Source organism: Gobio gobio, assembly GCF_949357685.1.
Source record: "Gobio gobio genome assembly, chromosome: 3".
NCBI lineage: Eukaryota > Metazoa > Chordata > Actinopteri > Cypriniformes > Gobionidae > Gobio > Gobio gobio.
This window is the reverse complement of record NC_137099.1, coordinates 30,375,038-30,663,395: the sequence shown is the minus strand read 5'-3', so window position 1 is coordinate 30,663,395 and position 288,358 is coordinate 30,375,038. Positions and strand designations below refer to the sequence as shown.

Genomic DNA, 288,358 nt, shown 5'->3' with positions numbered 1-288,358 from the left:
AAGTCACTCATTGATTTCCCTTCTGATTCCAATAAGTAGCTTACAGGTCTAAAAAAGGTTTAAATTTTTTTTTTGGATATAATGGCTGTACAAGAAGTCCATATTTGACCTACTGAACAAATTTTTGTCCCAAAGGTCAAAAAGTCACTCATTGACTTTCCTTCTGGTTCCAAAAAGTAGCTAAAAGGTCTACAAAAGGTTTACTTTTTTTTTTTTTTTTACATATTATGGCGGTACAAGAAGTCCATATTTGACCTACTGAACATGTTTTTGGACTAAGAGTCCATACACACTAATTCACTATACATACTTATAGACTTCCCTTCTGAATCCAATTACCAGCCAAAAGTCCCACAAAAGGTTTTTTAAAGTTATTTTTTTTTAAACAAGTTTTGTCTGTACAAGATGTCCATATTTTAACTTACTGAACATATTTTTGGCCCAAGAGTCCTTGAACACTAACTTACTATACATACACACTCGTTGACTTCCCTTCTGAATCCAATTGCTAGCCAAAAGTTCCACAAAAAGGTTTTATTTTTTTTTATTTTTTTTACATGTTATGGCTGTATAGAAGTCCATATTTGACCTACTGAACACATTTTTGTCCCAAAGGTCAAAAAGTCACTCATTGAGTTTCCTTCTGGTTCCAATTAGAAGCTAAAAGGTCTACAAAAGGTTTAAATTTTTTTATTTGTTTTTACATTTTATGGCTGTACAAAGCCCATATTTGACCTACTGAACAAATTTTTGTCCCAAAGGTCAAAAAGTCACTCATTGACTTCCCTTCTGGGTCCAATTAGTAGCTAAAACGTCTACAAAAGGTTTTAATTTAAAACATTTTTTTGACATATTATGGCTGTACAAGAAGTCCATATTTGACCTACTGAAAAAAAATTTGTCCCTAAGGTCAAAAAGTCACTCATTGACTTTCCTTCTGGTTCCAATAAGTAGCTAAAAGGTCTACAAAAGGTTTTAATTTTTTTTTTTTTTTTTTTTTTACATATTATGTCCATACAAAGTCCATATCTGACCTACTGAACAAATTTTTATCCCAAGAGTCCTTGAACACTAACTTACTATACATAGACACTCTTTGATTTCCCTTCTGAATCCAATTGCTAGCCAAAAGTTCCACAAAAAGGTTTTAATTTAAAAAATTTTTTTTGACATTTTATGGCTGTACAAGAAGTCCATATTTGACCTACTGAACAAATTTTTGTCCCAAAGGTCAAAAAGTCACTCATTGACTTTCGTTATGGTTCACTCTGTAGCTTACAGGTCTAAAAAAGGTTTGAATTTTTTATTTTTTTATTTTTTTTACATATTATGGCGGTACAAGAAGTCCATATTTGACCTACTGAACATGTTTTTGGACTAAGAGTCCATACACACTAATTCACTATACATACTTATAGACTTCCCTTCTGAATCCAATTACCAGCCAAAAGTCCCACAAAAGGTTTTTTAAAGTTATTTTTTTTTAAACAAGTTTTGTCTGTACAAGATGTCCATATTTTAACTTACTGAACATATTTTTGGCCCAAGAGTCCTTGAACACTAACTTACTATACATACACACCAGTGATGCGCGGGTTGATCCAAAATGAGCGGGTGCCCGCGGCCACCCGCGGTTACCCGCGGTTACGAGTCATCCAAAAATATTTTTAATGATATTCGGGTCACGGTCGGTCGGATCGTCAATAAATCCTTATTTACCTTTTGAATGTTGAGCGTTATTAACTTTTGAATAAATGCTGACGCGGGACAAAATGCCCGATTTCCCAAAACGTTGAACTGAGCAATGCCATTGTACCATTTTAATAGGCTACTTTTAAACGCATTTAAAGTCAGTTTTATGTATTTTCTGAGAGGGGGCGGGATTTTTGTTGGGAAAGTCGGGGGAGAGACGCACACTTCGATTAGACTGGATAAACACATGCAGCATCTTAATTGTTAAGAAAATTAAACGAAATAAATGAATAAATCAAGCCTGTATTACATAACACTAGGCTATATCATACAGCATTCAGAAAAATAACAGTTTGCGCTCCTAAGGGCTTTCACACTTTTCCAAATGTTTTCCAAATGTGGGCTGATGAATTCTTCAAGCCGGGTCGAAACATAAACATCGCGTTCATCAATAATATGCATCTGGAGCTGAAATGGAAAATGATGGGCCGCCTCAAGAACTGCCTGCTCTCGCTGCTGCACCTCTGAGCGCACCACGCCAGGGCCTGAAAAATTTTCTCAATGGCCCAATGAGCTACGATGAGCATTTACTACTTTTAAAAAATGCGGGTCAGGAAGCGGGTCGGGTACAATATTTTCTTCTTTTTTTTTTGCGGTCCGAGTTGCGGGCGGGTTAGTTGAAAACGTCGGTCGGGTGCGGGTTGTTTATACATTGACCCGCGCATCACTGATACACACTCGTTGACTTCCCTTCTGAATCCAATTGCTAGCCAAAAGTTCCACAAAAAGGTTTTAATTTTTTTAATTTTTTTTACATGTTATGGCTGTATAGAAGTCCATATTTGACCTACTGAACACATTTTTGTCCCAAAGGTCAAAAAGTCACTCATTGAGTTTCCTTCTGGTTCCAATTAGAAGCTAAAAGGTCTACAAAAGGTTTAAATTTTTTTTTTTTTTTTTACATTTTATGGCTGTACAAAGCCCATATTTGACCTACTGAACAAATTTTTGTCCCAAAGGTCAAAAAGTCACTCATTGACTTCCCTTCTGGGTCCAATTAGTAGCTAAAACGTCTACAAAAGGTTTTAATTTAAAACATTTTTTTGACATATTATGGCTGTACAAGAAGTCCATATTTGACCTACTGAAAAAAAAATTGTCCCTAAGGTCAAAAAGTCACTCATTGACTTTCCTTCTGGTTCCAATAAGTAGCTAAAAGGTCTACAAAAGGTTTTAATTTTTTTTTTTTTTTTTTTTTTTTTACATATTATGTCCATACAAAGTCCATATCTGACCTACTGAACAAATTTTTATCCCAAGAGTCCTTGAACACTAACTTACTATACATAGACACTCTTTGATTTCCCTTCTGAATCCAATTGCTAGCCAAAAGTTCCACAAAAAGGTTTTAATTTTAAAAATTTTTTTTGACATATTATGGCTGTACAAGAAGTCCATATTTGACCTACTGAACAAATTTTTGTCCCAAAGGTCAAAAAGTCACTCATTGACTTTCGTTATGGTTCACTCTGTAGCTTACAGGTCTAAAAAAGGTTTGAATTTTTTATTTTTTTATTTTTTTTTACATATTATGGCTGTTCAGAAGTCCATATTTGACCTACTGAACATATTTTTGTCCCAAACGTCAAAAAGTCACTCATTGATTTCCCTTCTGATTCCAATAAGTAGCTTACAGGTCTAAAAAAGGTTTAAATTTTTTTTTTGGATATAATGGCTGTACAAGAAGTCCATATTTGACCTACTGAACAAATTTTTGTCCCAAAGGTCAAAAAGTCACTCATTGACTTTCCTTCTGGTTCCAAAAAGTAGCTAAAAGGTCTACAAAAGGTTTACTTTTTTTTTTTTTTACATATTATGGCGGTACAAGAAGTCCATATTTGACCTACTGAACATGTTTTTGGACTAAGAGTCCATACACACTAATTCACTATACATACTTATAGACTTCCCTTCTGAATCCAATTACCAGCCAAAAGTCCCACAAAAGGTTTTTTAAAGTTATTTTTTTTTAAACAAGTTTTGTCTGTACAAGATGTCCATATTTTAACTTACTGAACATATTTTTGGCCCAAGAGTCCTTGAACACTAACTTACTATACATACACACTCGTTTACTTCCCTTCTGAATCCAATTGCTAGCCAAAAGTTCCACAAAAAGGTTTTATTTTTTTTTATTTTTTTTACATGTTATGGCTGTATAGAAGTCCATATTTGACCTACTGAACACATTTTTGTCCCAAAGGTCAAAAAGTCACTCATTGAGTTTCCTTCTGGTTCCAATTAGAAGCTAAAAGGTCTACAAAAGGTTTAAATTTTTTAATTTTTTTTTACATTTTATGGCTGTACAAAGCCCATATTTGACCTACTGAACAAATTTTTGTCCCAAAGGTCAAAAAGTCACTCATTGACTTCCCTTCTGGGTCCAATTAGTAGCTAAAACGTCTACAAAAGGTTTTAATTTAAAACATTTTTTTGACATATTATGGCTGTACAAGAAGTCCATATTTGACCTACTGAAAAAAAATTTGTCCCTAAGGTCAAAAAGTCACTCATTGACTTTCCTTCTGGTTCCAATAAGTAGCTAAAAGGTCTACAAAAGGTTTTAATTTTTTTTTTTTTTTTTTTTTTACATATTATGTCCATACAAAGTCCATATCTGACCTACTGAACAAATTTTTATCCCAAGAGTCCTTGAACACTAACTTACTATACATAGACACTCTTTGATTTCCCTTCTGAATCCAATTGCTAGCCAAAAGTTCCACAAAAAGGTTTTAATTTAAAAAATTTTTTTTGACATTTTATGGCTGTACAAGAAGTCCATATTTGACCTACTGAACAAATTTTTGTCCCAAAGGTCAAAAAGTCACTCATTGACTTTCGTTATGGTTCACTCTGTAGCTTACAGGTCTAAAAAAGGTTTGAATTTTTTATTTTTTTATTTTTTTTACATATTATGGCGGTACAAGAAGTCCATATTTGACCTACTGAACATGTTTTTGGACTAAGAGTCCATACACACTAATTCACTATACATACTTATAGACTTCCCTTCTGAATCCAATTACCAGCCAAAAGTCCCACAAAAGGTTTTTTAAAGTTATTTTTTTTTAAACAAGTTTTGTCTGTACAAGATGTCCATATTTTAACTTACTGAACATATTTTTGGCCCAAGAGTCCTTGAACACTAACTTACTATACATACACACCAGTGATGCGCGGGTTGATCCAAAATGAGCGGGTGCCCGCGGCCACCCGCGGTTACCCGCGGTTACGAGTCATCCAAAAATATTTTTAATGATATTCGGGTCACGGTCGGTCGGATCGTCAATAAATCCTTATTTACCTTTTGAATGTTGAGCGTTATTAACTTTTGAATAAATGCTGACGCGGGACAAAATGCCCGATTTCCCAAAACGTTGAACTGAGCAATGCCATTGTACCATTTTAATAGGCTACTTTTAAACGCATTTAAAGTCAGTTTTATGTATTTTCTGAGAGGGGGCGGGATTTTTGTTGGGAAAGTCGGGGGAGAGACGCACACTTCGATTAGACTGGATAAACACATGCAGCATCTTAATTGTTAAGAAAATTAAACGAAATAAATGAATAAATCAAGCCTGTATTACATAACACTAGGCTATATCATACAGCATTCAGAAAAATAACAGTTTGCGCTCCTAAGGGCTTTCACACTTTTCCAAATGTTTTCCAAATGTGGGCTGATGAATTCTTCAAGCCGGGTCGAAACATAAACATCGCGTTCATCAATAATATGCATCTGGAGCTGAAATGGAAAATGATGGGCCGCCTCAAGAACTGCCTGCTCTCGCTGCTGCACCTCTGAGCGCACCACGCCAGGGCCTGAAACATTTTCTCAATGGCCCAATGAGCTACGATGAGCATTTACTACTTTTAAAAAATGCGGGTCAGGAAGCGGGTCGGGTACAATATTTTCTTCTTTTTTTTTTGCGGTCCGAGTTGCGGGCGGGTTAGTTGAAAACGTCGGTCGGGTGCGGGTTGTTTATACATTGACCCGCGCATCACTGATACACACTCGTTGACTTCCCTTCTGAATCCAATTGCTAGCCAAAAGTTCCACAAAAAGGTTTTAATTTTTTTTATTTTTTTTACATGTTATGGCTGTATAGAAGTCCATATTTGACCTACTGAACACATTTTTGTCCCAAAGGTCAAAAAGTCACTCATTGAGTTTCCTTCTGGTTCCAATTAGAAGCTAAAAGGTCTACAAAAGGTTTAAATTTTTTTTTTTTTTTTTTTACATTTTATGGCTGTACAAAGCCCATATTTGACCTACTGAACAAATTTTTGTCCCAAAGGTCAAAAAGTCACTCATTGACTTCCCTTCTGGGTCCAATTAGTAGCTAAAACGTCTACAAAAGGTTTTAATTTAAAACATTTTTTTGACATATTATGGCTGTACAAGAAGTCCATATTTGACCTACTGAAAAAAAATTTGTCCCTAAGGTCAAAAAGTCACTCATTGACTTTCCTTCTGGCTCCAATAAGTAGCTAAAAGGTCTACAAAAGGTTTTAATTTTTTTTTTTTTTTTTTTTTTTTTTACATATTATGTCCATACAAAGTCCATATCTGACCTACTGAACAAATTTTTATCCCAAGAGTCCTTGAACACTAACTTACTATACATAGACACTTTTTGATTTCCCTTCTGAATCCAATTGCTAGCCAAAAGTTCCACAAAAAGGTTTTAATTTTAAATTTTTTTTTTGACATATTATGGCTGTACAAGAAGTCCATATTTGACCTACTGAACAAATTTTTGTCCCAAAGGTCAAAAAGTCACTCATTGACTTTCGTTATGGTTCACTCTGTAGCTTACAGGTCTAAAAAAGGTTTGAATTTTTTATTTTTTTATTTTTTTTTACATATTATGGCTGTTCAGAAGTCCATATTTGACCTACTGAACATATTTTTGTCCCAAACGTCAAAAAGTCACTCATTGATTTCCCTTCTGATTCCAATAAGTAGCTTACAGGTCTAACAAAGGTTTACATGTTTTTTTTTGATAAAATGGCTGTACAAGAAGTCCATATTTGACCTACTGAACAAATTTTTGTCCCAAAGGTCAAAAAGTCACTCATTGACTTCCCTTCTGGTTCCAATAAGTAGCTAAAAGGTCTACAAAAGGTTCTAATTTTTTTATTTTTTTATTTTTTTATTTTTTTATTTTACATATTATGGCTGTACAAGAAGTCCATATTTAACTGACTGAACATATTTTTGGCCCAAGAGTTCTTGAACACTAACTTACTATACATACACACTCGTTGACTTCCCTTCTGAATCCAATTGCTAGCCAAAAGTTCCACAAAAAGGTTTTAACCTTTTTTATTATTTAATTTTTTTTACATGTTATGGCTGTACAGAAGTCCATATTTGACCTACTGAACATATTTTTGTCCCAAAGGTCAAAAAGTCACTCATTGATTTCCCTTCTGATTCCAATAAGTAGCTTACAGGTCTAAAAAAGGTTTAAATTTTTTTTTTGGATATAATGGCTGTACAAGAAGTCCATATTTGACCTACTGAACAAATTTTTGTCCCAAAGGTCAAAAAGTCACTCATTGACTTTCCTTCTGGTTCCAAAAAGTAGCTAAAAGGTCTACAAAAGGTTTTAATTTTTTTTTTTTTTTTTTTTTTTTTACATATTATGTCCATACAAAGTCCATATCTGACCTACTGAACAAATTTTTATCCCAAGAGTCCTTGAACACTAACTTACTATACATAGACACTCTTTGATTTCCCTTCTGAATCCAATTGCTAGCCAAAAGTTCCACAAAAAGGTTTTAATTTTAAAAATTTTTTTTGACATATTATGGCTGTACAAGAAGTCCATATTTGACCTACTGAACAAATTTTTGTCCCAAAGGTCAAAAAGTCACTCATTGACTTTCGTTATGGTTCACTCTGTAGCTTACAGGTCTAAAAAAGGTTTGAATTTTTTATTTTTTTATTTTTTTTTACATATTATGGCTGTTCAGAAGTCCATATTTGACCTACTGAACAAATTTTTGTCCCAAAGGTCAAAAAGTCACTCATTGACTTCCCTTCTGGTTCCAATAAGTAGCTAAAAGGTCTACAAAAGGTTCTAATTTTTTTATTTTTTTATTTTTTTATTTTTTTATTTTACATATTATGGCTGTACAAGAAGTCCATATTTAACTGACTGAACATATTTTTGGCCCAAGAGTCCTTGAACACTAACTTACTATACATACACACTCGTTGACTTCCCTTCTGAATCCAATTGCTAGCCAAAAGTTCCACAAAAAGGTTTTAACCTTTTTTATTATTTAATTTTTTTTACATGTTATGGCTGTACAGAAGTCCATATTTGACCTACTGAACATATTTTTGTCCCAAAGGTCAAAAAGTCACTCATTGATTTCCCTTCTGATTCCAATAAGTAGCTTACAGGTCTAAAAAAGGTTTAAATTTTTTTTTTGGATATAATGGCTGTACAAGAAGTCCATATTTGACCTACTGAACAAATTTTTGTCCCAAAGGTCAAAAAGTCACTCATTGACTTTCCTTCTGGTTCCAAAAAGTAGCTAAAAGGTCTACAAAAGGTTTACATTTTTTTTTTTTTTTTTACATATTATGGCGGTACAAGAAGTCCATATTTGACCTACTGAACATGTTTTTGGACTAAGAGTCCATACACACTAATTCACTATACATACTTATAGACTTCCCTTCTGAATCCAATTACCAGCCAAAAGTCCCACAAAAGGTTTTTTAAAGTTATTTTTTTTAAACAAGTTTTGTCTGTACAAGATGTCCATATTTTAACTTACTGAACATATTTTTGGCCCAAGAGTCCTTGAACACTAACTTACTATACATACACACTCGTTGACTTCCCTTCTGAATCCAATTGCTAGCCAAAAGTTCCACAAAAAGGTTTTAATTTTTTTTTTTTTTTTTTACATGTTATGGCTGTATAGAAGTCCATATTTGACCTACTGAACACATTTTTGTCCCAAAGGTCAAAAAGTCACTCATTGAGTTTCCTTCTGGTTCCAATTAGAAGCTAAAAGGTCTACAAAAGGTTTAATTTTTTTTTTTTTTTTTTACATTTTATGGCTGTACAAAGCCCATATTTGACCTACTGAACAAATTTTTGTCCCAAAGGTCAAAAAGTCACTCATTGACTTCCCTTCTGGGTCCAATTAGTAGCTAAAATGTCTACAAAAGGTTTTAATTTAAAACATTTTTTTGACATATTATGGCTGTACAAGAAGTCCATATTTGACCTACTGAAAAAAAAATTGTCCCTAAGGTCAAAAAGTCACTCATTGACTTTCCTTCTGGTTCCAATAAGTAGCTAAAAGGTCTACAAAAGGTTTTAATTTTTTTTTTTTTTTTTTTTTTACATATTATGTCCATACAAAGTCCATATCTGACCTACTGAACAAATTTTTATCCCAAGAGTCCTTGAACACTAACTTACTATACATAGACACTCTTTGATTTCCCTTCTGAATCCAATTGCTAGCCAAAAGTTCCACAAAAAGGTTTTAATTTAAAAAAATTTTTTTGACATATTATGGCTGTACAAGAAGTCCATATTTGACCTACTGAACAAATTTTTGTCCCAAAGGTCAAAAAGTCACTCATTGACTTTCGTTATGGTTCACTCTGTAGCTTACAGGTCTAAAAAAGGTTTGAATTTTTTTTTTTTTTTTTTTTTTCACATATTATGGCTGTTCAGAAGTCCATATTTGACCTACTGAACATGTTTTTGTCCCAAACGTCAAAAAGTCACTCATTGATTTCCCTTCTGATTCCAATAAGTAGCTTACAGGTCTAACAAAGGTTTACATGTTTTTTTTTGATATAATGGCTGTACAAGAAGTCCATATTTGACCTACTGAACAAATTTTTGTCCCAAAGGTCAAAAAGTCACTCATTGACTTCCCTTCTGGTTCCAATAAGTAGCTAAAAGGTCTACAAAAGGTTCTAATTTTTTTATTTTTTTATTTTTTTATTTTTTTATTTTACATATTATGGCTGTACAAGAAGTCCATATTTAACTGACTGAACATATTTTTGGCCCAAGAGTCCTTGAACACTAACTTACTATACATACACACTCGTTGACTTCCCTTCTGAATCCAATTGCTAGCCAAAAGTTCCACAAAAAGGTTTTAACCTTTTTTATTATTTAATTTTTTTTACATGTTATGGCTGTACAGAAGTCCATATTTGACCTACTGAACATATTTTTGTCCCAAAGGTCAAAAAGTCACTCATTGATTTCCCTTCTGATTCCAATAAGTAGCTTACAGGTCTAAAAAAGGTTTAAATTTTTTTTTTGGATATAATGGCTGTACAAGAAGTCCATATTTGACCTACTGAACAAATTTTTGTCCCAAAGGTCAAAAAGTCACTCATTGACTTCCCTTCTGGTTCCAATTAGTAGCTAAAACATCTACAAAAGGTTTTAATTAAAAAAAAATTTTTTTACATATCATGGCTGTACAAAGTCTGTATTTGACCTACTGAACAATTTTTGTCCCAAAGGTCAAAAAGTCACTCATTGACTTCCCTTCTGTTTCCAATTAGTAGCTAAAACGTCTACAAAAGGTTTTAATTTAAAAAAAATTTTTTTTACATATTATGGCTGTACAAGAAGTCCATATTTGACCTACTGAACATGTTTTTGGACTAAGAGTCCATACACACTAATTCACTATACATATTTATAGACTTCCCTTCTGAATCCAATTACCAGCCAAAAGTCCCACAAAAGGTTTTTTAAAGTTTTTTTTTTTTTAAACAAGTTTTGTCTGTACAAGAAGTCCATATTTAACTTACTGAACATATTTTTGGCCCAAGAGTCCTTGAACACTAACTTACTATACATACACACTCGTTGACTTCCCTTCTGAATCCAATTGCTAGCCAAAAGTTCCACAAAAAGGTTTTAACTTTTATTATTATTATTTTTTTCACATGTTATGGCTGTACAGAAGTTATGGTGACCACCATCAAACAAACCAAATGTGGGACAATTACTAAGTTTGTGTGGGACAATGTGGGACATGTTACCGACACTAAAACATAACCTGAAACTGTTACACAATGTCTATCTAACTTAATAAAAACGTATTCTGCCTTTCAGATGATAAAAATACTGTTCTTTAGTCCCTTCCAGAAAACACCATTACATCACAATGTAACATTTTACATGTCATTTAAATTCAACATCACTGAGCCCAAAGGCAGCAGGCATCAGATCTGACCAAGTTCAATAATGAACAAATAAAATATAAAGCAACATGAAATTAGTTCATTGACAGTCTTATATATTATATTATATATTAAGAATATAACCAATTTACCGAATTATCCATTCGTTTTCTACATGGAACGAACCGCTCCACATTTTGATTGACAGCCATCACAACCTACTAGTGACCGTGTTTACTCCTTTCTTTTCAACCATTGGATATGATTTTAAAAACGGCTGTTGTTGTATTTGTGAAAGGCGGGATGTTACGTCTGACGAAGCGCTGTTAAATATGTCTAGGTGAAATACGATGCCGCAAAAAGAATAAATGAAATGCTTTCTTAAAAAGGCAAAAGAACGCATGCATGTTTTCTTAATATGACCATTAAAAACCAACAGACTGATGAAAATGCGGGACATTTTCTCAATATGCGACGTGCGGGACAAGTGGTGAAAATGCTGTGCGGTACAACGCAAAGCGGGACGGGTGGTCACCCTAACAGAAGTCCATATTTGACCTACTGAACATATTTTTGTCCCAAAGGTCAAAAAGTCACTCATTGATTTCCCTTCTGATTCCAATAAGTAGCATACAGGTCTAAAAAAGTTTTGAATATTTTTTTTTTTTTTTTTTTTACATATTATGGCTGTACAGAAGTCCATTTTGACCTACTGAACAAATTTTTGTCCCAAAGGTCAAAAAAGTCACTCATTGACTTCCCTTCTGATTCCAATTTGTAGCTAAAAGGTCCACAAAAGGTTTTCATTTATTATTATTTTTTTTACACATTATGGCTGTACAAGAAGTACATATTTAACTTACTGAACATATTTTTGGCCCAAGAGTCCTTGAACACTAACTTACTATATATAAACACTCGTTGACTTCCCTTCTGAATCCAGTTGCTAGCCAAAAGTTCCACAAAAAGGTTTTAATTTTTTTTTTATATATTATGGCTGTACAAGAAGTCCATATTTAACTTACTGAACATATTTTTGCCCAAGAGTTCTTAAACACTAACTTACTATACATAGACACTCTTTGATTTCCCTTCTGAATCCAATTGCTAGCCAAAAGTTCCACAAAAAGGTTTTAATTTTTTTTATTATTAATTTTTTTTACATGTTATGGCTGTTCAGAAGTCCATATTTGACCTACTGAACATATTTTTGTCCCAAACGTCAAAAAGTCACTCATTGATTTCCCTTCTGATTCCAATAAGCAGCTTACAGGTCTAAAAAAGGTTTAAATTATTATTATTTATTATTATTATTATTATTATTATTATTATTATTATTATTTTTTTAGATATAATGGCTGTACAGAAGTCCATATTTGACCTACTGAACAAATTTTTGTCCCAAAGGTCAAAAAGTCACTCATTGACTTCCCTTCTGGTTCCAATTAGTAGCTAAAACGTCTACAAAAGGCTTTAATTAACTTATTTTTTTTTTTTTTTTTTTTTACATATTATGGCTGTACAGAAGTCCATATTTGACCTACTGCACAAATTTTTGTCCCAAAGGTCAAAAAGTCACTCATTGACTTTACTTCTGGTTCCAATAAGTAGCTAAAAGGTCTACAAAAGGTTTTAATTTAAATTTTTTTTTTTTTTTTACATATTATGGCTGTACAAAGTCCATATTTGACCTACTGAACAAATTTTTGTCCCAAAGGTCAAAAAGTCACTCATTGACTTCCCTTCTGGTTCCAATTAGTAGCTAAAACATCTACAAAAGGTTTTAATTTAATTTTTTTTTTTTTTTTTTTTTACATATTATGGCTGTACAAAGTCCATATTTGACCTACTGAACAATTTTTTGTCCCAAAGGTTAAAAAGTCACTCATTGACTTCCCTTCTGGTTCCAATTAGTAGCTAAAACGTCTACAAAAGGTTTTAATTTAACCATTTTTTTTTACATATTATGGCTGTACAAGAAGTCCATATTTGACCTACTGAACATGTTTTTGGACTAAGAGTCAATACACACTAATTCACTATACATACTTATAGACTTCCCTTCTGAATCCAATTACCAGCCAAAAGTCCCACAAAAGGTTTTTTAAAGTTTTTTTTTTTTAAACAAGTTTTGTCTGTACAAGAAGTCGTCTCGGTTACGTATGGTAACCCTCGTTCCCTGAAGGAGGGAACGGAGACGTACGTCGGACGTACCGACGAATTGGGATCACTTCTGGGAGCCCCTATCAGCTTCGAGCTATCTAGAACCGGCCAATGAACAATTGGCGTGCGAGATTTGCATCTCGCGCTCCGCCCCGCACTGCGGGTATAAACAGGAAGCGAGAGCGAATGCACGCTGTTTTTCACTGAGGAGCCAAACGTAGTGGCTCAACCTGCAGTGATGGTACAGCAACTTTGGCGACGGGACGTACGTCTCCGTTCCCTCCTTCAGGGAACGAGGGTTACCATACGTAACCGAGACGTTCCCATTCAGTCGGTCACGTTCGAAGTACGTCGGACGTACCGACGAATTGGGATCCCTATGGAAAACCCCATAGTTACTACCACTTCCAGCGCCCAGCGATGAGCCCCTCAGACCCCGATCTGATGCGGGCGGGAAAGTTCACGCAGGGAAAGTCAAAGCTGCTGTTCCGCAAGACCCACTCAGCTGACTGTATTGGATAACGCTGGGAAAGCGTGCCTGAGAAGGCAGCTGCGGAAGCCACATCATGCCCAGAGGGAGTTAACATGTGGAGAATACACGTATGGGCTGACCGTGGGCAGCACAACATACGGAAGTCGCAGGGGTGGCCCCGGCCAATTAGGAGGGAGACAACACGTACCTGGGACGGCAGAGGGAACTCTGCCGAGGGAAAGACACGGGCTCGCCGTAGGGAGCCGTACCGTGGAAGAATACACATATGGGACCGCCGTGGGGGTCACTACATATGGAACCCAGCCTAACACAAGTTCCACCAATGCATACGAGTGTTAGACCTGGCGTCGAACGCACCGCCACGTCCGACTGCCGCGGGTTGCGGAGGACTCAACAGGGTTCGCCGTTCCGGGGAACTCGACTGGAGCAAATAAGCGCACGCATCCGTCTACCATAGGGGAGGGAATGGCGCAGCAAGCCGACACTAGAACGGGCACTTCGGTGTTACTGACTATGGGAAGTGAGCACACAGGAAGAAACCGGCTCTACACGGAGGCTATAGAATCTAGCGAACGTGTTGGGTGTCGCCCAGCCCGCAGCTCTACAAATATCTGTCAGCGAGGCGCCACGAGCCAGCGCCCAGGAAGAGGCAACACCCCTAGTGGAGTGGGCTCTTAACCCGAGCGGGCAGGGCACGTCTTAGGACTGATAAGCCAAGACTATGGCATCCACTATCCAGTGGGCCATCCTCTGCTTGGAGACAGCCTTTCCCTTCTGCTGTCCTCCGTAATAGACGAAGAGCTGCTCTGAGGTCCTGATGCTTTGCGTTCTATCCACGTAAGTCCGGAGAGCACGGACGGGACAGAGAAAAGCTAGGGCTGGGTCTGCCTCCTCCGAAGGCAGCGCTTGCAGGCTCACCACTTGGTCCCAGAAGGGAGTAGTGGGAACCTTGGGCACATATCCAGGCCGGGGTCTCATGATCACATGAGAGTTACCGGGCCCGAATTCCAGGCATGATTCGTCGACCGAAAATGCCTGCAGGTCCCCTACCCTCTTGATGGAGGCCAACGCAGTCAGGAGTATTGTCTTTAACGACAGAACTTTCAACTCAGCTGACTGCAGAGGCTCAAAAGGTTCTCTCTGTAGTGCAGTTAGCACCAGTGTTAAGTCCCAAGAGGGTATGGAGGGAGGACGAGGTGGATTTAATCTCCTCGCTCCCCTAAAGAACCTGACGATCAGATCGTGCTTACCTAGAGATTTTCCATCTACGAGCTCGTGATTAGTGGCGATAGCGGCGACATAAACCTTGAGGGTGGAGGGAGACAGCCTTCGCTCCAACCCATCCTGTAGAAAAGTAAGCACAGATGCGATCGAACATCTTCGGGGGTCTTCTCGGCGAGAAGAGCACCAATCGACGAACAGGTTCCACTTCAACGCATAGAGGCGCCTCGTAGAGGGGGCTCTAGTGGAAGTGATGGTGTCAACTACCGCTTGCGGTAGGTCACCTAGAACCTCCGCATCCCGTCCAGGGACCAGACATGGAGTTTCCAGAGGTCCGGACGCGGGTGCCATAGGGTGCCCCGTCTCTGAGTCAGGAGGTCCTGCCTCAGAGGAATGGGCCAGGGAGGTGCTGTCACAAGGAGCACTAGTTCCGGGAACCAAGTCCGGTTGGGCCAATACGGAGCGACTAACAGGACCTGCTCCTCGTCCTCCCTGACTTTGCACAGTGTCTGCGCAAGAAGGCTCACTGGGGGAAACGCATACTTGCGTTCTTCCCGCGGCCAGCTGTGGGCCAGGGCATCCGACCCGAGGGTCCCCTCGGTCAAGGAATAAAACTACTGACAGTGGGTCGTCTCTGGGGAGGCAAACAGGTCTACCTGTGCAGCCCTGAAACGACTCCAGATTAGCTGGACCGCCTGGGGATGGAGTCGCCATTCTCCCGGAAGCACCTGCTGACGTGACAGCTCGTCGGCCGCACGATTGAGCAGGCCCGGAATGTGAACGGCACGAAGCGACCTCAGATGCTTCTGACTCCATAAGAGGAGATGGCGGGCGAGTTGCGACATGCGACGGGAGCGTAGACCACCCTGTTTGTTGATGTACGCTACGGCCGCAGTGTTGTCCGTCCGGACCAGAACGTGCTTGCCTCTGAGCGGCACTTTGAAGCGGCTGAGTGCAAGACGAACTGCTAACAACTCGAGGCAATTGATATGCCATTGCAGTTGAGGCCCCGTCCACAGACCTGAAACTGCAAGCCCGTTGTACGTGGCACCCCAACCCGTGGATGAGGCATCCGTGGAGACAACGGAGTGCCTGGACACTTGTTCTAGGGGAACTCCCGCCCGGAGAAACAGAGGGTCCGACCACGGGCCAAAGGTTTGGCGGCACCTCGGAGTCACTTGGATTTTTGGCCCAAAAGTCCTTAAACACTAACTTACTATACATACTCATTGACTTCCCTTCTGATGCCAATTACTAGCCAAAAATTCCACAAAAGTTTTTCTATTTTGTTTTATTTTTTTTATACATGTTATGGTTGTACAGAAGTCCATATTTGACCTACTGAACATGTTTTTGGCCCAAGAGTACTTAAACACTAACTTACTATACATGCTCATTGACCTCTTCTGATTGCCATTACTAGCCAAAAGTTCCACAAAATGTTTAAAAAAATTTTTTATATATATATTTTTTTATATTCAATTCAATTCAATTCAAATTTATTTGTACAGCGCTTTTCACAATACACATTGTTTCAAAGCAGCTTTACAGAAAGTGCATTTCATAAATGTACATTGAAAAATGTTAGAAAGAGAATGTTAAAGAAAAAATGTTAGAATAAGTTAATCAATCATGTATTATTTAAGGCCATAACAACGCTGGCGTTGAGTCGTCTCTTCACAGGCGTCGAGTCGTCTCATCACAGGTGTTGGGGCATCTAAAGTCTCCATGAGAGGCTGGATACAAACTGGAGCTGAATAGTGTCCCGAGATAACAACAAAAAAGCAGATGGGAAATAATTAGCATAGCTGCTGTTCAGAATATTAATGCTTTTGATCCGATTTAACTGTAGTATAAAACGTATTTATAATGTGAATGCTTGGCTAAAGAGATGCGTCTTTAATCTAGTTTTAAACTGGGACAGCGAGTCTGAACCTCGAACAATATCAGGAAGACTATTCCAGAGTTTAGGAGCTAAATGTGAAAATGCCCTCCCTCCTTTAGTGGATTTAGATATCCTAGGAATGACCAGAAGCCTCGAGTTTAGTGATCTTAAAGAGCGCAATGGATTGTAGGGCGATAGAAGATCTGTTAAATACACTGGAGCTAAACCATTTAGGGCTTTATAGGTCAGTAGCAATACTTTGTAATTGATACGGAACTTAATAGGCAACCAGTGTAGAGATGATAAAATTGGTGTTATATGTTCATATTTTCTTGACCTAGTAAGAACTCTAGCAGCTGCGTTTTGGACTAACTGTTGCTTTTTTATTGATGATGCAAGACAACCAGCTAATAAAGCATTACAGTAATCTAGTCTCGAGGTCATGAATGCATGAACTAACTTTTCTGCATCAGAAATAGATAGCATGTTACGTAGCTTAGCAATGTTTCTAAGGTGGAAAAATGCCGTTCTTGTAACATATGAAATATGATTTTCAAAAGACAAGTTACGGTCTAATATAACACCCAGGTCTTTTATGTAGCGGATAAAGTGACAGGACATCCTTCTAAGTTAAAGTTGTATTGTGAGAGGTTTTGTGGGCAGTTCTTTGGACCAATAAGTAATACCTCCGTTTTATCTGAATTTAATAGCAGAAAATTACACGTCATCCAGTATTTAATATCTTCAACACACGCTGTCAGTTTAGATAATTTAGCGTTTTCATCTGGTCGTGATGAAATATATAATTGAGTGTCATCAGCATAAAAGTGGAAATTAATTCCATGTTTTCTTATAATATTACCAAGTGGCAGCATATATATTGAGAATAGCAGAGGGCCTAGCACGGATCCTTGCGGCACCCCATAGTCTACTGACGTTATCTTTGATTTTTCCCCATTTAGACAGACAAAATGGTAGCGGTCTGATAAATACGATCTAAACCAGTTTAATGCCTGTCCCTGAACACCAGTGTAATTTTGAAGTCAATCTAAGAGTATTTTATGATCTATAGTATCGAATGCAGCACTAAGATCGAGTAGAACTAGTATTGAGATACAGCCTTGGTCAGAAGCTAGAAGTAAATCATTTGTGATTTTAACGAGCGTGGTTTCTGTGCTGTGATGCGGCCTGAATCCTGATTGAAATTTTTCATAGATATAATTTTCTTGCAAGAAAGAGCACAATTGAGCGGACACAACTTTTTCTAGTATTTTAGACATGAATGGAAGATTTGAAATTGGTCTGTAATTTGCTAGGTTATTATGATCTAATTGTGGCTTCTTAATGAGAGGTTTTTATGACTGCCAACTTGAATATTCTTGGAACATGACCTAAAGATAAAGACGAGTTAATAATATTGAGAAGATGCTCTTCCACTACAGGTAACAACTCTTTCAGTAGTTTAGTGGGTATTGGATCTAATAATGTTGTTGTTGCAATGATAAGTTTATTTAGCTCTTCCTGTCCTATAGTTGTAAAGCGGTGTAGTAGTTCTTGAGGGGCGATAAATGCGGTTGAATCATAAGACATCATTAAAGATTGTACATTTACAATTTTGTTTCTGATGCTTTCTATTTTCTCAGTGAAGAAATTCATAAAATCATTACTACTAAACTGTAACGGAATATTTTGTTCAGGCGATGCTTGTTTATTTGTTAGTCTAGCCACAGTGTTAAATAAAAACCTTGGATTATTTTGGTTATTTTCTATTAGTTTGCGGAGATGCTCAGCCCTGGCTGCTTTTAGGGCCTTTTTATAACGTGACATACTATCTTTCCACGCGATTCTAAAGACCTCTAAATTGGTTTGTTTCCATTTACGCTCTAAGTTACGAGTTTCTCTCTTGATAACATGTGTAGCACTGTTGTACCATGGTGCTTTAGTTTTCTCTCTAACCTTTTTTAATCTAATTGGTGCAACAATTTCTAATGTACTAGAGAAAATGGTGCTCATACTGCTAGTCATTTCCTCTAGTTCATCTGTTTGTTTGGGTTCACTTAGCAGCTGAGACAGATCAGATAAGGTATTTGAGAATCTATCTATAGTGATTGGAAGGATTGTTCTGCCTGGTCGATAACGTGGCGCAACATGACAGATTTCAGCAGTACGCAGTATGCAAGTTACCATGTAATGGTCAGTGACATCATCACTTTGCGGTATAATATCTATATCGGTTGGGTTGGTTCCGTGTGATATAATTAAATCTAGTGTGTGATTAAGACAATGAGTGGGACCAGTGACGTTTTGCTTGACCCCAAAGGAATTTAATAGATCTGTAAACGCAGCCCCTAACGCATCATTTGTGTTATCTACGTGTATGTTAAAATCTCCAACAATTAATGCTTTATCGACGTTGACCAATAGATCTGAGAGAAAGTCTGCAAACTCTTTTAGGAAATCAGCATAGGGCCCTGGAGGTCTATATACAGTAGCCAAGGCTAGAGATAATACGGTTCCCTTTCAAGGGAACTCGCGCTGCGTCAAGCGCTGCGGGAACGCCCCTGCGTTTGCGTCATGAAGCACTCGTAAAATCAGTCCAATGGCGTGACAGGACGTCATAGGCGGGTGACGTCAGCGACCAGGAAACTATAAAGCACCCCTGAACCAAACAATGTCAGCTTCTGTGTCTTCACAAGCGCTCCATGTGAAATCGTTTGTCCAAATATATATCAAAGTGTGTGTGTGTCTCTCTAAAAGAAAAATAATGGCGAATCAACAACAATTCAGACAGTGTGTTTCTCCCTGCCCTCGTTACATCACGGGTGGGGATACACATCTGCTGTGTGTTGTATGTCTGGGATCGGAGCATGCACAGTCAGCTCTCGAGAGAGCTGACTGTGAGCACTGTGAAAAGCTCCCCATGAGAACTCTCCGATCCCGCCGAGCGCTCTTTGAGGAGGGCGCTTCGGCTCGCGTTCCCCAGGGTGCAGGTCCCGCTGCTGCTGAGGCACAGCGAAGGCTTATGTCCTGGGGATCGCAGAGGGATCTAGCGGAGGGGTTAGAGACGGGTGATCCCCTATCTCTGCCTTTACCCGCTAGATCTGACGCTTCAGCTGCCGAGTTAGAAGCACGCGCTGCGGTTTCTTCTGCTCGCGCTGAAGCGCAGGCTCAGCATCATTCCAGCTCTGAGGAGTTGGATGTGGTGAGCCTGGATTATTTAGATGAGGTTTCGCCGCCTCATTCACACGCTAATGAGGAGCTGTTGGAGGTTGTGACTCGCACTGTTGCCAGGCTGCAAATAGACTGGCCAGCCGAGACGCAGGTGGTTCGTCAGCCGAGTAAATTAGACGAACGCTTCCTGCCATCTACATCGCAACCTCCAAAGCGGGGCTTGCCGTTTTTTCCTGATCTCCACACCGAGGTGTCGAGATCATGGATTAAACCGGCATCATTTCGTCCATTTAACCCTACAACTACTGCATATTCCAACATTGTGGGGTTGAAAAAGCACGGTTATGCGGCGATGCCTCGGGTAGAAGAGACGCTCGCGAGCTATCTCTCTCCCGGGTCTGCATCATCGCTAAAAGCCCCGCAGCTGCCCACTAAGCCGGTTAGAACAACGTCGGCTTTAGTGGGTAGGGCATACTCGGCAGCAGGTCAGGCGGCCGCCTGTTTACACACTATGGCGGTGCTTCAAGCATACCAGGCTGACCTGCTGAAAGACATCGATGACGAATGTGTAGAAGTGGGGAGAGAAACGATCACGGAGATTAGGAGAGCTGCAGATTTGTCTCTTCGGGCTACCAAGGAGACGGCCAAATCCATCGGCCGTTCTATGGCAGCCCTGGTAGCCACGGAGAGACATTTGTGGCTGAATTTATCTGACATCACAGAGAAAGATAAAAAATTTCTGTTAGATTCTCCTATCTCCCCTGCTGGCCTCTTCGGCGACTCAGTTAATGCGGTCGTCGAGAGGTTCCAAGAGTCAAAAAAGCAGACGGCGGCGTTTCAGAGGTTTCTCCCCAGAAAGTCTCATGTCTCTGGGGCTGCTGGGCGGGAGCAGACCCAGCCGAGTACGTCCTCCTCATATAGAGCGCAACAAAAAGAGAGTGTTGCTACCCGCGCTCCCCCACAGAGAGACTGGGGGCCGGGGCAGCGCTCTCAGCCGAGGTCTTCCCGAGGTAGAGCGGATCTGAGGACCGTCCTTATCTCTAGGAAGGCCCCGGCGAAGAAGTCCTGACGCCAAGGGTGTCAGGCTTCTGATGGCAGTCCCCTCCAAGGGGAAGCGGTGTGCCGAGGCACCCGTATCCTCTCGGTGCCATCAGGGGGCCGTTCTGCCAACCCTGCCACCTCTGGTGCTTCAGGGCGCAGCGGTTCTCGGCAAGCGCATATCTCCACGTCCGCCCGGAAACGTAGCGGCGCGGGGATGCTCGCTCCCTCCATGGAGGGCTCAAAGTGGGTCAGTTCGGTTGCTTCCTGCCGGCGCGCCGTTTCAGGACACCAAACTGCCCACACAACAAAATCCAGAGGCCAGCCCCGAGGGGCTGGTTCCCTTAGTAGATTTTCTGGCAGCGTGGAAACTTCTGCCGAATATCTCAGAGTGGGTCCTGCGTACTATAGAAAAAGGGTACAGAATACAATTCGGGTCACACCCACCCAAGTTCAACGGGGTACTACCCACAGTAGTAAACTCCGAGCAGGCTCTGGTAATGGAACAAGAAGTACAGACTCTTCTGCGGAAAGAGGCTATAGAAAGGGTCCCTCCCCACAGCAGAGAGTCAGGGTTTTACAGCCGGTACTTCGTAGTTCCGAAGAAGGATGGAGGACTGCGTCCTATTCTGGATCTGCGCCAGTTAAATCGGGCGGTAAAAAAGCTAAGATTCAAGATGCTTACGCTAAAACAGATCGTGTGTCAGTTCAGGTCCAGGGACTGGTGTGTCACAATAGACCTGAAAGACGCATACTTCCATGTCTCCATCCTTCCTCAACACAGGAAGTTCCTCAGGTTTGCTTTCGGGGGCGAGGCATTCCAATATCGGGTTCTTCCATTCGGCCTAGCACTATCACCCCGCACCTTCACAAAATGCGTGGATGCAGCTTTGGCTCCGCTGAGACTCCAGGGCATTCGCGTGCTGAACTACATCGACGACTGGCTAATCTTAGCAGAGTCGGAACAGCTAGCGACTCAGCATCGAGATGCTGTGCTCGCTCATATGAAGGCGTTGGGGTTGAGGTTAAACGCAAAGAAAAGTGTGCTATCTCCACAACTGAGTACTACTTTTCTCGGCGTAGTTTGGGACACGAGCACCATGAGGGCGCGCCTGGCGCCCGCCAGGGTGAATTCGATCCTAGACTCAGTAACCAAGATGAAGCTAGGCCAGTCAGTCACTGTAAGGCAGTTCCAGAGACTGCTGGGTTTGATGGCAGCAGCGTCCAACGTAATACCTTTTGGCCTGCTGTACATGAGACCCTTACAGTGGTGGCTCAAGACCAAGGGATTCTCCCCGAGGGGAAATCCGTTTCGCATGATCAAGGTCACGCGGCGATGCCTACGTGCCTTAGTCATGTGGAAAGATCCTTGGTTCTTGTCCCAGGGTCCGGTGCTGGGGGCTCCTTGTCGTCGCTTAACGCTAACGACGGATGCATCTCTCACCGGCTGGGGGGCGACCATGAGTGGCCGCCCAGCTCAAGGTTTGTGGAGCGACCATCAGCTCTCCTGGCATATAAACCAGTTGGAGCTGATGGCCGTGTTCCTGGCGCTCAGGCACTTTCTCCCAGACCTGAGGGGCCATCATGTGTTGGTTCGCTCGGACAACACATCGGTGGTCTCCTATATAAATCGCCAGGGGGGGCTACGCTCGCGCCGGCTTTGGAAGTTGGCTCATCGAGTCTTAGTTTGGGCCCAGGGCAAACTGTTATCGTTACGAGCAGTATACATTCCGGGGTATCTGAACACGACGGCAGACTCCCTGTCGAGGCAGGGAGTGGTGCCAGGGAACTGGAGACTCCACCCAGAGGTGGTGGAGCTCCTATGGAACCACTTCGGTCAGGCTCAGGTGGATTTGTTTGCGTCTCAGGAGACAACGCACTGTCCCCTATTTTATTCCCTCACACATCCAGCCCCTCTGGGGTTGGATGCCATGGTGCAGACGTGGCCGAGGCTGCGTCTGTACGCCTTTCCCCCTCTGGCGTTGCTACCAGGAGTCCTGGAGAGAGTACGCCGGGACGGGGTTCGTCTGTTGCTAATAGCCCCGTTCTGGCCGGGCCGAGTATGGCTTTCGGGCATTGTGTCCCTTCTAGAGGGTTCCCCGTGGGAGATTCCCATCAGGAGGGACCTTCTCTCCCAGGCGTCGGGGTCGATTCTGCACCCGAGGCCGGAGTTATGGAAACTGTGGGCCTGGCCCCTGAGGGGGATCAGTTCACAGACTCAGGTCTCTCTGCCGAGGTAGTGGAGACCATGTTGCACTCCAGAGCTCCTTCTACGAGGAGGCTGTATGCCCTTAAATGGAGAGTCTTTGTTGCATGGTGTTCCAACCATTCTCTAAATCCAGTTAACTGCCAAGTCAACTCAGTGCTGGATTTCCTACAAGAGAAGTTCTCTGCGGGTTTATCCCCTTCCACCTTGAAGGTTTATGTGTCGGCAATATCTGCCTATCACGTTCATCTGGATAGTGCATTGGTGGGGAGACACCCATGGGTTACTCGCTTCCTTCGTGGTACTCTGAGGCTAAGGCCTGCGGCACGCTCGAGGGTGCCGACCTGGGATCTGGCCGTGGTGCTAGAAGGTCTAGCATTGGCCCCCTTTGAGCCGATCGAGGAGGTGCCAGAGAAATTTCTAACACTAAAAGCTGTATTTCTCTTGGCTATTTCTTCTCTAAAGAGAGTAGGGGATTTGCAAGCATTGTCTGTTGCCCCTTCCTGTCTTGAGTTTGCGCCAGGGATGGTGAAAGTATTCTTGTTTCCAAAAGAAGGATATGTCCCCAAAGTTCCCACGAACGTGGCAGGTCCTATCATGCTGCAGGCCTTCTCTCCGCCTCCCTTTCAGAATTCAGACCAGGAGAAATTAAATCTGCTCTGCCCAGTGAGGGCACTAGATGCTTATGTCCACAGAGCTGCCCTGTGGCGAAAATCTGAGCAACTGTTCGTCTGTTTCGGGTCTCCAAATAAGGGGAAACCCGCATCTAAGCAAACGCTAAGCAAGTGGATAGTCGAGGCTATTTCACTCGCATATGAGTCGGCCGGCCAACCTTCACCACTAAAGGTCCGAGCCCACTCTACTCGGAGTATGGCTGCCTCTTTGGCTCTTCTGTCAGGAGTCTCCCTGCAGGAGGTCTGTGATGCGGCAGGGTGGTCCTCTCCGCACACTTTTGTGAGGTTTTACAACCTAGATGTAGCTTCTACTCCAGGTTCTCGGGTGCTTATAGCTTAAATGTGCGCTACGACTTCACATGTACGGGCACTTGAGAATTATGGCGACGTGGGTATTGAGTTCCCGCAGCGCTTGACGCAGCACGAGTTCCCTTGAAAGGGAACGTCTCAGGTTACGTATGTAACCATGGTTCCCTGAGAGGGAACGAGACGCTGCGTCGCTTTGCCATACTCCCGGCATGCCCGTGACCGACTTGTTCGACTTTTTCAGAAGCTGACATTGTTTGGTTCAGGGGTGCTTTACAGTTTCCTGGTCGCTGACGTCACCCGCCTATGACGTCCTGTCACGCCATTGGACTGATTTTACGAGTGCTTCATGACGCAAACGCAGGGGCGTTCCCGCAGCGCTTGACGCAGCGTCTCGTTCCCTCTCAGGGAACCATGGTTACATACGTAACCTGAGACGATTTCTTTCTTACATCTAAGAGCGTAACATTTAGCACTAGTACTTCAAACGAATTAAACCTGTGACCTGTTTTCTGGGTAACATTAAGAATATCTCTATAGATTGTTGCAACACCCCCGCCACGACCAATCAGACAGGGCTCATGCTTATAACAGTATCCTGGTGGAGTAGACTCATTAAGACCGAAATAATCATTTGGCTTAAGCCAGGTTTCAGTAAGGCAAAGTACATCGAAACTATTATCTGTGACCATTTCATTTACAATAACCGCCTTAGGTGTGAGCGATCTAATGTTTAGAAGACCTAGTTTTAGAAATTAATTTTGTTCACCAATATTGCGATTTTCTGGTTTAATCACAATTAGATTTTTCCTAGATCCTACAGTAGATTTAATGTTTGTATATATATATGTATATGTATGTTTTTTTATTATGTTTTTTATTTATACGTTATGGCTGTACAGATGTCGATATTTGACCTACTGAACATGTGTTTTTGGCCCAAGTGTCCTTAAACACTAACTTACTATACACACTCATTGACTTCCCTTCTGATTCCAATTACTAGCCAAAAATTCCACAAAAGTTTTTTTATTTTGTTTTATTTTTTTATACATGTTATGGCTGTACAGAAGTCCATATTTGACCAACTTCACATGTTTTTGGCCCAAGAGTTCTTAAACACTAGCTTACTACACATATTCATTGACTTTCCTTCTGATTACAATAACTAGCCAAAAATCCGCAAAAGTTTAAAATATATATATTATAATTTGTTTTATACATGTTATGGCTGTACAGAAGTCCATATTTGACCTACTGAACATATTTTTGGCCCAAGAGTCCTTAAAAAACTAACTTACTATACACAGTCATTGACTTCCCTTCTGATTCTAATTACTAGCCAAAAGTTCCACAAATTATTTTTCATTTTGTTTTATTTTTGTATACATGTTATGGCTGTACAGAAGTCCATATTTGACCTACTGAACATGTTTTTGGCCCAAAAGACCTTAAACACTAACTTACTACACATACTCATTGACTTCCCTTCTGATTTCAATTCTGATTCCTTACTATACACACTCATCGACTTCCCTTCTGGTTGCCATTACTATCCAAAAGTTCCACAAAAGTTTAAATTTTTTTTTTTTATTAGTTTGTTTTATACATGTTTAAGGCTGCACAGAAGTCCATATTTGATCTACTGAACAAGTTTTTGGCCCAAAAGTCCTTAAACACTAACTTGCTATACATACTCATTGACTTCCCTTCTGATGCCAATTACTAGCCAAAAATTCCACAAAAGTTTTTTTATTGAAGGGGTCACGTGATGCAGGCGGTGAGGAAAGACGTGCATTAGTGAGCTCCTCTGACTTGCTATATTATTATCCAGAATCCTACATTAATCTCCCTAGTTGGTAGATTTTCGAGTACATTAAGGAATTGGGCAGGCAATATTGTTTATGGCAGATCACAATTTGCGCCGAAAAGGACGTAAAACACGACCAATTTACACCACCTCCGAAGCTAACGACCCTAACACGCTACCCAACATGGCCGAAGATGTGGAAGGCGAAATATCATTACAGACTCTGTGGAAGGAGATCAAAACCAGTAAAGAGGAAATTAGCAAACAAATGGACAGGATGACCAAACGATTTTCAGGCTAAACTGACCCGTATCGAAACCTCTATGTCAACATTATCTGAACAGATGGTTGAGGTGGAAACTAGAGTAAGCGCCACAGAGGATGACTTGAGAGATACTCGTTCGACAGTTAATCGTTTGGAGAAGGACGTCACCTACCTAAAAGATAAAGTGCAAGACCTGGAGAACAGAAGTAGGAGATCTAATATTCGGATTGTAAATTTGCCGGAAAAATCAGAGGGAGGCGATATGGTTTCATTTTTGGAACGCTTCATCCTGGAGATCCTCGGCGCCGAGAACTTTCCATCTCCTCCAACAATTGAGCAGGCCCACAGAACGGGAAATACTTCGTCTGATAGGGCGACTCCAAGAGTAATTGTGGCGAAACTCCTGAACTTCAGAGATAAGCAGAAAATCCTTCAACTTGCGAGAGAACGAAAGGAGGTTTACCTCGACAACCGGCGCATCCACTTCTTTCCTGATTTCAGCGTGGAGCTCCAGAATGCTCGCAAAGCTTACACGGAGGTGAAGCGAATGTTGAGAGATCGGGAAATTGAATACTCCTTCATATGTCCTTCTAAGCTTCGGATCATATACATGGGTAAAACAAAGTTTTTCTCCAAGTCAAGTCAAGTCAAGTCAACTTTATTTATATAGCGCTTTTAACAATGTAGATTGTTTCAAAGCAGCTTTACAGTCTTAAACAGGAAAATAATCCAGCATAATTTTATTCAGCTGTATAGCCATTCTGGAAAAAACGCTGATGTCATCAGATCATTTCAATTATCATACAGTGACAGTGTGGGCTTTAGATCAATAACTCGATCAGTAATTTAGTTTAAATGGTTAATTTAGTTTATTAATTAGATTTATTTCAATGTTTAGTTGAAAAATTGAGTGTCCCCAACTGAGCACGCCAAGCCAGAGGAAACAGTGGCAAGGAAACCAAAACCCCATTAGGTGACCTAATGGAGAAAAATAAACCTTGGGAGAAACCCAAGGTGGTCTAATGGGTTAAACCACTCAACTGATATGCAGAAGGTTGCTAGTTCGATCCCAGCCGACGCCACCATTGTGTCCTTGAGCAAGGCACTTTACTCCACGTTGCTCCAGGGGGATTGTCCCTGTAATACGGGACACTGCCTTTTCAAGTATTTTTGACAGGAAGGGTAGATTTGAGATTGGTCTATAATTGACTAATTCTGTAGGATCAAGTTGCGGTTTTTTAATAAGTGGTTTAATAATAGCCAACTTAAAAGTTTTCGGTACATATCCTAATGACAAAGATGAATTAATTATATTAAGAAGAGGATCTATGACCTCTGGTAGCATCTCTTTTAATAGCCTAGTCGGTATAGGGTCGAGCATACATGTTGTTGATTTTGATGATTTAACGAGTTTAGCCAATTCTTCTTCTCCTATAGCAGTGAATGAGTGTAATTTTTCCTCAGTGACACTACAATGCTCTTTCTGATGTGATACTGTAGTAGACGGCTGCATGGTTAACATTTTTTTCCTAATATTATCAATCTTACATGTGAAGAAGTTCATAAAGTCATTACTGCTGTGCTGTTTACAATCATCAGAAGTTGAAGCTTTATTTTTGGTTAATTTAGCCACTGTATCGAATAAATACCTTGGGTTGTGTTTGTTTTCTTCCAAGAGAGTTGAGAAATAAGCAGATCTAGCAGTTTTTACGGCCTTTCTGAATGTGATCATGTGCTCTTTCCACGAATTACAAAATACCTCTAATTTTGTTTTCTTCCAGCTGCGCTCCATTTTTCTGGCTGCTGTTTTAAGGTGTGCTCGTTGTACCACGCCGTTGGACTATTTTCTTTAATCTTCTTTAAGCGCAGAGGAGCAACTGTGTCTAAAGTACTGGAAAAGAGAGAGTCAATAGTTTCTGTTGCAACATCGAGTTCTTCTATACTATCTGGGATGCTGAGCAGATGATACTGATGAGGAAGATTATTTAAAAAGCAATCTTTAGTAGCGGCAGTGATTGTCCTGCCATTTTTGAAGCGAGGGGGCGGCTTTGCAACCTTAGCTAAATTAAGTATACATGATACTAAGTAATGATCTGAGATGTCATCGCTCTGCTGCAGAATTTCAAAGGTATCAACATTTATTCCATGTGACAATATTAGGTCTAAAGTATGATTATGGCGATGAGTGGCTCCTGACACGTGTTGCCTAGCTCCAATAGAGTTTAGTGTGTCTTTAAATGCTAATCCCAATACGTCTTTTCCGTTGTCTACATGGATATTAAAATCACCAACAATTAGTACTTTATCTACGGCCAGTACTAACTCTGATAGAAAATCAGCAAATTCTTTGATAAAGTCTGTATTATGCCCTGGTGGCCTGTATACAGTAGCTAACACAAATGTTGAACGGGTTTTATCATGTACACTACATAGCGTTACATAAAGCACCAAAACTTCGAAGGAATTATATTTGAAACTAGACTTCTGAGTAATACTGAAGATATTATTATAAATTACAGCAACCCCTCCCCCTTTACCTTTCAGACGCGGCTCATGTTTATAACAATAATCTTGGGGGGTGGACTCATTTAAGGTAATGTAGTCATCAGGTTTTAGCCAGGTTTCTGTCAAACAGAGCACATCTAGATTATTATCTGTAATAATATCATTAACAATAAGCGCTTTTGGGGAAAGGGATCTAATATTCAGCAACCCAAGCTTTATCAATTGTTCATCTGTATTATATAATTTGTTGGACATCAAACGTGAGACAGCTAGCAGACGGTCGGTTTAGCCAGTTTGTCTGCTTCCTGACCTGGGCCCTAGTGAGTCAAGGTTTAGCTCTAAGACTATGTGCCAAATTACTAGAGAGACTCCTCTCGAGGTTAAGAACTTTATTGATTTTCACAGCAAGGATGCAGAAGCCTCAACCACGGAATGAGAACTGATGCTACCGCCTAATCTAATGGCTTTCACACAAAGGATATCCTGTGAGTTAAGACTAGCCTATAAGGTTTTCTTGTAAGACTGTAAGCCTTTTCTTTTTATTTCTATTTCCTTGACCAAAGGCCAAAACAAGAAATATTGTTTTCCATTGTTGCCATATTACAATTTAGCCACTGCTGAAAATTCCTCTAGTGTTCAGTATGTAATCTGGCATAACGCTACTATTTGAATTGTTCCACTAGTTCGCAGTGTAGTTTAATACTTGGTTTATTAGCTTCACCATTGTTCAATGTCTGCACCTAATTAAGTACAATATTAATAGAAAATATGAATATCTGACTGAATATAATTTAATTTTGTTTTGTTCTATTTAAATTCTGAATGGGGTGTTTCATCATACTATTTGAATGTGGCTAGTCAGCGTCAGCTACAAGTTGGTAGCAAGGCTGTTACTAAGGCGTAATTTGCCTTGTCTTTTTTTCATTCCTTCTTTTCTTTCAGATTTGAAAACTAAAATTTCAGTTAAGGTGATTTTTGTTTTTGTTTTTTATTTTTTATGCAACAAGATGTATCTTTCGCAATGGTATCATGTGGGAGTGGCAGTACATTATGTATGTAGTGGGGATTTTTCTGTTATTTTTAACATCAAGATAACTGGCTAAGATTTTAAACTGTGTATCATGGAATGTTAGGGGTTTAAATAATCAGATAAAAAGAAAGAAAGTACTGTCATATTTGAAAAGGGTTAACACGGATATAACTTTCATTCAGGAGACCCATATTACAGATCAAGAACATAGAAAACTCAAGAGAGAATGGGTTGGTCAGGTCTATTACTCATCTTTTTCTTCCAGTGGTCGAGGAGTAGCAGTACTAATCCACAAAAAACTTCAATTTAACTTGATCAATACATACTCTGATACTGCTGGTAGATATGTAATTGTTGAATGTGAGCTGAATAGGGAACATATAACATTGGTAAATATCTATGGTCCTAACCATGATGATCCCACCTTTTTTAGCAAATTATTATTACGATTAGCTACTATTGAGGGTAGTTGCATTTTTGGAGGTGACTTTAATCCAGTATTAGACTCTTCCAAGAATAGATCATCAAAAAAATCTCTTAAATCCAAAGCAGCAACCATTCTGAGGCAAGGGATGACTGATTTGGGTTTGTATGATGTATGGCGTAATATCTACCCAGACCAAATTGACTACTCATTTTATTCAAATGTACATAATGTCTACTCAAGAATAGATTTCTTCTTAGCATCTCAATCATTAGCTCACCAAGTGAAAGACTGTACCTATCTTCCTGCATCCATCTCTGATCACAACCCTATCAAGCTTACATGAGAACCAACAATGGCCCTACCTTACTCCAAAAAATGGAGATTTAAAACTTATATGCTGAAAGACCCAGATTTTATCAAATTTATGACTACTCATATTCAGATTTTCCTTGAAGCTAATGTTAATTCAGCCTCACATTCAACTATATGGGAGGCACTTAAAGCTTTCATGAGAGGACATATTCTCTCATATGGGGCTTATAAACAAAAAGAAAAAAGAGCTGCTTTAACAGATTTAGAAAAAGAAATAAGATTATTGGAATTAGAACATTCTTTGACCAATAATGATGAATGTTTATCGAAACTTAATCCAAAATTCCAAAAAAAAAAATCCTTAATCCCATTATTACGAATATGGAAATAAAACTAGCAGATTACTGGCTTGGCAAATTAAAAAAGAAGAATCAGAGCGATATATTCATTCAATACTATTAGATGACAGTAGATGTATAAAAGACCCTAGAGAAATTAATATCTTATTTAAGGATTATTATGAAACTTTATATAAAACTGATCACAGTCAGGGAAATGCTAATGCTAAGAAATGTATAAACAAAATACAGCTACCAAAAATTGATGATGAAGATAATAAATTATTGAACTCTGATATAACTGAAAAGGAAGTACTTAAAGCAATTTGCTTTGATATGCTTTGGGAAATAACAAGGCCCCTGGACCAGACGGCTTCCCAATTTAATATTTCAAGTAATTTTCAAATATGTTATTAACTCCCTTTACAAACATGATTAAAGAATCACTTGAGAGAGGTTCACTCCCACACTCCCTGGAATTGGCTACAATAACTTTACTTCCTAAGCCAGGGAAAGACAGGCAAAAATATGGGTCTTATAGGCCACTAAGTCTCCTTAATGTTGACTATAAAGTTCTAACCAAATTAGCCCTAACACTAGAAACTATAATACCCAAATTAATACACCCAGATCAGACAGGATTAGTTAAGAATAGACAAGGGGCTGATAATATTAGAAGACTATTGCATATTATCAATATTGCACAAAAACAGAAACTGTCAATGTTTATTCTGTCTATGGACGCCGAAAAGGCTTTTGACAGAATCGAGCCTATTTTTCTTTTTGCTACGCTAGAAGCCATGAGCTTTGGGTCTAAATTTATCGGTCATTTAAAAACTATCTTTAATTCCCCTAATGCACAGATATGTACCAATGGTATTATATCAAACACATTTACATTGTCTAGAGGCTGTAGACAAGGATGCCCTATATCGCCATTATTGTTTGCCCTGGCCGTTGAACCTCTCGCTATTGCGATAAGGTCCAATACTGTAATAAAGGGAATTAAAATTGGCACTAATGAACATAAATTATCGCTATATGCTGATGATCTACTAGTATATCTGACCAATCCACAGCTCTCTATTCCCCCTTTACTAAATGTATTTAGGGAATACAGTGATATATCGGGTTACAAATTAAATTATGACAAGAGTGTAGCTTTCCCTATTAATATACCAGATGAGTTAAAATATATAGTAAAACCATTGACAATGTGTGCTAATGGGTTTAAATATTTAGGTATTCATATTGATCTAACTCATGATGACATGTTTAAAAAAAACTACTCCATACTTATGGAGAAAGTGAAAGATGATATGCAAAAATGGAAAGATTTACCTTTATCATTAATTGGCAGAGTCAATGTTATAAAAATGAACATTCTACCTAAATATCTATATAAATTCCAATGTCTTCCCTTGAACATTCCCAAATCCTACTTTAAGGAACTAAATACAGTGATTTCTGGATTTCTGTGGAAAGGTAAAACCCCTAGAGTAAAACTTCTGAAACTCCAGACACCGCATAAGAGAGGTGGTCTGAATCTTCCCAATTTCAGACATTATTATTTAACTTCACAATTTCGGCCAATATGAATCTGGTTACATCCTGACAAGTTTGATAGTAGCTGGACAGCTATAGAAAAGTGGGAGATGAACTCTTCTCCACTAAATGTTATTCCTTTTCTAGGGTCCAAAAGACGTTTATCTACTTATACTAAAAATCCATTAATACTGCACACATTTTTCGCATGGTTAGAATCGCATCAGTTATGCGGCTAGCATTGTCCCTCTTAGACATTTACCACTGTGGGAAAACCCAATTATACCTCCTGGTATTGCTGATAATTCCCTAAAAACATGGGTGAGTAAAGGTATAAAGACATTGGAGGATTTGTATGACAACGATTCTTTAATGAGCTTTGAATTACTATCCAAGACATACAAAATACCAAAACACAGCTTCTTTAAATACTTGCAAGTCAGACATTGGTTCAAAGAGATCACCCCCCAGACTTTTCCTAAGATTCCTACGCTATCACCATTTGAAAATATTATGTTTAATAAAATTGTGTCCTCTCCAAGAGGAATGTCTTCTGTAGGGGGACAGCACAATAACAAATAACTTTAAGCCATTTAACAATGTAAACCTGAAACAGAAGTGGGAAGTAGATCTTAACTGTAAATATGACCTGGAAGAATGGGAGTATATTATGGAAAGTATGCAGACTATTTTAATATCCACCAAACATAGACAAATCCAATTCAATATTTTGCATCGAACATATTATACTCCTCAAAAACTTCATATGCTAAATACCAGTATATCTTCAAAATGTCAAAGGTGTAAAACATCTGAAGGCAATTTACTTCATATGCTTTGGAATTGTCCTGTACTGAATGACTGTTGGGAATATATAATTGGTACCACTTCAAAAATTATAGATATCCCAATCAGTAAAGATCCCAGAATTTGGATATTAGGGAATATTGATTTGTTAGGCTCATCTCATCATAAAAAGTATTTTTCACTGTTAGCAGGAACTGCGGGGAAAAAGTGTATATTAGTGAACTGGAAGTCGATTCACTCCCCATCCAGACGACAATGGATCAATGAACTACTTTCATACTGCACCCCTGAGAAAATCCTTTTTAATGTTAGGAAATCTCAGAGGACTTTTGAAAAGATCTGGGGCCCCCTTTTGGAACATTTACCTTCTCTTACTGTAAACTAAATGCAATGTCATCTGTTGCCCTTTTGTTTTATTATTATTATTTTTTTTAATTTTTTTTATTTATTTTTTAATTTTTTTAATTATTATTATTTTTTTATTTATATATATTTTTTATTTTTATTTTTTATTTTTATTTTTTTTTGTAAAAGAAAAATGAAGGTTATAATGTTATTGTGTATGTATATGTTTACATGCATTATAAATGAAAATAAAACAAAAATGTTTTTTAATTTAAAAAAAATTTTTTTATACATGTTATGGCTGTACAGAAGTCCATATTTGACCTACTGAACATGTTTTTGGCCCAAGAGTACTTAAACACTAACTTACTATACATGCTCATTGACCTCTTCTGATTGCCATTACTAGCCAAAAGTTCCACAAATGATTTTTTATTTTGTTTTATTTTTGTATACATGTTATAGCTGTACAGAAGTCAACATTTGACCTACTGAACATATTTTTGGCCCAAGAGTCCTTAAACACTAACTTACTATATATGCTCATTGACTTCTCTTCTGATTGCCATTACTAGCAAAAAGTTCCACAAAAGGTTTAAAAAAATAAAATAATAATAATTTGTTTTATACATGTTATGGTTGTACAGAAGTCCATATTTGACCTACTGAACATGTGTTTTTGGCCCAAGTGTCCTTAAACACTAACTTACTATACACACTCATTGACTTCCCTTCTGATTCCAATTTCTAGCCAAAAATTCCACAAAAGTTTTTTTATTTTGTTTTATTTTGTATACATGTTATGGCTGTACAGAAGTCCATATTTGACCAACTTCACATGTTTTTGGCCCAAGAGTTCTTAAACACTAGCTTACTACACATATTCATTGACTTTCCTTCTGATTACAATAACTAGCCAAAAATCCGCAAAAGTTTAAAAAATATATATTATAATTTGTTTTATACATGTTATGGCTGTACAGAAGTCCGTATTTGACCTACTGAACATATTTTTGGCCCAAGAGTACTTAAACACTAACTTACTATACACAGTCATTGACTTCCCTTCTGATTCTAATTACTAGCCAAAAGTTCCACAAATTGTTATTCATTTTGTTTTATTTTTGTATACATGTTATGGCTTTACAGAAGTCCATATTTGACCTACTGAACATGTTTTTGGCCCAAAAGACCTTAAACACTAACTTACTACACATACTCATTGACTTCCCTTCTGATTTCAATTCTGATTCCTTACTATACACACTCATTGACTTCCCTTCTGGTTGCCATTACTATCCAAAAGTTCCACAAAAGTTTTAAAAAAATGTTTATTAGTTTGTTTTATACATGTTTAAGGCTGCACAGAAGTCCATATTTGACCTACTGAACAAGTTTTTGGCCCAAAAGTCCTTAAACACTAACTTACTATACATACTCATTGACTTCCCTTCTGATGCCAATTACTAGCCAAAAATTCCACAAAAGTTTTATTATTATTATTATTATTTTTAATACATGTTATGGCTGTACAGAAGTCCATATTTGACCTACTAAACATGTTTTTGGCCCAAGAGTACTTAAACACTGACTTACTATACATGCTCATTGACCTCTTCTGATTGCCATTACTAGCCAAAAGTTCCACAAAATGTTTAAATATATATATATATATTTTTTTTTTTTTTTTTTTTTTTTTTTTTTTTTATATATATATTTTTTTTATTATGTTTTTTATTTATATGTTGTGGCTGTACAGAAGTCCATATTTGACCTACTGAACGTGTTTTTGGCCCAAGAGTCCTTTAACACTAACTTACTATACATGCTCATTGACCTCTTCTGATTGCCATTACTAGCCAAAAGTTCCACAAAAGTTTTTTTATTTTGTTTTATTTTTGTATACATTTAATGGCTGTACAGAAGTCCATATTTTTCACATGTTTTTGGCCCAAGAGTTCTTAAACACTAGCTTACTATACATATTCATTGACTTTCCTTCTGATTACAATAACTAGCCAAAAATCCGCAAAAGTTTAAAAAAATATATTATAATTTGTTTTATACATGTTATGGCTGTACAGAAGTCCATATTTGACCAACTTCACATGTTTTTGGCCCAAGAGTTCTTAAACACTAGCTTACTATACATATTCATTGACTTTCCTTCTGATTACAATAACTAGCCAAAAATCCGCAAAAGTTTAAAAAATAAATATTATAATTTGTTTTATACATGTTATGGCTGTACAGAAGTCCATATTTGACCTACTGAACATATTTTTGGCCCAAGAGTACTTAAACACTAACTTACTATACACAGTCATTGACTTCCCTTCTGATTCTAATTACTAGCCAAAAGTTCCACAAATTGTTTTTCATTTTGTTTTATTTTTGTATACATATTATGGCTTTACAGAAGTCCATATTTGACCTACTGAACATGTTTTTGGCCCAAAAGACCTTAAACACTAACTTACTACACATACTCATTGACTTCCCTTCTGATTTCAATTCTGATTCCTTACTATACACACTCATTGACTTCCCTTCTGGTTGCCATTACTATCCAAAAGTTCCACAAAAGTTTAAAAAATTTTTTATTAGTTTGTTTTATTCATGTTTAAGGCTGCACAGAAGTCCATATTTGACCTACTGAACATATTTTTGGCCCAAGAGTACTTAAACCAGGGGTCACCAACATGGTGCCCGCGGGCACCAGGTCGCCCGCGAGGCCCACATGAGTCGCCCGCGGGCCTGTTCTAAAAATAGCTCACCATGGCCCCACTTACCAGTGAGCTGCATCAATTTTTTTTTTTTTTTTATGCTAATCTTTTTTAAATCACACTTGCATTGGTCTAAATTTGAAAATGACAATATAAAATAAAATAAAAACCTTTAAAAATAGTTTCATATTAGATTAGAGCTAGCTGGTCTCCACGGCAACCGTTGCCAGGGCGTGTAGACTAGCTAGCGGGCGCAGTGCAGGTGAGGAGATGATTTACCCCCGAAGAAATGGCAGAAAAAAGAAAGAAAACATATAGTTTTTACAGTGAATGGGAGGAAGAGTTATTTTTTACCACGGTGAAAGATTCCTGCGTGTGTCTCATTTGCGGGGCGACTGTGGCGACGGCAAAGTGGCACAATGTGGAGAGACATTTCCGAACGTGTCACGCAAACTACCATGCTAACTACCCGCCGGGCAGCGCACTACGAGTGGAAAAAGCCCGCGAGTTAAAGGCAGGTTTGTGCAAACAGCAGTCTTTTTTCACGAGACCGGTGAAAAACTCCCACAAAGTAACCGAAGCCTCATTTAGAGCTACACATTTCTTGATTAAGAAAAAGAAGGCATTTTCAGACGGCATTTTCAGAACACGCCTTACTGATGCACATCTGCAAGACTCACTCAGAGTTGCAGTAAGTTACACCCCAGATTACAATACACTGGTGAACAGCATGCAATGCCAGGCTTCCCACTAACAGACAAAGAAACTGATCACAGATGTTCTCAGTGGCAACATGGCAGTTGAATTCAGTTATTGAAAAATCGTTAAAAATGCTGAAGATTTGGTGATAAGTTCAGGGAAATCTGAAAGTTGATTTTTGTATGTTATTTGAATGTATGTAACATGTAATTGATAATCTGTACAAACATGGTGCAACGTAGTGCATGATTTGTTATAAAATTGTTAGTGGCTAGTGAAAAGGTTGTAGAAGTGATCATTTGAAAATGTAAATACTTGCAGAGATTTATAGAAATAAAGTGTTGCATATTGATATTTATCTGTTTCTTGTTAAATCAAATTAATTATTAATAATGACATGTAATTAAAGGTAAATTGAGCAAATTTGCCATTTCAGAAATGTGTATATAAAACTGGTAGCCCTTCGCATTTATCGGTACCCAAGAAGTAGCCCTCAGATGCAAAAAGGTTGGTGACCCCTGACTTAAACACTGACTTACTATACATGCTCATTGACCTCTTCTGATTGCCATTACTAGCCAAAAGTTCCACAAAATGTTTAAATATATATATATATATATATATATATATATATATATATATATATATATATATATATATATATATATATATATATATATATATATATATATATATATATATATATTTTATATATATATATTTTTTTTTTTATTATGTTTTTTATTTATATGTTGTGGCTGTACAGAAGTCCATATTTGACCTACTGAACGTGTTTTTGGCCCAAGAGTCCTTTAACACTAACTTACTATACATGCTCATTGACCTCTTCTGATTGCCATTACTAGCCAAAAGTTCCACAAAAGTTTTTTACTTTGTTTTATTTTTGTATACATTTAATGGCTGTACAGAGGTCCATATTTTTCACATGTTTTTGGCCCAAGAGTTCTTAAACACTAGCTTACTATACATATTCATTGACTTTCCTTCTGATTACAATAACTAGCCAAAAATCCGCAAAAGTTTAAAAAAATATATTATAATTTGTTTTATACATGTTATGGCTGTACAGAAGTCCATATTTGACCTACTGAACATATTTTTGGCCCAAGAGTCCTTAAACACTAACTTACTATACACAGTCATTGACTTCCCTTCTGATTCTAATTACTAGCCAAAAGTTCCACAAATGATTTTTTATTTTGTTTTATTTTTGTATACATGTTATGGCTGTACAGAAGTTCATATTTGACCTACTCAACATATTTTTGGCGCAAGAGTCCTTAAACACTAACTTACTATATATGCTCATTGACTTCTCTTCTGATTGCCATTACTAGCAAAAAGTTCCACAAAAGGTTTAAAAAAATAAATAATAATAATTTGTTTTATACATGTTATGGCTGTACAGAAGTCCATATTTGACCTACTGAACATGTTTTTGGCCCAAGAGTACTTAAACACTAACTTACTATACATGCTCATATAATGGTGGAAAAAGAAGTAAACTTGAGAATTACATATGGCATATCTTGCTTTATTATGCTGAGATTGATCGAGCCTGGTGTAAATAACTCCATACAGATCTATTGTTTTACAAAAATAATCTATTGTTTACAAAAGGAGAAAATGTGTGTACTTTAATGTAAACTTGGACCATGTGACATAAACTGAAGTTAACAGCAAAAAAATATACTATAATACTGACTGTTGTTAGTGTTTTGTGTTGTATGAGTTAAAAGTGTATATGTTGGGTGAATCCTCATTGTGTTCTGGAAGAATGAGTTGATTTAAGACATCAATGAAGTGTTTTGGTAGTTTTATCACATTTTGAACGTGAAATTAACTGCTTTGCTAAGAAAAGAGAAAGATGTCCTAGCGATTGTAGCTGAGAGATAGACGTCAAACAGACTCAAACAAAGACCCAGAATTCTATGGTGTTACAGTGCTGTAAATGACAGCAAAGTTTCTTTATGAAATAACAGGTACAATGGCAAAGATATTTCTGCAAAAACTCCAAAGTAATGTTCGGTTGCAGTGAGAAAGTCACAGAGAGACAACTAAAAAAACTGATGCTTATCCTTAAGGCCTGTTCACACCGGGACGATTTTCGCACGCGTTTATCGTCAACGTTTAACGCCTCGGGACTAAACAATGGGCGCCAATATGAGTGTTCACACCGACGCGCAAAACGGCAGGCGTAAAAGCGTCATTTTTAAAAAAACGCCTCGGGTTCGTTTTTTAATTTTGACGCGGCGCGTAAAAAACTGTCCGACCAATGAGATCGGCGCTTTTGTTCACGTGCCTGGAGCTGCTGAAGTGACAGTAAAACACGACTTGGTGGCGCTCAAGCACAAAACTGTCTTGCCGAGCACACATTGATACGACGAAGAAGTAGTAAGTAGACAAAGAAGAAGATGAACTGCTAATGCTGCTTGCCAGTTAGCAAAAAGTGTGTGAATGGTTTTGTCCATATACATAATATGTCTATGGTTTTGGCAAGCACGTAAATACTGTCTCTCTTCTCCTTCTGTGTGACAAGCGAGTGTCAGAGGCGTAAAGTGCCGCAGCTCCATCTTGTGTACCGGGAGCGCATCGACTGAATGTGCACGTTCACTCGGCGCAGCGCCAGTGAAAATCGCTTGGGTGTGAACACTCAAGACGCGCCGAAAAACGGCACGAAAAACGCTGGCGATAAGCGCGCGCGATATTCGTCCCGGTGTGTACAGGCCTTTAATGTGTGTATTTAGCCTAGTGTAGTTCAGTTTGCTTACACATCCCCCAAACTCCATTTACATATGAATACAGGAAAGGCCAAAGCCATTGTCTCACAGGTGAGGAACAGGCCTAACAGAGCTGTTACCCACACGTAGGCATGTGTCGGTATCAAATTTTCATGTTGCGATTAATTGCTGAAGCTTTTATCACGGTGTACGGTATTATCACGATATTGAAATAAGTTGCAAAAAAAGTGTTGTCATACTATAACAGGTTAAATCACTTTCTTATAACAAAAGAACCAAACATTTAAATACAATAAAGCAATACACAAAAATGTATAAAGTAAACAAATATTTAAAACAGATTAAAGTGCAAAAGAATTATAAAGAACAATAGGTATGCTGAAATGTACATTTAACTAAGATTAATACATGCTTTAGAAGTATTTTTCATTGTCAGTTTGTTAATGAAGGAAGTAATGTTAAATACTGGAGCCTTGTAAAGTGTGTGATTGAACAACAGTCAGAACATATTCAAACAATATCTAGGGCATGTAATTTAGTCCAGATTAAAATATAAAATGCAAGTTTGAAAATGAATAGCCTTAAGTCTTTAAGTATTATGTATTCGGTTGTGTGATCACTGGGGAAACGGCTGCATTTCTGCTGTTCCGTCAGCGCCCTCTGCTGTCGAAGAATGAATGTGCACTTCAGCGTGTCTCCTCATTCCGCCATGTGCTCGGCTCATGCACGGTCTATTTACATCAGTGCGTTCCTCTTTGACGTGTTTTTCATTTTAAACGGTTGATGGGTAAAGTATTCTTAAAATTCATTCTAAAAATCTGAATAATTCGTAATAAATAATTATTCACGGTATTTTGAAGTGCCCACGATAACAATATTGTGCATGTTCATTATTGCGGTATATCGTATTACCGTTTACCGGCACATGTCTACCCACACGTCACAGAAACAAACTTCTTATCCAAACTAGAGAAAACGCTAGGATTTACCTGGGAAAATTAAATCAATGTACACTTTTTCCATTCCCTACGACACATTTTTCAATAGTTGGGTCACTTTTTTAAAACTCTTCACACACTTTTTCACACAAATTCACACAACTGAATTTCAGCTTGGCACAGCAGTTATTTTAGTGTTCAAAATGCACTAAAACTACCAAAAAGGATTCTGAGGATTCAAAGGAATCACCCAATATTTCAATATGGTAATACTGCCGAAATGTAGCAAATTGTTTTTTTTTTATTATTAATTTTAGTTAAGTTTTGAACATAAGTTAGGGAGTTTTGAAAAGAGAATCAACTTTTTTTCAAATTGGCCTATACAGTTCATAATGTTTTGGTGGTGTTTATGTTGAAGTGAGAAAATGACCCCACTTTATATTAGGGGGCCTTAACTACTATGTACTTAAATAAGTACAATGTAATTATTGTGTTCATATTGTGTTGCAAAACACTTTTGCTGATATTGAGGTGGGATATGGGTAGGGTTAGGGACATGTGTGGTTGTATTGGTAAGTTTAAAGGTAGGGTTAGATGTAAGGGAAGTGTCAACAGTGTAATTACAAATGTAACTACAGAAATTAATTACAGATGTAATTACATGCAGGTATATTTAAAAATGTAAGTACAATGTAAAGACATGTATGTACATGTAGCATCCAATCAATATTGAGAAGGCCAGAACTGATGGTTAAGTGAATTTTATTGCCGTCCTTGTCATTAACCAACGTAAGAGCTGAGTAAAAACAAATAAACCATGCATTACCATCACATTTCGAACGTTACACAGCTCATTACATTAGTTTCAATCCGATAGCATTACAAAGTTATACATTTTATGATAAACATTTCCAATAGCTCAAATATATTTCTTTACAAACCTTGTTCTCCAATTGACTGAAGCTAAACCTTGTAGTTTTAACTGTTTTTAACCGTGAACCTTTTCCTACTTTCCTTTCGTCTTTTCGCCGATCGCCAGGTACATTTCCGTCACCATACTTCCGGTTTCTTTGGTTATCAAAATAAAGGCCTGATACCGTAATAATAAAACCATATAGCGTAGCTATAATCAAAATAATACTTAACTACTCTGATGGCCTTTACACTCCCACCAAATTATTTGACGTTACACATATAAAAAAAAAAAAAAAAAACACAAATAATTTCTTCACGTTACATATCCAGAATGCAGAAATAACCTGATAAACATGTTACAACTGTAACTTCATCATTTCAATACACTTAAGCATTGCAAAATTTACCTTTTACCATCTTCTAGTAGCAGAACTAACTTATGTACAGGGCGTTCTACTACAGACATTTTGTTCACCCGTTGACCTCTTTTGTTAAGATTTCTGTCTGCAAAGCCTATTTTGACCTTTCTGACAAGTCCATCTGTATCTTTTACAGTGTCCAAGATTCGTCCAAGTTTCCACTGTGATCGTGGTTGCATTTTATCCTTGTCCATTACTATGTCGCCTATTTGCATGTTTCTTTTAGGCTTGTGCCATTTTTGTCTGACCATTATGTTCTGCAAGTACTCCCCTTTCCATCTGCTCCAAAATTGTTCGAGCAAGTACTGTACATGACGCCATCGTTTTTGTGCATATAAGTCCTCCTTAACGAATTGTCCTGGGGGTGGCAGAGGAGTTGATGTTTTCATTGTGACAAGATGATTTGGAGTTAGTGGCTCCAAACTGTTTGGATCGTTGAGACTGTCTGTTGTAAGGGGGCGGCTGTTTACTATAGCAGCCGCTTCATACAAGAAGGTTCTGAGTGAGGAGTCGGTGAGTCGACCTGGTGTGAGAGCCAGTGTTGCATTAAGAACGTTTCTCACAGTCCGTATCTGTCGTTCCCATACTCCACCTGCGTGGCTAGCATGAGGTGTGTTTAGGACAAAATCACATTGATTATCTGCAAGGAAGGTTGTCAGTTTGTCAATGTCAATTTCACCTTGTGCTGCACTCAGTTCGTTTTTGGCACCAACAAAGTTAGTGCCCTGATCACATTTTATTTGTCTGACAGAGCCTCTTAGAGCGATGAAGCATCTGAGTCCATTTATAAAGGTGTCCGTTGATAGGTCTTCTAACATTTCAACATGAATTGCACGTGAATAAAAGCATGTGAAGAGGAGGCCATACCTTTTATATTCTTTCCTTGCTTGTTTGGTCAGGAACGGTCCAAAAACGTCCATACCACAGTATGTGAAAGGCGGAGAGTGTTCAATTCTTTCTGTGGGTAAGTCTCTCATTTTTTGTCCTTCCACAGGTCTCCTTTGTTTCCTGCAAAACACACACTGGCGAATGTAGGATGCAACCGTTTGACTTAACTTTGGAATCCAATAGCCAGTGGATCGTATCTCATTCATTGTGTAGCCCTTTCCCTGATGATTGACCCTCTCGTGGCAATGAGCAATTATCAGTTTTGTGACGTGATGTTCTCTGGGAATGATTGTTGGATGTTTAAATGAGCTGGGAAGAGATGAGTGATGGAGCCTTCCTCCCACCTTAAGCACATTGTCCTTGTCTAAGAAAACATCCAAGTTGTACATTTTGTTGTTCTTTGGAAGTTGTTTGCTTTTGTTTAATGTCTCTATTTAGACACTCTAGACACTAAATTTTTCAACTAAACATCGAAATACATCTAAATAATAAACTAAATTAACCATTTAAACTAAATTACTGATCAAATTATTAATCTAAAGCCCACACTGTCACTGTATGATACTTGAAATTTTTCCAGAATGGCTATACAGCTGAATAAAATTATGCTGCATTATTTTCCTGTTTAACACTGTAAAGCTGCTTTGAAACAATCTACATTGTTAAAAGCGCTATATAAATAAAGTTGACTTGACTTGACTTGACTATTTCGTTTTGATATGCTTGTCTTTGTAAGTCTTTGATAATCACAGTTTCTGTATTTTGTCTTTCAGTTACAGTTGTGAGTGTCTTTGATTTGTCTTTGAGCAGGTATCGTCTGAGACGTGCGACTGCGCTGACTGCACGGGACCAGGATGAGAACCTTGTGAGTCGGTCACTAAGGCTTGTATGTTCAACGGTTTCTGTGCTTAGTGTCTGTACCTTTCTCACCTCTGGGTCTCCTACTGTAAGTACAATGGTCTCTTTTGTTTGAAGCTGTATTTTCTTTTCCCACAGAAAGTGAGGGCCTGTGAACCAATTAGATGAAAGCAGTTCATTTACAGATGTGCCCCTGGATGCTATATCTGCTGGGTTTTCACTGGTAGGCACATAAAACCATTGTTGCGGTGAGGTACTGTTGCGGATTTTTTGCACTCTATTAGCAACAAACGTGTGAAACCGCCTCGCGTCGTTGTTTATGTATCCTAGAGTGACCTTTGAGTCTGTCCAGAAGAACTCTTCAACATTGTCATAGAGCAGTTCCTCTCTTAGCGTGTTACTTACGGCGACTGATACTGCGGCTGCGGTAAGCTCTAACCTTGGGATCGTGGTGATCTTTGTTGGAGAGACGCGTGCTTTGCCCATGATGAAGGTACAGTGGACCTCTTCCCTTTTGTTTATGAGTCTGAAATAAGAACACTGTCCATATCCTGCGGCACTTGCATCAGAAAAGTGGTGTATTTCTCTTTTTACCACTTCTCCAAAATCTGCAGGAACATAACATCTGCTGATTTGCACATTTTTTAGATTGTGTAGATCTCCTTTCCAGCACTCCCACCGTGGCTTAAGCTGCTCAGGTAGCGGGTCGTCCCAGTCTGTTCCTTGACGACACATTTCTTGGAGAATCCCCTTTCCCTTGAGTACATAGGGAGCAATGAAGCCAAGGGGGTCGTATATTGCTGAGACTGTGGACAAGAGGCCGCGCCTGGTTGGTGGTTGGTCCTTTAGCGTGATGTTAAATGTAAAGCAATCCTTCTCCACATTCCAATAAATGCCAAGTGCTCTTTCAGTCTGTGTCTCATTAAACGTCAAGTCCTTTGTTCTTGTATCTGTTGCATGCTCTGAAGCTGGAATGTTTTTTAAAACTTCAGAGTTGTTGGACACGAATTTGTGTAACCTTAGTCCACCCTTTGCACATAGTTCACGTGCTTCCTTTGCCAGTCGTATAGCATCCTTTACTGTCTCTGCGCTGGTGACTCCGTCGTCTACATAGAAGTCTCTTGCTATGAACTGTGAGCCAACTGGATATGCAGAACTGTTCTCTTTGGCTAAATGTTTGAGTCCATAGTTCGCACAACCGGGTGATGAAACAGCACCAAAGAGGTGTACTGTCATCCTGTATGCTTGTGGTTGGCTGTTCATATCTTCGTCTTTCCACCATACGAAGCGTAAGTAGTTGCGATCATTTTCTTTGACTTGGAATTGGTGAAACATTTTTTCGATGTCGCACATGAGCGCTACTTGGTGCTGTCTGAAGCGCACAAGCACACCAGTTAAGTTGTTGATCATATCCGGACCGTTCAGCAAATGCTCATTAAGACAGGTGCCTTTGTGTTTTGCAGAGCAGTCTAAGACCACGCGCAACCTATCAGGTTTCTTTGGATGATAGATGCCGTGGTGCGGTATGTACCATGTCTCTCCGGGCGGTCCATCATCATCAGTCTTTTCAGCGTCACCCCTTTTGATGATGTCACTCATATATTTCATGTATTCCCTTTTGTATTTTTCATCTTTCAGGAACTTGCGCTTGAGCTGATGTAGCCTGGTTTCGGCGAGTTGTCTGTTATCCGGCATTTGTGGTCTTTCTTTAAATGGTAATGGCATTTCAAAATGTCCATTTTCAGTCTGTGTTATGCCATGCTCGAGTTTCTGAAGGAATACTAAGTCCTCTTGTGACACCGTCTTTTCATTCCCGTCAGTCTCTTTGAAATCTCTCTCCAAAACACGTATTGCATCCGCTGGAGTTGAGGGAGGGATTTCTTTAACAATGATTCGGTGACAGAGACTGCTCGCTGAATAGATTTCGTTGTATGGTGTCGAGTTGCCAACTATGCTCCATCCCAAATCAGTGTGAATGGCATAGGGCTCATTTTCTTTGCCTAAGATTACTTGTTTGGGTGCGAGAGCTCTAGGACAAGTATAACCTATGAGGAGGCTTACTTCACAACTGAGGAGTGGAGGGACCTCGTCTACAATCGGTAGCAAGTGACTCCATTGTTTGGCTGTTTCACATGTAGGTATGTGTTCTCTGTTAGCAGGTATGTAATCCTTTGTGTATGCAGTGGGGAGCTTTATGACTGTGGCTGAGTTATAACCTCTCACTAAGAGATCAGACACCTTTCCACTGCTTACAACTGCATTTCTACCCATCATGGTAGTTAGTTTCAACTTAACTGGACAAACATCTGCCTGCAGCTCATGTGTGACATCCTGATCAATGAATACAGTGTCGCTCTGTGTGTCTAATAACGCATAGACCAGTTTTTCCTTGAGTGGATTAGTGGTAGTGGACAGCCACACTGGAACTATCATTGAGGTGCTGACTGACTGTTCAGATCTAGCAACATTGAGTGACATGGCTGTTGCTGTTTCAGGTGAGCTGCCTTGAGCTGCATTGTTTGTGCTAACACATGTTTCTCTTTGCAGACCATTCCTGTAGTTTTCATCGTGAAGACATGTCGGATGTCGCTTTGTGCAAGTCTCACAAGTAAGGCGGCGTCTGCAGTCCTTAGCACTGTGTCCTGGTTTTAGACAGCCATAACAAAGTCTATTGTCTTTCACATGCTTCTTTCTGTTTTCTAGAGACATTTTCAAGAGGTCAGGGCACTTGTGAAGTTGATGGTTGCCTTGGCACATTGTGCATGGAGAGCCATTGAGTGTTTTTGTTATTGTCCTTTTATCACTTTGTTCAGTGGTGTTTGTGTTATATACACTTGCCTTGTTTCTTTTGATTTCCTTTGTGTTCCTTCTGTCACTGTTTGTTTCAGTGCAGCGAAGTGCATGAATGGAGGTGACTGGGTTGCAGGCGACTTCAGCTTCTACTGAGAGGAAGGAGGCAAAAGCACTAAAACTTGGAAACTCACCGCCCTCCATTAAAGTCTTTGTTACCTGTCTGTTCCATCTTGCGTTTATCCAGTCTGGTAGTTTGTGCAACAATTTTTGGTTTTCTTCACTGTCATTGAGTATTTGTAGACCCTTTACATGTGGCATTGCAAGCATGCATGCATTTATGAAATCTGCAAATGCCCTTAGTCCATCAGCATCTCTAGACTGCACTTTAGGCCAATTTGATAGCCTTTCTCTAAATGCCTTCTGAATCACGAAAGGCTGGCCGTACCTTTGGTTTAGTTTGTGCCAAGCGTCCTTATATGCTTCCTCATCATTTCTAAAGAAAGTGCCTTCAAGGCATTTTCGAGCTGGGCCTGTTACGTATCTTTTCAAATAGTACAATTTGTCTGCTGCTGAGATGCCCTTTTGTTCAATCAGTGATATGAAAGTGGATTTCCATTCAATGAAGCTTATAGGGTCGCCACTAAACACTGTTGGTTCTGGCGTGGGAAGTCTGTTCAGTTGAATGCTATCCTGCACTGCTTGAGCTAGTTGAGTGACACTAGGGGGAGCTGTTTGCACAGGAATGAAAGAGAGCGCTGGTGTGGGTGTGGAATATGGGCTCACCTGTTCACTTTTAATTGACTGTACATCATCCACCTGTGATAACTCTCTGTCATATGCTTCAAACCTGGCTCGAGCTGCTTTCACTTCCCTCTGTGCTTTCAAGCGTTCCAACTCTGATGTTTGAGCTGCCATTTGTTTCTTGTGCTCCTCCTCTAGAGCTTTTATCCTTTCCTGTTGTCTTTGTTCCTCTAGTACGATTTCATATTCAGCTTCTTTTGCAGCTAGCTCTGCTGCTGCATCGGTTCGTTTTGCTGTGAGCTGTGAAGCTGAGGACCGTTGGCTGCGATTTGAACCTGCGGTTGAGCCGTATATGGACTGGGCATACTCATGCTCTAAAAGTCCACGTAAACGAATTCTTTCGCGCTCTGCGTCAAAATCCTCATCAACACCACTTAATCTTTCCAGAATTATCCTTACGATGTCACGAGTTATTGCATCGCATGCATCAATCTTTCTCCTTATGTCAGATGATGGTGCCATTTGGTTTCTTATTTCTGAATATAACTTCAATACATCATCTCTCCCTTTCTCTATTATGTCCGCGAGTTCTGACATCTCCTTGTCTGTGATATCTAACTTTAACCTTTCTCTTGTTTCGCGTACCTGTATTTTCCATTGTTCATAAAGAGTTGTTAGTCTTTTTTCCCTTTTACTCATTTCTTCCTTTTGGAATGTTATCATCCTTTCTGTTGGTACTTTAACTCTTTCAGAACGCCTTGGCAACCTTGACATGCTTTGAGCTTTGTCTTGAAGCTCTGTTAAGATTCGTTCTTTGCACCTGATTGAATCCATAATGTTTTGTCTATCCTCACTTTCGTCTTTAAGTGAGTCTTTCAAATCTTGAATTTTTTGTTGTAAATTTGTGATCTGTTCATTTATGTCCATTTGACTTACTGAAGCAGCCTGTGATTCTTCCATTTTGAGCACCTTTCGTTGAACTGTTTTATTTTCTGACCAACTTCTGCCCTCTGCTGGATTTCACGGGAATTGCCGATGGATCTTGCAGCCCCGTTGTGCAGCGTGTGGCGGTGGTCAAGCTCTTACTGTAGCATCCAATCAATATTGAGAAGGCCAGAACTGATGGTTAAGTGAATTTTATTGCCGTCCTTGTCATTAACCAACGTAAGAGCTGAGTAAAAACAAATAAACCATGCATTACCATCACATTTCGAACGTTACACAGCTCATTACATTAGTTTCAATCCGATAGCATTACAAAGTTATACATTTTATGATAAACATTTCCAATAGCTCAAATATATTTCTTTACAAACCTTGTTCTCCAATTGACTGAAGCTAAACCTTGTAGTTTTAACTGTTTTTAACCGTGAACCTTTTCCTACTTTCCTTTCGTCTTTTCGCCGATCGCCAGGTACATTTCCGTCACCATACTTCCGGTTTCTTTGGTTATCAAAATAAAGGCCTGATACCGTAATAATAAAACCATATAGCGTAGCTATAATCAAAATAATACTTAACTACTCTGATGGCCTTTACAGTACACAATAAGTGCATTGTATCAAATGGATAATTAAAATGTTAGTTCATAGTAGTTAAGGCCACCTAATATAAAGTGGGTCCCTTTGGATTTTAAGATTTTATATTTCAGTATAATTCCTGCAGAAATGAGTTGATCATCGTTCTGACTTGAATGTGTTTGATCAGTTCTGAAAGCAGTGTGTTAGCATTCAAAGAATGTGCTAAAAATATATAATTTTGCAGATAGTTAGGTACGAATAACAAAAGTGTTTGTGGATTTTGGAAAATGTGGTCATTGAATGCATTTTGTGTGAAAGCAATGAAAAATGATTCACAGTTTTTAACATATCAATTTAATATTGGCCAATGCAATTAAAAAAAAAAAAAAAAAAACGTAAAGCGATATGCAGAAAGCTGTGGGGCTAAACACCAAGAAAATATCACTTCTAATAAGATGACAATATATTTAATTAAATTAAATTTTTAAAACAAATTAAAACATGTCATCAGTTTATTTTTATTTATTTATTTATTTTTTTTACATTTGCTGGGACACATTTCTCAATCCTCATCACTTTTTCACTGTTCACTTTTTGTCTTCACTCAGTGATCACATCAGTCTATGTGGCTAAACTCTGGATCATTTATCATTGCTTTGGGCACAAAATGTGTTCAATGACGACATCTTTCAATTTACATTCATTCTTTTCTGACTTTGACACAAACACCACCAAAACATTATGTACTATACAGGCCAATTTGAAAATTTTTACATTCTCTTTTCAAAACTGTTAAACTTATGTTCAAAATTTAACACAAAACAAAAAAAAAATTGAAATTTGCTACATTTCGACAGTAATACCATATTGAAATATATTTTGAATCTAAAATCTAAAATACTATCAAAACAAATAGATTTAGCTGGTGTTAGTTTTTAAATTGCATTGCCATCCATTCAAAAGGGAAACATTTAGGAATAATGTTATACTGTACTGGACCAAGGACCATGTAACATAAACTGCAGTGAATTATAGTGTAAGTCTTGTTTTGAAAAGAAAATTTTACAAAAGAAAACATTGTGTAATGATCATGTGTTTTAGGTCTGTGTTTTATGATTGAAAAAGTGTGTTTGTTGGGTGATTCCTTTGAATCCTCAGAATCCTTTTTGGCAGTTTTAGTGCATTTTGAACATTAAAATAACTGCTGTGCCAAGCTGAAATTCAGTTTGGAGAAGTGTGTGAAGAATTTTAAAAAAGTGACCCAAGTATTGAAAAATGTGTCGTAGGGATTGGAAAAAGTGTACATTGATTTAATTTTCCCAGGTAAATCCCAGCGTTTTCTCTAGTTTGGATAAGAAATTTGTTTCTGTGACGTGTGGGTAACAGCTCTGTTAGGCCTGTTCCTCACCTGTGAGACAATGGCTTTGGCCTTTCCTGTATTCATATGTAAATGGGGTTTGGGGGATGTGTAAGCAAACTGATTTACACTAGGCTAAATACACACATTAAGGATAAGCATGAGTTTTTTTAGTTGTCTCTCTGTGACTTTCTCACTGCAACCGAACATTACTTTGGAGTTTTTGCAGAAATATCTTTGCCATTGTACCTGTTATTTCATAAAGAAACTTTGCTGTCATTTACAGCACTGTAACACCACAGAACTCTGGGTCTTTGTTTGAGTCTGTTTGACGTCTATCTCTCAGCTACAATCGCTAGGACACCTTTCTCTTTTCTTAGCAAAGCAGTTAATTTCACGTTCAAAATGTGCTAAAACTACCAAAACACTTCATTGATGTCTTAAATCAACTCATTCTTCCAAAACACAATGAGGATTCACCCAACATATACACTTTTAACTCATACAACAAAAAACACTAACAACAGTCAGCATTATAGTATTTTTTTTGCTGTTAACTTCAGTTTATGTCACATGGTCCAAGTTTACATTAAAGTACACACGTTTTCTCCTTTTGTAAATAGATTATTTTTGTAAAACAATAGATCTGTATGGAGTTATTTATACCAGGCTCGATCAATCTCAGCATAATAAAGCAAGATATGCCATATGTAATTCTCAAGTTTACTTCTTTTTCCACCATTATATGCTATCAGAAGACAACTGTCCGTTTTCTTCCACGTATGTGAGTGTTATGAGTCAGAGATCGCATTCGCTCTGGATCGGTCAATTATATTACATAATCATAAATCACTAGAAATAATGCATGTCTGCCTATTATATAATCATAGCAAGTCCTCGATGATGGTTTGAGTGGCGTTCGGTGTTAAACCTCCATTCATCAACGATTCACTTCACTTTGTCGCGTTCAGTGTGAAATGGCCGTAACAATTTTTTTTGGATAGTATTAAAGCATCAAATATTGTAAACCCTAGTGACCTGCGTGAGACTTACTGGTATAAATTTTATAATTATTCTTGGAGTACTCCTTTATTGCACAATGCACATTTCTTAATGATGGCTGTTTCGCAATTCTGGGAATGCAAAGAAGGGACTTGTGTTTTCGTGGAGACCAGTCTTGCTATGTGATCTTGAAAGTACGAGCTCAGAAGTTTGTGAGGACACAGAACAGAAATTGAGATGTGCTGCAAACTTGTTGCTCAACTAACCATCCCAGCATATTATATAGTGGCTAACAAAAAAAAAACACAAACATAGCCTATTAAAACATTTATTTCATATTATTGTAGACATTGTTTTCATATACTTATATATCTTATAACATCCGGGTACTTTTGTGCATCCTCTGTACATGTGTTCTTGAGTTTTGTAATTTAACTTCGACAGTTGATGATGACGTAGAGCAGGAACACAAGGACGCAATATCACTAAACAACGCTTTTGCGAAACATCCATTAAGTATATTTAATTGTGCTAAAATCACACTATTGCAAGTATACTTTAGGTTCACTTTAAATATCTCACATTTAAATACTAATATTATACAGTGATCCCTTACTAATAGTGATATTACAGGGTTTTTTAAACGTCTGCTAGGACACATTTCTGAATACTCATCACTTTTTCAAAACTCTTCACTCAGGGATCACATCAGCCTATGTGGCTAAACTATGGATCATTTATTTGCTTTGGCACAAAATGCGTTCAATGATGACATCTTTCAATTTACATTCATTCTTTTCTCAATTAGATACAAACGCCAGCAAAACTTTATGAACTATAAAGGCTAATTTGAATGTTCACACTTTCTTTTTTAAACTGTTCAACTTATGTTCAAAATTTTAACACAAAAATGAATAACACAGAAATTTGAAACCCCTCTTAAAATGCTTGCTATGGATGCGAAAAATGCAGAAAACTGAACCTGATCAGATTTTTTTTATGACGAAGGAAAGTTTCAGAGGCTGTGTGTAAACGTGCTTGAACTTTTTTTAACGTGTGAAAATTTCGTTGTGCGAGGATATTTAGTCATTACCATCTATATAAAAGGGGAAAACTTAGGGACAATTTTATACTGTAATGTAAACATGGACCATGTCACATAAACAATAATGAATAAGCAGTGGAGAGTGAAACTTGTTTTGTAAAGAAATTTTATATTTTTTATTTAAATTTAATATACACTGTATAATGATTTTGGAGGTCAAAACTCAGTTGTGTGTTGATTGTTGAGTTGAAAATCTTCAACTAAAGTGTCAATGTTAAAAGACATTCAGTTCACATAATTTAATTGAGACGGATGAACATTTTGAACTGACCTTCAAAATCTCTACAGTGTGTTTGTGATGGCAAGAAATGGCAAAGCAATCAAACAGGTGTCTTGTTTTACCATCCAATGTTCACTGTATAAAGTGTGACCTGCAATTGTTTCCTTAAAGAGTGATTTCTGCTTGATTTAAAACATAAAACACCAATACTTACCATAAAAATACATTATAATAAGATTTTGGAGGTCAAAACTCAGTTGTGTGTTGATTGCTGACTTGAAAATCATCAGTTGGTTAAACAACTAAAGTGTCAATGTTAAAAGTCATTCAGTTCACATAATTTAATTGAGAAGGATAAACATTTTAATGCAAGTCACCATAAAATTGAGTTATCTCAATATATATAGTGAATATCTACAGTGTGTTTCGGATGGCAAGAAATGACAACACAAACACACTGGTGTCGTGATTTACTATCTAATAGGGGACCGAGTTATTGTGTTTAACATTATCACTATTCAAAGATGATCTGCAATTAATACATTAGATAACTATTTTTGCTTGATTTAACTCTTAAAACTCAGTTATTGCTATAAAAACTCTAAATCTCCACAGTGTGTTTGAGATGGCAAGAAATGACAAAGCAAACACACTGGTGTTGTGATTTACTATCTAACAGGGGACCAAGTCATTGTGTTTAACATTATCACTATTCAAAGATGATCTGCAATTAATACATTAGAAAACTATTTCTGCTTTCAGTTATTGCTATAAAAACTCTAAATATCTACAGTGTGTTTATGATGGCAAGAAATGACAATGCAAACACACTGGTGTCGTGATTTACTATCTAACAGGGGACCGAGTCATTTTGTAAATCATAAATAAATCAAAAGTGGTTTGTTAAAAAAACTCTATTATAATAAATGTATAAGGTGGTAAGGTGGGCCTTTTACACCCCATTTTACATGGGGCAAAAGTCACACATTATTTATACAAATACTGGAGCTAAAATGTTTTTTTTTTAATAATGTCTTAAAACTAGTTTAAAAGAATAGTAAAGTTTGTACTATTTTCTGTTTATTTTGATAAATGAAATAATGTTCAATGAATATAGGCTACTGTCATTAAAATATGTTAAAATAAAAAATACAAAAACAAAACTTCTAATTACATTCTGGTTGTTTCGATTTTTAAATCCTTTTTTCTTGGATTCTGTGTAGAATTTTATTGTAATGTAATGCAAAGTTTGAAACTAGTCAGGGTATCTAGTAAAGAGATGTAATGCTTGTTCCTTTAGTAAGCAGCCTCTCTGGGACAGCAGGCCATTCAAACAATAGAGGAGTGTGAACGACGTGTGTTTAAGAGCCCTTACAGTTCCTGCTCAAGCCTACAGGGGAGCTGCTGAGTATGATCTTAAACACACACACACACACTTAGGTCCCCACTTGGTCATAAGTTTTAAAAAAAACTTACCAGAGTGTTTTTACTTAATTTTCACATGATTAAAACACACACACTTGTAGGTCCCCACTTGGTCAAAGGTAAAAAATAATCACCAGAGCGTTTTTTTAGTGTTTTTACTTGATTTTAACATGATTTAAAGCATGACCAACAGGGGACCTGAAAAATTTCCCCTCTTGGCTCAGAGGTCCCCTGTTAGTGAGTGTGTTACGACACCAAGGTCCCCTGTTAGATAGGTAGACAAGTACACACACACACAGTTTCCAGGATTACCCATTATTGAATGACTAATCATATTTAGATCTACATTAATTACATTGGAAGATTCCTGAACAAACACAGTGGTTATTATATATATGTATGCTTTCATAAATGTGATTGATTTGTTGTTATTCTTATATGGTTTATTGATGCATACCATCTTTTTTAATGTATCAATTGCACTGACTTTTGCTACATTTCCTTTGAGAAATTCAGACCAAAATGCTTAAATTCCACTACCACCAAAATAGTGGAAAGTTAGATGAACTTTGAGTTTGATTTCCGAGTCTTGGTTACACTGAATATTTTGCTAATACTCATGAAAAGGGGGACTTAAAATCAACAATGATTTGTTTTATTATAATGCATTTTATTTCAATGTTCCCAGAAAAAATGTACGAGCTTGTGGAATCTTCTTTTATTCTCAAACCTTGACCACTTTATTAAGTATATTGATTTAAGGGCTTATTGCCAGAGACTATTTTAATATGACCACATCAGACTTCTGACCAATGAAAAATGCCATGTATGCTTTTGCTCTTTGTTGTGCTAAATGATCTTTTAATCACAGAATACCTGCAGCAAAAGTTCGCTCCTGTGTCCTGCCTCAAAAAGAGTGACTGCTCTTGAGGTGTGAAGTATTCAATGGACGTTTTGCATATCAATGATGAAGTTCTCATGCAGGGCTACAAGGACAACAAAGACTGAAAACTGATCAGCTGCTTTTGCAACAAGTCTGGATGAGAAGTCTGAAGAATAACATCTACACACAACAGAAAGCATATCTTTGTGGACAATGCCACCTTTGGACTCAATGATTGTGGCCAATGGTGCCAAACGGGGAACTGTAAGGTAGAACATAATCAAAGATATTTCAAATAGAACAAAATCATCTGCTTTGCTGTTAGCAGCCATCGTCGTGATCAAGATATTGAAATTGACTCAACCCCCTCCCCCTTAACGCCATCAGAGGGCCAGTTGGAGTTAGAAGAACAAAATAATGGTTGGATGGCAAAAAGGTTTTTACACCTTTGATTCAATGGGGGAAGTTTTGTCTGATTGGTTACTTTCAAACGTCTTACAGTTTGGTCTGATTGGTCAGTTTTAAAAGAGTCAGATTTGAATTTGGTGACATCAGGGAAGAGGATAAAAGAGGATTTCAACGGTAGCTCGCTCTCTTTTGGATTCTCTGGCTTTCTGTAGAGAGAGCTTTAGTTCTCTCTCTCTCTTTCTCTCTCTCTCTCTCTCTCTCTCTCTCTATCTCACAGGTAACATTCTAGGCAGAGGCCTACTGAGCATAATTAAGGGTTTATGTTTACATCCATTTGAAACTATTTTAAGTGTAACCATAACTAGAATTTGTGTTTCCATTTAGAAGAGATTTATGTCTATGATGTAATTGACATTTTACATTTACTTGATTGTTAATAAATTGTTACATTTTGATCCTTTCTGAATTAATCTGTAATTATTAACTATCTCCAATGTGGAACGTTATAATTGTAACAAAGGGTTAAAACGGAACGATCAAATGTGTGATTAATTATCAAATATAGATGACCAAACAACCGGTTGGGATTCTCTTCTAAATGCGACAACTATGATAAATGGAGTCAGATAAAGAATATTATAATCAAATCCATTCTTCCAGCTGAAACACTGAACGCGTGCGGCCTTCACCGCGGTTCGCTACCGATCCTTGGAGCGAATTCATGCGGTCTTACAGTAACCATAGTTTTACTGTGGTATGTGTTGTTAAAGCACAGTAACCACAACACTTGCCATGGTTTTGACACAGTAACCATAGTTTTACTGTGGTATTTGTTGTTAAAGCACAATAAACACCTCTTTCCATGGTTTTACCTCAGTAACCATAGTTTTACTGTGGTATTTGTACACTGTAAAAAAAAAACGGTAAATCTCTGGCAGCAGAGTTTCCAGACGGATTCAGTCAAATTACAGTAAAAACCCTTTTCACAAAATTACATGCAATAATCCGCAAAAATACAGACAATATTTTACAGTCAAAATTAATCAAATTACAGTATATTACTGTTAATAATCATTTATTAAACTGTGGAAAAACTAAAAAAAAATTACACATAAATCAACTAATTTTCAAGTTAATCTCTGCAAATTTAAAGTTTTTATGAGTTATTTTAAAAACCTGCTCTGTCCATATTGTCAGGCAACAGAACAACATAAAGGGAGTACATTTACATTTATGCATTTGGCAGACGCTTTTATCCAAAGCGACTTACATTGCTTTCAAGGTATACATTTTACATTTTGTCAATTCTTGCTTTCTCTGGGAATCGAACCCATGACCTTGGCGTTGCTAGCGCCATGCTCTACTGTTTGAGCTATAGGAAAGCTCCTAGAAAGGAGTACGTTTGTAATGCGGTTTATTAAAGCACAGTTGAACAGTCACAGCAGGTAAGTTGTTGGACGGGTGGTATAATGAGAGCAATAACGGTTGAATGGATCTGACTGAGTCTCTTATCTGGTATAGGCAGGATGACCAGCCGCCGGACGACTGGGATGAGATGAGTGAAAGTCCTGTAAGAGCGTAGGGTCAAGTATGTCATCACAGTGAACCCAGCATCTCTCCTCGGGGCCAAAACCCTCCAAGTCCACGAGATATTCTAGTTGACTGCCCCGTCGCCCGGAATCGAGAATGTCCTGGAGACGATAGATGTTCTCGTCTGCGGGGTCCACAGGAGGAGGAGGTACGTCATCAGCACCAGACCCTGTGGAGGGAGGAAATAGAGGATCAATATAAGGTTTGAGCAGAGAAACATGAAATAAAGGTGAGATGCGGTAATGTGAAGGGAGTGATAACCGATAGGTAACTTCATTGATCTGCCTCTGTATCGCGAACGGACCGATGTACCTGGGACTCAGCTTACGGCAAGGCTGACGGAGACGGATATCCCTGGTGGAAAGCCAGACCTTTTGCCCAGGTTGGTATGACGGGGTAGCAGATCTTCTTGCATCGGCCTGGCTCTTGTGTCTCCGAACAGTCCTTTGCAGATGGACATGTGCTGAGTCCCAGACCCTCTCGCTCTCCTGGAACCAATGCTGGACTGCTGGAACGTCGGATGGCTCACCTAACCAGGGAAACAGGGGCAGCTGGAAGCCGAGTATGCACCGAAAAGGCGTGAGACCCGTGGTGGACTGTTGAAGGGAGTTTTGTGCATACTCCGCCCAGGGTAGATACCTGCTCCAGCAGTCTTGATGATCATGGCTATATGACCGAAGGTATTTCTCGACCTCTTGTATCTTTCGCTCAGTCTGGCCATTGGACTGGGGGTGATATCCAGACGTAAGGCTATCAACGACGACCAGAACACACGTGTGAGAGTCAGAGGAAGGAAAGTCTGTGATAAAATCTACCCCCAGATGGGACCATGGTCTAGTAGGTATAGGAAGGGGTACAAGTTTACCTTCTGGGTCAGGATAGCAGTGATAGGAAAATCCATGTTTCTGAATGATTCTAGTTACAATTACAACAAAATACTGTACAAAACAGCTGCATGATAAGATGTAAACAAATAATTTGTTGAATGAGAAAAACAGTGCACTATTCCACACCTGCATTGCAATGCTCATCTGTTGTAGATCTCCAGTCTTTCCACATGACCTGAAATCACAAAAAATAAACATAAATAAATAAATACAAATAAAAAATAGGTCTATTACATTCATTAAAAATGCCAGCATATGTTTCAAACAATGTCAAAAGTCACATGTAGACAATTCAAAACCTACTGTGATCTGGAAGCTGACCAGGAAAGGCCAGTTATATTTTCGGCTGCCATGTAGTTTTAACTAAATTTATAGTTTTTATAATTAAAGTAAAGTTAAAAGGATAATTCACCCAAAAATGAAAATTAGCCCATAATTTACTCACCCCCAAGTCATCCGAGGTGTATATGACATTCTTCTTTCAGACGAATAAAATCGGAGTTATATTACAAAAGTCCAGGCTAATCCAAGCATTAGAATTTGATTCATAGTTGCTCTGTTTTGAAGTCCATAAAAAGTGCACCTGTCCATCAAATAACGTGCTCCACGCGGCTCCGGGGTGTTAATAAAGGCCTTCTGAAGCGAATTGTTGCGTTTGTGTGAGAGAAATATTCATATTTAAAACTTTATCAAGTAAACTTTCGACCGACCGCCTTCCATGAAAAAGGGTTGAATGTTGAAAGTGAAACTCAAGATGCGTACGTGACGTCATGACGAGCATACCTGGTCACGTTAGTCTTTCGATCGGCAGGGGAACTTTCAACAATTTTTCCATAAATTGAACAGGGAAGGTGGTCGGTCGAAAGTTTACTTGATAAAGTTTTAAATATAGATATTTTTGGCAGTCCTGTTGTGAGCTTGCCTGAGCTGTGTGGGGCAAGGAGTTGGAAGCTTGTCCTTTGCAGTACTCCTCTGGTGAGTTCTGTTCAGCGGGCTATTTTGCTGGTGTCAGCAGCTCCTATAACCCTGAGATAGTCGTGTCCAGCTGTCCTTGTGCAGCCTCCACTCGACACCTGTGTGAAGGGTTTGGCGGAGGACGTTGTTGTCGACGGCTGTGGGACATCCTGTGGTGTGCGCAGGTTGGACGCGCTGTCTTCCATGGCTTCGCCCAGTGGCTTGTCTGGTACTTGGCGTTTGCCATAGTGACAGTTCTGCATGGGTCCTGTGCTTGATCTGTCCAGCTGCTCTCATGGTTAAACAGCTGTCTGAGCCATTTCAAGTCTTTGTTTCTGGTTTGAGCCTCAGTCTCTAGTTGATTGGTGAGGCTCTGAGCATGTGTCTGCTCCTTCTGGTCTCTGTGATCTGCTGTGTGAGGTTGTTTTACCCGCTGTTTATCAGTTCAGTTGTTTAACCCACAAGACCACCATCTCCGCTTGAGTTTCGATGACTTGGATGTGAGGCGTGGCCTCGGCAGGGTGTTGGGTGTCGCTTTTCATGGGCTGCAAACTGCAGGTTCCTTCAGTGTTGCACCACTTGCTATGGCAGAGGTAGTGAATGTCCTTGGTCAAAGTACACATGCACAGGCTTGGGGGCCAGGTACAGCTGTGTGTTGCTGTCGTGGTAGGCCACCACATCTGGGGTATGTATCTTGATCTGGGTGTTACCTCGCCTATGCCCAACATTGACAGTGACCTTAAGTCTGTAGGTGTTGTTTTCAGGTGTAGTTTGTCCAGTGGCAGCTGGTGATAATTATTTTTGGGGGGGCGTTTTTTTTTCGTGGGGGGGGGGGGGGGGCAGTATCAAGATGCATGTTGACTAAATTCAAGCATTAAAGAGAAAACAGTGTCTTCACTTTTATCTTTTTACACATTCATTTCCCACATATAACTGAATGAAGAAAGGAAAAACAAAAGAAAACAGCAACAACAGACTAGCATGTTGACTACTTGAACATAAATTTTGCTCTCCTTTCTTTCTGGCCAGCAAATTTCTCATTAACTCTCTAATTAAAGTCAGTCATCTCAGTAGTGTCATGACATTTACATTGCTCAGTTATATATTTGATGTCTCTTACCCCCGTTGTTGTCCACAAAACTTCAGTACCGACACTTTGAAATAAAAGACAGGGAAAGCAATAAAGGGCATTGCTAACAACACATCCAGCCAGCCACCTACGTTTCTCATAACAAGCGTGTGAAGCTCCGAGTGCAGCTGCGTCCTGTCACTGGCCTGCTGCTGGATTTGTAAATCGCGTTGGTCCGGTTCGGGATCCTTTATCCTTATTTTTCTTCCAATGAACGCCTTGTGAAAGAATTTGGTTTAACTGCTGCCATCTCTACGAAAGTGATCATCCTAAGGTTTTGGCGGAGTCGGAGGGACGATGTCGCCCGCGCACTTTCGCTTTAGTGGCCAAGAGCATAAAGTTGAATGACAGGTGATGAGAACCAATCAGATTGGATAAAATAACACGCATCCAATTCTGATTCGCCAGGGGACGCAGCGACCTGCGTCCGGAGGAGGATCTTTAAGAAACCAATTAGAGACCAGCTTCAGGTCACATGCTGCCTGTAGATTTTTGAACTCAGATAGACATCCATTTGTCCGGCGTCCCTCGCCCTTGAAACCGCATGAAACACACTGAAAAACATATAAAATAGTTAACCAATCAAAGCCAGTTTTTATTAAATGCTGATCTTACTAACAGCTGGCACGTCGTATGAGTAAACTATTTTATTTTTATTTCACTTTTATATAATTTTTGTATGCATGTATATTTCTGGAATTTTGATGGGGGCGGCGCCCCAGCGCCCTCTATGGACCAGCCGCCACTGAGTTTGTCAATGTACTGGTGAGCAGTGTAGGTTCTGACAAAGTTAGAGTCTCTTGTTTGATACAGCAGGTGCAGCTGCTGGGTCATCTGCCACCGTGATCGATTGCTCCTGATCGATTGCTCCTGTCTCCTGTTTGCCTCCTGCCTTGTGAGTAGCTCTGTACAGCCTTGTTTGCGTTTGAATCTCTATTTTGATATATTTTCTTTGTTCTACTGCTAAATATAACTTACTCATCACCATACATTGTTTAAATATTGCCTATCACGTTAAATTTAACATCGCTAGCTTTTAATCTAAATCACCATCACACGTTAGCATTTCGCTAGCCTGTTAGCTTGTCATTTCTGCACCCGGGTTTTTCTGAGTTCATTAGTTGGATTAGTAAATAGTGTCCAGCAAACAATTGTGGTAAGTTGGGTTACATAGGGTTCATAGACAAAATAACATAGGGTTCATAGACAATTGGAAAAGTTTTCTGGGCAGACCTGACCTGTTGAAGAAGGATGGCATCCATCCCTCCTGGGGTGGTTCCGCTCTTCTCTCTAGTAATTTGGCACATAGTCTTAGAGCTAAACCTTGACTCACTAGGGCCCAGGTCAGGAAGCAGACAAACTGGCTAAACCGACCGTCTGCTAGCTGTCTCACGTCACCGGAGTCAGATAAATCCCAGCACATAGAGACTCTTTCACCTAGATATTATCATATAGAGACTGTGTCTGTTCCCCGAATTAGTAAATACAAAAAAACATCAAAACTATTCAACAGTAAAAATTTAATTGATGTCCAACAAATAAACAAATTATATAATACAGATGAACAATTGATAAAGCTTGGGTTGCTGAATATTCGATCCCTTTGCCCAAAAGCGCTTACTGTTAATAATATCATTACAGATAACAATCTAGATGTGCTCTGTTTGACAGAAACCTGGCTAAAACCTGACGACTATATTACTTTAAATGAGTCCACCCCCCAAGATTATTGTTATAAACATGAGCCGCGAGGAGGGGTTTCTGTAATTTATAATAATATCTTCAGTATTACTCAGAAGTCTAGTTTCAAATATAATTCCTTCTAAGTTTTGGTGCTTTATGTAACGTTATGTAGTGTACATGATAAAACCCGTTTAACATTTGTGTTAGCTGCTGTATACAGGCCACCAGGGCATAATACAGACTTTATCAAAGAATTTGATGATTTTCTATCAGAGTTAGTACTGGCCGTAGATAAAGTACTAATTGTTGGTGATTTTAATATCCATGTAGACAACGAAAAAGACGCATTGGGATTAGCATTTAAAGACATTCTAAACTCTATTGGAGTTAGGCAACACATGTCAGGACCCACTCATCGCCATAATCATACTTTAGACCTAATATCGTCACATGGAATAAATGTTGATACCATTGAAATAAAGATTGCTTTTTAAATAATCTTCCTCATCAGTATCATCTCCTCAGCATCCCAGATAGCTTAGAAGAACTTGATGTTGCAACAGAAACTATTGACTCTCTCTTTTCCAGTACTTTAGACACTGTTGCTCCCCTGTGCTTAAAGAAGATTAAAGAAAATAGTCCAACGCCGTGGTACAACGAGCACACTCGGGCCCTTAAAACAGCAGCCAAAAAAATGGAGCGCAGCTGGAAGAAAACAAAACTAGAGGTCTTTCGCAATTTGTGGAAAGAGCATATGATCGCATACAGAAAGGCCGTTAAAACTGCTAGATCTGCTTATCATGGCGGCGCTCTGCTCGGCTGTGGCTGCACTGGCTCCCGATAGCATCAGACATTTAACAACAAATAATCACCTTACAAAAATGAGTTCAACAATTTATGTGCAGTGTAGCAGTGTTAAACAAACATATGAACATCATTTCATGCTAGAATTACGAAAAATCAGCAGTTTAGGAACTGTAGATGTGATCACGCTGGATACTCTGCATAGTCTCGGACTACTATGCCAGTAAGACCCGGTGGCCCACGAAGCAGCGGAGTCTACTGCCGGCACATGCCGCTCCAGGAGGAGACGGAGACGCTGTGATAGGAAATGGAAGCGCGGCAGTCGGGGAGGATTAACTGCGAAGCTAAAGGCTAACCCATGCAGAATGCCGCTTCCATCCATTCTGCTTGCTAATGTCCGCTCCGTGGAGAACAAATTAGATTACCTGAAGCTGGACTTAACAACAAAACGGGAGATGAGAGACTGTTGTGCCATAATTCTGACGGAAACATGGCTAAATCCATCCATTTCAGACAAAGCCGTGAGTATGGAGGGGCCGGAGGTGGGTAGTAACGAATTACATTTACTTCGTTACATTGACTTGAGTAATTTTTTTGGGTAACTTGTACTTTTAGAGTAGATTTAAAGATGGGTACTTTTACTCTTACTCAAGTAAATTTCTTGTGAAAAAACTTACATTCAGTGGCGTTCCTCCGTTACTGTCAAATGGTAATAATTATATTATATATTTTAAAATAAGTAAATATGACCAGGCCCGTCGCGACAAGGCAGGCAAACCAAGCAATTGCTTGGGGTCCCGAGCTGGCCTGGGGCCCCAAGACAGCGACAGGTTAAGAATAAAATGAAACGACAAACTGTGTGAGCGCCCCATTGATAGTCAATGCAGTAAAGTGCAATGACACTGATATCGGGATCCCCCTTAAGGGGCCCCCTCTCAGTAGTCGCTGACAGCAGCCAGCCAACCACGCGATCTCTGCTGCCGGCAAAATACAAAACCTCCTCGGATTTGAAGCGGAATTTTATGCTTCAGGAAGCCAGAAAAGAAAATAGAGAAAGGAAGAGGAGGATAAGAAAAAAACAAGATAGTGGTATGTGATAAATTACACTGGATAAAATAGCTCTACTTGTCTTGTACAAAAGTGGTGTAAGTTTGCAGCAGGTAGGCTAGCAAAAATATGTTTATGTTAGCTATCGTTACCTGCCTGACGGCAAATGCTGCTTGTAACGAACAGTTAGTGCAACTTTTTTTTCGAACAGACGAAATTACATGAGATTGCTATAGCTTTGAAATAGGTTTTGATGAAAGTGGCATAGCATGCTATACGAACTATTATTTATGCATAGCATGCTAGCATGCTATATTAACAATTATTATAAACATTATTTAACCAGAAAGAGGCAGAAGAACATTATTTTTTTCATAGCTTATCTTAGTGTGCTAGTGTCGGGATATACGGTAGTGACAGTTTGCAAATATGACATTATTTTCATAAGTTACCAATGGATCTTGAACAATTACTTTATTCTGTGGCAATTTTTACACTGTTACATTTTGAAGTACAGTATCAGGACAACCCACATGTTTTACTGGTACTGTTTATTAACTATTAATCAAGGTATTATAGTCATCTGTTGCAACTTTATAATAACCATCTAGATAATGTTTATAGACAGTTTACAAACCAACTAGTAACCCTTAAGTATTCCCAAATTTTAGGAATATCTGGTCCGTCTATCTATGTAATGTTTATAGATGTTTTAAAAATGGTTAAAGGTTTACAATTTTTTTTTAATGATACAGTGGTGTTTTTTGCAAATGTTTTCAAATTTTATGGACAGTAGGCCTATATGCAACAACAGTATTTGCACTGTCTCCATGTCCATTTTGCTTGGGGCCCCCACATTCCTTCAAACGGCCCTGAATATGAATTTCGCAAGTCTCGCGAAACGTTGGAGAGGCTGCTTCGCGAGAGGTTGCTACGCATCACCCGCTTATAATTAGCGCGCGTTTAGTCGGAAGATGATGGCCGAGGAAGATGTGTGTGAGCTAATGGGAGGCAGATTGCCCGTGGCCTCAAGTTCAGTCTATGTTTTCACTTCAAGATGTCAAAAAGAATAGTTTCATAATGCGATGCATGTTGTGTGCACCAAAACGAACTGACATCTCTCAGCATACAAGAATTCCACCCTGAAAAGAACATGTAGCGGTAAGTGTCACAATGATGCCTATATTTGAACACTATTAACGGTCATTTGGTAACTATGGGAAATTTCCCTTATTATAATAGCCTACTATTTCACACACTGTCCGAGTGTTTTCCTCATATGCGCTCGTGTAAGCAATGACAAATCGTTTGAATCCTCCAAACAACACACGTCCACGAACAAACGTTCACATCTTCACATTTACATATCCTTTTCTTCACAAAACGAAACAAATTGAATAGCCTAATGTGACATCTTGCATTTATACACAAATCCGGACAGACACCTGTCTGAAGTGTAGACAATACATACAAATAAAAACGGTATTGTATTTTATTCCTACCTAAAGAATAGCCTATATACTTATAAAAATATAAGAACAAAGTATGTTTTAAGAAGAGCTCTAGTTAGCCCAGCACACCATTAATTTACACTGTTTAACCATTAATCACACACACACACACACACACACACACACACACACACACACACACACACACACACACACACACACACACACACACACACACATATATATATATATATATATATATATATATATATATATATATGGTTCATTAGCTTACATTAGTTAACATGAACTAATAATGAACTGCACTTATAAAGCACTAATTTATTTTTATGTTAATTTAAACATTTACTAATGCAATATTCAAATATTGTTAACATTAGTCAATGCACTGTGAACTAACATGAACAAACCATTAACAGCTGGATTTTTATGAACTAACGTTGACAAAGATTAACTAATGCTGACAAGAGGTGTTGTTCATGGTTAGTTCATGTTAACTAATACATTAACTAATGTTAACTAATACAACCTTATTGTAAAGTGTTACAGAGAGGTGTGTGAAAGCTCTCCAAGTAGCCTGAAATTCAGGGTTTTCGCTTCTTATCAATCAGATCGAAAGTAACTAGTAACTAACTACTTGAGTAGTTTTCTCATCGAATACTTTTTTACTCTTACTCAAGTAAATATTACGATTGTTACTTTTACTTTTACTTGAGTAAATATTTCCGTAAGTACTTGTACTTTTACTTGAGTACAGATTTTGGCTACTCTACCCACCTCTGGGTACCTAACTATATTCAGGTCTGATAGGAGCTGTGCTCTCAGTGGAAAATCTCGGGGTGGTGGTGTGTGCATTTACACAAACAACAATTGGTGCAATAATGCTGTAGTGGTCTCAAGCCATTGTTCTTCAGACATTGGGTTTTGACTATTAAATGCAGACCATTTTATCTGCCTAGAGAATTTACAACTGTTCTCATTACAGTAGTGGACATCCCACCCAATGTAAACACTAAAGAGGCCCTGGACAGGCTCTACCGCTCCATCAGTGATTTGCAAAGCACACATTCGGAGGGTGTTTTCATTGTAGCTGGGGATTTTAACCAGGCTAACATGAAGACAGTTCTCCCTCATTTCCATCAGTATGTGGATTTTGCTACCAGAGGTATGAACAGACTGGATCTAGCCTACACTAACATCAAGGAGGCATTTAAGGCAGTCCCCCGCCCCCACATCGGCTCCTCCGACCACCTCTGTGTTATGCTAATTCCTGAATACAGGCCCTTGCTTATCAGGACAAAACCAACTGTAGGTTGTAGAAGGTGAGGGTCTGGCCTGAGGGGGCTATGTCAGCATTACAGGACTGCTTTGACTTTACAAATTGGGACATGTTCAAGGAGGCTGCGACAGACAATCAATACATCAATGTAGAGGAGTATGCTGCGTCTGTGTCCGCATATATTCAGAAGTGCACGAAGGATGTATGCATCACAAAGAATATCATCACACGAGCCAATCAGAAGCCCTGGATGACTGGTGAGGTGCGTAAAATGCTAAAGGTACGGAATGCTGTGTTCAAAACGGGGGACATGGTGGCACTCAGAACAGCAATGGCCAACCTGAACTCTGCCATAGGGCTCGGGCGTATGACGTCATTACTTTGCGTGGCGGCCATGTTGATGGCCTCATTTGCTGCTACTCGGACTACTGCGCACTGTTTATAGACGTGCTCCCTCTCAGTCGTGTGTCTTAATTTGGCGTTATTATTGGAAACCATGGTAAACCGTTGCTGCATTGTGGGGTGTAACACTAGATCACATAATCGCCATGGGAAAAAGTTCGAAAATGGATTAACTTTCCACCTCTTTCCTGCTTGGAGACGCAACCACGGAGACCAAGTATCCGAGGTAACAAAGAGTCGTCGGCTCGCTTGGATCGCGCTTGTAAGACAAACTGTTACCTGGGGATATGGTGTTGGCTGATCGCGGCTTTGACATAAAGGACAGTGTGGGACTTATGTGTGCCGAGGTAAAGATCCCTGCTTTCACAAAAGAACGCTGTCAGCTGGATGCAAGAGATGTGGGGAGCACAAGAAAAAATGCCCACCTCCGAATTCACGTGGAAAGGGTGATTTGTAACCGTCCGTAACAAGTACACTATTTTGTCAGATAAAGTACCGATTCACATGGTGTTGCCAAGCAAGGACGAAGACATGACATTCCTCTATAAGATTGTGTATGTATGTTGTGCTCTGACAAACATGAGCCCTAGCGTTGAAATAAAATAAATGTGCATTAAATACAGCCATAAGTGTCTGTTGCATCCATACCCACAATCTTCAAAATAAATATACTTAAATCAATATAATGTGCAAAAGCAAGAAGTGTCACACAATCGCAATAACCGTATAATGTGCAAAAGCAAGAAGTGTCACACAATCGCAATAACCGTATAATGTGCAAAAGCAAGAAGTGTCACACAATCAGATATTTTTCAGTGTTTATTTGCAAGTAGTGCAACCCGAGAACACAGAACGGTGCAGAATGCTTCATGGTAAAAGGTTAACGTTACATAGGCTTCATGGTCTGCAGCTCCTGAACCCATCCATTTGTGAACTGCAAATTTCATATGAATCCAAACCGTTAATAGTTCCAATTTTGTCCATATACCGGTCCCTGGCTTCCCTATTTAACGTATCCCGGTAAATTCCACATCCTTTTCGGGATTTTAACATAGTTTTTCTTTCTCCCAACTCTGCTTCTCCTCGTTCGATTTGCTGTATGTTTACATTCGCGAGGCCATCAACATGGCCGCCACGTCCCAGAATACAACGCAGCGCCCGAGCCCTATTAGGAGGGCAAAACGTTCCTATAGCCAGAAAATAATGGGGTTTCTTCTGTGACTCTACAAACACCAGGCGCATGTGGCAGGGTATACAGACTGTCACAGGATATAAGACTGCACAACTACCCTGCGAGGACAACATTCACTTTCACAATGAACTCAATACATATTTTGGAAGGTTTGAGGCACAAAATAACAATCCTGCAAGAAAAAGTGTTCCTCATTCAGATGAGCAGGTACTCAGTCTGAACACAGCTGACGTCCGGAGGACCCTGAAAAAGGTCAATGTTCGGAAGGCAGCGGGCCCTGATAACATCCCAGGACGGGTGCTTAAGGAATGCGCTGATCAGTTAGCTCCTGTCCTCACATACATTTTTAACATCTCTCTGAATCAGGCTGTTGTTCCGTCATGTTTTAAGACCGCTACCATAATACCTGTCCCCAAAAAATCCACAATAACATGCCTCAATGATTATTGTCCTGTGGCACTCACTCCTATAGTGATGAAGTGCTTCGAGAGGCTGGTAAAGGATCACATCACTTCATTACTCCCCCCCACATTTGACCCTTTCTAGTTTGCTTACCGCCCCAACCGCTCCACAGAGGACGCCATCTCCTCCGTACACCATCTTAGTCTGGCCCATCTGGAGGAGAAGAACACCCATGTGCGAATGCTATTTTTGGACTTCAGTTCGGCATTCAATACAATCATTCCACAGCATTTGGTAAGCAAACTGGGACCCCTGGGCCTTGGTACCCCCATGTGTAATTGGTTACTGGACTTTTTAACGGATATATCTCAGTCTGTGAGGGTTGGAAATAACATCTCCAGTACCATCTCTTTGAGCACTGGCTCCCCTCAGGGCTGCGTCCTGAGTCCATTACTGTTCACCTTGATGACCCACGACTGTTGTGCTAGGTTCAGTACAAACCATGGGGTGAAGTATGCAGACAACACGACAGTTGTGGGTCTCATCCAGGATGACAATGAACAGGCTTACAGGGAGAAGGTGAGACAGCTTGTGGACTGGTGCAATACAAACAACCTGCTCCTGAATGTGGACAAAACAAAAGAAATCATCTTTGACTTCAGGAGAAAGCAGCACAGTCACACACCACTCCTCATTAACGACACTGCGGGGGGTCTAGTCAGTAGCACCAAGTTCCTGGGGGTGCAGATCACAGACAGTCTAACATGGTCCCTGAACACCGCCTCTCTTGTGAAGAGAGCACAGCAGCGTCTTTACTTTCTGCGCCGGATGAGAACTGCCCATCTTCCACCTCCCATCCTCAGCTCTTTCTACAGAGGTAGTATAGAGAGCATTTTGACCAGCTGTGCCTCTGTCTGGTTTGGAGACTGCAAAGCCTCAGACTGGAAGTCTGTACGGAGAGTGGTGAGGACAGCAGAAAAGATCATTGGCTCTTCACTGCCATCCATCCAGGACCTCGCACACAAACGCTTCTTGACTCGGGCACAAAACATTATAAAAGACCCCACCCATCCTCATCATGGACTGTTTTCTCTCCTGCCCTCGGGTAAAAGGTTTCGCAGTATTCGGGGTAGAACAGCTAGATTCTGTAATAGCTTTTTTCCACAAGCTATCAGGCTCCTGAACTCGACATAACCTCTTAACCACTTAACCACTATATTTAACTAAATCCCCTGCAGGGAGTTTCATGTGAACTGGACTGGGAAATTAAAAAAAATAGTATTTATTCATAATGTGTAATCAAATTTTGGATCTACATACCGCCACTTAACAAGTGCAATAATTTGATATGCCGTTGTAAAAAAGCCTTTTATTGTGATATTTTTAATGCATGTTGTAGCACTTTTTATTATATTTATATAAATGTTATTTTTTAAATTAATATATTATACAGATAATTTTTGCACAGTAGTATATAGAGCATGAAAAATTGCTAATAAAAGCTGTCAATCGCGGGCTCGATGCGCACCGAACCCGAGACTCTGAAGGAGGTGGCACTCGAACTGTCCCGCGATTCACGTGAATCACGTGAAACGGACTCGGGTGCGCAATTGTTCAGGAAGAAACGTAACCTGCATATGTGTTTTAGCGTATTACAATGTATTTAGTTCAATAAAACATGGTGTTGATGATGGTGTTGATGATTTACCTTGGACACTATTGTATTCACGCATACGCGTGCAATCAGGGCAACACATGAACTTCATGCGACGCACATACAGTAAACCCAAGAGTCGTTTACCCAGCAGCGCATAATAGCACCAAATTAATAAAAACAATATATTTACTGCAGTGTGTTTTCTATCATCCACTGTGCACATTTTTGATGACGTAAGATGAACAAGTGCACCATGGGTTCGATTGGGTTCGATTGAGTCAAGTTGAGTGTGAAACCAGACCAGCGCTGCGGGGGCGTCGGGAACAATCATGTTTGGACATGACCACAGCAAACGTGCCCAGTGTTAAAGCCCCCTTAATGTGTATTAGAAAAAAGCAACAACCTCTTTCCAAACTTTCCAAACAAGAATCGTTTACAAACCTGTTGTCCAACAAAAGAGAACATTTAATCGAGTGTTTGAAATGACCTACTTTTTTAATCTGACAGGCTTTACATCACAGAATGAGGCAGAAAGTATATTATTTTATAATATTCTGTAATACAGTGATAGATTCGTGGTGTAGAGATGTGTACAGTACTTTTTTCCTTTCTCAGTGAGTACATAAGATAAAATAAGACAAAATTAAGACATTACAGTCACATTTTTTATCATAATTTAATATTTTATTATAAAACCTTAGACCTTTCTAATGATTTATGTTTTCTGTAAAATATAATAATGATAATAATTGTTATTATTATTTTTATTCTTAAATATTTAAATTGTATAGCACGTTTTGCATTTTGCAGACATGGTAATGTGATACACCCTTATGTGGTAACACAGTTTAGTGTTCATAATATATGTGTTTATATGATAACACGCAGCGTTGCCTAGGTGATGAACGCTTTCCGCCTTCTCTCATACAGAGATATGAGCTGTGTCCCAATTCGGGGGCTGCATCCTTCAAAGGCCGCATTTGAAGGCCGATTGCGTCACCGCAGCGCGACGAAGGCTGTCTCAATTCGAAGGAGCCTTCAAATGCAGCCTGCCGTCCCTGTTCAGCCGAATTAGACTACTTTTAAGTTGTTGCCGCGGGTGAAAAATTATTTCCGCGGGTTTGGTTCTACTCCATAAGTACGATTTCGCCGCTCCAACACCCCCAAACGTACAACTGCAGAGGATAATTCGGCCGCTCGATGGAGAAAATCGCATTGGGAGTTTTGGACTACTTTTGTTGCAGAGACCTGGCAACCCTACCCACCGTCCGTCTCCCCGGCCGCGAAGGATAGAACCAACCAGGACAAGTGGATCCTGTGCAGTGTATTCCTCTGCCCATCCCGCGGCCGAGGAACACTTATACATGTAAGTAGCCTGTTGTTTTAATTTACTAAAATAACCAACGAAACGTTTTAAAAGCCGGTGGTCTTTATTTCTGTGTTACCACGGCACAGCTTTATTCGTTAGGTGATCTGATGTAATATTTCGTTTTGTTATGGATCAAGTTACTTTTAGCAGCTTTATTAAAATGAGGCAGCAAATTAGTATTTATTTACCAGGCCGGAAAAATCGAGAATATAGAATTTGAGTATCTATAAATATGATTTCTGGAGTATTTTGTATGTTTGTAGGCTACTGATGCATCATATTTTTAATTTTTCTTAAGATTGCACCCCTGCCTTGCAGGTAAAAAAAGTAAACTTATTACAACTTAAAAAATAAATAAAAAGTATGCAAGTTAATAGACACATCTTTACTGAAATGTATTGTGCTGTTGTGTTTGATGTTAACAGACATGTTTATTTTCTCTGCCTTAGTATTGAAAGTGTCCTGGGACAGGTGAGGGAGTGGGGAACTTGGCCATGGTTTGTCTTCATGAATGAGGTGTTGGGACAACCCCACTGTCCTCATTGCCTCCATCCCTGAGGACACACCAGGGCCAAGTTCAGCAGTGAGGATGAGCTGATGGAGATACTGAGGGAGGACAGGAAGTTTCAGCGAGAGACAGAGGAGAGCAGGGAGAGAATGGATTGATTGTTTTCTCTTCTTGAGAGATTGTTGAGAACTAAAATTTTGGTTTTGTAAATTAAAATGTGTAAATGAAATATTACCGTTCTACACATTATTTTTGTTATGCAAGTTATAATTTGTTAATAAAATAAATAATTCTGTACATTTATTTTTGTCATGTCAATTAATTTGTAAATGAAAAAATAAATTGTTCTATACATTTTTATTTACAGTACTTTTTACAACTATTTACATAAGTTATGTTTAAGATTAGAAAAACTAAATACATTTTAAAATTAACTGTACATAACAGATGGAAGAAAATGTTTTTATGTAGTCTTTTATTGAGCTGGGCTTTATTGACCCTGGTGAAGCCTCTGTCAGTGGGACATCATCTGGATCAGGGCATATTTCCACTGTCTACCAACAGGTTTGCAGTGCTGACTTATTCGACGGCTGCCATGTCGCTAAGATGTTTTCAGAAAGAGGGAAGAATAAATTAAATTAACTCACATCCTCAAAGCAAACAACAAAATATTTTAACATGCATAACTGTTCTATGAGCTGAACTCTGCAGGACAGTGGTCCTCCAAGACCAACGGTGCCTATCCCTGATCTATAACACATATTTCTAGTGTATTTTATTTTTAGATTCTTTTTTAAACGATAACTTATATCAAAATGTAATATCCATGTGTTAAAAGTCAGTTTTTCATAAAACCACAATATTTGCCTCTGAGATGAAGTTGAATAAAAATCTGAGGTACTTCACAATTATACTCAAATACAGAGTAAATGTATTTCGTTACATTATTTGTAATATTTAGCAACTGTTGACAGCTGCCGTTGAAGAGAACTGAAATGAACATTTATACTGGACTTTAAAGTTATATTCAACTGCCTAAAAACAAAACAGCTAAATATGTTTACCTCGGCCCATTTATGTGCATAATAAAGAGTATAAACTATATAAAATCATATGTTGGTAACATATTAGTCAACGTTTTATTTTTATCAGTAGATACATTAGATTACTGGAGTAAATTGAAACCCAATACTTGCATTTAAAAGTGTAATCTGGCAATTTCTCTTCAAAAATCTGACGTCGCGGCGCGCAATGAATTCTGGGTTAGGCAAGGCTGCGAAGCATCCATCCGAGTCTCCTTCATTTCATGGGAAAAGAAGGACGCATTTGCAGGCCATATTTTGAAGGAGCCTTCGAAGGACCTACGAATTGGGACGGCCTTCGTCGCGCCGCGGTGACGCAATCCGCTATACCTTCCACTGTAAACGAGTCTCGGTGCGTCCTTTGAAGGCTGCGTCGGCCGCGCACTTCAAAGGACACGGCCTTCAAAGGATGCAGCCCTTGAATTGGGACACAGCCATAGTTGCCAAGTCCGCGTATAACACGCGACTTTGGGCTTCTTTTTTTGGCAAGTCGCGTTAAGAAATCACGAGTCGCGGGTTGCGGTTTTTTGGGCTTATTTAAAAAATGTGGTTGCTTGTTAGGAAAATATAATAAGCAACTTCGTTTCTTTACATTTATGGTCGCTGTTTTGTCCAATACATTGACTGACACTGTCTTCTCACAGCTAATAGGCATTCAGTGCAACGATACAAGTGCTGTAATAATCCGTCCTCAAATATCCCGCTTCCTTCTCCCCTTCATTGAAGAAAAATTCAATGCAATTTGCAATTTGATGATTTTTGTAAAATCACATCTGTTTTTGCTTTTCACACTCTGAGAGGTTTCAGTTTCATATGTTGCTCATTTATTGATAAAAAAAATAATTAATTAAATAATATAATAATATTGGGCTTGTTTTGGGCTTGTTTTTGAAGCTGCGGTTGCTTATTTGTCTCGCGAGAGTTGGCAACACTGGACACAGCTATGGAGATGAAGATGGCGGTTCGTTCTTTCACTCACTGATTATATGATCCTGTTTTCCAGGTTCGTACTCAGTAAAAACAATGTCAAGAACTGATTCCTCCGGATGTGTATGTGATGTATTGAAACTGTGATGAGTTGATTGGGGAATTTTGGATGTGTGAAGCCGAGTTAAAGAGCCGCGTTTGTAATCGCGGGAAAAAGGGGTTTGAAAACAATGGCGCTAGCGGCTGTAGAACAGATGTATAATATGGCTGAATGTGTGAATCTGTGAACTGGTGCCCTGACTCCCTGGTAATGCTTTATTTAGTGTTTTTACCCTTACGAAAATAAACCATGGTTTTACTACAAATAAAACCAAAAAACCATGGTTATTGTAGTAAAACCATGGTAACAGCAAATTAACCATGGTTTTGATTCTCTAACCATAGTTTAACCATGGTATTTGTGGTAAAACTGTAGTTATATAAATGGTATTCAATTAGCCAAAAAACCATGGTTACTACATTTTTACTACAATAAAACCATGGTTAATTTTCGTAAGGGTAGAGTATCCTGGCAGGTTATAAACTATTGTAAATGTTAAGAGAAGAGGGGTATGTGGTTTAAAACTTAAAGGGGAGTTATTACTAAAGTTATACAGAAGCAGTTAGGTGTCTGGTCTGTGTTTAACAATGTGTTATAAGTTGAACAGTTTTCCCTATGAGTATGATTCATGTTGTGACTCATGTACAGTCAATTGAATATTCATTTACAGCCAAAGAGGGCTTACGATTCACATTATTACATTAGTAATATGGTGGATATCTGGAGTTAAAAAGGAAACAAATAATTGTGTAGATATATATATACATATAAATACATAGATTAAAATATGATTTATTCTTGTGATATTTCTGCACTTTAAAGAAAGAGTGATGTTGATTTTTGTAAAGACATGATTATTTTTGTAAATGTGAGTGTGGAATATGTCATCCACTGATATGTGGAGAGTAAAGGAAGAAAACCGTAGGTGAGGTGTTTAAACTGAAATTAACATATGGACTCTGAAACTGGAACATGTTTACTCTAAGAGAATGTTATTGTTTCATACCATGATTTGAGAAATTTGTAATAAAGATACAGAGATATGGAGATGAAGATGGCGGTTCGTTCTTTCACTCACTGATTATATGATCCTGTTTTCCAGGGCTATCATCTAGGAGAGCGGAGAATAGTGAACCACAGAAAAAAAAAAGAAATAAATCATTTGTTGCTCCAGTTTCGCTATTTGAAACCCGTAACAGTAACAGATGTTTTATACACGTGCTACAATTTTGTGGGCTGTGCTACAAAACTTTCAACCTCTGTAGCACCAGTGCTATGTGCAAAAAAAGTTAACGTACAGCCCTACATAGCTGATATAAAACATTGGATGACCAGTAATTTCCTGCAGCTCAATTCAGAAAAAACTGAATTTTTAATTATTGGACAAAAAAGCTCCACAAGTAGAAACCTAGAATACTGTCTAACACTTGATGGCTGCTCTGTCAAGTCCTCGTCGTCAGTGAGGAACCTGGGTGTGCTCTTTGATACCAATCTTTCGTTTGAAAGCCACACATCTGTAAAATTGCATTCTACCATCTTAAAAATATATCTAAATTACGGCACATGCTGTCAATGCAAAATGCTGAACAGTTAGTTCATGCGTTCATGACCTCAAGGTTAGATTATTGTAATGCTCTACTGGGTGGTTGCCCTGCTCGCTTAATAAATAAACTCCAGCTGGTCCAAAACGCAACAGCTCGAATTCTTACTAGAACCAGGAACTATGACCATATTAGCCCAGTTCTGTCAACACTGCACTGGCTGCCTATTAAACATCGCATAAATTTTAAAATCTTACTTATTACTTACAAAGCACTAAATGGTTTAGCTCCCCAATACTTGAGCGAGCTCTTAAAGGGTTAGTTCACCCAAAAATGAAAATTCTGTCATTAATTACTCACCCTTATGTCGTTCGAGACCCGTAAGACCTCCGTTCATATTCGGAACACAAATGAAGATATTTTTGTTGAAAGCTGATGGCTGAGAAAGGCTTCAGATAGGCCTCCATTGGCATTCAGTACACTTATACTCCCAAGACCGATAAAAGGCACTTAAAATGTCATTACAAAGTCCATCTCACCACAGTGACTCTACAATAATCTTACGATGCGACGACAATAGTTTTTGTGCGCAAAAAAAAAATCAAAATAACACCTTTATCCAGCTTGTTATTGCCTTCCGCGTGTGCCTCCACGACCATGCGCGAGAATATGACGTAGCGCCGGGGCTCGGGATTCCATGAAATGCACACTCTAACCCCATTTTGAGCACTACGCCGAGACCTAAAGCACGATCAATGTAGAATCCAACAGCTGAGATACACGCGTCTTCCTCTGATTGTAAACAAATCACTTCTGGGTCATCTGTCCGAACGCCGGATCTGCGTCATATTCTCGCGCATGCGTCGTGGAGGCACACACGGAAGGCAGTAACAAGTTGGAAAAAGGTGTTATTTTGATTTTTTTTGCGCACAAAAACTATTGTCGTCGCATCGTAAGATTATTGTAGAGTCACTGTGGTGAGATGGACTTTGTAACGATGTTTTGAGTGCCTTTTATCCGTCTTGGGAGTATAAGTGTACTGAATGCCAATGGAGGCCTATCTGAAGCCTTTCTCAGCCATCAGCTTTCAACAAAAATATCTTCATTTGTGTTCCGAATATGAACGGAGGTCTTACGGGTCTCGAACGACGTGAGGGTGAGTAATTAATGACAGAATTTTCATTTTTGGGTGAACTAACCCTTTAACACATTATACTCCATCACGTCTACTGCGGTCTCAAAATTCTGGCCAGTTGATAATACCGAGAATATCGAAATCAACTGCAGGCGGTCAATCCTTTTCCTATTTAGCACCTAAACTCTGGAACAGTCTGCCTAACATTGTACAGGAAGCAGACACACTCTGTCAGTTTAAGTCTGGACTAAAAACGCATCTCTTTACTGTGGCATACACATAAAACATTTTTTCAATGAAATGATTGTTAGGCTGCATTAACTAGGTCAGCCGGAACCGGGAACACTTCCCATAACACCTGATGTACTCGTTACATCATCAGAAGAATGGCATCTACGCTAATGATAGTCTCTCTGTTTTATCCCGAGGTTTAATACAGTCAGCCAGATCCGGGCCGTATCCAGATCAGATAGTGGACCTGCGCCCAGAGAAGATCCAACGCATGACCCTGAAGTGTCTGCAGAGCCTGTGTTAATTAGACTCCCCCTGAAATCGCCTCATCGACACGGCATCCTCAATAAACCCGTCTCCGGCGTGATGACTCCGATTGTTCGAATATTACAATTTACTAATTCTTAAATCGATATGTCATCCTCATTAAACCCATCTCCAGCGTGTTGCCTCCGATCTTTCGAATATTGCACTTTAATAATTATTTAATCAACATCATCCTCAATAAACCCATCTCCGACGTGTTGCCTCTGATTAGATTAGATTAGATTAGATTCAACTTTATTGTCATTACACAAGTACAAGTACAAGGCAACGAAATGCAGTTTAGGTCTAACCAGAAGTGCAATAGCAGCAAGTGCAGGATATACAACGTTTGCATAAGTGCAGGACATGGATATGTACTGAGTATATATAAATATGTCTATAAATAGAGAGATGGTTATTACTATAAACAGAATTTACAGGTGAATATGTACAGTGAATAATATACAGATGGTTAATACTATAAACAGAATTTACAGGTGGATATGTACTATGAATATAATATAGTATACAGATGGCTATTACTATAAACAGAATTTTACAGATAGAGGTATACAATGATATGTTAGGCTAAAATGAGGAATATGGCAGTGGATTAAGGTAGTGCAATAAATTATGGACAGAAGCTATCCGAAAAAAAGTGTAAAAGTGCAGTGGAAGTGATTGCATATTACAGTTAGAAGTACGGTGCAAAATACAAATGTAAACAGTAGGTACTGTAAATAACAGTCGGCAGTGCAAATGAGCATAATCCAGTTACGGTGTGGTAGTGCAAAATGAATAAGTAAACAGTTGTTACTGTAATAAAGAGTCGGTAGTGCAAATAACAAAGTGAAGGTGGATGTGAGGTAGGAGAGTTATCAGTATATGAGGGGAGTGGATCAGCGGGGGTTTGAGTTCAGTAAGGAGACAGCTCTGGGGAAAAAACTGTTCTTAAGTCTGCTGGTCCTGGTCCGGTGGATCCTGAAACGCCTGCCGGAGGGCAGGAGAGAAAACAGTCTGTGGGCTGGGTGCGAGGAGTCCTTGAGGATGCTGCGAGCTCGATGCAGACAGCGTTTCCTCTGGATGTGTTCGATGGCAGGCAGTGGAGTCCCTGTGATGCGCTGGGCAGTTTTCACCACCCGCTGCAGTGCCTTGCGCTCCGCAACAGAGCAGCTCCCATACCACACTGCCACACAGTTGGTCAGGATGCTTTCTATTGCGCAGCGATAGAAGTTCACCAGGATAGCCGAGGAGAGCTGATTCTTCCTCAGTGTCCTCAGGAAGAAGAGGACACTGATCCTTTGAATATTCCGATCTATTATGACCTCTGACCTGTAAAGCTGCCAGAATAATAATCATACACTGCTTGTTAATTGGCCAGAGGAGAACTGGCACCCCGACTGAGCCTGGTTTCTCCCAAGGTTTATTTTTCTCCATTAGGTCACCTGATGGGGTTTTGGTTTCCTTGCCACTGTTGCCTCTGGCTTGGCTTGCTCAGTTGGGGACACTAAATTTTTCCAACGAAATATCCAAATAAATCTAATTATTAAACTAAATTAACCATATAAACTAAATTACTGATCTAATTACTGATCTAAAGCCCACACTGTCACTGAATGATAATTGAAATTAACTGATGACATAACCGTTTTCTCCAGAATGGCTATATGGCTGAATAAAATTCTGTTGCATTATTTTCCTGTTTAACTGTAAAGCTGCTTTGAAACAATCTGCATTGTTAAAAGCGCTATATAAATAAGGTTGACTTGCCTTGACTTGACCGTCACAAGTTCAAAGGTTTCACATCCCAGTCTTTCTGCTTGGCAGGCACATACTTTATATACTCGCTGCTTGGAAAAACTATCCGCTTTCTCACTGCGTGGAAAACTATCCACTTCTCACTGCGTGAAAAACTATATGCTTTCTCACTGCGTGGAAAACTATCCGCTTTCTCACTGCGTGGAAAAATATCCACTTCTCACTGCGTGAAAAACTGTCCACTTCTCACTGTGAAAAACTATCCGCTTTCTCACTGCGTGGAAAACTAACCACATCTCACTGCGTGAAAAACTATCCACTTTCTCACTGTGTGGAACTTTCCACTTTCTCGCTGCAAGGAAACTTACGCTGACTCTCTGCGTGGAAACTTCCGCTGACTCTCTGCATGGAAACTTCCGCTGACTCTCTGCGTGGAAACTTCCGCTGACGCTCCATTCCCCAGAATCCTCCCTTCCTCACATCTGTTTCCACCAAGGGTGCATCCAGCCCCCGGAAAGCGTACCTTCCATAGGGGCGGCCATTGTTAACCAAGCCATCACCTGCTGTTAGCATTCCATTGACTCTCACTTTGACAGTGAATAACTTTGCATCTGAGGCGTTTAAAGACTCCATTTGTCCATTGTTTATTTCTAAAGAAACACAACAATGTATAAAAGGCTCCATTACCTTGTAGCTTACCCTATTGACCCGTAGAAGCCGTTTTTGTAAAAAATAGGCTAACGATTGCGTCATAACCATGCGACAACCGACGCATAGTAGAGAAATTACCGTATAGACAGGAGGAGAAGCTCGCAGGCAATCTTTTACTGTCTATGAGGCAATCGGGGGGACGTGGAGACATAAAGTCTGATAAAGTCAAGGGAGAAGCATGTGGAGAAGCCCATAGAGAGCCAAAAGCAACGGGACAAAATATTTCAACAACGTGATTCAGATTTCACTTTGCACAACTACTAGAAGAATTGCCACTGTCAGACAGGTTGCTCACGTCACATCTACATCCAGGGCCGGCCCTGACCAATTTGCTGCCCTAGGCAAGATTTTACTTGGTGCCCCTTGTATCAAGGTTTAGCACTACACGTTATCAGTCTAAGTTGTGGAAACTCTCGTACTGTTTTATTTTTGTAATGCATTGATGTTTTATTTTTATTGTTGTTGATGTTTTATATGATGTCCAGTCCATTCTACCCCGTCATTATGTTCATGATATTATTATTATTATTATTTTTTAAAGGCTGATGATAGTAAAACTGTACAAAAATTGCACCTATGTCACATTACAGCCTAAACACAAAGAGCAAGAGTGCATCTAACATTCATGCACAAACTATTCATTAAGAACTAGCAAAAGTGTTTGTTTTCCAGTAGATGGCAGCAATCTTCCACTAAACTATGAGCATTCATGTTTTCACCAGGAATTCAACTGAGAAATTTTTATATTTGATGTGAATTTTACATAAAATGTTGCTATTTTAAATAAACCTGTATATAAATATCATTACTAATTTCGGCAAATACATTTTAAAATCGCTATACACCCCCTTAAAACTGCACAACTGCAGAGTAAAAACATTAGGCTATTAAAAAAGTGATATTACATGTGTTTAATATTTTTATATTATTTATTTTTTACAAAATCACACTGGCTGTGGCCTCTGGAGAACCCAGAACAGCTGCTTGCATAAAGTTTAAGGTAAAAATAACTGGAAATAATTGGCAAACATTAGTATTTTACTACTATGCAATTAAATAAACTGGTCATTAATTTGCCTACATCACTTTACTTCTGTCTTTACACTGCAAAAAATACTCTTCTTATTTAGAATCTTTTTCTTGTTTCCAGTCCAAATATCTAAAAAATCTTAAATCAAGGTGCATTTACTAGATAAGTAAAATAACATAATTGTTTACTTGAAAATCAAATCAAAATGAAGCTAAATTATCTGCCAATGGGGTGAGAAAAATAATCTTATTTCTGTTTGGGACAGAAACGTCTCGGTTACGTATGTAACCCTCGTTCCCTGAAGGAGGGAACGGAGACGCCACGTCGGAGTACCGACGAATAGGAATCTCGCCCGCGAGAGCCAATCTACTTCGAGTGTAACTAAACGAGCCAATGCACATTGGCATGCAATGATTGCACCAGGTGCTCATGCCACGCCGCGCGGGTATAAATGAGACACAGGTGATTGCATCAAATCAGCCTTTTGCTGAGGAGCCGGGTAGGTAGACAGGCACCCCAGCAGGGTACAGAGGACATGGCGACGGGACGTGGCGTCTCCGTTCCCTCCTTCAGGGAACGAGGGTTACATACGTAACCGAGACGTTCCCATTCAGTCGGTCACTCTCGACGCCACGTCGGAGTACCGACGAATAGGAATCCCTACCAAAGCGCCATGGCTTCTGCCCCCATCCAGTGCCCTGTGTGAGCCACCTGAGCTCTCTTACCTGATGAGACGGGGCTCACACCGGGAAGTCCATCACTGCTGTTCCGCATGACCCGCTCAGTGATTATTGGATAACACTGAGAAAGCGTGCCCTAGAGAAGGGAACGCTGCGGAGCCCACATCGTACCCCGAAGGAGTTATGTGGAGTACAATGCTGAGCCGTAGCCCGCAAGGAGAAGGGGGCTCAGTCCCACTGCAGGGAAGGCTCTCCCAAGGGAAAGACACGGGCTTCCCGTAGGAGCGACCGTGGAAGAAATATGGGATCCCCGCAGGGTCACTCATATGGCCCAAGCCCAATACCGGTTCTCAAGGATTCAGCGGCAAGGGGCCTGATGCCAGACGTTCCGCCACGTCCGGCACCGAGGGCGGTGGAGGACTCACAGAGTTTGCTTCTGGAGAATATAAGCGCCGTAGCGCAGCAAGCCGACAAGAGCCGGGGCCTCTCAGTGCTTCTACCCGTTTGAGGTGAGAACACAGGAGGAGACCGGCTCTACACGTAGGCTATAGAATCTAGCGAACGTGTTGGGTGTCGCCCAGCCCGCAGCTCTACAGATGTCTGACAGCGAGGCGCCACGTGCCAGCGCCCAGGAGGATGCAACACTTCTAGTAGAGTGTGCTCGCACCCTGAGCGGACAGGGCACACCTTGTGCTTGGTAAGCCAAGGTGATGGCATCCACTATCCAGTGGGCCATCCTCTGCTTGGAGACAGCCTTTCCCTTCTGCTGGCCTCCGTGACAGACAAAGAGCTGATCTGAGGTTCTGAAGCTTTGAGTTCTATCCACGTAAACCCGCAGAGCGCGGACGGGACAGAGCAAAGCTAGGGCTGGGTCTGCCTCCTCCGGGGGCAGCGCTTGCAGGTTCACCACCTGGTCCCTGAAGGGAGTGGTAGGAACCTTGGGCACATAGCCAGGCCGGGGTCTCAACACCACGTGGGTATCACCCGGCCCGAACTCTAGGCACGATTCGTCGACCGAAAATGCCTGCAGGTCCCCTACCCTCTTGATGGAGGCCAATGCAGCCAACAGCGAAGTCTTCATTGACAGAATCTTTAGCTCTGCTGACTGCAAAGGCTCAAATGGGGCATTCTGAAGTGCTCGGAGCACCAGAGCAAGATCCCAAGAGGGTATGGAGGGGGGGCGAGGAGGATTTAACCGTCTCGCCCCCCTAAGGAACCTGACGACCAGGTCGTGCTTCCCAACCGTCTTACCTTCTACATGGTCGTGATAGGCGGATATTGCAGCAACATAAACCTTGAGGGTGGAGGGCGACAGCCTACGCTCCAACCCCTGTTGCAGGAAGGAAAGCACAGACGCGATCGAACATCTTCGGGGGTCTTCTCGGCGAGAAGAACACCACTCGACGAACAGGTTCCACTTCAAGGCGTAAGCCTGTCTTGTAGACGGTGCTCGTGCCGAAGTGATGGTGTTAACTACCTCTTGGGGTAAGTCACCTAGAACCTTCGCGTCCCGTCCAGGGGCCAGACATGAAGCTTCCACAGGTCTGGACGCGGGTGCCAAAGGGTGCCCCGTCTCTGAGTCAGAAGGTCCTTCCTCAGAGGAATCGGCCAAGGAGGGGCTGTCGCGAGGAGCATAAGTTCTGGAAACCAGGTCCGGTTGGGCCGGTACGGCGCCACCAGCAGGACCTGCTCCTCGTCCTCCCTGACCTTGCACAGAGTCTGTGCAAGTAGGCTCACTGGGGGAAACGCATATTTGCGCAGCCCCTGGGGCCAGCTGTGCGCCAGGGCATCCGTGCCGAGTGTACCCTCGGTCAGCGAATAGAACCACTGGCAGTGGGACGTTTCTGGGGAGGCAAACAGGTCGACCTGTGCCACCCCGAACTGTCTCCAAACCAGCTGAACCACCTGGGGGTGGAGTCGCCACTCGCCTGGGAGCGCAGCTCGTGAAAGCTCGTCGGCCACACGGTTGTGCACACCAGGAACATGAATGGCCCGAAGCGACCTCAGACACTTCTGACTCCAGAGGAGGAGATGGCGGGCGAGTTGCGACATGCGACGGGAGCGCAGACCACCTTGTCGGTTGATATACGCAACGGTCGCAGTGTTGTCCGTGCGGACCAGTACATCTTTGCCCCGTAACCACGCTTTGAGGCGGCTCAGAGCAAGATGCACTGCAAGCAACTCGAGGCAATTGATATGCCAATGCAGGTGCGGGCCCGTCCAAACCCCTGACACTGCATGCCCGTTGTACGTGGCTCCCCAGCCCATGGCAGAGGCATCCGTGAAAACCACAGCGTGCCTGGACACCTGTTCCAGGGGCACTCCGGCCCGAAGGAACGAGGGGTCTGACCATGGACTGAAGGACTGGCGGCAGGCCGGTGTGATGCTCACCCGGTGAGTGCCGCGTTGCCACGCCCATCTTGGGACTCGGCCGTGTAGCCAATGCTGAAGCGGTCTCATATGAAGCAGGCCGAGCGGTGTTACTGCCGCAGCGGCCGCCATATGCCCCAGGAGCCTCTGAAACTGTTTCAGTGGAACCGCCATCCTGCCTTGAAACGTGTTCAGGCAGCTCAGCATCGACTGGACACGCTCCTCCGTGAGGCGCGCTGTCTGTTCGACCGAATCCAACTCCATACCGAGAAAAGAGTTCCTCTGCACGGGGGCGAGTTTGCTCTTTTCCCAGTTGACCCGAAGACCCAACTGGCTGAGGTGTCTGAGCACCAGGTCCCTGTGTTCGCACAACTGATCCTTGGACTGTGCTAGAATGAGCCAGTCGTCGAGATAGTTGAGGATGCGAACGCCCTGTTCTCTCATGGGCACAAGGGCGCCCTCCGTGACTTTCGTGAAGACACGGGGGGACAGGGACAGCCCGAAGGGCAGGACTCTGTACTGATATGCTCGACCCTCGAACGCAAAGCGCAGAAACGGCCTGTGTCGAGGAAGAATCGAGACATGAAAGTACGCATCCTTCAGGTCGATCCCTGCAAACCAATCCTGGGGACGGATGCATTCGAAAATGCGTTTCTGCGTGAGCATCTTGAACGGTAGCTTGTGGAGGCTCCGATTCAGGACTCGCAGGTCCAAGATTGGCCGTAACCCACCGGTTTTCTTGGGTACAATGAAGTACGGGCTGTAGAAGCCGGTCTTCATATCGGCTGGAGGGACCGGCTCTATCGCGTCCTTCGCCAGAAGGACAGCGATTTCCGCACGCAGGACATGGGCATCTGCAGCATTCACCGAGGTGAAGCGGACGCCCTTGAACCTGGGGGGGCGCCGGGCGAACTGAATCGCATAGCCGAGCCTAATGGTCCGAATGAGCCAGCGAGACGGACTGGGGAGCTCTAGCCAGGCTCGCAGAGACCGTGCAAGCGGGACCATAGGGACCACCGGCGCACCCACGGTGGGGCAGCGAGGTGGAATGCAGGTACCGGGCTGGGGCGGCTGTCTCGTGGAGGCGGCCCGCAGCGAGGTGAGAGTGTGCTGTGCAACACTTACCTGATTCCACAGGTGGGCAGGAGGAACGTGAGGAGGTCGTCCACTGCTGCCCGCTGGCGAAGGGGGAGGATGAGTGTGGTCCGGCGTTTGACCGGCCACAACTCTCCGAGCCCCCTGAGGACCCAGAGATGGAGGAAACTGCTCTTTTATTGAAAATTTGGGTACCGCTGGGGCTGAGCCCAGCGGCGGAACAGAAACAAAACGGAACACAAAATTCTCCTCCCGGCCCTCCTCCGGGGGATGGAGCGGTGCGGTCACCGTCTCCAGAAGAGCAGTCCTCCCCATCTCCGGGTCGCCCGTCTCAGGGCCGCTTGCCCTTGCCCCTGCCTTTGCCACCTCTCTTGGCAGGAGCCTGGACGGGCTGGGCGGCCTGCTTGCGCCCGGCTCCACGACGTCGCTTGGGTGGAGGCTGCTGCTGCGACGCGGGAGCGGAGGCAGACGCAGGCGGCCGCCCTCGGCGACGAGCAGACTGAGGTGCTGCCGGCGGCGGGGTGGAGACAGCAGCTGACCGCCGTGGCAGGATGTGACTGATGGCCTCAGTCTGCTTCTGTGCGGCCGAGAACTGCTGGGCGAAGTTCTGGACCGCGTCGCCGAAGAGGCCGGTCTGGGAGACGGGGGAGTTAAGGAACCTGATCTTGTCGGTCTCCCTCATGTCTGCCAGACACAGCCAGAGATGGCGTTCCTGGACCACCATAGTGGACATCGCACGACCCACGGTCCGCGCCGTAACCTTCGTCGCACGAAGCGCGAGGTCCGTTGCGGTTCTCAGTTCTTGGAGAACTGCGGGATCATGACCACCCTCGTGCAGGTTCTTCAGTGCCTGGGCCTGATGAACCTGCAACAACGCCATAGCGTGTAAGGCGGAGCCTGCCTCTCCACAAGCCTGGTAGGCCTTTCCGATCAGATCGGACGAGTACCTACAGGCTCGGGAGGGGAGACACGGGTTCCCCCTGGATGTGGAGTTAGGGCACAGTTGCATAGCAAAGGCCCGTTCCACGGGAGGAACCTGCGTGTAACCCTTTGCAGGTCCGCCATCGAGGGTGGTGAGGGAGGAGGATCCACTGGGCCGGTTTCAGGCAGTAAAAGGTGCCGTCCACGACCTAGTGAGCTCCTCGTGCACCTCCGGGAAGAAAGGAACCGGGGTGGGGCGCTGAGAACCAGCACGGGCCACCCCGAGAAACCAATCATCCAACCTCGAAGGTTCGGGACACGGTGGAGGGTTCCACACGAGCCCGATCTTCTCGGCGGCCCGGGAAAGCATGGCCATCATCTCCGGATCCGTATCGGGCACAGCGGATCTTCCCGAAGGAGCCCCCTGCGCCGACACGTCATCTCCAGAGAAGTCTGACCCTCCCTCCGATGCAGCGATGGACATCTGATCATCAGGGGGAGCCCCGAAGGATACGGATGGTGCACATCTCGAGGACGGCCCACCACGTTCCGACGGCAGCTCTGCTGGCTGCGGAGTGCGTGAGGGATGAGGGTTCCCCGGGGGTTGGTTCCCTGGGGGAAGCGCGCTCACCGTAACCCTCAAATCACCCGTGCTACTGCCTGAAGTAACCCTCTGTGGAGGGTTAGATCGAGGCAGAGGCACGGGGACTCCACCCCTTGCGAGATGGAGTCTAGACCGCAACTCCGAGATGGTCATGTTCCCGCAGTGAGAACATGAGTCATCCACCAACGCTGCCTCAGCGTGCTGAACGCCCAAACACGAGATACAGCGCTGGTGACCATCCCTTGGTGACAGGTAACCACCGCATCCAGAAACACACAGATAGAATGTCATCTTGAAAAAGACGCAAGCTCTATCTGTGTTTGCTCTTTCAGAAGGACGCTCTCCTTGGTGCTGAAGCACGCAGGGGGCGGGGTCGCGGTGACACAGTCAGGGGGTGGGTGCAGCCTGACGTGCGCGCTCTCTCACACGAAGGCGCTCTCTTACCAGCCGTAAGAACGGCTTTTCAGCGCTCTCCACCTAGCGCACCGAACCAGCTGTGAGAACAGCCTTTGTGATTGCTCTAAACAAACAACACAGAGAGATGATCCGAAAACCACGCGACCGCTGCTGTGCCGTCACACCAACACCGACTGAAAAGATCGCTTCCGAAAGGCGGCTTCCGTCTTCAGTCAGGACTGCGAAGTAGTGAGTGATATCTGGCGTTACCATCTACCACCCGGCTCCGAAGCAAAAGGTTGATTTGATGCAATCACCTGTGTCTCATTTATACCCGCGCGGCGTGGCATGAGCACCTGGTGCAATCATTGCATGCCAATGTGCATTGGCTCGTTTAGTTACACTCGAAGTAGATTGGCTCTCGCGAGCGAGATTCCTATTCGTCGGTACTCCGACGTGGCGTCGAGAGTGACCGACTGAATGGGAACAAGATTTCAATCAGAAACAAGATTATTTTTCTCACTCCATTGGCAGATAATTTTGCTTGTTTTAAGCAAAAACTCACTTCATTTTGATTTTATTTTCAAGAAAACAGGAAAAATGTCTTCTGTCATTTTACTTATCTAGTAAATGCACCTTGATTTAAGAATTTTTAGATATTTAGACTAGAAACAAGACACAACTACTACGTAAGAAGAGCAGTGTATCCCTTATCTTCCCTGCATCAGAGGGCTTCTGTCTTTTTTGACACTTCAATTCGGCCATCCGTCATAAATAATCAGGCAACTTACATCGTGTCAACACCTGGCGCGAACGGCCAAGCACCCTAAAAAATGAAAGCAATCCTGTCTGCGCTGGATGCGGCGAGAGGCGATGCAACACAACAAATTCCCCTAAAGATAAACTGATCGCGTGTTGTATTTCTGACGCACTTCAAGTAGCTCGGCGGGGGGAGATTGATGAGGCGGACCGGGAAGAGGCGGGGGACCTAGTTACGTTTTTTTTTGCGCTTTATTTGGTAATATTTCAGATTAATATTAATAAAATAGTATCATTAATACATTTTGCCGCCCCTATGTATGAGTGGCGCCCCTAGCATTTGCCTATTCCGCCTATGCCACGGGCCGGCACTGTCTACATCGTCAAGCTCAGTCTGAGGCTGTGCAATGCGCTCAGTCATCAGGAAGTGAGAGCATCTACTTGACTTTTTCTCTGTGAAGTCTATGGGGTCGCTGTGTCCATTTCTTTTACTGTCTATGGTTTGAACTCCCTCATCAGCTTTCCCGCTCTCCCTGGATTCACTGCACCTGGCCCTCTTCGTTAGCACTCCCTTTATACTGTTCACACTTCCCAGCACTCCTTGTCCGTTCTACTGTATGTCACTGTGTAGTTTGATGTATTGCGTCCTCCTTTTGAATTAAACCCATCTTTATTTGAAGTCTGCTTCCTGGTGTTCCTCGCCTGCCTGACCAACTGTAACAATCGGCTGGTGTTGGTCCACTGTGCTTTATTAAGTCCAGAGTCAACGCACCTGTCTACCAGGACATTTTAGAGCACTTCATGCTTTCTTCAGCTGACAAGCTTTATGGAGATGCTGACTTCATTTTCCAGCAGGACTTGGCACCTGCCCACACTGCCAAAAGTACCAAAACCTGGTTCAATGACCATGGGATTACTGTGCTTGATTGGCCAGCAAACTCGCCTGACCTGAACATTGCCAAGAGAAAGTTGAGAGACATGAGACAGAACAATGCAGAAGAGCTAAAGGCCACTATTGAAGCATCCTGGTCTTCCATAACAGCTCAGCAGTGCCACAGGCTGATATAGCATCCATGCCACGCCGCATTGAGGCAGTAATTCATGCAAAAGAGGCCCAAACCAAGTACTGAGTACATATGCATGATTATACTTTTCAGAGGGCCGACATTTCTGTATTTTAAATCCTTTATTTTATTCATTTCATGTAATCAAATTTTCTGAGATTTTGAATTTGAGGTTTTCATAAGCTGTAAACCATAATCATCAAAATTATAACAAAAAAAGGCTTGAAATATCTCACTTTGCATGTAATGAGTCTATATCAAATATTAGTTTCACCTTTTAAGTTGAATTACTGAAATAAATGAACTTTTCCATGACATTCTAATTTTTTGAGATGCACCTGTATTTGTCTTTGAGTGTGTGTAAGCCTGCTTAATGGAGTTAACATGGAAACGAGAAATGAGTGGTCCTCTGTTGATTATTATTGTAATCTTGTCATACTACTCACTAATATTGTTCTATGATTCAAATTTAGACATTATAAAATCACTATTATAACATTTACAAGCACATTTTGTCATTCTACTTACTAATAAAGTTATTTTCACAGGTTTTGCTATTTAGACATTAAAAATCACAATTATCACTTGGAATCACATTTTGTCAAAGTGTATCACTTCATTTATACTGAGCTCTCAGTTTTGACAATTGGGCCAAACAATGATTATTGTGAAACCTGAAAATGTTTATTGTTTAAGCCTGTCAGCCCTTAATTTCGGCTTGACCTAGACCCTAACAGCAAAGATGGCATGATGGTCTTAAAACGTTTACCCCTCTGAGCACTGAGCACTTTGCTGGGCCCTGGAGGTGTTTTGACATGCCCTGATATTTGTGCTTATTTCTGTTACTTGTAACATTTTCATGGCTAAAGTCTGAGTACACTGTATTCAGCGCAAACTCTGCTACAATAATATGTAAGCAGCCTGTGTGTAAAAGTTTGTAGTTTTGAGAAAATTACGTTTATGCGTGGTTTGTGGAAAGAAAGAAAAAATTAAGTTGCAGTTATAAGGCTATAAAACCCATACTGAATATTTGTTCACAAGACTTTTGATAACTGGATCACGTAGGCTAGAATTTTTGCTTCAAGACGATGTAAAAATCACTCTGGCCACTCATTCACATAAAACAATATACTGGTTTAAAATGTGTAAGACATGTTTTGTATCAGGAAGGCTTATGCGGGGAGGGTGTGAATCATGAATATTGATGTGTTTCACACCTGAGAAAGACAAAGACCCCTCCCCTAATCCTAATGGCCCTATATCAGCTGAATGACTGTGAGGGTATAGCACAAAGAATCTGAAGATATTAAAAGAATGGCTTTTTGAATTGTTTGCATTTATTTACAACACAACATATTCCAAACATACACCACAAAGGACAAAAAGTGGGACCAAAATAAGGGACAATCGTGATTCTTTATAAGGGACACTCAAACTGTATGTTATTTCAGTGTCTGCAGTTAAGTGTGTGTATAAAAGGCTCTCAGATATAAACACATTTATTTTGCTCAACCAATTAATGCACAATTTAATCCTAAATTTTTTTTTAACATCATAGAAATGAATGTCAGTTGTTACACACAAACCATCTAAAGCTTTTGTAGCATTATACACTACCCAGACAGCAGCTGACTCCGAGCTGGATCCGTCTCCGAACCGGCAAATCCGTGTTACAGTCACCTCCGTTTCACTGTTTCACTGATCCAGCCCGGGCCGGGTTTTCGTGGGCGGGAACAACAGTCGCAAAGCAGATTCGGGCCACATTTGGGCCAAATCACCATAAAGACGTAAAAACAGATCCGTGCCGGTATTAGCCCGTTGTGCCAAAAGACACCGGCCCAAGTCCGATGCGCGGATCTGGCACAGAACTTACGAATGGTCTGGGCCAACTCTGGGCCAGATGATTTTTGCTATCTGGGTAGCCTACCGTTCAAAAGTTTGGGATCAGTAAGAATTTGTTTTAAATTAATAGTTTTATTAATAATTAATCATTTTTAAGGAATAGTTGTATTCAGCAAGAATGCATTACATGTGTCAAAGGTTACAAAAGTTTATTTCAGATAATTTTTTACTTTCTATTCATCAAAGAATCCTGAAAAGAAAATTACATAACTGTTTGCAATGTAATCTACAAATGCATACACAAACAGATGTTCCTGCCACGTCTGACGTTGCTAAGCTTTTTGATCTCGTTGCGCATAGACGCGTCTGGGAAAACGAGCTCGCCGCACCGCATGAGCATGACAACGGCGTTGCTCTCTATTTGAGCGTGCTTGTCGCGCGTCTACATTTAAAATTACAAACTTGAGCGCGCAAAACGCGCAACATATGTGAACGGCTTAACATCAGTGGTTATATCAGCCTAGCAGTCAATAAACTGGATAGTCATGTACGGGACTTTTAGGCCCAATAAACGGGACATCCAGGCTATTGAGAATGAGGAGATACCTCACGGTCGTGGGCGGAGTCTGAGCCCTACACCATTCTGGGATCCCACGCTATCGGTTGCCAGTGGTAACATTGTAAGAGCGATACAGAGATCAGAGCAGGAAAGACGGCTCGAGGAATTATCATCGCGGCGTTTAAGCGGAGAAATTACGAAAAAACTTAGAAGAAATGGAGAAGAAGAGGTCTCTTACAGGGAGAAACTTACTACCAGCGCCAAGCTGAGGTATTTAGAGAAGCTGATATCAAAAACGTTGACCCGAGCTGCCACGGCAGAACACCGAACTCTTTACCACCTTGCACTGAAATGTTTCTATAAATATATTTCCTGTGCATTCTGAATAATAAATATATCTCTCCACTATCCTGCAGCAGTCGAGTGCTCGTCATCATTAGCAGTGTTTTTCTCTTACTGATCATATTTTATACCTGTTGAGTTTATATTTTTAAATTAATTTGACTAAAAAATTAAATGATCGTTTGTGTGTGCTGGTACTTTTATTCCAGCCTTCTTAAGTAGAATGAATGCTCGGTACGTGCCTTAAATGGATGTAACGTTAACAATGTTAAAGATTGAATTAATCTTAAACAGTATGCACACATAGAGGAAAATGACAGTGAACTAGGCCTACCTTGAATATTAATTAAGCGTTTTGGGCATAAACATGTTTATAACATACAGTAAAATGACTGACAATGAAAAATGACAGAATAGAGATCAACATGTTTAATACAAATAAATAAAGGTTCGTATTGATCAAGTGTCTCACACTTCAGCATCGTGCTCACTAGACCATGTCTGACACCCTGTGGTGAAATAATGCCGTACGTTTACCAGCCGCTGCTTTCTCAGATCGGCTTGGGTGGATTAAAACTTCATGTTCAGTTGAGTTTGGAAAACTATGTACATAGTAATCATCAGAATATCTCTTCTCCAGTCTCTGTCCGAATCCATTACCTGGCGGGCAGACCCCCAAAATGGCGGAAGGGGGCGGGGCGCTGTGTCGTGACGACATCTCCTCATTCTCAATACGGGACAGTTGCCAACCCTACTTTTATATCATGCTGTGTTTAATATTACAGAGCATAAAAATATCCCCATGTTGTACGTGTATCTTTATTTAGCATTGAAAGGTTGCCTAACTATTTCATATTACAACATGTTTCCGTTGATTTCACACAAATGTTTTACCTTAAAATGGTAAATCCAAGGTAAACTCACAGCGTGTCTTCCGAACTCTATGAAAAGCATAAGAATGATGAAGATGGGTCTTTGTTTTGGGGTGATGGGGCGTTTACAGGTTCCTTCACATGGACGATTTGCATGTGAATCTCTTTGCGCCTCTCGCTGTTTTCATACGGATTACATAAACAGATAATATATATTTTTAATATAATTAATTAATAAATTACTTTATTTAAAAGTAGACACTTTAAGCTTTGTAAAGACATATCGTTCATGTCTGTGAGGCCAAAAGTTACGTATTTTAAGTTGTTTTACACTGTTATGAGGAAAAATCCGACAAACCGCGCAAACACATTTCTCGGGTTCTAAGGATTAAACCCTGCTTGCAGCTATATTTATCATTATTATTATTTTTTAACTTCTCTGGCACTTTTGGGGCCATTAACATACAAAACTCTTATAATTTTGCACACACTTTGAAATCATCGGTCATCAGGGCCGGGGAAAAATTGACATGGGGGGCTGCAGAGTGCCTTTTATGTGGTCATTTTTGAGGGCCTCTGCAATGCACAACTTTTCACTTACAGTAACAAAACTTAACAAACTTATAGATCTCATCAAGCCAAACGTGGTCTCATTAAATACCAACATTCCTTTTGGTATTCTTTTTGGAAAAGATTTGTTGGCGATTAAATATTTCTTGAATCAAAGGGCTGAGAAATCCCCTCCTTCTGAATTTATTATTGATATGATCTCTTTATTTCTGGAGAAAAAAAAATCCTATTTAAGGATAGGGTGCAACCATGCATTAAATTCTCTCCTGAATAATATGCATGCCTATTTATGGGATATTTAGAGGAAATATATATATGGAATAATAACCCTTTTGTAGAGAATATTATGTGGAAAAGATATATGTGGACTATGCATTTTGTATTTTTAGGAGTTCCAGGAACCTTTTTGATTAATTTGTTTAGTTAAACGTGGAATTTGATACCCATTCCGTAATTTTTCTTGATATTAGGGTTTTAATATAATCCGGAACGCTATCGAACACTTTATATTCCAACCAACAGATAAAAATGTTGCAAGCACTCTTTTCATATTTGCAATGTAGAATCAGTGGTGAAAATGTATAAGCATTTTATTCTCCAAACAAGTGGTTGTTTGGGATTATCCAAACAAATGGTTGGATGTTGCTTTGTAGAAAGTATGAAATGCATCCTGTGAATGCAGAATGTGATTAAGAAACATTGGTTTATACTTACGAGTGATCCAATGGGCGAAAGTCTTTTTGCAGGTCCACCACAGTTTTCACATTATAGAGCGAGAAACAGATATTATTTGGTCAAATCCAACACTTTCATTAAGGATAGTCCTGACAGATGTATAAGTAAGGATATTGTTTTTTTCCCCTGTCTTAGGTGTGCGGCATGTAGGTACATTCGTAGACTTTTTTCCTTTCCTTTCTAAGTAGTATAATGAACAATACATATAAGATTAAACAATTTGTCACATGTGCTTCTACCAATGTGATCTATTTGTTATCTTGTCCATGTGAAAAACAATATTTCGACAAGACAAATAGACAAATTAAGACACATTATTGAACATATGAGTGCAATCAGAATAAAAGACGAGAAATCTCCTGTTGTTCGTCACTTTAGTGAAATGTCCCATTCGATCTCGGAATTAAAATCGGAGCATATACACCAAGTGATGTTAACAGATCTATAAAACACTATGAAAAACAAATACACAGAAAGAGGAAAACATGGGAATAACTAACTTAATCATAATGAGAAAAAAAAAAACTATATTGTTTAAACCCAGCCTTGTCCTATTTTCACACAAAAGAGATGAAAACATTTAACAGTAAGAACTTTATACATATTAATTTACATAAAGAAAATATATAATTTTGAGTGTGAACAGCAATGCAATTATCAGTGAAGTTCATAATTAAAATAATTATATATAATTTATAATAATGTTATTTGTGGAAAAAATGGAGAAATGTGTAATAAACATCTTATGCTGCTTTTGTAAAGTTGCTTGTTTAAGCACATTCAGAGTGAGGAGAGGTAAAGCACAAGTTAGAAGACAGCTGCTGCAAAATATGGCAAAAAATTGTTCAGTTTTAGATGGAAAAAAATCACGAGAGCACAAGAGGTAATAGTGGCTTCATATAGCATTAAAAACTATGAAACGAAACAGAATTATATTTTTATGAGACTGAATTCAAAATACTTTATAAGAAAAAAAATAAATAAATAAAGTGTCAAGAAAGCTTTGTCTTAAATGTCGAATGAATAGGTAAAAATGGACCAATGGAAACACTCCAGGGAAATTGTTAGGGTTTGCAAGTAGAAAGAACAAAGGCTCAACATTTAGTATCAGGGGTGGAGCAGAAGTTCAAGGGAGCACAGTACAGAAGAAACTCCCTCCCCAAGGGATCTTTAGAAGACTGAGCGTGGTTGCTTCATGCTGTAATGGGCTTCAGTTGCAGACACATATGCAGACTCTGGAAAGAAGTCCTCATGAAACTCTGCCAAAAACCTGAAAAAAGGAAGCAAAATGTGTAACTCAATAATAATAATAAACAGCTTAAAGCTGAGAAGAAAATAACTGGTGGTCAGGTGAAAGTTAAGACATAATAATGACCTCTGATCCAAAATCAAATAATAATAAAAAAAAAAATCAGGTATAGTCAACAAATCGGAATTAGGTATCAAGACCTGCAATATAAATGCAGCCTTAAAGCAGTGGTTCTCAACTCCAGTCCTGGGGACCCATCGATCAGTCATCAAATTATATCTTTTTTTCTCATCAAGCCAGACAACTTTCTATATGGTTCTCAACTCTGGACCTGGGCACTCACCACTCTGCACATTTTGTGTTTTTTTCATATAACTGATTCAGATCATCAGCTCATTAGTGGTTAGTGGTCATAGCACCACCAGCTGGCCCTAGCACTGAAAGTGCGAAAGACCATATTGTATATTGTTGGTAATGCCCATTTTTGAGTGGAAGCAAAAACAAAAAGCTGTTTTCATGTATTACTGTTCACATGTATTTTTTAAATACAAATGAGCTGCTGCTCCCCGCTCCTATCAAGAATAGTGCTGTGCCTTTAATGCTCGTGCCTCAAGTACTCACTAACAAAACATCTGTTTGGTTTTGATTATCATTGTTTTCTGGTTCCTGTCTGCCTTACTGCTGAGTAGTTTGCATTTGTAGCTCCGTATAGCTTGGTTTTGAATCTCTATGTAATGAAGGGTCAACAGGAAGTGGATCCATTTGCAGCTTTATTAAAGATAGCAGAAGTACAGACAGGGATAAAACAATACCGTAAACAGGGACAGGCAAGGATTGAGGCTGGCAGCAGGAATCAGAGTCGGGTCACAGGCAAGGATCAAGGCAGGCGACAAACAATCACAGACCAGTATACAGGCAAAGTTCAGGGCAGGCGGCAGAGGATCTCAGATAACAAACAGTCCGGGTAACAACAAGGTATCAGTCCACAGAAAACGCTCAGAAATGACAACCGTAGCAAATCAAGACATCGCAAATATGTGGCGTGTGTGTGTCTTAAATGGTGTGTGTGTGATGCAGTGCAGGTGTGCGTGTGATCAGTCCCAGGAATGAGGGCCTATGGGAATTGGAGTCCAATTGGCTCATTTGAATTCTGCCGAAGGCATTCAGAATATGTGTGCTCGTAAGTGATCGTTTGTCTTTTTGTAGTTTTAATAATAAATAACTTCTGTCCCTTTAAGACCTGACGCACGCATAGATCCCAAACACTGTTCCTGTGAGCTGGTTACGACTGTGTTTACGTTAAAACTCACCAAGATGGGCATTGAGACATTTTTGAGTGTATTTGACCATTAATAAGCTGGAAAAAGGAGCTCATTTTTGCACTTGTATGTAAGAGGCGGCTTTATTACGGTATGTGTGTGTGCGCTTCAGATGCGAGCGCGAAATATGCGGGAATTAGTAGAATTAACGTTATGTGCAACCCCGCACGAAATTCAGACCGGTCACACCAATACTTACAAAAGTCCAGCAGAACACCCGTTCGCCATGTTCAGAGGATTAAACGGACTGAATGAGAGGAGGCGAGTGTGTGTCAACTCGCTGTCGGTCGGAGAGGAGAGCGCAGCTGATATCGATACTGTAGAAAATGAGTATTGTATCGTTTCAGATATTTCAGTATCGATACATAGCGAAATATGGATATTTTTGACAACACTAGTAGGCATACACACAGGTTCGAAGACTCGTTCTCTCGCCCCCAACAGTGCAATTTGGCTTGGTATACATCCGCGCTAAAATATCAAGGTGAAAGTCATCATAGCTTGCGTAGTATAGACCCAGCTCCCAACCCAACTTTGAGAATAGATTAACGGCGATATTTTTTTTATCGCCCGATAAGAGTCTCACGTTAACGCAGCACGTTAACGCCGATAACGGCCCACCACTAAAAGAAATCTAAAGTAATTTTTGCTTATGGTTTAACTGAATCATCGAAGGTCAGCAGCAAGTACATTGGTCAATAAAGTGAGGTTAAATGCATAAAAGTATTTGTTTTATTTAGCATATTTAATTATTGGAGTTTGCATTGTATTCAGATTTTGCAATACGTACATATTACTGCAGTTTCAAAGTGAAATGTCCACTGGGTGGCGCTAAAAGCTTAGATTTTTCTCGGAACAGATGACCATGAATCTGACAACGTTTTGTTACGTTGGTTTTTTAACGTGCACCTACACTAAACCCTAAACCTACCCGATAGTGTTAACAAAAGCAAATGTGACAAAAATACAATTGTATTGTAATTTTAGCTTGTATTTTAAACTCGTCTTTGAGCTTTTTTATCATGACTTGTCTTTCACAGGATTCGTACCCGAGCTTTCAGCATTGCAAGTACAAATCTGTACCAGCTGAGCTGCTGAGCAAGCTTGATATGTCAGAAAAGTCGAACATATTGAGCTGGTTAAGTGATGCAAACTCCAAAATGTATTCGTTTACAAATCATGGACTATGGTAATAAAAAAAAACACTATAAAAAGTGCTTGCTGTTTTACTGCCTCTAGTGTTCATTTCTGTTGGAAACTGCATTAATATGTACATATTGGTACGCATTCTATCACGATTCAGTGAAAGCCTGTGGCTCGACGGCAGAAAAAAACAATCCAAACAATCACGATTTTGAAACCTTAGAGGCAAGATCGGCAGTGTCTCTTCAAAAAAAATCTGAAAGACACAATATATAATATTACAAAAATAAAACAATGTAAATATATATATATATACACACACTCACCTAAAGGATTATTAGGAACACCTGTTCAATTTCTCATTAATGCAATTATCTAATCAATCAATCACATGGCAGTTGCTTCAATGCATTTAGGGGTGTGGTCCTGGTCAAGACAATCTCCTGAACTCCAAACTGAATGTCAGAATGGGAAAGAAAGGTGATTTAAGCAATTTTGAGCGTGGCATGGTGGTTGGTGCCAGATGGGCCGGTCTGAGTATTTCACAATCTGCTCAGTTACTGGGATTTTCACGCACAACCATTTCTAGGGTTTACAAAGAATGGTGTGAAAATGCCTTGTTGATGCTAGAGGTCAGAGGAGAATGGGCCGACTGATTCAAGCTGATAGAAGAGCAACTTTGACTGAAATAACCACTCGTTACAACTGAGGTATGCAGCAAAGCATTTGTGAAGCCACAACACGCACAACCTTGAGGCGGATGGGCTACAACAGCAGAAGACCCCACTGGGTAACAGAAGACCCCACAGAAGACCCCACTCATCTCCACTACAAATAGGAAAAAGAGGCTACAATTTGCACGAGCTCACCAAAGTTGGACAGTTGAAGACCGGAAAAATGTTGCCTAGTCTGATGAGTCTCAATTTCTGTTGAGACATTCAGATGGTAGAGTCAGAATTTGGCGTAAACAGAATGAGAACATGGATCCATCATGCCTTGTTACCACTGTGCAGGCTGGTGGTGGTGGTGTAATAGTGTAGGGGATGTTTTCTTGGCACACTTTAGGCCCCTAGTGCCAATTGGGCATCGTTTAAATGCCACGGCCATTGTTTCTGACCATGTCCATCCCTTTATGACCACCATGTACCCATCCTCTGATGGCTATTTCCAGCAAGATAATGCACCATGTCATAAAGCTCGAATCATTTCAAATTGGTTTCTTGAACATAACAATGAGTTCACTGTACTAAAATGGCCCTCACAGTCACCAGATCTCAACCCAATAGAGCATCTTTGGGATGTGGTGGAACGGGAGCTTCGTGCCCTGGATGTGCATCCCAGAAATCTCCATCAACTGCAAGATGCTATCCTATCAATATGGGCCAACATTTCAAAAGAATGCTTTCAGCACCTTGTTGAATCAATGCGAAAAGGGGTCAAACACAGTATTAGTATGGTGTTCCTAATAATCCTTTAGGTGAGTGTGTGTGTATATATATATATATATATATATATATATATATATATATATATATATATATATAACATTAAAAAGTATAAAAATCACTCGTTTTTATAAAGGAACACTGTCCAACAGCGACACCCGCAGGTAAAGTTACAGCGGGTTGCCTGAGCCTATTGATTTTAACAGACCCACAAATGTTGCGCTATGATTGGACGTCGGATAGCGTAGTGTGGCATGGGGATGTAATGACGTACCATTAATCAAGCTATGTTCTATAACATATAAAACGGGAACATGAACGGAATATTCTAAAAGCAACTCATGTAAATACCTTAATCAGAATATTGTCTTATTCAGAACAAGGTCAATAATTAGATTACTGCTGTCCATGTAAAAGTATTTGTTTGATATTTTGCGAGTCCTCTGAGCATTTCCCCCAGCATTTCCCCCAGACAGACGGTAGCTGAAGCTCATTAAATATACAAATCTTATCCAATCCTAGCCGTGGGCGTTTACTTCCAAGTGTTCAGTGCGGCACGCCCATCAAATCCGAGTGTTTTTCAGAGAGCCTCAAAACCAAGGCAGAAAATAGCCTATTACTTATTCATTATTATGTTTTTGAATGTAAAAACCACACAAACGTCATAAGTTGACCTCAGACAACAGTATACATTTAAAAAAAAAAAGCCAGTTCATGACACCTTTAATTGTTGGTGATTTTAATATTCATGTAGATAATGAAAAAGATGCAATGGGATTGGCATTGACAGACATTCTAAACTCTATTGCAGACAACATGTGTCAGGACCAGTGTTGGGGAAAGTTACTTTGAAAAGTAATGCATTACAAGATTGCGTTACTCCCAGAGATGTTTAAAGTACTAGAGACACGTACTTGAGTAAAAGTACAAGTTCCTTATCAAAAAAGTGACTTGAGTAGAAGTTGAAGTGCTCTTTAAGCACCACACTTAAGTAGAAGTACTAAAGTATTCAACATTTTTTGTACTTAAGTATTGCAAGTAGTTTATTTTAAAATTTACTACTCAAGTACTGAAAGTAAAAGTACAAGTATTGTGTTATGTAGTTATTAAAGAAAGTAGTCAAAAGTTTGAACATCATATTGTTTTTATTATTTCAAATGATTAAGCTAAAGGACAATCACAATGTTGGTAGGTAATTTTTCTACACATTGCCATATAAATAACCTGAAAATACTGTAGTTCATTAAGATTAAATCTTACTATAACCACTCTTACTAAAAAAAAAAATGGGGTAAGTACAGTACTCTCTCTCTCTCTCTCTCTCTCTCTCTCTCTCGCGCACGCGCACGCGCACTCTCTCTCACAGCCACGATCACTTGAAGTTGAAGGGGTGGAAGATGGTGTTTTTGGTTTGTCCATCTTTTAAGCTGATCAAAAGGCACGGGCAAAAGTCTTCTTAATAGCTTGATTCGCTAATGATGTGCCAGCTTCATCAAACCTGCCATCTACCGTTCTGGCAGTGGTAATGTGGGTTTGGAATGGAATGATTCGTAACATTTTTATAATTGTAACGAGTAACGATGCAGCACATAAAAAAAAATTGTTTAATGCAAGTTTACATCAAAGATTTACAGGCTGAAACTCGTGACTACATAAAATGGGCTGCAACATTCTAACACTGTTGCTGCGTCCCAATTCGCCTACTTATACTACAACCTAAAAATATGTACTCTTTTTGTGAAGAACAACTACATACTTTTGAGTGTGTAGCAGAAGAGTATGGAAGCTTTGGGACATACTACTTCGTCAACTTTAACGGACGCTCTGTCGCTTAGTTACATGCAGTGTTGGGCAGTAGTGTCGTTACAAGTAGTGACGCTACTAGTTGAACTACATTTTTCAATAGTGTGGTGGTAGCGTCACTGTTTCTGAATCAAATAGCTTTTCAGTAGCAAAGCTCTTTTGTTGATCAAGTAGTGCGGTAGCGCCCACACAAGCTACATTTTCCCAAGCATTTCAGAAGATAAAGCTAAAATTGGAAATACAACTGCTAAAGTCGCGGGTATAGCCTACTTCACTTTCTACATTCTGCTCTGTCTCGCTCTGATGCGTGCAGAAGCCTTTGAAAGTATTCCTTTGGCCATGAGCACGGAAATACGAGTTGGGCGCGTGCGCACCATCTAGTGGACTTTTGTTTTCAAGCGTTCAATTCACTCGCGCATGGCATGCGCTGTTGTAGGCGCATCATCCGTGCAGCCACAAAAGAGAAACAGTGATCTCAATGCAAATTTTGAAAAGCCTCTATTGTGTCGCGTGAATAAACACCTCTTGTTAAAATTATCGGGGTCCAGCCTGGCCACCCTCTTGATCTGTGGTGGCAGAAACGTGTTTCCATAAAGAACGAACTAACTAACAAACAAACTAACTAACAAACTCACTCACTAACTCACAAACTCACTCACTCACAAACTCACTCACTCACAAACTCACTCACTCACAAACTCACTCACTCACTCACTCGCTAACTCACTCGCTAACTCACTCACTTACTAACTCACTCACTCACTAACTCACTAACTCAGTCTCTCCCTTGGTTTGCAGACTGATCTCATGAAATAGCGTATGTATGACACGCCAATTCGCTATGCCATTTTGGCGTGCTATCAAGACGCATAATCGCTTTTTAGCGTGTTTATCAACGTTGTTTCATTCTATCCCCCTACACTACCCCTACCCCTAAACCTACCCATCACACACACACACACACACTGCCCCTGCCACTAAACCTACCCATCACAAGAAACATTCTGCATTTTTACATTTTGAAAAAAAACATAATTTAGTATGTTTAATCCATTTACATTCATGCGGAATCACACGGCGTAGACATACATGCGGAATCACACGGCCTTGACATACACGCAGAATCAAACGGCGTAGACATACACGCGGAGATTATGGTTCGTTTCGGCGTACACATACACGCGGAATGACACGGCGTAGACATACACGCGGATAGCTCATAATGTGTACAGATAACACGCCATTTGGCTTTAGAAATCGCTCTAACAATGTTAGACTAACATGCAGATAGACAAGTTTGAAGATGATAAACACACAATCGCGACAATATATGGCTTTTCTGTGTTATTTATACCATGTTGGGTGTTTTCATAATAGATTATATTTATAATGCAATGCTACTCAAGCTTTTATAATTATGCAGAATATTGTAAAATATATTTTCTGTCTGATTTTTTGATCCAAAGCCAAATGAGATCACATAAGGTTATTTAAAACAATCGGTGTAATGAATAATAAATTATAGTTTAATAAATCATAAATTGTTGTGGCAGAGAATATAGATTGTTTTAAGTTATCTGGTCTACCTTTATGAACCAACTCTGCACTGTGCCTAAGCAGAATTTCCCCTTGGGGACAATAAAGTTAACTAACTAAATAACTAACTAAGCAAAAACTCACTTCATTTTGATTTTCCCCCCAGAAATGTTTACTTATCTAGTAAATTAATCTTGATTTAAGAATTTTAAATATTTGGACAGGAAACAAGAAAAAATACCAAATAAGAAGAGCATTTTTTGCAGTGTAGTCAAATCTTCTGATCATTTAAAATATAATAGGCCTTTGTTGATTACATTCCAAATAAAATAAACTACAAAAAATATATATTTCCTTTGCTCTGTTGCTCTCTGTCACAGGCCTACCTGAAGCTCATTCATTATGCAGCTCATTAATGCGAGTCCTTTGTTATCTCAGGTGCTATCTCATCATTATTCATTAGATACCACGCCTCCTCGCATATTGGCTTTGTGAAGAGAAACTGTCTTACAAATTTTAAATCAGTGTATTGTTTTATGTGAATGAGTAGGCTCAATGATTCTCACATCAGTATAAAGAAAAAATTCCAGAAAAAAATGGCATTTGGGGGGTGTATTGTGTATTGTGGGTAAAATGTGTATTATTTTGGTAGGGCTGCCTGCTAAAATTCGCATTCCTGGGTCCGTATATCACATAATTGGGGTCGCTTCAACCCGCGGACTTGGCAACACAGTGCAGTTGAGTTCTGTTGACATTTGACAACTAACGTTATGCGTCGCTCCGTTGCTCTGATTGGTTGTAGGTCTATCCAATTGAGGTCTTTCCTGGTTCAGTTGAAACACGCCCCATAATCACAGCCCAACAGAGCAGTATCAGACTCATATTCTGACTAGAATTGAGTATGACTACGTCAGGCTAACAGACAGGTATTCCAGAATGCAGCTTGCACCAACCAGAAATCTTCAATAGCGGATGAGAAAACCAGCGTAATTTAAAAATACTACTGTGATTGTGTCACGAAATGTAGTTTTAAGACATTTTCAGTCAAGAATGTGGTTGTTTAAAGCTCAAATCTGTGGTTTATTTATACATATAGCGCCTATTTGAAATTTTGATCTGGCGTTTTCGGATTTGTGAGATCCAGTCGATCACTGTGCGCTCAACGCTTGTTGACCCCGTCGAGAGCAACCTAACCTCGACTAGTCTTGCTGCGGGCTCTGATGTCTCCGTGATATAATCAGTGGTGGAGGAAGTACAGAATCTCAGTACTGCAGTAAAAGTACAAATACCCAGAAATATATTTACTTTAGTAAAAGTAGAAGTACCACAATGACAACCCAACTTAAGTAAAAAGTACTTGATTTAAAATGTACTTTAAGTATTAAAAGTAAAAGTACTTGCATAACAATTTATTCTCTTAATGTCTATATTCTAATAATAAAATAAATAAATAGAAACATTATGGGCTGTGGCATTTTAAGTTAGTTTTGGGTTAATGTAATTGTACTTACCATATGCTTCAGCTTTCCTTTTATTTTCTTAAATTTTATCAATACATTAAATTAGAATAAGACAATATAGGGCTGTTACCAATCAAATTAAATAATTTACACTGAAAAATTACAACTTAATTCAATTATGTTTTGAGATTGTTTTAAATATTTTTTTTAATACAAATAAGAAATGTTGGAAAGAATGTCTTAACATGAAACTAAACTGCCAGTAGGTGGCGGCAGGTATTAATGAGTGAATCATTGAGTCGATTCAAGAATGAGGCAGTCGTTGATGAACAGGTCATTGAATCTTTGATTCAACCGATTTATTCAAAACACTGAATCATTCAGTAACGCTCTGTTGCTGCTTTGTTTGGAACTATTTTCGCTGCTGAAATAGAACAAAAACAGTCAATATATTGCATCTAAAATGTAAGTAACTTTTTGTTAATTAATTGTTTATGGAACTGTCAGTGTCATATGAAATCAGTGACACATTTTCAGTCGTGATGGTATTCAGGAATACAGCACTCTTGGTTGTTTGATGTTTTTAACTGTATTATATGTTTTAATTATAAAAACTCCACATTCTGAATCATTACTGCAGTATGTGACTGAGTCTCTCTGTGTGACGGCGTTTTCCATTTCTCCTCATGAGGCTGCGCGAGCCTCAACAGTGCAACCTTACCGTCAGTTCATTACAAGAGGACAAGCGCTAATGTCGAGCCCTGAAACTGATCAGAAAATGTAACGAAACGTTGTAGAAATGTAGTAGAGTAGAAAGTATAATAATTGCTGCAAAATGTAACGAAGTAAAAGTAAAAAGTATGCACTATCGATTCTACTTAAGTAAAGTACAGATACGTGAAAAATGTACTTAAGTAAAGTAACGAAGTATTTGTACTTCGTTACATTCCACCACTGGATATAATTCATCTTGTGTATATCTAACGGGCGATCTTTGGTCTCATGAATCTATAATTTGTTCCTTGGCAAATCGTTTTGTCTGAGGGCAAAGTGAAGTTTCATAACTTCATTTTTTAGGCTATTTAACTTTAAAGTTGTAGCCTACTAGCACTGACTTTGTTTGACTGAACTGTTTGCTTTATTTCTTTTACTCAGACTTTTATAATGGCTATTCTTTATCATTAAAACTGAAATTCAACATAATTTTTTTTTTTACATATAATCCACAAGACAAAAAAATAGCTGAATTTATTAAAATAACCCTGATAAAAACTTTTGAACAGGATGAAGATGTCCAAATCAATCTTATTTTTTAAATATAATTTTTCTTTTTCATTTAGTACTGCCCTTCAGAAGCAACAGAAGATACTTGCATGTTTCCCGGAAGACAAATTAAGTACAATTTACCTTGATTTTCAAATTCAATAGGTTTTCACCCCCCGGCTCTTAATGCATTGCGTTTCCTTCTGGAGCATCAGTGAATGTTTGAACCTTTTTTAGTAGTTGTGTTGGAGTCCCTCAATTGTCCTCAGTGTGAAAAGATGGATCTTAAAATCATACAGTCATTGTTGGAGAGGGTTCAAATATGAAAAAGAGGCTGGAAAACTGAAGAATGTGCAGGACCTGGAGGATTTTTCTGAAGAACATTGGGCAGTGTAACTGCTCAGGACAAACAAGGGACTCATGAACAACCATCACAAAACAAAAAAAACAGCCGTGGATCATCCAGGGAACGACACACAGCACTGAGAATCAATGGTTCATAAACTTTTTATCAGGGTTATTTTAATAAATTAAGCTATTTTTTTTGTCTTGTGGACTATATGTAAACATTTTTTATGTAAAATATCTTATTCAGGACGGTACTAAATAAAAAATAACATGCATTTTGTATGATCCCTCTTATTTAGTTAAAATTATTCCCATTTTCAGATTCTGCAAGCGGTTCACATACTTTTTCATGCCACTGTATATGAACACTTATTGCCTGAACCACATAATAATGTAAATGAAAAGAGGCAGGGTTGTGTTTTATATTTCGTTTTGTTATAATTATACATGCAGTGAAGAAAATCAAGGTATGCGTTGCCTGAACCCAGGGCCGGCCCTAGCATTTTGGGGGCCCTAAAAAGATTTCCAAAAGGGGCCCCCACTACCTAACCACCTAACACTTACACCTTAATGTAAAGTTTAACCAAATTGTCTTACTTAATATATTTATCTTTCAAGATATAATATGAAGATATCTTTACTTATGCAAACATTTTTTGGAAGATTTTAACGATTGCTTTTAGATAAATGTATCAACATTTAGTGAATTAATGCTTTAATAATGCGATCATGATGGCGATCATGATGGCTGCGGATGGCAGCCACTGTGCTGATCTCCCCAGTTGTTGTAGTGTTTTTGTTAGTTTTACCTGTTTTTTGTTTTGGAAACACGATCAGTGTTTCCCACACATAGACTAATTTGTGGCGGTGCGCCACAGAATCAACATCGGCCGCCACGTATTGCGTGTCGTTATTCTTTTTTCTTTTTTTTTACCCTATTTAAAACATGCAGCGTATTCATTCAGCTGAATTTCCTTTTCCCCTGCTCTCCCTCCGTCTCTCTGTCACTCACGCGCGTCTCTCGCTCTCAAATTGCCAAACCTGCTTTTGATATAAAACAAAGTCTATGCTTTTAGCTTTTTTTTTTTTTAAGTTTTAATGCGAAATTCAATAAATAAATAGCGTTTTGGCACTAATGTGGCATAACAGTTAAAGCTACATGCTCTCATCTCCCTCCCGTCACGTGGTTCACGGAGCTCTCTCTCAATTGTTACAAACAAACCAGCGCTGTCAATACATTTGAATGGCTTAAGCTGATAGACGACAGCAAGTTTTTGGTAAACAGTACAGCATAGTGTGCATTGATTATTACGTCAACCATAATTAAGTATAATTTTATAATGGAGAGTGATGGAGATGCAACATTGTTAACATTAATGTTAAATGTTTTGTATTTAGCCCTCAGGTATTGCTGACTAATTGGTCACACTCATACTCATTGATGGTCAAATGTGACCATACACCTTAACTATTTTTCAATTAAATAAATGTTCTATAGTTTAATAATATTTATTGAATATTTTGAGGAGATCTTTTGGTACTAAATAGGCCTACTTGTGCAATAAGTATGGTCCATTAATGACCATTTAATTAATTAAATATTTTTCTTATTTATATTACAATTAGTATAGTAATTAAGGTTAAAATAGAGAATTCCAATGCAAAGAGGCAAATTAGAGTTATTTTGTGGCTGGAAAAATAATACTTTTCATTAGTAATGCCATTATCCACTGGTGCCTGTATGGCTCTTTAATAAATAAACATGTATCTAGTCTAGTTGCTCAAAAAAGTACTGCAGATCATAACTGCTTATTTTTAGGTTTTGCATCTGAATACATATTTAGACATGATCAAACACTATATTTCTTTAAATGTGCAATTTTAAAATGTTAGCTTACATCCTAATATTTTTAATGATACTTATATAAGCACACACAAGTGAATATTAATGAATGCGAGCACATATAATTTAACCCAAGAAAAGTTTAAAATAGTGCTAAAAAATCCAAACTTATTTTTCCTTATATGTACAGTAGGCTATATACATATGAATTGATATCGAGATCGAAATCGATATTTGTGCCAATCACCAAACGCTTTCCTACCAGGACTCATCTAACTTACAACAATGACCAACCGTGGTTCACTGCAAAACTCAGACAGCTCCGTCAGGCCAAAGAAGATTCCTACAGGAATGGGGACAGAGTCCTGTATAAACAGGCCAAATACACACTAAAAAAGGAGATCAAATTGACAAAGAGGAACTATTCCGAGATACTAAGGAACCAGTTCTATTCCAATGACTCCTCATCAGTGTGGAAAGGTCTGAAAGCCATCACCAACTACAAGTCACCATCCCCCAGCACTGTGGTGAATCAACAACTGGCAGATGAACTGAACGAGTTCTATTGTAGGTTTGAAAAAACACCATTAACACCTCCAACAACCCCCCTCTCCCCCACTCCTCCACTTCAGATCTGTGAAGATGACGTGCGCCAGGTCTTCAGGAAGAACAAAAGGAAAAAAGCACCAGGCCCAGATGGTGTAACACCAGCCTGTCTGAAAACCTGTGCTGATCAGCTGGCCCTCATCTTTTCACAGATCTTCAATAGATCTCTGGAGTTGTGCGAGGTTCCCTCCTGCTTCAAACGCTCCACCATCATCCCCGTTCCAAAGAACTCCAAGACAACAGGACTTAATGACTACAGACCTGTGGCGCTAACGTCTGTCGTCATGAAGTCATTCGAAAAACTGGTTCTGGCTTATCTGAAGGACATCACCGGACCCTTACTGGAACCCCTGCAGTTTGCTTACAGAGCAAGCAGGTCTGTGGATGATGCAGTAAACATGGGTCTGCACTTCATCCTGCAACATCTGGATTAACCAGGGACTTATGTAAGAATCCTGTTTGTGGACTTCAGCTCGGCTTTCAAAACTATCATCCCAAACCTCCTCCTGCCCAAACTAACTCAGCTCTCCGTGCCCACCTCTGTCTGTCAGTGGATCTCCAGCTTCCTGACAGACCGGCAGCAGCTTGTGAGGCTGGGTAAATTCTCATCCAGCACCCGCACCATCAGCACTGGAGCTCCTCAAGGCTGTGTTCTCTCCCCACTACACCAGTGCTCTTCTCCTTCTACACCAACGACTGCACATCTAAAGACCCCTCTGTCAAGCTCCTGAAGTTTGCGGACGACACCACGGTCATCGGCCTCATCCGGGACGGTGACGAGTCTGCTTACAGACAGGAGGCTAAAGAGCTGGCTGTCTGGTGTAGTCAGAACAACTTGGAGCTAAACACGCTCAAAACAATGGAGATGATCGTGGACTTCAGGAGAAACCCCCCTGCTCTCCCCCCACTCACCATCATGGACAGCACTGTAAAAACAGTGGAGTCATTCAGGTTCCTGGGGACCCCCATCTCTCAGGACCTGAAGTGGGACATTCACATTGCCTCCATTGCGAAAAAAGCCCAACAGAGGTTGTACTTCCTCCCCCAACTGAGGAAGTTCAATCTGCCACAGGAACTGCTGAAACGGTTTTATTCTGCCATCATTGAATCCATCCTATGCACTTCAATTACCGTCTGGAACAGCTCAGCTACCAGATCTGACCTCAGGAGACAACAGAGGGTAGTGCAGTCTGCTGAGCGAATCACTGGTACAACCCTCCCCACTCTCCAAGATCTGTACTTATCCAGAGTACGTAAAAGGGCTGGCACAATCACTCTGGACCCCTCTCATCCAGCACACTCCCTCTTCCAACTGTTGCCATCCGGTCGACGCTACAGAGCCCTGAGCACCAGAACGACCAGGCACAGGAACAGTTTCTTCTCTCAGGCAATCCATCTCATGAAAAGTTCACAATAAACGATAAACTCACACACGTTTACACACACACACACACACACACACGTTTACACACACACACACACACACACACACACACACACGTTTACACACACACACACATGATTTAAAGCATGACCAACAGGGGACCTGAAAAATGTCCCCTCTTGGCTCAGAGGTCCCCTGTTAGTGAGTGTGTTACGACACCAAGGTCCCCTGTTAGATAGGTAGACAAGTACACACACACACACACACACACACACACACACACACACACACACACACACACACACACACACACACACACACACACACACACACACACACACACACACACACACACACACACACACACACACACACACACACACACACACACACACACACACACACATTCCTTTTATTCACTTATTTTTAACACACTTATTTACATTTCTTATTTAAACCTAAAATACGTGTACATAGTATGTTGCTTATATAATTTATTTTGAATTTGTATATTGGGTCTATGCTATTTTGCACATTGTCTGTATATTTGTATATTGTAATTGTAATTTTTATTATATATAATAACGGACACATAAATGTATAATGAGACCGAACGCTGACATTTGCAGACATCATAGGGTAAGTTATTATCACGCAATATTGACTAATGGATCGCCAGAGACTCGTCTTTCTATCCTTAAGAAATTATGGGACTTCCGGTTGAAAAGGCGCCATGTAAAAATGTAGAGTTGTCGAGCTCCTCACAAGCAACCCCCACTTATTATATTATTTATTTTATTAAATCTTTATTAGCTATTTATTATTATTATTATTATTATTTTCTTTTTGTTGTAGTGGTGTGTCTGTGTGGGTATGTGTTAGGATGTGGAATATGTATGTAGATCTGAATTAATGTTGTATATATAATTGTTGCATAAGCAAAATCAATAAAAACATTTGTATAAGAAATTATGGTTCTCTTCTATCTAAAGAAATATAAGAGGTAAATGTGTGAATAGCCTACATATTTCTCAAAATGTGGACTAAAAGTTTGTAGTCTTGTGTACAACTGAAGCACTGTGATCAAAAATAAATGGGAGCAAACGCGGTTGAAAATGTACAGGTTTGTGTCTCGTTATTGTATTCAAAATATTAATAACTACAGATTGATTTTACATTCCTATCAGAAATTAAGAATTATTAGTGTCATTGTAAATAGTGGTCAAATATCGAAGCTAATCTATTTAATACTTCAAAGCTAAAAGTTAAATCTGAATATTTATTGTAAAAAAGAAAAAATTTAACAGCTGACAAAAAATAGTCTATAGCTCCGCTTTGTGATTAATTTTTAAAGGAAAAAAAAAAACTTTTAAAAAGCATCCCACTTCTGTTTTTTTGACAAATCGCACCCTGATAATAATAATAATAATAATAATAATAATAATAATAATAATAATAATAATAATAATAAAGGAATTGAATAATTAAACGATTTAAGGGAATAAATATGAATGGTAAAGTTCTAGGTCTAATTGTAGCTTTTGAAGTAATCAATTTAAACGATTTGCAAATATTTTATTTTAAAGGGGTGGTAAAACACATTCTTTTGAAGGCTTGTGTTTGTGGGGTGCACTGTGTAGTAAAGGTTGTTTGTACGGGAAGAAGGAGGCGGGAACCGGCGGACAATCAAAAGAACTTTTAATAAATAAACACAAAATAATAATGGTGGCGACAGCCCCTCGCGGTCGACTGCCGCTTACACACAAACACCCACAAAATGAAAATAAAAAGCTGCAGCCCCTCACGGACGACTGCAGCGAACACAAAATAAAACATAACACAAAATCCAGGCCTGGTCCTCTCTCGTCCCTCACTGTCGTCGCTCCTCCTTTATAGTCCCTCACTCCGCCGCGAGGGCCGAGATCGCTGCGGCGCGCAGCTGGCGCTCATCCTCCCTGATGAGCGCCGCCTCGTCCCGCCCTCACGGTCCCTCGGCCTCGCTGTTCGCCACACACTGTAACATGTGTTCATGCTTCGTTTTTAAAAAATGTCATTATTTTTCATATATTTGACCTTTATTCTACACTGCTCTGTCCCTCCTTGTAAAAACGGTCTGATGGTTTCCGGGTTCTATGAAGCCAGTCCCTCAAAAATACGCGATGGGCTCAGATTGGTTAGCTGGCCCAGTGTGTTGTGATTCGCTAACCGCAGTGCACGTTTATCGGAAACGCCACGCCCTTTACCGGTAGACTGTGCTTTGGTCAGTATTAGAAACAATGGCGTCAACAAAACCATACCAATCTGAGCCCGAATCAGACCCAGAACATTTCAGTGAAGATGATCGAGCATAACCTGTTCAGTCCTCAAGAGTAAAGACGGCGGATCTATAGTGATCGCTACTGAATGGCACTTTTGTATTTTTAGAACGATTATAGCCAAATATCTGTGGCAAGAACTATTAACCCAAAACGAACACTAAGCACTGGCTTTACTAGTAAGTTAGCCAAATCACACACAGAACCATGTTTAGCATGCCTGTAGATAAACAATACATAAAAGCTCTAATCAAAGAATCATTTACACTAATGCCAAGTTCGCTGTTGAGATTTTAACGTTAGTGTTTGTAACGTTAGGTGTTCGTCGGATAACGTTAAGTATGAATGAGCATTTAACAGACTGGTTTGCAGAACAGCATTGTCATCTGTTTACTTCCTTGCTACAACATACAATTAACCTATTACAGGAAAACACATCGATGAAAAATAAATCAGACTTACAGGTTGTGGCCCGTAAACAGCTTCTGTTTGTAAATCCAGCTTTCATGACAAGCCGTGGTGCAAATCCTGCATTGAACTCGCGAAGATTGTGGAAGTTTTCCTCCGTGAAATGTGCAGCAGGAGCCCCGCGCGCGTCGTGCATCCACACACTGGCCGTTTGCTGTAGTCTTTAGAAATGGATTTCTTTGAAAGCAAATATCTCCCTTTGCTTTAAACTTTGAACGTTGTAACTTTGCAGATGTTGTTTATGCTCAAGCAGCAACATTACATGCTAGCTAAAGTTAGAATAGTGAAATCGTGGTTTACCACCCCTTTAAGTCACTACTGTAACTACTAAGGAAAATGTGTTAACTAATAGAATTTTATGATTGTGTTAAGTAACAGTTAGCTGATCAATAACTAATGGATTCTGTCATACCTCCTAAAGAACTACTATTTATTATCTACTAATTAAGGTTCAAGAAAAATAACTATGAAGTAACTACTAACGAACAGTCAAACACAATTAGTCACTACAATAATTGGCATTTCAGTCTTTTTAAATTTTATCAGTGGTGAATGAAGTTCACAAATCAAGTACTTGAGTAAAAAAGTACAGATACCCCAATAAAATATTACTCCAGTAAAATTATAAAAAAGTAGGTCTACTTATTTTCAAAATTACTTGAGTAAGAGTACAAAAGTAATACATTTTAGTGTACCTTTTATTAGTTTTAGTCTAGACAGTAACAGTGACAAAGTCAAGTCAAGTCAACTTTATTTATATAGCGCTTTTAACAGTGCAGATTGTTTCAAAGCAGCTTCACAGTGTCAGACAGGACAATAATGCAACAGAATTTGATTAGGCTGTACAGCCACTCTGGAGAAAACGGTGATGTCATCTAGCTCATGTAAACAGCGATTTCTAATTACCTTAATCTGGTTAAAGCCATACTCTAATTAAACAAAAGTCGAATTAAGACATGTGGAGTATGCCTATTTTAGTCGCATTATCGAAGTGCATTGTAGACATGTATACACCTTAATCTAACTATTAACGTCGTCGTGTAGGAGTTTTCGCTGCATTTTGTGACAGGACACACACACACACACACACACCAGGCAAGTGGAGAGCGGAGGAGGGCTTTGGGAGCTCGCTCGAGCCCCTGCCCTTTTTAAAAATGTATCAAAAGTGCCCCTCTCAACAATCATCAATAATATTGTGACAAATAAAACAGAATTTGAATTATAATTAATATAACAGCGCGTACAAAACAGTAACAAGGCGCTCAAATGTCCCGTTTATCTTTTACGTATCTGTCAGTTTGAAATGTCGTTGCCATGACGTGTTGCTATGGTTGGTGCGTGTCTTGCTTGACTGCTCATTCTGACACTGCCTCCTCTATATTTCTTTTCTTTGTGTTGTAATATGTAAAAGTACATTGTAAAAGTAAAATACAATAAGTTTGTAACTGTAATCTCAGATTCATAATTGTCTGCTTACAACAGCGCTCGGGAACTCTAGGCTCGCGAGCCATATGGCCATTCAGTGAACGCCTGTGGCTCGACGGCAGAAAAAAACAATCGAATCAATCACGATTTTGAAACCTCAATTTTCATCATTAATCAAAGCTATTATTCGAAATGTAGGCTGTCAAGAAGGAGGCAAGATGGGCAGTGTCTCTTCAAAAAAACCTGAAAGACACAACAATATATAAAAACGAGTGATTTTTATACTTTTTAATGTAATATATATATATATTACATTAAAAAGTATAAAAATCACTCGTTTTTATAAAGGAACACTGTCCGACAGCGACACCCGCAGGTAGCCTAAAGTTACAGCGGTTTGCCTGAGCCTAATGATTTTAACAGACCCATGAAAGTCGCGCTATGATTGGCCGTCGAGTGGCATGGGGACGTAATGACGTGCCATTAATCGAACTATGTTCTATAACATGTAAAACGGGAACATGAACGGAATATTCTAAAAGCAACTCATGTAAACACCTTAATCAGATTATTGTCTTATTCAGATTAAGGGCAATAATTAGATTACTGCTGTCCATGTAAACGTAGTCAATGTGGGCAGATCAGAAATTTAGTTTATATAGTTAATTTAGTTTACTAATTAGATTTATTTGGATATTTAGTTGAAAATTTTGTGTCCCCAACTGAGCAAACCAAGCCAAAGGCGACAGACAAAGCACTACTTTGCTACAGTCCACTACTGATTATTATTATTATTGAAATTAATGGAGTTTTTGCCTGTATGGTAAATAATTGTTCTGAGAGTGTATTCTGTAAGAAATCAGAAAACCTCACCCCCACTGCCATGCCATAACTATCACACTTACCAAAGGTACACTCTATTAAATGCTGGGTTATTTATTTATTTATTTATTTTTAAACCCTAAAACGGGATGTGGCTGTTGAGTCATTTTTTGGGCTACTTTTCAGTGTTGGGAAGTTTTTATGTTGTGGAGTCAGTCACAGCATCTTTCGGCAATGAGTGAAACGCAGAGCGGCGGTCTGAAGTTAGCAGTTACCCCACCAAACACAAGCCCAGCTCCCGCACGAGATCCAGCACCACTACCACATAAATCGGATAAAATGTTTGTTAAACAAGTTTAAATGTAGGCAGTATTGTATACATGTTAAAGAATCCACATGACAGAATCTATTAGTTATTGATCAGCTAACTGTTACTTAACACAATCAAAAAATTCTATTAGTTAACACATCTTCCTTAGTAGTAACAGTAGTGACTAGAGTTTTAGTGAAGAATTACCTATTAGTTGTTCAGTAATTCCTTATTAGTTTTGCAGTAAGAAAGAAACAGTATTCTAAAGTTTTACCATATTAGGGGTGTGACGAGACTGTTAGCTCATGAGACGAGACATGAGATTGGGTTCACAAGATTGTTACAGTTTTTTAAGAAATCCTCAATGACGAAATACATGACTAGAAAAATAGTCTGCAGGTGCATTTGAAATGTTTTAACTAATCATCTTGTAATGAATGTCATTTCAGTTGTAGTGAATGTCATTTCAGTTCTGAATTATCATAAAATTAGAGTATGAATTATCATAAAAGACAACAATAGGTCTATACAAGCAGTATAAAAGGTTTTGCCACAAACTCAACTGACTGGCTTCCCTCCGTTATTATTGTCTCTGACCTTAGATTTATGAGCTTCTACAACTTTTGACCCCCTAACTGAACTCCTTTCTACAAATTGATCATAGAAATAAAAACAGTATAAATAAAAATGAATAACACAGTTTTCTCTTAATCTTATTAAGTGCAAACAATAAATCTCAATATTCACACGTACTCTGTGAATAGAGGTGCTGAATGCACATTCTACAAGATAAGACATTTGTCAGACGCTCTTTTGCTCAACAAACAAATCCTCTGCCATATTCCTGAGTTATATCATCACGTGATCAGTGAACGCTCTGATTCATGCTCATGTTGGATGAGCTGGATGGAATTGATTTCTATAAAAAGCCAAATGACAGTGGAGGCATAATGTAAACGTAGCGGTGGCATATTCTATCCTAACTTCATCCTCACACTGGCAATATTGCGCAAGACAGCTTTTCACCTCGACAAGAAATATCATGGCACATGGCACAAGATCTCGTCACATCCCTATACAATATTACTAATTCATCATTGTCATTAGGATACGTACTAAATACTTTTAAGCTCGCTGTTATTAAACCTCTTGTTAAAAAATGCAACTTGATCCTAAAGAATTAATTAATTACAGACCGATCTCGAATCTACCTTTTCTGTAAAAAATACTAGAAAAGACAGTGTCCTCACAACTGTGTTCCTTTTCCAGTCAGGATTTAGCACCACTCTTCTTAGAGTTACAAATTATTTGCTCTTATCACCTGATCTTGGTTGTATCTCTCTATTAGTGTTACTGGATCTAAGTGTTGCATTTGATACAATAGACCAAAACATTCTTTTGAATACATAAAAAAATTACATTGGCATGGTTCAAATCATACTTATAGTAAATGAAGGTGTCGTACCCATCACAGGTTCAATATGGAGTAGGTTTGCTGCGATAATCTGTGTTGATGGTGTTCAGCCGCAACACCGCTTACATCACTTACCTGCCTTTGATTTTTTATAGTAATACAAACAATAACTAGTTCAGTTAGAGAACAGACACTACAATTAAAAACTGAACATGTCTGCTCAATGCAGCATGAGCCGAACAAGTGAGGAGCTGATTGACTTGGTTTCAAAACGAAATGTAAAAACACCTATTTAAGCAAATTTGTCATTGTACTGTTTTGTTGTTGTGCTTTTCATTACGAATAATAATGAACCCACCATTCAAGCAATTGCCGCCCCTGAATTGGTGCTAATTCAGAGTAAAATGAAAGTAAAATGTGCATGGCTGCACAGGCATTCATAACTGGCGGGATCATGTTCTTCAGATCATGTAAATAAATAGTTATGAAATTCAAGTTGATTCGTCAAACTGTTCTCGAATAAAGTGTGAACAAATTCGACAAAGAGCACGCCAAAATGGATGTGAGGCTACATCTCTGCAACGCTTTGGTGTGTTATAACCTGAGGCTATCTGCAGTTTTGGCGCAGTGCCACCTAGTGGTCAGGAGATTTGAAAAATGTCTCAAATGTACTTTTGCTTACGGTTTGGCAAAAAAAAAAAAAAAAAAACCTGGTCTCTTTCCCCATATTGGCCATTTTGGGAGGCAGCCAGTTTGAATTTTATTGTAAAATGCTATATTTTATGAACACATTAGCATATCAAAGTATTCACAGCGCTATACTTTTTCCACATTTTGTTATGTTCTTATTACAAAATGGATTAAATGCATTATTTTTTTACAAACAATACAAACAATCTCAAAGTTCTACAAACAATATCCCATAATGACAATGTAAAAAAGGTATGTTAAAAAAAAAAAAAAAACACATGAAAAATCACATGCACATAAGTATTCACAGCCAGACACTCAAAATTGAGCTCAGGTGCATCCTGTTTCCACTGATCATCCTTGAGGTGATTCTACAACTTGATTGGAGTCCACCTGTGGTAAATTCAGTTGATTGGACATGATTTGGAAAGGCACACACCTGTCTATATAAGGTCCCACAGTTAACAGTGCATGTCAGAGCACAAATCAAATCATGAAGTCCAAGGAATTGTCTGTAGACCTCCGAGACAGGATTGTATCGAGGCACAGATCTGGGGAAGGGTACAGAAAAATTTCTGCAGCATTGAAGGTCCCACTGAGCACAGTGGCCTCCATAAATGGAAGAAGTTTGGAACCACCAGGACTCTTCCTAGAGCTGGCCGCCCGGCCAAACTGAGAAATCGGGGGAGAAGGGTCTTAGTCAGGGAGGTGACCAAGAATCTGAAGGTCACTCTGACAGAGCTACAGCGTTTCTCTGTGGAGAGAGGAGAACCTTCCAGAAGAACAACCATCTCTGCAGCACTCCACCAATCAGACCTGTATGGTAGAGTTGCCAGACGGCACATGACAGCCCGCCTGGAGTTTGCCAAAAGGCACCTGAAGGACTCTCAACAAAATTCTCTGGTCTGATGAAACAAAGTTTGAACACTTTGGCCTGAATGGCGAGCGTCATGTCTGGAGGAAGCCAGGCACCACTCATCACCTGGCCAATGCCATCCTTACAGTGAAGCATGGTGGTGGCAGCATCATGCTGTGTGGATGTTTTTCAGCGGCAGAAACTGGGAGACTAGTCAGGATCAAGGGAAAGATGAATGCAGCAATGTACAGAGACATCCTTGATGAAAACCTGCTCCAGAGCGCTCTGGACCTCAGACTGAGGTGAAAGTTCATCTTCCAACAGGACAACGACCCTAAGCACACAGCCAAGATAACAAAGGAGTGGCTACGGGACAACTCTGTGAGTGGCCCTGAGTGGCCCAGCCAGAGCCCAGACTTGAACCCAATTGAACATCTCCACGAGAAACAATTACGGTCCGCTAGGGCTTTTGGCAGACTATAGTTTTGGCAGACTATAGTCTGCCAAAATGCTAACTTTAGCCTACTAGAATTGAAACCATACTGTGGCGGAGGGGGCGTGGTTTTGCGAGGTCTGCAGCGGGAGAGAGAGGGCGGAACCGAGCGGTGAGTAAGTAGGTCAAGTGCAGATCACAAACACCTGTGTCTCATTGCAGTAATTGGTGTGGAGAGACCGCATAAATGCCGCTGCGGGACGGGAGAGAGGGAGAGAGAGAGACACGCTCAACTGGGACTCGAGAGAGGAGCACACATGCAGAGAGGACCTGCCCAAACCGACGATTGATACGGAGAAAGAGTTTTTTTCTGAACGTTTATGTTGTGCGATGTGCACACCCTTTTTGATTATTGAGCAACAAGAAATAAAAGAGTACTCACGAGTCCCAGTACGTCGACCCCATCTTCTTTCTTCCTACACCCACAAGAGCCAACATTACACTGGTGCCGAAACCCGGGAAGGGAGAAGACCGTCGCCGCCATGCAGACCCCGCCAAAGACGCCACTTGCGGACCTCTTCAACTCGCTCGCCAGTCTTCACCAGGAGCAACATCAAAACCTGCTGGCCGTGAGGGAGGAGCAACAGAAGCATTTCGAAGCTCTCCTTCGCGCCCAGCATGAAGACCAGGAGCTGTTCCGGAGCTGGATTTGCCAGGAGATTCGGGCCGTCCCCCCCACCATCACCGACTCGGCCGCTGCCCTTCACCTCTCGAAGATGGGCCCGGAGGATAATCCGGAGGCATTCACCGACCTCTTCGAGAGGTCCGCCGAGTCCCGGGGATGGCCCAAGGCAGACTGGCCGATGCGGCTCCTGCCGCTGCTGTCTGGGGAGGCGCAGGTAGCCGCCCACCAACTGCCAGTCCAAAATCTCCTAGCTTACGACGATCTCAAGCGCGTGATTCTGCAGCGGGTTGGCCGGAGCCCGGAACAACATCGTCAGCGGTTCCGCACCCTGACCCTGGATGACTCCGGCTGACCCTTCGCCTTTGCGAACCAGCTCCGGGACTCCTGCCGCAAGTGGCTGATGGCCGATGGAAGCGACGTCGAGGTCATCATCGATCGTGTGGTACTGGAGCAGTTCGTCGCAAATGAGTCCAGTGCCACCGCCCGACGTCGCTGAGCCAGGCCATCCAGTTGGCGGAGGATCAGATGGTGGCGTGCCACGGGGTCGGCGAACCCCTTCCATCTGCTTCTCTCTCTCTCTCTACCCTCTTCTTCCCCCGCCCCCTCTGTCTCCAAGCCTGTCCCCTTTCCTAGGTCCCGCGGCAGCTTGACACCCAGGCCGGCCCCACGATGGAGGATGGGCGGAGCCAGTGACCCACCGGCACCTCCCCGGCCGGCGCAGAGGGGAGGCGCTATACCGCCGGATCCCTACCCTTCTCCCTCCGCCCCTGCGCTCTCTCCACGCCAAACTGCCAACCTACTTCCGGCCACTGGGGCAGCGGGAAGGTCTGGGCCGGCTTGTTGGCGCTGCGGGGATCCGGGCCATTTTATCGACCGCTGTCCGGTCATGGAGGTTGGGACGCTGGTCCGGGTCCCCGACGCTCTGCAAGCCGCCCCTGATCAAGCTGGATTGTACCTCAAACCCGTGAGTATCAAGGGGGGTACTTATCAGGCCTTGGTGGATTCCGGTTGTAACCAGACCTCTATTCACCAAAGCCTGATTCAGCCTAAGGCATTGGGTAACAGCCATGTGGTTACGGTGTGGTGTGTGCACGGGGAAGTGGTGAACTATCCGTTGGTGCCCGTCACTATTCAGTTTAGGGGACAAACGCATAGTGTGGAGGTTGCAGTTAACCCGCACCTCCGGCATCCGCTAATTCTGGGAACCAATTGGCCAGCCTTTAATAAATTATTGGGACATTTGTGCACGGATGCTTCTTGGGGAAAACGCTCGGAAAGGAAGATGGCGGTTGCTCAGCTGGGCGAGGTGGAACCGGGACCTCTGGCGGCGGTTTCAGGAGAAACGAGCAAGCTGGAGACACTGGTGCTCACAGACCGCAATGACTTTCCCCTGGAACAGTCCCAGGATGACACGCTCAAAAATGCGTTTAATCAGGTCCGTTCCATCGACGGCCACCTCCTCCATCCTGATCAACCGCTCTCCTTTCCGTATTTTGCGATTATAAAAGATAGGTTGTATCGGGTGACCCAAGACACCCAGTCAAAGCAGGATACAACCCAGTTGTTAATTCCTAAAAGCTGCTGAGAAATGCTTAAATCGATTCGCACCAGCGTCTTTCACCCACAAACGAACGGTCTGGTGGAACGTTTTGTTGTGAACTTCTGTTGTTTCTTGAAGTAGAGAATAGGAGAACTTGGATAGGTTTTTCGGCAGGATTCTTTATTGAGAAGAAAACGTGCTGTCTTTCCGCTGAGGTTCCAAGTCTAACTAAAGCCAGTTGAACATTGTATTTTATATACATTTCAAGGGGAGGGATTATACAGCAGGGGAGGAGACATTCAAAATAGGGACACACCCCAAACATTCCTGTCTCATCAGCCGTAATTCAATCAGCATAACAGTGCCATTCAAATGCATAGATGCTAATCCAATCACTCAGGCAGTATTGCTCTAAACTTGTCATGGTAAATAGTCAGGAAGTGCATAAAGACAAAATACTTCATGTCTCAACCACTTACACAGCCTGACGTAATCTCCTTAGAATTTACTCAAGTTTACTTCAAAATGTAAAACACAAATATAGATAATGTTTTCAGTCATATTCTATTACATTGGAGCCTATATAAAACTGTACAAATTTGTAATCCAACAGTTTTAATCGCACATTGAAAACCATGATTCGGAAGTTTGTTCACGAGGACGCCAAAAATTGGGATAAGTGGCTAGAATCTCTGTTGTTTGCTGTTCGAGAGGTCCCGCAAGCCTCCACGGGGTGTTCCCCCTTCGAGCTTCTCTATGGGCGCCAGCCTCGGAGGGTGCTGGATGTCCTTAGGGAGGCTTGGGAGGACGGACCTTCCGCGAGTAAAAATGAAATTCAGTATGTCCAGGACCTGAGAACAAAACTCCACACTTTGGGACGGCTATCAATGGAGAATTTGTTACAGGCTCAGGACAGACAAAAACAGCTGTACAACAGAGGGGCTAGATTACGTCAATTTGCACCGGGAGATAAAGTTCTTGTGTTACTCCCTACCTCTAGCTCTAAATTGCTCGCGAAGTGGCAAGGGCCCTTTGAGGTCACACGGCGAATTGGGGACCTCAACTATGAGGTTGTGCGATCAGATAGGGACGGGGCACGTCAAATATACCACCTCAACCTGTTAAAAAAGTGGTCAGAGGTGGAGTCAGTGATGCTGGCGACGGTGGTGGGCGGAGAGGAGGATCTCGGGCCAGAGGCGGTTCAAAAATCCCAATCTCTCGCTCTGGCCCCGGGCGGGGATCACCTCTCACCGTCCCAGCTCACTGACGTAAAGACATTACAGGCGGAGTTTGCCAACGTGTTTTCGCCCCTACCTGGTCGCACCAACCTCATTCAGCACCACGTTGAGACCGAGCCGGGCGTGGTGGTTCACAGTCGGCCCTACCGGTTACCTGAACACAAGAAAAAAGTAGTTCAGACTGAATTAGAGGCCATGTTATAGATGGGAGTAATAGAAGAGTCCAGCAGTGACTGGGCGAGCCCAATAGTTTTGGTTCCAAAACCTGACGGCTCGGTCCGGTTCTGTGTGGACTACCGAAAGCTAAACGCGGTGTCGAAGTTTGATGCGTATCCAATGCCAAGGGTTGACGAACTGCTTGATCGGCTAGGGACCGCTCGATTTTATTCGACACTGGAGTTAACTAAAGGATATTGGCAGATCCCCTTGTCTCCAATGTCCAAAGAAAAAAACGCCTTCACCACGCCGTTTGGATTGCACCAATTTGTCACCCTTCCTTTCGGCTTGTTCGGAGCTCCCGCCCCCTTCCAGCGTCTGATGGACAGAATTCTCCGGCTGCATGCTGCATATGCCGCTGCCTTCCTGGAAGACATCATCATCTACAGCGCAGACTGGCAGCAGCATATGCAGCACTTGCGGGCTGTCCTGAAGTCGCTGAGAAGGGCGGGGCTCAAGGCCAACCCAAAGAAGTGTGCGGTTGGGCGGGTGGAGGTAAGGTATCTGTGCTTCCACTTGGGCCATGGACAGGTGCGTCCCCAAATTGATAAGACTGCAGCAGTTGCGACCTGTCCAAGACCTAAGACCAAAAAGGAGGTTAGACAGTTCCTGGGGCTAGCGGGATATTACAGAAGGTTTGTGCCTAATTATTCGGACCTCGCTAGCCCGCTGACTGATCTGACTAAAAAGGAGGTTCCAGATACAGTTCAGTGGACGGAGCGGTGCCAGCAGGCCTTCACCCAGATAAAGGCTGCTCTGTGTGGTGGGCCGCTCCTTCAGGCTCCTAACCCTTTTTCTCTGCAGACTGACGCCTCGGACAGAGGGCTGGGCGCAGTCCTGTCCCAGGAGGTGGAGGGTGAAGAGCGGCCGGTGCTGTACATTAGTCGTAAGCTCTCTAAGAGAGAGACTATATACAGCACCATAGAGAAGGAGTGTTTGGCCATCAGGTGGGCCGTTCTCACCCTTCGCTACTACCTCCTCGGACGAGAGTTCACCCTCTGTTTGGACCACGCCCCCTTGCAGTGGCTCGACCGCATGAAGGATACCAACACACGGATCACCCGTTGGTATCTAGCTTTACAGCCTTTTAAGTTCAAGGTGATCCACAAGCCGGGTGCGCAGATGGCTGTGGCTAACTTCCTCTCCAGGAAGGGGGGGGGGGGGGGGGGGCTGCAGGCCGGATGGTCGAGCGGTGGGGGTATGTGGCGGAGGGGGCGTGGTTTTGCGAGGTCTGCAGCGGGAGAGAGGGCGGAACCGAGCGGTGAGTAAGTAGGTCAAGTGCAGATCACAAACACCTGTGTCTCATTGCAGTAATTGGCGTGGAGAGACCGCATAAAAGCCGCTGCGGGACGGGAGAGAGGGAGAGAGAGACACGCTCAACTGGGACTCGAGAGAGGAGCACACATGCAGAGAGGACCTGCCCAAACCGACAAATGATACGGAGAAAGAGTTTTTTTCTGAACGTTTATGTTGTGCGATGTGCACACCCTTTTTGATTATTGAGCAACAAGAAATAAAAATACTCACGAGTCCCAGTACGCCGTCCCCGTCTTCTTCCTTCCTACACCCACAAGAGCTAACATTACACATACAATCCCACCCTCCCTGCAAATCGCTGTCCAAAGCCAGGCCTCCTCCAAAACACATGAACGTGCACAGACCATGGACCTGATGTATAAACGTTGCGTACACACAAAAAAGGCATTGAAATGTGAAATGTGTGAAAATATTTTCAGGCAAATTATGATCAATGATGCGCACTCGACTCCGTCTAAGCAGATGGCTTAGCAACATAATGATATAATGACACAGAAGGACTCGCTCCGTGATCGAACGGTCCATTGGCCGCTAGCCTAGACAGTAGCCTAATGATAACCATTTTCGTGGTCTTTCCGATAAATATGAAAAATACCATTGTATTGGAAGGATATTTAAAGGAACGGTTAGATTTATTTTTTAAATATTTTTTCAGTGACGTAAATAATTGCCTAGTTTTACAAGGCCTTTCTTGCAGTGTAAATAATTGTCTGACTTAGCATTGTAAGCTCCATATATGGTTATTTCAGGGAGGAGACAGTTGTGGAGATGCATGTACGCACAAACTTCCACTGACAGGGTTTTATACAGGGAATTTTGCTCAGGTTCTGTTTTTATAAATCTGAAAAATTTTGTGCGTAAGCAAAATCTGGCTTTTGTGCATACTTTCTTCGGAAAGTTTTATACATTAGAGTACAGTGATTAACAGTTCATTCAGACCGGATGCAATAATTGAACAAACATTTTATTGTCCAAAGACTATATATTTATAAAAATACATTTAGACCACTAAATATAGTGATTGCTATCAGGATGTGAGCAGACTTTCAACCAGCATAACAAAACAAAAAATCTGTAGAGAATCCCCTATTGCACCTTTATAACAAATAATCGTTCATTTATTAGTTTGAAGCATAATAAGGTTCTTCATCTTATTAGTTTCAGAGAAACAATAGTTTATCTTTCCATAAGATAACATAACTCTTCCATAGCCACAGCCACACTCAACAACTTAATCACTTGTATTTTATGCGTCTTATGCACTTTATTCCTTTATCATTCATGGGATTCATTTATTAGTTGTGTTAGTTACTCTTGTTTATCTTTTGTTAATACATTTATTTTATTACACTTGTGCCTTCCTTGTGCTGATAATACAGCAAGAGGCTCTACAAGTTAACTATCTCACCAATCTTTTAGATAATGAAGTGAGTACCAATTACTACATAATTAGCGTCCCTAGGTGGGCAAAAGTAAAATCACTACATCTGTGAATGTTTCTGACGAGCACAGGCCCTCATGCATCACACTGTGTGAAATAAAGTCAAGTCACATAGCGCTTTATATAATACAGATTGTTTCAATGCAGCTTTACAGTGATGTGAGGAAAAATTATGCATTTTGACTGTTGTTCAGCTGAAGCCAGATTAGTGTTGATTCAGTTGCATTGTAAAGATCATCAATAATTAAATTAGTTAATTATTAAATTAGTTAATCAATTATTAAATTAGTTATTAAATTGGTTTTTATTTCATTATCGTCTGAGAATACACTTAGCTAAATCGTCTCAGTTAAATCAGAATAAACCAAAGCCATATTTGCACTGTCACTTCAAATAAAGATTTTATTAGGTAACTACATATTTCACTCGATTCTTCTTCCAGTTCGGCAGTCACCTGTTGTCATCTCTTTCGGGACAGTGAATGGGCTAGTTTTTTTTAGGAAAAATGTTTGCCACTCTCCCACGCTGCATTTCAATGTTTAAAAAAACGTGACCGTGCATATAGGTAATTATCACTAACCAGTCTTACCGATCATGAAACAATCATTATAACGGTTTATATTAACAGGTTCTGGTCATCTAATCTGCTTAAACCACATTGTTTGTCTGTGTTTGCGCATTCCAGATGGATGCTGCATTAGCGGTGGGAATTTTCAGCGACTCTTTTCTTCAGGTTACATTGTTGAATGACTGTCTGAGTGAGTGAGTGAGTGAGTGAGTGAGTCATCAATATTACGCAACAAATTCATTCAAAAACACTGATTCATTCACTAGTGACTTTTGTTCCAATTTGCTTATGTCCTAAATGTAGGCACTCTATTTGTGAAGAAAAAGTACATACTTTTAGGTGCATAGAAGAAGAGTATGCAATGAAGTGATGAAGCAGTCAGTCTCATGCACATTTGTCATGTTTTATTCATGTTTGCAGTTTTAGACCGAAATGTCACACTGTACGGATGGAGCAACATTTAAAAATGTCCTGTAACTTTAATAGTTGGAATGTACCCCTAGTCATAACTTTGGGGACTTGGGCTTCATTGAGAATCATATTTCTATGGCTATGTCTTAGATGTGTTATTAAACATTTTAGTAGACACATGCTGAAATATAATTTGTATTAGAAATATAATCAATATTTGTTTTATCCATCTGGTCTGCGTGTTTTCTATCAAGTGATTAGCAAGAACACCTTGAAACTACAATACAATGATTTACAACTACCTCTCACACATTTCCCTTAGATAAAGGGCCAGATTCACTAAACAGGGCAAATTAGCGTGAGAGCGCAATTCCATAAAAGTGCAGAGAGTGGACAGTTCTGCACGTGATCTACTGACAACACGCAAATTAAAGCACACAGACTTAGCCGGATCATTTCCAAAATGACCAACGCAATCTACCCCGTTAGCGTAGGGTTTAAGACACGCTTTTTTTGGGTGGTAAATAATGGCGCAAACACCAGAGTGTGACTCTCCTCCCATAAATTTTGCACCTGAAATGGAAACTCCTACAAATACATATGCAAAAAAGGTCAGCCGCCAAAATAACTGCGTCCACGCCTTTTCAGTGCTAATTTATTACTGCACATCTTTAGTAAATACTGACAGTAGTTTTTTAACGCCAAAAGAGGGGTTTGTGCTGACACAAGCTGTTAGTAAGTCTGGCCCATAGTATTTAACCCTCAAGCCACCCTCGCATAACAGCCCTTAATCCCGCCCTCATGGACACATTTGGGCACGAAGGTCACAAGTGTGATTCCAATCACCGTTATATAACCATCTTTGATCAAATTAATTCTATCAATTTATGCCTTTTTTGTGATTTTTAGGGTATTAATGAATTTATTTACCTCTAAAAGTACCATATGTTTTATGTAAAATATGCTTATTTTTTGTTATATTTAATATTTATTTAACTTCAGTAAAAAATAAAAAAAAATAAAAAAAACTTAAACTCACTCTGTTATAGGCTCATTCAATGGCTTTCAATGCTTTTGTGGATGTGTGTGTTTGAGCGTTTGAGTGTTTGCCACATTGAGAATGTTGTATAGGCTCACTCCTTCATTTGTGTATATGTATGATCTGCATTGTGTTGGATTTATTGATTCAAATAAAAAAAATAATGCATGGAATTACAGTTTTTTCTATTCATGCCTATGGGTGCCCATATTTGTCCACGAAGAAGGGATTAAGGGCTTTTTTTTTCAAGCTCTTAACATTGTAGAATCAAGTCAATTTTTTGGAAAACTTAGGAAAAGTAGCCAAGTCTTGTACTGCTCAGATTAAGGAAAGTATTTTTAAAAAACGATTTTGCCCTCATTTGTCGAGTAGATGGCTTTAGGGTTAAGTGCATTCAAGTTAATCAAGTGCATGCAATGCTAAAAGAAATCTGCACCTGAGGAAAAGCTCAAAGTGTTTCACTAGTGCCCTCAGGTTCTTTTCTGGTATGTGCATCTTCCTCAGGATATCTGGAAGTTTCACTAAAACAAAAAAGCATAAATACATTAAAAAAAAAATCAATTAAAGACATTAACAGATAATATCTTTAATTTATGACAACAATTTTGAACACAAACAAGAAGCTGATATTCACCAAACAGCCGAAGCAGGTGCTGAGAGCCATAGAGGTAAGAGGGAGGTGGAAGCTGGTCGCTCTGAGGGTAGTTATCTGGTGTCAGTCTCCAGCTCAGAACCTCAAGACAATCACATAGAGGCGAGCCAATTAAATGAGCTAATTCATTAAATGAGGTTATAGGCATACAAGCAGTACTACACCAGATTGTGTCAAGAACAGACCATACATCTCTAACAGTGCAAACATACACAAAGATAATGTTTAAAACTGTTCAGAGAATCATTGCAGCTATGCTGATCACGACATTAAAATCAGCACCAGAGAAATTCTCAATACCAATTTTGACACCTCAGCAAAACCCAATATTCTACTTAACAGACGTCAACTATCTTGGGGGCTTGCAGTGCTGTTGTATTGTTAAGTAGGGATTTTTGCACGTTTACCATTGCAACATTTTGATATGATATATGATATAATACTTTGTCAGACAAGTCTGAAATTTTTCTTGCACAACAGTATTTCTGTTTACAACAACCAAACAAACATTGACATACATTTAATCCACCTTCAAAATAGCCTGATATACAAAAGAGTGTTTCAGCCTTACTTTGTTAAATCTTGGGACTCTGTACCTCTGATTTGATGGTAGTAATTCAAACTCATAATGTAGGACACGATTAGGGTCAGAAACCATATTATTAGCCAGCCTCAACAAGTTGTTATAATAAAATGAATCATAAAGCTTCTCAAGAGGCTGACCTACAATCTTTGAGAACATTTTTAGTTGATTAAACAACTTAGATTTTAGCATAACAGACAGGCTCTTATACCAAATAGAGTTGCAATATTGCAGTATACTCATTATCACAGACCTAAAGAACAGCAGAAGGATCTGTTTTCTTACTCGAAAAGACCCAAGTCGACAAAGGAAATAAATTCTCTGCTTTGTTCTTTTACATAGAGCATCGATATGATCGTTCAATGATAACGTATCATCTATCATGACTCCAAGTATTTATATGTTTTAACCTGTCTGATTTTTTTATTACGAATAAAAACAGGCATTAAGTGAGTGTCAGATTCAGACCCAAATATCAGTTTTACTTGCATTAATGACAAGAGCATTGTTCTCGCACCACTCTATCAATTCAGTTACACCCTGTTGATGAAACTGGACTGTCCAAGTCATTCAACACAGATATTAAAACAGTGTCATCAGAATACTTTAAAATATACTGATTTAACATGTCCATTCAACAATCTGTATACAGGGGGAAAAGTATGGCTGAACTGACACAACCTTGTGGTACTCCTACATTTGTTGTTATAGCAGATGACACAGTTTTACTTACTTTGACTCTTTGAAATGGAGTTCTGGATGATTTTAGACTCAAAATGATTAATGAATGCACGCACATTTATCCATGTACTAGATAAATGTTATGAATGTATCTTACTAGCCACAAACAAATGCCATTCGATTTGAATCTGTGGAATTCGGGTTTGAATGATTGTGCAGCAATTTGTACATGTTTGCGAATTAAAATGTTCTGTTCTACATTCATAAATCATAAATTGCTCATTCAAAAAATAATCTGTGCATTTGTGAATCAGGTGACACGCGTGCATTTATTGACGTCTTGTTCGAGTGGATTGCGTTTGGTTCATTTGGATTTTGAGACTTCCTTTTCGCAGTTTACAGCATTTCAAGACCCGCACACACACAAACAACCAACGAACAAGCCCAGTGCTATTCATTAATGTGTAAACTACACTGAAACAAATGCTTTTCAACTGGTGTCTGTAGAATTAAGATTTTCATTAACGTGAAGCATTTTGTACCAATAAAGTCATTTTTGTGAGTACAGGGAGTCCAGAATTATTAGGCACGTTGATTTTCTGATCATATTTTTTTTCCAGGCACATTTGACCAATTCCAAACCACAGTAATCCTAATAACTACTATTGATTTAGTATTTAATAATGTATAAGTGATATATAATTGTTCATGAAGGCTGGAAATGAAAAACACCTTATATTCAGGTGTGCAGAATTATTAGGCATGTTTTCTTTTACAGATAAATTGAGCCAAAAAAGAGATTTAACTCAGACTGAAAAGTCAAAAAGTATTAAATGCCCATGAGAAGGATGCAATACTAATGCAATACTAGACATTGCAGTTAAGGCGTGACCATTGGACAGTGAAATGCTCGTTGGGTCAGCAGGGTCAGACAAAAACATGTGGCGGAGAAAAGACACCTGTTAACTGCAAAAGAATTAAGAATTAAGGTGAAGAATTAAGGGTGAAACCATCAGGAACCCTTTAGTCTCCAGCGCCACCATTTTCCAGAGCTGCAACCTACCTGGAGTCTCCAGAAGTGCAAGGTGTCAGGATCTCAGAGACCTCAGTTAGGTAAAGAATCCTAAAAAATGACCCCCACTAGATAAGAATCATAAGCTGAAGTGTTGTAAAATACATGAAGAAGGTTTTTTTTGAAGAAGTCATAATTTCCACGTGCAAAAAGTAATCCGTGCATTTGTGGATCAGGTGACGCGCATGCATTAATTGACTCGTTTATGAGTCAATCCTATTTGATTCATTTGGATTTTGAGACTTTCATTTCGCCAGTTTGGCCTTGCACGATCCACACACAGAGAGATGTGTAAGAAAATCTGCTGCCACTAGATGGCATTATCTGCCAAAACAGACACCGGCACCGTGAGCGTTATTCTGCCTATAAGACGCTTTGTGTCCTCGTTATAAAGACGAGGAAAACGCTTAAAGGGTTAGTTCACCCAAAAATGAAAATTCTGTCATTAATTACTCACCCTTATGTCGTTCGAGACCCGTAAGACCTCCGTTCATATTCGGAACACAAATGAAGATATTTTTGTTGAAAGCTGATGGCTGAGAAAGGCTTCATCTCACCACAGTGACTCTACAATAATCTTACGATGCGACGACAATAGTTTTTGTGCGCAAAAAAAATCAAAATAACACCTTTATCCAGCTTGTTATTGCCTTCCGCGTGTGCCTCCACGACGCATGCGCGAGAATATGACGTAGCGCCGGGGTTTGGGAATCCATGAAATGCACACTCTAACCCCATTTTGAGCACTACGCCGAGACCTAAAGCACGATCAATGTAGAATCCAACAGCTGAGATACGCGCGTCTTCCTCTGATTGTAAACAAATCACTTCTGGGTCATCTGTCCGAACGCCGGATCTGCGTCATATTCTCGCGCATGCGTCGTGGAGGCACACACGGAAGGCAGTAACAAGTTGGAAAAAGGTGTTATTTTGATTTTTTTTGCGCACAAAAACTATTGTCGTCGCATCGTAAGATTATTGTAGAGTCACTGTGGTGAGATGGACTTTGTAACGATGTTTTGAGTGCCTTTTATCCGTCTTGGGAGTATAAGTGTACTGAATGCCAATGGAGGCCTATCTGAAGCCTTTCTCAGCCATCAGCTTTCAACAAAAATATCTTCATTTGTGTTCCGAATATGAACGGAGGTCTTACGGGTCTCGAACGACGTGAGGGTGAGTAATTAATGACAGAATTTTCATTTTTGGGTGAACTAACCCTTTAACAGTAGGCTAGCATTAAAAAGGTATTAATAACGCATACTTTGTATAAGCAAGCAGATTAAATCAGGTTATGAACACAACATTGTTCATCACAACATTTTTCTCCCATAGAAAAACATTATAAAATGCTTAATTTGCAAAATAGTTGTGACAGAGGAGGCATGGTTTAGCGAGGTCTGCACGAAGAGAGAGCCGGGAGAGTGGCGATGAGTAAGTAGGTCAAGTTCAAATGATGAACACCTGTGTTTGATTACATTGATTGGCATGGAGAGACAGTATAAAACCTGAGGGAAATCATCAATGGAGGAGAGAGAGACTGACTGGGAACTTGTGCGGACACTGGGAACTGGAAAGCTGAGAGGAAACAAGTTATATAGTTCGGAGTTATTGAGAGTGCTGTGAGCGCAAAGTTTACTTTGTGTTGGACAAAGAGAGTTCTGAATAAAAGCATGAGTTCCAGTTACGCTTACCCTTAATTGTCTTTTTCCTCCTTGCTATTTGAACTTTGTTACAATAGCATGTTCAATAAAGTGTATAGCCTACTCAGTTTTAATACCGTCTTACTGCATGAAGCTCCTGATCGATTGCTCCTGTCTGCCTCCTGCCTGTGTGTAGTTCTGTACAGCCTTGTTTGCGTTTGAATCTCTATTTTTATATATCTTCTTTGTTCTACTGCTAAATATAACTTACTCACCACCATACATTGTTTAAATATTGCCTATCACGTTAAATTTGACATCGCTAGCTTTTAATCTAAATCACCATCACACGTTAGCATTTCGCTAGCCTGTTAGCTTGTCATCTCTGCACCCGGGTCTCCTGTTTTCTGAGTTCATTAGTTGGATTAGTAAATAGTGTCCAGCAAACAATTGTGGTAAGTTTGATTAATCAACAAACACGGTAAGTCATGTCATCTCCTGTCATTGTTACTTGCACCACATGCTGTATGTTTAGAACAGGGCTTCACATGTGATAAATGTAAGGAGATAGTTAGGCTGACGGAGAAGATTTCAGAATTAGAAACACACATCCATACTTTATCTGAGAGTAGTGAGGATGTAACAAGCTTTAGATACTGATTTGGATGCGAATAGCTTAGTGAACTCTGTACATTCTTCGGTTCCGGCTGCAGGGCCCCCTTTTCCGTTCCGGTTAGAACATCAAACAGGTTCTCCCCTCTCAGTGAAGCACCCACTGAGTCTCCTGTTGAAAGTGCCCTAGTCATTGGTGATTCTATTACACGGAACGTGAAAATAGAGACACCAGCCACCATAGTCACATGTTTACCAGGAGCCAGAGCGCCTGACATCAAAGCAAATTTAAAAGTGCTGGCTAAAGCTAATCGTAAATTCTCTAAGATTATTATTCACGTCGGCACTAATGATGTTCGACTTCGCCAGTCGGAGATCACCAAAATTAACATTAAAGAGGTGTGTGAACTCGCTAGTGCGATGTCAGAGGCTGTTTATTGTTCTGGACCGCTCCCTGTAAAAAGGAGTGATGAGATAGTTAGCAGACTATCATCACTCAATGGCTGGTTGTCTAAGTGGTGTCCGCAAAATAACATAGGGTTCATAGACAATTGGAAAAGCTTTTGAGGCAGACCTGACCTGTTGAAGAAGGATGGCATCCATCCCTCTTGGGGTGGAAGCTACATCAATAATTCCATCTGCCACTGTCAAAAATTTGGGTATCATTCTTGATCCTTCACTGACGTTTGACGCTTACATTAGTCAACTTTGTAAAGCGTCCTTTTTTCATCTGCGCCGTATTGCCAAACTCCGTCCCTATGTAAGCCCAAAAGACGCTGAAGCACTAGTCCACGCGTTCATCACATCTCGCCTCGACTACTGTAATGTTCTTGTTTCTTGACTACCAGCACACTCTATCTCACGTTTGCAATATATCCAAAACTCTGCTGCAAGACTACTAACTTACACTAAAAAACTGCCCATATCACTCCAATTCTGTTCAAACTGCACAGGCTACCCGTGTTATCCCGTATCACTTACAAAATTCTTCTGCTTACTTTTAAGTCACTCAATGGTCTTGCTCCAGCCTATCTCTCTGACTTACTTTCTCCTTATATTCCCCCTCGAACTCTCCGATCTTCTGGCTGTGAACTCCTCTGTGAGCGGAGATTTCGTTTATCATCTATGGGTGGCAAGTCTTTCTTTGTTACAGCCCCTAAGCTATGGAACTCTCTCCCCCTGGCTCTCAGGACAACAACCACGTTAAATGAATTTAAATGTAAACTCAAAACACATTTGTTTAATCAGTATTATCAGTCATGACAATGTTAACTTGACATAACACAGTCACAATGTTAACTCACTACCAATAATCTGTTGCATCTTTACTCTAACTGCCCACCATGCTGTCTGTAATTAATGTTTGTTGCCTTTGTTTTTCATGTTGTATTGCAAATCTAGTGCGATTTGCAACTGCAATCGCTCATTACTTGGACTGGGCAAATGTCCACTGTCCGTCTATGTGTAAACTGCTTGTTATTTACTGTTATTGTGAAGCGTCCTTGAGCTTGGGAAAGGCGCTATATAAATTAAACTTATTATTATAATTCCACTAAACGTGTTTGGAGGAAGAAGAATGATGAGTACCATCCCAAGAACACCATCCCTACTGTGAAGCATGGGGGTGGTAGCATCCAGCTTTGGGGGTGTTTTTCTGCACATGGGACAGGGCGACTGCACTGTATTAAGGAGAGGATGACCGGGGCCATGTATTGCGAGATTTTGGGGAACAACCTCCTTCCCTCAGTTAGAGCATTGAAGATGGGTCGAGGCTGGGTCTTCCAACATGACAATGACCCGAAGCACACAGCCAGGATAACCAAGGAGTGGCTCTGTAAGAAGCATATCAAGGTTCTGGCGTGGCCTAGCCAGTCTCCAGACCTAAACCCAATAGAGAATCTTTGGAGGGAGCTCAAACTCTGTGTTTCTCAGCGACAGGCCAGATACCTGACTGATCTAGAGAATATCTGTGTGGAGGAGTGGGCCAAAATCCATCCTGCAGTGTGTGCAAACCTGGTGAAAAACTACAGGAAACGTTTGACCTCTGTAATTGCAAACAAAGGCTACTGTACCAAATATTAACATTGATTTTCTCAGGTGTTCAAATTCTTATTTGCAGCTGTATCATACAAATAAATAGTTAAAAAATCATATTGTGATTTCTGGATTTTTTTTTTTTTAGATTATGTCTCTCACAGTGGACATGCACCTACGATGACAATTTCAGACCCCTCCATGATTTCTAAGTGGGAGAACTTGCAAAATAGCAGGGTGTTCAAATACTTATTTTCCCCACAGTATGTATGTATTAGGGATGCAACAATACAGTTAGTCCACGGTTCAATACATACCTCGGTTTTTACCCACGGTTTTCGGTTTGGTTCGGTTCTGATGGCTTGTCACATACATTTTTTGTTATTCTATTCTTAGGCGAAAGGAACCGCAAGAGGTTAAAGAGAAAAAAGATTTTTATTTAATTTCAATACTCTTTCTTTATTTTACTTAAAAGAATTGAAAAACCTTACTTAAACTTAAAACTTTACTTAAAAAAAACCCTTGTACACATTCCTAGTGTATTGGATAATATAAAATAAATATATATAAAGATTTACACTGGCAGCTCAGAGCTGTACAGCAGCATTTAAGTATGAAATTGAATGAATGAATGTAAAAATAAAACACTACATAGACTTCACTATAAAATATACACTGATTCTTAGCTACTGTATTAGTTTTTCAGTCAAGAGCAGTGAGTGATTTTCTCTCTTTTGTTGTTGTATTAACATTAAAGGGATATTTCACTCAAAACTGAAAAGTCATCGAGAAATGAATACAGGTCTGAAACAATATTAGAGTGAGTAAATAATGACATAATTTTATAGGTGAACTGTCCCTTTAAGGACCGCGTGTTCACTGTCTGCGCTGCTGTCAGTTTAAGACCTCTACACATCTAATATACAGACACGATTGCGATTTTACTTTCACTTTAGACATAACCGACTGTGTTTATGTTAACCTTGTGTGTATTTGACAGTATTAACGCAATAAGACGACTACTTAGTTCAGTATTCACGTGTTTGACAGGCTTTTAGTGCGCGCGCTCTGAAAAGCGCATGTTAAAACCGCGCACACGAATAAAACCGGCAAGGCTTTAAAACGCATGCAAATAATGAACTTACATGATTGTGAATAACTATAGTGTTCCGTGAGTATAACTCTACCACTAACGTGTGATGTGAATGTGTGTCGCGTTGTTCAGTATTGGGATGGAGGCAAATTATAGAATTTATAGGAAAATAATTAATTAAATGCGAAACCGAAAAAAAACCAATTTGTAAGCGCGTATTGAACCGTGAATGCCGTACCGAACGGTTCAATATTATATTGAGAATTGTGGCATCCCTAGTATGTATGCAGAGCCGGCTCTCCCTATAAGCGAACCAAGCGGCTGCTTAGAGCGCCGCCGCCACTAGGGGGCCCCCTAACTACAGATTGCACTCGCCAGCGTCGCCGCAGTTTATCACGCAAGACGCTCAATTCACGTCATTCGCACCGCGCGAAAAGCGCCTTCCGCGCCGCGGGACCTCCAGACGCTCGTCAACGCGCCTTTCCATTGACTTAACATTGAAATCAAATCACTCGCGCCAGACACTCTATTTGCGTTTGGTATGAACCATAGACTGTGGTGTGAACGCAGCATAACGTTAGCTGTCCGTCGATTATGCTGAATCAACATTGCTTGCGCTATATGGTCCAGCCGTCGGCCCCAGCTCTGGGCTACAGACCGCGTAGAGACAGACCCACCTCCTATGAATGTATTTTCTTTTTAACAGTTAACATTACATGACCTACACTAGTTCTGGGAAAGAAAAAAAACAAAAATCTTTGTCTCAATAGACGCTTATTACAATAAAAAATAGTTTAATTATTGAACATTTGAGAGAAAGAAAGTAAAAAGGAAGAGAAAGAGCAATCATTTGACAGTCAAAATCAAAATGAAGTTTAAAATAAAGCGGTTAAATACAAGCTTTTTCTTATGGTCTTAACTGAATAGGCAATTAAAGATTATTAATAAATATTAATCTATATACGATTATGAAATATTTTATATATTGTTAAGCTAAATCACCCAGACCATTTAAACCTAAAGAAAACATAGTGTCCTCTATGAAACATTATTGAATGATGATCGATACAAGACACCTAAAAGCAAAATGGATTTATGGTAAATTTTAGTAAAGAACACTGTAAAAAAAAGCAGGTCCCCAATTGAAAAGTTTCTAGTGAGCGATCACATCTAAATTTTTCAGTTGGCCAAATTGAATTAATGTGAATTGATGCAATTTAATTAAATTAAAATTCAAGAAATTAAATTTGGCCAACTGAAAATTTTAGATGTGATCGCTCACTAGAAAATTTTCAATTGGGCACCTGATTTTTTTTACAGTGAATGTATTACTGTATGTAATCATAAAAGGTAAAAAATATCTCACTCCATGCTGTGAAGGTTTAAAATATGAACAGTATGTAAGAGTTAATCAACCAATAATTAAATAATATAATTTAACATTGGATTTCTTTTAATTTACCCTTAACATAATTGTAAAAAACAAAATGTCACTTTCTCAGGAGGAGCCATTCTTAAATATTTTGGTGGTCGTGGAGAAACATTTCAGGAGGCTGACACCAGAGATGACACAAGTAAATATTTCCCACTGCCTTTCTTTTGAATAGTTTTGTGCGCAACTTCAACATAGCTAATTTTCCTCTTGCCAATAAAAAATTTAGTTTTATAATCATAATTCACTATGTTGTCTAATTGTACTTTAATATTAATTTAAAATTAATGTGTTTTACCTACTCTGCATACTGTATTTATTATTAATTATATTGTAATCTCAACAGCTGGAGGAGGTGACTCTACTGCTGCTTCAGTAGAGCTTAGCGAGCCGCATACCACTATGGCTAATGTTGTAAGTTAGCTATATATTGTTAATGCTAAATTATTAATATTTATTTGTTTGCAACAAATTGACCTTATGTATGAAAGAAATTTGCAAATCTGTAATCTTAACTTTTATTGTTTCAGTGAGTGTACTTTAATAAGCAGTGAAATATTTGTAGGCAATCATGTTATAAGATATACAGATGAAATGTGTAAGTGTTAGATTGTATACAGTTGCTGGTTTGCGGTGCAATACTCCATTATTCACTGCAAGGCAGGGCCCCAAAATTATCCTGCTTAGGGCCCCCAGATTTACAGAGCCGGCCCTGTATGTATGTATGTATGTATCTATCTTTTTTTATAATTTGTAATTTATTATTTGTAATTTAATATGTCAGGTTTTTATGGCTAATATAGTAGGATATAGGCGAATCTGGATCTCATATTCAAGGGGAAAAAACAGTTTTATTCAGATGCAGAATCTGAGCAAAAATTTGCAATTTGGGGCAGATGCATATATTTATAGGGTCAAAAAGTAAAATGAAATTATGATAGCTTGTAATGTAAATCAATGAGATCTTCGAACAGAATAGCAGACTACTAAATATGCACAACATAAATACACATAAATATCAGTTGCAATAATGTCTTAGCAAAATTATATTTAAATGCTTAGTTTCAAAACATATACAACTTTTGCAAAACACGGACATATAAACAAGTATTTGCTATCAGTATTGGGTATTAAAAATCAATCTCTAATATCTCTAATATACAATTAAAGTTGCAACATTACAATAATAACTCTAATCTTTCAGATTAGCATTTAATGGAGGTTAAACATTCCCAGGTTAAACATTAAAAAAAATCTATTAATAAAATTGTTGAATAAAACCATTAAACCATCATTCAGTTTGATCATGAATATTTAATTTATAAATATTAAATAGGGGGCGTAATGTTATTTCATGCATAGTGAGCTTTTTACAGAGAAGTTAAAGGTTAAAGGTCCCATGGCATGGCATTTTTCTATTATTTTATAATGTTTCCTGAGGTTACTTATATTGTTAGTATGATTTTTACATAAAAAATGTCATAATTTAGAAATAAAAGGCATTTTTTTCTATACTGTTATTACCCCTCTGGCTGAATGCTCTTTTTCAAGGGGCGTGTCTGCTGTGAGACTTCAGTGAAAATGCCCACTGTTGTGATTGGCTGACATCTTTGCATATGAAATGAGTGTTAGATTATGTTGCAGAGGGGGCGTGGTTTAGCAAGGCACTGCAGTGCACGCACTGACTGCATGCATGAGAGAGAGAGACTGAGAGAGACTAGTGATGGGAAGTTCGGTTCTTTCGGACAATTCGTTTCAATGAACCGGATCAAAAAAACGGTTCACCAGTTCTTTTGCGCGATGACGTAATGACGTCATTTCGCGATGACGTAATTACGTCAAGTCTATTGCGGGCTGGATAAACAAACACTTTACACATTAAAATATATAAAGTCAGTAATCATAACATCAGTCAGATAAAATATCATAATAATCAGATAAGTTTATTACAATTAAGTTTTACATCTAAAGCATCCAAACACAGGCAATGATGCAAACGATCTATACAGTTATAAAATCAATAAATCAGTCTTCATCAGTGCAGAAACCATGATCCACTTACAATTTTTTTTGTAATTAAATAAATACGGTTCGCCAGATTTTCCCCTCACGTCCTCGGAGTCGTTTCACAGACACAAGCTCATATCAACTGTTGTTCGTTCGGTTCAGAGAGACGCGTGCAGTCAGTCAGTCGTTCGAAGCATGCTCAGTATCATCAGCTCATCGGTTCTCAATCGGATATGTCCGAAATAAACAGTTCTCGATTCAGTGTACTGCTGATCCGAAAACCACTGCAACCGGTTGCAACCGATTCTTGACTCGACAACGTGAACGAAATTGAGATTCGAGAACCGTCAGAGCGATTCAAAAGGAGTCGCTTGCTTCGCCTTCGTTGTAGTTTGATTAGGCTACGTAATGTTTATCTTTATATCACCTTGTTTACAAATTAAATACAATGGAGTCCTAACAAAGTTAGGCAGATTGTTTTTCTCAATTCAAACCTACCCTTATAAGAGACGGTCAAGCAGCATATTGTAACTTAACCTCTGTTTAAAACTGCCTTTGCACTTTGTTTTTGCTATTATTATTATTTAATTTTTTTTTATAAAGCACAATAACTTTTTTAATTTATAAACAACAGGCAATACCTGTTAAATATAGCGTGAAAGACAATTACAGTGTGTAATTGCACTTTTCCAGCAATTGTTCTTTTTAAAATGTGTGTATTATTTGAATACTTTAATAAATTTGTATTAAAACATTGTTTAGTTAATACTAACCCAATTTGTGAATGTGTCCCTAACTATAATTACACAAACATTAATCTTTTAAATAAATAAATACTTCAATCACAAATAGTCAATCACATACTCATACAGTAATGAACTTGAAAATGATGAAAACATATTTCCACTATGTTTTATATTATAACACGTCTCGATGTTCAACAAAACTTGCTTTTCGTTCTCTTGAAAAATTACATGCATGATCAGTCAGTATCAGATCATCGGTTCTCAAATCGGACATGTCCGAAATAAACAGTTCTCGGTTCAGTGTACTGCTGATCTGAAAACCGCTGCAACCGATTCTTGACTCGAGAACGAGAACTGCGACAGACCGTTCTGCGTACGTTCTCGATTCAGTGTACTGGTGATTGCAACCGATTCTTGACTCGAGAACGAGAACTGTGACAGGCCGTGTAGGTTACGCTCGTTCGTGTACGCTGCACGCATGCTCAGTATCATCAGCTTCTGCTCGCTGACGTGCTCATCATCAGTTCTCTCTTACAGTAGGTTAAGTGTATTGTTGGAGTAACTGAATAACTCCAGGATGTTGGTTTATTTCGAGTCAGAGGGACAGTCAGACACGTCAAAAAGTGATTAACTTTATACATTTGTGGATTAGTGCTTACTAGAGATGCGAACTGTTTAGAACGATACAGTCCGATTTGGTGAACTGGTTCAACCGGTTCACTAAAAAGAACCAGTTCAAAAGAACGATTCGTTCGCGAACCGGACATCACTAAGAGAGACTGACTGGGCACTTGTTAACCACGGAGAGCTGGAGGAAGAGTTGTTGAGAGCGCTGTACTGTTAGCACGAGCTTATTTGTAGCTGAGAGTTCTGAATAAACAGTCCCAGTCACGTCGACGCTGTCTTCTTCCAACTTATTCTACGAACTTTGTAACACATGTAATGTACCGTTACAGCCGTCGAGATGAACGAATCGTCAAAGTGTGGATTATAGCATTATTTTATGATCTATTCCTATCACATGAAAGGCTGCAGTGATGAGCATTGAGTAGACAGACAGTCTGTTGATCGTGTGAATGCAGTGATCTCGTCATTGCAACGCGTTTTCGCTCACAAAATGCTTTCACCACAACTAACAGCAAACACAACATCCACAGGAATACAGTAAGAGCTTTGTGCAGCATAACAGTGTCATTCATTATAACGGCAGTTTGGGCAAGTGTGCAGATACACTCGCGACGTGTGATTGACAGATTGATTGCCATTTGCCTCCGGTAACCTGGACTAACCACAACACAAACAGACCGCGACCAAAGACAAAACATAATATGCAGATAAGTCCAATAAACAGCTATGGATTAATTTATCTGTTGTCTGTGTGTGTTTATAAAGGGGATTTGGAAAAAGATGCGATAATGGTGTGAATATGTGTGCGTTATGTATGGTACTGAAGCGTTAACCTGACCCTTGTGTGCACCCAAGGGTAGGAAACAATAAACCAGGTGGCTAATGGATCAAATGTGCGTGTAAAATGTAGTGTTCTTTGATCGCGACGTGTGATTGACAGCTTCAGCCATTATAGAGAGAGAGTTATTTGATCGCTCTCTGTAGTTTAATGATTTAAATAAGGGATTTGTTTCATGCTACTAACAGAAACGATCGTTTTAGTCACTGGCTTGATTCACTGATGCATTACGCTTAGGGCATCAAGACGGCGATCATTAAACGATCTAGAAAGAAAGTCTGAGTGAACTTGAATGATTAGCTACACATCAGATATCACTGATCACAGAGCAGGCATTAATGAAAACTGTTACTCACTGTTTGTCGCGGTGCTGTCAAATCCATATTGTAAAGACTGTTTGTAAAGCCTGTGCAGACATAAACTGAATCCATTTTCTCCGAATGCTCTGGGCGGGTAAAGCAGAGGAAGGGGAGGTAACCTTTCCTGGTATGACATCATAACAGGAAAATTCCAGATCAGCTCGTCTGAGCTGTCAATTTCTCAAAGGTAAGGAAAGACAGCCAGAACTCGGTTTACACCCATCAAAATTTCTAGCCACTTGGGGACCATATACAGGCTTGGGGAACTCATATTAATGTTAAAAAACATCATAAAATGAAATTTTCTTTAACCCTCTCGAGTCGGCCGTCGCGCCGGCGTGATTGGCTTGCTTTTTTTCTTATCAGTGCCAAAGAGACTCAAATAACTCTGTCTTTTTTTATCATACAGGCAAGTGTTATACATCATTATAATCTGTTGTTTCTATTTTTTTTGTTTACAGTCACAATAAAAACAAATTGTTGTGCTTTTTGCAAAATAAAAAAATCAAACATGATGCGCGTTCTGCAGCCTCTCTGTCAAAGACGTTCATTCAGATAGTCTTCAGAAAATGACCTCTAGCTAAGTGAATACTCATAAACATGAGACATATGTCTAAAGAAACGCTGAAATGTCAGGTTTTAAACACAGTAAACCAAATCAAAAACAAATATGCTGTGTTTATGTAATATGGTTGAAAGCAGAAAGATGTTAGTCGTTCCTGAGCGGCTCATTATACACTAATGCGACCACGCCCACGAAGCGCACGCTCAATTGAAATTCAAATACTGAGGCTCCGGAGGAGACAACGCCCACACACACATCAGCTCAAACTAACACATCAAGTACTGCATTCCTACTACAACTACATTGTTTTGAGACGCGTTTAATAATCCTGGAATAATTCTCCATGACAAGCTGTTAATTTCTGAAAGAAACGGATTCCACCGCTGTGTGTAAGTAGGCAAAGTTTACTCTGTAAGCATCTGTGAATATTACACGCAAAAACCTGCGCGAGGACGCACTGAAGCTTTCTTTGTTTAAATTAGCTCAAAATTACTGTCAGATGTAAGTAATTACCTTGACAAACTATACATCATTTAAAAGATCTAAGACTCAAGCTTCCATTTTGACCTGTTTTATTCTCAAAGTCATATAGTGACGTAATTTGTTAATATGTGTCAGGAGTTATGAATATGAAAACCGCGTCGGTACCTTTGATTGGAATATGAGCGTCAGCTGATGTCATTCATAAAAAACTCCTCTATTCTCATGATCATCCTCATGAAGACTCACGACAAAACAACATCCCTCAGGGCTTTTAGTTCAAAAGTGTGCAGATGAGGAGAAATATTGATAGATTCCCATATGTCTGTGTCAAATTTCTATACAGAGAAGTGTTATTTCAATCTGTTGTGTTTTCAGTTCATACTGGCAGCCGGAGGGCGCTCCGTGCACATGTAGTCCATATATAGCACGCATGAAGAAGAAACCATGTGACATTCTCTCTGACATAAACAGCTTCCAGAAATCGCTATAACATGCAGATAGACACGTTTGAAGATAATAAACACACAATCACGACAATATATAGCTTATGTGTTATTTATCCCATGTTGGCTTGGCTATTTATAACATTTGACTTGTGATATAAAGTAAGTTTTGAGTAAAAACATGGTTTTAATCTCATTAATTGTTGTGTTTTAATAAATTGGTGTAATAAATAATAAATTATGGTTTAATAAATCATAATTTGTTATGGCAGGTAATACAGATAATATGTTTTAAGTTATCTGGTCTACCTTTATGAAGCAACTCTGCACTGTGCCCAAGTAGAATTTCCCCTTGGGGACAATAAAGTTAACTAACTAACTAACTAAGCAAAAACTCACTTCATTTTGATCCCAGCCCCCCCCCCCCCCCCCCCAAAGCAAGCAATTTTTACTTATCTAGTAAATTAATCTTGATGTAAGAATTTGAAATATTTGGTCTGGAAACAAGAAAAAAATACCAAATAAGAAGAGCAGTTTTTGAAGTGAAGTGTTTTGAAGTGTAGTCAAATCTTCTGATCATTTAAGATATAATAGGCCTTTGTTGACTACATTCCAAATAAAATAAACTACAAAAAAATAAGTTTATCACCCTGTCTGCTCTCTGTTGCTCTCTGTCACATAGGCCTACCTGAAGCTCATTCATTATGCAGCTCATTAACGCGGGCTATTATGTCCTTTGTTATCTCAGGTGATCTCATCATTATTCATTAGATATCACGCCTCCTCGCATATTGGCTTTGTGAAGAGAAACTGTCTTACAAATTTTAAATCAGTGTATTGTTTTATGTGAATGAGTAGGCTCAATGATTCTCACATCAGTATAAAGAAAAAACTCTATGGAAATACAAGATGGAGTCAAAAGTCTTGTGAACACATATCTATTGTGTGTTTTGAGACCTTAATTTTAAAACAAAGTTTTTTGTTTTTTCAAAAACCGTGCATAAACATTTTTCTCTCAAAAATACAAGCATGTACATACATGTTGCTCACATATTATGGTAGCCCAGTTTGTGCTGAATACAGTGTAATTACACTTTTGCCATTAATGTGTTTATAAGCAACTGAAAAAAAACACAAATGTAAGAGCATGTCAAAACTTCTAAAGGGCCCCAAAAGAGCTCAGACTCCAGAGGGTTAAAGACTTGGATTCCCATGCTAAACACGGACATTCCATGATTGCAACATGATTTTTTAGCTCCGCCCACACGATAAGTCCCCAGCCGCTCGGTTTTATTTGGAATGACTCAGGGCAGCGTATCTTTCTTTTATAAATTTAATAAAACTAAAGACACATTATAACAGCGCACATCCATGTATCACAACGGACGCGCTCTCTCGTTTCATTCAAATGCAACTTGCGTCTCTGTTTTTGATTGTATTGAAAATGAAATCAGAGGACTTTACTATTAATACTACTATAATTATTACTATAACTTCTTGTGATCATCTCTTCTAGACGATTGTTTGTACACTGTACAAAATGGATTTATAAACAGGTAAGATTTAAAACATTAATCTCAATATGTCAATTATTTATGTGGTAAAGTAAATCTGTGTAATAAGTGTGCAATGAATATACATTAGTATCCCTTAAATGTCTCCCTAGTCTTGTTTGAACTAGTTTGTTCGTTTTTGGCTCAAAGCCACTTGTGCTGTGAACTTATCTTCGTGGAAGCTTCACATTAATTTCAAGTTAGTGAGATCAAATATTTCAACTCAAAACTTTTTGTCCAATTATTTCCCAGACATAGTTTTGGTATTGAGATCAAAGTCCACTTGCCTTACGTTCGCTATACAACAGCAGGTGATGGTCACGGAGATGACTCGGCACATTTTATGTTTCTCCTCCTATTGCAGACTTTCGTTTTGCATGTTCTGCAGACAGGGTGACAGTCCTCAATTAAGTTTCCCTCAGGACTTTTGTAAAAGCCAAAATATGAACACACCTCAAATCTCCTGAGCGCTGTCACTGCCTTCCGCCATTTCTTCTCGTTCAAAAAATAACGTTGCACGCTGCGCCAGACTGATGCTGGCTGGACAGGATTTACCGCGAGTTTTCAAAATCGTGATAATCAAACACGGTTTTAATGATAATTAAATTTTAAACAATATTACTAACCGTCAGTACATTTGAAACCGGTAATTGTTCCATCTCTAATTTCATATAATTTGTTATAAACACATTCATTTCACTTGCCATATTATTTATATACAAGTTATCAGATTTTAAGTCTAATAGTCTTTTTACTATTGTAAAGTAAAGCAAGACTTGAGAGTTCTTACACCGGGGTTTAGGACTCACCTCATTTAGTTCATAGTTCCTCTGGGTTTCCAGCCCTGAGAAAAGCCCTCCAGTATAATCCTTGCTCGGTGTCAAGGGTAAAGGAGAGGAGGAGCCACTGTGAACAGGAGTCTCTGGATAAGTAGTAGAGAAACATATGTAATTACAAGCTATGCAGTGAATAGATATGCATTGCAATTATGGGCACTGAAGCATCAAAGAAACTTGGACTGGTACAAGCTGTTTTACGAGTCAGGAAGGTAACATGCTGACCTCAACAGGAATTATAGTCTGGAGGTGGAAGGAACACTTCTCAACCCCGAGGATATGCCCACACAAAAAGAGGCAGTGTTAGAGGACTCAGGAGGTTCATCACCCATTTCCTTGGTGGAAGTCACTGAAGTAGGTTGTGGCTACAATACGTTAACACTGTCAGTCCAAATCAGATTATTTGTGTATCCGATTGAAACATAAACGATTGACTATCCACACTGTGTAATGTGTATCCACACATTTGACGTGTGTGTCCTGTGGCCCTTATTTGATTGACAGTATATTTGCATTGGTTTATACGGCAATGACGTTATGTTGGTTGGTGCGGCACTGGACCAGGCCCGGCTCCAGCTTTGAGATGCAGGGTGAGCCAAATGAAATTCCTGGTGGGCCCAGACTTTTAACTTTATTTTTTCCCAGTAACAAAACTTTTAATAACAAAAAAAAATTATAACAAAAGAGGCAGGTCTTGAAAGGAACTCTCTATATTTGCGAGGCTCAATGCAAAGGAGCTTTTCTACAGGTTCATTTTGGTCCAGATTTTTACTTGGCCTGCAAAAATTTACACTGGCCTCACTCACTACTAAAAAATTTATTAGTATTTTAATAAATATTAAGACAAGTAAACAATCAGTACTAAATAAGAACAAATTAACAAATTACAAGCAGTAGCACCAATAAATAGAATCAGGACTGGGGGGCCCTGGGCTTGAGTTAATGTTTGGGCCCTACCTATGCTACAAATTACCTCAACTAGAACATCATGTAGCACAAAATACACAAACATTTTAATATATTTTGAGGTTCCTAGAACAATTAATATGCAACATGCCTAGCCTAGTCAAAGAGTCGAGAGAAGATCAAAACCCTGAAATAACACAAAGCCGGAGACCAAAGAACAAGAACTCATTAAATAGTTTTTTTCCACACATTCTGGTGACATTTCTGCCCCGCTATGACAGTGAGACGGGAGAGAGCGCTGAAAACCCTTCAGATTGCAGAGTTTAATGGAAAAAGTCACAGAAACGATCACTCTCAAGAAGTGATGCGTGAACATGAGAAGCAAAAGGGAACTGTCAGACGCGGCTCTCTTTTCGTGCTTTGGGTGTGCGCACAGAAAAAAACAGCGTGCGAGTTCTTGCGCGTCTTTCCGCGAAAAGGTTTAAAATTGTCTTAAACAAAAAAAAGAGACTTAAATAAGGCTTTCTAGTTTCTAAATAACAAGCAGATTTTTTTATGACAAGTAACCGAAAACCATGATCTCTCTCAAAATCTGGGGCTGAAATATTGAAATCGGCTATTTGGCATGGGGCCAGAGAGGGCCAAGCTTTTGATTCCCCGTGGAGCCGGGCCTGCACAGGACTAAGTGGTGTCTGCAAAATAACATAGGGTTCATAGACAATTGGAAAAGTTTTTGGGGCAGACCTGACCTGTTGAAGAAGGATGGAATCCATCCCTCTTGGGGTGGTGCCGCTCTTCTCTCTAGCAATTTGGCACATAGTCTTAGAGCTAAACCTTGACTCACTAGGGCCCAGGTCAGGAAGCAGAAAAACTGGCTAAACCGACCGTCTGCTAGTTGTCTCACGTTACCGGAGTCAGATAAATCCCAGCACATAGAGACTCTTTCATATACTGTAGATATTATTATATAGAGACTGTGTCTGTTCCCCGAATTAGTAAATACAAAAAAACATCAAAACCATTCAACAGTAAAAATTTAATTGATGTCCAACAAATTAACAAAAGATATAATACAGATGAACAATTGATAAAGCTTGGGTTGCTGAATATTAGATCCCTTTCCCCAAAAGCGCTTATTGTTAATGATATTACTACAGATAATAATCTAGATGTGCTCTGTTTGACAGAAACCTGGCTAAAACCTGACGACTACATTACCTTAAATGAGTCCACCCCCCAAGATTATTGTTATAAACATGAGCCGCGTCCGAAAGGTAAAGGGGGAGGGGTTGCTGTAATTTATAATAATATCTTCAGTATTACTCAGAAGTCTAGTTTCAAATATAATTCCTTCGAAGTTTTGGTGCTTTATGTAACGCTATGTAGTGTAAATGATAAAACCCTTTCAACATTTGTGTTAGCTACTGTATACAGGCCACCAGGGCATAATACAGACTTTATCAAAGAATTTGCTGATTTTCTATTAGAGTTAGTACTGGCCGTAGATAAAGTACTAATTGTTGGTGATTTTAATATCCATGTAGACAACGGAAAAGACGTATTGGGATTAGCATTTAAAGACACACTAAACTCTATTGGAGTAAGGCAACACGTGTCAGGAGCCACTCATCGCCATAATCATTTTTAGACCTTTAGACCTAATATTGTCACATGGAATAAATGTTGATACCGTTGAAATTATGCAGCAGAGCGATGACATCTCAGATCATTACTTAGTATCATGTATACTTAATTTAGCGAAGGTTGCAAAGCCGCCCCCTCGCTTCAAAAATGGCAGGACAATCACTGCCGCTACTAAAGATTGCTTTTTAAATAATCTTCCTCATCAGTATCATCTCCTCAGCATCCCAGATAGTATAGAAGAACTCGATGTTGCAACAGAAACTATTGACTCTCTCTTTTCCAGTACTTTAGACACAGTTGCTCCTCTTCGCTTAAAGGGTAACTAAACCCCTGCTCAGAGCTTAACTCCACCCACTGGCAATTTTTGAAAAATGCTGGAAAAGTGGGCAGAGCCCAGCGGAGACAGAGGGGACGAACCGAGGGCGGAGCTGAGCGGAGGGTGTGCACCTGAGACCCGCAGTGACGGATTGATTGACAGCTGTCTGACTCGCGAGTCGCAAAGATGGAGAATGACTGGAGTGACGCCAGCTTTGTAACAGAGCGGTCATTCTCCTACCTTCACCTGAAGTGGAGGAGGGTGAATTGTCTGTAGACACAGACCCAGAGTCTTATAAATGCGAGCCGCTGGCTCAAACTGCGTTAACTCCCGATGCAGACGATGCTAGTGAAGCAGCAGCGCAAGAGAACTGACCTAATCTATGAACAGTCAAATCCTTACACACTGAATGCCACTAAAAATAGATCAGATATCTGATATACATACGATGTATTTTCATTCAAATTAACTGAATCAATAAGTTCAGACCTAAAAGCCTATTATAAACGGATTTCCTCCAATAAGTTAGACTATATCCGCCAGCACGTAATGGTATTGTTGTTCGTTACCGCGGCAACCACTTGCCTGTCAGGGTTTGAAAGCGCGTCTCATGTATGAAAATGATCTATACACATGACGGGCGGCAATAATATCGCAAGAAAAGCCCGACGTGTACTGACAACTGCATTATTTAACCGTATTTTCTTCATTACAATGTTAAAGCAAGTGTCAAGTGAGTTTCATTCATAATGTTTCTACTTCATGTAACATGACAGTTCATACTGGAGTGAAGCCGTTCTTCTCATGTGATTGGGGAAAACATTTCTGAGGGTGTGGTGAGCTCGCGCCAGGGGCGCGGATAGTGAGCCGTTGGAAGTACCATCCTACGTCACGATGTACCACAATGTCCAATAGGAAAATTCAACTGCAGTAGCCACCGTTCAACCTTAAGAGGGCAGCACTTTGGCGGTTTTACACCATATTTTATAGAATTAAAACACTTTACACTCAAATGTCAAAACATTTACTCGAATCAATGAACAGCATTAATAAAGCCCCAGTATTACAGATCATTAACTAAAAAAAGTTGGTTTAGGGTTTAGTTACCCTTTAAAGAAGATTAAAGAAAATAGTCCAACGCCGTGACACATGGTACGTGGTACAACGAGCACACCCGGGCCCTTAAAACAGCAGCCAGAAAAATGGAGCGCAGCTGGAAGAAAACAAAACTAGAGGTATTTCGTATTTCGTGGAAAGAGCACATGATCACATACAGAAAGGCCGTAAAAACTGCTAGATCTGCTTATTTCACAACTCTCTTGGAAGAAAACAAACACAACCCAAGGTATTTATTCGATACAGTGGCTAAATTAACCAAAAATAAAGCTTCAACTTCTGATGATTGTAAACAGCACAGCAGTCATGACTTTATGAACTTCTTCACATGTAAGATTGATAATATTAGGAAGAAAATTATAACTATGCAGCCGTCTACTACAGTATCACATCAGACAGAGTATTGTAGTGTCACTGAGGAAAAATTACACTCATTCACTGCTATAGGAGAAGAAGAATTGGCTAAACTCGTTAAATCATCAAAATCAACAACATGTATGCTTGATCCTGTACCGACTAGGCTATTAAAAGAGATGCTACCAGAGGTCATAGATCCTCTTCTTAACATCATTAATTCATCTTTGTCAATAGGATATGTACCGAAAACTTTTAAGTTGGCTATTATTAAACCACTTATTAAAAAACCGCAACTTGATCCTACAGAATTAGTCAATTATAGACCAATCTCAAATCTACCCTTTCTGTCAAAAATACTTGAAAAGGCAGTGTCTTCACAATTATGTTTTTTTTTAGAAAGAAATGGTATCTGTGAGGATTTCCAGTCAGGATTTAGACCGTATCATAGCACTGAGACTGCTCTCATCAGAGTTACAAATGACTTACTCTTATCATCCGATCGTGGCTGTATCTCTCTATTAGTGTTACTCGATCTTAGTGCTGCATTTGATACTATCGACCACAACATGAATAGACATTTGAATAGACTCAAAAATTATGTAGGTATTAGTGGAATTGCTTTATCATGGTTTAAATCATACCTATGCGACCGTTATCAGTTTGTAGCAGTAAATGAAGAGATGTCACACCGATCGCAAGTTCAGTATGGAGTACCGCAGGGCTCAGTGCTAGGACCGCTACTCTTCACCCTGTACATGCTACCACTGGGAGATATCATTAGGAAGCATGGCGTTAGTTTTCATTGTTATGCTGATGATACTCAGCTATATATTTCTTCACGCCCTGAAGAAACTTACCAATTCACAAGATTAACGGAATGCATAGCTGATATAAAACATTGGATGACCAGTAATTTCCTGCAACTCAATTCAGAAAAAAAATTATTTTTAATTATTGGACAAAAAAGCTCTACAAGTAGTAACCTAGAATACTCTCTAACACTTGATGGCTGCTCTGTCAAGTCCTCGTCGTCAGTGAGGAACCTGGGTGTGCTCTTTGATACCAATCTTTCGTTTGAAAGCCGTGTTTCTAGCATCTGTAAAACTGCATTCTATTATCTTAAAAATATATCTAAATTACGGCACATGCTCTCAATGCAAAATGCTGAACAGTTAGTTCATGCGTTCATGACCTCAAGGCTAGATTATTGTAATGCTCTACTGGGTGGTTGCCCTGCTCGCTTAATAAATAAACTCCAGGTGGTCCAAAACGCAGCAGCTCGAGTTCTTACTAGAACCAGGAAGTATGACCATATTAGCCCAGTTCTGTCAACACTGCACTGGCTGCCTATTAAACATTGCATACATTTTAAAATCTTGCTTATTACTTACAAAGCACTAAATGGTTTAGCTCCCCAATACTTGAGCGAGCTCTTAACATATTATACTCCATCACGTCTACTACGGTCTCAAAATTCTGGCCAGTTGATAATACCGAGAATATCCAAATCAACTGCAGGCGGTCGATCCTTTTCCTATTTAGCACCGAAACTCTGGAACAGTCGCCCTAACATTGTTCGGGAAGCAGACACACTCTGTCAGTTTAAATCTAGACTAAAAACACATCTCTTTAGTGTGGCATACACATAAAACACTTTTTGTATGAAATGATTGTTAGGCTGCATTAACTAGGTCAGCCGGAAACGGGAACACTTAACATAACACCTGATGTACTCGTGACATCATCAGAAGAATGGCATCTACGCTAATGATAGTTTCTCTGTTTTATCCCGAGGTTTACTGCAGTCAGCTGGATCCGGGCCGTATCCAGTTCAGATGGTGGACCTGCGCCCAGAGAAGACCAACACAGGACCCCGAAGTGTCTGCAGAGACCGTGATTAGACTCCCCCTGCAACTGCCTCATCGACAATAAACCCGTCTCCGGCGTGTTGACTCCGATTGTTTGAATATTACAATTAAATAATACTTAAATCGATATGTCATCCTCAATAAACCCGTCTCCAGCGTGTTGCCTCCGATCATTCGAATATTGCACTTTAATAATTATTTAATCAACATCATCCTCAATAAACCTGTCTCCAGCATGTTGCCTCCGGTCCCTCGAATATTCCGATCTACTATGACCTCTGACCTGTAAAGCTGCCAGAATAATAATAATAATAATAATAATAATAATAATAATAATAATAAATATAGCTGCGAGCAGCCATTAACGGGGCCAAGCGCAAAGAACTAGACAAGACATGCCACCATGGCTGGGAGGGTTAGACCAACTGCAACAATGAGCAATTAAAGGCATTTTAAGATGATTTTAGTCAAAAATGGCTGAAAAATCACATATACAGTCACTAATAATATCATTTAATGGTTTGTCACTTTCGACCAATAGGTGGCGCAGTAACGAAATTGATGTGGTGTGGTCAGAGTGAGATGACAATGACAAAGGCAAAGTTTGGTGTCATTATGTCAAAGCATTGCAGAGATACAGCCTCAAGAGTAATTTTGGCATCATGGCTCAACTTTGTCGCTGCAGTATATGAAAACGGTTTTGTTTGTTGACACGAAATTAATAACTTTTTGCTGTCATGGTCTGAAGATGTTACGATTCGATTTTGGTGAAAATCAGGCAAATAGTCTAGGAGGAGTTCGAAAAAGTAGGTTTCTGAAGGAAATTAAAATGGCGAACAGAATGCAAAATTGGGATCTATGTTCTTGGCATGACCCAAGGAATATATTGAAACCATTTTTATGACAATAGTCAAATTTAATCAAAAGTTATTAGCATTATTGGAAAATTCACTATAACTTTTGTCTGCCTTGCAACTTTTTGTGTACTTTCAGGGCTTGGTGACAAAGACACACACCGAGTTTCGTAACGATACGCCAATGCGTTTGTAAAACATAGCACTTTGTGACAAAATTTAAAATGGCCGACGCCCAAAATGGTTGATATGGGAAAATTGGGTATGGCATGGCTCGGCGTGATGCCCCGACTCTAAAGAGACCAGTTTTGTGATATTTGGCTAAAGCGTTCTGAAGTTATAATCAAAAATATCCAATTTTTGTATCTCTGGACCACTAGGTGGCACTGCGCCGAAACGCTGCAGGCAGCCTCAAGTCATGGGTGGCATAACACACACCAAGTTTGGTTAGAATATGCTAAAGCGTTGCGGAGATAGGGCCTGACTTTCATTTTTGTGGGCACTTTGTCGATTTCGTTCGAGCGTTATTCAATAAGAATTTTTTCTAATCATCTCGAGTCTAATTCGGTTTGGTCAGCATGGTCTGAAGATGATCTGGTTCAATTTTCGTGCAAATTGGAGCAACAGCCTAGGAGGAGTTCGCAAAAGTAGGTTATTCAGTTAAATAAAAATGGCGGGAAAATTATTATGACGGAAAATGACGTCATAGGGTGCAATCGAATTGGCTTGAGCCAAGGAATTAGAGGAAAAAAGAATTTTGTTTCTAGCCCTTATGGTTCAAAAGTTATTAGCACAAATATGAGCAAACTTTGGACAGGTGGTGGCCCTAGAGGGATTGTTTTAGAGATTCCAAAATTGGTGTGGTTAATGCTGGGACTGTCCTCTATCTGTGTGCCAAATTTCACAACTTTCCCGCAAGCGGTTCTATGGGCTGCCATAGACTCCGTGGCGGAATAATAATAATAAGAAGAAATCTAACGATTACAATAGGTGCCTGCACCTTCGGTGCTTGGCCCCTAATAATACTACGCTGTTTGTTAATTAGCCAGAGGAGAACTGGCACCCCGACTGAGCCTGGTTTCTCCCAAGGTTTATTTTTCTCCATTAGGTCACCTAATGGGGTTTTGGTTTCCTTGCCACTGTTGCCTCTGGCTTGGCGTGCTCAGTTGGGGACAATACATTTTTCAACTAAACATAGAAATAAATCTAATTAATAAACTAAATTAACCATATAAACTAAATTACTGATCTAATTATTGATCTAAAGCCCACACTGTCACTGTATGATAATTGAAATGAACTGATGACATCAGCGTTTTCTCCAGAATGGCTATACAGCTGAATAAAATTATGCTGCATTATTTTCCTGTTTAACACTGTAAAGCTGCTTTGAAACAATCTACATTGTTAAAAGCGCTATATAAATAAAATTGACTTGACTTGACTTAGTATCTGTGAATATTAAACCGCAAAGGACCATTTAAATATGAATCCTGCATGTGTCTGTGTGACGTATTTAACTGCAGATTAACATTTATAGGCCCTATAATATAACACATATGCTACATAAAATGTCATAGAAATAAGACTGTTTAGACAAGATTTATTTGGCCTGTTTTAGACAGATTATGAAGTGTTTACTGTAAAATACCCTGGTGTCACATCAATAAAGCTTTTGTTCACAAATCTATGTTGATTATGAAAAGTGCACAGATCAGTAAGAAAGGACACATATTACAATGAGCAATATGTCATTAGACATGGAGTGGGTCAGACATGATTTTGACCACTTCATTAAGCTTTGTTTTGTAGACAGCCTTTCTATAAAATGAATTTTGTTTGTATAAATTGTATCTTAATTTTAATCAATGTTACATTAGCCAATTGCCTGGATTTAATAAATAAGAAGCAAATACAGCCTATAATCATGAAATGCCGGCGCGATCATGCATTGCATATGAACTGGAGCGCGTCTCGTGATGTTTTTGAAAAATCTCTTATGCTCATGCATTTATTTGACCTAAAATACAGAAAAAAAAACATTTAAAATAACGGTTTTCTGTTTTAATATACTGTAAAATATAATTTATTTCTGTGATGCAAAGCTGAATTTTCATCAGCCATTACTTCATTTTTTTAATCCAAGAATAATCAGCATATTAGAATGATTTGTGAAAGATTATGTGACACTGAAGACTGTAATGGCTGATCAGTTTTACATCAACAAAATAAATTTGATTTTAAAGCATAAAATAGAAAACCATTATTTTAAATTGTAATAATATTTCACAATATTAATGTTTTTTCTGTATTGTTGATCAAATAAATGCACGCTTGATGAACTTTAAACTTTAATACCTTAAAAATAGTAATGTGTCCAATCTTTTGATTTTAATTTTAATTTCTTTTAATTTAAATATAATAGGCCTATACAAATTTTGTTCACATGCTGTGCAGTATCAGCAATCATGTTTTTTGTTAAGAGTGGACATAATATCAAGGTTAATACAATAGTTGATCCTGTTATCAGTATCCTCACAGATGTGGTTTTTTTTTTCTCTTTTATCTCACAGATTTGAAAATCATAGTGACCTGATACTGGCCCACATAGGACATTGTGCCTTTGGCTCTCACTTTATATTGTTAACTATATTCTAAATAAACTACAAAATATATATATTTATTTTGTCCTGTTCCTTAGATCCCCCTCAGTCACACACCTGTTATGCAGCTCACTATGCAGTTCCTTTGTTCTCTCAGGTGTAAAATCACAGCATTATTTATGATCGCTCACACCTCCTCACATATGGGCTTTGTGAAGAAAAAGTGTCTTACAAAATTGAAATCAATATATTGTTTTATGTGAATGAGCAGGAACAATGATTCTCACATCAGCTTGAAGCAAAAATTCTAGGCAACAACACCCATTAGTCAAAAGTCTTGTGGACACATATCTATTGTGTGTTTGTATTGTGTGTGGCCTTAATTCAGAGACTTGCATTTTTAGTTTTTTCAAAAAACATGCATAAACGTTATTCTTTCAAAAATACAAGCATGTACATACATGTTGCTTACATATTATGGTAGCCCAGTTTGTGTTGAATACAGTGTGAGGACATTTTTGCCATTAATATGTTTATAAGCAACTGAAAAAAGCACAAATGTCAGAGCATGCCAAAACTTCTAAAGGGCCCCAAAACTGTGCAGACCTGTAAGAGTTAAACCACTCAGTACTCGCATGCTCTCCTAAAGATGGAGTGCTCATGCACACTTAAAGCGCACACACATAAGGATCCTCACAAACAACTTGCGGGTAAATTGCGCTTAAATCGTCAAAAACACACAAATGTATGTACAAAATTGCTGTCTTGACGAGTATGCACATAAATATGGCCGGGTTTGTCTCAAGTGAACAGTTGAGAAAGTTGTGTAACAGTATATAGACCATTTGGGTGATGACATACTTTGTGGGCATACCTGGAGGCAGAAAATGTCAGTTTTAACCTTAATTGTGTAAGGATTATCTGTATTTAATTTATTCAGGGAATACCATCTAGTATTATTTTACACTTAATTCCTTATTAAATTTCTTTAGTATTTCTTACGTCAACACTACTGTTATACCTACCTGTTTATTTTGTTTGTATCTTTATTCAATCTATTTATTTGTGCTACTGCTTGAAATTTTTTTATTTGTTCTTATTTCATTACTGACTGTTTACTTGTCTTTTTTTTAATTCAATTCAGAGTTTGAAATCAGACTTGTGCTGTGTGTAAGCTATTGTCTCTTTGGTTTGCTGGCATATGAGGGATTTCATGCGCAGGGAACGTTGTCCATGAATCGCTCACCCAAGCGGAAAAATTTGCTGTTGCTACCAGATCCCAATCAATGAAAATCACATTGCATTTGATACAAACCTAAATAGACAAAATCAAACTAAAAAAGTCATAACTGAAACTTTTTATAGTATTTCATTTTCTCTATAGGGAAAACTTAAGTAGGTAGACCTACTGTAACTAGACAAAGTAAGTAGACAAAGTTACAGTTTTAAGAAATAAAAAAGTGTGACTCACTCTTCTCTAAGTTGAGGAAGAACTTGGGTAGTGGTGCTTGCACCTCAGTAAGCCTTCGCTTTGGTTGAGGAGAAGCATTGCTGCTGCCTCCACCCCCAGCTTCTGCTGCCCGATCCCCTCCGGATGTATTGCGCGTTGAGCGACGCAAGGATTGTGTGGCATCAGAATCCAGGTAGGCACAGCGTCTGCGCTTAGGCGGTGTTGCCATGATGACAGGGACACAGGAGGTTTCGCTCAGAGCTGCTTGGCTGTCTGTGGACTGGGGGGTGGAAGGATTCTGGCCAGGACTGGGGGAACGTTCTCTGAGATTCCTTTAATAAAAGTGAGAATTATGAATAATCTTAGCTGATCCTAAATTTCAAAAAAAAAAAAAAAAAAAAAAAAAAAAAAAATGTAACACCAGTATCAATTCCACATTAGCACATATAAATATCCTGACTGAGAGGGACTGTGTTGCATGCATTCTACAATGAACACAATTATAAAACTTAACACTTTTGTTTTTGCCCCCATTTTTCATGAGCTGAACTCAAAGATCTAAGACTTTTTCTATGTACACTGTAGATCTGAAAATTCAGCTTTTGTCCCCGTTATGATTGAATCACAGGACCGGATACCAGTTGCCTTGTCAAAAAACTCTTTATTGTCATATGTCTCTAGACATAGGAGAGAAACTTGTTGTTTTCGTGCCAGCTTTATGTTTCTCTGGGGTTGTACATTAACAGTGAGCATTATATACCACTGACTACAGGATTTGCAATTCCTTACAAGGTAAAGAAACATGTTGGTTTGTTTAAAATAGAATGTATACTTCATGCTTACATCAGTTGATAATATAAGCTACTGTTACATCATCGGAAACAGGTGCTACATATACAGTAAGGTCCTTCATACAGTCCATGACAGAACATGTACACACATTCTTGTATGACCAAAATTATCTCACTGTGTCCTTCTCCATGCCATATGACAGTAATATGTCATGCAAACTTCAGCTCATGCAGTATATATAACTTTCTCATACACTTAAACTTCACAAATACATTATAGATTTAATTATGCATATAAATAATATTAAAATAACACATTTCTGATCTACAGCTCCCTCCATTGGAACTACCGGCCGTCAGTTCCACACCATCATTGCCACCTAATGGAGTGATAGTGAGGAGAGAAAAGCAAACCAAGAAACAAAAGACATACGAAAGACAGAAAAGTAGAAACATGAGGAATCGGGAATAGAATAAAACAAAACAAAATGACCCCAACCCATGATATGTTCCCGCATACTATGTGTGTAACTTACGTCTATGTGTACGCATTTAAAATGTACCCCATACATCTAAGAAAGGAAACATTAACTAACATAAACGTTGATGTTAAAGAATCCTATCCCTTGGGGTTGTAAATCGGTAAGCAGGTGTTGATTGTTTGTGGGGTTGTGTTTTGTAAGTGGTGCAATGTATAAAATATCCTATTTTACTCTGTATTTTCCATTTTCGGCTTTATCCATATAGTTAATCAATGTCAATGGAATTGATTCCTAAAATGAAACCAGAGAAATTATTAACACCACTCCTTGTTACCCAGTCTTTAAAAGTAACTGATGAACATTGCTCATTTTCAGGCCATAAGCTAACGCTATCATTTTGTTCATTCACTAAACAAGGTTTAACTTGTGACCAATGATACCATCTATCTGTCCCTACACCCTTCCCTTTATGGCAAACACTCGTATCTGTAGTTAAGATTATCTCATATGGCCTCTAAATATCTAGCCTCTAAACCTTTCCTAGCAATTCGTTTGACCATAACAAAACTGCCTAATTCGGGAATGTGTGGAATATCAGTAGTGGTGTGTTTTTCATCCCACTGCTGCTGAGCTTCTCGCACTTTCTGGTTGTTTCCTTTGGTAGCTCTGTCCAGCATAGTGAGATAACGTTTTAACTTTTCTTGGAACAGAGTGGAATCTCCTCCTGTTCCCGCAGGGGGCGGAGCATCAGGAGGTAGAACCATTGCTCTTCCAGTCATCAGTTCAAAAGGGGTTAGTCCTGTTACTCTGTTTGGAGTTGCTCTTAAATTCCACAAAATAGCAGGTAATAATCTGTGCCAACCTTGGCCAGTCTGCAGAATGGCTTTCGTAAGGGACGTCTTTAACGACCTGTTCATTCGTTCAAACATACCTGACGAATCAGGTCTATAGGGAATGTGAAACTTTTGTTTAATCCCAATCAATTTCATTGCTTCCTTCATCAATTGTCCAGTGAAGTGAGTTCCATTGTCAGAATCAATTTCATATGGAAGGCCCCAGCGTGGAAAAACTTCCTCCACCATTACTTGTGCTGCAGCTTCAGCAGTGCAAGTTTTTGTCGGAAATGCTTCCAACCATCTAGTAAATCGATCTATGATTACTAGAATGTATTGGTATCCTCCACTGGGTGACAATGGTCCTGTGAAATCAATTTGGAGATGTGTCCATGGCCCTGTGGGTCTGGGTGCATGTGACATTCTCACCTTTACAGATTTTTCCACATTTGCTTTTATGCAGATCAAACATCTCCTACAATAGTCATCAATGTCTCTCATCATTCGCGGCCACCACCAAGTCTCGCTGATTTGAGCTTTCATTGCTTTTGCTCCAGCATGCACTTTTCCATGATACAGCTGCATTAGTTCTTTCCTTGTTCCGATAGACATTACCACTTGTCCTGTTGGAATTCTCCAGATACCTTGATCATCTTCTTTTGCTCCTGCTTTTTTCCATTGTTCTTTCTCTTCTTCTGTCTCTGTGTGATATGACAGAAGATGCAGCTCAGGATTATCTTTTCTGTTTCCTTGAACCAAGGTAACAGGAGTAGGGGAAAGTAAAGCCGCTTCTCTGGCTGCCGCATCAGCTGCAGAATTTCCTCTGCTTTCCTTGGACTTGTCAGATTGATGTGCTTTTACTTTGACCACAGCTGCTTCTCGTGGTAATTGACATGCTGCAATTAAGCGACGAATTATGGAAGCATGTTGTTCCCAGCTGGTGGAATGATCTGCCCACGCCATCCGAAATGCGGATTCATTGACAACATTCAAAAGTCAACTAAAAACTCATCTCTTCCGTGAGCACTTAACCTCCTAAAAAAAAAAAAAAAAAAAACGTTCCTTTCCTCTTTTCCTCCTCTTTCCCGCCCTACTCTAGCCTGTGCTACACTGAGAAATGTACACGGACCAAGTATTTCAGGCACTTGTTGCGCTCACTCGACTCTTCACGACCAATCGCTTATTGTACCCCCAAGTTGTAAGTCGCTTTGGATAAAAGCGTCTGCTAAATGCATAAATGTAAATGTAAATGTAATGTAAATGTTGTATTATGCTCCCACTGCTGGTGATGAGTCCACGTCTTTTCCATAGGGCAAGGTAGTCATGGACCACTCCGAAAGCATAACGACTATCTGTATAGATGTTGACTCGACCTCCCTCTGATAGCTCAAGAGCTTCCGTAAGCGCTATGAGCTCAGCTACTTGTGCTGAAAATTGCCCAAGAAGAGCTCCTTGCTTCACAACAGTCCCATCAGCCTTTACTACAGCCCATCCAGTATTGTTTTCCATCAATGTAGTAACTGGATCCGTCGACCCATAACTCATTATCTGGATTTTCAAGAGGGATTGGATTAACTGGACCAAGGCTTTCTTCTTCTACCTGTTTTTCACACTCATGTGGTATTCCCTCATGCGGTTCCAGCATCATTGTTGCTGGGTTAAGTGAAGTGTCTCTGATGATTTTCACTCTCAAGTCCTTGTTCAGCAAAGTTGCTTCCCATTTTGCTCTCCTCGCATCAGTGATAGTCTTGATGTTTGTGTTGTTCAACAGCGTTACTATACTGTGTGGAGTGTGTAGTGTGACAGTTTGTGCACCAATCAGATTTTCCACAGCATTCACTGCCCACGTGGCACCATCAAGGGCTTGTATACATCGTGGTTGACCTATCATGGTGACAGGAATCTTTGTGGAAAAGTATCCAACTGGTTTGTATCGATCACCTGGTTTTTGACACAGTACTGCTGAGTAGGTCTCATCTCCCACCCTGGTCCACAAATAAAATGGCAAACGACCATCAGGAAGATTTTTCATAGCAGTAAACGCTTCCTCAGCTTCTGGTGTCCATTCCAGCTGTTCCACTCCAGGCTTTCCCCCTTTATACAGATCAATGAGAGGACTAGTGATGCTGGCAAAATCAGGGATATATTGACGACAATAGTTAAAAGGTCCCATCACCTTCCGCATCCCTGTAACTGTCAGAGGTTTTGGAAGTTGCTGCAATGCCTCTACACGCTCTGTTGTCATTCTTCTTCCCTCAGCAGATATTTCTTGGCCTACATAAATAACTTTAGCTTTGGCCAGCTGTGCTTTGTCGGGGTTAACTTTAAATCCACCTTTTCTTAGAGCTTGCAGAGTAATATTTAGAGCAGATACATGGCTTTTTTTGTCTGGGCTTGCAATCAACAAGTCATCAACATATTGGAGGCAAACACTTCCTGAACTCTCAATTTCAGCTTTTCGCTCAGTTAAGAATTGGTCCAGGGCTCTATGAAATACAACTGGAGAAAGATTAAGACCTTGCGGAAGTCTGTTCCAAACATACTGGTTTGCGCCGACAGTGAAGGCCAATTTCTCTTGAGATTTTTCATCAATAGGTATAGACCAGAAAGCTGACAGCACATCCAAGACCGTGAAGATTCTTGCATTCCCTGGAATATCATTCAAAATGGTAGCAGGGTTAGCCACAATAGGGTGTGGTTTTGGCGTTACACTGTTAAGTCTTGTGTAATCTATGGTTAATCTATATGAATTGTCTGACTTTTTGACAGGCCAGACAGGGCTGTTGGTAATAGAAGAAGTTCGTCGAACAATTCCCTCAGCTTCCAAGTCTGCCACAATCTCAAAAACAGCTTGTCTTGCTTCTGGTCGAATGGAGTATTGTTTATGAGGGGCATGTATCGGTCCCTCAATAATAACAGGGTCAATGTTGGCTTTACCACAATCCAATTTGTGTTTAGCCCAAACATCTGGATATACGCTACACAGAAGACCCCACACACCGTCTTTTCCCCAGTCTCTGATAATTGGTTTTGCTATACCAACAGAACTTATATTACATGTGCGATCTTCATGTGGTATTATTCCAGCTGTTGTAGTAATTTGACGACTGTCTGTAAATATGATCATGTTTAACAATGGTAAAATGTCCATACCTATAAGGCTTCCTTGTGAATTCGGCCCCACCCAGAAAGTTGTCCATAGAACTTCATCTTCATGTATTTGCAGAGGAACTGGTATACTTTTGTGAAATATCATGATATCTCCTCCAACTCCTATGGTTTCATGTGTTGTAGGTAGGTTCAAATCAGTTATGGAGAGTGAGGCTCCTGTATCGATTAGACAGTCACATTGATGGCCCCCTATCAAAGCAGGGATGAAAAGTCGATTGTCTCTTTTGTTACTCTTACAGGGGGCCGCTAATTCCTATTGCGGATGCATAATTCCCTCAATGAGCTGACGAACTTGTGCTTCAGTCCACGTCTTTCCTCGAGAGGTTTTATCATTGTTTTTGGCATTTACCTGTTTAAATGATGGGCCTTTACCTTCTGCCCCACCTCCTTTAGCCCAGCAGTCTTTTATGATGTGGCCAGTCTTTCCACAATTGTGGCAGAACTTCAACATCCTATCTGCGTCGATGTTGGATTGAGCGAATGCCACTCCTCTTCGATTTGGTTTGTTTCCTTCATCCTTGTTTGATCTAATAGCCATCTCTAGACGACCAGCCCATTGCATAATTTGGTCAAACGTTTCTCCTGGATTGACTCCAAGTGATAAGGCTTGTTGGTATTTTGTGCTAAAACCATCCACAAGTGTGTCAGTAAACTGTACATCATCTCTGTCTGGTTCTTTTTTAGCACAGAGGGTCCATCTTTCATAAGCATTCCATTTACGCAAGGCATATTCATCTGGAAATTCATCATCTTTTTGCTTAATCAATGTTACTGATGTGAAAGGAATCTTACCACTGCCCAGTATCTCTTGGATTTCTTTTCGGAACACATCTAAGGCTGGCCAAAGACCCAGGGGTCGTCCCTGGCCATCAACCCACAAGTCTATCCATTGGGCTGTTGTTATTGACGCTGCCAAGCGTTCCCATCTGTCTCTTGGGATTTTAGCTTTCACAATGGTGTGTATGTCTCTTAGTGTCATTTGATGTGCTTCAACCAAGGAATCTAATTCTCGCCAAAACTCTGTGTTTGGATCTTGTCTCTTCAGAGGAGGCAAGGCTGTGAGAATGGCTTGACGTTCTCCTGGTGTGAATGGTCTTTCCTCCATCATCATTTCAGATTGTACTTCTTCCCTTTTAATAGCAGGTGAAGAGAATTCAGGACCAACCTTATCAATTGTTGTCATGTCGTCCTCTCTTGTCTCATTGCCCAAATCAGAGGCAGGTGCTGGTATACCTTGCAGCATGTCTCTGTTTGGCTGGGTTGATTTGGATCTGGTTATTACTGGAGCGGCCTGTGCAGATGCAATAAATATTTTGTCAACTGGCCCTCCATGTGGCTTACAAGAACTTTTACATTGTCCAGGCAAAGTTGGATAAATTGGGTTGTATGGAGGAGGCATTGCAGTTTTTGCTGAGTTTACTGATGCTTGCAAAAATTTACTTTCAGCCTCAGCTATTATATTTGTCCAATCTGGAGCAAATGAATCATCAATGATTGTTGTATCTTTTTCTGAACATGTAATAGACATGATTTTATTCAACTTGTTATATGCTTCAATCTGTGGCTTCATTGCTTCAACAAGTGGAACTGGACTCCCATCCGTACTGCAACAAATTCCACCTTGTTTCACAATCCAGTTAGCTGCAAGGATCAGAAAGGCTTTCAGTTTAACAGAGTCTTTTTGGATCATGAACCATCTAAACTGTTCATCCAAAGAGGCATCAATGTCCAGTCCTTTCTTCAAAAACTTGGCTTGTTTTTTGTTCTTCTTTTCTAAATACCAAGCAGATATTGTTCTGCTACTATAGACACTCTCTGCCATTTTGCAGATGGTCTGTGTCTCTGTGCTTCTCAGCAGTAGGGCTATGTATAGCTTTGTGTGTGCGTGTATGTGTGTGTGTGTGTGTGTGTGTGTGTGTGTGTGTGTGTGTGTGTGTGTGTGTGTGTGTGTGTGTGACAGCTGAAGGGAAGAGTCCTGCCCTCCCCTCTCTCCCTCTCCCTCTTTCTCCCTAGCTGACAACTCAGAAAACAAAGAAAGAAGAGAAAGAAAACAAAAGTTAAATCCTAAATATTCTTATAATTCTTAAAAATTTACAGTTGAACTCAGATCAGTTTCTTCCCCAAATATTGAACAGCTTTACAGTCAAAATCAGAAGGCCAACGATTCTAGCCACTTTTATTCATCAAGGCGCCTTTATACCTTTAGCGTGTTTAAACGTTTTAGGGTTTTCTAAAGCTGCGCAACCTTTAGCGCAGACCCGCCACTTTAAACCGATTTAATCTCACAGTTCGTTGCACTTCCCCGTACTTCTTCTAAGCACGGCTCTATGGCATGAAGGACACTTTAGAGATTTTTTCCCTGCCTAAAAATAACAAAATTTTAAAATAAAAACAAAACTGCAGTCTCGCCGTGTTCTGACCACCTTACAGTCACAACGAACTAATTGCTAAATCGCATTACGGATTAATCTCCCGAAAATTTGACTAAATTGTCTTTTGCACAAAAAATCCACTTTTACCCAGCTTTATTCAATATTTTGGAGGTCCACTGATCAGAACAATTCAAGTAAATGACATCAAATTAAATTACTTAAAATGTAACTATGTCTGACACATATTCATTGGCAACACAACTGGTATTTGAAAATAACACAGTTCTTTTTAGCAGTTTCAGTCACTGTCTCAACAATATATATCATCAGGCAGACTTAGAATCTTTAAGAAAAAGAAAATGTCTTACCTGATGAATTGATTGAGACCAATGTCTGAAATGCAGATCCTGTTCGTGACGCCAAGTTGTAGATCTGAAAATTCAGCTTTTGTCCCCGTTATGATTAAATCACAGGACCGGATACCAGTTGCCTTGTCAAAAAACTCTTTATTGTCATATGTCTCTAGACATAGGAGAGAAACTTGTTGTTTTCGTGCCAGCTGTATGTTTCTCTGGGGTTGTACATTAACAGTGAGCATTATATACCACTGACTACAGGATTTGCAATTCCTTACAAGGTAAAGAAACATGTTGGTTTGTTTAAAATAGAATGTATACTTCATGCTTACATCAGTTGATAATATAAGCTACTGTTACATCATCGGAAACAGGTGCTACATATACAGTAAGGTCCTTCATACAGTCCATGACAGAACATGTACACACATTCTTGTATGACCAAAATTATCTCCCTGTGTCCTTCTCCATGCCATATGACAGTAATATGTCATGCAAACTTCAGCTCATGCAGTATATATAACTTTCTCATGCACTTAAACTTCACAAATACATTATAGATTTAATTATGAATATAAATAATATTAAAATAACACATTTCTGATCTACAACACAAAAGGCCTATTTCTCTCAAATATTGTTCACAAATCTGTCTAAATCTGTGTTAGTGAGCACTTCTCCTTTGCCGAGATAATCCATCCACCTCATAGGTGTGGCATATCAAGATGCTGATTAGACAGCATGATGATTGCACAGGTGTGCCTTAGGCTGGGCACAATAAAAGGCCACTCTAAAATGTGCAGTTTTACTGTATTGGGGGGGTCCGAAAACCAGTCAGTATCTGGTGTGACCACCATTTGCCTCACGCAGTGCAACACTTCGCATAGAGTTGATCAGGTTGTTGATTGTGGCCTGTGGAATGTTGGTCCACTCCTCTTCAATGGATGTGCCAAGTTGCTGGATATTGGCAGGAAGTGGAACACACTGTCGTATACGCCGATCCAGAGCATCCCAAACATGCTCAATGGGTGACATGTACGGTGAGTATGCTGGCCATGTAAGAACTGGGATGTTTTCAGCTTCTAGGAATTGTGTACAAATCCTTGCAACTTGGGGCCGTGTATTATCATGCTGCAACATGAGGTAATGGTACTATTACCATACACGCTGTCTGCCATCTGCCCTGTACAGTGAAAACCGGAATTCATCCATGAAGAGAACACCTCTCCAAAGTGCCAGATGCCATCGAATGTGAGCATTTGCCCACTCAAGTCAGTCACGACGACGAACTGCAGTCAGGTCAAGACGCCAATGAGGACGACGAGCATGCAGATGAGTTTCCCTGAGATGGTTTCTGACAGTTTGTGCAGAAATTCTTTGGTTATTCAAACCTGATTGTTGCAGCAGCTGTCCGGGTGGCTGGTCTCAGACAATCTTGGAGGTGAAGATGCTTGATGTGGAGGTCCTGGGCTGGTGTGGTTACACGTAGTCTGCGGTTGTGAGGCTGGTTGGACGTACTGCCAAATTCTTTGAAGTGCCTTTGGAAACGTCTTATGGTAGAGAAATGAACATTCAATTCTGGTGGACATTCCTGCAGTTAGCATGCCAATTGCACGCTCCCTTAAAATTTGCGACATCGGTGGCATTGTGCTGTGTGATAAAACTACACATTTTAGGCCTTTTATTGTGGCCAGCCTAAAGCACACCTGTGCAATAATCATGCTGTCTAATCAGCATCTTGATATGCCACACCTGTGAGGTGGATGGATTATCTCGGCAAAGGAGAAGTGCTCACTAACACAGATTTACACAGATTTGTGAACAATATTTGAGAGAAATAGGCCTTTTGTGTATATAGAAAAAGTCCACAAAATCCAATTATCAAATGGTATATGTGTTCATGAAATAATTCAAAACAATTAATTTCAAGTGATTTCAGACTTAGGCTAAATGGCTATATAAAAGTTATACTGCTATTATCAAACTACAGTTACTTTTTTGCCTGATAACAGAAATTATGGAATTATGGATAACACTGCCATTACTGGAAATAACTTAAAATACTCTGTTATTTTTTAAGGGGCTATATGCGTTTTTCTGAAATTTAAACTCGCGACTGACACCTGTGGCCAAAAAACAGAACTGCTCTCATTTTCTGCTCGCTCTCGCAGCGGTGGTGACGTCACATCCGCAGACAGCGCGGGAAAAGACGACCCGCCAGAAAATAGGAAAAATAGGATACAGACTTATAGGTGCACCCACTGTGAGCGGACAAGGTGTCAGTATGCTCATCAGGAGATGTTTGAGTCATAAATGGTAAAATAAAAAGGCTATTGTTACGTTTATTTTGGGGAAAAAGTTGCATATAGCCCCTTTAATCTAGATATGAGTAAGACATTCAAAACTGTTCAAAAGGGTCTACTTTTATTTGTGTACACAATAACAACGGAACTGTGTGCTTTTGTAAAATAAAGACCACAAACAGCTTTCTCAGCTGTCTCAGTCTCCATAAACTTCTTTCACAGACATGATAAATATGTCTACAGAAAACTTGAAATGTCTCTGATTAGCTCATTATCTTTAACATGCACACCCACATGCAGCGCAGGCTATTCATTCACCAATCATCCGTGTGAGCCACACGAACATGTAAAAGCCCCAACACCTCAATAATCAAAGCATCAAGCTTCATCAGGTTCATCTACTTTTAATTGTTTTTGGATGAAAAGACACTGTGAGGAATAAGCCTTAAATTGACCTCAGTAGATGAACCCAATACGACGTGTGGCATAATCCAATTTCTGAATTTCTGAATTAATTCTAATTTCTATTCTAATGAATTTATACTTACTTATATTAGATAATTTATGTTCACATATCCTTGTACAAGTTTTACTAGTTAGGCTTTTCCCAAACTATATTGCCAGACTGAAATGTGTGAAATTGAGTGAAACGTATTGAAATAATATGAAATACAAAGGCAGATAGGCAACCACTTCGCATCATTCGCGTTACCTGGCGCAAATTTGCATTTATTTGCGTCTTTGCATTGACTTTGTATGCAATCTACTAGCGCAAATACTTAAATTCGCATTTGGTGTGAACACCTATAAGTCATACGTCGTGCCAGTTATGCTTTTTTCGTAAATTGAATACGAAGGAGGTCTGGCGGAAGCTAGATATTTTACTTTATAAAGTTTTAAATATGGATATTATTCTTACAAAACCCCAAATATCGATTTGCTTCAGAAGGCCTTTATTAGCTGTGTGGAGTACGTTTATGATGGATTGATGCACTTTTTTGAGTCATACTTCAAACTCAATGGACCCCGTCACTGCCATTATAAAGCTTGGAAGCGTCAGGATATTTATCAATATAACTCAGATTGTGTTCATCAGAAAGAAGAAAGTCATATACACCTAGGATGTCTTGAGGGTGAGCAAATCATGGAGTAATTTTCATTTTAAAGTGAACTAATCCTTTAAAATAAATGTAAAAAAAAATTTTATAAAATAAAAAAGAGGGTAATCCAGATGTCTTCAACCCTGCTTCTGCAGGCCCACTGTCCTGCAGAATTTAGCTCCAACCATAATCAAACACACCTAATCAAGTGCTTCAGGATTGCTTTAAAATCACAAGCTGAAGCAGGTTGGATATAAACTTCTGTAGGGCAGTGGGCCTCCAGGAGCAGGATTGAAGACCTATGGGGTAATCCAAACAAAAGAATACGCAATGCAACCGCCTTACATACATATGGTAAGACAACACTGAACAAGAAATTGAACAAATTGAGGGCTTAAATACAAGAGATAACGAGCAACACAACCAGAAACAGGTGCATGAAAATCTGTACCATGACAAATGATGAATATTAAGCCTGGGACACACCAAGCCGACGGTCAGCCATTGAGCAACGTCGGGACGTTTTTCAGTAAATCAAAACTGAACAGAGAGAAGGCTATTATAATTTTACGTCATTTACCTGAGCAACACTGCTCAAATATTTGCATAATAACATGAGCGGAGAGGATTAAAGAACGTGATCAGCATGATTGATATTCAAAACGGTAAACAAGCGCTGCCTTTTTTATGGCTTGTATACCTGGAGTATTAGTTTAGCTTTCCCTCTTTGTATGACGAATATAGACAAATATATCTTCTTAAATGGACAGTAAACTTCTTCACACGCAGGTGCAGAATGAGCATGCTAGTTGACAGTCGCCTGTAGTCCTTTTAATGTGTTCAGGTGCTGTTTCCCCAACACAGGTGACGTGAGGCGTCAACACAGTCGGCGTTCATAAGTGGGATTTTTTTTTTTTATCCAATTATCAAATGGTATATATGTTTATGAAATAATTCAAACAATTAATTTCAATTGATTTCAGACTTAGGCTAAATGGCAAATATATCTTCTTAAATGGACAGTAAACTTCTTCACACGCAGGTGCAGAATGAGCATGCTAGTTGACAGTCGCCTGTAGTCCTTTTGATGTGTTCAGGTGCTGTTTCCCCAACACAGGTGATGCGAGGCGTCAACACAGTCAGCGTTCATAAGTGGGATTTTTTTTTTTATCCAATTATCAAATGGTATATATGTTCATGAAATAATTCAAACAATTAATTTTCAATTAAACTGATTAAACAGAGACAAAAACACTATCAATATAAAGGTCAACAATAGAAACCAATTCAAGGTTCCTCCAACAGGCATAAGTACTGTCCAAAATAGAATGTTTTGGGGATAACAAGGGGATATTATGAAGACCAAAATGTTGTAAAAATTGGTTCCAGATATTGAGACTTTGTTTATTACAATTATATTATTTGAATATTTCATTGGGAACAGTGTATATGGGAGGCATAAAAGGGCAGCCAGGGATGAGGACTTACTCAAGGCATTCTCAAAGTGCAGCCAGGATGGGGAATTGATGAAGTTGCTTGATTGAAACCAGTAAAGAGTGGAGCGTATATTCGCTGCCCAATAATATATTAGAAAATTAAGAAGAGCCAGACCACCCAATTGTTTTGTCTTCTGCAGAATGCCTTTCCGGATCTTTGGAGTTTTTTTATTCCAGAGAAAACTAGAGATAAGAGCTATCAAGTGCAACAAAAAATGACTTTGGAATAAAAATAGGAATACACTTAAATAAATATACAAGTTTAGGGAGCATGTTCATCTTAATACAATTAACCCTACCAATCAGGGATATAGGAAGGAGAGACCAACGATTAAGATCCTGTGTAAGACAATTAGGCAACGGGACAAAATTGTGATCAAATAGATCTGAAAAGCTTTTTGTTACATTTACGCCAAAATATCTAGTACACCTTTATTTATATAGTTCTTATATAAACAAACAAACCCATAAACCCACCCTTCCCACCAGCTGACAAAATGAACAACAACTGGGGCCACTTTACTATAGCAACAGGCAAATTTCCTAACTCCTAGTCCTCCCATATAAGGTAGGCTACGTAACCTAATAATATTTATGTCAAAAGTTACCGACAGACCTAGCCTTCGAAACAATTCTAATGTAGAATCCAATTACAAACCATTTAAAGGAAAAACAACCACTTAGACAAAAGGGCGGTAACGTGTCCACAATTAGCACACTATGTATAAATTAAACTTTATAGATTAAACATAAGAATCTAGGTAAAACTTTACAATAAGGTTCATTAGTTAACATTAACTAATAATGAACTGCACTTTTAAAGCATTTATTTATATTTGTTAATGTTAATTTCAACATTTACTAATGCATTATTAAAATCTTGTTAACATTAGTTAATGCACTGTGTACTAACATGACAGCTGTATTATTTATAACTAACGTTAACAAAGATTAACTGTGTAAAGTGTAACCAGAATCTTTGTGGTGAACATGTTAACAAGTAATACCAAAATTCAATTTAGCAAACAGTCCAATGTTAAATTCACTAGCCAACAGCCTAATAGGGTTGGGCATCGAGAACCGGTTCCAACTTGGAACCGTTTAAAAAATAACGATGCCATTGGAATCGTTTAGAAATTTTGTTTTCGATTCCGATCATTGGTTCCAAACGCGTAAGTTTTCGGAAGTGCTTGCCGTGCCCGTTTGTTCTGTTGCAGCCATGGAGCACGGTAAGCGGCGCTCAAAAGTGTGGCTTTATTTCACTTAAAAAAAAAAGCCTGGGTCGGCACAGTGCAACACATATGACAAACTTATTTCTTGCACGGGAGGATGCACTACAAATATGTGGTGTATACATTAACGAGTGTAGCGTGTTTGAAATGCTGCGCAGGTCCTCCTCGGGCAACCCTGCGCTAACCAACGTTATTAAAGGGATAGTTCACCCTGAAATGAAAATAAAGCCTTCTTTTACTTACCCTGATGTTGTCCCAGTGCCCTATGTCCTATGACATTTAAAATAATGTTCCTGCACGCGCTCCTTCCTATTATGGCAGTGAATGGCGATCAGCTAAAACATTACAAAAAATAAACAAATGTATCACGCAACGATACAGGGAGACGCGCGCCATATGGAAAGTGTTCAGGGGGCACACTATAAGGTTTTGCGAGAAAGAAACCGTATTATTCAGTCAAAACACTGAGCTCGGCCGTTATTCTGAGCGCGCTCCTCTGTGTACACTAGGAGGCTCTCATGCCTACTATAATAACTCGCACTGTTGTCATTGCACCCACGATAAGCACACACACACACACACACACACACACACACACACACACACACACATACATAACCATTTTGAGAAATCAAGCTCAATAGAAAAAAACGCGATTCTTGTCTTTTCTATAACGTATATGATAAGAAATAATACTAATAATATAACCTCCTTAAGTGAATATTGTGTCCCGGTTGTCATGACAATATTGCACGAGGCTACTGTGGCTTGGAGTGCGCACACACAGGAACACGCGCATTTGAACAACAGCTGGGTGAGTAAAAGATGGCTTTATTTTCATTTCAGGGTGAACTAACATTATCCCACCTCGTCATAATCAGGTAAGTGATTGTAGTGTAATAACAAAGCCCTTGACCAAATTGCGAATTGTGGTGAACAACAACGTTACCGAAATTATTTTCCCCCCTCGTAGATAAATGTAGATATAAATTGCCCACGCTAGTAGCCGTCCTAATATGACTGCTGTTAATGCTATTGTTAAGTCGGGACTCGGTGTGAAACTCCATTCACATTTGCAGCAAAGCAAGTGGAAATGCCAGCGGAGAAAGTCCCAAAACTAAAACTCATTATTGAATCAAAATACAATTTTCCTCTGTGAAATGAGCCTGTGACATGTTGTGACTCCACCCCTCAAAGAATCGGAATCGAGAATCGAAAAGAACCGTAATCGAAACTAAGAATCGGAAACGGAATCAGAATCGTTCAAATCAAAACGATGCCCAACCCTACAGCCTAAGTTGTCTCTATAAGTGATAAACAAGTCTGCTCACAGTATAATACAGTCTGCTTGAACTTACTATAAGTCCAAACTAAAATCTAAGTAAATAATTAAATTGGAAGTTCAAATAGAAGAGTCTTTGTGGTGGGTAAGTTTGAAAAAAACAACAACACGAAAACAAAAAAAAAACAACTGTCAAATTTAACAAACAGTCCGCTGGGCCAACAGTCCAGATTGTCCCTTGAGTAAAGGGAGGAAAAAGAAGGCCAAAAAATAATCAAGACTGCTCATAGAAAAATACTGCCCACCAAACTTACTATACGTCCGAGCTCTGGATGAAGTTGTTGGCTTCCGAAACAAGACAGCCCTTCTCATTGTTTGTCAGCGTGATTCGCAGTCTAGCAGGGTATAGAAGCACAGGCTTGAGTCCATGTTTGTACAGTGACGACATCACATCTTTATACTGAGAAAAAATTTAGTTGGACACGGCCCCTTGATTGACCCGGGTAAGCCCAGAATTAAAATATTTTTCCACGTCTGCGGCTCGAGGTCTAAAACTTTAGCTTTGAGCCACACGTAGAACACGTAGCTTCGATTTGTTCAAGCTGCTAATTTCCGTAGTGTCGGACTCGATGCAAATATCATGATCTGCCACTGTGGTCTGAATGTTATCTAGCTTGTTTGCCAAGTTTTCAAAAGATACTTTCGCGTCCGCGGCCATCGAGGCTCTGAGATCATCATGTAAAGTGCAAGTGACAATGTAAAGCACTAATCTTGGCTAGCGTAATGCTAGCACCCGGTGTAGAGGCACCTTCTCTGTCTTTATCAAACTGTTTGCCCCTTTCTTTTGACATTTCAAAAGCAATTGAAATCACAAAACTGTTAGCAAACAAATGCTGTCAGATGTCAACGAAAATGCGGAGTTTTATAGGAGGAAAAATAGTTTTGGGAGTGAGCCACGCAAACGTCTAGTCCTCAGGCGCAATAACGGGAAACCCCCATTTATATCTTGATTAATTTTACTTTTATATCTATTATTTTATTACTTACTGGGCAACCAAGGTATGGCAGCTGTTTTTCTACTTTCAATATTAAATAAAAAAAAAAAACAATCATAAGATTTTAGCCTATTGGTGGAGAGGAGAGTGATGAAACCTATGAGTATGGGGATGATTAGGAGGCCATGATGCTGGACAGAGGCCAATGGGCAAATTTGGCCAGGATGCCGGGGTTATACTCTTTTTCGAAAGATCAGCCTGAGTTTTATCATGACCACAGAGAGTCAGGAACTCGGTTTAACGTCTCAGCTGAAGAATGGAGATTTTTCACTATAGTGACTCCATCACTATATTGGGCAGTAGGACCCACACAGACCACAGGGTGAGCCCCCACTGCTGGCCTCACTGAGGGGCTGTTCACACAGAATGCGTGTTTCCACTCCACTGCACATAAATATACTTTATTCTTATGAAAATACCCAAGATGGCTTGACAAAAACAGATAAACCAAATATGAAATAGTGTTATTAGTATAGTAATATTCTTATTTTTAAAATAATTTTATTTAGTTGTAATAATAATCATAGAAATTATGAGTAAGATAGGCTACATTATAAGATGCACAATATATATAAGATGCACAATATATATCGGGAGACATGAAGTGGGTAAAACATGATTTTAACCACTTCATTATGTTTTGTAGAAAGTCTTCTTTAAAGTGAATTTTGTTTTGTATAAATTGTATCTTCATTTTAATCAATGTTTCACCAACCACTTACCTGGATTTAATAAATAAAAAGCAAATATAGCAGACAATATAATCATGACATGGAGGCGGCGGCACGATCACTTGCATTTTTCCAGACATCAGTAATACATCATTCAAAACTTTAAAGTTTGTACTTTTTTTTTTTTGTAAACTCACGATAACAAGAAAACTTTGTGCCTTTGTAAAGAAATCAAACAGGATGTGCTTTCTGTAGTCTCGGTCTCTGTGAACTGGAGTGCGTCTCATAAATTAACCGAAACTCAGCATATAGGCTACTTGCCTCACAGACATCAGAGATGTATAGAAAGCTTGAAATGTCTACTTTTAATAAACCAATTACAAAAAAGAGAAAGAAATAGGCTACTCTCTGCTTATGTAATCCGTATGAAATGTGCATTTCTGTCTATAGGAGTGTTCACTAAGCCATTCTTTTAATTCCCTCATATTCTTTCTTATAGTACCATAAAAGTCCCATTCACCTGATTGGGCCATTAGGGGAAGGGGTCTTTTTCTTCCCAGGTGTGAAACACATCAATAATCATGATCATTCACGCCTCCTTTTTCTTTCGCGCACTTGTGCCATTACAAGTTCATCAAACAACTGTGGTGAGTTAGATCGGTCAACAAACACATCGAGTCATGTCATCTTCTCCTGTTATTGTCACTTGCGCTGCATGCCACATGTTTAGCATAGCCTTCTCTGTCAGTGGTGAGGATTACACGTGATAAATGCAAGGAGATAGTCAGGCTGACGGAGAAGATTTCAGAATTAGAGACACGCATCCAAACTTTAATTAAGGATAGTAAGAATGTAAGGGCTTTAGATACTGCTTTGGATGTGACTAGCTTAGTGAATTATGTACATTGTTCGGTTCCAGCTATAGAGCCTGTGCAGCAGGTCAACTGGGTGACTGTGAGACGACATAGTCGTGGGACAAAACACAGCTATTCCGTTCCAATTAAAACATCAAACAGGTTCTCCCCACTCAGTGATGCACCCACTGAGAATCCTGTTGAAAGTGCCCGAGTTATTGCCGATTCTATCACACGGAACGTGAAAATAGAGACACCAGCCACCATAGTCACAAGTTTACCGGGAGCCAGAGCACTTGACATCATAGAAAATGTAAAAGTGCTGGCTAATGCTAATCATAAATTCTCTAAGATTATTATTCCTGTCTATTGCGATCTCTAAACTCTGGCCAGTTGATAATACCTAGAATATTAAAACCAACTGCAGTTGATTGCAGAATGTTTGATGCTTTATAATATGATATAAAGAAACAGAACAATATAAAAGTAACATGAGTAATTACATTGTAACATGATGAATGTTAAAACCAGTGTTTACTATGAAATACTGTGTTTGTGAATATCTGCTCAATCGTAGATGTCTATAATGTGCTAAACAATAATAATTTTGTTCCTAAAATTAGTGTATAATCAAAAATATTGTTATTTCGATATATATTGATACTGAAACCTCCTTTTCTGTAATATCAATACACCTATACCACTGCACGTTCTCGCTCTCTCTTCTCTCCAATGGTAAAAAGACAGACAGACCCGCCTCCTCTCACTCACTAGTCTCATTCGCTCCAGTTGAATAGCGCTTACATTGTACTAATTTCCGCATGTTTCATGCTCACACCAAAAGCATCTGCACCACTGATCTATGTAGTGCATCGGGAATGTATTCACAGCGCTTCACTTTTTCGACATTTTGTTATGTTACAGCTAGGGGTGTCGCAATATACCGGTATTGACGATAACCGTGATATTCAAAGCACGAAATATCGACATCGTGTTAATTTAGGGTGTGGCAATATACCGGTATTGGCGATAACCACAATATTTAAAATGAACAGGACTGTATGATAACATGACACGTAAATACTCCAGTGTCCCGAGTAAATACTCCAGTGTCCCGAGTCCGACTAGAGCTGTGTTTTTTCCTCCCTCTCTATTACACACTGTTGCAGCCATAACAATATTTCAGCTTTGTTTGTAACGTCAAATTTGTTATATTTCGTTTCGTTTCTTTATTAAGTTAATTTAGAAAAAATGTTTGGGGCAATTTTTGCTTGTTAAATTAAAGTTTTGTTTTTTTCCTAATGACCAAGCGGCCAGCGGCCGACAGTGAGTTAACCGCATGTTTGATCAATTTATCCTCTCAAATCAACACTTGACTTGTCTTACCTATAATAAAATCAGTATATATAAAACACTTAACATATCACAATGTAAGTTTATATGTTTACTATAACCACCATTGTAAAAATGCATTTTTGACAAGTTGAGGCAGGCTCGCATGCAACGGCGCCTGCAAACGAAACGGGCTACACAATCTAAACTATGAAAATAAAAACATGCATTGTCTTACCTTATACCTCTCCGCAAAATTTATATAAATCCAATCTTCAATTTCCACTCTATAGGCTATGCAAATTCAGTTCACGACAACGAAAGCAACAGATATGAGTTGTAGACTATTTTATTTATCGGCTCATTTCAAGATCAAAGGCCATAATTGAGAATGAGGAGATACGTCACGGTCGTGGGCGGAGTCTGAGCCCTACACCATTCTGGGATCCCACGCTATCGGTTGCCAGGGGTAACATTGTAAGAGCGATACAGAGATCAGAGCAGGAAAGACGGCTCGAGGAATTATCATCGCGGCGTTTAAGCGGAAAAATTACGAAAAAACTTAGAAGAAATGGAGAAGAAGAGTTCTCTTACAGGGAGAAACGTACTACCAGCGCCAAGCTGAGGTATTTAGAGAAGCTGGCTGATATCAAAAACGTTGACCCATACGAGCTGCCACGGCAGAACACCGAACCACCTTGCACTGAAATGTTTCTATAAATATATTTCCTGTGCATTCTGAATAATAAATATATCTCTCCACTATCCTGCAGCAGTCGAGTGCTCGTCATCATTAGCAGTGTTTTTCTCTTACTGATCATATTTTATACCTGTTGAGTTTATATTTTTAAATTAATTTGACTAAAAAATTAAATGATCGTTTGTGTGCGCTGGTACTTTTATTCCAGCCTTCTTAAGTAGAATGAATGCTCGGTACGTGCCTTAAATGGATGTAACGTTAACAATGTTAAAGATTGAATTAATCTTAAACAGTGATGCACACATAGAGGAAAATGACAGTGAACTAGGCCTACCTTGAATATTAATTAAGCGTTTTGGGCATAAACATGTTTATAACATACAGTAAAATGACTGACAATGAAAAATGACAGAATAGAGATCAACATGTTTAATACAAATAAATAAAGGTTCGTATTGATCAAGTGTCTCACACTTCAGCATCGCGCTCACTAGTTAAGACCATGACTGACACCCTGTGGTGAAATAATGGCGTACGTTTACCAGCCGCTGCTTTCTCAGATCGGCTTGGGTGGATTAAAACTTCATGTTCAGTTGAGTTTGGAAAACTATGTACATAGTAATCATCAGAATATCTCTTCTCCAGTCTCTGTCCGAATCCATTACCTGGCGGGCAGACCTCCAAAATGGCGGAAGGGGGCGGGGCGCTGTGTCGTGACGACATCTCATTCTCAATAGGAGAACGAGCGACCTAAGCACTGGTAAGAGCATTTAGTCTCATTCGTTTTAATGAAGATGATTGTGCTTTTGAGCATCTGGGGCCAGTTGCATAAACTAAGCCATTATGTTAAGACAGTGTCTTAAGATCTAATATGAGCCACTAGCAGTTAGGCAAGTGGCATTCAGTCTTACTTTTCGTATCAAATTAGGCCAGTCTATGTTTTTATGTAACTGATTTTAAAAAGTTATGAACGGTCTTAAAGAAAAAAATGTATGTCTAACTTTAAGACTAGTCTTAATGGTTTATGCAACCGGCCCCTGATTCTGAGCCTTGGGCTACTTTCAGTTTCACTGGTGGCCGTTTGCGTCTTTTATTGCATCTTCTTGTAGTGCCCCCTCAGCACTCGGTGCTCTGCGCGCAGCGCGTGGTGGGAGCGGTGGATCTGCGTGATCGGATTTAAATCCGCCTCGAAAGAATTTCAGAAGACATTTACTCCTGATCTCTTCACAATATGATAGATATATGATCAGAGAAAACGAATGAAGTATGCAGGTGTAAATAGGCCATAACTCTTGCAGCTGCGCTGAAGGAACGCGGCAGTCAGAGTCACCAGTCAGAGCCAGTCGACGGTCGCGGTCTCAGTTTCTTTTAATTAATGAATAATGTCTGCATTTGTATTTGTATTTGCAATCTAGTCATGGACTAGATTGCATCATCATTCTGTTGAACTTGACAGTATTTTCTCTCTTGTTATTTCATAGGGAGCTTCAAAGACAATTTATCAGTAACAGTAGGCCTATTACCCTGTGTTTATCATTTTCCAATTATGTTTGTTGGGTAAAAAATAAAACTAAATAAACAAAGTAAAAATTAATTGGTAACACTTTACAATAAGGTTCCTTAATTAACATTAGTTACATTAGTTAACATGAACTAATAATGAACTGCACTTATTAATCTTTGTTAATGTTAATTTCAACATTTACTAATGCATTATTAAAATCTTGCTAAAATGCACTGTGAACTAACATGAACAAACCATGAACATCTCTATATTAACTAACATTAACAAAGAAGATTAACTAATGCATGGTTAGTTCGTTATACAAATATAATACAAATACTAATACAAACTTATTGTAAAGTTTTTCCAATTCATTTGATAACTTTCTCCCCCAAGATTTCCATAGATATTGCGATATATCGATATCGTGAATTTTTTTGGCCACAATAACCGTGGTGTGAAAAATCTGATATCGTGACAGCCCTAGTTACAGCCTTATTCCAAAATTGATTAAATTCATATTTTTTTCCACAATTCTACAAACAATACACCTTAATGTGAATGTGAAAGAAGTTTTTTGAAATCTTTGCAAATGTATTAAAAAGAAAAAAAGAAGATGAACCTTTGCCCCAGTCTGAGGTCCAGAGCACTGTGGCGCAGGTTTTCATCAAGGATCTCTGTCCATTGCTGCATTCATCTTTCCCTCAATGCTGACTAGTCTCCCAGTTCTTGCCACTGAAAAACATCCCCACAGCATGATACTGCCACCACCATACTTCACTGTAGGGATGGTATTGGCCAGGTGATGAGTTGTGCCTGGTTTCCTCCAGACATGATGCTTGCCATTCAGGCCAAAGAGTTCAATCTTTGTTTCATCAGACCAGAGAATTTTGTTTCTCATGGTCTGAGAGTCCTTCAGGTGCCTTTTGGCAAACTCCAGGCAGGCTGTCATGTGCTGTCTGGCTACTCTACCATACAGGCCTGATTGGTGGAGTGCTGCAGAGATGGTTGTTCTTCTGCAAGGTTCTCCTCTCTCCACAGAGAATCGCAGAGAAAAATGCTGGCGGCCTATATATAAATCATAAATATAAATCATTAAACTATAAATAAGGACACTACACTAGAGAAAAAAATATGGATTATCATATGTTTACTTAAATTTTTTTGGTGCGAGCATTATTGAGACATGATTTTGACCACTTCATTAAGTTTTTTTTGCAGAAAACATTTCTTTAAAGTGAATTTCGCTTTGTATACATTTTATCTTAATTGTAATCAATGTTTCATAAACCAATTGCCTGTATTTAATAAATAAAAAGCAAAACAAGAATGTAGGGTGTGGATTAAAGTGCCTAACAAACAAACCCACTACCATGTTTCCACGGCCTTTGAGTAAGGCCGAAACAATAGCCTGTATCTTTCTGTTTTAAATGAATTTCTTGAATACATATCTCAATTAAAGTAGGCCTATAAATAGTTATGATATTTGTGGCTTTAAAGCAATAGGCTATATTGAATAAAGTGGTATAAATAAACGTGGCGTGACTTGACTAGAGTGCTGAACTGCAGAGCTGGTACAAATACACTCACCTAAAGGATTATTAGGAACACCTGTTCAATTTCTCATTAATGCAATTATCTAATCAACCAATCACATGGCAGTTGCTTCAATGCATTTAGGGGTGTGGTCCTGGTCAAGACAATCTCCTGAACTCCAAACTGAATGTCAGAATGGGAAAGAAAGGTGATTTAAGCAATTTTGAATGTGGCATGGTTGTTGGTGCCAGACGGGCCGGTCTGAGTATTTCACAATCTGCTCAGTTATTGGGATTTTCACGCACAACCATTTCTAGGGTTTACAAAGAATGGTGTGAAAAGGGAAAAACATCCAGTATGCGGCAGTCCTGTGGGCGAAAATGCCTTGTTGATGCTAGAGGTCAGAGGAGAATGGGCCGACTGATTCAAGCTGATAGAAGAGCAACTTTGACTGAAATAACCACTCGTTACAACCGAGGTATGCAGCAAAGCATTTGTGAAGCCACAACACACACAACCTTGAGGCGGATGGGCTACAACAGCAGAAGACCCCACCGGGTACCACTCATCTCCACTACAAATAGGAAAAAGAGGCTACAATTTACACAAGCTCACCAAAATTGGACAGGTGAAGACTGGAAAAATTTTGCCTGGTCTGATGAGTCTCGATTTCTGTTGAGACATTCAGATGGTAGAGTCAGAATTTGGTGTAAACAGAAGGAGAACATGGATCCATCATGCCTTGTTACCACTGTGCAGGCTGGTGGTGGTGGTGTAATGGTGTGGGGGATGTTTTCTTGGCACACTTTAGGCCCCTTAGTGCCAATTGGGCTCCATTTTAAGTTCCTCCCCATTCGAAATTCGTCACCTGTGACATCTGTGCTGTGTAATAAAACTGCACATTTTAGAGTGGCCTTTTATTGTGGCAAGCCTAAGGCACACCTGTGCAATAATCATACTGTCTAGTCCGCATCTTGATATGCCATACCCATGAGGTGGATGGATTATCTCGGCAAAGGAGAAGTGCTCACTAACACAGATTTAGACACATTTGTGAACAATATTTGAGAGACATAAGCCTTTTGTGTACATAGAAAAGTCTTAGATCTTTGAGTTCAGCTCATGAAAAATAGGGGCAAAAACAAATGTGTTGCATTTATAATTTTGTTCACTGTACATTACAAACAAAATCAACAAAAAATACAACAGAACAAAAAACAATTTAAATGAATAGTGATTTAGGTTTTTTTCAGGATGATTTACTAATAGTGGTATTCAGATAAGTAATACCCTACAACAGAAGTTGAATAAAGTAATTAAATGTAAAATAACACTGCTGTATACATTAAATATAGAATAATCCTTTTTAACCTATTACACCCTGAAAGCATTTTTAATGATTTCACATCTTAAAGGGTTAGTCCACCCAAAAATGAAAATTCTGTCATTAATTCCTCACCCTCATGTCGTTCCAAACCTGTAAGACCTTGGTTCATCTTCGGAACACAAATTAATATATTTTTGATGAAATCAGAAAGCTCTCTGACCTCTCCATAGTCAGCTATTTAATTAACACTTCCAAGACCCAGAAAGGTAGTACAAACATTGTTAAAATAGTCCATGTGGTTCAACCTTAATTTTTTGAAGCGATGAAAATCCTTTTTGTCAAGTCAACTTTATTTATATAGCGCTTTTTACAATGCAGATTGTTTCAAAGCAGCTTCACAGTGTTAAACAGAAAAATAATGCAACAGACGCTCTGGGGAAAACGGTGATGTCATCAGCTCATTTCAGTTATCATACAGTGACAATGTTGGCAGATCAGTAATTTAGTTTATATAGTTAATTTAGTTTACTAATTAGATTTATTAGGTTATTAGTTGAACATTTAGTGTCAAGTCAAGTCAAGTCAACTTTATTTATATAGCGCTTTTAACAATGTAGATTGTTTCAAAGCAGCTTTACAGTGTTAAACAGGAAAATAATGCAGCATAATTTTATTCAGCTGTATAGCCATTCTGGAAAAAACGCTGATGCCATCAGTTCATTTAAATTATCATACAGTGACAGTGTGGGCTTTAGATCAATATTTCGATCAGTAATTTAGTTTAAATGGTTAATTTAGTTTATTAATTAGATTTATTTCGATGTTTCGATGTTGTGTGCAAAAACAAACAAAAATAACGACTTTATTCAACAATTTCGTTCTAGCCTGTGTCGGTCTCCAATGCACTTTCCTCTCAATAATAAAAACACGCAACAAATAGACAGCTAAAAGCTGTGACAGCCCGTTGATGTGGTTGAAAACAATCACCTCTCCCTCTGTTTGAACCCAGTTGCAGGAAACGCTAAAAGCTGTGAAAGCCTGTGGATGTGGTTGAAAACACTCACCTCTCCCTCTGGTTGAACCCAGTTGCAGGAAACGCTAAAAGCTGTGAAAGCCTGTGGATGTGGTTGAAAACACTCACCTCTCTCTCTGTTTGAACCCAGTTACAGAGTCTGCTAAAGCTGTGAAGTACACGTACCCTCCTCTCCGTCTGAGTCCAGTGAAAAGCCTGCTAAAGCGGTGAAGTATACATACTAGGGATGCCACAATTCTCAATATAATATTGAACCGTTCGGTACGGCCTTCACGGTTCAATACGTGCTTGTGAATTGCGGTTTTTCGGTTTTGCATTTAATTAAGTATTTTTCAACAAATTCTATCATTTGCCTCCATCCCAATACACTGAACAACGCGACATACATTCACATCACACATTAGCGGTAGAGTTATACTCACGGAACACTATAGTAATTCACAATCACCAAAGTTCATTATTTGCATGCGTTTTAAAGCCTTGCCGGCGTGTGCGCAGTTTTAACATGCGCTTTTCCGAGCGTGCGCACTAAACGCTTGTCAAACACGTGATTACTGGACTAATCCTCTTACTGCGTTAATACTGTCAAATACACACAAGGTTAACATAAACACAGTCGGTTATGTCTAAAGTTAAAGTAAAATCGGCGCGTGTCTGCACGATGCACGCAGGTCTTACATTGACAGCAGGCAGCCTGAACACGTCCTTAAAGGGGTCCTTAAAGGGGTCCTTAAAGGGGTCCTTAAAGGGGCAGTTCACCTCTAAAATTATGTCATTATTTACTCACTCTAATATTGTTCCAAACCTGTATTCATTTCTCATTTTTGAGTGAACTATCCATTTAATGTAAATACAACAACAAAAGACAAAGAGAAAATCACTCACTGCTCTTGACTGAAAAACTTTAATACAGTAGCTTTAATAAGAATCAGTGTATATTTTATAGTGAAGTCTATGTAGTTTTATTTTTACATTTATTCATTCAATATCATACTTAAATGCTGCTGTACAGCTCTGAGCTGCCAGTGTAAATCTTATATATATATATATATATATATATATATATAATTTTTTTTATTTATTTTAATTTTTTTTATATATTATACAATACACTAGGAATGTGTACAAGGGTTTTTTTTAAGTAAAGTTTTAAGTTTAAGTAAGGTTTTTCAATTCTTTTAAGTAAAATAAAGAAAGACTATTGCAATTAAAAAATAGTCTTTTTTCTCCTTAACCTCTTGCTGTTCCTGTCGCTTAAGAATAGAATAGCAAAAAACTGATGTGACAAGCCATCAGAACCGAACCGAACCGAACCGAAAACCGTGGTTAAAACCGAGGTATGTATTGAACCGTGGACTAACTGTATTGTTGCATCCCTAATACATACCCTCCTCTCTGTCTGAGTCCAGTGAAGAGCCTGCTAAAGCGGTAAAGTATACATACCCTCTTCTCTGTCTGAGTCCAGTAAAGCTGTGAAGTATACGTACCCTCTCTGTCTGAGTCCAGTAAAGCTGTGAAGTATACTTAGCCTCTCTGTCTGAGTTCAGTGAAGAGAATGCTGAAGCACTACAGTAATTGTTTTAAAGAGATGTTTTAAAGTAAATAAAGAGATTTTTTTATACTTGCCTTTTGTTGTCCCGTCTGCTGTGTCCTGCGGTGCAGCTCCTCACTGTGGTGTGCAAATCAGGGGTGACGGCCGGTTGGTTCAAGCGCCCACCCCGACCTGTGACACAATGCCACAAGTTTTGATGGTGCATGCAATTGCCATGCTGACTGCAGGAATGTCCACCAGAGCTGTTGCCCGTGAATTGAATGTTCATTTCTCTACCATAAGCCGTCTCCAAAGGCGTTTCAGAGAATTTGGCGGTATATCCAACCGGCCTCACAACCGCAGACCACATGTAACCACACCAGCCCAGGACCTCCACATCCAGCATCTTCACCTCCAAGATCGCGGATGAATCCTGGTTTTCACTGTACAGGGCAGATGGCAGACAGCGTCTATGGTGTCGTGTGGGTGAGCGGTTTGCTGATGTCAACGTTGTGGAGCGAGTGGCCCATGGTGGCAGTGGGGTTATGGTATGGGCAGGCGTATGTTATGAATAATGAACACAGGTGCATTTTATTGATGGCATTTTAAATGCAAAGAGATACTGAGATCCTGAGGCCCATTGTTGTGCCATTCATCCATAACCATCCCCTCATGTTGCAGCATGATAATGCACGGCCCCATGTTGCAAGGATCTGTACACAATTCCTGGAAGCTGAAAACATCCCAGTGCTTGCATGGCCAGCATACTCACCGGACATGTCACCCATTTAAAAAGTTTGGGATGCTCTGGATCGGCATATACGAAAGCGTGTTCCAGTTCCTGCCAATATCCAGCAACTTGGCACAGCCATTGAAGAGGAGTGGACCAACATTCCACAGGCCACAATCAACAACCTGATCAACTCTATACGAAGGAGATGTGTTGCACTACGTGAGGCAAAATGGTGGTCACCAAATGGTATCTAATCAGCATCTTGATATGCCACAGGTGGTTGGATTATCTTGGCAAAGGAGAAGTGCTCACTAACCCAGATTTAGGCAGATTTGTGAACAATATTTGAGAGAAATAGGCCTTTTGTGTACATAGAAAAAGTCTTAGATCTTTGAGTTCAGCTCATGAAAAATGGGGGCAAAAACAAAACAAAAAAAGTGTTGATTTTATAAATTTGTTCAGTGTAGTTTATTTTCTTATTGTATTGCTGACTGTTTACGTGTCTCCTGTTAACAGTTTTGAGGACTTTTACTTACATTAATTAGCCTAGTATTAGTTTTTGCCAAAGTATTGAGAATTGTGAAATTTCACTGACATTTAAAATTACTCGTATCAAGAAATAAGACTTTGATTATATCACCCACATCACCCATATCATAATTTTTGCCATTTTTCCATCTTAAAATCTATCTAATTTACAACATACACTCTCAATGACAAATGCAGAAAAGTTAGTTCATGCGTTCATGACCTCAAGGCTAGATTATTGTAATGCTCTACTGGGTGGTTGCCCTGACATGACCACGACACAGCCCTAAATGTCTGCAGAGACTGTGTCTACTAGACAACCCCCTGTGAAGACCTCGTCGACACAGATCCTCAGCAGAGACCACAAGATCTAGACAGGTCCTCAGCACAGACCCTATGGCCAGTTTCCGCTCCATACCGGCGTGATGAATCGGTCTTCAAGCAAGAGGAAATAGATGTATATCTGAATCCTACCAATCCCAATCTGTATTCTGATTTGTGATGCAGCCTGAATCATAATAACACCATAGCTGTGTCCCAAAGTGAAGGGTGCGCACTTCGAAAGCTGCATTTGAAGAGCGATTGCGTCGTAGCAGCACTACGAAGGCTGTCCCAATGTGAAGGCTGCACCCTCTGAAAGCCGCATTTGAAGTGCGATTGCGTCACAGCATCACTACGAAGGGTGTCCCAATGTGAAAGCTGCACTTCTGAAGGCCACATTTGAAGTGTGATTGCGTCACAGCGGTGCGACGAAGGCTGCCGCAATTCGAAAGCGACTTCAAAATGCGCCCTCCGTTTCTCAGGCAAAGGAAGGGTACAACAGATGGAACCTTCGCACAACTTCGCAGCCTACCCTATCCCAGAATTCATAGCACACTGGTGACTACAGGATTTGACTGGTCTGCATTCCCGCGCCACTCGATCAGATTTCTCGCGGCGCGGGATAAAATTTCCCAGTAACTCAAGTGTAACCTCGATACTATTGAACACAACAGTGCAACTGCTTGAACTCGAAGTAAACAAAGCGTTTAGTGGTGGCATTCACACAGTCCCCAGTTCCCTGCCCTGAGCAACCTGGCAAAACTTTAATTTCCCAATTTTAACTTGCATAAATGTTATTTATTTCTCAACCATTCTCTCAAGAAGAGGAATCAGTCCATTCTCTCCCTTTTCGCTTTCTTTTATCTTTGTTTCTTTAAATACACATTAAATCTGTGCAGGGCTGTTTTTTCGTCCCGCTCCCGCAATAGGATCTATTCCGCACCGCACCCTCCCGCTCGCACTTGAAATTTACTCTGTTCTCACCCGCTATAAATAATTGTATTCCTGACCCGACAGATCCCGCTAAATTTAGATTTAATTCCCAGAATTTCTCTTTTAAATTTCCCCTACAGAAATAGAGAGACTGGGGATAACAAAAGTAATAGGCTATGTTGGCCATGTCAGCAAAAGCGGTGGATTTCCAGGACCAGGATTGAAAAACCACTGCTGTTCAGTGACTTTAGTTTACTTTAGTTGCATCAAGTGATTTAAAAATTATAGCATTCTCATCCCTCTAAAACATTTGTAAACCATAAAAAAGTAAAAAAAAAATTAACATTCAATTTTGAACAAAATTTAATTAAGACATTTCAAAACAAAATTATGTCTTCAGTAAATTTGATTAAATGTTAACTCTTACCTACTGGTGCAGGCTGCGCTGTCAGTAATTGGTTGGAAGAACTTGGAGGAGCTTATTTTTTTGAACTGGGCTTGTTCGTTTGGGTACAGTAGGATCAGTGGAAGGGTAAAGTCGAATGTGATCCTCAAACCATCCACCATTTCTTTACAGAGCTCCTCACTGTAATGGGAGAACAAATAAAGCCCACTTAGCTTCAAGATCTGAGTTATTTCTGTAAAATTTCAAGTAGACTTGTATCAAATGGCATCTCTTCACATAAAAGATTAGAAAAACAAATGTATTAATTTAGATAGAATGAGAGGCCGTACTGTATTGTGAAAACAGTCACAGGTGAGGGGATTTGTCATGACATGTCAGTAAACTGCAACAGAATGCTCCCTACGCTAGGGTCATGGCCCTACCAATATCCAGCAACTACTGAATTCAGGGTTCATACACATTTCGACCAATACATTTCCATGACTTTTGAGGCAAATATTCATGACCCAATGTTTCATGAAACGTCTGTGTATTAATGTAAAATAAGAATAAAAATCCATGTTCAAATTTCAAATCACAGCTAATCACAACTAATTAATGGGTAACACTTTGTTTTAGGGTTAAATTCCCGCTATTAACTATTTGCTTATTAGCATGCATATTACTAGGATATTGGCTGTTTATTAATAAAGCACATTAATGCCTTATTCTGCATGACCTTATTCTACATCTCTTAATCCTATCCAATACCTAAATTTAAACGCTACAAAAATACCTTACTGACTATTAATAAGCAGTAAATTAGTAGTTTATTGAGGCAAAAGTAGTTAATAGTGAATATGTGTTTCCCATACTAAAGTGTTACAAGCTATGTGGTTTAAACCCTTTAAAAGGCAAAGATTGCTTAAAACATCACACTCTTACTTGATCTGGGGCCTGTTCTTCTTACATGGATTACTCAATTAGCTTGACAATTTGACATGATCCAGGATTTTTAGGTTCGTTGAAGCTCATCCTGGAGTTGCTGTCATAGCAACAGGTCTTATTTCATGTAAACGGGAATAGGTTGCATCTTTTTAAGGTGATACTTAAAGTCTGTCCCAGCCAATGCTATTTTCTTAGAAGAGTGCTCTAATTGATTAAAATAGCCTAATAATAATTATAAGTATTTAAAAATGAATTAGAAAATAATATTACAATGTTGTGTATCATAATATAGACACAGCCAATTTTACTCATTGAAAGATTTATTCGTTAGGGAATAATTACCTAATAATTTTATTGGAGTCTTACACACATGATGTGCAGTTAATGTGAGTTGTGCGTTAATTTGATTTTGAACAGCTATTATGGGAGTGGCTTGATGCAGTGCAGGAGATGCTGTAAAAAATGCTGTAAAGTGCCATTAGAAAAATGTTCTTGACCCTTAAGAAACTTTAATAAATGCTCTCACCAACAAATCTGCTTCACGGGTAAAATTAAAGGAATTGCTGATTACAACATTGAAATACAAATGTAAAGCCTGTACACATACTGTATGCCTACTAGAAATTGTGAAATAAAGGAAATAATTGGGAATCATGTAACAAACAATATACATTTAATTTATCTATTATAACTTATGTCGTTTTGGTCGCTTAGCTGTTTTTTAATAAGCTATCATTACTTTCCGCCAGCCAATCACTGCATTGCTGATCATGGTTTCGAGTATCAATATATCTGCCCTTTCCAATGAACACAAGAATACTCAGACAAATTCATTCACATATTTTAATCAAATCCGCAAATTTGTTAGCCTAGAAATCTAGACGCACCCTAGCGGCAGAAAATTTATTTTGCCGCGAGTGTAGTCTAGCAACTCTCAATAAAAAAAAAACTAAACTCTGGTCAGGCCAATCACAGCGTGTGTAGAGTCGGTGGGGCGGGCTTAACATAATGACGACACATCACGGCAGAGTTGCGGAGGTTCTGCGTGCTACTCGTAAACAAAGCTGACGAACAGCGGCCTTTTGAATCGGTTGTTGGCCGCGACTCTGGAATACTTGGAGTTAAGCTTCTATTTGAGAAAAGAACGGCACTGAAGTCATTCTTAAGAAAGGAAGATATGTTCGAAGTTTTGAGTTCGCCTTTTCACCTTTTTCACCTTTTGAAAATATATTGAATTGTACCGTGAAAAACCAGCCCAAAGAAACATTTCAACATGTGAAACAAGAAGCTAATAAACATTAATCTGACCAAATATATGTTTATATTTTTTTGTTTTTATGTTTGAGCTTATATATATCTCCATATTAATAACAGTCTGAGTAATTCGGAGTCTCAAGTGTTGGCTTTCTAAATACATGTTGATATGTGTCTATTCAGAATGACTTATGAGCTGCAACCTTTTTATTTTGGATATATCATTTATACCCCACTTACCAAAATGGGGGAATATAAGTGCAGTAAGGGGTTAATACAAAATAAACGCTGACAAACCAGTAAGGCGGTTAGATAAAACACTGGTCTGACCCTCAGAACTCCACTGTATAGCAACGGATTAACATACATCAATGGGAGGCAACAATGTTAAATATGTGAACAAAATTGTCAGTAACTTTACAAGGTGGCTGTGCCTGAGACAAACTTTTGGAAAAGATTATTTTAAAACAGCTTTGCCTTCTATTTACCATTAATCAAATTGGATAACCATCAATCATCAACAAGATAACATCCATATTTGAATTCCCCCCAAAAATAGTTGTTTATTTTTTAATTGTATCAATTTACACCTAAGTTTACACCTAACGTAATATATACAGAAGTCGCTTACAAGGTTAGGTTAGAGATACAAAGGGGTATTTCAAACAGGACTGATTAATACAAAAAAATAGAGGAATACAAACAAAAAACATATCCATAACAAAGGTACAATTTGTAAAACAAGAGCTGAAGAGTAATGTTCAGAGAAAAAACTTGTTTTTAAGAGGTTTTTGACGAAAGACCTCTTAAAGTAGGCTACTTAAAGGAACACGCCAACTTCTTGGGACTTGTGCTAATTCACCGTATCCCCCAGAGTTAGATAAGTCCATACATACCATTCTCATCTCCGTGCGTGCCTCAACTCTGTCTGACGCACCCACCCCTAGCCTAGCTTAGCACAAAGACTGGAGGTAAACGGCTCCAGCTAGCCTACTGCCTACTACAAAATAACGCCAACATTTTCCTATTTACATGTTGTGATGAGTATAGTTACATTGTGTACTGAGACAGACGGAAAATGAAAAGTTGTGATTTTCTAGACCGATATGGCTAGGAACTATACTCTCATTCCTGTGTAGTAATCCATGAGCTTTGCTGCCATCCTATGGGTGCAGAGGCGCAATGATATTACACAGCACCTGAAAATAGTCCCCAGCGCTCCGTGCAAGCAGGTTGTCACGTTAGTTATGTTGACGGAAGTTAGCCTATTTTCAGGCACTGCGTAATATCATTGCGCCACTGCACTCATAGTACGGCAGCAAAGTTCCTTGATCATTACGCAGGAATGAGAGAATAGTTCCTAGCCAGTGTTGGGCAAGTTACTGAAAATTAGAAATTAGTTACAGTTACTACTTACTTCTTTTAAAAATAACTGAATTACTTTACCAATTACTGTATATCAAAAGTAATTAGTTACTAGGGAAAGTAACTTTTAAGTTACTTTTATGTCTGCTTTTTAACCCCCTCGAGTTGGCGCGACCGGCTGTTTTTTTCTTATCAGTGCCAAAGAGACTCAAATAACTGTCATTTTTTATCATTCATGCAAGTGTTATACATAAAAACAAATTGTGGGCGTGACTCAAGAAACGTAAATAATGATATCATTATAGGGACGGATGGTTTTAAATGGGTTAACGATTTGAATTTGTTTTATGGAAGATATGATGCAGCCGATAACTGGAATAAGATTGAAGAAATAAGTAATAATATTCCAGTGGTGCCACCGATTTGGTTGACAGGGGACCAAATCAGAAGGTCCCTTAAATGCATTAAGCCCTATAAAGCACCGGGTCCAGATGGCCTTAAGGGCAGAGTTTTAAAGATATGTGCAAATGAACTAACTGACCCCCTAACAAAATTATTTCAGTTTTTATTAGACTTACAGATCGTACCGAATCTATGGAAGTTATCATTTATAAGACCCCTTCCGAAAAAAGTAAAAGCAAAAAATCTAGATGACTTTCGTCCTGTGGCGTTAACATCAATACTTGCTAAATGCATGGAAAGAGTAGTTAGGGATTACCTAAAACCATAAATAGAACAATTAGACGTACTGCAATTTGCATATATTCGCGATCTCTGCAGCGGCAAAATACAAAACCTCCTCGACAGTCATCATGAAGCAGAATTATGCTTCAGGAAGCCAGAAAAGAAAAAAGAGAAAGTAAGAGGAGGATAAGAAAAAACAAGATAGTGGTAAGTGATAAATTACACTGGATAAAATAGCTCTACTTGTCAAACATGGTGTAAGTTTGCAGCAGGAAGGCTAGCAAAAATAAGTTTATGTTAGCTGACTAACCTGCCTGATGGCAAATGCTGCTTGTAACGAACAGTTAGTGCAACTTTTTTTTCCCGAACGGACGGAATATGGTTACATACTGTAATATGTTTTTTAATGGGATAAGGAAGGCGTTCTAGTGGTTGGTATTGGGTGGTAGGGGTTGGTATTGGGGGCCTCCATGTCCATTTTGCTTGGGGCCCCCAAATTCCTTCAAACGGCCCTGGTTGTTTGATTAATATTAACGACACAGGCAGGAGTGGGTATGGGCTAGGCTATATTGGGTTGCTTTCACTTTAAGACCTACAGTAATGAGCCCATAGACATGGGCATCGGAAGCAAAAAAAATGTGGGTGGGTCCTCAGAATTTTTTTACTGGAGTAGATGCCAATTACATGAAGTACAAATATACTGCTTTGCTTGCTAAACGAATAGTTTGGAAAGACAAAATTACGGAAATCGCCATATCATTGAGAGCGGCAGTTGTGTAGGGGTAAGACGCACGGCATCTAGTTTTGACACAAATCGACCCGCGGTTCGAGTCCGCCTTTCACAGAGCTCAATCTTCTCCCTTTTCCCATCACATATCAGATCGGAAAAGCATTTATTTTTAATAAAAATGAAGAAAATATTAGAAAAGTGGAAATAAAGCGTCTAACGTGTTTAATAATAAGTGTTTATTGATTAGGGGTAGGTAAACAAACATGTGCTGAATGTTAGAGACGATAAAAGTGAGTGGGTCCAATATCATTGATCATAAAAAGTGGGTGGGTCTTATCCCACCCACATACAATGGTTCCGACGCCCATGCCCATAGATATGGATATCTATGAATGAGCCTAGATTCGGTACACTCGCGCGAGCGCTGACAGGCGGCAAACGTGTGCACAGAATCCACGGCCAGTCTGACATCGGTCCGTGTGTCAGTAGCGAATGAATTCGGGATTTACATCGCTTTTTAAACTCTTTTTTTAGCCTTTTTAGTCTTTTTTTGATTCGCCTTTGCTTTCATGATCGCGTAACTGGAATAACTGTCAGCTGAAGAATAAAATCCGTTTGATGTGTCTGTGGTAGCTACAATCCGAGAGAGCCTCGCGCCAATAACACGAAAGCTGATTGGCTGCAATATAAGATGCATGTTGGTCTCTCACTAGCGAAAAAAACTAACTACAACACACACACACACACATACACACACTCTAAAACGCTGCGGGAGCATTTCAATGAGCAAGAGTTAGCGTTACATGGACGTAGGAAAATTAAGACCCGTTTAAAATGATTTAAGACCTAGAACTCAACACTTCAGCGAATTTAAGACTTTTTAAGGCCTTAAAATTTAGATTTTGAATTTAAAGACTCCTTCCTTAAAGAATCCTCTCCTTGAACTTTCACCTTATCGTGGTGGAGAGGTTTGAGTACCCGAATGATCCTGGGAGCTATGTTGTCTGGGGCTATATGCCCCTGGTAGGGTCTCCCAAGGCAAACAGGTTCTTGGTGACGGGCCAGACCAAACAGTTCACAAACCATTATGTTTCACAACCACACCAAGGACCGTGACGTCGCCCGGCATGGTGCAGCCGGGGCCCCACCCTGGAGCCAGGGGTTGGGGCTCGTATGCGAGCGCCTGGTGCCCGGGCCTCCCCCCATGGGGTCCAGCCCGAAGGAGTGATGTGGGGCCGCCCTCCTGTGGGCTCACCACCTGCAGGAGGGAGCATAAGGGGCCGGTGCATAGTGAATCGGGCAGCAGTCGAGGGCGAGGCCCCCGACGACCCGATCTCTGGACACGGAATCTGGCTTTAGGGATGTGGAATGTCACCTCGTTGGTGGGGAAGGAGCCTGAGCTTGTGCAGGAGGTCGAGAGGTATCGACTAGAAATAGTCGGGCTCACCTCCACGCACAGCTTGGGCTCTGGAACCACACCTCTTGAGAGAGGCTGGACTCTCTACCACTCTGGAGTTGCCCATGGTGAGAGGCGGAGGGCCGCCATGTGTTGGAGTTCACCCCGGTGAACGAGAGGGTCGCTTCCCTGCGCCTTCAAGTCGGGGATAGGTCTCTCACTGTCGTTTGTGCCTACGGCCCAAGCGTCAGTGCGGAGCACCCGGCCCTCTTGGAGTCTCTGGGAGGGGTGCTGGAAAGTGCTCCGACTGGAGACTCCGTCGTTCTACTGGGGGACTTCAACGCCCACGTGGGCAGTGACAGTGACACCTGGAGGGGCGTGATTGGGAGGAACAGCCCCCTGATCTGAACCCGAGCGGTGTTCTGTTATTGGATTTCTGTGCTAGCCACGGTTTGTCCATAACGAACACCATGTTCAAGCATAAGGGTGTCCATCAGTGCACGTGGCACCAGGACACCCTAGGCCGGAGGTCGATGATCAACTTTGTGGTCGTGTCACCAGACCTTCGGACATATGTCTTGGACACTCGGGTGAAGAGAGGGGCGGAGCTGTCAACTGATCATCACCTGGTGGTGAGTTGGATCCGATGGCGGGGGAGGAAGCTGGACAGACCCGGCAGACCCAAACGTACTGTGAGGGTCTGTTGGGAACGTTTGGCCGAGCCCCCTGTCAGAGAGATCTTCAACTCCCACCTCCGGCAGAGCTTCGACCGGATCCCGAGGGAGTCTGGAGATATTGAGTCCGAGTGGACCATGTTCTCCACCTCCATTGTCGCTGCGGCCGCTCGGAGCTGTGGCCGTAAGGTCTCCGGTGCCTGTCGAGGCGGCAATCCCCGAACCCGGTGGTGGACACCTGAAGTAAGGGATGCCGTCAAGCTGAAGAAGGAGTCCTATCGGGCCTGGATGGCTTGTGGGACTCAGGAGGCAGCTGACCGGTACCGGCAGGCCAAGCGGACTGCAGCCCGGGTAGTCGTGGAGGCCTGGGAGGAGTTTGGTGAGGCCATGGAGAAAGACTATCGGTCGGCCTCGAAGAGATTCTGGCAAACCGTTCGACACCTCAGGAGGGGGAAGCAGTGCCCCACCAACACTGTTTACAGTGGAGATGGGCACCTGTTGACCTCAACTGGGGATATCGTCGGGCGGTGGAAGGAATACTTCGAGGATCTCCTCAATCCCACCGACATGTCTTCCGTTGAGGAAGCAGTGGCTGGGGACTCAGAGGTGGACTCGTCCATCACCCGGGCTGAAGTCATCGAGGTGGTTAAAAAGCTCCTCGTTGGCAAGGCACCGGGGTTGGATGAGATCCGCCCTGAGTACCTCAAGTCTCTGGATGTTGTGGGGCTGTCTTGGCTGACACCCCTCTGCAACATCGCATGGCGGTCGGGGACAGTACCTCTGGACTGGCAGACCGGGGTGGTGGTCCCTCTTTTCAAGAAGGGGGACCGGAGAGTGTGTTCCAACTATAGGGGGATCACACTTCTCAGCCTCCCCGGGAAAGTCTATGCCAGGGTACTGGAGGGGAGAATTCTGCCGATAGTGGAACCTCGGATTCAGGAGGAACAGTGTGGTTTTCGTCCCGGTCGTGGAACACTGGACCAGCTCTATACCCTTTCCAGGGTGCTGGGGGGTTCATGGGAGTTTGCCCAACCAGTCCACATGTGTTTTGTGGATTTGGAGAAGGCATTTGACTGTGTTCCTCGTGGCATTCTGTGGAGGGTGCTCTGGGAGTATGGGGTCGGCGACCCCCTGCTTAGGGCTGTTCGGTCCCTGTACGACCAGAGCAGGAGCTTGGTCCGCATTGCCGGCAGGAAGTCAGACTTGTTCCCAGTGCATGTTGGACTCCGGCAGGGCTGCCCTTTGTCAACGGTTCTGTTCATAATTTTTATGGACAGAATTTCTAGGCGCAGCCAAGGGCCGGAGAGTGTCCGGTTTGGGGACCACGCGATTTCGTCACTGCTTTTTGCGGATGATGTTGTCGTGTTGGCCTCCTCGAGCCAGGACCTTCAGCGTGCACTGGGACGGTTTGCGGCCGAGTGTGAAGCGGCTGGGATGAGAATCAGCACCTCCAAGTCCGAGGCCATGGTTCTCAGTCGGAAAAGGGTGGCTTGCCAGCTTCAGGTGGGTGGAGAGTTCCTGCCTCAAGTGGAGGAGTTCAGGTATCTTGGGGTCTTGTTCACGAGTGAGGGAAGGATGGAACGGGAGATTGACAGACGGATCGGTGCATCTTCTGCAGTAATGCGGTCGATGTACCGGTCTGTCGTGGTAAAGAAGGAGCTGAGCTGCAAGGCCAAGCTCTCGATTTACCGGTCAATCTACGTTCCTACTCTCACCTATGGTCATGAGCTGTGGGTCATGACCGAAAGGACAAGATCACGGATACAGGCGGCTGAAATGAGCTTTCTCCGTAGGGTGGCTGGGCGCTCCCTTAGAGATAGGGTGAGGAGCTCAGTCACTCGGGAGGAACTCGGAGTAGAGCCGCTGCTCCTCCACATCGAGAGGAGCCAGCTGAGGTGGCTCGGGCATCTATTTCGGATGCCTCCTGGACGCCTTCCCAAGGAGGTGTTCCAGGCACGTCCCACCGGGAGGAGGCCCCGGGGAAGACCTAGGACACGCTGGAGGGACTATGTCTCCCGGCTGGCCTGGGAACGCCTCAGGCAAGGGAAGTGGCTAGGGAGAGGGAAGTCTGGGCGTCTCTGCTTAGACTGTTGCACCCGCGACCCGGCCCCGGATAAGCGGAAGATGATGGATGGATGGATGGAATTTAAAGACATTTAAGACTTTTTAAGATCCCGCGGGTAGGCCTACCCTGTTTTATTATAGGCAAGACAAGTCCAGTGTTGATTTGAGAGGCTAGAGCGTTGGGTTAACTCACTGTGGGCTGCTGGCCGCTTGGTCGTCACTTTAAAAAATAAAAACTTTAATTTAACATTTTTCTAAATTAACTTAATAAAGAAACTAAATGAAATATAACTACTTTGACATTAAAAACAAAACTGAACTATTTTAATGGCTGCAACAATGTGTAACAGGGAGGATTCAAGGTCCTAGATTTGAGCTTCTTGTCTGCAAGCGTTAATTTTTCACAAAAGAGAGTAAAGCAAGTAACAAAAAACATTTAAAGTTATTTAAATTTTAGTAATTGTGTTACTTGATCAAAAAAAAAAAAATTGTTAGGTTGCGCGTTACCGCTTAAAGTAGTGGAATTACTCCCAACACTGTTCCTAGCCATATCGGCCTAGAAAATCGCAACTCTTCATTTTCAACAAGTGTATGCACTGCTCTCCATCGGTTCAAGATTTTTTCCCCGCAACCCCTCCACCCCCGAACATGAGCAACGTTTCGTTCTGTCTTTGATAGCGCATTTACTGTAGGACAATTTATTTTAAATAACATTCTAAACAAAATTTATTTCAGTTTTAATTCAAACACTTTCAAGGACCTATATTTGTTTTCAAGTACTTTCCAGGCCTTGAATCCATGTGTCTGAAATTCAAGCACTTTCAAGTACTTTCAAGAAGCGTGGGAACTAGGGTTGGGCATCGAGAACCGGTTCCAACTTGGAACCGTTTAAAAAATAACGATGCCATTGGAATCGTTTAGAAATTTTGTTTTCGATTCCGATCATTGGTTCCAAACGCGTAAGTTTTCGGAAGTGCTTGCCGTGCCCGTTTGTTCTGTTGCAGCCATGGAGCACGGTAAGCGGCGCTCAAAAGTGTGGCTTTATTTCACTTAAAAAAAAAAGCCTGGGTCGGCACAGTGCAACACATATGACAAACTTATTTCTTGCACGGGAGGATGCACTACAAATATGTGGTGTATACATTAACGAGTGTAGCGTGTTTGAAATGCTGCGCAGGTCCTCCTCGGGCAACCCTGCGCTAACCAACGTTATTAAAGGGATAGTTCACCCTGAAATGAAAATAAAGCCTTCTTTTACTTACCCTGATGTTGTCCCAGTGCCCTATGTCCTATGACATTTAAAATAATGTTCCTGCACGCGCTCCTTCCTATTATGGCAGTGAATGGCGATCAGCTAAAACATTACAAAAAATAAACAAATGTATCACGCAACGATACAGGGAGACGCGCGCCATATGGAAAGTGTTCAGGGGGCACACTATAAGGTTTTGCGAGAAAGAAACCGTATTATTCAGTCAAAACACTGAGCTCGGCCATTATTCTGAGCGCGCTCCTCTGTGTACACTAGGAGGCTCTCATGCCTACTATAATAACTCGCACTGTTGTCATTGCACCCACGATAAGCACACACACACACACACACACACACACACACACACACACACACATAACCATTTTGAGAAATCAAGCTCAATAGAAAAAAACGCGATTCTTGTCTTTTCTATAACGTATATGATAAGAAATAATACTAATAATATAACCTCCTTAAGTGAATATTGTGTACCGGTTGTCATGACAATATTGCACGAGGCTACTGTGGCTTGGAGTGCGCACACACAGGAACACGCGCATTTGAACAACAGCTGGGTGAGTAAAAGATGGCTTTATTTTCATTTCAGGGTGAACTAACATTATCCCACCTCGTCATAATCAGGTAAGTGATTGTAGTGTAATAACAAAGCCCTTGACCAAATTGCGAATTGTGGTGAACAACAACGTTACCGAAATTATTTTCCCCCCTCGTAGATAAATGTAGATATAAATTGCCCACGCTAGTAGCCGTCCTAATATGACTGCTGTTAATGCTATTGTTAAGTCGGGACTCGGTGTGAAACTCCATTCACATTTGCAGCAAAGCAAGTGGAAATGCCAGCGGAGAAAGTCCCAAAACTAAAACTCATTATTGAATCAAAATACAATTTTCCTCTGTGAAATGAGCCTGTGACATGTTGTGACTCCACCCCTCAAAGAATCGGAATCGAGAATCGAAAAGAACCGTAATCGAAACTAAGAATCGGAATCGGAATCAGAATCGTTCAAATCAAAACGATGCCCAACCCTAGTGGGAACCCTGAGAGCATAAGCAAGAAAAACTCACTGTTCAGAGAGTCAAGCTAGTCTACAGTCTTGTAGGCTTGCTGCCATAGTGTGTTGCCGGTGTTACCGGTGTTTAGCCACAACACCGGTTACATCACTTGCCTGCCGTGGCACCACCACCATCATCGTTTAGATTTTTTTAGAGTAGTAAAATCATTTAGTTCAGATAGAAAACAGTTACAATTAAAAAGTGCTGCATGAGCCGAACGAGAGTGAGCGTAAAAAATAGTCCTGCACGCGCTCCTTCCTATAATGGCAGTGGATAGCGACCAGGCTAAAACATTACAACAAATATAAAAAAGTATCACGCAATGATACAGTGAGACGCGTGCCCTATATGGAAAGTGTTCAGGAGGCACACTATAAGGTTTTGCGAGAAATAAACCGTATTATTCAGTCGAAATACTGAGCTCTGCCATTACTCTGCTCCTGTGAGAGTGCGTGCGAGCCGTCAGTACTGACTCAGCAGCCCCTCATGCAATGTTGTCATGACAACGGTACACAATATTCACTTCAGGAGGTTTTATTATTAGTATTATTGTATTATTTCTTATCATATACCTTATAGAAAAGACGAGAGTTGCATTTGTTTCTTTTGAACGTGATTTCTCAAAATGGTGTGTGTGTGTGTGTGCTTATCCTGGGTGCCATGACAACAGTGCGAGTTAGGCCACATGTCCTTCTAAGCGTTCTTAGCCAGCTGAAAACGCTAGACGCTCTGCTAAAAAAGCCTCGCTTTGGGCGCTTGAGAGCATTTTGGCAGGGCAGCGGTTTTTTTCAGTTGAGACTATTTTCTTGTTATGATGCGGAATATCCGCGGAAGTGAATAAATTTTTCAACTAAGCATCGAAATAAATCTAAATAATAAACTAAATTAACCATTTAAACTAAATTACTGATCGAATTATTGATCTAAAGCCCACACTGTCACTGTATGATAATTGAAATTAACTGATGACATCAGCGTTTTTTCCAGAATGGCTATTCAGCTGAATAAAATTATGCTGCATTAAAATTAATAAAATAAAATTATGCTGCATTATTTTCCTGTTTAACACTGTAAAGCTGCTTTGAAACAATCTACATTGTTAAAAGCGCTACTAGTAACTAGTAACTAAGTGTTACTAGTATCTCATTTCACAGAGTTTGTTTCTGTATTGATTCTATATAAAAATGCTGATACAATGTAAAGTATTTGCTCTGGCTCTTGTTTTAAATTATTTTGTCCCACCCCTCCTCCACTGTGATTGGACGGCTGGGTGAAAAGTGACAGTGATGAGTGCTGCATTTTACTCAAAGTTGAACATTCTTGGCGACCAAGAGTATTACCTTACCTTATAGTATGCCTCCTGAACACTTTCCATATATGGTGCGCGTCTCACTGTATCATTACGTGATACTTTTGTATACTTTTTGTAATGTTTTAGTCTGGTCGCTATCCACTGCCATTATAGGAAGGAATGCGTGCAGGACTATTTTTTTTTTTTTTCTGATTTTGAGGTCCGAAAAAGATAGAAGGACATAGGGCACTGGAACAACAGCAGGGTGAGTAAAAGATGGCTTTATTTTCATTTCAGGGTGAACTATCCCTTTAAGTGAGTTTGTCATTGTACTGTTTTGTTCTTGTGTTTAACATTAAGAATAACAACGAACCCACCATTCAAGCAACTGCCACCCCCGAATTGGTGCTAATTCTAAAGTGAAAGTAAAATGTGCACGACCATTCATAACGGTGCGTGTCCACTGGCGCAGAGCAGAGTGTGCGTTTCAGGCCAGTCCTATGGAAGCTCAGTTTCCAAAGGAATTAATAGAAAACACTTGATCTGCTCCGACACCGTTATGAACACCACAACGTGTGAAAGAGATTTTTCTTGCTTGTGCCAACTGAAAACACGACGAGAAACACCATGAAGACTCTTGGACATTGCAATAAGATACTGAACAAACACTGAACATTCATGTGGATTTGGATAAAACAGCTAATCGACGCGCTGCAAGAATATGAAGATTAGTTAGATGCTTACTCCTCATTTCAAAAACAATTTGTTTAACACTTAATTCTTCTCGATTCAAGAAATTAATGAAATTTTGATTAATCTCTCACTGCATTATTGCAGCGTCAGATGCCTTAAGCTCGGTTAGTTTTTACTTAGAGTTTCTGTAGTGAATAATTGACTGGAGTTTGAGACTTCTTTACTGGCATAACTCTTGTGCACAGATTGCACATTGCGATATGATATCCACTGGCTCGCCCTCATGGTTTAAGATGCAAATATTTTCAATATTGCGACATGGCATTTTTCTTTATCACCAGTTGCTCGCAAAATGATGGCCAAACAACGATTTACATTTCTCTTGATAACAAAATTAAGTAGGCTAAATTATTAAATAGGCTAAATGAGTAGCCTAGCCTATATAAAAAGAAGGTAAATAAACAAGTAACAAGCAAACTTAAACTAGTTTGCTTAAAATTTCTGTGAATACTTTGCTGATGCAGGTAGACCTACACAATTATTATTTTTTAAATAGTTCAAATGTCACCCATGGACCCTCAGACCATGGTTCAGATGAATTGTATCAATTTTCATATCGATTGATCAAAGTTTGGCCGAGATACAGCCTCTGAACCAATATTGGGTCGACCTCGTTAGGTTCACGACATCGTAACTTTTGAACAAAGATGAATAATTTTTTTTTTTATCTGTTCAGTAATTTCTGTGCGGCTCAGTCCAAAGATCATCTGAGCCAATTTTCATAAGAAAAAAAAGAAGAATTGTTAAGAATTGAAATTGCAGATGGTACAAAGCTCTTTTTGAAGCGAGCCCTTCTCCATGTCAGGGTCCTGTACCTGCGCCCAGAGGGCAGGAGAGTGAAGTGAAAGTTGAGGGGGTGCTCTGGGTCTGTTATTATGGTTTGGGCAAGGCGGGCTATTGCTCTGTCATTGAGTTCTGAGATGTTGGGTGTAGGGGAATGTATTATTTTTGAAGCTATGTGTGTTATTTTGTTCAGTTTATTTTTGTTGGTGACTGACAGCATAGTGTAAAAACTAGTGGAGCAGTATAACAAGATGGGCTGAATAATGCTTGTGTACAATAGTAACAAAAGATGAGGGGCAATGTAAAGGGAACTGAGTTTTCGTAAAACATGCAAACGTTGTTGTGAGCGTTTATGGATGTCTGTTATGTGATGGTCAAAAGTGAGCTTGTTATCCAAGGTAAGTCCAAGATACTTGAATTTCTCAACCTGTTCTATCATGTTGCCATGAATGGAGATCTGACTGAGACTGGGTGAATTAAAGACCAGTTCTTTTGTTTTCTCAACATTGAGATGGAGAAAATTGTCTGTGCACCAGTGTGTGAAATATGATATTGTATCGTGATAAGCAGTAATGGTAGTGTGATCGCTGAGGAGAGCCAGAATTGCAGTATCATCAGAATATTTGTAGTATGTTGTAATGGGTGAAGGACTAATACAGTCATTAGTGTAGAGTGTGTAGAGAAAGGGAGAGAGGACACTTTAATATAGGCAAACTATACAAATCAATTGTTACCAATCAAATAAATCCGTATCAACTAAATCCATTTTGCACTGCAAAAGTGGCACAAAAGCTGCATGAAAGCACTTACACTGCAATTACAATTGCATAAAATGTTAGGATAATTAATGCTTTACATTTCTATATTCAAAATATTGTTTTTAAAGTAAATTTACATGATAGCCTACTTTACAATTATATTTTACAATGCTGAGATTAATGCTTTAAAAAATATTTAAATATGAAATAATAATTAAAAAAATAAATACTTTAAATATTTCATTAAAACCACCAGTAGGTGGCAGAAATTCCTGTCTTAATGAGTGAGTTGACTCACTGAGTCATTGATTAATTCAACCGATTCATTCAAACATGGATTAATTCCGTGACACTGTCTGTATTTACTGCAGTACCACTGAATCATTCATTAAAAGGATTTGTTCAAAACAGATTCGATGGGGCCAAGCCCTTCCAATGGTTCTATGGGTTCAAAGGAACCCTTTTTTTTTCTTTTTCTTTTTTTCTACTTTATTACTACTTTTTTATTTACTTTTTTTTATTATTACAAAGTATTCTTACTTCTTAAAGTAAGACATTGACTGTGATCAGCATGATGAGATCAATGGGTTCAAAGATGTAGCACATTTTTGGTTTTTTTTTAAAGTTACTTTTAAAGTTTTAAAATTTTCTATAGTTTTCATGACTTTTTTAAATCAGGAAGGTCATTACTGATACCTATCCTAAGATGTTGAAGATGATCTAACACATACATGGGCAATATACGGCCCGGGGGCCGGATCCGGCCCGCATAGTGCTTCAATCCGGCCCCCGCGATGCACTCGATGTGCTGGCAATTTGGATGAAAGTTGAATTTTTGTATTCAGGATTACAAATTAAATGTTTAAGTTTTTGATCGTTATGGTCGCATATATGGGATTTTTACTTCTGTGCCCCTGAGAGTTCGGTCCCACATGGTATTTGAATGTTCAGTGACGTCGCATGAATGCCGGATTCAAACTGTGCTGTTGCGCGTTGGTTGGCGCTGAGCCAGAGACGGACGAGCTCAGCCTCAGCGCTGTCATATATCACAACTATGCAGTTTTTTTCAACCTCATAATGTTTATTTTAGGTTTCAGACATTTCAATACACATAAGCACGAGTAAAACAATACATTTGGAGTTGGCTGTGGAAGCAGCAATAACAATCTATTCAAAGATTCTTTTTCCGAAGTGATATTATATCAGACAAACATAGTGGAAGTAACTATTAAGTTTACTCTATTCTTGTCACCTTTCACCGGCCACTTTCTTGCACGTATTTCGGGAGAAACTGATGACCCTGATTCTCTGAGAATAAAAGCGATGCATCTGTAATACAGTGTTATTGTGGGTGCGGTGTCACGTGACAAATATCACGCATCGCCATGGAAACATTAAGGGGGAACAATCTAAAATAGGAATCGCCTTGAAAAAACTCACTGGGGAGTCAGTTAGAATATTAAAATTAAGCGTGAAAGGGTTAATATATGCATAGTAAATGACGCTGGCTTATCTTTTTATTAAGCTAGTTATCAGTGTGTATTGATCATTGATGGTATAAAGTTAAGACCCCTTAACAATTTCACGTGCCCCCTCTGTCATTTCATACTGCAGCCGGACACACACGCCGCCTTTTATCTGACAAACCAACAGATGTCGCTGTGTGAAATTACAATTTGTGACTTTACTTCTCTTCTTCATTTCTCAAAGAAACAAATTCTAAACGACCAGCGGCATAAACAATTTGTCAAAATGGGTGCAGTGAAAAAGAGAAAAGTTGACTCTGAATGTCGAGCATTCAATAAAGAATGGACGTCAAAATATTTTGTCACGAACGTCGGGCCAAAGGTGATTTGTCTGATATGTCAGGAGAGCATCTCTGTCTTTAAAGAATATAATATTAGCAGGCACTACAATGCTAAACATGCTAATTATGCCGTGAATTTCTCCGCAAAGGAGATGGAAGAAAAAGCCACGAAATTGTCCTCCAACTTAACTGCCAGGCAGAATATTTTTTCCAAGCAGTCTAATGTACAGGAGTCAGCAACAAAAGTGAGCTATATGGTGTCACACAAAATCGCCAAACACAGCAAACCATTTTCAGATGGCGAGTTTGTAAAAGACTGTATGGTAGAGGCAGCTAGCGTGCTGTGCCCTGACAGCAAAAGTCAGTTCGAAAATGTGAGCCTGTCTCGCCGTACAGTTACTCGTCGCATCGAGGTAATTGATGATGAGCTGACATCTGCATTGATAAAAAGGGCCACCGATTTCACATACTTTTCAATAGCGCTGGATGAGAGCACTGATATTAAAGACACTGCCCAGCTGCTTATATTCATCAGAGGTATTACTGACACATTTGAAATAGTGGAGGAGTTTCTTGCGATGGAATCAATGAAGGGGACGACAAGGGGTTCAGACCTCTATGATATGGTGTCAGGATGCATGCAGTGAATGAACCTACCGTGGGCGAAGTTACTGAACGTGACCACTGATGGCTGTCCAAACCTCACCGGGAAGAACACTGGTCTATTGCGTAGGATACAGGACAGGGTGCGAGAGGATGACCCCAACTCAACTCTGATTTTCTTGCACTGCATCATTCATCAAGAGGCCTTGTCTAAGTCGGTGTTAAAGCTTGATCACGTCACCAAAACTGTGGTGAAACTCGTCAATTTCATCAGGGCCCGGGCCCTTAACCACCGCCAGTTTATCCAGTTGTTGGAGGAGAGTGAGGCAGAACACACTGATGTCCCATACCACTCAAACGTCCGCTGGCTGAGCCTGGGCACAGTGCTACGCCGTGTGTGGGACCTGAGAGATCAGATAAGGGTGTTTCTGGAGAATGTTGGGAAGGCTTTCCAGAACTTGAAGATTCAGATTGGATGCTTGATTTTGATTTTGCTTTTGCGGTGGATTTAATGGGCCATTTGAATGACCTCAATCGGAAGCTGCAGGGGAAGGATGTGTTCGTGCACGAATTGTATTCCTACGTGCAAGCATTCAGAGCAAAGCTGACCCTGTTTTCCCGACAAATGACAAACAAGAGCTTTACACATTTCCCAACTCTCGCCACAATAAAGGATGTGCCATCCCGACTCACTGTCAAATACACCACTACACTCGAGGATCTGCACACTGAATTCAACAGGCGTTTCTCTGATTTCGGAAAAATTGAAAAAGAGATGAAGATGGTGTCCGCCCCCTTTTCCTTTGACAGCGACCAAGCGCTTCCGGAGGCTCAGCTTGAGTTGATTGACATGCAGTGCGATCCCACTCTCAAGGAGAAATTCACCTCGTCATCATTGGACCGGTTTTACAGTGCGTTGAACGAGGGCAAGTTTCCTAACATGCGAAGGCATGCGCAAAGGATGCTCGTTTTATTCGGGTCCACGTATGTATGCGAGCAAACTTTCTCTGTAATGAACTTTAACAAGTCACGCTACAGATCACGACTAACCGACGCACACCTGTCGTCCGTGTTGCGCATCTCAATGTCGAACACAACCCCAGATTTCGTTGGCTTAGTAAAGAAAGGCGACCGCCTCAATTGTTCACATTGACTGAGTTACAGAATACAGACAAAAAGCTCTTCATCTCAGTCGCATAGGCCTAACTAGCCTACATTTTTCTAAAGTAGGCCTAGCCAAGTTCCATTAAGTTACCCTTGATTGATGTTATTTTTACAACATTGTTCAGTTTCATGTTGCTATGTTGCTCATGTTGTCCTGTAGATGGTGATGATGATACAGCTAAATCAAATTAAAATTTTGAGAGACGCATAGGACTATTTGTTCTTTATCTTTCAAGCAAACATACGTGTGATGAAGTTGATCTGCACTTAAATTGTGTTCTATTTTATAAAAGATTTAAACAACATATGTTAAAAAAAGAAATGATAAAAAAGGAATAATAACAAGTGAAATAAGCTGAATATGTTTTGCATTCAGTGATGAAGGTATCCCCAATTAAATTTGATAATTCCTAGCCAGATTGCCTGAAGTCTGTATGTTAATGTAACCTGCACACATACATTTGCAGTTTTGTTAATAGTTTTCGATCTTGAATAGCTACAGCTGGTATGAATGACAGTTGAACAATATGCAGGGTAGTGTAGTAAATTAATCCTTGAAAGTAAATCCAGTTATTGTAACCTTAGAGTAGCCTATGTCAGACAGGGCTAGCAAAAATATATATCAGGCCTTGAAATAGGCTGGCAAACGTCAAAGTAACTGTAGCCTTATACATATCTGCATTTAATTAATTTGTACGATTTAATCATGTAACTATGTTTAATTGCAATTGTCCAAAGTGTGGCCCTCCGTTTACTTTGCCAAAGTAACTGTGGCCCTCAGACTAAAATTGTTGCCCACCCCTGATCTAACATGATCTATAAATTCTTTAAAAAAATGTGTTTTGACAGAACATTAGTAAAATGGTTCAGGTAAAAACGGTTTAAACAAACATTTAAACATGCTTTTGTTTGGAAATTCTGTAATGTGTCACAGAGATGACAGCCTTTTGTTTTAATATGGAAGAGATACTCAAGGTGACAATAAACATTTTTAAATGACATAAAACAACAGTTTCAACAGAGAGCCAAATAAACTCTTGAATGTACTTGGAATATCAGTAACAATTTGGACTTTTTACCATATGGGAAATGAGCACCCAACTTTTTTTTATTTTTAGTGTTCATTGCTTATCCCCACGGACACCACTCAGAAGACATGCGTTCACCCAGCTGCCGGGGTTCAGTACTCGAAGTGAGAATTAACTAAAAATAAAGATTTTGTGACGTATGTTATATTTAATTGGTAGAAAGTTTAGTACGCTTACTCAGATTATAAAGGAATTGAAATGACACAACATTACACACAATAAAAAATTACATTTAATATAGCTGCAAGCAGCAATACCCTGAAGGGGCTGGAAGCGCAATGCAGAGTAGAAAGAGCAAAAACGTCTCGGTTAAGTATGGTAACCCTCGTTCCCTGAAGGAGGGAACGAAGACGTACGTCGGACGTATCGACGAATTGGGATCACTTCGGGGAGCCCCTATCAGCTTCGAGATATAGAGAACGGGCCAATGGCCATTGGCGTGCGTGATTTGCATCTCGCGATCCGCCCCGCACCGCGAGTATAAAATCGCAAGAGATGCAGCGCACATTTATTTTTCACTAATGAGCCGAACTAGTGACTCGGCCATGCAGTGATGGTACAGCAACTGTGGCGACGGGACGTACGTCTCCATTCCCTCCTTCAGGGAACGAGGGTTACCATACGTAAACGAGACGTTCCCTTTCAGTTGGATGCTCCGCCAAGTCCAACTGCCGCGGGTTGCGGAGGACTCAACAGGGTTCGCCGTTCTGGGGAACTCGACTGGAGCATATAAGCGCACATATCCGTTCCATAAGGAAGGGAATTGGCGCAGCAAGCCGACAATAGAACGGGCACTTCAGTGTTACTGACTGTTTGAAGCGAGCACACAGGAAGATACCGGCTCTACACAGAGGCTATAAAATCTAGTGAACGTGTGTTAGGTGTCGCCCAGCCCGCAGCTCTACAAATATCTTTCAGCGAGGCACCACGTGCCAACGCCCAGAAAGAAGTCACACCGCTAGTGGAGTGGGCCCTTAACCCAAGCGGGCAGGGCTCGCCTTGGGTCTCATACGCCAAGACGATGGCATCCACTATCCAGTGGGCCAACCTCTGCTTGGAGACAGCCTTTCTTTTCTGCTGGCCTCTGTAACAGATGAAGAGCTGCTCTGAGGTCCTGAAGCTTTGCGTTCTGTCCACGTAGGTCTGCAGGGCGCGAACAGGACAGAGAAAAGCTAGGGCTGGGTCTGCCTCCTCCGAAGGCAGCGCTTGCAGGCTCACCACCTGGTCCCGAAAGGGAGTAGTGGGAACCTTGGGCACATATCCGGGCTGAGGTCTCAGGATTACATGAGAGTTACCGGGCCCGAATTCCAGGCACGATTCGTCGACCAAAAGTGGGAGGGGCCATGTCTTTATGGACCTTGCTATGTTCAATGGTCCACAGTCATGTTGGAACAGGAAGTTCCCCAAACTGTTCCCACAAAGTTGGAAGCATGAAATTGTCCAACATTTCATGGTATGCTTAAGCATTAAGAGCTCTTTTCACTGGAACTAAGGGGCCAAGCCCAACCCCTGAAAAACAACCCCCCTCACCATAATCCCCCCTCCACCAAACTTTACACTTGGCACAATGGAGTCAGGCAAGTACCGTTCTCCTGGCAACCGCCAAACCCAGACTTGTCTATTGGATTGTCAGACAGAGAAGCGTGATTCATCACTCCAGAGAACACGGTCCAGTGGTGGCGTGCTTTACACCACTGCATCCGATGCTTTGCAGTCCACTTGGTGATGTAAGGCTTGGATGCAGCTGCTCGGCCATGGAAATCCATTCCACAAAGCTCTCTATGCACTGTTCTTGAGCTGATCTGAAGGCCACACACAGTTTGGAGGTCTGTAACTATTGACTCTGCAGAAGCACTGTGCGCTTCAGCATGTGCTGACCGCTGAATCGCTGATTTTGGTCAATAATCGGTTTAAAATGCTAAGAATTTAATTAATCCTGATTCAATAGCGATTCAATACTTTAAAATATATAAATATTAAATTACTACATATGCAAATTAATGGAGACCCTCGTTCGTGCCCTCACAACTTTCGTTCACAGATATGCGCTGCACTCTTTACCGCCTTTCACTGGATTGCGCTCGTAGTCCGTAGCTCTCATTGTCACGTTTCTGAGCAGCCCACATTTGATCTCTCCTCAGGACGCTACTGTTATTCACATGAGCAGATGACAGCTCTCTATCAAGACAGCAATAGTCCTGAGTCAAACAGCTCAAGCTATTGATAAAGCTGCCAAATCATTAATTGGTCAACACTGTTATTTCTATAAGATAAAATACTGACGTTTTACGGGAATGGGTCATACCATTGACATTAATACCTGAGCAACTGAAGTAAAACCCCACTACTTCAAGGACACACAGATTGAATGGATGGAGCAAACACAAAATGCATATGCACAGTTCCAATGAATGACAAATTAAATTTAACTTTATGTCATTAATTTCACTTAATGAGGTTTTTTAACATTAATATGAGTTCCCCTAGTCTGCCTGGTCCCCCAGTGGCTAGAAATTGCGATAGGTGTAAACCAAGCCCTGGGTATCCTGCTCTGCCTTTGAGAAAATGAAAGCTCAGATGGGCCAATCTGGAATCTTCTCTATACGTCGTCATACGGGAAAAGGTTACCTCCCCTTTCTCTGCTTTGCCCGCCCAGAGAATTTGGAGAAAATGGATTCAGTTTATTTTTTTCATTTAATTCAGTCGCAATGTCAGCACATGTTTTACAAACAATTCAACAGCACCGCCACAAAGAGTAAGTAAGTAACAGTGTTCATTAATACCTGATCTGTGATCAGTGATTTCTGGGCTAATTATTCAAGTTCACACAGACTTTCTTTCCAAATTGTTAAATACTGTTTATGCATCAGTGAATCAAGCCAGTGACTAAATGATCAACTTAACATTGTTTCTCTTAGTAGCATGAAACAAATCTGTTATTTCAATTGTGATTAGACTAGCTGTCAATCACACGTCACGAGTGTATCTGCACACTTGCCCAAACTGCTGTTATAATGAATGACGCTGTTAAGATGCACAACAAAGCTCTTACTGTATTCATATTGATATTGTGTTTGCTGTTAGTTGTGGTGAAAGCATTTTGTGAGAGAAGTCAAGTCTACTCTATTTACATAGCGCTTTTACAATGCAGATTGTTTCAAAGCAGCTTTGCAGTGTTTAACAGGAAAATAATGCAACAGAATTTTACTCAATTTTAATTTCCGGACATACAGACTAGACTGTCTGTCTACTCAATGCTCATCACTGCTGCCTTTCATGTGATGGGAAAAGCTCTAAAAATAATGCTATAATCAACACTTTCACGATTCGTTAATTTCAAGAGCTGTAATAGTAAAAAAATTGTAGTAAAAGTATTCGAGAGGGGTTCCACATGTAATACGCATTTCAAATGCAAAGTTGTCAGCCAACCACAACAGTGGGCGTTTACACATAAGTCTCACAGCAGACACGCCCCTTCAAACAGAGCATTCAAGCCAGAGGGCTAAAATAAGGATAGAAAAATGCCTTTTATTTAAAATTATGACATTTTATGATGAAAAAGCATACTAACAATATAAGTACACCTCAGGAAACATTCTAAAAATACAACAACAAAAAAATCCACGTCATGGGACCTTTAAACTGAATGTATGAAGGAAACTGCTGAAATAACTACAACTTTAACAACATTAAAATAAGGGTACGCAGTTTATCTATCACTCAGGAGCGCATTAAAGTTGCGTGCGTTAGTCACCCGACGCTTTTCTTTCAGAATCATCATAAGGAAAATGTTTTGTATAAAGAGAACCATTTTCTTACTATTCCGTGAAGAAAAGTTAGTTGAGGATTAGCTGGGAAACTGCATGATATTCTGAGGTAGTCTCTCCATGGAAGCACTGTTTAATGTACCTGGGACAGTTTTAATAAGGTTGTGTAGCCCAGGGCTCTCAAAATAAAAAAAATGCCTGGTAGCCCTTCGGGCAGGCACTCTTTAGATTTTGGTAGCCTGAAAAGAATTTTACTAGCCCAAATAAAAAAAAGAGCATTTTTATGTAGAAAATTGGACTGGAGTCGAAATATCAAATCAAAAACAAAAACGCATGTATTTGGTTCTAACTGAACTGAAATGTATATGAATTTCTATCCTGACCTGTCTACACACACATACACACATACACGCACACACGCATCTATTTTCAACATTTTCTCCACTGCGCATGCAATCTCTTTCATTCAGCAACAAAAAAATACATGTAAAGTATTGAGTTCTTTGGCAAAATGACCTTTCCTTAATAGTCTAAACACACTCTTAAATGGTCACTGTTTCCGTCAGTGCAGCTTCCCAAACACACAACACTAAATATGTTCAACCCAAGCTAAGACTGGATATAGGCTTTATTAGTTTACTGTCATATATACACTGTGTTTCACAGAGTTGCTAAGTTATTAAACAATATTTGTTAACACTTTAACTCAAATTAACTAATACAACCTTATTGTAATGCATTAGTTAACATGAGCTAACCATGAACAACATCTCTGTTCAGTATTAGTTCATCTTTGTTAATGTTAGTTAATAAAAATACAGTTCACAATGCATTTACTAACGTTAGAAACATTCTTTTGTTTATTATTTTAATAATGTTTTAATAAATATTGAAATAAACATTAATAAATGCTTTATAAGTGCAGTTCATTATTAGTTCATGTTATCTAATGTTAACTAATGAACCTTATTGTAAAGTGTTACCCAATATTAATTTATTTTTTTTAAATAACTCCTTCGTGTTTTATATAATGACCATTAGGAGGTGTTCTAGGCGTATGTTTTCCTTGATTGGTTTTCCCTGAAGAGTTGAAAATGGAAGTTAAAAAGTAATGCACGTTCGTTGCATTTTACCATGAAATGAGAATTGTCTTTATCAAACAAACACAAAAATGGTTTATCTCATCACAATTAATTTGAATGTCATTTTATATTTTAGTACTTGGCCCGCCCGATCGGTGGATATAGAACTGCACATCAATTACACGCACACACGCACGCACACACACACCCGCACGCTAGCAGCGCTCAATTTTTTCCGTTGTTCTGTTGATTTGTCCTACCTTGTCAGATTTTGCTACCAGCATCATATGCATGTGATTTGAGGCTTTATTAATTTCCACACCTACCCCTACCCTTAAAACTATGTAAATATAAAAAATAAAAAAAATGATGTGCGCATGCGTAGTAAGCCCTGGTAGGACAATCTGACGAGTAGGATGAAACGCACGCAGAGGCGTTTAAAGGATTAAAACTAGAGGCATATCTTAACTTTAAGGTTACTTTACGCACGGCTCCCGCTCTCCATACACACAGCTTCTGTGCTGCCTCCGCGTGCGGTGTGACACCGCTTAATTAAACTGCGGTCAAATCAGCCTTATCAAAACTTCCGCGATCGTATTGCTCCTTCAAAAAACAAGTCAAGAGAGTGAACAACGCACATCAAGAAATTTTTTTTATTTCACTATTTAAGATAGCCCGCCGGGCAGTGCGGTGATACATTTTGGTAGCCCGACTGGAAAACACATTAGCCAATTTGTACCAGGAACTTTTCCCCCCCAGACCTGCTACTGTCTGCGTTTCCACTGCGGTCTAAAGTACCGTGAAGATAAGGCCAATTAGACCAGGACTGCGCGCGGCTGCTCCTCCCAGTCAGCGACGGACAGTAATCATTTTTGTGCGATACTGTCTACAACAATAGCCCCGTTTCCACCGAAATTACCCGGAACAGTTTGTACCAGGCACTTTTTTTTACAGGAACTTTTTTTCCCCCAGACCTGCTTCTGTCTGCGTTTCCACTGCGGTCTAATGTACCGTGAAGATTAGGCAAATAAGTCCGGTGATGAAGGACTGCGCGCGGCTGCCCTTCCCAGTCAGCGACGGACAGTAATAATTTTTGTGCGACACTGTCTGCAACAATAACAAGTATGGAGGAGATGCAAGCAGCGCTGCTTTTGCTAGTTATGTATTGGTTTACTAAAGAGGTAATTGACAAAACTGCAGAAAAGAGACGAGCACAGATACTAAAGCGTATTCTGAAAGCTCGTAAAGCTAGATTTAAAATAAGACAACGTATGTTATTATCAGCTATTACGGACATTGACCGTGCGATTGCTGAGATGAACTGCGCCATCGGACACAGAGCAAGACTGATATTTACTGAACACAGAACGAACCTCGCAAAAGACTTTTAATAATGCTGGTTAAAATAAAATGCTGCGTGAGCTCAACCAATCAGCATGTTCAGCGCCAAAGTCCCACCTCCGAAAGTTCCCGAACTTTGAAAAAGTACTACCTCGGGAGCAGGGCCGTTTGGAGGGGGAAATATTTACCCGGAACTTCATTTAGACCCTGGTTCCTGCGGTCGAAACACACCGAGTACTAGTGATGCGCGGGTCGGCTTTTTTTCCAACCCGCGGGTCCTGCTTTTATGAAATTATTTGGCCCGCCCCAGCCCGCACCGCACCAGTGTATCAATTTTAAAACCCGCCCCGCCCCGCATCCGCGACCATTAATCATAAATCAGGTCATATTAATAACAAGATAATGATAAAGATTTTCAACCTTTAATTTTCACCAAAGTAGCGTTTGGATCTTGAAGGCTTAACCATTTTTTATTTCAGATTTGTATAGGCAGTTTATAGCCTACGCTACATAACCACTAAACTTTTGTTTTATTTAGCACACAGAAATGTTCATAGCGTGTTTACATTCGCTGTGCAAACAAAGAATGGCGTCCACTGTACCAGGGTTTAATCTATTTCGGCTAGACTCCAGCACCTCGTCTTCCATCTTCACTTTTATCTCTCCGTTTTTGTTGTCGTGGCTGCCGGTGGTGGGAGCTGCTCGGCGCGCAGCTGTCATGACGTGCCGCGTGATGCCAAAGGCTTGGGGACATCATGCAAGTTACGTTGCTACGGCTTTCATATTGTAACCTTATCAAAAAAAACTAATAAAATATGAAAATAGATCCTCCCAAATATTTTATATAGGCTATAGGGAATTGCAGGCAACATACATAGATTTTTTTATTTTGTTTTTAATGACCCGCCCCAACCCGCCCCGCAAATAAGTGAAGATTTCTTAACCCGCCCCAACCCGACCCGCAGGTTACCCGCGGGGCCCGCGGGTTATGAGACGACCCGCGCATCACTACCGAGTACCACCCCAAAGTTCCTAGTTCCTGGGGAAAGTTCCTGCGGTGGAAACACGGTTTAAGTAACCGCTGAATTGCAACTCAGCCTAAAAAGCTATATTAGGGGCCGCTCAGTTAAACTGCGGTCAAATCAGCCTTATTAAAACTAACAAAAAATACAAAGGGTGGCGATCACTTCACCTAACAGAGAAAGTACTACCCATAGGTAGAACTTTCTCTGTTAGTTAGGTGAAGTGATCGCCACCCTTTGTATTTTTTGTTTTAGTAAGTGTAGTTTATTAAAAGCGTAGAATATGCTGAAGATTTCGGTTTTGTATCTACATTTCTTTTTGGTAGACTGTTTAGAGGGTGTAAGCTATCAGTTATGGGAATCGTTTGGTTTTGATGCTTTCTTTGATTTGGCAACACCCGTTTTCACTGTTGCACAGCGGTTTCCTGTCTGCCCATTTGTAGCTCCGTCCTATTTTCCATCTTTCCTGCTGTTTATTTTGCTTAATATAATTTAATCATCATAATATATCTGATATTATCTAATATTGTCGCTTGCTAGTTTTCATCTAAATCGCTATTGCTAGCCTGTTAACCTGCCACATGTGCTTACCATCTTCTACGAGTCTATCAAACAACTGTGGTCACGTGTGGCCCCTTCCTGGTCGCTAGAGTGATGAGATACTTAGCAGACTGTCCTCACTCAATGGCTGTCTAAGTGGTGTCCACAGAATAATGTAGGGTTCATAGACAATTAAAAGAGTTTTTGGGGCAGACCTGACCTGTTAAAACGAGATGGTATTCATTCCTCCTTGGGTGGTGATACTCTTCTCTCTAGTAATATGGCACATAGTTTTAGAGTTTAACTAACTGGGACCCAGGTCAGGAAGAAGACAGACTGTTTAAACCGACCATCCGCTAGCCGTCTCACGTCACAGAAGTCAGATAAATCCCAACACAGAAGTCAGATAAATCCCAACACACAGAGACTCTTTCACCAAGATATCATCACAGACTGTCTGTTCCCTGAATTAGTAAATACAAAAAAATATATATATATTTTTTTTACTGATGTTGAACAATTAAAAAACAGATATAATACAGATGAACAAATGATAAAGCTTGGGTTGCTGAATATTCAATCCCTTTCCTCAAAAACACGTATTGTTAATGATATAATTACAGATCATAACCTAGATGTGCTGTTTTTGAAAGAAACCTGGCTAAAACCTGACGATTACATTACTTTAAATGAATCCACCCCCCAAGATTATTGATATAAACACAAGCCTTGTCTGAAAGGCAAAGGGGGAGATGTTGCTGTAATTTACAGTAATATATTCAGTATCACGGAGACATCTAGTTTTAAAAAATTTAATTTGAAGTATTGGTGCTTAAATGTAACATTTTTTAGTGTAAATGATAAATCCTGTTTGACTTTTGTGCTGGCTACTGTATACAGGCCATCAAGGCACCATACAGACTTTATCAAAGAATTTGCTGATTTTCTATCAGAGTTAGTACTGGCTGCAGATAAAGTCCTAATTGTTGGTGATTTAATATCCATGTAGATAATGAAAGAGACACATTGGGATTGGCATATAAAGACTGTGGTGAGGGGGGATTGGTTCAGCGAGGTCTGTGACGGGAGAGTCGGGAGATGAGGAGTGCGTAAGTAGGTCAAATGCAAATGACAAACACCTGTGTCTGTTTCAGTAATTGGCGGGAAGAGACCGGATAAAAGCCACCTGGAAACAGGAAACCAGAAAGACTGTACTGAGACTGTGCGTCACTGAGGAGCTGTAGAGACTGAGAAACTAAGTGTTGATTGTGAAAAGAGTTTGATTATGGAAAATGCGCAGAGCGCGACATTTGTTTTGTTTGCTTGAGAAACTAATAAAAACCACATCCTGAAACTCATCACAGAGACAATTCTATTTGGAATATAGACCTAAGTTTGGTCTTTTAAAGAATACACTCTGCAGATTATTGCTGAAGTGAAAGCACTTCAAAAAATGTACTAAATATTTGGCCAATGTAATGTTGTTTATTCGTGTGGGAAGAAGGAGGCGGGAACCGGCGAACGTTTAACAACTTTAATCAAATAAATAAACAAAGTGAAAGTAAAAGTGGCAGCCCCTCACGGACGACTGCCGCGCAAACACATAACAAAACGTAAACAAAACACAACTTAAAAACCAGGCCTGGTCCTCTCTCTTCCTTCACTCGTGTCGCTCGTCCTTATATGCCTCCGTGCTCCCTCATGAGAGGATTCGAGACAGGTGTGCCTCGCAGCTCATTCTCAATCACACACACCGATCTCGCTCGCTCCTCCCATGTCTCTCGCTCGTCCACCTCGCCACATATATATTTTACAAAATATTTTTACTCTAAAATTACTATAAAAAGTTCCCATGAGATTTTGTTCAGGCGCTGTACAAAAAATAGCCACCGGGTGTCATCCACATTCCATTAATTTTTTTATGCATTCTCCTGTAACAAATTAATACATTTACGTCCAAATATCACTTCTAATCACAATGTATGATGATTACTAAAATATGTGATGGTGTGAAAAAAGGCGTTAAAAAAAGAGCACCAAGGCGTTAAGGTAACACGTTTCAGGACCCACTCATTGTTGTAATTATACTTTAGATCTAATATTGTCACATGGAATCAATGTTGATGCCCTTGAAATTCTGCAGCAGAGCGACGACATCTCATATCATTATCTAGTCTCATGTATACTCCATTTAGCCAAGGCTGCAAAGCCAACTCCTTGTTACAAATATGGTAGGACTATCACTTCTACGACTAAACTATTTGCTTTATAAATAATCTTCCTGATCAGTTTCATCTCCTCAGCATCCCAGATAGCACAGCTGGATGAAAACAAAACGAAGTTTTTCGCATTTCATGGAAAGGAAGCATGATTGCATTCAGAAAGGCCTTAAAAACGTCTAGATCTGCTTATTTTTCAACTCTCTTATCTAAATAAAGGTGACTTGACTTGTTTCCTTTTCTTTGTCTGTTTACATTTTATTTCTATTGTTGTGTAAATTACTTCAAAAGAATTCACTCTGCACTTTAGCTAATAAATAATACGCATTGTTGTATGTTATTCTGTGTCGCAGGCTGTTTCTGTTATTGCACATACGGTAACAAAAATATATCACTTAAATGTTACCCAAACCATCCCTTTAAAACATCAAGCATGTAACACCGGGCTTTATAATGCAGTAGATTACTAATACCCTGTATTTCATTGAAAATCATTTAATTAATTCTTAATATCTATATGTTATGTTCTCCTTGCCATAAAATAAAATATTTGCATGGGAGTATTAAGAGTGATAACCTATTCATTAACATATTAAAAACTAGGCTGTCAATGTTGTCAAATGTTTTTTTTATTTATCAAGCACTTCAACATGGGACTGCACTACATCCTGCAACATCTGGACAAACCAGGGACTAATGTGAGGATCCTGTTTGTGGACTTCAGCTCGACCTTCAACACAATCATCCCAGATATCTTCCAGACTAAATTTACTCAGCTCTCTGTACCCACCTCCTTCTGTCAGTGGCAGCAGCTAGTGAGGCTGGGAAAATCTCATCCAACACCCACACAATCAGCACTCGCACCCCCCAGGGATATGTGCTCTACCCACTGCTCTTCTCCCTGTACACCCATGACTGCACCACCAAAGACCTCTCTGTCAAGATCCTGAAGTTTGCATATGACACCACACTGATTCAATACAATACAAACTTATTCAGGAATTTCAATCTGTCCAATTAGGAAGCTTAAGTGATCAGTTTAACCTGCTTTTGAGCAAATGAAAGTGACAACATGTGTACTGGAAGGCAACAACAAGACAACCTCAAAAAGGGAATGATTTTGCAGGTGGTGGCCATAGACAATTGTTCTTTCCTTATTCTTCCTGATTGATTTCGTCACCTTGGAATTATAAGGTTCTATCTGCATTCTGAGCGGTTTTGAGATATTGAGCTTCAAAGTTGTTGCATTCCATATAGCAAAATGATATGGGGAACAAGTCTCTTTCATACATGAAAATGACAGAGACCCTAAATGTATTCTAAATGTACAATAACAAAATCCTCTCAAAATTGTAAATGGGATTTTCGGACAGATCAAATGCAGATAGAACCTTCTAATTTTAACTTTCCGGTTGGAATTATAAGGTTCAATCTTGCCAAACTATAATTGAAGCAATGTTTTTTAAGAAAAACAAAAAACAGTTTACTTACAATTTGTTTTAAAACTTAAAATTAGTGTTGTAACAATGTGTCAACATATATGAGAAAGTTACATTTAATGCTCTTTATGATATTAAACTAATGGTTCCTGCAATAATGTGTTTAATTACCCACCATATTCCTACCAATTCACATCTTTACTGGACAAAATATTTAGCACTACCTTGTATGCTTAACTTGAACAAGAAAACTTTTTTTCAAAATGATTTGTCCTAAACTATGAAATTAAGTTTATTTTGGTTTAGAGTAGACCGAAAGCAGCTACAGTAATACATCTGATTAGGACTTTATTCCACAGAAAGAGGGACAGGTAGAATAACTTTCTCTAGAGACCAGTATGATTAGAAAAGTTTGTAGACAAACCTTGATGTTGGCTTGAGAAAGCCTAGCCAGAGAGTTTGAAGTAGTTTTAACAGCTTTAAGTTTGGAGGTTTTAAGTTTTAAATAGTGTGGATAGATGGATAGAGAGATGGATAGATAGATACCATGGCCAAAGGTGTATAAAATCAAGCACTTAGGCATGCAGACTGCCTCTACAAACATTTGTGAAAGAATGGGTCACTCTCAGGAACTCAGTGAATTCAAGCATGGTACCATGATAGGTTTCCACCTGAGCAACAAGTCCATTCGTAAAATTTCCTCACTACTAAATATTCCACGGTCAACTGGTTAGTGGTATTATAACAAAGTGGAAGCAATTGGTAACAGCGCATACTAAGGTGCACAATCCGCAGAAGTTGCTAACTTTCTGCAGTCTACAGACCTCCAAACTTTGCGTGGCCTTCAGATTAGTGATGTTATCTTCGTGAAAGAATTGTTCTTTTTTAACTAATCTTTTAGGTGAACGAATCGTTCCCCTAATCTATTGACTCATATTTCTTGTTCACTGAAATCCCTCCCTCCTGAGAAGCACGGCGCTATTAGCAGCGCAAATGCGCTTCTCAGTGAACCGGGTAGCTCTGTGCTGTGGACTGTTTCATCCTGTCAAAAAATGACTAAACCTCAAGCCAATAGCCTTTGAGTATGAGAGGTGACGGATAATGTGATTTGTTGAAATTAGTGAACTAATATGCTATTCACTGACTGAGTTGCTTTTGAGTCTGAACGAGACAGATCTTTCTCGTTCATGAACAAAATGACTGAACTGGTCCATCTCGTTTGTGAATGAAAAGAACCAGTTGTTACGATAAAGATAAGGATTACGAACAGATAGAGCTCAGCTCATGTAGTTTGGCATATTTGCAGCAAATAAAAAATTTACACTTTAACATTGTAATGAAAACAGTGTAACTGTTTTTTGTCAAGTGTATTTTGTCTTTATATGTAACAATGACAAATTAACATTGTTATTATTTTACTTGGTTTGAGCTAAGTGGGGGGCATCTCTGAAAACTGTAAAACAAACAAAATAAATATGACAGTATTGTTTAGGTCTCATTTGCGTCACGTCAGCAAATGGCATTCCAGTTCGGGCTGTGAAGGGGCATGTAATTGGTTGGATCTACTGAAGGAATACGCTCATCACTGTTTTCACTCATGACTCATCACTGCTCAGTCGCTGTTTTGAGTCTGAACAAGAGAGAAATCTCGTTCGTGAATGAAATGACCAAACTGGTACATCTCATTCGTGAATTAAATGAATGAGAGTGCACCGGGTAGGTTGGTCATTTAGGATGTGAGTCAATCTCATTCAGCAATCAGCAGAAAGTGGATGCAAAGCGCAGTTATAGGTACTGTGCACATAAGCTTGTTTATATATTCATATTTAACAGAACATAACTCCACGTTTAACATAATCCCAGATTTATGAATGTGTAAATGTCTAAATGTGTAAAAATAATTAAAATGTTAGTTATGCAAGAAAACATTGTGCTTTGGTCATCTGAACCACTTATTTAGACTTATTTTATTATTTTAGATTAGGCAAACATTTTAATAAAGCCAAAACACATAAGACACTCTTTTTCACCACCAGCTGGAGTATTTATTAGGGGTAGGGGAAGAAAAAAAATTATCTATACAGCATAGTATCGCAATATTTTGTGTGGGGATATTGTATCGATACAAGGACGGCATGTATCGATATTTTCAGGAACTGAATATCAGCTTGCATTTTGCAAAAGTTTACCATAAGCTTATAATGTGGGAAATTATAATAATTTAAAATATTTATTTCAGACTGTAATATCACAAATAGCGCATCACTCTTGCTCACACACCCTGAGCAAGAGTGATGCGCTATTTGTGATATTACTGTCTGAAATAAATATTTTTAATTAATCAATTTAAATCAAATGAATCAAAGAAGCTTGCAGCTTCAGCCGCAAGTCAAGTCAACTTTATATAGCGATTTATATAGCGCTTTTTACAATGCAGATTGTTTTAAAAGCAGCTTCACATGTTAAACAAGAAAATAATGCAACAGAATTTGATTTGGCTGTACAGCCACTCTAGGGAAAACGGTGATGTCATCAGCTCATTTCAATTATCATACAGTGACAATGTGGGCAGATCAGTAATTAAGTTTATATAGTTAATTTAGTTTACAAATTAGATTTATTTGGATATTTAGTTGAAAATTTTGTGTCCCCAACTGAGCAAGCCAAGCCAAAAGCGACAGTGGCAAGAAACCAAACCTTGTGGCATAATGGAGAAAAATAAACCTTGGGAGAAACCAGGCTCAGTCAGGGTGCCAGTTCTTCTCTGGCCAATTAACAAACAGCAAATAATTTTTATTCTGGCAACTTTACAGGTCAGGGGTCATATTAGATCGAAATATTCGAACGATCGTAGGCAACACGCCGGAGACGGGTTTATTGAGGATGACGTGTCGATTAAACAATTATTAAATAGGAATATTCGCAACACTGGTAACATGACTTGCCAAGGCACCGCCCCTACCGTCGTTTTGATATTTTGTAGTAGTAAAATTATTGAGTTCAGTTAGAGAACAGATTAATTGCAATTAAAAACTGAACGTGCAGCGCAAGCCGAACGAGAGGAGTCGCAGACTCGCAGCACAGACCAGCAGCAGGAGTCAGATTTCATTCATCACGAGAGTGAGGAACTGAATGACAAGATGACAGTGGAAGATTTGGTCTCAACACGAAATGTAAAAGAGTCTATTTAGGTGAGTTTGTCATTGTACTGTTTTGTTGTTGTGTTTTTCATTAAGAATAACAACAACCCACCATTCAAGCAATTGCCACCTCCGAGGGGACTAGTCGCCGGCTTATAGAGGGCACAACAGGATAAGACATTTACATTGGGATTAGTTAGAGTGGAAACTACGAGCCAAGCCTTCTCATCCAACATCAGTGCCTGACCTCACAAATGTGCTGCTAGAAGAATGGTAAAAAATGTGACATACGTGAAAGAGTCTGGAGATGGCGTGGGGAATGTTATGCTATGTGCAACATCATCCAGCATAACCGGTTTGGCGGTGGGTCAGTAATGGTAAATCTGATGTTTCCTCATGCTGCTCAGTTTTCATAATCAACATATGAAATAAAAAAATTATTATATTTTAACATAGCCTAACTATATGAAACTAAATAGGCTACGTTTTCTTTAACGCGCCTTCTGATGGATTTTTTCTAGTGCTGTCAGTTAAACGCGTTTTTAACGAAGTTAACGCAAACCTATTTTAACGGCGTCAATTTTTTTACCGCAAGATTAACGTTCTTTTTGGTCTAACAAACTTTGTAGTTTTTTCACATGCTGTTGCAACAACTAGTAACGTTAGAAAAACTACAACACCACTCCGGATGTAGATAGACCGGAAACAAAACATCAGGCACGCTGCGGCTGCCCACACTTGTTTGGGCCATTAAAAGAGTAGACATGGATGGCAAGCATGAGACGCCGAAATGGATGCTAATAGTATTCTGAATGAAAAGTTTTCTTTTAAAAAGTTGCCAAATGGTTCCATTGACAAGACCAAAGTGGTCTGTGTGTTTTGTCGTTGTGAACTGAGGCCTAGTCCACACATACACGGGTAATTTTATAACCGGAGTTTTTCCTTCTCCGTTTTAAAAAACAATCGCATCCACACAAGCACGGTTTTTAAAAAAAATCTCCGTCCACATGAAAACGCAAAACCGCGCTATGATTGGCTGCTTGATTTCCACATGGGTCCCATCCACGGCACCGATGCACTGAGGGATGCTATGGGCTCAGTGAAACCCTTCTACAAGTTTACTTTGGAATCAGTGACAGGTAACTGTATATACACTGGGGCAGGGCTCAAGTGGACTGAAGCTTCACACACTTGCCTTACTATGTTGTATTATTGTATTCTGGCGCCTCTGTTCTGCAATACAATGAGATAACGGCGCATGTATCTGTATATATGTAATAAGCGCTGTTAGCAGAGTTATTAAAAGTTACGTCCGCCATTGCATAGACTCCACTCAGGTATAAACAAAAGCGATAACGGCGCACATTTCAACTTAACAAGCCGAAATCTCCGGTTTCACCGTCTACACGACAACGCTGTAACCGGAGTTTCTAAAAAACTTCACCATGGCCGGAGTTTTAAAAAAAGTCCGGTTTCAGTAACCGGATACTGCGTTTGCGTGTGGACGAACAGCCAAACCGCGTAGAAAAAGCTGCGGTTTTGAAAATACCCGTGTTCGTGTGGACATTGCCTGAGCTATCAACGCAGCACGAGCAGTCTGAAATACCACTTAATGGCCAAGCACTCAGCTGATTCGAATTATCCGCCCCCTCGTCAAAGCCAGGCAACAATGGATGACTTCAGACAGAAACACATGGATACCACAACTGCACTATAGGCTGAGTCCTAGTTTACCTTGCATGTGCACTTTGTAATTTTATTTTGTATCACCCTGTTTTGATCCCTTAGAAAGGGCTGTTGAAGGGGCTGTTTGTGCGACAAAGTATTTTTTTCACCCTTTTATTGATGGACAGTGTTACATTGTGTGTGAGCGATTATTTGCTCCAAGTGTGAATGACTGCTTCAAGTGAGAATTTTGGTGTGAAGTCGAACACTACAGTATGCCAATGTTGTTTTCAATAAAACAAACATATGCCCAAAGCAAGCCGATCCACTTTTCTATGTTGATAAGAGCATTAAAATAAGAAAAAAAGAATGGGACAAAAAGAAATCAAGGGACATTTAGATAAATAAAAATGTGCGATTAATTGTGATTAATTGTGAGTTAACTATGACATTTAATGCGATTAATCGCGATTAAATATTTTAATCGTTTGACAGCACTAATTTTTTCCTTTATGACAGCGGATACAAATCACAATACTCCATAATGTGTAGCCATACTACAGATAAGTGCAAGACATAATTATAATAAACAGTAAACTCTCTACTTTTATTTGTGTACACTCACAATAACGGCAAAGGCCGTGGATTCTGGGAACAAATTATTTTGCACTCCACTCCAAATGCTTCATTTAAAAAATATATTTTATTTATCAAATGCAAAGTTTTTCATTTCAAAAGCATTTCTAAATTCAGTTTAAATTTCCAACAAACGAAATTCCAAGCCAAAATAACAAAGTAGTAAAAAAAAAAAAAACTTGAGTTATCACCATGAAGATTCAAACTTTTCGCTCGTCTCTGTATGTGGCAATGCGTCAAAGTGGATTATTCTTTACAGATGATGGTATATCTGGACAGAAGACGAGACAGAGTTCTTTATTAAACTCATAAAACAATAGAATATAAAATGCTCAATTCTTTTAACAGCTGCTGCTTTCATTCTTCGTTGTGAGTTTCTACCAGTCTGGTGATGCTGGTTCCAATAAATGTATCAGTTCTCGAAAACCATTGCCCTCAACAATACTTAAGGGCAGAATATCCAACTCAATGAACTTGCAGATCCCTTGGGTAATTTTCTCTGCTAGTTGTGCATCACAGCTCCGAGTCCGTGCTAACGCCGACTTGATGCTAGGTTGAGACTGAGAGGATGCACCGCCACCGACATTAACCAGGGACGGACGCACTTTGTTTAAGTGGTACATTATTTGAGTCGTGGCCATGTTGTAGCCTACTTATACACGGCATCGCAATGTTTGCAGTGAACTTCACCACACAGTCAAATGATTAAATTAATTTAATTGCTTCAAGACTCACTACGCAACGCAACCTGCATTAGAAAAAAAAATGCATTATATTAATCGATAACAAATTAACGTGATCGACGAAATTCTTAACGATCAATTATCGACCGTCGATTAATCATGCCCATCCCTACTGTTGACCCAAAAAAACGAGCGTTTAAGGACAAAAAAGTGGATACAGGCAATTGAGACGCAACATGCTATATTACACTGAGAACTACACCCACTAGAGGGGAATGTAACCAGCGACAGGAAATATAATATAAAAAACTTACATTTGGATATTTGACTTAACAGTGACAAAATGTTTACTGCACACATAGGCATACTGAGGCATACTGAGTATCAAGATCCCAAAATTTACCCATTCTTGCTGCTGAAGCTTCACGTCTTATTGCCTGTATCTACTTTTGTCTCCTTAAACACCCGTTTTTTTGGGTCGACAGCTTATTTCTGTGTTTTTTAGCTTGTTTGCTGTACACCTTGTCCCATATCAGCTTTTAGACATTGTTTTGTTTTTTGTTATAAGTCCGAAATGACAAAGCGGAAGCCTCACGCAATGCAAAGTCAATTGAGAGCGTTGGATTGTTCCCCCCCCCCGGTGTGGGCGTGGCCTAAATACACTCTGTCTCTGTGCTGGTGAAGTAGGCCCTGGCTTCATCCTGGTGCATGATAATGCCCGGCCTAATGGCATTGATGCAATTGACTGGTCCTCACATTCCCCAGACCTGAATGCAATTGAGAACCGGAAGCCACCAAGTAGCACAACAGACTATTCAGGACCTCACTAATGGCCTGACCCAGGTCTGGGAGGAGATCCCCCAGGACACCATCCGCCATCTCATCAGGAGCATGTCCAGACGTTGTCATGAGTGCATACAGACATGAGGGGGTAGGGATGGGGATATCTTATCGTTTGCGATATACTGGTAAAAATTCTCCCTGCGATAAGAATTAGTCTTCCCGATAATAACGATGAAGCCTAGTTGATGACGCGACCCATTCGCAGTCCACGTGTGTTGTGTCTTCATATAAATCAAGAGATTTAAGTAACTTTACTAGCACTGCATGTTCAGTAAACAAAACAACTCTTCTTCTCTTCCGTGCATACCAGTCCCCACATCATACAACAACTCCCTCTAGTGGCATTTACCATATGACATTGTTAAGTGAACACAACATCTCCCCCAGACTTAATTGATTACATCTGTACTGCATTTCACTGAACATTACCAACAATATAAACAGTAACAGTTAATTCAAATGTTTTCTGATTTTTTCTGTTACGTTTCACTAAATGCAGAACAATGCTCTACTAACAAAGCATGTACAACATGAACACTTATATGTGCATCAGTACAGTTCAACTTAACTCTAACCAATAATTTTCCCTTTGCGTTGACTGTAACTCTAACCAATAATTTTCCCTTTGCGTTGACTGTAACTTTCTTTTCTTATTTCTTCTTACTGTGAGTCCTTATGTTACACAGTCTTTCAACCACATTGGCTTCCTTCAACAACAATGCCTCTCTGCTTGGATGTTGCCACTTTCCAGTGGTAGAGCGGAAACTGGTTGTTCAACCAGAGTTAAATCTGTCAGTAGGGGTGCCAAATGAGACACGTCCCAAGTTCGTCCGTCGTTCAGCTCATAACTGTGTATTCCTTTTCTCCTCCCAATCTGCATAGGGCCACTGAATGTTGCTTTCCCTTTCCTGACATGCACAGGTTCTCTCACCCTTACCTTCTTTGAGTTTCGGAATCCTTGCTTACGTTTTGTTTGTTTAATTTTCTGTTGATTTTGCATCACTTTTGTTCTCAGTTTATTCATGTCGGGGTTCAGATTGCACTGCGGAAGGACTGACAATTTTGTTCTCATTTTCCTCCCAAACAAGAGCTCGAAAGGAGACATTCCTGTAGTGGCATGAGGTGTAGCTACAATACACAGGAATTCTACAATAAATTATGTCCATGGAACCCTCTCTCTCTCTCCGCAGTCAGAATGGCATTCTTCAATACCTTATTCCAACGCTCAACAGCTCCATTTCCATCAGGATGATATATGGAGGTGCGAATATGCTTGACATCTCTTTCTTGCAGGAAATGTCTGAACTTGGATGACAGGAACTGAGGTCCACTGTCGGTGACAATCTCCAGTGGATTCTCCTTTTCCTTCCCCTTTTGGCTGAACACTGATCTCAGAAAACTGGTAACAGTAGACGCAGTCACGTGAGGTGCAAATGCAACCTCTGGCCATTTTGAGTGGTAGTCAATTAATGTAAAGGCATTTCTGCAGCTAACAGGGCCTATCTCAAAAGGGCCCACCACATCAATGCCTAGTTTCTGCCACGGACCGGCTGGATACTCAACTGGGGTCAACGGTGCATGTGTGGTTCTAGCTGTCTTATCATTAAGTTGGCAAATGATAGAGGTTGCGATTGTGGACTGTACAAGCAAATCCATCTTGGGCCACCAATATAAGTCTCTGAGTCGCTGTTTGGTCCTCACAATTCCTTGATGGCTTTCATGTGCTAGAGTAACCAAACGTGAACGTAAGCCAAGCGGCACAATCAGTCTGTGAGTTCCTCTTAGCACATAAGAGAAATGCAGGCAATGTTTTAGATGTTGCAGGCCAGCCGTTCTCAATATATTGACGCAGTTTGATGAGCTCAGGGCAGGAAGAGCTTTCAGCAGCAAACTCAGCAACAGGAACAGCTGACAGCAGGGTGGTGATGGCAGCTACAGTTTCTGGTTCGGAGTCAGAGTCGTAGTTCACTTCATTAAGCAATGGCAAACGTGATAGTCAGTCAGTTACTCGGTTGTCAACTCCGTCTTTGTACTCCACATCATAACTGAAACAGAGGAGTCTAGCAGATCATCAAGCCATTCTAAGTCCAGCGCGTCCCATGCCCTTCGTTGTCACAGGGCTCTGTGCAGTTCTTTCACTTTCTGGAAACTTCTGTGTGCTTTGGTGGTCCATGTGAAAGTTCCGTCTCCTCTGAGCACATCTCTCATAGGCTCAACAACTGTTGCGTAGCTCGGAATAAATTTAGCATACCAAGCAGTAAGACCTAGAAACGATCTTAGTGTGGACGCATCCGCAGGAGCTGGGGCATTTTGTATTGCCTCCAGGTGGCTGTTGTCTGACATCAGTCCTTCTTTTGAAATGGTATGTCCCAGGAATGTGAGTTTCTCCTGGTGGAACTTACATTTTTCGTCATTTAGACGCAAACCTGCCTCTTGCAGTTTGTGCAGCACTGTTTTGAGGTAGACATCATGACTGGCAGCAGAATCCCCAAATACAATTATATCATCCAAATAAAACTGGACACCAGGAACACCTTTGAGGATGGTAGACATCAGTTTTTGAAATGCTGCTGGGGCATTTCTTAAAACAGAATTGGCCGTCCTGTGTTATAAATGCAGTCAGGTCTCTGCTTTCCTTATGTAGTGGAACCTGATGGTATGCATTTGCCAGATCAATTGTGAAAAACATCATAGCACCTCTTAACTGTTAAAAGAGTTCCTCGATGTGTGGAATGGGATAGCTGTCCACCACAATTGCTTTGTTGGGTTCCCTAAGATCCACACAAATTCTGATATCTCCAGATTTCTTCTGAGTCACTACGATGGGCGATACCCAGGGTGAGGCGTCTACTCTTTCAATTATGTCTGCTGCTAACAGACGGTTCAGCTCCGCTGACACCGCATCCCTTACAGAAAAAGGCAATCTGCGCAGCTTCTGTTGCAAAGGGACAGCATTTTCGCGCAATTTCACTTTATTTACAAAGTTCTTTCCACAGCCAAAGCTTGGTATGGCAGAATGAGACACCTGCTCCACAGACTGTTTGTGGGTGAGTACTTTATTCCCTTTTATGCACATGTTCAGGGAAGATATTAAGTCCATGTCCATCAGTGGGTTTCCACTTTTCACAATATAGAATATAGCAGGTACTGAATATTCTCCATGTTGTGCACACATCTTAATATATCCCAGCACAGGAAGGTCGTCTTTTGGATATGTGACAAGACACACATCAGACTGTTCCAGGGGCAGCTCAGAAAAGTATTGCTAATATATATATATATATATATATATATATATACACACAATATATAGTATTGTATATATGCTCTGGCAACAAAAATACAGAAGATCCTGTATCAACAATTAATTCCTGCATTGTAGTGCCTGTAGTGCTGTGCCCACTTCAATGTTACACACTATCTTGTTAGCAGCAGGAGATGTACTCGTCATGTACAAGACCGTCAATTCAGGAACTTCAATTTCTCAGATGTTGTTTCCTTACCGAGCGGCACACTTTTGCGAAATGTCCAATTCAGTTTGCTGTGTCTTCATTTAAATCAAGAGATCACAGACTAGTAACTCACATGTTGACTTTACTAGCACTGCATGTTCAGTAAACAAAACAACTATTCTTCTCTTCCATGCATACCAGTCCCCACATCATACAACAACTCCCTCTAGTGGGATTTACCATATGACATTGTTAAGTGAACACAACAACGTGCGGAGCGAAAACAACTATGGTGGAAGCTGCGGAGGAGTTTATCGCTAAAACAGGAGCGACTGAGCACTTGGACTGGGCGCTTGAGAGATTTGCGATTTGTCAAGCGATCCGTAAAGCACACTATTTCATTTCATCTCAATGAATACAGTGTTTTTGACGCACAGTAAACAGTAGTGTGAAGCCCCCGACTGAGAGCGCTCAGTGTTTCTCACACACTCAAAGAGAGAGCGAGAGTCTTGCATACCATGCAGAATTGACGGGCTACATGTAAACTATATTCTTTGTTGCATTTTTCTTGTAAAATTACGGCGTTCATTTGGAAATATTCAGCCTTTATGAACAAGAAGAAACTAATGCGCAAACAGAAATCTCATTGGCTGGTGCTCACCTATTACTGTGTGGTTTATATTATAGAATTCGTAGTTCTATCATCTCATCAGTATTATTGTTATTTTTATTTTACAGAAACACTGAATGACCAACAATGTCTTAAGCACCACCACCAGTCCTAAATTCAGTTAAAATGACAAATATGCATTCATACTTTTTCATTCGCACATGATTACCAAGTTTAAGTTCAAATTACTTGTATTCTATCATTACATTATTTGCATTTTTTTTTTGTAATCTGAAGAGATTGTTGGAATTTTGCTGTTTGCACTATTTTTGCCACTGTTTGCACCATGAGAATATGAATAAATACAGAATCTGTGTTTACATTTCAAACTTGTCATTGATTTGAATTATTATTGTTTGTATTGTGTGAAGTTTTCCATTACAGTTGAACTCTTTTTAAACATTACCTGCACTTTTACAGAAGGAAAGTATATCTGAAATTTTCCCATTTCTGAAAAGGCTGGTGTTTGGGTATTTACTGTTTTATTCTTTTATGAAATTTGTTTATTATAGGAGCCTATTTGATGGGTATGTTTTACTTTAGATCATTGTTTGTTTTTCTGAGGCTCTCAAGAATGCGTGCATTCCCCAAAAACATGGAGAATGGTACTAAATTTATATCGTCATTGATATCGTTATCGCAATAAATACCAGAAAATATTGTGATACATTTTTAAGTCCATATCATCCATCCCTACGTGGGGGCCATACACACTATTTTTAAGAATGAAATTCAAGCATTTTTCCAGCACTTTAAAGTCTATGTACTTGTGTGGCAATAAAGCAATGACACTCACAATATGAAATGATCCATGATTTGTTTTTTAATAAAAAGGTAAAAAAAAATTTTTTTTTTTTTTAACAACATCAAGCATTTTCAAGGACTATATTCAAAATTCCAGCACATTTTAAACCCTATAAACATAACAGGTAAAACCAAGCATTTTCAAAACTCTGAACAAATCATCTAAAACACTTGTCCTATGTAGGGTTGTGGGAAAGCTGAATCCTATCCCAGAGTCTCAGGCCAAAAGCAGGGAGCCAAAGGCCTGGATAGACGGCCACGGTACCATTGTGTATATGACAAATTAAGCAAAACAAAAAATGGCTACAACTTACTTCCTCTCAGGTGGCATATAGTGTAGACTCATACTGGTCTGCGTGGAGCTCTGAGGGTGCCGATAGCGCTCATTAGCTGAGAAAGCTGCATTTAGGGTGAAGTGTTTCACATAGGACTCCAGAATATTCACTATATTCATCAGGCATGGAAGCTTCACAAGCTGTTGTCAATAAAACAAAATAAAACATTTTTTGTTAACATTAGACAATCCCCTTAAAAGAGAATAATTATGCGATCGAGAAACCAAAGTAAATATGAACATATTGGTAGACCAAGTGATGTTTGTTTCCATTTTAATCATCTTAATTTAGAATTGAGACATTAAATTAAGTTCTCGTCTGCATTAAATCATGCTCTTTTATGTACGTGTTACCGGAGGAGTAACACATGCATACCTTCTTTCTTTTGTTGATATAGTAACAGTCATCCTCCAGCTTCTTTTTGAGAACATCAGGGATGTCAATGTTTATAGTGATGCTCTTGTCTTCACTCTCCCTTTTGGTCTGCGGCTCTTGCTCTTCCCTCTGTGTAAAAAATAAATAAATAAGCTCAACCAATATGTACCTTAATCACTCACACACTCCTCCCGCCGAACATGCGCACAGTGAGAGAGAGAGAGAGCGAGAGAGCGAGAGAGCGAGAGAGCGAGAGAGAGAGCGAGAGATTTCGGCTTCCAAGGAGTATAAAAAGAAGATGAGGGGAGAGCGCAACTTCCTTCCCTTCACAGCTGTGCACTGTCATTTCTCCCTAAAACTAAAAATGTAACCCCTAGAGGACTGCACAGTTTTGGGGCCCTTTAGAAGTTTTGACATGCCCTGACATTTGTGCTTTTTCAGTTGCTTCTAAATGTATTAAATGGCAAATATGCCATTACACTGTATTCAGCACAAACTGGGCTACCATAATATGTAAGCAACATGCTTGTATTTTTGTGCCTGCTTGTATCATTGTGCCTTGCTCATTCACATAAAACAATATATTGATTTAAATTTGGTAATACACTTTCTTTACAAAGCCCGTATTCGAAGGGGATCATGAATAATGCTGTGATTTACACCTGAGGAGACAAAGAGACACATAATGAGCCGCATAAGGTCTTTGAGCCTTTGAGGTATGTGAGAGGGCGCTAAGGAACAAGACAAAATAAATATATTTTGTTGTAGTTTATTTAGAATATAGTTAATGATATAAAGCACATTACAATTATTATATTTTAAATTATCAAAAGATTTGACGTTACTATTTTTTATGTTTTTGAAAAAACGTTTCATGCTAAAAAAAAATAAAGTAATAACATTGAACACTATTCAGTAAATACAAATAACTGAAGAATTGGTAATGATGAATGTTAAGTAAAATATTTTGGATTTAAAACAATGCAATTATTATTTCATAGTGTATAGGGTGAATTCAGGTTGATTGAGGACACTTTTTCCAAGCAATTGGCTGATGAAACATTGATTATGTAGTAGGGCTGCACGATTTGGGGAAAATATCTAATTGCTATTATTCTGGTTAAAATTGTGATTGCGATTTAAATGCGTTTTTGAAATGCGTAAATGAAAAGTGTGTATATAACATTTTGTGTTTATATATTAATATGACTAATAATAATTATTATGATTATTATTATTGCTAAATAAAAATAAGAAATATTACTATTACAATAACATTCATTATTAAAAATGTTAAATAGAGCATTTAAGAATAAATATAACAGTATAATAATAATAATAATATTTATATTTTACATGTGGTATGTTTACTGCTTAGAAATTCGATGCGGATTAGCTCTATGCTGCTCTTAGCTGTCGTGTTAGTGGCACGAGTCAGTGGGCGTGGCTAAAGAATCAGGCGTTGTTGTTTTTCTGTTGAGGCGGTGCTTCACCACACAATGACATCAAGGTGTGGCATATTCTGAAATTGATCGTTTGCTGGGCCTCTATAAATAGCTGGGTGTCTATAAAAGCTTTTCTTTGACTAACAAGGAAGTTTTCAGCTCTGAAACTTGCAGGATATGCTTACCGGTATATTACCATGACCTTTTATATATCAAAAGCTCAAGGGAAAGTTGATTTCTCAATTCATGACCCCTTTAAACTACTCCTGACCATCTTTACAAGAATGTATCACATTCTATTGTATTTATTGTTGTAAATTTTGACTAATTTATTGTAGAATTTATAATAACCTGTTAAGGGAATAGATTTTTCACTAAAGATTTATATTCTGTGGCATGTTGTGGCTATAGCTTCTAAATGTGTAGGTTGCTACTTTTCATAACAAATGCAACAGAAAAAAGCATGGTAATGAGGGTAATGGTCTTACCTGTAATTATATCCTTATTGTAACAAATGCTATAGGCTAGTTAAACAATTACTGTTTAACTACCATTTCATTATGCCAAGAAAGAGCTTTAAAGTCTGATCCTTCTTGAATTATTTACTAAACAATTGTTTTTCCCCGTGCATAAAATGTGTTTAATGACAGATATTAGGAAAAATCTGGCTTTCAGATATTCCAAGAGATGACAGGAAATTATAAATTTTTGGTATAAGAAAATGAGCAAAGATAGTTTGACTTACAATGGCACTTAGTAAACAATTGATTGTTAACTATAACTATAGGCTATTACTTTATTGCAGTTATGTTATCAACCAAATTTGCACGTGTGGACCATTTTGCAAAAATAACAAATAAATAAAACTCAAGAGGGAGCATGCCCTGGGACCCTGTTAAATGGTTTACACTTCAACCCCCCAATGTTTAAAGGTCCCATGGCATGAAATTTTATGAGGTTTTTCAACATTAATATGAGTTCCCCTAGCCTGAATATTGTCCCCAAGTGGATAGAAATGTTGATCGGTGTAAACCCGAGTTCTGGCTGTCTCTGCCTTTGAGAAAATGACAGGCCAGGCTAGCAATCCTGAAGTCTCCTGGTTTGACGTCCAAGCAGGAACGGCTACCTCCCTTTCCTCCGCCCAGAGAATCTGGCACGCCTAAGCAAGCGCTAGAGAGATCATTGCTTGTGAACGAGTGAACGCTGGCAGTTTCTCAGTGTTTGGATGTACAAATGAAAATTTCATACCATCAGTGTTACTGATGGTAGCCTATGTTACTTTGGCCCCAGCTCTCTGCAGGTCATTCACCAGGTCCCCCCATGTGGTTCTGGGATTTTTGCTCACCGTTCTTGTGATTATTTTGACCCCACGGGGTGAGATCTTGCGTCGAGCCCCAGATCAAGGGAGATTATCAGTGGTCTTGTATCTCTTTCATTTTCTAATAATTGCTCCCACAGTTGATTTCTTCACACCAAGCTGCTTACCTATGGCAGATTCAGTCTTCCCAGCCTGGTGCAGGTCTACAATTTTGTTTCTGGTGTCCTTTGACAGTTCTTTGGTCTTGGCCATAGTGGAGTTTGGAGTCTGACTGTTTGAGGTTCTGGACAGGTGTCTTTTACATACTGATAACGAGTACAAACAGGTGCCATTAATAGAGGTAACGAGTGGAGGACAGAGGAGCCTCTTAAAGAAGAAGTTACAGGTCTGTGAGAGCCAGAAATCTTGCTTTTTTGTAGGTGACCAAATACTTATTTTCCACCATAATTTGCAAATCAATTCTTTAAAAATCAGACAATGTGATTTTCTGGATTTTTTTTCCTTCTCATTCTGTCTCTCGTAGTTGAAGTGTACCTATGATGAAAATTACAGGCCTCTCTCATTTTTTAAGTGGGAGAACTTGCAAAATTGGTGGCTGACTAAATACTTTTTTGCCCCACTGTAATTGCCAATAACAACAATATTTTTAACCACTTAATTTTTCCAATACTTGAATATGAACAAAGTTGAAAAAAAGAAAGTAGAGTGGCTTTCACCTATATATATACAGTGAGGAAAATAAGTATTTGAACACCCTGCTATTTTGCAAGTTCTCCCACTTAGAAATCATGGAGGGGTCTGAAATTGTCATCGTCGGTGCATGTCCACTGTGAGAGACATAATCGAAATTTTTTTTTAAAAAAATCACAATGTATGATTTTTTTACTATTTGTTTGTATGATACAGCTGCAAATAAGTATTTGAACACCTGAGAAAATCAATTTTAATATTTGGTACAGTAGCCTTTGTTTGCAATTACAGAGGTCAAACGTTTCTTGTAGTTTTTCACCAGGTTTGCACACACTGCAGGAGGGATTTTGGCCCACTCCTCCACACAGATCTTCTCTAGATCAGTCAGGTTTGTGGCCTGTCGCTGAGAAACACGGAGTTTGAGCTCCCTCCAAAGATGCTCTATTGGGTTTAGGTCTGGAGACTGGCTAGGCCACACCAGAACCTTGATAATTCTTCACAAACAAAACAACAACTATCAGCAATCAGTTCTCACCCCCACACACTGTGGATTTTAGATCAGCCACTTCCACAACCGAACATACTCTCTCCTCATTTTCCACACTCACTGAGGCCGAAGTATCTAAACTTTTCCTCTCCAGCCACCTGTCCTCTCGATCCCATTCCCTCACACCTCCTTCAAGCCATCTCTCCTACTCTCCTTCCTGCACTCACACACATCATCAACACATCGCTCTGCACTGGCACTTTCCCTACCACTTTCAAGCAGGCTCGGGTAACTCCACTGCTTAAGAAACCCACTTTAAACGCATCACTCATAGATAACTACAGACCTGTCTCTCTCCTGCCATTCATAGCAAAAACTCTTGAACGAGTTGTTTTCAACCAGGTTTCATCCTTCCTCTCACAGAATAACCAGCTGGACTCTAACCAATCCGGTTTCAAAAGGGGCCACTCCACAGAGACTGCATTACTGTCGGTCACCGAAGCCCTGCGGATAGCTAAAGCTGAGTCCAAATCATCAGTCCTCGTCCTCCTTGATCTATCTGCTGCCTTTGACACGGTAAATCATCAAATCCTTCTGTCCACCCTCTCATCACTGGGCATCACAGGGACTCCGCTCCATTGGTTTGAATCTTATCTCACAGGTAGGTCCTTCAAGGTTGCCTGGAGAGGAGAGGAATCCCAAGCGCATCAACTGACCACGGGGGTTCCTCAGGGCTCAGTGCTTGGACCTCTCCTTTTCTCCATTTACACTACTTCATTAGGTCCCATCATACAGGCACATGGCTTCTCATATCACTGCTATGCTGATGACACTCAGCTCTACCTTTCATTCCAACCAGACGACACCACAGTAGCTGCACGAATCTCCAGCTGTCTGGCTGACATCTCTGCATGGATGAGTAAAAATCACCTACAGCTCAACCTGGCAAAGACAACCTGGCAAAGAGAGTTCCTCATCTTTCCCGCCAGTCCCACTATGCAACATGACTTCACCATCCAGCTAGGTGCATCCCTGATCTCCCCTTCAAAATCAGTCAGAAATCTTGGAGTTACATTTGATGACCAGTTGTCCTTCAGAGAACACATTGCTAAGACAGCTCGCTCTTGCAGGTTTGCGCTCTACAACATCAGGAAGATCAGACCGTTCCTAACAGAACACGCAACACAGCTTCTTGTCCAGGCCCTGGTTATTTCTAGACTTGACTACTGCAATGCGCTTCTGGCTGGACTCCCCTCTTGTGCGATCCAAACACTTCGAATGATCCAGAATGCAGCGGCACGTCTGGTCTTCAACGAGCCCAAAAGGACCCACGTCACACCACTCTTCATCTCTCTGCACTGGCTACCACTCGCTGCTCGCATCAAGTTTAAGTCGCTGACGCTTGCCTACAGAGCCACCACGCACTCAGCTCCTGCATACTTTGACTCGATTCTACGTCGCCACACCCCCACCAGAAGCCTTCGTTCAACCAAGGAGCGAAGGCTTGTGGTACCTTCACAGAGAGGCAAAAAATCCCTTTCCAGAACATTTTCATTCAACGTTCCCAGCTGGTGGAACGATCTGCCCACCGCCATCCGAAATGCGGATTCATTGACAACATTCAAAAGTCAACTAAAAACTCATCTCTTCCGTGAGCACTTAACCTCCTTAAAAAAAAAAAACTTTCCTTTCCTCTTTTCCTCCTCTTTCCCGCCCTACTCTAGCCTGTGCTACACTGAGAAATTTACACGGACCAAGTATTTCAGGCACTTGTTGCGCTCACTAGACTCTTCACGACCAATTGCTTATTGTACCCCCAAGTTGTAAGTCGCTTTGGATAAAAGCGTCTGCTAAATGCATAAATGTAAATGTAAATGATATGCTTCTTACAGAGCCACTCCTTGGTTATCCTGGCTGTGTGCTTCGGGTCATTGTCATGTTGGAAGACCCAGCCCCGACCCATCTTCAATGCTCTAACTGAGGGAAGGAGGTTGTTCCCCAAAATCTCGCACTACATGGCCCCGGTCATCCTCTCCTTAATACAGTGCAGTCGCCCTGTCCCATGTGCAGAAAAACACCCCCAAAGCATGATGCTACCACCCCCATGCTTCACAGTAGGGATGGTGTTCTTGGGATGGTACTCATCATTCTTCTTCCTCCAAACACGTTTAGTGGAATTATGACCAAAAAGTTCTATTTTGGTCTCATCTGACCCCATGACTTTCTCCCATGACTCCTCTGGATCATCCAAAATGGTCATCGGCAAACTTAAGACGGGCCTGGACATGTGCTGGTTTAAGCAGGGGAACCTTCCGTGCCATGCATGATTTCAAACCATGACGTCTTAGTGTATTACCAAAAGTAACCTTGGAAACGGTGGGCCCAGCTCTTTTCAGGTCATTGACCAGCTCCTCCCGTGTAGTTCTGGGCTGATTTCTCACCTTTCTTAGGATCATTGAGACCCCACGAGGTGAGATCTTGCATGGAGCCCCAGTCCGAGGGAGATTGACAGTCATGTTTAGCTTCTTCCATTTTCTAATCATTGCTCCAACAGTGGACCTTTTTTCACCAAGCTGCTTGGCAATTTCCCCGCAGCCCTTTCCAGCCTTGTGGAGGTGTACAATTTTGTCTCTAGTGTCTTTGGACAGCTCTTTGGTCTTGGCCATGTTAGTAGTTGGATTCTTACTGATTGTATGGGGTGGACAGGTGTCTTTATGCAGCTAACGACCTCAAACAGGTGCATCTAATTTAGGATAATAAATGGAGTGGAGGTGGACATTTTAAAGGCAGACTAACAGGTCTTTGAGGGTCAGAATTCTAGCTGATAGACAGGTGTTCAAATACTTATTTGCAGCTGTATCATACAAATAAATAGTTAAAAAATCATACATTGTCATTTCTGGATTTTTTTTTTCTCACAGTGGACATGCACCTACGATGACAATTTCAACCCCTTCATGATTTCTAAGTGGGAGAACTTGCAAAATAGTAGGGTGTTAAAATACTTATATTCCTCACTGTATATATATATATATATATATATATATATATATATCACATTTCAGAACCAAGACAAAGTCTCACAACAATAAACTAGCGCAATACAACAGTTCTAACAACCTGTGTCGCACATTTTAAAACCTTTTTGAATCAGAGTACGAAGCAGTCACGTGGGTGTGTGTGAAACGAAGCTTCGGACATCATTGGTCACCTGATTTTGATAGAACGAATCAAGCATCGATACAAAGCTTCACTGAAAATAGTTTCATTTTTTTGGCAAACGCTTCGGAGCTTTGGTGTCACTGTTAACATCCCTACAGCGCGCCGCTCCGTCCGCATTGAAAAGTTCAACACAAATGGAATATATATATCGATGCGTAGTGTATCTATCTATGTTATATTTTATCGAGCCGTTTCTTTTAACAGTTTAACATTTTAGTTATCTTACGTGAAGAACAATACAATCTCTAGTCCAGTGTTATGATCTAACAAACACCCGTTAGAAGGTAATGTTAACACGTTTACAGCAATAAACTCCAGCAAGATAAAGTCAAGTTATGCGAAACCATAGAGCGTTATCTACAGATCAAGCATAATAACAGGAACACTGAATCATCTTGGAGAGTGTGTCATCGTATTGTCGTAACTGAACGCGACACACAGTTTAAAGCTGAATGGAGAATGGCTGACAGACGCAGCGGAGGGAATTATTCATGTGAACTTGAATTTAATGACTTAAATATTCATCTGTACCTCACATTAAACTATGGCATGGCTTCAGAACAATAGGGAAATGAAAGGTTCAATCAAAAAAAATCTCAGGCAGCGTTATGATGATGAGGAATTAAAGCTACTTTTGAACAATGCCACCAACCTGGACCCTAGGTTTAAAACTAGCTTTGTTACACTTGAGGCTGAGGTGAAACAAAGGCTTCTGGATCAAATACGGGATGAAGATCATGGAGGTGGAACCCATTTGCCAAGAGGAGCAGAGGCTTCAAGCCAAGACAGGCAATCTAAGAAGTCAAAGACTAATTTGAAACATCTCCATTTCGAGTATCCAAGCAAGGAGAAAAGAAAGGCACTGATGTCGCCACAGCTACTCAGGGGCTTTCCAAAAGTGACAGTTTAAACGGAGAGTTTCTGGTATACAGCAAAATGCCAGAACTCAGTGCTGAGAAGGATCCACTCTCCTGGTGGAAAACTAATGGGAGCAGCACATTACCTCTGCTATCAGAGTTTGCCAGAAGGTATCTTTGCATTGCTGCATCAAGCTGTGCTTCTGAGAGAGTATTCAGTACTTTAGGGATAATTGTCAGTCCAAAGTGTTCAAGAACGACCCAAGATAACCAGAAATCTTGAACTTGTCAAGAAAAAGTTCAAGAAACCATGAAAAGCGACACAAATGATTGCACATCAGCCATACTAGTTTTCTGTCCTGTTTCTTTTTTTGTGGACACCAATACAATTTGAGTTGCAAGTTTCACAGTTCCTTGACTTTTCTTATGTTAAGGCTATATACCAGTTCTAGACATAATAGTTGAAGCCTAGCCAGTGGTATTCATATCGTATTTCTCACGATTTCTTTTGGTTGTGGCTTTTCCGATGACGATGTGTTATCTACGCCGGCTTCTGATTCCGAAGGTCTCGGGGGGACCTAGCTTATCAAAATCTTGAAAAAATAAGCAGCATTCTCTGCTCTCAAATGCTGGGGGCATGTCCACTGTCGGCAGTTGTCTCCCAGTTGTCTCCGATGAAAGTTTGTAAAACTATCTGGTGTAAAGTCACTGCAGATGCAGGTGTTGCTGGTGAATCTCAGCTCTCCATCAAGGTAGCTATTCACAAAATTAATCCAACTCTTCTTGAGATCATCTTTTTTGTTTTGTAAACTGTTTTGTAAATTGTAGGCTGTAGTAACTAACGGTACTGACAGTAACTCGCGAGCGGGCAAACTGATGCGAATGTGCTCTAGTTATGATCGTGTTAGGGGAGGAGTTAGGCTCAGTGGCTCCAGTGCGTCATCAACAGTGTTATGATAGTTAGTATATGTAGTATATATGAGTATATAGTAGTAATATGTGTTAGAGTGTTAGATATTATGATAGTGTTGGGGGAGGGGCCATATGCACAGTGGCTCCAGTGCGTCATCGAGCCACCGTTTTAGCCCCGCCTAAATAATCCTGAACACAGCAATGGTGAAAAACTGTTTAACGGTCTAACTCCACAATCCAGTACTACACAGTTAACAGTCTTTGTAACGTGTTTCAGCAATGCATTTTTAACATTTATAATGTGTTTAGAAACAAATCTCAGAATTGCCTTAACAGGGACTTTAACTCGATTCTGCTTCTCTGTTTGTGATCAGGCCATTTTAGGCTGTTAAACTCTGGGAAAGTTTTCAGTGATCCAGGAATCGAAATCATTCAAACAGTCCAAAACAGCACTAATATAAAGAAGGGCAGGCTGATTACATCAGACATAATAGAGACTCACATTGCATTTGTAGTGAATTGTTCATTCCAGTCTGTGCTTTGCTTTAAAACAAGAGCTCTGTTGTATTCTGCGATTGTTTCTGAAGAGCGCGATTTTGGTGACGTACGGGAGTCATACAGTAAGCGTGTGAGTGTCTGATGCACAAACAACAACCCTTGTATGTGTGCGCTGTAGATCACTGATTGCACGCTGCATTCATGTACAGAAACACAGTACATCCGCGTTGTTTCCACACACACTCAGGAAGGATAATGTTTGATTTGTCATATGTACGTTGTTGTGATTAGTAATCGTAGGTTTATGCAGTTAAAGCGGTTGATTTATGAGTTTTTTAGGCGTCTCCGTGTGGTCCTGTTCGGTATCGCAGCTTGACGTCAAATGAAAACAATCTTGTTGTTGTTGCTCTGTACACACACTATACACAGTGAATTCTGTAAAGTTTTTTACGTAGCTTAGGTCTGTATAAATGTATTATAATAGAATTATATGGACTCCTTGTATTTGGTTATTTGGTGTCATTTTAGAGTCTCCAATGAGACTTTCAGAAAATACAGTTTTGTGAGAATCAACTTTCAATCTGATGGTTTACTTTGCTTGATATAGCAAATGATGACCAAATGAGCAGGCATAACATTATAATGATGAAGTGACTAACACTGATTATCTCATCATTCATCACAGCACCTGTTAGTGGGTGGGATATATTAGGCAGCAAGTGAACATTTTGTCCTCAAAGTTGATGTGTTTGAAGCAGGAAAAATGGACAAGCGTAAGGATTCAAGTGAGTTTGACAAGGGCCAAATTGTGATGGCTAGACGACTGGGTCAGAGCATCTCCAAAACTGCAGCTCTTCTGGGGTGTCCCCGGTCTGCAGTGGTCAGTATCTATCAAAAGTGGTCCAAGGAAGTAACAGTGGTGATCCAGCGACAAGGTCACAGGCTCATTGATGCACTTGGGGAGCAAAAGCTGGCCCGTGTGGTCCGATCAAACAGACGAGCTACTATAGCTCAAATTGTTTAAGAAGTTAATGCGGGTTCTGGTAGAAAGGTGTCAGAATACACTGTGCTCATGCGGACCCATGTCCACTGCTGAAAGTGCCGACAGTGGGCACGTGAGCATCAGAACTTGACCACGGAGCAATGAAAGAAGGTCTAATGAATCACGTTTTCTTTTACATCACGTGGATTGCCGGGTATATGTGCGTCACTTACCTAGGGAACACCTGGCACCAGGGTGCACTATGGAAAGAAGGCAAGCCGGCAGAGGCAGTGTGATGCTTTGGGCAATGTTCTGCTAGGAAACCTTGGGTCCTGCCAAACATGTGGATGCTATTTTGACATGTACCACCTACCTAAGCATTGTTGCAGACCATGTACACCCTTTCATGGAACGTTATTCCCTAGTGGCTGTAGCCTCTTTCAGCAGGATAATGCGCCCTGCCACAAAGCAAAAATGGTTCAGGAATGGTTTGAGGAGCACAGCAACAACAACAACAACAACACACAATTAACCTCACTTATCCCATTGCTTCTACTGACTACTTCTGTACACAGTTGTTACCACGCAGCTGTTGACGCAGTACTTATGTGCATACTGTTATGTGATTACTGCTGTTATGCTGCCCTGTACTCAGTGCAGCTTGATATTCTGATCTGGTATACAAATTTGGTGTACCTGAGCTGGCAGCTCATTGGTCTGGCTCTGCCTATCAGCTGTGAGCACTCCTAGCGGCGACACTATTGGCTGAGCTTATGAGGTCTCCGTTGCATGAAGTTCTTTAGCTAGGTCTACAACTCGAAAGGGAACGTCTACGGCTACCATAACGTAACCTTGGTTCCCTGAGAGGAAGGTACGAGACACTGCTTATGCTGCTGTGTTACATAGTCTTTGTCGGCTGCACTCTGCTTCAGTCCAAGATTCTAAGGCAATGGCATTGCAGGGCTCCAGACTGCGACTAAAACGGTCGATTTGTGACCAAAAATATTAATTTGCGAGTGATATTTTTGCTGAGATCACCACTGGCGACCATATAAATGTAAATATTATGATTAAAAACTGCATGCCTTTTTACCAGCATGTTCTGTTATGAGTAGCCCATCACATCTTTTGTTGTATTGACGTAATAAAATGAGACGACCCGGAGCAAAGTTACAGTGGAAAAAAAACATCACTGAGTCTGAGGAAACCGATGTCACCGATGTCAAAACGGAAAATATCAGGCTTTTTCAAAGCCCTCATCTCGATCGGGCAACAACAGTGACAGCTGTGCCAGCATGAGAGAGATAGAAAACGACGGAGACGTGTCAATGAATGAACATCCATGTACTGTAAAAGTGCATGAAGGCAGTGTCTATTTCGTGCACACAACGTGGATAAACCACAACAGATAAACATGTCAGCTGTGTGGACGTGAAGTAATCGGTAACAAATCTCGTTTTTAATTTATATGGATTCTTATTCTCAATATATTTTTATATTTTCTGTTTTCTGTTACTGCCTTACCTTAATGCTATTTGTAACATTCAACAAATAATGAAAAGAAATAGACCCATAGAGAGTTTTTTTCTCTAAGAAAAGTAGATCTGTTCCCCCCAACACTCTCAGCCACTACTTCAGCCACCAGTCTCCCCAGACCCTGGTAAGATGCCAAGCCCTGGTCTAGAGCCCTGCACTACCGAGGGACTCGCGGGATCCAATGCATAGAGTGCGGCGCGGGACTAGATTTGATGTCCACGGGCAATAAGGTACTCGCGGTTGCGGGTTGCAGGAGAATAAAATTATTTTGCGGGACTCCCTTAAAATAGAAATATCTAAAAGTAAAACATCTAGAAACAAATAAATTGTTATTCATCTATTGCACAAAAGCAGGGTATCTGCAGGTTTCACCAAGTCAAATCTAAGACCTTTTTAAGACTATTATGAATTAAATTTAAGACCTATATCATGTAATAAAAAAATTTACAAAGGAAATTCAGAACAACAAAAGGACTTGCAAAGCAAATATATTTATTTAAATTAAACAAACTAGTATTAGTAAACTTGCACCTCCTCATAGCTCAATCCCACCAGGATTTCACACACACACATATGTGTGTGTGTGTGTGTGTGTGTGTGTGTGTGGTGTGGTGTGGTGTGGTGTGGTGTGGTGTGGTGTGGTGTGGTGTGTGTGTGTGTGTGTGTGTGTGTGTGTGTGTGTGTGTGTGTGTGTGTGTGTGTGTGTGTGTGTGTGTGTGTGTGTGTGTGTGTGTGTGTGTGTGTGTGTGTGTGTGTGTGTGTGTGTGTGTGTGTGTGTGTATGTGTGTATATATATATATTTATATGATGGTCCAGTGCCAGCGTGAAAGACACTCGGGCCAGAGCTGCATCTTCACGGAAACTGATCATTTGCGCATTCTTAAGCCTTGCCAATTTAAATATTCAAGCGCTCATAGACGAGAAAGTGTATCTCAGTTTGCTACTCGCAAAGCGCAGCAACAACACACAAACGCACGGCCACGCGTCTCACAGCGCGCGAATATTCACACAAAATGACTGTCTAGTTGAGCATCATCGTAAACATAGTCGGTTAGGTCTTTTAAATGAACGTAAACATGACATTTGCCAGTCACCGCCAGCATTTATGGTCATTTTCACAAGTTTCATGGCCCACAGAATATACATGCAATATATCTAAAGAAAGAAGAGACCCACTGTTTTATTCCAGCTTCATACATTATTTTTTTAATCAACACTTGAATGTTGCAAGTTTCGTGAAAAAGCAACATTTTGAGCATAAAGCTGAGAAAATCACGTTTTTGTAAAAGACTAACGATGAACAAAACACAGATGTTGTAGATCAAGTCCATCAACACCCCAAAGCTTTCACAGTCCTATAGCTCGTCCTGGGTTGACATTTCACTCAATAACATTAGGCAGTTATTTTACATATGCATCTGCTTATGATAATCGCACGTTGCTGCTTCTTCGTCTGTTTTGATCAGGAGATTCTGTACTCGTCCAGGAAATGCGCTACAGCGCCCCCTACCATATAATAGTGAACACATGGAAAACCGGAAAATATCGTCATTGGCTATATAAATATCGAGATGATAAAAAAAAAAAATCACTCACTGCTCTTGACTAAATAACTTTTAATAGGGTTTAATCTATATTTATATGCAGTGACATATAATTGACATATAAACAAAAAAAACAACAACAAAAAATACAGATTTGCGTGTAGTAACTTTAGTGGTAAAAATGTAGAAGGTGACGAACCTAAACAGGCAAAAATTAGATTTTTTTTTCTTAAAAACAACAAAATCCGGAGAAACAACTTAAGCAAAGCCAGCCTCTTTTGTGTTGTAAATAGTTGTGTGATGTATAAATAAATGTTGTTTATATTTATTTACCAAATTTATTTATTTATTGTCTATGGCAACACCACGTATCCGTAACACTCCAGCTCCGCGACACTAGTAGTTTCGGGAAGTCTACCACCCTCCCTGGCGGTGGTGTGTGGAGTTCACTTTAGACCAGAGGATTATCATCCCGGCGATATTATGAAGTCAAACATTGTTATACCTGGCTGCACACTGGCTGCGTGGCGTTTATGTCATTACACACCAGAAATGTGTCTGACGCAGCGCTGCTGCCATAGAAGGCCTATACTTCATGTTAAAAATAAATATATAGCCTACTGATACAGCAAAGACAACGTCGGCAGTATTGACAGCAAAATAGGCTACAGAATATTTCGTTCTGTATTGACAGGTGCAATATTTGAAAATCGAGAATATACTTTTTTTAAATTACAACTATATCTGCATTTATATGAGACCTAGAGACTTTCAAACACCAAAATGTACTTTATTAATATGTACTTGTGTCAAAATTACAATAATACAGCTTTTCTTATTCTATTTTGCCTGAAAACGCTTCCAACACGCTTGCGTGTCGCGTGAAAAATAGTCGGTTCTATTTCTAGCTTGCACGCGTTTTCGGCGCTCCAGACACGCGTCATAGGCAGTATGCAAGCTCCAACCTGTTAACATGGGATTACGTGAATCAATTTCAACATTGATGAATACGAAGTATGTACATGGGGGCGGCAGTGGCTCAGTGGTTCATGTAGGTTGTCTACAAAGTGGAAGGTTGGTGGTTCGATCCCCGGTTCCACCTGACCAAGTGCCGAGGTGTCCATGAGAAAGACACCTAACCCCAGCTGCTCCCGACGAGCTGGATGGTGCCTTGCATGGCTGACACCGCCGTCGGTGTATGAATGGGTGAATGTGAGGCAAAAATGTAAAGCGCTTTGGATGGCCGTAGGTCTGTTAAAAAGCGCTATATAAATGCAGTCCATTTACCATTTACATCAACAAAAATGCATACTTTGTACTTTTCAAAAAAGTTTGGAATTATGTGCTGGACTGCTGGTAATGTAAATATTTTATTCATGCCATGTATGTACATTCAAGTTCACTCAAATACATACTCAAAACGTCATATGCATCCTCACACTATCGGTGAATCGACACTAAATAAACCCATAATAGAATTAATGAATAAAGGATAACATGAAACGCATACAATAACACTAACGTTATACTGTCTGTGGTTCGGCCGCCGGCGGGAGACGTGACAGTCACGGATCTGTCAGAGATGCAGCTCGAAGAAAATGTGAACTGTGCACCGTACAAAAAATACATTTGCTGGTTACAAAGAGATCAGTCCTTAAAAGGCAGAACACTGCTCACTAAGGCAGAGGGTCTATCTTATTTGGGCTATGCAGCTCAGTCTCTGTTTGTGGACATTCCCACTTCTAAATTAATTACTGAGGTTTTAATAAAATTCTTATGGAAAAATAAGTCCCATTATAAGAGAAAATCAGTCATATCAAACTCTTATAATAATGGTGATTTGAACTTTATTGATTTTGATTCCCTCAACAATACTTTTAAAATTAATTGGCTGAATCAGTACCTAACCAAACCATCTTCTATTTGGAATGTTTTTCCTCAACTTGTTTTTTCACGACTTGGTGGTATTCATTTGCTCTTAATGTGTAATTATGATATATCCAAACTCCCTATCAAACTCTCCAACTTTCAATGCCAGGTTCTCTTAGGATGGGCTTTAATTTATAAACATAACTTTTCACCGCAGAGATGCTTTATTTGGAACAATAAGAACATTTTATTCAAGAATAAATCGCTATTTTATTATAATTGGTTCAGTAATGGTTTATTTTTGGTGGAGCAGTTGTTCAGATACTCAGAATTTCTTTCCGAATACCAAATACCAATAACCCCAAAAGAATTTGCCACAGTAATGGGAGCTATTCCCTCTGGTTTATGTATGCTTTTTAAAAACTGTAATTACATCTCCTGTTGTCTTCTTAAAAGAAATGGAAAATTATTTAAATGTGATTTCAGTATCTACTAATAAGAAAGCTATAAGGACTGTTAGGATTTGCACTGCCTTTTATCTCTTCATATGAACATTTTTATGTGATGTAAATGTAATGGCCCTCTTCTCTTCTTTTTCTTTTTTTCTTTATCTTTTTTCTTTATGTATTTTTTATTTTTTGCCGTGGTCTCATTTATTATTGTCGTAGTTGATATGTGATGTATACCTCTTTTTTGTATGGTTCCGTTATCAGCAACAAAAAACAAACAAAAAAAAGAACTGTGCATCGTAAGTCTTTTTTTAAAAACATTTGCTAACTACCATATTGTCCCTATAATAAGGGCACTGTAAGTCGCTTTGGATAAAAGCGTCTGCCAAATGCATAAATGTAAATGTAAATGTAAAGTTAACTACCAAATCAGTCGTGATGAGGAACCGCTAACGTTATATCACGTATATGTTTAGTGTGGACGGATATTAACGAGTTGCTTTCACTTTAAGACCTACAGTAATGCGTATCCAATACTGACACACATCCTGACTCCCAAACACAACATAACCGCCAATATGGACATAGGCATAATAATGTGTGCATTTGATCGGTCAAGGCAATAAGGCTAGAAATAGAACACATTTGGTATACGTTACTCACACGAGCGCTGACAGGTGGCAAACAGTCTGACACCAGTCCGTGTGTCAGTAGCGAATTGAGTTTGTGGTTTACATTGTTTTTATTAACCTTTTTTGTGCTATCTGGCATATCAGACTTTTATTTGGTCATTATGCAAGATAGCAGGTGAGAAATATTCAACTTAGATCTCACAATCGCGGAGCTGGAAGAACTGAAGAACTGTCAGCTAAAGAATAAAATCCGTTGAGTTGACATGATTTATATTATAGTTTTAGCTTATATTATATTGTATATATTATAAAATAAATTTCCTGAAATCGAAATATTCATCTATATATTTTTGAAAGACTTTTATGACAAGTAGCCTACTTGCATCGGGTAGGCGACTGACATATTGGGACTCTTAACGTTAGTTAACTTAAGTTAGTTGGCTAGCTAACTTTTCTCACACATTGAGGGTGTCCCAAAGACAAAGAGGTGACAGTGGGAAGATGATGATTCCTGAACAACTACGATTTCAGCGGTACATCTGCTGATTTTGCCAGGAACACTTGGAGCTCGAATTCGAGCATCAGGTAGGGATTTCAGAAATTATATAAAAATACAAATTTGAAAAGAGGCAATATCTGTATTAAAGGAAGAGCTGCATGATTAATTGTAAAAAAAGAATATTAATTCAAACACCTACATCATCTTATTCTTAAATGACAATTATTCAGCCATTTCTATTAAAACCTTTGACAAGTAGGATTACAGCAAAAAATCGTGATTCATCCAGAATTACAAATTTATACAGAATTGTGCAGTTCTAGTTCGCCCAAATATGAAACTCTGCTGGTAGTCACCATCAGGTCAAGATATGATATTGGACAAGACATGGCATTTTCCGGTGTCTCGTGGTCCGGTGCGGTGTCTCTCCAAGCACTTCAGGGAATGTGGAACCACAGGATGAGACCCTGTCGCTATCAGGGGTCTGTTCTTCGTACGTCGCTAACTCAGTTAGCTGGACTTGATTGTTGACGATTTGGCATGATCTTGGATTGTTTGGTTCTTCGAAGCTCATCATGGACTTGCTGTCATAGCAACAGGCCCGTAAGCTCAAACCTGCTCTGGAGCAGGTTTATTTAATGTAAACAGGATTAGGTTGCATTTTAAGGTGATACTTAAAATCTGTCCCAGCCACTGCTACTTTATTACAAGAGTTCATTACTGAACCAGGGGCAATAATAATTATTTTAAATAATAATAATAATAATAATATAAAAATAACATAAAAATTAGTATTTGAAAATAATGTTATAATGTTGTGTATAGTACTATACACACAGCCACTTGATTGAGAGATTTATTTGTGATGGAATATATTATCATTTTATCAGAGGTTTACACATGTTGTACAGTTAACAGGTGACTTTTTTAATTATATGATGTCATTACGTTGCTGTCTTGCCGCCAGCCAATCGCTGCATTGCTGATCATGGTTTTGAGTATAGATGCATCTGCCCTCTTCAGTGAACACAAGAACGTGCAGTAATCTCAGATAACTTGGTAGCGTTACATGGACGTTGGAAAATTAAGACCTGTTTAAAATTATTTAAGACCTAGAACTCAATATTTCATTGAATTTAAGATGTGTGTCAATATGTGTTTATTTCTAGAACGCAATGGCCTAACAGATGCATTTAAGATAGAATCCACTCACCACTCAAAACTTCAGAGTTTTTGCTCAGTGATGAATCCTGTATGCTGGCAAATCCTCTGATTATAACAAAGAAAGTGTAGACATGGAAGTTTCATTGTGCAGTCATTTTCATTGATAATGGAGCTTTGTGAGATTGCAATGAACTGAGATGATAGCTTTTTAGGAATTATGAAGGGAGCGCACTTTGAGCGCATTCTGCCACGCCAAACCATGCACGCTTTTGCTTTTACATTAAATTACTTGAAACAGTGTCAGAATTTTTTTTTTTATACTTTTATGCCGGCGGGAGCTGAACAAAACATGAATGTTGCGAGCGAAAAGGTAACATATATTTTCGCGGGAGCAGGACTGAAAAATTATGTGGCCAGAATCATAAAGAATGTGTCCAGAGCATGGCAAATAAGTATGGAAAATACGTATTTGAACACCCTGCTATTTTGCAAGTTCTCCCACTTAGAAATCATGGAGGGGTCTGAAATTGTCATCGTAGGTGCATGTCCACTGTGAGAGACATAATCTTTTTTCAAAAATCCAGAAATCACAATGTATGATTTTTTAACTATTTATTTGTATGATACAGCTGCAAATAAGTATTTGTCTATCAGCTAGAATTCTGACCCTCAAAGACCTGTTAGTCTGCCTTTAAAATGTCCACCTCCACTCCATTTATTATCCTAAATTAGATGCACCAGTTTGAGGTCGTTAGCTGCATAAAGACACCTGTCCACCCCATACAATCAGTGAGAATCCAACTACTAACATGGCCAAGACCAAAGAGCTGTCCAACGACACTAGAGACAAAATTGTACACCTCCACAAGGCTGGAAAGGGCTGCGGGGAAATTGCCAAGCAGCTTGGTGAAAAAAGGTCCACTGTTGGAGCAATCATTAGAAAATGGAAGAAGCTAAACATGACTGTCAATCTCGCTCGAACTGGGGCTCAATGCAAGATCTCACCTCGTGGGGTCTCAATGATCCTAAGAAAGGTGAGAAATCAGCCCAGAACTACACGGGAGGAGCTGGTAAATGACCTGAAAAAAGCTGGGACCACCGTTTCCAAGGTTACTGTTGGTAATACACTGAGACGTCATGGTTTGAAATCATGCATGGCACGGAAGGTTCCCCTGCTTAAACCAGCACATGTCCAGGCCTGTCTTAAGTTTGCCAATGACCATTTGGATGATCCAGAGGAGTCATGGGAGAAAGTCATGTGATGAGATGAGTTTACAGATGAGACCAAAATAGAACTTTTTGGTCATAATTCCACTAAACGTGTTTGGAGGAAGAAGAATGATGAGTACCATCCCAAGAACACCATCCCTACTGTGAAGCATGGGGGTGGTAGCATCATGCTTTGGGGGTGTTTTTCTGCACATGGGACAGGGCGACTGCACTGTATTAAAGGGTAACTTCAGTGAATTAGCATTAAGCTTTGTATTTAAACTGGGTCATTTATGTAGTAGAAATGTGAAATGATTTTTGAATTTGGTGCCTTCTAGACTGAGAAAAGACAGAAAATGTATTTTTGTCTCATGTGGATGAAAGACAACAACTCCCAGAATGCACTTGCCTAGCTGCCCTATGAGGCCACTCCGTACACCGTCGTTTTGATCTTCATAGTAATACAATCATTTCGTTCAGTTAGAGAATAAACCCTACAATTAAAAACTGAACGTGTGTTTTCAATAAAGTGTGAGTGAACCGAACGAAAGTCACGTCACAGATGCAGCAGTGTCAGATTTCCTTCATCACGAAGAGCTGAGGTAACGTTAAGCGCCAGTCTGGCACGTTTTCAGATCGCATATGGAAGCTAAACTATCACAGGAATTCATTGAAAAGTTGAAACACTCACTTCAATCTGCACCGCGCTCCGTTATTATGAATGTCCGTTCGGCCGTCTGTCTTAACGTTACATTCTGTGGGTGAGATCTCTCCCCTATGGGCGGGTTGATAACATGCGGAAGAGCTCCATCTAGTGACTGTCAGGGTTCCCACTCTTTTTCAGCAACCATTTTCCAGTACTTTTCCAGGACATTTTCAATTTTACTACGGTGGGAATAAAAGACAAGGATCATGCTAAATATTGCTTTCTAAGTCTTTAAAAGCCGTACAGTTTATTGCCATTACGTAACAATCCAGCATTTTTCAATATGAGCTCTTAATCATACATTATGACTATGGAAGCTTGTTTACACCACAGAATAGAAAGAAAAGGTAATTGTGACTTTTTATCTCGCTATTCTGACTTTCTCGCAATTGCGAGTTTACATATTTGTGATATAAACGCGAACATTGTCGCAAATCTTTTTTCCTCAGAATTTGACTTTATAACTTGCAATTGCAGTTTAGATCTCACAATTCTGAGAAAAGAAGTCAGACTTGCAAGATATAAACTCGCAACTGTGCAAAAAAGTAAATTGTGAAGAAAAGACTTGCGAGTTTATATCACGCAATTCTGACTATATCTTGCAATTCTGACTTTATAACACACAAATGTGACTTTATATCAAAATGATGTGATTAGGTAGCAGCTTACGAGTTAACATTCACTGCATACATTTGAGCAGTTAATAGCATTAGCTAACGGCTGCAAGTGGCAACACAAGACTAAACATCATTATTCAAAATGCTACTCACACGTATCAAACTCAGTATTCCTGAAAATGTGCTTTCTGTAACTAGCGCTAATTGTTTGGGCCAGCGATAAACTCTTTATACTCGGCTAAAGAAATAACTTTTTTTTAAAGAATTTTCCCAGACGACAACAAGATTTTCCAGGACATTTTACATTTTCTCTAATTTTCCATGTGTTTTCCAGGACTGGAAAATTTGTCATCAATTTTCCAGGTTTTCCAGGACGAGTGGGAACCCTGACTGTAGTCTTTGCCTCTGGCCAAAAAAATCCTCAGATGACGCAAAATGGCGATATTTGCGCCATCGGAGGAATTTTTCCAGAAATGAAATGCATAATTCTCTCGTCTCAGGGGGATATGAGGGGGGAAAGTACCATAATTTGAATATACTACCGGGTTTCTACTGATACAAAGCCTAATGCTAAATCACTGAAGTGACCCTTCAAGGAGAGGATGACCGGGGCCATGTATTGCGAGATTTTGGGGAGCAACCTCCTTCCCTCAGTTAGAGCATTGAAGATGGGTCGAGGCTGGGTCTTCCAACATGACAATGACCCGAAGCACACAGCCAGGATAACCAAGGAGTGGCTCTGTAAGAAGCATATCAAGGTTCTGGCGTGGCCTAGCCAGTCTCCAGACCTAAACCCAATAGAGAATCTTTGGAGGGAGCTCAAACTCCGTGTTTCTCAGCGACAGGCCACAAACCTGACTGATCTAGAGAAGATCTGTGTGGAGGAGTGGGCCAAAATCCCTCCTGCAGTGTGTGCAAACCTGGTGAAAAACTACAGGAAACGTTTGACCTCTGTAATTGCAAACAAAGGCTACTGTACCAAATATTAAAATTGATTTTCTCAGGTGTTCAAATACTTATTTGCAGCTGTATCATACAAATAAATAGTTAAAAAATCATACATTGTGATTTCTGGATTTTTTTTTTTTAGATTATGTCTCTCACAGTGGACATGCACCTACGATGACAATTTCAGACCCCTCCGTGATTTCTAAGTGGGAGAACTTGGAAAATAGCAGGGTGTTCAAATACTTATTTTCCTCACTGTACCTACACCTTATTCTTGTTCAAAATCATTTACATAATATATATGAATGTATATGGAGCGTGATAAAAAGGTGACCTTGAAATTGTGGCGTTAAAGGCGCCGCGAGCCGAGGAATAATTTGGGTGCACCTAAATTTTGTCCTGGTGCACCTGAAGATCGAAATTTTATTGTTTAATGTTATTTTTATTTAGTATTATTATGTTTTATTATTTTTCATAATTATTTGTATAATGTACAATGTAAAGTCAGACAGTGTTGAACATTGTGTCCCAAGGAGAGACTTGGATGAGCTATATTTGTTACAGGAATGTGCACTCTTATAGAACATGTTTCCACTGATGCACACAGTAGCATGCATCTGTTCTATGATGTATTGTAAACTGATTCTTTATAAGGAAAGTGGATTGTGCAACTGATGTAAGCATGATGTATACGCTCTATTTTAAACATAGGACGCATGTTTCTCTTCCTTCTTAGGAAGTCTCTTCCAAGTGAGATCCTCTGTTAGTAGTATATATAATATCCAAATTGAGTGTTCGGGCTCAGAGACGAGGAGATAAGGGACTCAGATAGCAAATTACTGGTATCCGGTCCTGTGATTCAATCATAACGGGGACAAAAGCTGAATTTTCAGATCTACAATTGGCGTCACGAACAGGATCTGCATTTCAGGCATTTATCATCAGGTAAGACATTTTCTTTTTCTTAAAGATTCTAAGTCTGCCTGATGATATATAAACTGTTGAAACAGTGACTGAAACTGCTAAAAAGAACTGTGTTATTTTGAAATACCAGTTTTGTTGCCAATGAATTGTGTCAGACATAGTTACATTTTAAGTAATTTAATTTGATGTGATTTATTTAAGTTATTCTGATCAGCATTCTGACCTCCAAAATATTGAATGAAGCTGGGTTAAAAGTGGATTCTTTTGTGCAAAAGACCATTTTGTCAAATTTTCGGGAGATTAATCCGTAATGCGATTTAGCAATTAGTTCGTTGTGACTGTAAGGTGGTCGGAACACGGCGAGACTGCAGTTTTGTTTTATTTTTACATTTTGTTATTTTTGGGCAGAGAAAAATCTCTAATGTGTCCTTCGTGCCTTAGAACCGTGCTTAGAAGAAGTACGGGGAAGTGCAACGAACTGTGAGATTAAAGCGGTTTAAAGTGGCGGGTCTGCGCTAAAGGTTGCGCAGCTTTAGAAAACCCTAAAACGTTTAAACACGCTAAAGGTATAAAGGCGCCTTGATGAATAAAAGTGGCTAGAATCGTTGGCCTTCTGATTTTGACAGTAAAGCTGTTCAATATTTGGGGAGGAGACTGATCTGAGTTCAACTGAAAAGAAAAATGAAAAGAAAAAAAGAGAAAGGATTTATTTGAGTTAAACTGAATTTTAAAGTAAAATACAATTGAAAATATATGAGTTAACTTTTAACTGTTTCTTTTTCCTTTCCTCGAGTTTCTCAAGTGTTCATAAGGGAGAGCAGCCCCTCCCTTTGGAATTCACCCTATACCCTCTTTTCTCTCTCTCTCTCTCTCTCTCTCTCTCTACACACACACACACACACACACACACACACACACACACACACACACACACACACACACACATACTTATAAATAGACAGCCTGCTGTTTCTCTAGTTCACATAGAGAAACATATACAAATTATTTGCAAAATGGCTGCAAACAAAGAAAGCATCTGCAAAATACATTTCTAGATGAGATCAAATGACAGAAATGTCTAGTGTTGATAAAATATATATTAAAAAAATATTTAAAAAAAAGGAAAAAGAGAAAAGACCAATATAAACAAAGATGCAGTCGAAAACATGCAATTTCTGGTTAAGCCAGAGTAAAAAAAATTGTAGTATGAAACTATGTTAAAAGTTTATGAAAATGCAGTCCTGGGGCATTCTGGACTTTGCCTCAGTGGGTTCTCTCTCATTCATAGACAGCTGAATGCTATTTGAGCCTGTGCTATGAGTGATACGTTATTTATAGTAAAGCACAGTGTTTCAGTTGGAAATCATTGACACAGAGATGTTAAAGAAATGATACTAGGCAATTGATAATTAAATGTTTCAAGCAAAACTCATTCACTCAATCTTTTAAATGAATACAGACCTTAAATGATATAAGTGATCATTTTGGATTAGTTACTCTATGACCAGTAACTTCTTTGTCTCATCTTTGTCTTCACCATGTACAGGGCAGATGGCTCCGGTTACAGATGAAGCAGAACTTAACTTTGAACGGATTGTTGTAATAACTAATTGATTTAAGTTATTAATAGTGCTGTTATTAATCTGTCTCCATGTTTTGAAACTATTAGGCATTCCAAATGGTTCTGATGGCTCTTGAATGCAATTCCTTGATTCTGTTGAAGAAAATGCCTGTCAAAGGTTTCGTAATGGAAAGAGTGGTTACCAGTGAGCATGAGGTGATTTCTCAATGACGGATAAGATCCTCTATGGCCAAAAAGGGGACAATCTAAGGCAGGGATTTTACCGCCGCTACTGGGCATCTCCTGAAGGGAGGTGTGATTGTGAGATGTGTATGAGAGTGAGAAGATGTTTGTAAGGCCAACAGCATCATTGAAGGGAGAGCTGTGAGAAGTTACAGTAGTCTGCCCTAGAAATGTGAACTCCTCCATACCAGATCACCAGCAACCACATTCCTTGGATGGTGTGACTATGCCAGGGGGACACCCTGGGAAAGATGATCATTCATAAAGAGATAAGGGGAATGGGTTTTCAAGAACCAGCTGAGACCATGAGGGATTGTAATTAATTACTTTGGAGACCATAACATAAAAACTTCTTAATTTATATTAGGAACATGAATTTGGTTGCCTTATGTGCAAATATTGTATAGAAGTTTCATATTCAGGTGAATCTCTGAAAGTGTGATATTGAACTAACATGTCTCTATCATAGTTTTCACTCCTGTAGATCATTAAGACATGACAGGATAATTCCAAGACATGGTGGTGGTTAAAGATGAAGACTGCTTTTGCTGTTTTAAGAGAAGTTCTGGATAAAAAAGGTTAAGTGAATTTAACATTTTTAACTAAGAAAACCTTAGCAAGATCTTAGCATAAGTTATTTTAGATTGTTGGAATCATTCCAATGCAAAACAACTGAGTTGACTTTTGTAAACAAATGAATAATGAACAGACATGTTTCAAGACATGCTTTGATAAGAGGTGAAGATAGATTTTATACTTATAAAACACAACTGACAAACAATCAACACCTGCTTACTGATTTACAACCCCAAGGGATAGGATTCTTTGATGTCAACGTTTCTTTTATTTTGTTATTTTGAACCAGGAACTGAAGGAATTCAGGTATATTTACTGAAAAGTTCAGGTACTGGCGAAGATTTTTTAATGTTTCCTTTCTTAGATGTATGGGGTACATTTTAAATGCATACACATAGATGATAAAAGACACATAGTATGCGGGGACATATCATGGGTTTGGGTTATTTGTTTTGTTTGTTTTCTGTTTGTTGTTTTCCTTTCTTTTGCCTTTCCTTTTCTTCACTATTGCTCCACTAGATGGCCACTGGAGGGGTGACGGTGTGGAACTGACTGTCGTAGTTCCAGAGGAGGGACTGAAGATCGAAATTTTATTGTTTAATGTTATTTTTATTTAGTATTATTATGTTTTATTATTTTTCATAATTCTTTGTATAATGTACAATGTAAAGTCAGACAGTGTTGAACATTGTGTCCCAAGGAGAGACTTGGATGAGCTATATTTGTTACAGGAATGTGCACTCTTATAGAACATGTTTCCACTGATGCACACAGTAGCATGCATCTGTTCTATGATGTATTGTAAACTGATTCTTTATAAGGAAAGTGGATTGTGCAACTGATGTAAGCATGATGTATACGCTCTATTTTAAACATAGGACGCATGTTTCTCTTCCTTCTAAGGAAGTCTCTTCCAAGTGAGATCCTCTGTTAGTAGTATATATAATATCCAAATTGAGTGTTCGGGCTCAGAGACGAGGAGATAAGGGACTCAGAGGAGAAACGAGACGAGATGAGAGATGGACGAGGGACGAAGAGAGGATGAAGAAGGGAGAGGGGAGAGAAATGGAGGAATGGAGAAACATACAGCTGGCATGAGACAATAACTTTTTAATGTCTCAACTATGTCTGATATATAAAATAATAAAAAGAGATCTCTTGGCAAATTACTGGTATCCGGTCCTGTGATTCAATCATAACGGGGACAAAAGCTGAATTTTCAGATCTACACACCTAAATAAAAAAGTTAGGCACACCAGTGCAACCAAGGCAAAAAGTTAGTCTGGAGCCCTGGAGGGCTAAAATCATGGTAGGAAAAATGCCTTTTATTTATAAATTATGAACAGTTTTGATGTAAAAATCATACCAACATTATAAGTGCACCACAGGAAACATTATAAAACAATGCAGTTCATGACCCCTTAAGTATTGCGAGTAAACTACTTGGTATCCCTCTGATAGATATAGAACAAATATACCAAACCATATGCCTTAAGTTACCGCAGAAACTTTCCCCAAGGACCGTCTAAATTAAGTTCCGGGTAAAAATTTCCCCCTCCGAAAGCATCTGTTCACGAGGTAGTACTTTCTCAAAGTTCAGGAACAGGTAATTTCAGTGGAAACGTGGCTTTAGAAAAGCTATGAAAATTATATCAGACCATAGGCATCCTCTATTTTATGAGTTTGAGCTATTACCTTCGGGTCGGAGATTTAGGATGGCAGGGTTTTTTGTTTTGTTTTTTAAATAAGGGGAAAATGCTTAAATTAAAGATATTTTTGTAGAGTTAACTGAGCAGGTCTCAGTGATGATGAGTGTGGGGAGATTGTTTTGTAATTTTGATTTTGCAATTTTTAAACTGTGATTTTCATATTTATCTACATTGTTTATTTTTTGTGTGATAGCATTTTCAAACTCATTCAAACAAATTTTCCCCATGGGGATAATAAAAGCCACTACACTACACTACAAATGTACAGTGTGAAAGTCTATGAATACACATGATTTATTTAGCCTGGATGCCAGCCGAATTTAGCACCGCCCACAAAATTTTTTGCTCGGGCAATTCGGTCTGGACTCGCTCCATAGAGGAGGAATTATGCCCGAACAGAAACTGTTTGGACCAATGAAATTGTCAGGGCGGGCTTTAGACGATGATGGACAGATGATCAACAGTAACGTAATCATCCACGTCATCGAAGGCTCTTGGGTTGAATTTGCTCTTATCCTAAACGGATAACTTGTTCGTATATGCATTCACCTTCACTATTTCTCTCAGAAACGATGATCGTGTTGGTAAGTACTCTGTGTATCCTTAAATTATTTTATTACTGGCAAAGATCGTTTACACTCATCTTTTTCTTGTAACGTTACTTAATCCAGCGTGCGTGCAGACAGGGTTTCCAAGTGTTTTTGCAATGTCGCGCACAATTGCTACTCAAAACCAGGGCTCTGAACCGGTTAAAGGAACGAAAACAAAAACCGGAAACGAACGAAATTTTAAGAGGAACAAAAACGGAAACGAAATCAAAATCAATTTGAATCGTTCTGAACAGAAACGTTAATTTGAAATGACCATTAACCGGTTAATAACGTTATTTTATCGTTCTCTTTAATATTTTAATTTGGCAGTGACCAATCATGAATAGAGTAGCTACAGCATGACGGATCAAGCGTGAGTGAAATGCCTGCGCACCATCATCTATGAATCTACCGGTAACGCAAGTCAGTGTAGAGCGCGCGCATTTTCACGCCTCAAGTACATTTCTTTCCCCGCTGAGGTCTACAATGAAAGCGCAGGTATTGGAGGACATTCTTTTCGAACGTTTAAATAAGCAGTACGGACTTTAAGTTCAAATAGTCTGATTTAGGCTGATTTAGTTTATGGATTTTGTTTAAGCCTGTCCAAGTAGGTTACTAGCATCTATCAAACATTTTTCCTATAGTCTTTCAGATTGCCAATACAGGACAGGTCAATGTTTTCTATATAGACGGTTGATGATTCGTATTAAATGGTATGTTATATTGCATTAAATGATCAAGCTTTATTAGCTGACTGAATTTGATTATGTGATGCAAGGACGTGTTGCGCAGTGTTTGACGTTACCAGTTGACGGTGCATTAAAAGAGCAATGGTTATCCAGTTTATTTATTCTTTATTCATGCAATTTTTAAAACAAGTCGTGTTGAAAAAAAAGTTATGTACAAAGAATGTTATCACTCTTCTGAAAATAATAAGGCATTAGAGGCCACTTTAGATTGTCTAACGCTCCATTAAAACAGGTCCGCTGTTTATGCTTTGTAATTAATGCATGTATTTCTGTTGTGGTTTTAAAAATGTTATGAAATAAATATTCAAGTTTAATTACCATGTGTTATATTATTATTGAGTGAAAATAAGTCTATTTATACATATTTGTTTAAAGTATAGGCTTAATTAAAATAACGTTATTAACCGGTATTTTTTCATATCAAACCGTTTTCGGAACAGTAATGTTTATTGAGGAACGCAAAAACGGAAACGCTATAATATCGATTCTGCTCGGAGTGAACCGATTGATATTTTTTTCCGTTTTTAAGCCCTGCTCAAAACTATAGCCCAAAACTATAACTTTCCGGGGGGTTCTCCGGAAAAAAATGGCGTTTGGTTGGCAAAATATGTTATTTTGGCAAGGTTGCCTGCTAAAATTCGCATTCCTGGGTTTATATAATCACATAATTGGGGTCGCTTCAACCCGCGGACATGGAGAAAAACACGGACTTGGCAACAGTGCAGTTGAGTTCTGTTGACATTTGACAACTAACGTTACGCGTCGCTCCGTTGCTCTGATTGGTTGTGGGTCTATCCAATTGAGGTCTTTCCTGGCTCGGTTGAAACACGCCCCATAATCAAAGCTCAATGGAGCGGTACCAGACTCATATTCTGACTAGAATTGAGTATGGCCACGCCAGGCTATGATTTATTGTTAGCCCTGGGTAAATTATGAGCAGTGTAAAACGTGAAGCAAGATAACAAGATTCGATTTACAGAGAGTTTAGAATGACCCAGTGTTAATTATTTAACATGTGAAAAGCCTTACAGACACTTACTTTACCAATACATATAAATTGAATGGTTATGGTTAGATAATGGATTTGTGTGGTGTGATGGAATTCAGGACCGGAAGTCTGTAATATGCAAAAAAATTATGCAATCTCTTACCATATTGTTTAAATCCTCCGATGAGTCACTCTCACTTTTTAAAGACGCCTGGTCTGAATCGTCTTCATCACTATCATCAGATTGCGAGATCAAAGCTGTAAAACATATCAAAAAGGGAGAACAGGGTGAAAATACAGAATCGAAGAATTTTGGTTAGCATTTACATTTAACAAAATATTTGTTTGCATGCAAGTGGGGGCTCAAGTAAACATTAAATACTCACAAGCATCATCACTTTTCTCCTTTTCCTCCTCAGTCAGGGACTTCAAGATTGGGTTAACACCTGGCAGACGACAACGTCGCTTCTTCCATCCCTTTTTCCTCCTGTGCAGGAAAAAAATAAATGTAAAAAATACAATATACTGATTTTGCTGCATCTAATTGGCCTCAAGCAGTCACACTATGATGAACTAGAACAGGCATCCTCAAATAGCAGACTCGCAGTCCGGTTGGAACCAAGCAGGGTCCGGAACCAGACCAGCGAGACAAAAATGACAATGAGACAAAACTGTAGCACCATTTAACCATTTCTACAGTTTAAAGTGAGCCGCGTGTCAAAACAATGGAGCGGTTCACACCACAAGCGCCGAGGGTCGTTTATAGTAATTATCTTTCAGTGCTATATACTCTATATTTTATCTAGAGCCAAACGCGAAAAATTTGAGATTAAGAGCTGCAGATGACACGGTTATTTTAACAGTAGCAGAAACATGAGCGGTAAAATACTGTATTTATACTTTCACTAAAACACAGCAGAAAACGAAAATGCATCTGTATCTATAAATGTATCTCTTCTATCTGACTTATTAATAAATATATTAATAGACCATTCAAATAAAGCTGACAAGACTTTTTTTCCATCTACATTTATCATTATTAATCAGCATGTTAAGGGAATTTCATAATAAACAATTTAATAATTGGGAAAAGTATAAGTAGATGGCAAGGAAAGACAATTAAATATTTAAAATTACTAGTAACCTTTGTTTTCGGTTCATGATGAAGACGTTTTGATTATTATTCACACTTTTTTTGTATTTATTATATACTTAAAGCAAAATAATATTAATTATTAAAAAATAATAATGGCCTGATCTTACCTTTTAATATTCATATAACAGGGCTCAACTGAAGTTTTTTTTTTTTCAAACACCACTGCTTTGGATCTTTGATGACTATTTTGATTGTTTAGGATTATTTTCTTTTACAAAGTACTACTGTTGCCAACTACTCCAAAAAAGTATTGTCCGGACCTTTGCTGGGTAGGAAACATAGAGACCGGACTTCTTGGAACTTTAATTGACTACCCCTTACCTAGAAGTTAAATGTTGCATTGCGTACTTAACTCCCCATATACATACTATTATTTATTCATACTGAAACTTCCACTTTAATTTAATAAATTCTCTTTTCAGAATACTTCGATTAAACTGCTCAATTAATATGGATAACTTTCGCGATGTCTTTATGTGCTTTTATAGCTTGATTTTTTTTTGGATGGGTGGACTTTCCATAATGATGAGGAAATTATCATTATGGAAAAAAATCAAAAGTCTCATGGATTTAGAAAAGGGTGTGAAGGAGGGTGAGTTAAATGGTGACAATTTAAATTTTTGGATGAACTATCCCTTTAAAGCTAGTAGATATCATTTTCATTTTTATGGGGTCTTTAAAGCCAGATCTCCATTGTACCATCAATGGTAGTACGCCCGATTTTATTTGCTATTATTATTATTCATAAAGAAAGTCAATCAGCTGTATTTGAATTACCATTAGCAGACAAAACATTGTACACAACTGAACAATCTGAACAAACAGCGTCTCATTGAAACTCACATGCGAGCCAAAGCTTTGCGTGCCAGTTTACGTTGTAATTTGCGATTATTTTCAGAATCTCTGAGCACATGATCCTCGGCAGCCCAGCGATCCCAACTGCAAAACAGCAAAACAACAAATGCTTCAGCAAACGGATTCGCCGCATTGAACGTGGCTAACATTAGCGGTTTCATTTAATTTACTTATATATATCTATATCATTGTACCGCTAAAATGTCAAATACTTACAATAATGTTAAAACCCTAAAAAAACATTGTACCGCTAAAATGTAAAATAATTATACACTAATGTCAAAAGCCTAAAAATGCGGCCTCTCCTTACCTTCTGTTCCAACCACTGAAATGAATCAGATACTTTGGGACCCTTTTTCCCTGGTCATCTTTTATTGTTGCTATGTCAACAACCTGAAATGCAAAACGAAAATGAATCCCACGTTAGATTGTGTGGAATATATATGTAAGCTATATATATAAGCTATATATATATATATATATATATATATATATATATATATATATATATATATCTTACATTTACTGGCTAGTGAGGATTCATCCTCTGCCCTTCCCCCAGTCTGCCACCGCAGCAGTCTGTGCGGCGCATAATGCTGACGTCACAACTGTTGCTAAGTTGGTTGAGTTTAATTGTGTGCATGGACTTTTATTTCAGTTGATATTAGGGGTTTCTAGCGTAACGGCGATACTTTAAAATTAATGTTGTAATTCATTTTTTTGGAATGTTTTGCTTCATCGGGAATGATGAAGAGAATGGAAAGGCCTCGGATAGGGCAGATGCAGCGCTAGCTACTTCTGCGAGCTAACATGCTATAACTTTTCCTGTTTCTTAACCACGCAACGCCATGGACTTTTAATAATATAAATCCGTTTAACGCACACTATGGTCGATTTTATATGTTTACATGTTATTAAAGTTGATTATATTGGTGATCCTTAGAAACTGTAATTGCAATCCGCTCCCGTTTCACGACTATGCCGAAAAATGTATTTGAGGAAATGTGTGTGGGGGGGGGAGAATATCCATTCAAGCGTGAAAGAAACCTTTACTGTCTGCAACACACCAAAACAACACAAATGTGTAGCAACATGATCTTACTGTATATTTACCTTTGCATCGTAGAGCACCTTGGCCTTGGATGGATCAGGTTCAAAACAGAGAACTTTTTCTCCTTTATAGAATTTAAATTTCATTCCCCAAGAGTTCATTTGTTCATCGTGGCGAACAAGAGAAGACTCTGAAGCCCCGCTCCTTAACCCGTTGCATACCTTGTTGAGGAAGATAGAGAGAGCTGTGAGCAAGAAAAAAAAACTCAAATGACGTTTATTGATGTTCACGCTCAGCTGGGAAGTCCCTACTTAAGAGTTCGGAAATATGTAATATGACCAGATGAAATGGTGATTTTGGCCATAATAAAATAGATTCGCTGGACAATTTAATATTTTTTCTGTCTTTTAATTCCAGACAAAGATTTGAAGAATTAACATTGCAACGCATGAAAAGCTAAACAACATGTTTATCTGCTGCATTCAAGTGCACATTCTTTCACAGGTCTGTGAATCTCGTACCTCCAAGTCGGGGGTTTGACACGCATTTTAAGTTGTAAACATGACGCAGAAATAGCCTAAAATGGTATTGTGAACAAATATCTAAATTCCAAATTGTGAAAAACTTTCAGTTTTATATGCTTACTGTCTAACTTGTGTAAGCAAACGGGGTAAGGAGTGATCATTCATTACACCATTCGCTACAGACTTGTTTGCCGCTCAATAATCTTAACATCTAAATTATAGGCTATAGTCTATTAAAGTGTTTCGGAAATTATAATTACGATATTGCCTGTTGCTGTGTGCCTTTCAAGTGGAGTAAGCAATTTTTACCTATAATAAAAAGTCTACGCACAGCTATTAAAATTGTAGCTTAGATTTGAATCCAAGTAAAAACATGTTTTACAAAAATTAGAAGAATTAGAAAGACCTTTATTGCCAAGTATGTTTACATACACAAGGGATTTTTGTCTTGGTGACAGGAACTTCCAGAGCAGAAGGAAAGTACAGAGTGAATTACACAATAAAAATTAAATATAACACAATAAAAATATTATAAAGAAAAATGTAAACTACAATATAGTACAGTAATAGAAATATAGAAAGAAAAATATATAAAATAGTTTTATGAATGTACAGATATGTTGTTTACAGTTTAAGATATTATTTACAGATGTACAATTTTGAGATGTTATGTAAAATGGACAGTTATGTATGAGAGTTTTAACTGTTCAGACTGAATAGCCTGAGGAGGGAAAACATTTATTTTGCCAGGCTGTTCTGGTGCTCTGTAGCACCGGCCAGAGGGCAACAGTCCAAAGAAAAAGTGGGCTGCATGTGGTCCAAAGTGATTTTCTTAGCCCTTTTTTCTCATTCTGGTCTAAAGATCCTGGAGGTTGGGCAGGGGAAAACAAATAATCTTCTCACTTGTCCTGACTGTACGTTGTTGTCTCCTGATGTCTGATTTGGTCTGAACTGTCTGAACCAAACCAGATAGTTATAGATGAGTACAGGACAGACTCAATGACAGCAGAGTAGAACTTGTTTTAGCAGCTCCTTCCTAAGCTGACAAAGGAAGTACAACCTCTGCTGGGCCTTTTTCACTATGGAGTCTATATGTGGGACTCCCACTTCAGGTCTGGTGAGATAGGGCTGGGGGGGCCCTGGGCTTGAGTTTATGTTTGGGCCTTACCTACACTACAAATATCACTATAAAGTATAGCAAAAAAAAATTCACAAAAATCAAAATATTACAATAAAATGCAGGATGTGTTCTCTCAGTTGAGAGAAGATCAAAACGCTGAAATAATGGAGTAATAAAGCCAGAGATTAACAGTAGGCCTATTTTTAAATGTATTTTCATATCTAAGATGCAGCGGTTCTGCTGTTTGTTCTGTTTTCTTTGACAGAGCAAAAATAGAATGGGTTGTGTCTATGAAATTTACTCAAACTTAACTTTATTGAACTGTTGAATAAATGTCACATTTGTGATTGTGCAGATGTTCTGAAAACAGCACTCTTGCTTCCTTGTGTGATAACTTATATAGCCCATCAGTGACTCATACATATATAAAACAGGAACTCGTTAGGCCTAAATGTGTTTTTTTTTTTTTAAATCATTTTGATGACATTTCTGCCCATATTTCTGACTATAGAGATGGCAGTGAGATGGGAGAGAGCGCTCAAAACTCTTCAGAATGCATAATTTAGTGGAAAATTAACACTAATTTAATGGCCTGTTTATAGCCCTCGCTCGCACTTGCCAGATAGTGGAAATGCGACTAAGGGTAACAAGGTGCCACCAGGTGCTGTTTCCGTGCGGAATGCGTTGTGGTTTTTCTGTTTTAGTTGAGGATGGGGTTGTTTACATGGCGCCAAATTAAATAACTAATCAGTTTTTACAACAGAAATGAATCAATCAAAAACGATACTCGGTTACTTAACGTAACCTCGGTTCTCTCTAGAAGAGGGAACGAGTATTGCGTAAGTTTCCTTACGCATCGGGAAAGTATTCTTTCTTCGAGATTTCTGAAAAACCCAAAATTATCCTTAATTTTGTAACATTGTCAACGCAGTGCGGCAGCCTGGCAGACCATAGCAGGCTATTCCAGCGTGCTATTGACTGCTCTGCTGGCAACTGCAGCAGCCTATCGGTGAGCCCGCGTGACGTGGCGACCAATGAGGGCGCTTCGCGCCCACCTGGCTTAATTTGCCTACAGGTGGGGCGTGGCCACGTGTATATAAGCGGGGCTCACAGGCTGCGTATCCGGTTTTCGTAGTTCTGAAGCGTAAAAGCCCGCGGGGCGCACGGCAAGGAACGCAATACTCGTTCCCTCTTCTAGAGAGAACCGAGGTTACGTTAAGTAACCGAGTATCGTTCTCTTACGAGAGGTTCTCTCGTATTGCGTGAGTTTCCTTACGCATCGGGAACACATTGTCAATGCCGTGCGCGTCTCGCGTACAGCATATGTATCCCAGGGAACCGGGGACCATAACACTGCTCGGGCAGGGTGGCCGGTAAGGAAAACGGGCCACCACATATACCGACACTTCATTCGAACTGACGGGTGGTTACAACGGGTGGTTACAACACCCTGTCCCATGAATGAGGGAACGGCACCTGCCGGTCTCCTTCAAATTCGCCACACCTTGTCTCATGAACGAGGGAAAGGCAACGCCGGTCGCCTTCAAATTCACAATATCTTGTTATATGAGTGAGGTAACGGCACCGCCGGTCACCTTCAAACTCACAACAGCTTGTCTCGTAAATGAGGGAACGGCACCGCCGGTCTCCTTCAAATTCACATAAGCCTAGCACCGAACTTACTACCAGTATGTGAGCTATGTCTGCGCAGAATCACTGGGCAGAACCAACAGCCCTATTAAACTGATAACACTTTCGCCTGTAAGCCAGGAACTTCCAGATTGTAAAATCTCACGAACGTAGACGGGGAGGCCCAGCCTGCCGCCATACAGATATCGTGGATGGAAATCCCTCTGGCCCAAGCCCACGAAGAGGCCATGCCTCTAGTGGAGTGTGCTCTGACACCTAGCGGGCACTGCAGGTGTTTGGAAGCGTATGCTGTTGCAATCGCGTCCACTATCCACCTGGACAGGGTCTGTTTCGAGGAGGCGAGACCTTTAGTGCGCCCACCAAACGAAACAAATAGCTGCTCAGAACGCCTGAAGGCGGCGGAGCGTGTGACATAAACCCTCAATGCCCTGACAGGGCAGAGGACATTGCCACCGCCCCCCTCATCGGATGCTGGCAGAGCCGAGAGGGAGACAATCTGCGCCCTGAAGGGAGTGCCTATCGCTTTGGGGACATAACCATGCCTCGGCCTAAGAATGACCTTGGAGTCATTCGGGCCGAACTCCATACACGTCAGGCTCACTGAGAGCGTGTGTAGATCCCCCACGCGTTTTACTGAAGCCAGAGCTATCAGGAACGCGGTTTTTAGCGAAAGGAACCTTGGTTCCACAGTCTCGAGCGGTTCAAAAGGATGAGCCTTCAGGGCCTCTAGGACCAAGGCCAGATCCCATATAGGAACCGATGGGGGCCGCGGTGGATTCATCCGTCTGGCTCCTCTGAGGAAACGGATGATGAGCTCGTTCCTTCCTAGCGTGCTACCTAGCGTCGTCTGAGCGAACGCTGCTATAGCCGCCACATACACCTTGAGCGTGGAAGGGGACCTGCCCAGTTCCAAAAGCTCCTGGAGGAAGGAGAGCACCCGCTGGACCCCACATTGCTGTGGGTCCAATCCCTTGGAAACACACCACTCAGTGAACACCGACCACTTACAACTATATAACCGCCTCGTCGAGGGGGCTCTAGTAGGTGTTCATAACCCCTTCGGGCAGGTCAACGGGTATCCGTTGGTCACCCATACATGCAGAGACCATCGCTCTGGATGGGGATGCCAAACTGACCCTCCTGCTTGAGAGAGGAGGTCTGCTCTCAGCGGAACTGGCCAGGGGGGTGAGTGCGACAGCTTTACCAGCTCTGGGTACCAAATCTGGTTCTCCCAGCGCGGCGCTATAAGGAGCACCGGGCGGCGCGTCTCCCTGATTTTCGCTATGACCTGGGGCAATAGGGAAATCGGCGGGAAAGCATACAGCGGGAGGCTGGGCCAAGGTTGGGACAGCGCATCCTCGCTTTTGGACAGAAACGTCGGGCAGCGGGCGTTCTCTTTTGTTGCAAAGAGGTCGAGCTCCGCTCTGCCGAATAGGCGCCATACCAGCTGGACTGTCTGAGGGTGCAGGGACCATTCTCCTGGGAGAATGAGGCCCCTGGACAGCTTGTCCGGGCCCACATTGAGGTGGCCCGGTACGTGCGCAGCTCTCAGCGAGCGCAGCGAGCTGTGTGCCCACACGAGCAGGCGTTCTGTCAGATTGCCCAGACACCTGGACCTGACACCGCCCTGCCGGTTCACGTAGGACACCACTGTGGTATTGTCCGACCGGACCAACACGTGGTGTCCTCGTATAAGCGGGAGAAACAGCTTGAGCGCGTTCTCTACCGCTATCATCTCCAAACATTTTATGTGTAGGAGCTTTTCTCCGCTCGACCAGAGGCCCGAGGCCGATCTGCCCTCGAAAACGACACCCCAACCCGAGGTGGAGGCGTCCGTCGAGATGACCTTGCGGTGTGAGATGGCTCCCATCGTCACTCCCCGCTGGTACCAGTCGGCTACTAACCAGGGCTCTAGGGCTGAAACGCAGCCCTGAGTCACTCTGATTCTGAAGCCTCCGGACGCCCAGGCTCTGTGAGGCACTCGGGCGTTTAACCAGCATTGCAGCGGGCGCATGCGCATTAAGCCCAGCTGGAGCACAGCTGCAGCTGAGGCCATACGTCCCAGCATCCTCTGAAAGAGCTTGAGAGGTGCGATTTTGCCCGGCCGGAAGTACGCAGCCATGCGCCGAACTTGGCGCGCGCGTTGGGGTGACAGGCGGGCTGACATTGCCACAGTGTCCAGATTCAAACCCAGAAATGAGGTTGATTGCGTGGGCACTAATGAGCTCTTGGTCCAATTGACCGTGAGCCCCAGGCTGTCCAGATGGCTGAGCAGCATTGCCCTGTGGGCGAGGAGCTCGGCCTCTGACTGCGCCAGGATGAGCCAATCGTCCAGATAGTTCAATACTCGCATCCCTCGACTTCTCAGGGGAGCGAGGGCCGCGTCCATGCACTTCGTAAATGTACGGGGTGCTAGTGACAGGCCGAACGGAAGGACGGTGTATTGATAAGCCTGGCCGTCGAAGGCGAATCGTAAGAATGGCCTGTGACGCGGCGTTATCTTGATTTGAAAATATGCATCTTTCAAATCTAGGGAGATTAGCCAGTCTCTCGGGCGAATATGCGCGAGGATCTGCTTGGTCGTGAGCATCTTGAACGATCTTCTCATAAGAGCTTTGTTCAGACGCCTCAGATCCAGAATCGGTCTGAGCGACCCATCCCTTTTTGGCACGAGAAAATACCGGCTGTAAAAGCCTGACTCGCTCATAGAATGGGGAACCGGTTCTATAGCCCCTTTGCACAGCAGCGTGGCTATCTCTGCTCGAAGTAGATGTGCTACTTCCTCGCTCACGCGGGCACAACTCTTACGCGTGGAACATGACCGGTTAAGAGTGGCTGTGTGACAGCGCGTGTGGTGGTTAGGCGTGGACGCAAACAAGCGGACACGTGACCTAACTCTAGCACTCGAGCGGCCGGTGGCCGCTTTATGTGAGTGAGAGACACGGGGTTTATAGTGCTTGTGTGCAGGGGTGAACACAGAAAAGTGGGCACATTTACTGCATTTGAAACACCTACGGCGTGAGCCGTGCAACCAGAAATAATGCAACTCTTGTGATTTCTCTGGTTCGCCGTAAAAACGGCGATTATTGACAGGCGAGATGGCAGTTTTGCCGGCTCGTTGGCTGTGTGAAATCCATCTGCAGCAGCCACAGTGGCGGGGGCTGACAGGAAAGAGAGTTTTGACGGTGGTCCGGCCGCGGCGGGACTTAACCGTCGTTTCTCGCCTCTGGCTAGGAGGACTTTGGAGGCTCTGACTTCAGCGCGATCCTAGGCCGGGGGCCCCGAGGGGGAGGCGGCTTACCACGCCTGGAAGAGCGCGATCTGGGGCGGCTGCTCGGTCTTCGCTGAGACGAAGGGGGCCGCGCTGGGAGCTGCGCGGAGCTCGGTGCTGGCTGGTCACGAGGACGGCGAGCAACGGAGCTATTGCTAGCGCCGGGGCGTCGAGGCAGGAAGAGGTTCATGGCCTGAGTCGTCTTCTGCACTTCAGAGAAACGATCGACGATCCCCTTGACCGCTGGTCCGAAGAGCCCAGACAGGGAGAGCGGGGCGTTTAGAAAGGCCGCGCGCTCTGTTTCTCGCATATCCGTGAGCGTGAGCCAGAGGTGGCGCTCAGCTACCGTGAGGGAGGCGGGCAAAGGTGCGCTGCGACCGCCTCTTCCACCGGAGGGATAGCATTGTAGCCTTTCTCAGCCGCGCCGTCAACTTGTGAGAGCGCCGAAGAAGCCTGAGACGAGACCCTCGCGGAGAATGGCGCGTTCCAGGACTTCGCGAGCTCCTCGTGAAGCTCTGGCAGAAAAGGTGCAGTCCTGGAGGTGGGCGCACGGCGGCGACTGTTTAGGAAGCATCCGTCAAGTCGATTCGGCGCTGCCACCTTGGGCGGGGCCCATTCGAGGCCTAGCTGCTCGACAGCCCGGGTGAGAAGGCGCAACAGTTCCGCGTCCTCACCCGCTCGAGAGCGTCGGGAGGTCCGGACTGAAGAGGTCGCGGAAGACCAGTCCTCGCTGTCGGAAGCCATGATGGAGCAGCTGTCGGCGCGTTCCGCGGCCGCATCCGCCTCATCCCCGGAGGCGGCAACAGAAATGGCGGCCTGGAGTGGGGGCGGGGAAGGCGAGAGTGAAGCCGGCGGGAAGGGTTCCGGCGAGCTTCTCTCTGCGAACTCCGGAGTCCACTGCGAGCGGCGCTTCTTTCTGCGCGGCTTAGCAGGGACTGGAGGGATGTCGTCATCGAACTGATTGAGTCGAGCCCGCAGGGTCGACATCGTCAGTTCCTCGCACTCCGGGCATGATCACGGCCCAGGCAGAGAGCGCAGATCACATGACGGTCCCCGGAACTGAGCTGCGCGTGACACGAGCCGCAGGTGGAACGAGACATTTTGTAACAAACGCTCAGCTCTTTTTGAGAAAAGTGTGACGCAGCGGCGACAACACTTGAGCGTAAAAGGATATGGGCTGCCGGATAGCAGAGCAGGCACGGATGGCTGAAGGTGGCGCGATGCTGCCGGCTTCTTCAGGCGCTGTCCTCTGCTTGCTCGTCTGCACGATCACGGCGGCGGGATCCAGATCCAGCAATGCGAAGGGCTTCGCTGAAGAAAAGAAAATCGAATACGCAGCCCGTGAGCCCCGCTTATATACACGTGGCCACGCCCCACCTGTAGGCAAATGAAGCCAGGTGGGCGCGAAGCGCCCTCATTGGTCGCCACGTCACGCGGGCTCACCGATAGGCTGCTGCAGTTGCCAGCAGAGCAGCCAATAGCACGCTGGAATAGCCTGCTATGGTCTGCCAGGCTGCCGCACTGCGTTGACAATGTTACAAAATTAAGGATAATTTTGGGTTTTTCAGAAATCTCGAAGAAAGAATACTTTCCCGATGCGTAAGGAAACTTACGCAATATGAGAGAACCTCTCGTAAGAGAACTTACTTTAGCTTTTCATCTAAAACAAAATGAATTTCCTATTATCACTGTAAAGCTGCCTTGAAGCAATCTGTGTTGTGAAAAGTGCTATATAAAAGAAGGTGACTTGAAAGTAAATGGGTAACGGAGGAGGGACCCCTACTGGGCAGGGCAACTGGGCTGCAGCCCAGTCAAGCCCGCAATAGTAAGTTGGTAACCTGAATGACTCCACTGCTGCCACAGTGCTGTTCATGATGGTGATTGGGGGGAGTACAGGGTAGTTCTCCTGAAGTCCACTATCGTGTCAAGTCAAGTCACCTTTATATAGCGCTTTTTCACAATACAGATTGTTTCAAAGCAGCTTTACAGTGATAACAGGAAAATACTGCAACAAAATTTGTTTCGCTGTATAGCCGCTCTGGAGAAAACAGTGGTTTCATCAAAGTTCATACCATACAATGCAGGCGGTTCATTAAAATAGTTGAATATTTAGTCCCCAACTAAGCAAGTGTGGCAGGAGGAGCAAACGACAGACACAGTGGGTGTGGCGTCAGGCCTCGAGGAGGCGTTTATTAACATAAATAAACATACAAATTTTCAAAAAGGGGAATAAAGTGTTAAACAAACAGCCCAGATAGACCAACACTGAATCATCGTTGAATCAATGTTAATGCATCAACTAAAATATAATTGAATCAATGTTGAAATTTAACATAGATTTTTTTCATCAGGTTTGCACCCTGAAATAATGTTATTTCAATGATGAAAAATAGATCAAGATGGCCTTAAAATCAATATTTTGTCAACTAGAATTAAATAACTTATTTAACATTGAATCAACGTGAATGCATTAATCAAATTATCATTGAAACAATATTGATATTTAACATTGATTTTTTTATCAGGTTTGCACCCTGAAATAATGTTATTTCAACGATGAAAAATAGGCCATAAAATCTATATTTTTTCAACTTAAATTAAATAACTTATTTAAAACTGAATCAACATAGAAACACTATAAAATCAATCTTGCTTAATGTACAGCAGGATTCTATGCCAGTTAATTTTCATGTATCGCTGCAATTGATATGATTTTGTATCAAAAAGTCACTCAAAGTAAACAACATCCATCAGTTTACATGCAAATGTATTTATTTATGCTCCACAGTTTCAACATGAAATCTCACAATGACTCAAAACAATTACATCTGAATTTATAACACAAGTGAAAAACATGACAACCTGATCTGCAAAATGGAAGTAAATACAAATTGAAACTTGCAATAAAGACAGAAATTGGACAGTACTACTGAAAGAAAAAAGGTAGAAGGAAGAATACTCTGTATTAAATACTCTGAATACTCTAAACTCAGGGGTTTCCACCACGAGCAATGCCCCCAAGCCTTTCAGGGGCGTAACGGAGCCATTTTTGCACCGTCCCAGCAAAGATGAACTCTGATGCCTCCTTTTTATCAGCATTTACTTGTGATGCACCTAAAACAACAAGATGTTAGTAAATATTAACTGTACTACAAAATGAAGATAAACTTGAAATGTGATCAAAATCTTTACATTCCAGTTATTTTAGTATAGACTTTTCCCTTTAAAGCACCGGCAGACACACAGGAGGAATTAATGGAAAAACAAGGTGAAAATATCTTCAAATATCTATCTAGTTTTATCTAATATTAATACTGTATTTAATAGTAAATAATAGTAAATAATCAAATAAAGTTTGAAAGTGAAACAAGTAAATTAATAATCAAGTAGCTAAATTAAAGGTCCCATGGCATGGCATTTTTCTATTATTTTATAATGTTTCCTGAGGTGTACTTATATTGTTAGTATGATTTTTACATCATAAAATATCATAATTTAGAAATAAAAGGCATTTTTTCTATACTGCTGTTTGCCCTGTGGCTGAAGGCCCTGTTACAAGAGGCGTGTCTGCTGTGAGACTTCAGTAAAAACGCCCACTGTTGTGATTGGCTGACATCTTTGCATTTGATATGAGCGGAGGGGGTGTGGTTTAACGAGGTCTACGAGGCACGAGCAGGCACGAGCTGCTGCCAGAGAGATGGATGGACCGGAGTTCACTTCACATCGGTTCTGTCAGTCTCAGTTCAGTGAACGGTTGTAGTTACAGCATATACTTCAGGTTATTAGTCTATTTCTAGTCGGAGGGGCTGTCACTCATGTCAGAAAGTTAGTAACTTTAGTAAATTATGGATCAGCGCTGACTGGAGACGCGAACCGTTTAGAACGATTCAGTCCGATTTGGGTTGGGTTTTTGGGTTTAATCGAATGTAATCCAGTTAATTGTGGGAATAGCTGGCTAGCCTAGCCCAGATACCCTCACGCTTCCCCCCTTTCTGCTTAATCTCGCGCCGCGTTTGGTGCCTCCGCTGTGGGCCAGATGCAGTACTGGGGGTCGGGATGTTGGAGGCCGACCGGACAGTGCAGTCCGAGCCTCGGCGTGTGTGAGGTTTATCTCTAAAGAGAACCGATAGACGCGACGAGGACGTACAGAAACACTGACTCACAAGATAGAAAACAGGAAAACACCGCTCTGTCGGGAGAGAGAGAAGCCGCTGTGTGTGCACAATAATAAATAATTAGCTACACATAAGAAATCACTGATCACAGATCAGAAAGAACTGAAAAAAGACTTCTGTTTTAATTTGTACATCCAAACACTGAGAAACTGCCAGCGTTCACTCGTTCACAAGCAATGATGCAATGATCTCTCGAGCGTTTGCATGTGCGTGCCTGATTCTCTGGGTGGAGGAAAGGGAGGTAACCGTTCCTGCTTGGACGTCAAACCAGGAGACTTCAGGATTGGCTCGTCTGGCCTGTCATTTTCTCAAAGGCAGAGAGAGACAGCCAGAACTCGGGTTTACACCGATCAACATTTCTATCCACTTGGGGACAATATTCAGGCTAGGGGAACTCATATTAATGTTGAAAAACCTCATAAAATGAAAATTTCATGCCATGGGACCTTTAATAAAAGAGGAGCTGGATAGGCTACACAGTGGTTTGGAAGAGATTATCCATTTTACAACATGAACTGGAGGCGCAGTAGTTTGCTAAATTTCTGCAATGTGATATAACATTTCGTTAGCCTCATAGCATAATTGCCTAAGTAATTGTTTGCCCAAATATGATCTGGGCAATTATGCTATGAGGCTAACGATTTGCTACCTACAGAACTTAAAGATCTCACTCTTCTTTCGTTTTCTTTCTTGCTGCATTAAAGGTTAAATTGGAATTATGTAATTCTGGTCGGCCCTCGTGAGCTAATCGCACAGCTGAAGCAGAGCTACAAACTGATTGTCCTATCTCCTCTCACCACGCCAATAGGGCAATCAGTTCATAGCTCTGCTTCAGCTGTGTGATACAGACATACAGCAAATAGAGACATAATTGTGAATGCAAAACTTGGATTTTGTATTAATGTTGGTCAAAATCTGTGCATGCAATGAGTAAGATGTGCATTTGTGGATCCGGTGCTGAGCATGCATTCATTGACTCGTTTGTGAGTCTATCTTATTGTCTCAAAATCCAAAATAATCAAATAGGATCAACTCACAAACGAGGGAATGCATGCGCGGCACCAGATCCACAAATGCACATTGTACTCATTGCACGCACAGATGAATCATTTTGAATCTAAAATCATCTCATAGAGGAACACCTCACAAGAAATTATGTTTTATGAACAAGGTTCAGATAATTGACACAGGTGGAGAGCACTCAGCTAATCAACAATAGAGGTATATATTAGGGATGCACTGGTTGACCGGCTAAAAACTGCTTTTCTTTGTATTTTTCCGGAAGTGCACCCGCATGCACATACGCGCCTATATTGCAATAATTCGCGAACACGAACATGTCACATGTCACTGTGTTACAAACGGAAACTGGAGAACTGAGGGAAAAGACAAGATACGCTGAAGGGAATGAAGAGCCGCTTTCCTGCGCGAGCTTACATCTCCGCACCCTGCACAAGCGGAGATAGTGAGCGTTTGTTCACCTCAGCTTCTCACGTGTTGGATCGGATGAGAACGAAACAGACTAACTTGTGACAAAGTCGAAGTACTTCTTTTTGTAGCCTAAAGAAGAACATGCATGCACTTTTGAAATGAAATACTATCAGTTCTGTATAAGATGATCATTTTTATTTTACCTTAAAATTACATTGACTTAATCTGATTTAAAAAGCACCTGCTGTAGCATCTTAGTTTTTTTTTCGTTGCACTAAACATTACTTGATTTAACATTTTGGAACAATTATATACTTTGGTTTTATTTAATTTTACTGGTAAAGACTTTTTTTCTTTACACTGAATTTAAAAACAAATGCTGATTTAAGTAACATCTTTGTTTGGATTGCAGAATATGCAATTGTTGCCTTTAATTTCACCTTTCAGCTCACCTTTCATTTCCAATTCAAAGACTTGTTTTCAAAAGCCAATTTAGCCTGTTAAATACCAAATAAACATCTTGTTCATGTATACTTTCGTTCTTTTACTGTGTAAAAAAAAAAATCGGAAATCAGTATCGGAATCAGACAGTTTTATTGAAAAAAATCGGTATCGGAATCGGCTATGTAAAATCATGATCGGTGCATCACTAGTATATATACACGCAGCAGTCCTATGTCCGTTTGTTGACAGTTCTCAGCATGGACAGCATTTCCGGCAGCTGGTCCCAGCCGCCCACTCACGCTGTCTGCATGGCTGCACACGCCGCTCGAGGCCATTGTACAGTACAGAGTCTTTACTTACAAATGTATAAGCTACCTTAAAAAACCCTTTCGGCCGCTTCCATCAGCATTCACGGTAAAATTATTTTTGCTTTTCCAGAGATTTAATTGTGTCTTTGCCTATATCCACAATCGATTCTGTCTTCTAGCAATTCTAATCGATTCACAAACTTAAATAATCGATGTTCTAAAGGATATTAATAACATGCGTTTCGAAACTATGACGACAGACTCAGTGGCGAGAGCAGCGCTCGGACAGTGTAAAGAGTGCACAGACTTGCAAGTTGCAACAGGGTGAACTACAACAGTTCCTGTCTTAAGATAATTGTTACCGGCAGACAGGGGCGTAGCACCAAATTCTGGGCCCTGTATACTCTCAATGTCAGTGGGTCCCCTACACATGCCATTGTACGATGCGGGTTAGCAAAATGAAAATTCAATTTTGAATGATTTTTTTTTAATTATTTGAATATAAACAAGTATAAATAGTGTTTAAATCTATTTGGCCTACTTGTGCTCAAATACCTTTAAACCTTAGGCTACATCGGGTTTGTGTACTAACATTTTGATCCATGATACTGATGCAAGTTTTAAATTAAAAACATTTATTTTTGAACAGGAGAACACGAGACAACTGTACCCTCAGAAACCAATCAAATAAGCTAAGCCTGCCATAATGAAAAAAAAATGTCAACTATAAAAACATAAACAAAAGTCAAATGAGATGTAATCTACATCCCAGTAAATGCCCACTGACGAGTCTTTTTGTTTGCGAAATCAGTGATGAGATCTGTAAAGTCCAACTGTTTGGCCAATTGGCTTTCAATTGACAGAATGGCGAGGCTGTTTAGTCTATCCTGGGCCATTGTTGATCTCAGGTAGTTTTTTACCAGTTTTAACTTGCTGAAAGCCCGTTCACCTCCTGCAACTGTGACAGGAAGTGTGCAGAAAATCCTTAAAACAATGCAAAGCTCTCCAAAAATGCTCTGCAGCATCTTCCAGATGGCATTGAGGAGCTCAAGAGAGGACAGAGTTTTTGAAAATGTAGCATCATAAATGGTGCGGAAGTGTAGCACTTCATTTTCAAATTTTTCTGAGAGATCCGTGTCATACATTCTTGCCAGTGTCTGGCATGCTTCTTTTATCTGCTCTGCAGTCATATCTGTCAGCTTCAGAATAGGTTACCTTATTTAAGGTAACCAACTCACAATTAGGAAGCAAGGGGGGAGCTCGCCCTTTGAGCAATGATCTCACCTTGTCTTTCCTCATTTCTGCTCTCAGTCTCCGCCTCATCTCCAGAACAGCAGCCAGAACTGGGCAGTGCTGCTACTGCTGGTGTGTCAGAACCACTGGTTGTTTCTGAAACTGGTTAATGTTGGCAACCTGACGTTAGCTGGCCTGGCCCATAATTTACTTACAGCAACAAGCAGCCTGGTTGACAAACTAAGCTAAAGAAAGAACATCAGCATACATACATTAGCAGCAGCTGTCTGGAGTTGACTACGTTAACTTTAATTGGATGTAGGTGCATAACAAGCAAACAGTCATCAGCTGCTTCCCCTCATTCTGCCTCCTTTCTTTTTCCTTCCTGTCTTTCTTTTTTTTGAAAGCCCGACTTGGGCTTTTTGCGTAGCATGATCAGGCACCAAGGCTTTAGACTCACTGCGTTACTTGTTTGCCGCCTGCTGCCGTCTATGGGCGGACTAAACCATTTGGGGGGGGGGGGGGGGGGGTACAGAGTGTCTGGCACTGAGTTCATTCTCTCAGTTGGTGTTATCAATATATTTTGAAATGAATAATGACATCAATTGGAGGGCCCAATTAATTTGAATTAGGCTACAAAAACAAACAAAAAAAATGTAAAATTTTTTTTTTTTTAAATTGATGGGATTTCAAAGGGCCCTCTCCCTAGACGGGGCCCTGGGTAGTCAGGCCCACTTTTCCCCCCACTACCACGCCCATGCCGGCAGACATCAAGCTTTTCTTGCGATCGTGCTGTCTCTACGTGTCTACGTAGTCTAATACTACAGACATGTGCACACACGAGAAGTGTTTCATTATGGACGCACGCGGATGCCGTGATGGTAAACGATAAATACACTTGCTGGTAAAGCGAGTGAACGCATCGTGAGAACAAATCACTAAAATGATGGCTGCAACAGCGCATATTACGCCAAACAATCAGCCACTAGTTGGAACCAGCTGATAATCATCTGCCTTTACTTGACGTTCACATAAGCTCGATCACATGGCTCGACTATAAATAGATATGCAAACCGTACAACGTATTTTGGAACACCCGTTTTCTTGAATGTAACATACAGTACCTTACAGTATATAAGGCTATATTGTATAACAAGTATATCAATGATCATTGTACGCAAACTTATATTTTGGGGATGAAAAAACATATCATGAGACTGCAAAACTTCAAAGGCTATGATTTCATTAAATAAATGTGAGCTCTAATGCTTCAAAATCTGAATGTGGTGCTGATGTGTATTCTATGGGCTTGCAAACAATGCTTCAAAATGCTTCAGTTCAGAGCAGATTCGAAGTCAATGAATAGTGCCCATTCATGCCAAGCAAATTCTTATGAACATGACAACGTTTTATTTACGGTGAATATATCGTTATATGTTGTATACAGTTGTAAGGCTGTATATTTGATCTCCTCATATGAATTGAATGAGCATCATGAAATAAGCCATAGCAATTTCAAAATAGAGTCCTATTTGGTTGCCTATGTGTTTCTTTTTTATTTATTTTTTATTTGTCCGTCTAACCTTTTCTCCACCCCAGCAGTGATGTTCCCTCTGCTCCCACATGAGATCAGTTTCTCTGGCTAATTTTCTCCACTGCCACAGCAGTGCTTTTCCTTCTACTTTCACAGGAGCGCAAGTTCTCTGGCTCATTTCTACACTGCCAAAGCAGTGCTTTTCCTTCTGCTTCCACAGGAGCTCAGGTTCTCTGGCTCATTTCTACACTGCCAAAGCAGTGCTTTTCCTTCTGCTTCCACAGGAGCTCAGGTTCTCCTGATCATTTCTACACTGCCAAAGCAGTGCTTTTCCTTCTGCTCCCACAGTAGCTCTGTTTCTCTGGCTAATTTTCTCCACCTCCACAGCAGTGCTGTTCCTTCTGCTCCCACAGTTGCTCAAGTTCTCTGGCTAATTTTCTCCACTGCCACAGCAGTGGTTTTCCTTCTGCTCCCACAGGAGCTCAGTTTCTCTGGCTAATTTTCTCCACTGCCACAGCAGTGGTTTTCCTTCTGCTCCCACAGGAGCTCAGTTTCTCTGGCTAATTTTCTCCACTGCCACATCAGTGCTTTTCCTTCTGTTCCCACAGGAGCTCCGTTTCTCTGGCTAATTTTCTCCACTGCCACTGCAGTGCTTTTCCTTCTGCTCCCACAGGAGCTCAGTTTCTCTGGCTAATTTTCTCCACTGCCACAGCAGTGCTTTTCCTTCTGTTCCCACAGGAGCTCCGTTTCTCTGGCTAATTTTATCCACACAGCAGTGCTGTTCCATTTGTGCCTGCAGGAGCTCAGGTTCTCTGGCTAATTTTATCCACACAGCAGTGCTGTTCTTTCTGCTCCCACAGGAGCTAAGTTTTCTCTGGCTTATTTTCAATGCAGTAATGTTCCCCCCCAGACATGCGGTCTGCAGGTCAGTGACTTACTCAACAACATTGTGCCTGCAGGTTAACCCCTCCTCCCTACCCTGCCTGGAAACAAACACCGCTAGATCCACCAATTACATGCTAAGTGCAGCAACCGCCAGCGCAAATCAGGGATTCAAATGGAGAGTCTCCTCCTTCGAAGAAGCAGGCAGCCCTGCAAACATTTTAATTCTGGTAAATGTACCAAACAGCGATGCCAGTTTATGCACATTTGTATTTTTCCGTGGCTGCGCCCATGCCTGCATTTAATGTCCAGTGTATTTAAATATTTCACACATGGACTTTGAACTAGCTCATCACCTGGATGACGAATTTTCTAATTATCTGCTGTCAGGCCTCAAAATATTTTAGAACGCATCGCCTTATTGTTCCATGGCTACGCGTCATGCTTCTCACATGACACAAAGCTGCCATAATAGCGCTGTATGACAGCTCAGCTGTATCGGGTTCATTTCGTTTATTCTTTTTTATTCAAAATATTCACAAAATTGCTAACTATGTCATGAACTATCTGATATTCTGATTTTCAAATATGTGTGAGTGAATGTGTGTTAATTGATCTATACTGCGCGATGGGCGGCGCAATGTTAGTTTGCGCTCAGAGGATCAGATCTGTCGGATTTACATCATGCAAATTCATTCATATTTCATGAAATACACGGAAAAAGTGTATAAGTGTAAAAGACTTCTCAAGCTACCCTTTCCGCATCGGGGAGGCAACTTCAGCAGCTCAAAAAGGCCTCTCCCAACAGCAGATCCAAGCTCTCGGGAGATGGTCCTCAGATGCTTTCTCAAAACTATATTAGGACCAACTAGTACCACATCATCAAGCCCTCCAAACCTTCCAATTACAACCCCACAGTTTTCCACACAGTAAGGAAGCGGATAAAACCCTCTAGATTGATAGGTTCCACTAGTAGAAAGTTTCCACTTGGTAAGGAAGTGGATCGATTCATTGCAGCAAGAAAGTGGAAAGTTTACATGCAGCAAGGAAGGGGTAAGTCCCACAAAATCTCTAAATCATAATCTCATATTTCTTTTTCCCATTTTTTCTTCCAGGCGGTCTCCCACGTACAAGACCACACCCTGCTCCCATCAAGAACCGTGCGATTTGTGAACTAACAGGGGCTGCCCACTGGCGACACAAGCAGCTCACGGGCCCTCCCGTTCAAACAACCAGGCCCCCTCTCTAATGCCAACCGCCAAGCTCTGCACTTCTTGGGGGGGTATTTAGCAGGCGGCTGTCCTATGCTCTTTAGCTTTTGGGGGGTACTCTGGGTTCGGGCCTAATTGCGAGCTCGAAGCCCTCCCCCCGAACAGCACGCCAAATACGCATTGAATTACTCTCTATAAATTATATGTAAGTGCGAACTCGTGAAATTATGTTTTATAAACAAGGTTCAGGAGAAGCACGTTCAGATAATTGACAAAGGTGGAGAGCACTCAGCTAATCAACAATAGAGGTATATATACACGCAGCAGTCCTACCTCCGTTTGTTGACAGTTCTCAGCAACCCTTCCACCACCCCTTCGCCACACCTTTTAACTCTAAAACCACTTACATATACGGGGGGTACTCTGGGTTTGGGCCTAATTCCGAGCTCGAAGCCCTCCCCCCGGACAGAACCCCAAATACGCATTGAATTACTCTCTATAAATTATATGTAAGTGCGAACTCGTGAAACAACGCACGACAAAGCTGAAAATCGGCCCAACCCAAATAAGAGTTGCATTAGTCAGAATTCGGCTTGAAATCGGACAAAAATCGCACTGTGTGTGCCCAGCTTAAGAGATGAAGATTAATTTAAAAAACTGAAATTCAATTTATTAAAGAATATCCTGGCCGTTGGATGTGTACAGAGGGCGTTCATGTGACTCTGTTAACATCGCAGTTCATTCTGACTCGACCAGGAGAAGCACAAGAAAGTTGTAAGAAATAAAGAAAAAGAAAAACACGAAATTAAAATTTAGATGAATTGTATTCATCTTTTTGTACTTTTATGCCGCGCTTTGATCTGAAGGTGCATTACCGCCACCTACTGGATTGGATTGTGGCGCATTCGATCGGTAGGGAAAAATATTCAACATTCTTTATTAACCCTGTATTCTTTAGATAAATAATTAAATGTATGTAAATTATACATGATTTTTAAAATAATAATAATAATAGCCTACATTTTATAAATTTAAAACAGGCTATTATTTAAATAACTGGATGACGCACAATAATTAAGGACTCTGTGACAGTCATTATATATCTCTCTGCATGTGCTGTAGCTAGCCAAAAACACTAGAGGATTGGAGATGTGTTCCATGATGGAGGAGATTTTAAAACAATAATTAAAACATTAATATTAACAATATGCCTAATAATAATAATCAACTGATTCGTCCCATTGAGTTAAATTTATGGTAGTAGTTCTTTGTTAATCCACACACTCGTTGGTGGAGATTCATCCTTTGAGGATAATGAATGTGCTCACATTTCACAGAAATGTGCCCAATTGATTTGGATTTGCTTTAACATGTTGAATGATGGGACAGATAGATTGACAGTAAGCCTCACCAGTGGAGCATTAAGCTGACCAAAAATCAACATTGATTCAATGTTTGTCTTTTCAACACTGAAAAGCATGGAATTATCAACATTGATCCAATATTATTTAGCATTGAATTTTCAACATTGGTCCACAATTTTTTTAGCATAGATTTTTCAACATTGATCCAATATTACTTAGCATTGACATTTCAACCTCAACCAAATTGATGATTCTGATGGAATTTCAACATTTACTCAATGTCACAATGCTATCTGGGCGGGGATCTGGTGTCCTCGTGTGCCAGGGAATCGTGAAGGAAGGGTAGTGATCAGATAGGATGGGTCCAGGTAAGGTGCGGGGTCCGACGCGCTTCTCTCTTTGATCCGAGGCCAACGGTAACTGAGGGGAATAGCATCTCACATCGAAGCCGGTGCGGGAGTCCCTCAGCGCTCCCTTCCTGGACCCACGAGGACACCAGTGTGCATACACGGGCAGAGAGAGACTAGTCTCCTGAGGAGAGGCGTGCTCGGCAGTTAACAGTGGCGGTGATGAGGCTTCATTATCTTCATGTGTGCCTCATCACTTGCCGTCATTTCGTTATTTCAGCACCCCTCCTCTCTCTCACACCCACACCAGTCGGGAACCTGGTGAAGGGCGACGATTTCAGGGACGGGGAGCCGCTGATAACAAGGGAGAGGCAGCCGTTCCGTCACACAAGCCAAAGGCGCGACGGTGGCAAGGAACCAAAATTACATCAGGTGACAGAATGGAGAAAAAACCTTGGGGGAAACCAGGCTCAGTCAGGGGGCCAACGAACGAACAGTGCATGATTATGATTCAGGTCAGAATTAGGCATTACAGGTCAGAAGTCAGATTAGATCGGAACATTCAGAATATATGTCCTGTTCCATCTGTTTGAAGTGTCATGTCGATGAGGCCTGTCGATGAGGGGGAGGGTCTAGTTGACACAAAATCTGACACTTCAGGGATGAAATGTGCTCATGTCTAGGTGCAGGCCCACCTTCTGATCTGGATATGGCCCGTATCTGGCTGATCACAGTAAACCTCGGGATAAACAGAGAGACTAATATTAGCGATGCCGTTCTTCTTATGATGTAACAAGTACATCAGGTGTTATGGGAAGTGTTCCCGGTTCTGGCTGACCTAATTAATGCAGCCTAACAATCATTTATAACTGATATTATAATAGAAATTGATAATGTTCTATGTGTTGGCCTATGCCATAGTAAAGAGATGTGTTTTTAGTCTAGATTTAAACAGACAGAATGTGACTACTTCCCGAACAATTCTAGGAAGACTGTTACAAATTTTAGGTGCTAAATAGGATCATCTCCACTGTTTTGATCATGTTCAGCTCAAGGTTGTTATAACTGCACCAGCCAACTAGTCAATGTTGTGGATAAGGCTATTGTGTCATCTGCAAATTTCAGAAGGTTGACACAGGGGTCTTTTGCAGTGCAGTCATTCATGTAAAAGGAGAAGAACAGTGGGGAGAGCACACAACCCTGAGGAACAGTCCTCGATGTGAGTTTCTCCAGTCTCACTTGCTGCTGCCTGTCACTGACAGATTTGGGTTGGCATGGAAAGCTGGGTCAGTTTGGCTGTGAGAAGATCAGGCATGATGGTGTTGAAGGCAAAACTGAAATCCACAAATAAGATCCTTACGTAAAGCCCCGGAATGCTTCAATTTCCGCGTCCGGATGTGTCTCACACAGGTCCACACAGCTTTCAAAGTATACTCAACCGCAGATGGCAGCGTTCGACACATGCTCAGTACAATTTTTTTAATACTCTACCAGACCACAGAGTTTGGTACTGAGTCATGTCATCAACAGGACATTTGCTCTGCAGGATTGAAGAAAAGTAGTGGATCAACCACTGCAACATAGTTCAGAAGAAACAACAATGCACAAACTTAGCACAAACGCTCAAGCATGTTGTTTTTGAACCGCTCTTTCTGCACTCTTCTTCGATGACTGCACACTGTGCACAGTACTGTGCATATTGCCACCTAGTGGACTACCTAGCAGTGCGCGGACAGCCGAAGTATACTTTGAGCTTAAGTCCAAGGTCTGTCGAGATGTTTCAGGATGTAGTGCAGTCCCATGTTAACTGCATCATCCACAGACCTGTTTACTCTAGGCAAACTGCAGGGGGTCCAGCAAGAGTCCAGTGATGTTCTTCAGGTTGGCCAGCACCAGTCTCTCAAATGACTTAATGACCATAGACGTGAGAGCGACAGGTCTGTAGTCATTAAGACCAGTGATTTGGTTCCCTTTCGAGGGAACTCGCACTGCATCGGGACGACGCTTTGGGGATGCTCCCTTAGCATCAGCGAATCTGAAACCAGAATGCCAACTAGGCCAATCCGATTGGCGTGCGTGATGACGTCATCGTGACGGCATACCCGGAAGTATAAAAGGGTTGCTGGAGCGTAATGGCGGTAGTTATTGCTCTTCAGCAAGCGCTATCTGTCAAACTGTCTGTCTATTTACTGTTGTATGTCAGTGAAAGTGTGTGATTGAAATGAAGTGTGAAAAAGTGAGAGAGTTCAAGCAGTGTGTGCATCCTTGCCCTCGCTACATGTCGGGCTCGGATACACACCTGCTGTGTGTGCACTGCCTGGGCGTTCAGCATGCTCGAGCGGCTCTCGAGGGAGCCGCTTGTGAGCATTATGAAAGCTGACGCTCAGAGTGCTCCGCTCTCGGCGTGAGCCCCGTGGATCGGTCCCGCATCCGCCGAGGCGGTGCGGCGAGGCTGGTCATGGGGCTCACGGATGGACTGTCAGCGGGACTGGGACTGCTGAGGCATCTTCCCAGTCTTTATCTGACAGTTCAGATGTTCTCCTTCCCCGTGTGGAAGCCCGCGCTGCGGCTTCTTCCCCCGGGGCGGAGGACGCGATGTGTGAGAGGTCTGATTCTGAGGAATTAGACGTACTCAGCATCGAGGCAGTCAAAGTCATAAGCACTTCTTAAATATGCAAGATTCCATCCACGCGATTGCTGGAAAAAAAGAAAAAAAGGCAGCGCGCAGGTTATGGGTCTGCAATTAATGTGAACACACGCGATCGGTGTGCATGAGATACTGGTTGGCTTAACGGACGAGTCCGTATAGTAAAATAAATCAGTATTTGTCTGTTATGGCTGCATTTAAGTCTGAGGATTTAAATGAGATATTATCTGACTCTGAGGAGTTAGATATTCAGTCATTTCAGACCATGTTTCACTGTATTGTGTGACACTGTTTGGCTTTTTTCTCGAGGGATGAAAGCCAATTGTATTATGACGGCTTCAACCACGTTGCTGAGGCAACGCGGGGTCTATGAGTCCGTATAAATACAAATAAAACAGTGTCGTCTGATTAATTACGGCTACATTTAATTCTAAGGAATTAAAATTAAATATAATCTAACTTTGAGGAGTTAGATATTCAGCCTATCATTCAGACTATGTTTCACCTTATTGTGGCTGCATTTAATTCTGAGGAATTAAATTAAAATATTATCTGACTTTGAGGAGTTAGATATATTTTTTATTCAGCCTATTATTCAGATCAGGTTGCACGGGTTTGGTGATTATGATGGCATTTAATTCCGAGGAATTGAGTGTCATGTTATCCGACTTTGATAAGTTGGATACTTTAATTCTGTCACCCAAGCGTGTTTAACTTGTGAACTGGATATTCATCTAAGATGGAGCCCTCCTGAAGTTGATGTCGTTCTCGCCGCCTTGTGGCCTGCGGGACACATCAGTTTCAGGCAATTGCTAATCGCAATGTCCGCTCTAGGGTTGTGGCCCTGTTGAGCTGCTCCCTTAGATGAGGCCCCCTGCTGGCCAGCCCCCTCTCCCGGGTAGGAGCGATCGAGGTCGCCTCCCCTGTGGAGTTTTCGGGAATCGATGCTGTGTTCCCGCCGTCTAGTACGCTTCGGGCCACATCGTTTCCCCGTGCACGCGTGCTGCACCAGCCGCCTCTAGCAAGACTTGCGGTGGTCCAGCAAACGCGTACGCACACCGAAAATCTTCCTCGATTTCGCCCTGCCGGTAAGCCGCTTCAGGGGGTCGGGGAGGAGGCTCGGTTGACACCCGAGACCGGCCTCGAGAGGCTGGTTCCCTTAGCAGATTATCTCGGCGCATGGTTATGCCTCCGAATATATCAGCTTGGGGCCTGCGACTGTAGGAAGGGGCATACAGACTGCAGTCCGGTTACCTTCCCCTGAAGTTCAGTGGGGTGGTCTGGACGGCAGTGGTCCCTGGGCAGGTTCGGGTAATGGAACAGGAAGTTCACTCCCTGTTGGTAAGGAGGCCACAGAATGTGCTCCTCCGCCAGACAGGGAGTCCGGGTTCTACAGCCAGTACTTCATAGTTCCTAAGAGGGATGGCGAGTTGCATCCAACTTTAGACCGGAGGTACTTGAATCGTTCTCTGAGGAGATTCAGATTCAAGATGCTTAGCATTTCCTCCATTGTGATTCAGATCCAGTCTGAGGACTGGTCTGTCACGATGGGTCTGAAGAGGACGCATACTTCCGTGTATCCATCCTTCTGTGTCACAGGAAGTTCCTGAGGTTCGCTTTTTGGGGCAAAGCGTACCAATATCGGGTTCTTCCAGGCGGCCTGGTCTCTAAAATGAAGCTAGGCCACAGCATCACTGTGAAGCAGTTTAAGGTCTGCTGGGGCTCATTGCGGCTGCGTCCAACAGAATATCTCTTGGCCTGCTGCATGAGACCCTTACAGTGGTAGCTGGGAATCAAGGGGTTTTCCTCTGGGGGAAAACCATTCTGTATGATCAGGGTAACGCGCAGATGCCTTCGTTCCCTAGTCATATGGAAGAAACCTTGGTTTCTGTCCCAGGGGCCAGTGTTGGGAGCGTTCTGTTGCCGGGAATCCGTTTCAACAGACGCCTCCCTCACTGGCTGGGACGTGGTTATGGGAAGTAAACCAGGTGGCTTTCCTTGAGGGGAAATCCATTCTGTATGATCAGGGTAACGCGCAGTGGCCTTCGTTCCCTAGTCATATGGAAGAAACCTTGGTTTCTGTCCCAAGGGCCAGTGTTGGGAGCGTTCTGTTGCCGGGAATCCGTTTCAACAGACGCCTCCCTCACTGGCTGGGACGTGGTCATGGCGGCCGCTTTGCGAGAGGTCTGTGGGAGACCAGGCATTTCTCCTGGCACATCTACTGCCTGGAAATGCTGGCGGTCTACAAAGCTCTGAGGAGCTTTTTCCCGGACCTCCGCGGCCACCATGTCCTGATATGGAAGTAAACCAGGTGGCTTTCCTTGAGGGGAAATCCATTCTGTATGATCAGGGTAACGCGCAGTGGCCTTCGTTCCCTAGTCATATGGAAGAAACCTTGGTTTCTGTCCCAAGGGCCAGTGTTGGGAGCGTCCTGTTGCCGGAAATCCGTTTCAACAGACGCCTCCCTCACTGGTTGGGGCACGGCAGGGGGGTTTGAGGTTGCGCCCTCTTTGCAGACTGGCGCATCACATCCTCCTGTGGTCCCAAGGGAAACTGTTGTCCATCAGGGCAATGTATGTCCCGGGGGTCCAAAATCAGGGAGCAGACATCCTGCTGAGGCAGGGGCTGAGGCCCGGGGAGTGGCGACTCCACCCAGAGGTGGTGGAGGCCATATGCAAGAGGTTCGGCCCAGTGGAAGTGGATCTGTTTGCGTCTCGAGAGACGTCCCACTGTCCACTGTGGTTTTCCCTCACGCATCCAGCTCCGCTGGGGCTGGATGCCATGGTGCAGACGTGGCCGAGGCTGCGTCTGTACGCATTTCCCCCGATTGCTCTGCTCCCGGGAGTCCTGGAAAGGGTCCGTCGACAGGGGGTCAGTCTACTTCTGGTAGCACCCCGTTGGCCGACTCGAGTTTGGTTCTCGGATATCATAGCTCTGCTAGCAGGTCAGCCGTGGGAGATTCCTCTGAGGAGGGATCTCCTATCTCAGGCGGCGGGTACGATATTTTACCCCCGCCCGGAGATTTGGAACCTATGGGTCTGGCCCCTGAGGGGACCAGGTACATAGAGGCTGGCCTATCGGCGGAGGTGATAGAGACCTTACTCAGCTCCAGGGCTCCGTCTACGAGGAGACTGTACATCCTCAAGTGGAATGTATTTTCCACTTGGTGCAGAGAACGTGAGGTGGACCCAGTTAACTGCCCAGTGGCTTCAGTGCTGGAGTTCCTCCAAGATCGTTTCTCTGCAGGGCTTACCCCGTCCACACTCAAGGTGTACGTGGCTGCCATTGCGGCTTTCCACACTCCTTTGGGTGATGGGCCTCTGGGTAGGCACCAGCTGGTTGTACAATTCCTCCGTGGGGCTCGGAGGATGAGGCCTGCGGCTCGGTCCAGAGTTCCAACCTGGGACCTGGCAGTGGTTCTCGAAGGATTGGCTGAGGCCCCCTTCGAACCATTGGAGTCGGCTGGACCAAAGGATCTGACCCTTAAGGTGGCTTTTCTCCTTGCCATTACCTCTCTCAGGAGAGTGGGAGATCTCCAGGCCTTGGCGGTAACGCCGACCTGCCTGGAGTTTGCCCCGGGAGGAGTAAAAGCCATCTTACACCCTAGGCCGGGCTACGTGCCTAAGGTGCCATCAAGGGTGGTCAGGTCATTGGTCCTGCAGGCATTTCATCCTCCGCCTCATGTGACGGCGGAAGAGGGGAGGCTTCACCTACTCTGCCCGGTTAGGGCTCTAAGAGTTTATCTGGCGAAGTCTGCACAGTGGAGGAGATCACAACAACTGTTGGTGTGTTTTGGTTCACCTAAGAAGGGATTGCCTGCGTCTACTCAGACAATCAGTAACTGGATTGTCCAGGCGATTACCATGGCCTACCAGGTGCGCAGTTTGCCTTCACCTGTGGCCGTGAGGGCTCATTTCACCAGAGGCATGGCCTCTTCGGTGGCCCTTCTTTCTGGGGTCCCCTTGCAGGATATCTGCGAGGCGGCCGGGTGGGCTACCCCACACACTTTTATCAGGTTTTATAGCCTGGATCTCCCTACGACGCCTGGTGCTAGGGTGCTCCAGTCCTAGCTGTGCCCGGTTTCCGGCTTCACACTAGGGCAGGCGCTACCCTTCGGTGTGGCCTAGTGGGTACTCGTTCCCCAAAGCGTCGTCCCGATGCAGTGCGAGTTCCCTCGAAAGGGAACTGCTCGGGTTATGTATATAACCCTTGTTCCCTGAGAAGGGGAACGAGCACTGCATCCCGACGCCACACCTTGGCGCGCCTGGAGCGCATGCTTCAGAGCAATTACTACCGCCATTACGCTCCAGCAACCCTTTTATACTTCCGGGTATGCCGTCACGATGACGTCATCACGCACGCCAATCGGATTGGCCTAGTTGGCATTCTGGTTTCAGATTCGCTGATGCTAAGGGAGCATCCCCAAAGCGTCGTCCCGATGCAGTGCTCGTTCCCCTTCTCAGGGAACAAGGGTTATATACATAACCCAAGCAGTTTTTTGTGGGGATCGGAATGAAGCATTTTAAGCAGCTAGGGACTTCACACTGCTCCAGTGATCTGTTGAAGATCTGTGAGATGACCAAGCGGCAACCTCCAGCAGTTTCACTTGAAGCCAATACAGAAGTGACATATACTGCAAATCATTGACTGGCCACTAGGGACATGCTCCAGAAGGGAGCAGAATCTCATTGAACCCCATGTTAAAATGGGGAACTTTCAGATGCTGCAGAGGGGCTGAAGGACAGCAGCGGAGGCGGGGCTGAGGAACTGGCTGATTGAGAAGACACGAGAGGGAGGCTGGGCAGGTATTCTGGAGACACATGGCGTGCTGGAGAAACAGGAAATCCAGGAGCTACAGCATACCCTGAATCTCCAGCGCCCCGTTGGAGATTCAGGGTATGCTGGAGATACAGGAGAACTGTGAATCACCGCTCCAAAAAAAGTCTATTAAATCCTCCTCAAATATTCCTTTCAGTTCCTCCAAATATATGCCAGAGACTGCAGACATCTTATCCACAGAGGTGGTGTTGTGGGCAGGGCTCTCCTCCCAACCTTCAAGCTCCACAATCACTTCCTCTGTGATGCACAGTGTTGCGTTTATCACGGCAGGCCGGTCTCCATGCTCTGTGGGGGGGCTCTAGCAAAATGTCACGTTATTCGCCAGTGGTAGTTGGTAGGTCTCTGGCAGTGGAGTGGGGCTGGTGGCAAAGTCATTCTCCGTGGTGTCAATGGTGAAAGGCATGCCATTGTTCACTAGCATCCACTCTACAAATGCAGCAAAATCCTCTTTTGGACCGCCCGCTGGAAGGCGTGCCTTGGACCACTCGCTCAGGCTTGTGATGTAAAATACACAGAGCAAGGTCTGGGAAGTGTGTTTGGCCCTCTAGCTGGATGAAGTCCTGAGTATGTTCTTCCAGCAGACAGTCTCCCTGCTCCAAGCAGAGAAGCTGGACTGCAGGAAGGTCCATGGGGAAAACACAAAAGATGAAAAAGAAACAAAAGAGGGAAAACGGCACTAAATACTTTGCTGTTTTGGTCGGTCTTTCTGTTACA

At 40.5% G+C, this 288,358-nt stretch overlaps 1 protein-coding gene and 1 long non-coding RNA gene across 5 annotated transcripts; both read right to left on the bottom strand.

Moving 5' to 3' along the window:
* Window positions 1–48,354: 48,354 nt before the first annotated feature.
* On the bottom strand, window positions 48,355–48,664 carry LOC307123369. Its single transcript, XR_013816158.1, has 2 exons — window positions 48,551–48,664; window positions 48,355–48,405 (listed from the first exon to the last, which is right to left on the bottom strand). It is a non-coding gene; the product is annotated as an uncharacterized lncRNA (long non-coding RNA).
* A 45,420-nt stretch (window positions 48,665–94,084) lies between these two features.
* Window positions 94,085–260,884, bottom strand: LOC307124065 (MSL complex subunit 3-like). Of its 4 annotated transcripts, none has more exons than XM_079813053.1 (13): window positions 260,727–260,884; window positions 259,924–260,006; window positions 259,602–259,697; window positions 257,989–258,089; window positions 257,766–257,860; window positions 228,679–228,807; window positions 228,283–228,443; window positions 185,020–185,178; window positions 155,138–155,448; window positions 143,976–144,088; window positions 126,381–126,480; window positions 126,183–126,267; window positions 94,085–94,429 (listed from the first exon to the last, which is right to left on the bottom strand). In XM_079813053.1, exons 1-13 carry the CDS (start codon window positions 260,823–260,825, stop codon window positions 94,330–94,332), a joined length of 1,632 nt encoding a protein of 543 aa, XP_079669179.1. In that variant the 5' UTR covers window positions 260,826–260,884; the 3' UTR covers window positions 94,085–94,329. The 4 variants fall into 4 exon arrangements, with proteins under 4 accessions (XP_079669179.1, XP_079669178.1, XP_079669176.1 ...); XM_079813052.1 differs by lacking the exon at window positions 260,727–260,884 and adding an exon at window positions 260,134–260,198; XM_079813050.1 differs by lacking the exon at window positions 185,020–185,178 and having other exon boundaries at window positions 94,187–94,429.
* Between the last annotated feature and the right edge of the window lie 27,474 nt (window positions 260,885–288,358).

Excerpts from the sequence above, each read along its gene's own strand:
- LOC307124065 (XM_079813053.1), bottom strand. The coding sequence starts at position 260,825 with ATGAACTCTTGGGGAATGAAATTTAAATTCTATAAAGGAGAAAAAGTT. Across the intron at positions 228,808-257,765 it reads CGGAGGATTTAAACAATATG|AGGGAAGAGCAAGAGCCGCA; the intron begins GTAAGAGATTGC and ends TTTTTTACACAG. Across the intron at positions 155,449-185,019 it reads AGCGCAGCCTGCACCAGTAG|GAATCTCAGAGAACGTTCCC; the intron begins GTAAGAGTTAAC and ends CTTTTATTAAAG.